At 36.8% G+C, this 288358-nt stretch overlaps 1 protein-coding gene and 1 long non-coding RNA gene across 14 annotated transcripts; both read right to left on the bottom strand.

Annotated features, from left to right (window-relative positions):
- Positions 1-52410: 52410 nt before the first annotated feature.
- Positions 52411-201433, bottom strand: Lpar1 (lysophosphatidic acid receptor 1). Of its 13 annotated transcripts, XM_021261137.2 has the most exons (5): positions 199710-199996; positions 198261-198471; positions 127911-128075; positions 111970-112717; positions 52411-54859 (listed from the first exon to the last, which is right to left on the bottom strand). In XM_021261137.2, the coding sequence occupies exons 3-5, from the start codon at positions 127953-127955 to the stop codon at positions 54558-54560; spliced, it is 1095 nt and encodes a 364-aa protein (XP_021116796.1). In that variant the 5' UTR covers positions 127956-128075; positions 198261-198471; positions 199710-199996; the 3' UTR covers positions 52411-54557. The 13 variants fall into 13 exon arrangements, with proteins under 13 accessions (XP_021116796.1, XP_004848180.1, XP_004848185.1 ...); XM_004848123.3 differs by lacking the exons at positions 198261-198471; positions 199710-199996 and adding an exon at positions 200724-201425; XM_004848128.4 differs by lacking the exons at positions 198261-198471; positions 199710-199996 and adding an exon at positions 200501-200671.
- Positions 93605-111963, bottom strand: LOC110350004 (uncharacterized). Its single transcript, XR_002396244.2, has 2 exons — positions 105101-111963; positions 93605-104859 (listed from the first exon to the last, which is right to left on the bottom strand). It is a non-coding gene; the product is annotated as an uncharacterized LOC110350004 (long non-coding RNA).
- Positions 201434-288358: the final 86925 nt, after the last annotated feature.

The raw sequence follows: 288358 nt of genomic DNA, 5'->3' as shown, positions 1-288358 counted from the left end.
GCAGTATGAAAAACTTTAAATTTTTTATATGCTTAAGACAACTTTAGAAGAAAGGAGGCATCAGCTCAAACAATTTTTGCCACATTTGGAAAAAATCCAGTGTTTCTTATCAAAGAGCTCCTTTCTTATTGAAATAAGTGTGAATTTATCTAGCACACGTCTACTTAACATTAATAGGTAATTCATTATATTTACAGCATTACTAACAAGATGAAGCCAAAAAAACATAACCCTAAGGAGAAAACCATTGATCCTTGACATAAATCTTTTACACTGAGATTCTACACTTGCAAAATCTACACTTAGATCTTTTTCCGCAAGATTCCCTTGTATTATTGACTAACCTTTCCATTAACAATAAATACATTTGGAACTTTAAAAAATATTTTGAATATAAATGCAATATTATTTTAATGATTATATAATGAATCATTATCTAGAGGTCACATGAAATGTTATCCAGACAGGCAACAGATAGAATGGCAAAATGCATAGTCTTACAAACTTAAACAAATCCTACCCAATTGACTTTCTTCTCTATGCCTCAGTTTTTCTCATTGGTGGAATGAGATTAACAACATCTACTTCATAGGTTGTTGGATTAAATGATTTAATATGTCTAACATGTTTAGGAAACTACTCGATACACAGTAGGTATTAGAAGAGTTTTGCTAATTATTATTGTGTCTAATTTTTTGCTATTATATCATATGCTGCTGTACAACATACTATAGCTAAATTATTACCATTTCTTCTCACTATTTGCTAAGGGTACCTACCACAGTAGAACTGAAATTGCTGGGTCAGATTCAATAAACATTTTTAGAAATTTTAACATTTGCACTACAAAATTACATCCCATACATGTTGCAACAATTTTCATGTAGAAGCACTCACTTCTCATACTCTGGCTAACTTAGAATATCATCAAATTTAACATTTGCCCAGATTGATAAGGAAAAAACTTTACTGCTTTGCATTAATTTCCAATCCCTGGAAATACTGAGCATTTTCCAAATATTTTTCTCACCTTTTTTTAATTCTGTGAATTTTCAAGTGTGTTCTCCTATTGCTTTTCTATTATCTTTTATCTTTTCAAGTCTATTTTTTCCATTTCTAATGAGACTTCATGTTGTAGGTCTGTCCTTTACATTAATAAACTTTACTTTCATTGTATTAATTTTAAATCATTTTCTTTTGAGACAGAATAAATTTCTTAATGTGATATTCTTATTCATTGTGTATCTAAAGGATTCAAACTGCTTTATACTGTTTTCATTTTATTATTCTAATTTTATTTACTTTTTATAGGTAATATATTTAATTGGATCAACATTCAAAGGTTAAAAAAAATCTATTCAGCAGACCTTTCTTTTGAGGAAATGGAGTAAATGTGTTTTCCTTCTTCCTCTCCCTGATTACATCAAAAGCCCTGAACATCAGGTATGAAACAAATACAAGAAGGCTATGAAAGGTGAGGAGAAGGCTGCAGATCATATGAAAAAAAGACAAACCCAAGGAATGACTGGCTGGTGAGTTCTCTAGGTTTTCTTTTTACCTTGACTACATCAGAGTTGCAAATGAAGAAGTCGGCAGCACAGAAAGGCCAATAGGCACATACCCAAAATAGCCCCAATGAAACTCTGCTATCTTTAGCATGGAAAGGGAAGTCTAGCAAGACAGAAAACTTTTAGACAAAAATCGCTGTCTTCTAGCCAAATACTATATAAAAAATGCTTCATCTCTACCCACACCAGTAAAGCCCCAATAGGAATCATGAACTTCTCCCCACTAGGGTATAATGAGGGGTTCAAACTTTCCACAGATGTCAAAAAGCCCCCTTCAGGATATGGGATTTCCATCCACCTCCTGGGCTCTAAATTTGTGGATAAGAAATACGTAAGGCAATTTTTATTATAACCAGGGGAAGTTTAAAGGAATGTAAAAGGAAGTAATTTCTACATTTATCTGGACTGGTGAAAAGTCTACACTAATAGATTGTGATAGTACGTACATATGTGTACAGCCACCACTAACAAAGCTCTACAAAGAGATACACCTAAAAACACTAAATAAATCAAAATGGAATTCTAAAAATCTCCAAGTAACCTACAAGGAGATAGGACAAAGAAAAAAAGAGAAAAAAAACACAGAACAAACAGAAAGCAACAAATAAAACAGCAGATTTAAGCCCTAGCACGGTAACAGTTACATTAAGTATAATTATTGCAGGATTTTACAGTACACGTGGAGGTAGTTTTCCTGGCTTAAAATGGAAAGAGCACAGGTATTGGCCTTGCCACCTGAGTTCTCAGTGCACTAGAGATCTGAATAGGTTTTTGGTAAGATGGGAAATAGGGAGTCCTGCTGATGAACAGCAGAGGACGGGAAACAAAAGTGCTAACACTAGATGTGGAAAACATTCTTTCTGGCCAAATTCTTTGAGGCTAAACAGAGATTGCATATTTCCTTAGATCTACTAACTCAACTCTTCTCACCTGACAAGAGGGTTCTCCAGGTGTTTAGATGGTGATCTTTCTGTTGTCAGTGTCTGTGCTTTATCAGTAAATACTTGGACTATTACTCCCAAGAACCAATACTCTTTTCAGTGGCTCCTTCCTTGAAACTATCCATTGACATGCTACTTGCACATCCCCTGGGACTGGAAGGAGGAGACGGCATGAAGTGACACGAAAACCCGCTGCTCCTACAAAGAAATAAGAAAGAAATAGCTAAATTTATTTAAATCCACAACTTGATAGCACAGTATCATTACCTGTTACAACAGTTTCTGGCTGCTGCTTTAAAAGACCTTTTAAAAAACTATTTCCTAGCAGAAAGATAGGCTAAAGACTAAAAATAAGTAATGAAATACTAGAACTCAATCGAACTCTTGAACAAATGAACTTAACAGATGTTTACAGAGTCTTCCACCCCACAAAATCAGAATACACATTCTTCTCAGCTGCACATGGGTCATTCTCCAAAATAGACCACATACTCACACATAGAACAGGTTTAAGTAAGTGCAAAGGAATTGAAGTTATCCCCTCTATATTATCAGACCATAGTGAGATGAAATTGGAGATCCATAGGAAAAGAAACTCAAAAAATTTCATAAACACGTGGAAATTGAACAACACACTTCTGAATAACCAATGGGTCACAGAGGAAATTAAAGAAGAAATCAGACAGTTCCTTCAATTAAATGACACTGACAGTACAACATATCAGAATCTATGGGACACAATGAAAGCAGTTTTACGAGGGAAATTCATAGCAGTGAATACACATATTAGGAAAACAGAATGAGCCCACTTAAACAACCTGATGCTGAACCTCAAGCTTCTAGAAAAAGAAGAGCAGAACAACCCCAAAGCTCATACAAGGGAGGAAATTATAAAGATCAGAGGAGAAATCAATGCAATGGAGACTAAGAGAACGATACAAAAAATCAATGAAGCCAAGAGTTGGTTCTTTGAAAGAATCAACAAAATTGGCAAACCTTTAGCCAACCTTATCAGAAAAAGGAAAGAAAAGGGCCAAATCCATGCAATTAGGAATGAAAAGGGTAAAATGACAACAAACCCAGCAGAAATCCAGAGGATCATCAATAACTATTTTGAGAATGTATACGCCAATAAGATGGACAACACAGAAGAAATGGACAGATTCCTAGATACATATGAATTACCAAAGTTGAACAAAGAAGACCTAAAAATTCTGACCAACCCAATATCAACCAATGAAATTGAAAATGTAATTAAAAACTTATCACCTAAGAAAAGCCTGGGCCCTGATGGCTTCACTGCTGAATTCTACAAGACATTTAGAGAGGAACTACTGCCACTACTGTTTAAACTCTTCAATGAAATTGAAAGGGAAGCAATACTCCCAAATTCATTCCTGGAAGCAAGCATCACCTTGATCCCCAAAGCAGAGAAAGACCCAACCGAAAAAGAGAACTATAGGCCAATCTAACTAATGAACATAGATGCAAAAATCCTTAATAAGATAATGGCAAACAGAATGCAGAAGATCATTAAGAAGATCATACACCCTGATCAAGTGGGATTCATCCCAGGGATGCAGGGATGCTTCAACATATGAAAATCAATCAATGTAATACACTATATCAATAGCGCCAAGGACAAAAACCAGATGATTATCTCCATAGACGCAGAAAATGCATTTGACAAAATCCAACATGCATTTAGGATAAAAACCCTACAAAAAATTGGAATAAATGGTCTCTACCTCAAACTGATAGAAGCCATTTATGAAAAATCAACAGCCAATATCATACTAACTGGTCAAAAACTAAATCCTTCACACTAAAATCAGGAAAAAGACAAGGACGTCCACTATCACCACTCTTGTTCAATATAGTTCTGGAAACATTAGCCATGGCAATTAGACAAGAGAAAGAAATAAAAAGAATAAAGATAGGAAATGAAGAAGTCAAATTGTCATTATTTGCAGATGACATGATACTCTATATAGAAGACCCCAAGAACTCCACCAAAAGTCTTCTAGACTTAATAACCAAATTCAGTCAAGTAGCTGGTTACAAGGTCAACACACAAAAATCAATAGCTTTCCTCTACACCAATGACAGACTCACTGAGAGAGAAATAGGGCAAATAATTCCTTTCACAATAGCATCCAAAAAACTGAACTACCTAGGAATCATCCTAACGAAAGAAATCAAAGACCTCTTCTCTGAAAACTATGGCACTCTGAAAAGAGAGATTGAAGATGATATCAGAAAATGGACAGACATCCCCTGCTCCTGGGTAGGAAGGATTAATATAGTGAAAATGGCCATACTTCCAAAACTGCTATAAAGATTTAATGCAATTGCAATTGAGATCCCAGCAGCATACTTCACAGACCTCGAGAAAACAATCCAAAAATTCATTTGGAGCAAGAAGAGACCCAGAATAGCAAAAGCAATTCTAGGTAACAGAGACATGGCAGGGGCTATCACAATCCCCAACCTGCAACTCTACTACAAAGTTACTGTGATAAAAATAGCATGGTACTGGCAAAGAAACAGACCTGAGGACAAGTGGAGCAGATTAGAAGATGCAGCAACAACACCAGACACACTCAGCCATCTCATCTTCAATAAAGGAGCCAAACACCCTCACTGGAGGAAAGATATTCTCTTTAATAAATGGTGCTGGAAAAATTGGGCTTCAACTTGCCAAAGATTAAAACTAGACCTATATCTCTCACCATGCACTAAACTAAAATAAAAATGGATTAAAGATCTAAATATTAAAATAGAAACTCTGAACCAGTTGGAACAGAGGTTAGGTAGAACCCTTGAAGACATCAGTGTAGGAAAAGATTTTATGAACAAAACCTCAGTTCCCCGTGAACTAGCACAAACAATCAACAAATGGGATCTCTTCTTATTAAAAGGCTTCTGCACAGCAAGAGAAACCACCAGCAGTGTGAAGAGACAACCCACAATGTGGGAACAAATCTTCACCTGCTCTTCCTCAGACAAAGGTCTACTATCCCGAATCTATAAAGAGCTTAAAAAGATCAGACCTCCCAAATTTAAAGACCCAATCCAAAAATGGGCATCTGAAATGAACAGATATTTCTCAGACAAAGAAGTAGAAATAGCAAATAAATACATGAAAAAATGTTCAACATCATGGGTCATTCGAGAGATGCAAATGAAAACAATGCTGAGATTCCACTTCACTCCAGAAAGAATGGCTGCTATCATGAAATCAACCAATAACAAATGCTGGTGGGGCTGCAGGGAAAGAGGAACCCTGCTCCACTGCTGGTGGGAATGTAGACTGGTGCAAGCACTGTGGAAATCAGTATGGAGATACCTCAAAGAACTAGGACTGGAAGTTCCATTTGACCCTGCTATTCCACTGCTGGGGATCTTCCCCAAAGAATTGAAAGAATCATACCACCATGTTCATAGCAGCGCAGTTTGTAATAGCTGAAACTTGGAAACAGCCCAAATGCCCATCAACTGGAGACTGGGTCAAGAAAATGTGGGTCTTTAATAAAATGGAGTACTACTCAGCCATAAAAGATGAGAAATTAGAGACATTTATAGCTATGTGGATGCACATTGAGGTGATACTCTGAAGTGAAATAAATAGGACACACATGAATAAATTCTGAATAGTTTCTCTGGTGTGAGAAACTGAAAGTGTAAATAAGGACTAAATGTATAATAGGTCATGTGAAATAGGAAGAAAAGGGGCAAAGGGGAAGGAAGTGGGAGGGCTAGGGGAAAGGATAGAAGGGAATGAGATTAATATGAGAAAATGGAAAAATAGGAACAAAATCTTTGTCAATAGGGAGGAATGGAGGGGTTGAAGGGAGGGCTGGGCAAGGGTGAAAAATAAGAACCAAGAGAGACTATGTAAAGGTGCAAATTTCCAATGATGAATGTCATTATATTGTATACCTAAAATGTACCAATGTTTAGAATGAATAATCGATAATGTAAAATAGGAATAAAAGGTCCAAAGGGGTAGGGGTAGTGGGAGGGGCAGGGGAAAGGAAAGAAGGGAAAGGAAAAATGATGAGAAATGGAAAAAATGGAAATAAAGTCTTTGTAAATAGGGAAGGGTGGAGGGCGTGAAGGGAGGGCTAGGAATGGGGGAAAAATAAGAACCAAGATGCATTATGTAAAGGTACAGCTCCCAATGAGAAATGTAATTGTGTTGTATACCTACAATGTACCAATAAAAGAATTTAGTAAAAAAAGACTAGGCTAAAGATACTAGAGTGAAGGAACAGGTTTGTAGTGCATGGTAACTAGGATTCTCCGAGTCTTTACTTTCATGCGCGCGAGGCTCTAGAGCTGCCTGAGCGCGCAGGGAAGTCTCTGGTCAGCGTCTCCACGTAACACGGTGCCAGACGCATCTTCGGCCATGTGTCCTGTGTGCGCACGCTTATTTTGTAGGCCGGAAGGACCGCTGGTGTCTGAATGATTGCTGCGTAGAAGTCAGATGACCAAATTTTGCCTAAGAAAAAGAGAAGGGAAGAACATATATGGTATTAACTGAGCTAACTTTGTCCCGAGCAGTCTGATACCGGTTTATATGCATCCTCGGTGACAGGGAATTTAAGTTTGCAACCCATAATTTCTCCTACCCAATACAATACAATAGCTACGGGGGCCGGGGAAGGATGTACTCAGCACACAAAAGGTCCCAGGTTTTGTCCCCAGTACCAAAAAAATAAAACAAATGAAGATATTCTACCTGTTGGCAGCATAAACCTGACAAGCAGGAGCAGCTTTGCACCCTTTCGAGGTTCTCGCGAGTTCCCCAGGTCAGACGCCTCCAAGAGCACCCTCACCCGCTTCCCCAGGGGCAGGGTTTCTGCCATCTGAGACGACCCTGCCCTGTCCCCCTCCCCTCCGGGGGTTACCCCTCTTTGGCTCTGGTCCTTAGGGTCCCTCCGTGTTGCCTCTCATTTCAGAAACAGCTGAACCCCGGCTTGCCCGTGGTGTCCCCAGCGGGCAAGACCTAGCCCGGCATCCCCTCGACTGTCCGCGGGGTCCCCTTCGGCACTTAGCGGGGTCAGACCTCTCCACCCCTCCTCACAAGGACGAGCAGGTGTGACCAGGGACACCGTGGTTGGGGCTCTCGCTGAGGATGAAAGCAGGAAGCAGTAGAACATAAAGGTGTTGAAATTAGTTCATAAAGTATGCTCTGAATTTACAAAAAACATTCATTATATTGAATGCAAACGTGTGTTCAAAAGAAGTATTGATTTGACCTTATTGTAGCTCTTGCACGTCTGCCCCTTTCACTGTGCCAGAAAATTATACTGAAGTTGGTTTTCTCAGGTGACAGATGTTGCCACTAAAGATTTTCCAGAGCCAATTGATGGCAGTGAGGATCATACAAGAAAATGTGTCAGAAAATTCGATCTGGATTTGCCATTTCTGAAATCAGCTAACATAGAAGCTTCAGTAATATGTTTTGAAGTTGATTTTTGCCTCAGAACCATCACATAATAAGTTCTACCCACGTCAGGCAAAAAAAATAAATTAAAATAAAATAAATGCTACATAGGCACTGTCATAGATTCTGGTGAAACATTAATGAAAAGGCACACAAGTACTCTTATTTGATAGAGTTTTTGTTCTAGTGAAGAACAAACAACATGAAAACAAAAACATAAACAAGATCATGTCAAATAGCAATGAGTACTACAGAGTCAGAGACATCACACAAATTAATGCATGTTTTTCTATTTGCTCACCACAAATAGAGTTATTTGTAGTCACATGGCTACAACCTGTGAAGGGCTGTTAATATTCCATCTACCTCAATTGATGAAGTCTTTGTTGTAATCAGTGAGTGATCTAACTATAGAATCCCATCCTTAGACTATGTTCCCTCAGACCACTCCTGGTGCACTTTTTTAGGCCTGGTTCCCTAGAAGCAGTGATGAATTGAGGATTCCTGTCCAAGGCAAGTGATTGATTGAGAAAGTGCTCTCAGGGAAAATACAGCTTGGTGAAGGTGTATCTTCAAGTGAAGAGTGGCCTCACCTTGATCTTCCAGGGAGATCTAGGGGTACAAACTCCTCCACAGAATTTGCCCTGCTCAAAGACAAAGGAGACTGAACTGTTATACTTCGGCTTTGGTCAGCACTTGGTGAGAGCTATCCTGGAGTAGGAGGTAGGTGGTGGAGTCAGGTCACATCTCAGGCATCTCCACATGAGGTAACTCCTGTCATTCAAGAGCAATGCTCTAGAGAAGGATGTTGGAGTACTGGTAGCCAAACCTTGTAGCACTTGAGGGATGGGCTTTGAGAACTGGGAAAGAGGTGTTGGGCAGAGCAGCAAAGTATCTGTACTACTATTGCTTTCATCTGTGGCATTTTGGCTTAAAGAATTACAGAGAATTCTGCCATATGAAAATCTTTTCCATATGCTTTCTAGACTGTCTTCCTTCATGGGTTATCCATCCAGATTCACCTACCTCTATTTTGCCAAAAAATCCTCCATATTGCTGAACTATTTCCTTTCCTACTTTCCATTGCTGACCCAATATTTCCTCTTACTGGCTGTTTAGACTGATCTTATTAGAATTTGGAGCAGGGGAAGGAATTAAAGGGTTAAGTATGCTGAAATCACCATACTGAATTCACAGTTTGGAATTTCTTGATTTCTACCTCTTTGATTTAGAAAAATTCCCTACTGTCTTTCTCATTTTGATAGATGGAATCATCTTGTTAAAGAATAGTGAGGGACACTTCAGCCTTGTCCCTTCAAGACTTCCCTTAACACTGCTAGTAGATGCTGCATAAATTGTGGTAACAAAATTGATTCTTTGTAGTTGTCCCAGAATCCTGGATTTCCTCTCTTGTTAACATAGCAACTAACTTCAGAGAAGGAACAAATTTTGCAAATTTGGACTGCAAAAAGGATGAGATAGAATCTTCCTATTCTGCTTTTTCCTTATTCAACAATAACAATATACATTTAGTCCATTAAGTCTTTGCTACCAGAAATCTACTACTAATATGTAAATTTCCTGTAGGCTTTTGAAGTCCCCAGGGTGTCACAAAAGCTCAGAACAAACAAGGAAAGGAGAAGATGGAGGAGGAGCAGCAGGAAGAAGAGGAGGTAAAGAAGAAAAGGAGATAGAGTACTTGCAATTTATAATACATCCTTCATTTCACTGTGAGTTCTCAGCATTTAAGAAGAAATTGAGGTTTTTCTATTATTCTGATGAAGAACATTTCTGGAGGCCTAGGCCTCTGTGTGCTGGAAATGGGAAAGAAGACATGTTCCAGTTAGTTTGGTAAAAACTCTTCCTGTTGTCACAATTTCACATCTTTGTTCACACTTGGGTAGGTTCTCGAAGCAGATCTGACAATATTTCACAAATGCCACAAAAGGATTTGCTCAGCAAGGAAAATTCCAAGCTTGGCATTAAACAATGTAATCTATCTACTGGCACCAATGAGTCTCATTTGGTAGAAAGAATCCACAGCCGAGACCAGTTCCACTCTTAGCCTGAACAAGGATGGGCTAACCTGGGACACTGGGATTAAGAGGGCTTGTCTAAGGCTCTTCTCCAGCTAATACCTTCCTTGTGGGGTGAGAAGTCCAAGGGGCTAAGAGGACACACCTACCTAGAACCTGTAGCCCTCCTTTTAACCCATGTTGCAAATGTCAGAAACCCCAGAATTTCAGCTTTGGCAAAGACCCTTTCCTGAGTCCCTCCATCCCAAAGCAGACCATGCCTCTGGTGTGGACAGCTCAGCTGGGTGTTGCTCAAAGGACAGCTGTTAGGAAAATGACTACAAATGTGTGTGCAAGTCCCTTCATGTGTTGGCCAAATCCAGGGTGAGAAAAGACATGAGAGGAGATACTGTCCAGAACCCAGCTCTTCCCATGTCACCATTTTCCATCAGAGAATTTTAAAGAGTTCTCATAATAATATTATGTGGCACACTATATGTGACACTTACATTCCACAAAACTTTGTAGGATATATGTTTACACAGACTTTCACCTGCACCAGATCACACAGTAAGCGGTACATCCAAGACCTGATCCCATATGATTTGGTTCCAAAATCTGGACACCTAAACATTTCATCATTACAATACAATTTTGCATCCCTCTGAATTTCTACCTTGGATGAATTTCACATGCATTAGAATCTCCTGTGGAATTTTTTTAAATTAGGATTTATTGTAGAAGAAAACTTGCTTAATTATAATGGGGTAGATGAGGAGCTACAAAGCACTTTGCTGCAAGAGCACATAGCAAAGGAAACAACCCAGGGCATGAAGTCAGGGAGAGCTTCCTGAGGAAAAAAAAATCCCTGAAATAGTCTTAAAGGAAAGGTTCAAAATAGGGAAGCAAAGGAGATGACACAGGTAGTCTTTTTCAGTCTCCTAAAGGAAAATATGAATCATTGGGAATAGGCTCTTTTACACATGAATGTCTCATTGCAAAATACTCTCAAGACAGGAGGGGAAGGTAAAGAGTTTAGAGTGCAGGGTTTATTGTGTATTTTAAGTTCATGGCATTTATCCCTAAAACCTCCTCTGATGATTTATCCAGAGGCAATGAGAAATTTATATCACTCCTCAGAAATTTTAGACTTTTTGAGGATTCAGAGATAGAACTGTAGAAATTTAGTAATGAATGACCTTACTTTATATGCAAGAAAAGTAATTCTCAAGAATGACAAAATCAGTGGTTGGCAAAATCATGATCTTTTGACTCAAGAGATTAATAGTTTTTAGGGGCCCTTTAATTTCCATCCAGGGGATAATGTAAAGGCTCTGAGGTCTTACACAGCGCACAATTTTTAGAATGGATTTTCTAGGTTTTGATTTACACTGGCTATCACTGAGATGCCCATTCTTCAAGTTTATGGAGTCACTTGAGTTTTAGACCTTGGCCATTTCTGTGTCACACTTGAGGGTTCTTATCCTCAGAGTCACCCTAGGAACTCTGATGCCTACAGCCCAGTTTCCTTCGGTTATGGGAACATTCTCCCTAGGACCCTTCACCTCAACAGGGCACAAAGAGGAACCCAGAGACTTCTATCCCACTCTCACCTTGAGGAATCTTTTCCATTTTCTGCTGCTTTTGGACCCCACAGTCCCAAAAGGTGCTGTTTTTCTTTTTCTACCCTCCTTTCTGAACATTTAACATAATCTCTGCAGTTTTTTTAGGTTTCCCTAAGTGCTTGTGGTATAACAACTCGGGTTTCAGACCCTACCACTACTTCCAGGGCAAAGAAAACAAAAGCTTAAACTTGGGAACAAATTCCAGTGGGGAAAGCATCTAAAATATCTCTAAGTTTTCCAGCAGCAAAAGGAAACCTAACATAATATCTCAACAAAGGATCATGTAGGACATTTGGATTGTGACACATTTTGCATCATTTTAAGTCATATGATAAAAAACTCTTGAAATAGTATCTGTGTTTTGGGGATGAAATTCAAAGAGCAGAAATAGGATATATCATTTGAGGGGCCCTTCTTAGTTAAGCAAATGTAGGATGAGGTCTTTAATTTATACTTGAATAACAAAAGAGAACCTTTATGTCACTTGCTGAAGTCAAAGATTCCCTATAAATACTTTGATATACCCTAAAAACAGGGGAGGTAATTTTCAGGAAGGCAGTGGTCTCCTGAAGGAAATTCAGCTGCTTCTGCCTGAGATTCAAAGTTAGGAGAACTTGTTGGAATCGATTCTGATGGTCTAGCAAAGTTTTTCTAGCAAAAAAGAATAGCCCCCCACTCTCCCCACAACTACTCTCAAAAGAAAAAAGGCAAGTTTGGGATGGTTATGGAGCTCAGTATGCCACCCTGAGGAAGGCTGGCTCTGTCACAGCATGCGGCCGAAGCAGGAAGCACCTCCCAACCAGTGACTCATGAGAAGGTTGCCATTCCAAAGCCTTGTCAAGCACAGCCATGGGTTTGGACCTGCAAAGATGGGACTTCAACAGTGGACAAGCGACCCTTGGGCTGTCCACAGCAGATCACCACAGCAACACTGCTGACAGTTGTAGCAGCTGAGCTGATGGAGTGATTCCTCCTCCCAGTTTTCTGACTCTTCTGGACTGCTGAAGCAGAGCTTGTCCTTTTTAGCTGGGTCCTTGGACAATTGGGAAAAGAACTCAAGAGAAAAAATGTGTGGGAGTTTGGATTAGTAATTGGAAAAATGAGAAATGTGAACCTATTTGTTTCCCAAGTTGGAGAAATTGGTCACTAAGTACATAGACTATCAGGGTAACAGATTTATTTCACAACTAGAGAAAACACAGTAAATGCAGCTTCTTTATTGCTTCTTACTGCTTCTTCCTTGCTTTTTGTGGTGTAGAAAGGAAACCTACCTACTTCTGTAAACTTGGTTTAGTAACATTATTTAAATAATCCCCTTAGGAACTCAGTCACCTTATATGAAATTCAGTGGCTATCAGATGCTCAATGGATTGATCCATCCTCTGCCCTTCATATGAGATCTGGCCCAGCAGTGAAGGGGTCACCTGATCTGGTGGGAGCAGAGAAAAGGTATTCAGGATTACATGCAGTGCCCTGCATCCTTGTCCCCACAGCAGAAAGTTTGTCTTTGTGTTTCTTGGATTGTGACCATTGAGGTATAATGAGTGGTCACGTAAGATTGTGCACAACCAGAGACCATGGTCCAAGCCATTTGGCTCCATCCCAAACTCTCTACATCCTACCCATCATTGACAAAACAGTTAAAATAATTGAAATGAAATAAAATAGTTGAGTTGGAAATAGCACAAATACTGAGAGACAGAGTACAAGAATGTCCACTGCAGTATTACAATTACAATGTGTATATAAAGGCCTAATGGATTTAATATGCATTATTTTCTTCTTCCAGTAGATTCTGGTTAATTGAACTTAGCAGATTCCAAAAAACCCAGGATATTTCTGTTTATGTTCTAGGGGTTATAATTATGTACTTTTCATGACTCAATGGTCTAATGAAATTCCAGTCAGAAACATGCTTTCTGGTGTTTTGAACAAAAAGAGAATGAAATGATGAATGTGTTGAGAGCCATTTACAATGACATTGTGTACATAGTGTCAAAAATTGCTTTTCATTTCTCCAAGCCAGGGAAGAGGGAGAAGCCGCCCACCCAAACTTCAAGACAAAGGGATGAAAGAATTGCTTACCCTCCCTAAAGCTTAAACTCAAAAGTGGGGGTAACTAGAGCTTTGTGTTGTTGGATAATCCTTGGCTAGGGACCAGAATTGGAAGATGGGAAGTTTGCCTGAAGCAGTTGTGAGCCTGGAATCTCTTGGACAGAATCTTTGGCTTGAGAACAGTTTATCTCCAGGAAATTTCTTTGCTGGGAGCAGGTGGAAGGGGATAGGGTGAGGACATCAGGGTCTATTTTACTTGAGTTTTTTTTAAGTATACAGGTATACAGATTCCAAAAGAACCCTCGTTCATATTTACATACCACAGAGAAGATACAGAAATTCTAAAACCTTTAAGGACAGTTTTAAGGGGAAAAGGGTCAACTTGAAGTTTGATTAAACCTATAATTGTTATAGGTAATTTGCTTCTAATTGTTAGCACTATAAGACAACTCATAGTAGACTCTTATAGTTGTGTAGTTTTTGAAAGGAAACCTTTAACATTAATATTCTTTGTTTGAAAAGTGGATAATGGGATGCTAAAAGTGATACGAAATAGTATTAAGTATAGATTGATTTACTTGTATTCCTTAGCTTTAGAGTTTTGTGTTTGGTGGTCTCAATTTAGGGGAGGGGTTTATTGTGGGGCTTTAAATTGTAGATGAATTCCCAGTTCAAGAGGGAAGAGGAAACATATGTGTTTGTCTCATTACCTAAGGGCTCTGTTGACCACATATTTGAAACATCTTTGAAAGATGGAAAGCAGATGGGATCTTCTGACAGATACCACCAGTACAGGAAATTAGAAAAGGATGCAGCAAAGGTGGAAGCCAATCTTCTGGGCTAAAACCTGAGGAACTCCTTCTAGGCAGAGGCAACTGCCAGTGGAACAGCTATTCCTCTCCGTCCTTTACTCTGTTCCTAGATCCTAAGTGGTTCAGCATTTAACCCCACACACACACACAGAGATGCTATTTTATAAAATATCAAATGATTTATCTAGAGGGATCAGGGTTGCCATGATGGATACTAGTACCTCAGAGTAAAACTAGCCTCAGTTTGGTTTTCAACTACTTGCTCATCAGGTTTGCTGTCCAAATTAAAGTCTGCCAATGAAATCAAGGCTGAAATAAGCTCTCACATTCAAGGAAAGTCCATTGGAGGAAAGACTCAAAGAAAAAGCTCACACTTGCATCTTATGTTGAGCAACCTAGACCTTCACAAAAGGAACAGAGATTGAAACATCAAAATGTGCAAATTACAAAAAAGGTAGGGGTCCTACTGCTCAAAGAAAAAGCAATTTCCATAGGTCTAAGGAGACCCACAAATTCTAAGATACTTCATCCAAAAGTGCAAGAACAGGCTACCATAGAAAAGCAAGAAAAAATGATGTTTTAAAATTCTAAATATTTTAGCTAAAAGTAAAAAATCAATTGAAGAATACATGATTAATTGATTGCATTAATGATCTCATTTGTTTACCCCTCATTATATCTAAGCCCTTCTCTATTTAATTTCATGGCACCTTCCCTCTTTACTTCTAGGTTGATCCATATCACTTCCTTCAGCCAATGATACTTGCAAATGTGTCCTTCATGTATTGTTCTATCATTGGACAAATTCCTTGAAACATACAACTTAAAGGAAGAAGTTTTTTTATGGCTCATGGTTTCAGATGGTTCAGTTCATGGTTAGTTGGCTCCAAGGCATAAACATGGCAGAAGGGCATGGTAGAGACAAATTGCTTACCTATGGCAGCCTAGAAGCAGAGAGAAAGGGGAAAAGCCCGAGAGGAGACATACCCTTCAAAGACATGCCTCCAGTGACCTACTTCTCCTGGGCTTTATATCTTAATAGCCCATTAAGCTAATGGTTTCATCAATGGATTTGTCCATTGATGAAGTTAGCACTCTTATGATTCAGTCACTTCTTTAGGCCCCACCTTTGAACACTGCTGAATTGGGCATTAAGCCCTCAATACATGAATCACTGGGGGACACTTCACATTTAAACCGTAACACTTCACTTTTATCTCTGTCTGTGCCATAGAAGTCCCTGAGCCAAGGTTCTGGATGTAGGTGAAAGATGCATGGGGTTGAGCTCAAGGGGGCACACTATCAAGCCCAACAGATATTAGAATAGCCTTCCAAGTCTTGGCTAAATGATCCTTCCCTAGGAGGCCTTCTTGACCCCTCTACCTAATGAAGCCCTTCTTGGTAGTGATCTCATTAGCCTTATACTGCATTCATAGCATTCATAATTACTGAAATTATCTTGTTAACATTGTTGTGTTCATGTTTATTACTTGTTCTCTCTACTAGAATGAAATGGACATTGTCTCTCTTATTCACTAGTGTTTCTTTAGCACCAACAACAGTGCCTTGCATTTAGCAGGTAATCAGTAAGAATTTGTTAAATAAATGAATTAAAAGTGAACGAATGAGTTGGTGGAAGGAATAACTGTAAAGATGATTAGAGGTAGGAATGATGGTCAAAATATTTAATAAATGATAATGGCTTAGGCACTGATAGAGTAGTAATTTTATCATCCATAGGCGGCCTGAAGCCCTCCACCCCTTGCCATATAACTCTTCAATCAATCCAAGGAAGACTCCAAGGATACGTGAAGTATTTCAACATGTTAACAAATTGTTTGGCCCCCAGTGCATGCCATTTGAAGACTACTCTGGTGGATAGGACAGTCATATGATGTGTAATAGTAAGAGAGTCCCATAACCTGGACAAATAGATCAAATGACTCATTTTTTATTGCTGCCTAGCATCATCTTAATGCTTCCAAATCATGCATTGCTATTGTTGGCTCTCTTACATTTATATGCAAAGCTCTGAAAAAAGAGGACTCATCAGCTTGAATATCAAGCTTTCAGACATCCTTCTTTACTCTGTGGAACTGAAGTCATTTAAGGAAAGGAATGAGATCACTTGCACTGCTTAAAGACTGAGGTGCGCTCTGAGCTTCCCTCTTCTCCCTCCCACATCACATTTCTCTGAAATCAGTGAGGCACTACTTCTGCTTGGCAACAGAAAAGCTGCCCTCTACTATTTCTCAATGTCCTCCTTCTTTGCCAAGATAATCTTTCCCAGACAGGGACATTCAGGAGAAATAGAACTTTCCAGAAATGGGGAGGGGAGATGTGAAATCACACAGAAAAGGCCCTGGCAACATTTAGTCAAATGATTCAACATTTGGAAAGGAACCAGCAGCTGACACACATAGGAGAAGATTAGGAGTGTGGGTGTACTGAATAGTTCACCAAAACAAAACAAAAATTAAAAATTCAGGGGAACAATGCTAGTTGAAAGGACAAAACAATTAATTTTCTATACAAAATATTTGGTAACCACAATAGGCGAGTTCATTAATAAGTAACCAAAACTATAAAACTCACTTGCTTGGTTGAGAGAAGGGAGAAATCTTGTTAATCAGAGCCATGTAATGATATGACATTACAAGAATAAATAGGTTAGACATTAATTAAAGAGGTTTACCATTTTTAGAAAGCCAGCAGCATTGTCCCAGAAAGGCTAGAAGTGCACAGTTCTTCACTCTACCTTCTGATGCCAAGAGGATGTTTAATATTAGTAAACAGAACGTGACCACAGATAAAAGGCTTTCTGATTAATGAGGGCATGTCTTTCAGGAAACATCTGACTTACAAGACACACTTTACCCTGCTTAAAGCCAGAGAAGTTTCTAAACTCTCTCCCACCACAGCTTCAGTAATTGTTTAGATGGTGTTTCTTTCCAGAGCCATCAATAGTACAGAACAAAAAAACTCCAGCTTCCCTACATTTCAGATACCAAAATAATAATAATAATAATAATAATAATAATAATAATAATAACAATAACCCCACAAAAACCAGAAAAAATAATTTTTAAAGTTGATGAAATTGTATTGGCATACCAAACAAGTATCTTAAAGACCCAACTTGATCTGTTACAAACCAGGAAATTCTGTAGAATTATTTTGTTATGTCAAAAATTTTCAAGTAATTACCAATATTCCATAAAACATATTCTTTTTCAGGAATGACCAGCCTAGTTGTGATCACTCCAGCTTCAAGATCAATAATCTAGAAATAACAAGAAGTAACTAATACTAAAGCTACACCATAGAAATCCGTATAGAAAGGCAGGGGTGAGAAGGAGGCTGCGAAGACTAAGCTTACTAAATGTAAGTGCTATTCTTTATTCCTTAGTTTGGTTGACTCACTGTATTATAAAATCCCAAGCTGAGTCATTTCAGTTATAAGCCAAGAGAGCTGAAATGAGAGACTCAGCTTGTTTGTGTCCTTACATTCTAGGGCAGGGACAGGCAGTCTCAAATGTGAATGAGCACAACTTAGTTCTCCTTTAAGTAGAACCCACACTAAAACCCCTAAACCAGTACAAAAATCTCCATTTGTATACTTTCCCTAAATACAGAAGGTATCAGTAATTTATGTTGAGAATCAATAAATAATAGGAAAAAAAGGTTTTAAAAGTCACATTTCTATATGGAAGTAGTGGTTTTAGACATTTTTTAAGTGATATAAAGCCAGATACAGCTTATTGCTAAGCCAGTAGGGATAAGGCCTAAAACCAAGTTCAGATAGCTGGATGAAAATAGACAAAATGGCAAAGTGTAAATGTTGAGCAAAAGCTGAAGAAATGCTTAAGCCAAGAATTTAAGGCTTAGAGTCCCAAGTGGTCATATAAGAAGCCTAAACACCAAGATCAGTGAGGGACATATGAGCTCAAGGACATAGACTTCGTAGGAGTATTTGCAAAGTATTTGAAGCCACACATTGTACTTCAGAAAGCTAACTCCATGGCAAGAATAAACAGTAGTAGACAAGTACCGATAAGCAAAGCAGATGCACGGAAGGGAGAGACACGAACTCAAAAGCTGGCTTTGTGACACTGACAGACTGGGTAGTGAGCCAGATAGCAGCTGGAACTGGAATACTGGTAGCTGTGCTGTGGGAAGAAGTTCTGCAAAAAGGCTCAGGTGTAGATTTCCTGAGTTTAGGGTCCTCAAATTTTCCTGAAATAAGCACATTCTTTCCCCCTTGCAAATTGCCCCTCCTATCTAGTCTTAAACCTTCTCATTCACATAGCTACACCTAAGAGCACAAACGCCTTGTTGACATATGATGACCCATATGTGGTTATCCCAGTTAGGCCTCATTTACATGTATCTGCATTACAGTTTTGATCCCCCTCATAGGTTTTGGCTGCTGTGCTGGTTCCCACCAAGACCATATAAATTTAAAAACTCCTCTTCCAAATGTGAGGGTGGAGACTAATAGTTAATTGGAAGAAACTGCATCAGTCACAGATCTTTGACCCCTCCTTAAATTCAAAGACCACAAAAACCAAAAAATACTCTAGTCCTTGGGGCAGCTGCTTCCTCTAAGATCTGCCCAGTTTGACATCTCCCAAGTATACTCTCCTCTTTAATAAATCCACCTCTATCATTACTCAATAAAGTGCTTGCTAAAACTTTTACTTTCTGACTCTGAGTTCTGTCTGTGGACTTTCCTTCAAATCTTCTTGGAGAGGATCCAAGAGCTGAGCCCACCACACAGCACACTGCATCACGCAGCCTAGGCTTATCCCAAAATTCTGGTAACAACACTTCTCATGTCCTGGTACTAATACTGTTTTATGACCCAACTGCCACACTGCCCTTGGATTGCCTATGATACATCAGTATTCTTACATTAACTTCATGATCCCTATAAGTTAACTTAAGTTCCTTCCTGTTTCTTGGGGCCAAAGAATTTTCATTAACATAGCATATGTGCATTATAAAGATCTTGAAACATATTGCCAAGTTCTTCCCCAGAAAGTTCATGGTATCATTTATCCAACAATAGGTGTCTGTTTCTCTCCACTCTTTCTAACTCTGGATATTTCCATTCTCTCAAATTTTTACAAGTTCCCTGTTACAATGGTTAGTGTGCTCAGAAATAGCTTTTGAATACTATGGCTTTTCTGAACACTATGCTTCAGAAATACAGAAAGACTGGATAGCAGGAAGACATCTTGACTCAGAGAACAGGGACTCCTATTGATATAAGCTTGAGTTATCTTCCATTGGGAAAATGATGAGATCATTTATAGCTAAATATGGAATAATAACATCATGCTAAGCAAGGAAATCTTTGAATGAATGGATGGATGGAAGGGGGTGGTGAGTACATGCTTCACAGGTCAGAGAGGAAGGGAACACAGTGGATACCTTGGGCATCTCAAAGAAACTGTCCAACCCATAAAGATTTCCTCTTCTCATGATTCCATTGTTGTCCAAAACTGATCTCCCAAAGGGATACCCAAACAACCACACTATAATAAAACTTTACACAATAAGGTAAGGTATAACTATTATAAATAAGGAAATTATTATTTTACAGATAAAACTATTCTGAAGTCTATAAGCAACTAAAAGATATGAAACTTATGAAAGCATCTAGAGTGACTACATAATTAAAAATACACATATACAAATCAATATATTCTAGATAATACTAGTTAAAACCACATACTACAGATTATATCACTCTCAAAATCACAAGTAATTATAAAATATCTAGGAACTGGCATAATGACTACAGAAATAAAAACCCTAAATTCTATTTATGAAAATAAAGACTGATTAAATAGAGATGTTTGAAGATGGGACTTCTAATGGTATAAGATGCAAGTTATCTCCTGAATTCACTTAAAACTCAATGACAATTTATTTAGAAGTTGACAAAAGGGTTCATCTGGAAATGAAGTCCATGAAGTCCATAAAATGTTTAATTGATATGTTGGATAAAAGCACACTTATATAAACATATATTAAAAATTATCATAAAGCTATAGTAATCAAATAAGTATTATATTGCCAGTAAAATAAATAGGAAAAATGAATCAAAGAAGTACTCAGATATTTATAAATATTTGGTGTATGAAAAAAGTTATGTTTCAAATCAGTGGGAAGAGGATAGATTAGTGAATTATATATTTGGGGAAAATAAAGTTGACACCGTTTTGTACCCATCATATTCAATTACAAGAACCCAGTATTTTTCTTCCAGTGAGGTGTTTGGCTCCTTTGTCAAAGATGAGATAGCTTAGAATGTCTGGAGCTGTTTCTGCATCTTCTATTCTATTCCATTGATCCTCAGATCTAATCCTTTGCAAGTACCATGCTATTTTTATCACAGTGGCTTTGTAGTATAGTTTCAAGTTGGGGCTTGTGAAACCCCCTCCCTTGGCTTTGTTGCCTAGAATTGCTTTTGCTATTCTGGATCTCTTCTGGTTCCAAATGAATTTTTGGAATGTTTTCTCTAGTTCTGTGAAATATGCTGTTGGGATTTCAATCAGGAATGCATTAAATCCATATAGCAGTTTTCTAAGTATGACCATTTTCACTATATTGGTTCTTCCTACCCAGAAACAAGGGATCTCTTTCCATTTTCTAATATCCTCTTTGATCTCTGTTTTCAGAGTGCTGTAGTTTTCAAAGCAGATAATGTAAAATAGGAAGAAAAGTTCCAAAAGGGAAGGGGAACTAGGGAGGGGGTTGGGTGAAAGGAAAGAAGGGAAGGAAAAAATATGAGAAGAGAAGGAAAAAAGGAAACAAAGTTTTTGTAAATAGGAAGGGGTGGAAGGGAAAAAGGGGGAATGGGGAAAAAAACAAGAACTTAGATATATCATGTACAGGTACAAATTCCCAATGATGAATGTGATCATAATGTATATACTAAAATGTACCAATAAATTTAATGGAATTTTAAAAAAAAGAACCAGTGTCATCATTGGTTAGTTTAAGCAGAAAAGAATTTATTACATGGTCCTAAAGGGCTTACGGAATCATTAAGAAGACCCAGAGAGGGGAAAACCAAAAGGCTATAGTATGTCGGGGGATGACTTCCAAAGCACTACGGCAGGTCTGGACTTGGAGAATTGATTCCAAATTGCTAAGTTTTTGCTATATAGTTGCCAGTTCTAAAACCATGTTACCTTTGCTAGTTTCTGCATCAGTGAAATGGATAGCACTTTATTATCTCTTCACAACATTCTTGCTAAGTCAAGACCCATGCAAGTAGACTCAGTCAACAAAACCTAAATCACATGAGAAACACTGATTGCACAAATGTGTCAGAAGTGTAGGTTTTAATTTTCCAGTCTGTGAAGTGCAAGGAATGGCATGTGAAGGAAATGGATGAACAGAGTAATTCACACAAACACAAATGACCCTCAGATAATTTACATATAAAGTTCTCAATGGTAAATTAGAGCAAAGTATAGATATATTTATGTATTTAAACTAGTTGTTAATATTTTAAGTGTTAATATGCCATATATATATATATCTACATAGTATATAATAAGATAATATACTACAGGATGGAAACATCCTAAAATTATTAGGATGAATGGTTTAATTTAATATCATTATATCATATGGCCTGTCAAGTACCTATTAAAAAGATTAAAGGGTAAAAAGAGACATTAGAGGGCATTTAATGGTATGAAAATATGTTCACAATGGACCATTGAATTTTAAAATTTTTAAATGTGAAGAGTATAACTACATTTTAAAATTATTCCTGTAGACTGTGTTATATGTAATATATTAATGTATATATTAAATATAAAGTACATATATAATTTCTAATACATAACAGGACAAATACATACACATATTTTTGTGACAAGGAAGAGAATAAGAGGTAGAAGGTAAAAGACCAAAATAGTTACAATAACTATCTCAGAACAATGGAGTTGTGGGTTCATTTTATTTCTACATTTTAAAGCATATACATGCATACATACATATATACATATTATATATATATAATGCAGAGTAGCTCCTCTGTTAAAAGAGGATGTTGTTTTTAAAAAGAACAAAAGGGCAATGAAATAATCTAATGTAGAAGAATTTTTTTAAAATCCTAGATAAATATTAGCTAACATAATTTTAAGAAAATTTAACAACTACTGGAAACTTTTTTTTTTTTGGTACCAGGGATCGAACTCGGGTCCTTGCGTTTGCACAGCAGGCAGCAAAACCACTGAGCTAAATCCCTGGCCCTGGAAACTTTTGTAAGACACATCATTCTCAGGGTTTTAAATGTATTAACATATCTATTCTCTATAATGATTCAAGAAGTAAATACTGCTATTATTTTCATTTTATACTGAGGGAACAAAGACATATAAAAGATTAGGTAAGGTTCCTTACAACACACAACTGGTAGATGTGAAGAGCACAATATTCAAGCTCTCCATCTGAACACTAAGTAGTGTTATTGATATAAATGTTAGCTAACATATTATTGGGTGGCAACATATTATACAATTCTGCCATTCATTTAAATTGTACAATTCAGTGATTTCAACTGAACATTTTTATAACCCTAAGAGAAATCCCATCCTCCTTTGCTGTCACATCCTCCTATCGCACCAGACATCATATCGACACTTTTCTAGAATAATCTACCATATCCTTGCACCAGCCTTATATGACAATAGCTAATATGCCTACTATGCAGAAGAGCAAACTAAGGTAGTGAGAGGTCAGGAAGTTTATACACATAGTAAGTAGTAGAACTGAGGCTGAAATTTAAGCAGAACATACTCTAACTGCTCTGCCATGCAAATGCCATGTTGTATAACAAAAATAAACATTCATGAACAGGCAGAAATTATCCTAGAAATATAAAAGTTCAATTTATATAAACCTCATAATATCAATCATCAATAATTTTAACTTTACAGATCATATGGCAGAAATCATTTGATCATATTCAGTATTTATTTCTAGGAGAAAAAAGGTGGATTTTTAAAATGCCTATTAAAAAACAAAAATCATTATAGTTACAAAAACCTCTTAGTAAACAAGAACAGAAGGATCTTATTTTTCTTTCTCAAATAGCTGTAACACATAATATCGATGGAAGGAAGACATGCAGAAGTACTAAAGAGGAAGACGTATCTGTCATTATTGTCTTACCCCAAAATAAGACGTATCTCTTGACATTATCTTAAATTAAAGTTAATGTCATTATCATCATCATTATTAACTAAACTTAAGCTGTGAGTAACAGTAATTCAGCAAAAAATGAAGTTTCTCTTGAAAAAGAAAATACAAGATAACGATATAATATATAATGGACATATATAATAGATTATATAAATAGAAAAATCAGCTTAAAATCATTTTCTGTAATGCAAAATTTCAGTAGTCCAAGAAACTGAAAGGCTTTTTTATAAACAAGGAGATAGATGTGTGTGGGGGTTAGAGCTCAAATCTATCTTTCAGGCTAAATACTATCCATAAACGGGAAATCATTAAGACCTGCTTCACCTCCCAAAAATGCATACCAGTTAAAATTCTTTACATTCTTTTCCTTGTGGATTTTGCCTGGAAAAATGTTTGAAACCACAGTGTTGGGCCAATGGTTTATTTTTGTGTGTCAGTATTTTAACTGGAAGGAAAAGGAGAGGAATTTTCATGGGTCTTTAGGTTGTGGCGATTTGACATTTTATTATTTACAAGATTTATCACCCACATGGAAAAAGGATTTTTTTTTTTTTTTTTTTTTTTTTTGCAAAATAAGAGTGGAAAAGCCATGAGCTAATATTATATATTTCCCTTTTCTCCTGACCTACTAATCAAAATATCCAGTTCTGGGGAGTAAAAACAAAGGACTCTAGAGTCGTTTGAAGTCTGTGTGGCTTCAAGAAAATTACAGAGTGACACTGTCACAGAGCCTCTTGCAGACTGCTGGAGTCACCCATGCTGAAGGAAATCCTCAGCTTTGCCTATCCAAGAGTCCAAATACATTTATTCATCTAGGGGCTATCAGTATATCCAAAAGCTTTGATTTAACAAATTTACAAATAATTTTTTATGAAACACCTATTTTTGCTTTTTTATTCTCCTGCCTTGCACAAAGGATGTAGCTAGGATGTCAGCATATTAATTTATCTTCAGAGAGAGGTCAGCATCCTGGGTGTACCAGAAAAAAACTGACTTAGAGTCAGAAGCCCTGGTTTGAATTGCAAATTAGCTGTGTAAACATTATACATGACCTTGACTGAGATACATAGCCCATTACTCCACTTAAAGTAGCTTCATCAATGTTGTTAGTAACCTACTGATTATTAAGACCAATAACCTCTTTTATTAAAATCTCACTTACCTGATCTATGGCTTTGGGCTCTGTTAATCACCAGTTTTCCTTGGGCTTTCATGATGTCATCTTTCTGGTTTTCTCCCTACCTGTCAGCTGATTCTTGTTTTTATGCTTTAACTCGCAGTCTGCATCTATGATCTGTCCTCAGAACTCATATGTCTGGGTTTAAATTACTTTCCATGAGTAACCTCATCCAAAGCCACAGATTCAAGCCCCAGACCTAGAGCTACAGAATGACCATCTAGCCCTGAACAGACCATGGAGGCCTAAACTCAACAGTCTTTAAGCTAAACCAAAATCTGCCTCCACAACTCCCCACATGGCCCTAATAACAATTAGCTCTTTAGGTGAAGTTGATGCTACTAGACTGTGGATGGGACTTTGAGCAGCCAGTTGAAAAGTAAGGATTCTTTTTTTTAACTCCAGTAACTAGATCATCAAATCTTGTGGATGCTATCCTGTTTCCATCCTTTTGGTTCTCATCATCCCCATCTCCACCACCCTATCTGGAGACAACCCTAATTCAAGACTGTTTAATGTCTCCTTCAATAAATAGCCTCTCTACTTTCTCTGCAGATTTCCCTGACACCTTTCTTGACCACATTTACTTACATACTCTTTCCAAAATGACCTTTTATCAAAGGCAAATCTGAGACCTTTAAATGGTTTTTCTACGTCTCAAGTTATTAAAGTTCCTTTGTACACAAGGCCCTTTATGATCTGGCTTCATGGTACTTCTGCTCTCCCTTCTCCAATTCCCTTCCTGTATCCTTTGCACCTCAAATATTACTTCTATTTTCCCAAACACATCATGCTAATGTACGTATCTTTGCTTTCCTACTTTCTGTTCTTTCGGTTTGAATACCAACCATTCTGTGCTCCAATGCTTATTCTTTCTCATGCTCCTGGAATTAGTTTGTTTGTCCCTTTCACTAGAAGTCAGTTAGTGTGAAGAAGTGTGACAGATTACATTAGTGCCCTTAACTGTTCACCACTTTCTTCCATTTATATTTTTGCCATAGCCTAATCATGATCAAAGTGTGCTTCTCCACACCTTAAGTTTGAAGTTGGCCTTGAGCCCAGCTTTGGCCAATAGAAAAGAAACAGACATGATTAAGTCTCAGTTCCAAACCCCTTTAAACAAACTTCTAACAGTACAATGAGAAGAACAACACAGCCTATCCTAGGAGCCTAGGAGCCTATCCTAGAAGGAGAAAGAAAAGCATACCTGGAACAGAACTTCTCCAGTGAGCTAAACTAATTGAGTATAGCTGTGATTAGCAGACCTTCACATGACTCACAGACACATCAGGTAAAGACTTATCTCATTTCATTGTTACATGAAAGAGAGAGTCTGTGATTGTTTGTTATTTGGTATATTGCAGCAATAAGTTAACAAATATATCCATATCTGAGATAGTTTATTTGTTCATTCAATGTCCTCCCAAGGCACAATTGCATGCTTCTGCCCAGATATTCTCCAAGACAAAGCAGAAAGCAAAATTGGCACCTTGACCTTCTGCCATTACTATTTAGCACATCAAGAACTTCACAGAGGACTGAACATAGCATTCCAATAAAGTCTTTTTAAAAGAACCGAAACCACTCTGCTGACATTATTCATGCCAAATAAATGGAGCTTTGAGCCCTTTTCTTTAAGTTGTTAATTCTCTAGCCAAAACAATTTTGTCCTAAACTTTTAAATACTAAGGCATACACATCCATTATTTACAGATTTGAAAACCATGGGAAGAAAGATCTGATTTTCTGTCATGAATAAACTAACTTCAAGCTTGGTTATTCAGGGAGCCCAGATCTCTTAAAATCTGGAGTGCCTGAAAAACTTTACATGTAAAAAGACTTCTATTTTTTCAGTGTTTTTGGCTGAGGTTTATTTCTCCAATGAGCTAATGTTTTGAAATTAGGCTCCATCAAGGAAGAGCTTAGTATTCCAGAAACTTATGTCTTGCAAAGGTGAGGACACATCAGGGGTTTTTCAGCCGGAGATGATATCTAGAAGGCACTGTCCTGTGGAGATGCTAAATTTAAAATAATGGCTCACAGTTCAAACTCAGTGTGTCAAATCCAGAAGAATAGGCTGTCAGAGAATCTCAGTATGAGTCCAGGGAAAGGCACTTTGGGTACCCAATTCTCACACTCATGTAAAGGTATTGCTACCACTGTTGAGAGAACCATATAACCTCAAGTATAAGTCAGAGTCAGCAATCCCAGCATGGACTACCTCTCTGGCACTGTATCAGTGCAGATATCTCCAACATTGCTTGTGCTGTAAAGCAGAGTGTAGGGTGGATTGGGGTTGGTGAGGAAAGCTAGCAGAGATCTTTCTCTGCCAAAATTGATTTCTTTCAGGAAAATCACAAATATGCATGATGTTATGTAATAAACACAATCCATATGCTAATAGAAATAAAAATCTAGGATTAGAAATACTCTGTTTGTGGAAGGCTCTGTTTGTAATAGCAAAGAAATTAGTATGAGATTCCCAAAGGAATAACCAAGTGGCAGAGATGCTATTTAGAAAAGATTCTGCTTGGGGCCTAATGAAATCGGATATAAGAAATTTACAAAACAATAGGTCAGAAACATGCCTCTTGCTCTGCAGAGGTGCTAGCACTATTGAAGTGAACATTGGCAAGAGAATATCATCAGGGACTGAAAAAGAAGAGTTTGGACATGGGCTAATTTGATAAAATGGAGAATCAAGGATCAAGTCTTGCCTACCATAGAAGCAGGGAGGTCAGAGTCAGATGTTCAAGTGCCCACACATGGAGCACCATTTCAGAAAAGAGCCAGAATTCTGCAGCATCAATAGGAATATGGAAGCCGTAACTGTGTAAAAAGCCTCTCCTGGAGTCATTAGAAGGGCAGATAGGAGTCAGAACTTAGCTTCCTTGTCGAAGCCCACTGGTACTTTGCTTTCAGGGGTTTGATCTTCACATACTATCTCAGGATTAAGTTCTTAATTTCATTCAGACAGGAAATCTTGTGCCCAGAAAACATTTAGTGTTGACCTCTTTTCCTCCTTAAGTTTATTTTTTTCCCTAATAAAAAGACTCAGAGTCTTCAGAGTAGACCAATTGCTGTCTATGAAATGACAATGGATGAATTTTACTCAGCTGCTTCTGAGCCTCCAACTTTCACTTCCTAGACCCTTGCAGGATCACCCTTTCAGTGTAAATGGGAAGATAGATCATGGAGCTCCCAACAATATTATAAATTAGCCAATGACATTATAATATTATAAATTAGCCAATCATTTTCTCTGTTGGCCCAAAGCAATGAAATGTTTCTTCTTTAAACAGAAAAAAAGTCAGTCATTAAAAGACTGAGTCCATGATAATTCCAACTGGGAGGTCTCACCGATACATAAATCACATTTCTGGGCTATGTACCTGACTTTCCTTATACATTTCTGTGTATAATCACACCTCTCTATCCTCTTTAGGTTGTGTATACTGTTGTACATCAAGCTTTTTGAAGCAATTGGCTAGTACCAAGAAATTCCAAAGCCTGTTATGCTGCAACCCCATGGGAGTCACGTAGTCCTTTTGTGGGTGTTGAGGGTGATAACCTAACTCCCCTTGAAACCTTGAACTAATCAGAGCAGTTCAAACTCTGAATTCCTCTCACAGTGGCTCACTGAAAACCTTTCATGGATGAATTTTTTGTGGCCCAAAAGGAAAATATTTCAAGACTATACAAGAATTCCAAGAATGTCAAACTACTATATCATAATTACCAAATTTAAGATATGATAAAGGCAGTAAGCAACAGAAGAGATATTTCCTTATCCTGAACTCAAATTAAAAATGAACTATACATAAAATGTAAGCATATTCACTTAAAGTTTCCTTGGGCATGATTTTCACTATTTTTTTCCAAGTTTAATTGAATATGGTTTTCAAAAATAGTGGGCAACACATGGAAAACTGACATGTATAATAGAAATAAGAGAGTCCAATGACGGCAAATTGTGACACATGTAATTGCTTGTCTGGAGCTATCTGTGAAAGAAAAGCAAAAATACAAAGATAATGTGAGGATAACACTATTTATGAAGAATTTGGGCTGAGAACTTCCCAATGAATTAAATGAGAGTTTTGGAGAAATCACTTCAAGAAAGAGTCAGAATTTCACACTCACTTTAGGAAGAAATGAACCCCTGTTTCTCAAGGAGTAGCAGTGAAGTTGAGTGGTGCCTGGAATTCAGACCTTCAATACCCAAGATGTTGGCCAAGACAAGAGGACTTCAGCAACAAGAGGTTCTTTAGACAACCTAAGAAACAGAAAGTGAGGAGAAGATAGAAGTAGCAGGCTGAAACAAGACACACATGTGTATATACTGAATAGTTTCTCTAGTGTGAGAAACTGAAAGTGTAAATAAGGACTAAAAGGTGTAATAGATAATATGAAATAGGAAGAAAAGAGGCAAAGGGGGAAGTGGGAGAAGTAGGGGAAAGAAAAGAAGGGAATGGAATTAATATGAGAAAATTAAAAAATGGAAACAAAGTCTTTGTAAATAGGGAGGGATCGAGGGGTTGAAGGGAGGGCAAGGGAAGTGGAGAAAAATAAGAACCAAGTGAGTATGTAAAGGTGCATATCTCCAATGATGAATGTCATTATATTGTACATCTTAAAAGTACCAATAAAAGGATATACAAAAAAAATAAAATAATAAACAGAATCAAAGACAGAAAAAAAAAGAGGTAGCAGGGTGAGCGCTGAGGAGGAGTTTTCCAGGCCGACATACCACTGCTCCCAGCACAGAGGAGGTGAGCCAAGTGGTCACCAGCAGCAACCTCCCCCCACCTTTCAAAAGAGAAGACAAGTAAACAAGCCTCAAAAACAGACTTCCAGATCACCTACAGCAACACCAAAGGGAAAGAAATGAGGTGGAACACTCTGATACTCAACCACCTGGACTCCTTGAACTGGTAACAAAAGAGGATCTGGAAAAAATGAAGTCAGAAATAATTTCTCAGATAAGAGCAGAGATTGGGCCCATAGTGCAAGACATGATTAATAAATCCAGAGAGGAACTGAGGAACATGATGGAATCCAAACATAGAAAACAAAGGCAATGCATAAAACAAATGCAAACAGATTTCCAGGAGATTAAAAACTCCATTGAAAGTCTACAAAGCAGAAAGAGCCAATATGAGGACAGAATTTCAGATATAGAAGACAAGATTGCAATTAGTGACCAGGAAAAGAAAAATTGCTTTAAAATTGTAAGGGAACACAAGAAATCAATCCAACAGCTGCTAGAGGATGCAAAGAAGAATAACATAAGACTGATTGGAGTCAATGAAGAAAGAGGAGAGAGTGCAGATGGCATAAAAAAACTGTTCACAGAAGTAATGGCAGAAAACTTCCCAAGGAGGGGAAAAGAACTTGACATACAGATAAGTGAGGCATGTAGGACTCCAACTAGCCTTGAGAAAAAACAATCTACAATAAAGAAGATGTGGGTTTTTTTATAAAATGGAGTACTACTCAGGCATATAGAATGAGAAACTAGAGACATTTATAGTTAAAGGGATGCATATTGAGGCCATACTCTTAAGTGAAATAAATAGGACACACATGTGTAAATACCAAATAGTTTCTCTAGTGTGAGAAACTGAAAGTGTAAATAAATATTAAAATGATTAAAATGAATAATTGATAATTTGAAATAGGAAGAAAAGGTCCAAAGGGGTAGGGGAAGTGGGAGGGGAAGGGGAAAGGAAAGAAGGGAAAGGAAAAATTATGAGAAAAGAAAAAAATGGAAACAAAGTCTATGTAAATAGGAAAGGGTAGAGTGGGTGGAGGGTGTACAGGTAATGGGGAAAAAATAAGAACCAAGATACATCATATACAGGTACAAGCACCCAAAGATAAATGTAAACATATCGTATACCTAAAATGTACAAATAAAAGAATAGAGGCAAAAAAAAAATTTACACATAGGCATATAATTAAGATTTCAGAAACTCAACAGAAGAACAAAGTTCTACAAGTATTTAGAGAAAAGAAACGAATCACATACAAAGGAAATCCCATCAAAATCGTAGCAGACTTCTCAATACAAACCCTCAAGCCAAGAAGAGCTTGGAGTGATGTATTTCAAGCCCTAAAGGAAAATACCCTCCAACCCAGTTTGATGTACCCTGCAAAACTATCTTTCAAAATTGATGGGGGAAAAAGATACTTTCATGACAAAGAGCACCTTAGGAGCTTCATGAATACCAACCAGCACTACAAAAAATTTTAGACAATATCCTAGGAAAAGACAATGAGGATCACAACCCCAAAAGCCCAGCAAAATGAATCCATTGGGTATGACAAGAAATTAAACTCAAAGGGGGAGAATCCAACAAAAAGAAAAAGATGACAATGATAAGTCAATAGCTATCAGTTGTAACTATCAATGTTAATGGTCTCAACTCACCACTCAAAAGAAATAGACTGGCAGAATGGGTCAAGAAGCAAAATCCGACAATATGCTGCATACAAGAAACACACTTAATTCAAAGAGAAACTCATAGACTGAAAGTTAAAGGGTGGAAAACAATACTCCATGTGACAGGAACCTGAAAAAACGCAGGAGTAGCTATCCTCTTTGCAGATCAAGTGAATTTCAAACCAACACTGAGAGACAAAGAGAGACAAAGAAGGATCTACATCCTTGTAAAGGGAACAATCCAACAGGAAGAGATGACAATCATAAATATCTATGCACCAAACACTAGTGCTCCCAACTATATAAAACAAATACTAATGGACATGAAAAATTATACAAGCACTAATACAATAGTAGTGGGGGACTTCAGTACCCCACTGTCAAAAACAGATAGATCAACTACACAAAAAACAAGCAACGAAATACTAGAAATCAATCAAACTCTTGAACAAATGAACTTAAAAGATGTTTACAGTGTTCCACCCCATAAAATCAGAATACACAATCTTTTCAGCTGCACATGGATTGTTCTCCAAAATAGACCACATACTTGCTCATAGAATGTGTTTAAGTGAAGTTATCCCCTGTATATTAGACCATAGTGCAATGAAATTGGAGATCAATAGCAAAAGAAACAGCAAAAATTTCATAAATGCATGGAAATTGAACAACACACTTCTGAATAACCAATGGGTCACAGAGGAAATTAAAGAAGAAATCAGACAGTTCCTTCAATTAAATGGCAATGACAATACAATATGTTGGAATCTATGGGACACAATGAAAGCAATCTTATGAGGGAAATTCATAGCAGTGAATACTCATATTAGGAAAACAGAGCAAGCCCAATTAAACAACCTGATACTGAACCTCAAGCTTCTAGAAAAAGAAGAGCAGGACAAACCCAAAGCACATTCAAGGGAGGAAATTACAAAGATCAGAGCAGAAATCAATGCAATGGAGACTAAGAGAATGATACAAAAAAATCAATGAAACCAAGAGTTGGTTCTTTGAAAGAATAAACAAAATTGACAAACTCTTAGCCAACCTTATCAGAAAAAGGAAATAAAAGGCCCAATTCCATGCAATTAGGAATGAAAAGGATGAAATTACAATGGAGGCAGCAGAAATCCAGAGGATCATCAATACCTACTCCAAGAACCTATACACCAATAAGATGGAAAATACAGAAGAAATGGCCAGATTCCTAGATATGTATGAATTACCCAAGTTGAACGAAGAAGACCTAAAATTTCTAAACAACCCAATATCAATCAATGAAATTGAAAACATAATAAAAAACTGACCAACTAAGAAAAGCCTGGGTCCTGCTGGCTTCACTGCTGAATTCTACAAGACATTTAGAGAGGAACTATTGCCACTACTGTTTAAACTCTTCAATGAAATTGAAAGGGAAGCAATACTCCCAAATTCATTCCTGGAAGCAAGCATCACCTTCATCCCCAAAGCAGAGAAAGACCCAACTGAAAAAGAGAACTGGAGACCAATCCCTCTAATTAACATAGATGCAAAAATCCTTAATAAGATACTGGCAAACAGAATGCAGAAGATCATCAAGAAGACCATACAACCTGATCAAGGGGGATTCATCCCAGGGATGCAGGGATGGTTCAACATATGCAAATCAATCAATGTAATACACTATATCAATAGAGCCAAGGACAAAAACCGTGTGATTATCTCCATAGACACATAAAAAGCATTTGACAAAATCCAACATGCATTTATGATAAAAACCCTACAAAAAAATCAGAATAGACAGTCTGTACCTCAATCTGATAAAAGCCATCTATGAAAAACCAACAGCCAATATCATACTAAATGGTCAAAAACTGAAATCCTTCACACTAAAATCAGGAACAAGACAAGGATGTCCACTATCACCACTCTTGTTCAATATAGTTTTGGAAACATTAGCCACGGCAATTAGACAAGAGAAAGAAATAAAACTAATAAAGATAGGAAATGAAGAAGTCAAATTGTCATTATTTGTAGATGATACTCTATATGGAAGACCCCAAGTACTCCACCAAAAGTCTGGTCAACACACAAAAATCAATAGCTTTTCTGTACTCAAACAACAGGCTCACTGAGAGAGAAATAGGGCAAATAATTCCTTTCACAATAACATCCAAAAAACTGAAATACCTAGGAATCAACCTAACGAAAGAAATCAAAGGCCTCTTCTCTGAAAACTATGGCACTCTGAAAAAAGAGATTGAAGATGATATCAGAAAATGGAAAGACATCCCCCGCTCCTAGGTAGGAAGGATCAACATAGTGAAAATGGCCATACTTCCAAAACTGCTATATAGATTCAATACACTCCCAATTGAAATCCCAGCAGCACACTTCAAAGACCTTGAGAAACAATCCAAAATTCATTTGGAACAAGAAGAGACCCAGAATAGCAAAAGCAATTTTAGGTAACAGAGACATGTTTGGGGGTATCACAACCCCCAACTTGAAACTATACTACAAAGCTACTGTGATGAAAACAGCATGATACTGGCAAAGAAACAGACCCAAGGACCAGTGGAACAGATTAGAAGATGTAGAAACAACTCCAGACACACTCAGCCACCTCATCTTTCACAAAGGATCCCCTCACTGGAGGAAAGATAGTTGCTTTAATAAATGGTGCTGAAAAAATTGGGTTTCAACTTGCCAAAGATTAAAACTAGACCTGTATCTCTCACCGTGCACTAAACTAAGATCGAAATGGATTAAAGATCTAAATATTAAAATAGAAATGCTAAACTGGCTGGAACAGAGGTTAGGTAGAACTCTTGAAGACATTGGTGTAGGAAAAGATTTTATGAACAAAACCCCAGTTGCGCTTTCACAAGTACAACCAACAAGTGGGATCTCTTCTTATTAAAAAGCTTCTGCACAGCAAGAGAAACCACCAGCAGAGTGAAGAGACAACCCACAATGTGGGAAAAAATTTTCACCTGCTGTTCCTCAGACAAAGGTCTACTATCTAGAATCTACAAAGAACTTTAAAAAAAATCAGACCTCCCAAATTTAAAGACCCAATCCAAAAGTGGGTATGTGAAATGAACAGATATTTTTCAAGGAAGTAGAAATGGCAAATAAACATATGAAAAAAATGTTCAACATCACTGGTCATTCAAGAGATGCAAATGAAAACAATGCTGAGATTCCTCCTCACCTCAGGAGGAATGGATGCTATCATGAAATCAACCAACAACAAATGCTGGTGGTGCTGTGGGGAAAGAGGAACACTGCTCCACTGCTGGTAGGACTGTAGACTGGTGCAACCACTATAGAAATCCATATGGAGATAACTCAAAGAACTAGGGGTGGAAATCCCATTTGACCCAGCTATTCCCCTGCTGGGTACCTTCCCCAAATAATTAAAAGAATCATACCACAGTGATATATGTGCATCCATGTTCATAGCAGCACAGTTTGTTATAGCTAAAACTTGGAAGCAGCCCAAATGTTCATCAATTGAAGACTGGATAAAGAAAATTGTGGGTTTTTTAATAAAATGGGGTACTGCTCAGCCATAAAAATGAGAAATTAGAGACATTATAGCTAAACGGATGCACATTGAGGTGATCCTCTTAAGTGAAATAAATAGAACACACATGTGTAAATACCGAATAGTTTCTCTAGCATGAGAAACTGAAAGTGTAAATAAGGACTAAAAGGTATAATAGATAATGTGAAATAGGAAGAAAAGGGGCAAAGGGGAAGGGGAAATGGGAGAGGTACGAGAAAGCAAAGAAGAGAATGGAATCAATATGAGAAAATAGAAAAATGGAAACAAAGTCTTTGTAAATAGGGAGGGATGGAGATGTTGAAGGGGGGGCAGAGGAACGGGGAAAAAATAAGAACCAAGAGAGATTATGTAGAGGTGCAAATTTCCAGTCATGAATGTCATTATATTGTATACCTAAAATGTACCAATAAAATTAATTTTAAAAAGAAAAAAAATGGAAGTGGCTGGCTCAGTGCATGTTAGGGGTACTGAAGAGAAGTGCTGCATTCAAAGTCCCCAGAGAATTTCCAAATAATTCATAAAGAAAAGCAGCAACTGGGAGATTGACATGCAGAAAGATCTGCTCCCAGACCATGACAACAAAACCCACATAAGCCATTACTGTTTCCTTTAATATCTCTTCCTTTTCCACCATACCCCAATTTTACTACAAAACTTCTCAAATTTTTTCTTTAGTCACTGTTTTCCCTTTTCACTCACTACAGACCACCTATGAGTCAGTAGCTGGTCAGATTGTGCCAAACTGAGGACATTAAATAGAGTGACACATGTAACTTCTGAAAGGGCTCAGGTCAATTCCAGAACACATCAAGCTTACTTGTTATTGATTTTTTAAAATTCATTAAAAGCACCTTGCAATAGACAGGATCACTTGCTTCTTATCAAAGCCCCTGCCCCCACCCCAAGAAAGGGTGAATAGCGAAAATAGACCAAAACAAAATACTTTAAAAAATTAGTATGAGCATTTTTAGTGCAATTTAATAGGGTATTCAGGATTCATGAAGATAACATAGGTTGCTATGGAGAAGCAAAAATTATTTATAAAATTAAAAAAATAAATATTAGAAGCCTGAAATAACAGAATGAATACTTAGCTGCTGAAAAGAAAATTAGAATTCCATCCCAGGAATTCATTTTATGAATCCCTTCCCTTCCCTTCCTTTCCTTTCCCTTCCCTTCTCTTCACTGTTCTGGATCAAATGTACACACTGGATGTGAAACAGGAAGCAAATAAATTCATGGTCCTATGGAAGTTCCAACCTAGTGAGAATTATTAAAAAATTTAGAGCAAAAGAAACATTGATTTGACTCATAAGAGCAACAGTAATATGAACAATAGAAGAAGGGATCTAGTATATATAAAATTAAGTCTTACAAAAGGAGACTAGAGAACATATGCAAGAAATAATAGAAGACCATTTCTCAGAGGTGATTGAAGTTTATATCAAAAGGGTCGCTAAGTCCTCAGCAGAAATGGTAAAGAAACATCCAGTTGTATTAATATCAAATTTTAAAACCTCTTAAAAACATTACTACAGATAGCAAGGACTGCTATATATTGATATAAAATTCAACCCACTAAAAAGGTAATTTTAAATATAAATGTGTAATAAAATAGCTTCAAAATATACAATACAAAATTCAAAGGACTCTCCTGCCCAGGAAAAATGATAATATTCGTTCTCTTCAAGCATACAACAGGCATTTAGAAGACAGATACAAAGATAGAGACTCTTACTTCTGAATTCCAAAATAAAGATGCAACCTTATATTATGATGATCTACCAAATTGAAATCCTCTAACACTCTTAAAACACTTATACTACAAACAGTTGAGCAATGTTTTAAATATTCTTAAGAAAAATATTATTACCCTAGAAATATAAACTCAGCCAAAAAAATGTTCATGAAGAGGAAAGATGTTTTCACACACACAAATTGTCACAAAGTATGCATGCTTTCTGCAGCGGGGTAGAGGTGGGGGCTTATTTATGAAAGCCAAAGTAGAAAAGAAACAGCCTAACGAGCTAAAGAAAGTGGAAGATGTGAAATTTTAGAACCTAGCAAGCAACATAACCAGGACGTAGAGTTACCTCACTACTCACTGGCAGATGTTAGAAAAGATCCTTCAAAGATAAACTAGATTTAAGAAACAAGGATGTGAATATATGAAGAATGTTGGAGAAAAGAGTAGGAAGGAAATAAATCTGTGGCAAATTTCTTAACTTGTAAAAGGGAAAAACAAATGTGTTCTTATGATTGACAGAGGAGATAATGTTTTTTAAAATATATTTTTAAATGCTCAACTTCAAAGCAATTAGAAAAATAATTTCAAGATGGCAAATTAGAACAAAAATAAAGATGTACAAAAGCATAAGGAGAAATAGAGAATCAATTAACCCTTCATGGAATGAAGAGTCAAGTAACAACAAGATTTTTGCTATTTATGACATATGAGCCTAAAACAAAATAACTTAGTGCTAGAAAATGAAGAAGAGAATAGCAGCATTGCAAATACTAATATTTAGAGAACTCTGAATTCAAATAAACAATGATTCTATTAAATAAGACCGATGTTTAACAATACAGAAAATCATTTATAATATATAAGAAAAATAATTAGTATGTTAAAAATGAATAGCTTCCAAATTAACAAAAAGACATTCATAAAAATATACAAATTCTATGTAAAGAAAAATAGATACATTTATGAAAATATCCTCAACTTCACCAATAAGTAAAACATAAAAATTAGAAGTGTAAAATAAATGCATGCCAATTTAGCTAAAATCCAAGAACTGTTCATATCTACTACTGATGAAGATGTGGGAAAATAGGCTCTCTAATAACTGGAAATCTTCAAGAATATCCAAAAGTAGTCACAAAATTGAATGCACATAATTATATTACCAGTTTTATCTCTAGAAATTTATCTTAGAGAAGTAATTACATAACATCATAAAGATATAAGGTTCTGCCCAGCACCCGGAAGGAAGCTCTCCCACCACCATCCCAGGCTCCTAGGGCAGAGAAGCTGAGCCACGTGGGTGCCAGAAGCACCACCCCCCCACCGTGGAAATGAGAAGACACATAAACAAGCCTCAAAAACAGACTTCCGGATCACCTACAGCAACCTCAAAGGGAAATGAGATGGAACAATCTGATCCTCAACAACCTGGACTCCCTGAACTGGCAACAAAGGAGGATCTGGGAAAAATGAAATCAGAAATAATTACTCAAATAACAGCAAAGATTGTGCTCATGGTGCAAGACATGATTAATAAATCTAGAGAGGGCACAGATAAAAAAATAGAGGATCTGAGGAACATGATGGAATCCCAACATAGGAAACAAGTGGAATCCATAAAACAGATACAAACAGATTTCCAAGAGATTAAAAACTCCATCGAAAGTCTGCTCAGCAGAATGAATCAATGTGAGGATAGAATTTCAGATATAGAAGATAAGATTGCAATTAGTGACCAGGAAAAGAAAAATTGCTTTAAAATTGTAAGGGAACACAAGGAATCAATCCAGCAGCTGCTAGAGGATGCAAAGAAGAATAACATAAGACTGATTGGAGTCAATGAAGAAACAGGAGAGAGTGCAGATGACATAAAAATCTGTTCACAGAAGTGATGGCAGAAAACTTCCCAAGGAGGGGAAAAGAACTTGACATACAGATAAGTGAGGCATATAGGACTCCAGCTAGCCTTGATCAAAAAAAATCTACACATAGGCATATAATAGTTAGGATTCCAGAAATCCAACAGAAGAACAAAATTCTACAACCAGTGAGAGAAAAGAAACAAATCACATACAAAGGAAAGCCCATCAGAATCACAGTAGACTTCTCAATGCAAACCCTCAAGGCAAGAAGAGCTTGGAGTGATGTATTTCAAGCCTTAAAGGAAAACAGCCTCCGACCCAGATTGGTGTACCCTGCAAAACCATCTTTCAAAATTGATGGAGAAATAAGATACTTTGATGATAAAGAGCACCTCAGGAACTTCATGAATATCAAAGGGGCACTCCAAAATCTTTTAGACAATACCCTAGGAAAAGACAATGAGGATCACAACCCAGAAGAATGAATCCATTGGGTGTGACAAATTAAATGCAAAGGGGGAGAATCCAACAAAAAGAAAAGGTTATGACAAGGCTTTTAAAACTTTTAACTTCATCTCCCTAATGAGTGCATAATTCAATCTCGTTATTGTACTGATTAGTATTTTTCTGATTCTAGAGTTGCACACCTTTCCTTGTGCTATACTGGCTATTTATCATCTTCTTATGTCTACTTTTTAACTGGGTTGTCTATTAATGAGCTGTAAGAGTTCTTCATATATTCTGGTCATAGGTTATATGCATTGTAAATATGGTCTGTTTAAGGACTACTTTTCATTTTAATGATGTCATTTAAAGTTCTAACTTTTGATGGAATCTCATTTATCAATTTTTTTCTTTTATACATCATGTTTTTTGTATCCTAGGTAGTTCTTACCTACCCTAAATACATAAACATTTTCCCTTATAATTTCTTCTTAAAGTTTTGTAGTTTTAGGCTTTCATATTTAGGTTCATAGATCCCTTCAAACTATTTTCATGTATGGAAATAAAGGGTTGAGGTTCATTTTTTATATACGGATACCAGGTGTTCTAGTGTTGTTTGCTGAAAACACTATCTCTTCCTCGGCTCTTGAATTGAGTTTATATTCTATAAAATGCTAATGTTAAATAATCTTTTAAAACTCAGTGGACCATCTATGTGTGGTTCTATTTCTAGATTCTCTGTTTTACTCAAATGATCTAAATCTCTTTCCTTACAACAACACTGCCTTGATTACTGTAGCTTTAGAAGAAGTCTTAAAATTAGGTACTAAAGGTCTTCCAACACTGTTTTTTGTTTGTCTGTTTGTTTGTTTTTTGTTTTTTGTTTTTGTTTTTTAACTTTTCTAGGTCCTTTGTACTCCTACATAACTTTTAAATTTCAATATCCAATTCTTCATCTATAGCAAGTATACACAGACCTGAATTTTTATATATACCTTGTGTTTTCTAATCCTGCTATATTCAAATACAAGTTCTAGGGGCTCCTAGAGATTTCTTAGTATTTTCTCTGTAGATGATCATTTCATCTACATGTAAAGATTTTGCTTCTACCTTGCCAATCCTATCCTAATTGTGTCATTTTATTGCTGTCTATTTTGGTTGGGCCTAGGTTTCAAAGTTTAATTGACAGATGAACAGTAAGCATACCTGCCCTTGTTCCCCATTTTAAGGAGAAAGGATTTTATCTTCTCCATTCATATAAGGCATTCTCACTGAAAGTATGGAGTACATGTCTTTAATCTGTTGAGAAGGTTCTGTTCTACTTCTAGTCTCCTGATAGCTTTTACCATGAACAGCTTTAGAGTTTAGTGCAATACTTTTTCTCCAACTAGTGGCAGGATCATATGGCTTTTTCCTTTCCTCTGTTAAAATGATGACTTTTGGGGGTGGATCTTCTAATGCTGAACCAAACACTGCCATCCCTATAACAAAACCACTTTCTACGTACTGCCAGATCTGGCTTCTAAGTGTTTGTTTTGTTAAACAAATTTCTATCTATGTTCACACATTTTTCTTCCATTATCTTTATCCAGTTTTAGGATTAGCACAATGTTGAGTTCCTAAAATGAAGGGAGAAGTGTTCCTCTTTTTTCTGCTTTAATTGTTTGATATAATTTATCAGTTAAAATGTATATGAGCCTGCTGTTGTCATATATGTAGTTTTTCAAGCTAGGAATATACTTTCTTTAATAGGTGCTATTCAAATTTTATATTTCCTCCAGAGTTAGTTTCATTAATTTGTCTTCCTAGGGGCTTCTTAGAAGTTGTCAAATTTATTTCAAAAAAAGATTTTTGTAATATGCTTTCTGTATCCTTTTAAATTCTGTAAAACCTGTGGTATTGTCTCCTAGATCTTGCTATTGTAATTTTAAAAATGTGTAATTGATATTGTGTAATAGGAAGAAAGGTCTAAAGGAGCAGGGGAAGTGGGAGGGGTAGGGGAAAGGAAAAAAGGGAAAAGAAAAAATATGAGAAAAGGAAATAAATGGAAACAAAGTCTTTGCAAATAGGGAAGGGTAGAGGGGGTGAAGGGAGGGCAGGGGAATGGGGAAAAAAATAAGAACCAAGAGACTCATGTAATGGTACAAGATCCCAATGATGAATGTAACTGTATTTTATACCTAAAATGTACCAATAAAGTTAATGGGAAAAAAAAGATATAAGGTTCTTATCCCAGTATATTTTATAAAAGGGAAAATTATAAAAACTCAAATATCTCTTCAAAAAGTATTAATTAGATTACATGCTCACAATGGACTATCATGCAGCAATTTAAAAATTAGTATACATGAATATGTGTCTTTGTGAAGAGTTGTTCAATATGTTTTTAAAAAAAGCAAAACAGAAACACAGAGAAATACATTACAATGTAATATGTATGCAAAAATCCACTTTTTGCGTGATATGGTTGAAATTTAGTTACATCTTGGAGGCACAAAAACGTAACTATTTTCTTATTACTGAGTTCAGCTTTCTAAAGAAGTCCTACTTCCATTCAGTGTCAGGAAAATAATCAATCTTACTTATGAAGTGTAACTTTAAAAATTATTTTAAAACAGTTTACTGAATCCTACCATAACACTTCTCTAATGGATAAATTAAAGTAATGAACTATTAGGGTACTTCTTAATGATTATTATTTCTCAAAAACTAAAATCTGCTGACTTAATGTTCCCACATAATTCTGTATGGATAAATTAAACCAAATAAAGTTAGACATAAAAAAGAATTACCATCATTTGCAGACCATATGATTATCAATCTGAAAAACATGTCCATAATGAACATTTGCTATTATGACTGCCCAGTATCCTTTCTTCTTCTTGCAATTATCCCAATTATCATTTAAATAATTGTCTTTTCCTCTGGATACAGACTGATCCACATCTACCTTGCCCTTCCCTGCCCTTCTCTAGCCCAGGAATCAGGATGTGATCCAAGATAAGTCTTAAGGAAATCTTAATCTTGAGCAGAACATCAAAGAGACCAAAAATTGTTATAATCTATTCATTTCAGCCCAAAACAGATCTTTTTTGCTAGCAAAGAATTCTCGTAAGTCCTTCTTCCCAGCTCAGTTTCTGTTAACTTCCAAGACTAATTTTTTATTGTTCTAATTTTATAAATTCTAAATTTCCTTTTAATTTCAGTAAGATTTAACTGTGAAACAACAAAACAATGATTCCCCAAGATTTAGATTTTTGTTCAAGGAAATAAGAATGTTTACTATGATGGCCAATTTCAAATAAATATACAAAATTAATCTTTCTATATAGCAACAATAATCAGTTAAATTATAGAATAGGCAATATATTCCATACAAATTGTTTATCAGAACATAAAATACATAAATATAATTACTTACAAAATGGTTAGGAACAACAAAAAAAATTAAAATGTAACTAAAAGACCTAAAAGTTCTGAATGCAGGGAGAAATATACCAAATATTTGGATGTCGATCCTTTTCAAGTTATTTCACTATAAATTCCAACAATAACTCTTTCTATACTTATCAATGGTAACATTTTTCTAGGTTTATTCCTGGTCCTCACCCTCTAGCTTCTCATTCTGCATTCTTTTCCTCAGAAATCTCAAACGTGCTCATGGTTCCAGAGCCATCTGTATCCTGGTGAATTTAAAGTTCTTATCTCTGACACTTTCCCTCTGAGCAAGCTTCCTACAGAAGCTTTCTTTTTGGACATTCCTGAAACAGCTACTACTTACATCTATAGATGAACTTATATTCTCTCTGTCCTCACCTCAAATCTGCTCCTTTTCTAAAATTTCCCATCCTTAGTAAATGGCACACATGCAGGCCAGAGGCAAAAGAATTTTCCTTATCATTTTATTTTACCCTATAACCTACATTCTGTCAATCACTAAATTTTGGTTGGTTTTACCTCTTAATATATCTAAAACTGAGAAAGCAATAATACATAATAAGAGAAGCCCTTGCTTTTGCCCCCTCCATGTTTTTGCCATAAGACGTTTTGTCTCAGAAATGTAACCATTTTTGCTCTATGATGTTCCTGCTCAATGTAGCAAAATATTCTGTAACTGTACCTGCTCAATGTATCAAAAATGTTTGTTCTGTTGACTCTCCCCCAGAGGTTCTCTCTTCTAGATATTCTCCACCCTAAAAGGTTCCTCTCAACTTCCTCTCCCCAACTGAACATAAACTGACTCCTACTGTAACATGGTGCTCAGAATTTGGAGTGGGCCAGATCCTCTGAGGCAGCCAGCTAACACAGGTTTTTCTCCATCTCTTCAAGTAACTTTCTGAGTCTTCAAATTGTTGTAGCTGTAGCACTTGAGCTGTGATACTTGGCTGTAACACAGAGCTGTAGCACTTGGCTGTGACACAGAGCTGTAGCACATGGCCATAACACTGAGCTGTTCCACCTTGCCACAACAAAACATGCCCACTTCTTTCTCCTCATTTCTATCCCAGTCTTGAAAAAACTTGAGTATCTCATTCCTTAGAAGAAAGAAAAAAATTCCTTAGCAGGAATTACAGGGTTTGACTTGATGCAGTTCCCGACAATTATTCCAACTCTAGCCCCTGTTTTTCATGCTCCATCTATATAATCTTTCAGGTCCTTAAGTGTATGTTTTTAAAATTTCACACATGACATGTTATCAGTGTGCCCATATCCTCTCTCCTTTTGTTCACCTAGAAAACTTCTGGCCAGTCTTTAGCTGGAAACTCTGAAGTTACTTTCTCAGGAAGCCTTGTTTACAACCTGTTATAGTTTAGATCTGGAATGTGCCCTCAAAGCTTCATGTGCTCAGAACTGGGGCTTTTGGAGGGTGATTGGATCATGGGGTACTGTGCTCATCAATTGACTGATTCGCCCATGAGGTAAGAAGTAAATGTGCTATTAGGAGGTGGAGTGTGGTGGGAAAGGCAGGACACTGAGAACAGACCTCAGTGGGTACATCTCCCTCCCTGTTCTTCTCTTCTCTCTCTGCTTCCTGGCTGCCATGATGTGAGCAGGTTTTCTCTGCTCAGGCCCTTCCATCATGTGGTTTCTGGATTTGAGCCAGCTATGGACTGAAACTTCTAAAACTGTGAGCCAAAATAAATATCTCCTCCTTTAAGGTATAGGAGTCAGGCAGGGTATCAATGATGAAGAAAGTGACTGAGACACAACTTAACCTCATTCTCAGAAAACATTTCCTCAATTGTCATAATTATTCTTCCAATGGATGTCCCTCTTTCCAGGGTAGGTGCCATATCTTTACCATTTTTTCTCAAGTTTGTGGAATATATTTAACACAGCATATGTTTTATAAATGTGTCAATAGTCACAAAAATGTTTACAGATTTAGAAAATGGAGGTAAAATATTATCTTATTTTTGAAATGTAAAATATATGTGGAGATATATAATCTGATGTCATGAATGTATACACTGAAATAGACTCAGCTGTGATAACAAAAACTTGAAAAACACATTAGGGATTTTGCTTTTCTTATATCATAAGGAACCTTAATGTAGGCAGTGCACACGTTAAGACAGAAGGATGGGGAGAGGGCAGAAGGGAGGAAAGGGAAAAGGAAAAGAACGAGGGAGGAAAGGAGCTTCCTCTGTGGCTAGGGAGACCTCCTGCCACTTGAAGTACCCCCAGGTCCTTCCTCTTTTCTCTACTTTATCCTTTCTCAAAGATTTGGGCCAAGACCTATGAACTGCTTATATTATACAATGAATAATACTTAAGAGAGAATCTTCTCAGGAATGATGCAAGAAAATAATTGCTCAACAAAAGGCTGATGGACAGCACATATCAAAACAATGTTGCCATGAAGTAAAGGAATATTATCCCATGCATTTCTCCATGGATGCAAAAAATGGATGATACACATATCTTTTATGAAAAGCAAATTGGCAGTGCACAGGAAAGAGAAGGAAGAAAAAAATTAAAACACAACAGAAATGAATATTATGCAGAAAACAGAATAAAGGAGAACAGATACATAAGAAAACAAAGCAGCAACAGGGAGGACACACAGATACACACACACTCACTTTATATTTTGAGGCAAGTTTTAGGTTCACAACAGAATTGAGGAAAAAGTACAGCATTCCCATATACCCTCCTCTCTCTTCGCTAAATACTGAAGCTATCAAAATCTCAACCTGAGTAGAAGATTTGTTACAAACGATGAACCAACATTGACACATCATTATCACACCAAGTCCATAGTTATGTTAAGATTCACTCTTGGTGTCATACATCCCATGGGTTTGGACAAACATATCCAAATGTATATCCATCATTATACACTTATACAGAATAGCTTTATTCCCCTAAAAGTCCTCTGTGTTCAGTTCATTCATCTTTCCTTTCTCCCATCCCTGGTTAATCACTGATCTATTTGTTGTCTCCATAGCTTTGTCTTTCCCAGAATATCGTATGGTTGGGATCATACAATATGCAGCCTTTTCAGTTTGGCTTCTTTCACTTAGAGGTATGCCTTTGGGGTTTCTCCATGTCTTTTCATAGATTTAACAGCTCATTTATTTTGAGTGCTGAATAATATTCCAAGGTCCAAGTGTAACACAGTTTATTTATACATTAACATATGAAGAACATGTTAGTTGCTTCCAAATGTTGGCAACTATGAATAAAACCTCTACAAACATTTCAGCTTTTTATGTGGTCAGATATTTTCAACTCATTCAGGTAAATGCCAAGGATTATGATTGTTTGAACATGTGGTGAGAGGACCTGACAAACTGTCTTCCAAAGTGCATCCCCATCAGTCATAAATGAGAGTTCCTGGTGCTCCATTTACTCACCACCATTTGGTGGTATCGGATTTTTTCTTTATTTTTGCTATTCTTGATTAGTTGCAATTAATTATCATGACTTATTAGTTCCAGCAGAGTTTTTTTTTTGTCAGTTCCTTCAGATTTTCTACATAGACAATCATGCCATCTATGAATACAGCTTTTTTCCTTTTCAAACTGTATACATTTTATATCCTTTTCTTGTCATAGTTTACTAAGACTTACAGGAGTATGTTGAAAGAGAATGATGACAGAAATGTCCTTGCCTTGTGTCTGATCTTAGTGGGAAATCTAGCTTCTCACCATTAAGTATGGTGTTAGATATAAGGTCTCTAGCTGCTCGTTATCAACCTCAGAAAGTTCCTCTATTCCTACTTTGATTAGAGTTGTCATGAATGAGTATTGAATGTTGTCAACTTTTTTCTCTGTTGATACAGTCAGGTGATCTTCCTTCCACTGTTGATGTGCTAGATTAATTGATTTTCAAAAGTTAAATCAGACTTGCATACCTGGCTTAAAATCTACTTGATCATAGGACATAACTCTTTTTATACATTGTTGAGAGGACTCAGATTACTAAAAGTCATACCTTGGTACTTGACTGCGTTGAAACTTGGCACATTTTGACACAAAAATTGTGTCCTGGTACTTGTCAGCATTTGGTACTCACACACAAAATTGAACTTCAGTGTTGCTTTGCTACCCTTTCCAGCCAAAACAATTTGTTTGGTATTTGTCATCTTTGGTACTCATTGCACCTCCTGGCACCAATTAATGATGAGTACAGAGGCACCAATATGTTTTGTGGAAGATTTTTGCATAAATACTCATGAGAGATACTGTAGTGGGTTTTTGTTTTGTTTTATTTTGGGGTGTGTGTGTGTGTGTGTTTGTGTAGTGTATTTGGCATTGGTATAGGCAAGTAATGCTGGTTTCACAGAATGAGCCGAAAGATATTCTCTTGGTTTCTATATTTTAGAAGATATGATAGTGAATTGCCTTTAAATGCTTGGTTGAATTCATCAATGAACTCATAGAGCCTGGTGCTGTTTTGGAAGATTATTAATGATTGATTGAATGTCTTTGATAGACACAAGACTACTCAGATTGTCTTTTTGTGTGTGTGTGAGTTTTGGCAGATTGAGTCTTTCAGGAAATTGGTCCAATTAATCTAGGTTCTCAAATTTGTGGAAAAAGTGTTGTTCACACTATTTCTTTATTACCAGTTTAATATCCATGGAGTCTGTAGTGATGCCTTTTTGTTTTCTAGTAATATGTATCCTCTTTTCTTAGTTGACCAGAGGATTATCAATATTATTGATCTTTCCCCAAAACAAGCTTTTGAGTTCACTGACTTTTCTCTATTGATTTCCTATTTTTGATGTCATTGATTTCTGCTCTAATTTTCATTATATTTTTTTCTTCTTACTTTGGATTTAATGCCAGTTTGTTTTTAATTTACTAAAGGGGCAGTTTGTATTATTGATCTTAGATCTTTTCTATTATATTACTTCACTCTTTTATATTTTCTTCTAAGTCTTGCTTTCATTGCACATTCCACAAAATTTAATAAGTTATATTTTCATTTTAGTTCAAATTTTAAATTTCTCAAGATTTAATTTCTGATTCATGTGTTATTTTAACATACGAGTGTTAAACAACACAAGTGTGTTGTATATCCTACATATCTTTTAGAATGTTCCAGCCAAACTCTTTTAATTAAAGAAACATAAAAGAATGAAACATAAAAGCATTCAATATAAAGATGTGAATTAAAAGATATTCTCATACACTGTGGAACTACAAATGGATATAGTAATTTTGTTGTATATCTAAGTATTCTCTGCCCAAATTGAAAATTTAAACATATATTTCCTATGATCCAGAAAAGAAACAAAATTAGAAGAAACCCTATTGATCATCAAAACTGAATACTATTTACTAAGCAGAATAAGCTAAGTTCAAAAGCTTGACCAGAATCATATATCCATGTGATTCAGGCTAAAGCTGGGGGGCTTTGTGGGAACAGTTTCTATTCTAATATAAAGCCTTCATAGACTACCTTTCAGAGGTAGCTTCTCTCCCTGCCTTCCCTCATCCCTTTCATTTTCCATTAATTTCTGTCATGGTATTATTTCCTTCATAACTCTTAATATAATTTGTAATTTTATTTTAAACTTTTTTCTCCCTCACACCTACAAAATTCTAGGCCCCATTAAAGACCTTGCTTATCATATAGCAATATCATAAGGACCTGATATATAGAAGGCTCTCAAACAATTTATCAATAAGTTAAAGAATGAGTGATATTAATAAATATTATACCTTTTATGATCTTATAATGCTCAACCAAGAACCATTTAGTAAGTGGCACCATATTTCTAAGTTTGAATGTAGTCATTTGGATCATAAAATGAAAGTAGAAAATACAAAATTTTCTTTTTGCCCAAATAAATTATTTGTCTTGGCCTAAAGACATTCCTCCAGTAACATTACCACCACACATGGCAGTTCATGCGTATGTTCTTGACATCATGTTCTATTTTTTATTGTATTAAGCTTTTTAAGGATTAAAAATATATAATATATTGTACTGCTCCTCGAGAAATTTATAATCTGTTTGGGAAACCAAGATAGATAAATGCATGTAAGGAATCATGGATTGAAATATAATGAATATGTAATTAACTATTGAATAATGCTATAAACAACAAATTATTAGACCCTAAATTTTACCTCTATGATTCAATTTCCTCAAATGTAACCGCTGAAAGAAAAAATTCCAAATAAATGAATGTTTTCATTTGGTATTAATATGGTATTAATAATCTTCCCAAAGCATACTAAAATAAGCCAGGCCACTCAGAAAAGACAAACTGATATTTTTAAAACATATTATTCAAAGGACTTGATTTTGGATTCATTATTCTTACTTAACTTTTGCTGTAAATTCTTAAACATGGAGGAAACTCTATCAGGCTTGTCAAATTAAAGAGTATTTCTTGGCCAAAAATGCCGTTGCTGTGACTCACACACTTTATTCTTTGGCTAGGCCAGTATTAAGCATTATTCAGCACTGTGTTATGAAAGGTGGAGAACACAAAAATTCTTTTCCTGAAAGATGCAAATTAAGAGATAAGATGCAAACAAATTGGAATGTCAAACAAAACAAAATGAGTTCTGGTTTTCCTGTTGTCAGTGCAAAGATGTTGAGTACCAAAATACAAAACAAAATGTAAGAATTGCTTTGTGCATTTGGGCGAGGGGGGGGGTACTGGGGATCGAACTCAGGTCCTTGCACTTGCGCAGCAGGCGGTGAAACCACTGGGCTAAATCCCCAGCCCTGTGCATGTTTGTTTTTATTATGTAATATGTGCAACAGATATGTATGGTCTAACTTTCATCCCACAAGGGAGACTTCTGCTTTCTACTTTACTCATTTCTGTATTCTTAAAATATTTATATCTAGCCCTGGACTACATGTAATCTATTATAGTGTCTATATATATGCTCTTTCTATCTATATACATAAAGACTCCCTATGTGTACTAACCTCTTGGGAAGTATCAGCCCAACATGCTGAAGTCATTGTTATAGAGAAGTACTATGAGTTTCTGTATTAGAAAAAATTGTTAAAATGTAATTGAAGAAATGAAGAACACACTAGTGGATGCTATGGTCTAGATATGAGATAAGTGTAGCTATAAAATACAGCAGGAGGAATCTTTGTGGTGATGGAATTGTTCTGTGCCTTAGTCACACCAAAGTCAATATTATGGTTGTAATGTCACACTACATCTTTGAAAGACATTCCCATTTGGGGAAACTAGGTAAAGGGTACAAGAGATCTCCCCATATTATTTTTTAAAATCACATGTGAATCTACAATTATCTTAAAAGAAAAAAATTTGAGAAGGCATAGTAACATTATAACTAATTGAATGTAATAGGACGCTATTAAGTCTATACTAGTATAAATAAATGAATAAATGGGAAAAGACAAAGCTTTTGCTTGCAGAAGAATGCTTTCTTTGGGAGCAAAAATGAATTAGAAATTGATCATTTGATTAATCAGGATGATTAATGTGTTCAATAAGTATCAGTGGATGTTAAAACTAGACATTAAATGTGATGAAAACCAAGATATTTATGTAATTCTTACCTCTCTATAAAATGCTTATTACGTATTTTTAAAATGAATTTTCTTCACAGTGGAGAAACTTGGCAGACATTGCCTTAGTCACATAACCAAAATTAACATCACCAGTAATTCAACAAATCCCCATGTACTGCTTGAGAGGATGCAGTGAGAACTACAGCTGCACTTCCATCTTCTTCTGTCAAAGGTACGAATCTAACAAGGAATAAATGACAGAAATACCTAAACTGAGGGACATCCCCAAAATGACCTGTGATCTTTGAGTGAAAAGGCCATAAAAGTCAAGAAAAGACTGACAGACTATTCAAGATGAAAGAAAACAACCAAATATAACCATGATTCTGGAACAGATCCTTTTGCTTTAAAGGATAATACTGGACAAATCGGTGAAATTTGCATGGGATCTTTGAATTAAATGTAGGTTCTGTTTCCGTGTTAATTTCCTGATTTTGATGGATGTATTGAAATGGACACATGGACAAAAATGTGTGTAGACATTAAAGTAAAATACTTAGGAGTGTTGGGGCATCATATTGACAATTAATATATTGTTCAGGAATTCTGAAGCCTTTTGGAATTTCATGGCTGTATGTTCTGTAAAACTGTAAAGCTTTTCCATAAGTGTGAGACTGTTTCAAAATAAAAATTATCTTTAGTATAAAAACTCAAGAGAGGACTGCCTTTGCAGGCTAGAGCTGGATTAAGAGATCATGTACCAAATTTGTCCTTCATCTTCCAATGAGTATTCATATCCAAATGAGGACAGCATGATTGAAAACGGGATGGTCTAAATCAAGGTTTTTCTATAAAGGGCCAGATAGTAAATAGCTTAGATTAGGAGTCATACAGTCTCTGCTACAATTCAACTCTGACATTATGGTATATATGTAATCAGAAAGAAAGTATAAACTAATGTATGGCTATGTATAAAAAAACTTTATTTATGGACACTGAAATTTAAATTTCATATAATTTTCATGTATCTCCAATACTTCCCTGTTTCAAAAAAATGTATCATAAATTACATAAAAATATGGGTGGATTTTTCAGGGGCAGTGGCACACACCTGTAATCTCAGGACTCAGGGGCTGAAGTGGGAGGATCAAGTTAGAGCCCAGACTAGGCAATTTAGCAATTTAGCAAAACTTTGTCTCAAAAAATAAAAGGGGCTTGGAATGTAGTTCAGTCCAAAGGCCCTGGGTTCAATCCCCAATATCCCCCCTACACCCCACAGGTGGATTTGACCAAGGGGCCTTAGTCTGCATATTCTTGTTTTATAATTTCAAAAGATTACATATCTCACCTTTAAACAGGTTATTAGTAAATAATCTGTAAGTTTGAACCTTATAACTTTCAGGGAAGAATTAGAGGATTTGCTATGCAGACTACACAAGATACGGGTGAATGCTAGAATGTGAATAGACTCGGCTTAGGTAGAGTCAGGACATGTCCTGGTTCCCTGTTATGAATATTTCTTCTGTCAGATGGTCTCTAAAGCCAATCCCAGTCACAAACCACCCCATCTTAACACATTAAAAACATTTAATTCTGATGAGTGTTTGGGATCAAGTGAAGCTCACTTGGCTATTTTTCTTAACTTGGTGGAGTAAAGGTACAGAATTAATGTTTCTACCATTTTTATGTAAGTGCAAATTCCAGAGTTAAGGAGAGGGGCTAGAAACAATATCACACATTTAAAATATTTCAGAGGTTGAGAGACTATGAGAGGGGAGATGAACAGTGGAATCTAAAGCTATAGTTAATTGGAAAAGAAAAAGGGAAGACGGATAGGAATCATTAGCTGAATGAGTTAGGTTAGGTCCTGAGCCTAGAAGCCTAGAAAATCATGGTTTTACTAATAAAAGGTGTGTCGGGCGGGGGGGGGGGGGCATGAGAAGCAGCTAACTTCTAAATATGCGTTAAAAGAAGTTTGATTTTTAACAGTGTTTTATCTATCTAGATTTAAATATTCAGAACTCTCTTTCAAATACTCACTGGGGCACTTACTTGAATATAAACATTTTGTTTCTTTCCAACAACTTAGCAATACCCTGAAAAGATTATAATGGGCACATCACTAGAAGAGATGTATCACTTTTATCATTAGTTATTAAATCTATGAGAAGAGGGACCATTGGGACTTTTTAAACACCTAGGATTTATAAACATATAGTGGTTGTCAAAGTTTCTACAAAATCAGTTTTTCCTAAACTCCCAGATGAACTGTTGTCCTGTTGAGGTAAAAGACTGTCCTAACACATTGTCTTTCCATTCATTACACATAATCCACCATCTCTTAGGCATTGGAAAGATTGGAAAAAAGGATTGCTGGCTGGGGAGCAGGTGGTTGCTTTGCCTCAGAGTTCAGCAGCCCTTGTAGCAGGGAAATAAAGGAGGTCATAGAGGAAGACAGCATCCAGTGCCAGCCACAGGACTCTTGAACAAGAGAAACAGCACTGACCAGAACCACACATTACCAACACTGATTGAGAATTATTTATTAAGGTCCAATTAGTTAGCTTTTAATTTCCAATAGTTCACATCTCCTCTATAAAAATAGGCACATCAATAAAAGTCCACCATCTTTTCTTTAGCATCCAGTATAAAATGTTCTGCATTTTGTATAAAGTGTGTGCAAATGCCTTTCTACTAACTGATTCCCTACATTCTTTTCATCATGGCCCTTTTACAAGTCTACCCTCTCTTCCAACACTAACCACAAACTGGCTTTCTCCTTCCTAGACAGTCATTGTTCCTCAAGTCTTCTTTCTCTTAGACATTCTCCTGACCTCCCCAAACCTACTTCAAGACTCTGTTACTTCTTCATTGCATGTTCCAAGAAACTGATTCAATCACTATTTTCTTGGACAATGTATTGAGCACTTTTCACCTAATATGGCAGGAATCCATGAGGGGTAATTCCTAAAGAACAAACTTCAGCCAGTCACATACTGACACTTTGCTACAGAAAGGCTCCAAGCCATTTAATACATCAATCCTTATTCACTTGACATGTTTGATTTCTTTGCATTTCCTTCAAAAATTTCTTCTACATTACAGCTGTGGCTACCTAGAGCTGGATAACCTAAAAAAAAATTGGAATTGCTAGATATATTAGGGTGTCTTACTTATTATGACAATTGACTGTTTCTAATTCATTTTATTATATTAAAAAGTCACTCTCAACTAAAGTAACCATTGCATTTCTTTTGTACAAAGGTAATTTAACTGCCTTTCCTTACAAGTGCCACTTACACAGTGCAATAGCAGGAAATCTTTTCATAAAAGGTAAAAGACTAAGAAGACATTTCACATTTAAAAAAAAATCCTTCATGGGAATAGGTTCCTAAGTAAATAATCAATTATGTGGACAAAGTTTTATGTACACAAAATTTCTGAAATATTGAAAATTAGAAATAACCTAAATAATCAGTGATATGGGAATGGTTAAATGAACTGAGTTGCATCTGTTAAATGGAATATTATATAGCCACTAAAATTATCATTTTGTAAAAAATTTAATGCCATAGAAAAATCTGGCAATTATGAAATGAAAAAAAAACTAGCTATAAAACTGTTTACAGTTTAATCCCAATTATGTAAAAACATATATAATATACATACAGTTATACATGCGGGGAGCTGTTAAAGATGGTTACTTCTAGGTTGTGATATTATTGGCAATCATTTTTTCTTGTTTACACATTTCTGTTATTTTCAAGTTTTCTACAGTAAGTATGTATTATTTTATAACTTGGAAAAACACAGGCTATTAAAAACTTCCTCTGATGTACTGGCAATATTAATGTACTCAGGTATTTTAAATGTGCAGGAAAAGTATTACTGTGCTTCATTTTCTATGACTTTTTAGGGTACATATTCTTTTGGCAATAAACTTACAGTTTTTGTTTTATACTTGTTACAACACTTTAATAAAAATGTAATATTGTGAGTACAGCATTGTTTCTTTCAGAGCCTAAATAGATACTGGTTTTGACAACTAGTTTCTTCTATTTTCTAGAAGGTGTAAAATTAGTATCTTTTTATCTTCGTAAGTGAAGCATACCACATACATATATTGCCTGCATGCTTTCTAAAAAAATAATTCTAATTTACAGTTTTCTTACATAAGGAAAAAATTGAAATTATGGTAGTTTAAGTCTATAGCCTTATCCATCACAACATACTGGTAGGCATAAACATGTTTATTAAATGAAATGTATCCTTCAGAAATAAAAGGGAAGCCTGTACGTAAATGAAGTTGTGGACTCAATTAGTCAGACTTTATTCTGACTTGCACCAAACCACACAAAATTTTTTAAAGTCTAGTTAGTGTAGTTTAAATAGACACTCCAGAGTCTATTCCTGAATTCCATCATAAGAACTCCACTTTCTATTTTCAAAAGGAATGGGGATCAGGATGAGGGTTGTCACATAAGCTAATTTTTCTATATATCAAGTCTCACGGGGTCTAGGAACAAATACTGCCATTGGTTAGTGTTTAAGTACACAAGTGTCTTTCTTTCCTCTCTTGCTCCCCACCTTGCCCTAGAAACTGGGTGGGGAGCGGCTGTTCATCGCTCTATAGAAGACAGCTGGCTTCTCATCTTAGTTTCCTTTCTAAACCACAGAGTGGTCATTGCTGTGAACTCCAGCCAAGATGGTGTGGTTGAGGGAGGAAGCCGAGCGGTCAGAGCCTTCCGTGGGGCCGTTGGTGTTCTCGCTGCGCTGGCAGCACAGGATCTGCCTGAAGGTGGCGCTCATCTCCTTGTCTCGGTAGGAGTAGATGATGGGGTTCATGGCAGAATTGAACTCCGCAAGGAGGAGGAAAAATTTCTCATAGGCCAGAACGTCACACTGTGGGCAACACACGTCCAGCAGCAACAAGACCAATCCTGGGGTCCAACAGATGATAAAGGCACCTGAAAGGACAGGGGGAGAAATCAGGAGGAATAAAAAAAGAGAATGAAAAACATAGGTATGAAACGTGCAACCATAAAGCGATTTCAGATCAGTCCAAAAACACTCATATTGGAAGCTACCAGTCATCATTGCAAATAAAATATGAAATACTCAGAAAAAAATTTAATGACAATAACATTTCATTAATTTGGATCCTACTAATGTTGACTATGAGTCAATGATTATGATTACTTTGAGCAAAACACAGAGTTTGATACCCAACTGAGACATGAAAAACTGCATTCAGGATACACGCTGCCTGTCATAAGGACATGATTTTTAAGAGCAAAGGGTTGTTTTCAGTCAAAAGATAAGACCAAAGATAAATGTCCTTTAATGTCTAGTTAAGGCACAGTTTCTGGTTCTAGTTTTCCTGGGCTCAAGTCCTTGCTTCGCTGTTTAATGAAATAGATAAACATAGGCAAATTTCTTTTTTACCTATTTTCTCATCTGAAAAGTAGAGATGATTATATCTACTTTATGAGGTTCGTTACAAATATTAAATACTAAGAAAATGATAAATCAGTGTATATTAATGATGACCATAATATTATTATTACCTACCTGCTCAGTAGCAGGTAATAGCTTGTTCTGAAATAGCAGTTTATGACAATAAGATATGTCTTATTTTTATTCAATAATCACTTACACAGTGCTTTACAAATAACACAATCTACACAATAGCCATATGATATATAAACTAATACCCCCATTGTACAGATGAAAACACCTTAAATACTCAGCTCATGAGAAAGTTTAAATACTTAGCTCACTGCCACAGCACTGGGAAATGACAGGAGACAAATTCTAGGTTTTGTTCTTGGAGACCGGCTCCACAGTCCATGTCCAAGGAAACACTGCATTATACTTCTACTTCTCAAAGCTAATAAAATCAAACACTTTAGACCAAATTTATGCTTCAGATATCTTACTAATTTAGATCAGATTGTCCTACTTCTTCCCTTATTACAAATTGTTAAAAGTTTACTACAATTGCAAGAGAAATGGAGATACAGATTATATTCTAAATCTATTTTATTTAGTCTCATCATTTGGATGTGAGGGAAAGTGGAAGCTGTGAAATGGCATTAAAGCTTATTTTCTGGGGATCCTCAACTGAAAGAACATGAGCCAACAAGGCTGGGGATGGACACCACCATGATCCATTAGAGCTTACTGAGTGGGTCCCATGTAACAATCAGGCTAACAATGAGCAGGGGAGAATGAGGGTGACTGATACTTGGGCTGGAGTCCTAGGTCTGAACCAGCCTCAAGGAATGGGTTTCTCAAAAGGTAAACACACAAGATTTTGTCTTCGAACAGCCCAGTTTTGATTGTGAGCTTTCTTTTTTGAAACTTTTCAGCAGGGAAACGAAAATAAAGTGAAGAGAAAAGTATCCCCAGAAAGCTCTTCGTTCCACAACACAAATGCGTATTGGTCTCACACAGCTATTCGCTTTGAAGATTGTCCAAGGTGCTCTGTTTTCTCATAAATGCAATACCTTAGATTTTCCTTCGAGAGAAAAAATAATATTCCAAATATCAGGAGATAATAGCCAAGGAGCTATCTCAACTTCAATAAAAATGTTAATAAAGCATTCATTCCAGGTCCTTGAATTTCCTTTATTTAAAATCACTCAGAAAGCTAAACATAAAGGAAAATCAAAGGAATGCCTCTTGGGTTTCAGCAATAATGCATTATTCATTGAGAAGCCAGGAAGGGAATTATTCTCAGGGTGGAAAATGCTTGGATGGAAAATACATAGTCCCATTATTCATTTACTTGGAAACTAAAAACACACACAAACCCCTTATGAATAAAAAAGCATTCTTTCATGTTTCCTTTCTCCTTTCTGTTATCAAGGCAGTAATTCAGCTCAAACTTAGAGCTTGATTAGACACCAGCAACACATAGATATAGTTTAACTAAAATGATCTTTTTTTGCCTCCCAGGCACCAGAAGGAAACACTCCTTATTATGACATACTTGGTCAATCTGTTTGACTTGTTCAAAAGTGAGAAAATTCAAATAGTCATTTATTGCTTATAATTTTTTCCAATGTTAAAGTTCAAAAAGAAGAAGATCTTTCCAAAAAGAGCCATAGTCTTAGAAATTAGCTTATGGACCTTACTTTTATACCCCAAAACTTACAAGGAGCCCTGTTACACTGGACACAGGAAGGGGGTAACACCACAGCCCATTAGGAGCTAATTCACGTGGACACTTCACTGAGGAACCCAGAGTCTTCTCCTTCACTGAAAGGAATTGTTTGTAGTAGCACGATTAGGCCCAACCACACTGTGTTTTTATCTTTAAGACTCAGTCAAATAATTTCAGTGACTCACAGTACAGACCTCAGAAATCAACATGTAAAACCAATTGCACAGAACTGTCACCGCTTCTTTCTTCCCTTCCTTTCCACATGGGTGTCAAGGACCAAAAGATGAGAATGAACTGCAGATGCGGAGTAAGAGGCCTGGAAAATTCCAAAGTAGTTAGATTCCTAAACCATAGTGAATGAATATTCTGAAACCAAGTTCTCTTGAAATAAGAATTTCTCTGAGTTTCTAAAAACAAAAATAAATCACAATCCCTTTAATAAGAAATAGCCAACCATAATTCAATTGCGTTGTAGGACTTGATGTGTGTATCATGGATGTTTCCAATATGTGGGCTGTAGAGGGTCAAGTGTACACCTATAAGACATGTTAATAAGAAACAAAAGCACAAAAGCCCTCTACCTCAGTGTCTATAAAGTGAAGAACTAACATCTCCCTGCCTGCCTCACAGAGCATGGTGCGGATCGAATTGAGATACAACTTGTAAAAGCCCTCTTTAAACTGCATCTCTACCTGACCACCATAAAAGGCATAGACCCAAGCAGAACATGAAAGCAAGAATTGAACCAAAAAGACCAGGCATTTTGAAAAGCTCTGGGACTACACCGTTGTGGTTATAAGAATCTTAGGACTTGCAATGGGATGTGAAGAGGAAAATAACAAGGTATAGAGAAAGGGAACACATGGAAGCACAGGAGCCCACCTCATTTGCAAGGTTCTCAAGGTTCAGTTCAACTCCTACCAACATGAGGACTAAAATAACATGGTACTCAGTAGAGACAGTGTTGTTGGTAGTTCATTTCCAGCACATTTTTAATAAAGCAATCCCTACAGATCAAGGAACAAAACCAATGAATGATACGGAACAGTATGAAGTAAGAGGAAATACATAGTTATGATTATTCATTGCAAAGTCATAAGCAGATGGGGCAGAAGATAAGATATCCAAGGTCACAAAGGCTTTGTATAACAGGCTAACACTTGAAATATTTTCCAGTCTGGCATTTGTTCTCACCCCTATCCTTGCAGAGTTTCTAAGAAATAATGACTTTCTTGCCCCTGGTCAGAATTTCATTTAAAATATAACATTAGTGACAGAGTGGAAGTGATCATGACAAGGAAAAATATCAGATATTTTCAAATTCCAGAAGAGAAATATCGAGAGCCTACTTCAGGCATCAGTTTGGGGAAAGAGATATAGGAGGACTGGAAAGGTATTTAGGAGGCAGACCCCATTTGATGGTGAGAAAGATGAATCTAACTTCCAGATATTCAATTTGGAGGAAGAAAGGATGGTGGTACCTTTTTCTGAGGGAGGAAATAAAGGGGACAGTGTTGATTGCTGTTTTGTGAGAAGAAGTGAAGAGTGTTGCATGTATGTTTGGTCTGGGCGGTCCACAAGACATCAGATGGAGATGCCTTAAAGGTACCATGATGGCCAGGGATTTAGCTCAGTGGTGCCGATGCCTGCCTTGCAAGCACAAGGTCCTGAGTTTGATCCCTGGTACAAAAAAAAAAGTACCATGATAGGCTCATGGTAGTCTGAGTCTTGGGAAACTTGTCTCTCATTGTGCAGAACATTCTGCTTGATTTGCCAATGTTACAAGGAACATGGGGAGGAGGATATACAAAACATGTTGGCAGGTTGCTTTTCCTTGAACAAGCTTCATTCCTTTCATATACATCTGTCAAAGCAATCTGGGAGGGCCCGATCCCCACAAAAATGGAGGGAGAGGTGCTGGAATGTAGATGCAAAAGGCAGGGACAAGAGTCTGTTTAGAACAACAGGTCACAGCTGCAGACCCAGATCCTGTTACCACACCTTCCCTCAAATCTACACAACCCATCAGCTGAGTAATGCTTACCATCTGGTCTTACAATTTGTCTTTTTTTTTTCTACAATGACTTTTTCCTAAATAGTTGAACTTTACTTCTTTGCTTACATATAGAATACAAAAGCTAAAGTTTAAGAAGAAAATAAAGCCCTGCCAGAGAAGATCTCTAGGGACAGAGCCCAAGATTTTTGATGGGAAAAAAAACAGAAAGCACTTCCAGTCTGGCTGGCAAAATTGTGCTTTTACAAAAAATTCAAACATTCCATGGATCCAAAACATGTCAAGGTAAATCAATTCTACACCAGCACTGTGCCCAAATTAACCTCTCTTTGGCTTCGCTCTTTCTGTTTCTTAAACAAAAGTTATATTTATCTCAGAAGTCGGTGGTGGAGCTCAAGTGAGAAACTAAGTATTTCAATACAGAAGCTGCTTTTTCTAATGCCACTAAATGGTGTATTTTCTCAGGGAAGTATCCCTGAGTCCAGTCAAATTTTAGCTCATCTCTGTAGTTTTATTGTGCTCTGCTATAAAGGTGCATGGTTAGCTAGGAAATCTTGTGTTCCATATCTTAAGCAAAGCTCTTTTAGGTAATAGGCCACAAAATACAAAGCTTATTTCTCGGTCTAACAACTATGGTGTCATCATAATGAGATTATATGTGATAATTTTTTTCTAAAAGCTTTTTCTAAAAGAGTTTTCTAAGGAAAAAAATAAGAACCAAGAGAGTATGTAAAGGTGCATATATCCAATGATGAATGTCATTATATTGTACACCTAAAATGTAACAATAAAAAACATACAAAAAAAAGATAATCAGATTATAGTCAGACAACCTAAGTTTGAACAGCTTTTTGTGTTCTCTTGAATTTCTAATTGCTTTTTGGTGTTACCCCCCCAACACACACACACACACACACACACACACACACACTAAAGGAACACATGGTTTATTTCAGTATATTCCAACAGAAGTATGTCACAGATGTAATTCTAAGCTTTAATTATAAAATTGCTCTGTAAAGACATTTCATGAAACCCTCTGATTTACTATCCCAATCAAATTAATTAATTTCTAGGGCTGTGGCACAGTTTCTTTGGGGATTGCTTCTCTGAATATCTAGGTGGTATAATGTGTGCTGCAACGTTTATCTTCCTCTTTGTCTGGAAGATTTTTTTTCCTCCTCTCCACTTCTACTCATTTTCTACAGTATATCCATGAGAAGTTTTTCTAGAAAATTTGCATAAGGTCAAGATCCTTTTCTCTCAGAATACTGTCTTATAGTAACTAGGAACGTAGAGGACTTGTCTATGGTCTAATGTTATAGGATTTCCATTCCATTAATGTAAGAGTCCTGCATTATATGGTCCATCCTACTTCCCAACCTTCATTTTATACCAACATCCTTCCTTCTGGATAGAGTAGCATTCCTATTCCTTTCAGTCTGTCACAAATTCCAAACATAAATCTTTGTATATGTTTTCTCTCTTCCTGTATGTTATTGCCCCTTCCTCAAATTAATTCCTATTCTCTCTTTACTTAACACTACTCCTGGGATGCCTTCTTTGATTACAAAATCCCTACTTACATGCTGTCATATAAAAGCTAACCTTCCATAGTAGAAGTTAACATAGCTATAATTTGCTTTTATTTATAGTTCTATTATTATTATTTTTCTCTTATTCAAACTATTTTTGCTCCTCAATGTGTCTATACTAACAAAATTTTGGAACTATTTTAAGTTTTATATAAACATTTGTTAAATGAATTTTTAAAACTAAGTGAAAGAATATACACCTGACTAGCTAACTATTTAGGTCATTAATCAAATTTTTTCTCATCCACTACTACCTGACACTGTCATAAATTTTTTCTTTAACTTTGGGAGATCACCAGCTTGCCAGTGTATATCTATTTTGATGTGTTCTCATTGTTCATAATTCTTGCTTAGTCCTCAATGTGCAATTTTATTTAAAGTCTGCATTGTTCTTTAGATTAAGGAAATATCCTTTTATTTCTCTGAGTACTTTGGTTTCCATTCTTTTTGTTCATTTCCTCTGGGACTTATTTTGTAATGGCTATTGGACTTTAGAATCTATATTTGAAATCTGATTACTTCTTAAAGTCTTAAATTTTTCTTCCATATTTTCAACTCTTGCTTTTTATTTGGTATCCTGTGAGGTATATTGGACTTACTTTCCAGATCAAATGTTTGGTCTTTAGCGATTTGGTCTTTGATCTAATTTGTTATTAGAGAGTGCTTTATGGATGAAGGAAAGCAGGCAATCAGATGTTTTATTATTAATTATTATTATCATCAGGAACTTTCTTACTTTCTGAATGATGTCTTTATATAGTAATGCACCTTAATTTAGTCAAAATACTATTTTTTAAAATCTGTGAAGCCACCAGTTAACAACTTTTTTGAAGCTATTTGTTGTTTCCTATGCTGCTGGTTTCCATGTACAATGTTGCTCTACTTCATGTGCACTGGAGGGCACCATGCTTCAGAGAATGTCTCACATTTTACAGGAAACTTTCCTGAATGGTGAACCCTCTTTACTTGGAAATACAGCGTAATAGATTCCCACCAAGCTAGGTTTTTCCTATACCTAAAACTTCCAGTGATGCCATCTAATGAGTAGGCAAAATGGACTATCACATGGGCAGAAGCGTTTTCCTCTTATCCACGTATACAGAAATGAGTCATAGTAATGCTCTAGTAATATAGAAATAGCATGACCATCTAATTAGTTTCAGTATGTACCAAGTCATAGGTCCTTTCAAGCACACACATGACACTTCCAATGGTAGCAGTGGTAGTAGATCCTCTCAGGAACAGAATATGACCCCTGACATCTCTAGAAGCATACAAAACAGGAAATATTTTAATTCACTTTCAAGAAAGCCAATACATGCAGCAATCTAAACCATGTTAAGATGGGTCACTGGCTCTCTTCTTCCTTGTAAATGTCCTTCTGATTACTACTGACCTCTGTCTTGGGACAAAGTAGTTGAGGGTAAGATTGACTCACTATTACTAAGCATTATCACCCAACAATAACTAAAAGCAATGCTACTCCAAGCCCTGCCAAAGGATTTTCTTGTACGCCCTTATATTTTTAAATGGCAGATATATTTTAAATTTGTAAATACACATATAGAATATGTAAGCATAAATACACATTTAAACTTACATATATAACATATATAAATGTACATATGACATGCATGCATATGTGCATTCAGAAAACTCCCTTCATTTAACATCTTAAAAAAGATGATTCATTTTCTTTTACATGCAGCAGACTAAGCCTTAAATAAAAAAATTGGTATATGTATCTTCACATTGAAAATAATTAACTATTCTCAAAATAATTCAGTCTGTTGTGATCCTTAAACCTAGTGATAGATTACAATTTTTTGAAAAGCAAATTAACTGCTCCCCTATTTTCAAAATAATAAATCATACATCTCATAGAAAATCTATGTTGTCAACTTCAAGCTGATGCCATCTAACTTAGAAAGTGATACTAAACTCATTGCATGACTGTGGCCGAGCTGTTACCAAGGTGATTTGAATAATATTTATCCTTTTAAAAGGATAAATGAAATCCCTACCCTCTTGAATCTTTCCTTAGCAAAAGTTCAACATTAACAGGAAGTTTATAATTGGTTTTGCAACATATTTAATTTTTCAGCTATGAATTGATTCCTCCAAAATGATACAAGTCTAAACAAGAACTGAAATCTGGTTGAAAATGCTTGTGGAATTCAGCAAATGACAAAATCCTGTAGATTTTGTTTTGCAGTTTATGAATTACTGACATAGATTGAGAAGAAATGCATTACTCAGTAGAGAAACTTCAAGGATAGACAAAGACGAAATTTTATTTACAATTCATTTTCTTACCATCAAAATGGGAAGAAATTCAAAACTTAATCCAAAAGCAAATTCAGAAAATTTTGTGAAATAGCTTGATAATTTCACAACCTAAACATACCACACACACCTTATACCATCATATATGTGATATATATAGACTATAAATATACACATGTATTAATTCTAAAAGAAAAAGAAATGAAGAACAGCAGAAAGCGTAAATGTCATTATTCTTTTTGAATAATGTCTGTTTACTACTGTTGCCAAATGTCCTGGATTGATCTTCACAAAGCACAGATTCCTGGCAGAGCAGAAGTGAAGCACAGACTGTTCTGCTATAATATGATAGCTATGTGCCTCAGATATTTCCCATTATCAAAACTCTTCATGAAACACTTTCTTAAAGCCAAATCTTTAAAAGAAAGTTTATAAAAACAATTACTTAATGAGAAGTGGGGGTTTATGCACAATCATAAACGTTTTTTCAACACAATTTTCAGTGACTTCAACTGCAAATGTAGAGTAAAAAACTGGCATGTCAAAACTGACGAAACTGTCTGAATATCATAAAACAAAGTCTAATTCATAAATCTTAAGCAAAAGTCAATCTGTTCTAAACCCAGCAAAATAAATTCTATAATATCACCTTGAGAATTTGTTGTAAAGATATATCCACACATAACACAATCATGCAAGTGCATGGAATTGTTTGCAGTATGGTTTATTTTAAAAGTTGGAGTAACCACAGAGAAATAAACTTACATTGCATCCATAAAGTAGAAACAAATTCAAAATTTCTAAAAGTTATTAAGATAGTCTATCTTTACTGATACCAAATGATCTCCAAGATAAATTATTAGGTAAAAAGAACAAGATAAGAAATATGTATAATTATGCTGCCAATGGGCCTTGACAATAAGTACAACAAAAAAGTGGGCATACATATGCCCTATAATAACCCCCAACTGAGGCTAACAGTCAATTCATTTTAGAAAAGTTTAGAACAATAAATCATAAAATGATACATTAAGCATGCTATTTGACTTAAAAAACAAATTTGTATTCATTTGCCAGTCCTTTGGCAGAGAGTCAAGGCTTTTCATGTGAAAAGGGGTCTCTTGACTGAAGTTCTGTGTCATCTTCCAAGCAAAAGTCACACCAATTAAGCATCACATACTACTTCCAATTTGGCTCCTTCAAAATGGAATCAGCACTTGAAATTCTTGCAAAGCAATTTGAGTGCCAAAGCCTTGCAGATTTTTTATGGTTTCTCCAAACTTTAAAAGCTGTTTTTTCCAGCTATTTTAAAGCAATAGTTTTTCAACTTTCCCTCATTGAATATTAAAGAAGAATTCACCTAATTTTCCCAAAAATGAGGTTTTTTGCACTCATTTTTACTAGGTTTTATAATATTTAGCTAGCTATATAATTATGATAGCTTGATATAGACAGTTTTAGGAGCAAAAGCAATTTGTTTTTAATAACCAGCAGGAGCTGAATTTTTGGCCTTAAAATTATACCGTACTAAACTTTAATTTTTAAAAAAATTATCCAACTATATGTGCATCTGCTATATGTCAGGTGCTGTTCTTGGCACTAGAAATACAGTAGTGAATGAAAGAGAAAAATATTTCTTCCTCATTGAGCTTAGGTTGTGTGAGGGAAGAGAAAAAACCAACTAAAAAATAAAGTGCAAAAGTGCAATGCTTTTTTAGAGGGGTATATTATTTGGAGACTATGAGAAAGCAAGTTTAGACACAAGAAGAGCTCACACAATAATCCACACTAAAGGTGGTGGCGGCTTTGAACATGGCAAGGTGGTGATTACAGATGAATTTTGACCATAAAATGATTTATTGACAAGAAGGTCACACTGGTGACAGCTCAGGGGAGTTATGAGAACAGAAGCCCCACTGGAGCAGGTTCAAGAGAAAACAGAAAAGAATTTGGATGCTGGAAGTAGAGACAACTCCTTGAAGCAGTTCTACTGTGAAGGGAAAAAGAGAAAAGTGGCTGTGGTCATGATTTTTATGTTTTACAAAGCTATGGTTAAAACCTCAAATTGATGGAAAGAAAGTCAAAAATAGGTTTATGTTCAGTGTGTAAATGCAAATACACACATGTCCCCTCACTCCCATACATCCTCATACATGTAGAGCATATCTTTTGGAACGCTACATCTGAAACTGGTTTTTACCATGCCTGAAGACTGAAGCAAAAATGAAAATATATTTCTCACCATTAGACTTTTTGTTTATCATAAATTGTTATTTTGAGTTAAATTGTAAAACTGCAAAATAGTTCAGAACTTCCAGCATTAAATTTAACAGGACATCAACAGAGCTGCTAAAAATTCAAAACATATTTAGGTTGTTTGCTGCACAAATAGCATATTTTGGCTAAGAAACAATCAATAGTAGTTCTAGTAATATAAATTATATTCCCTAATCAAGTGATTGGATTTTTGCAAATCAAATTATATAAACTCAGTCAACAGAAGGAATGTAACAGTCTACAAATTACTTAAATAGCCCCATAACACTATCATAGTTTTGCTTGTGAAGCAGGAAACAGTTTAAAAATAAATAAAAATGAGAAATAAATGAAACATGCATTTAATGCAAGAATTTGGTGGTGATGGGGGTTTCCCAAGAGAAAGAAATTAGAATATGCTACTAAAATAGAAAACAAAAAATAAAAAACTTGATCAAGACAATAAATATGGCATTTGAAAAGATAGACAAATTTCTTATAATTATGACTAAGGAAACAAAGGTAGAAGTTAGAAAGAAGAAATAACAATAAATGATGAAGGAACTCACAAATTGATGGAAGTTGTATAAAATTATTTGCCAATATATTGGAAAATATGGCTAAAATTGATGGTTTTATAAGACACAGAAACTATTAAAATTGATAAAATAGTTTGAACATCTGAATATATCCACAAAAGAGTGTAATTTTAATAGAGTCTCTTAACCTCTTCAAAAGCCACAAAATTCAAATGGATTTATGGATTAAATTTAATAAATTTTTTTGTATAGAATTTACTCTGTTCCCAAGCATTAGATTTTTTAAAAAAGTGTTCAATTTATTTTAAAAGCCTAAAATAAACAGTGCAAACTGGACAAAACAATATCTTCCTCTACAAAATTATAGATTAATTTTTCTCAATGTGAGCAGGACTGGCTTTAGGGATGGAAAATCTCTATGACATGTGGTTGTTCCATGAATTATGGAGCACTTAGCACCCTGCCATTACCCCACTAGAAGCCAGCAGACACCCACTCCTAACTCTTCCCCTGCCAGTCTTGCTTGTGGCCAGCAAAAATAAACACTCAGATTCCCAAATGTCCCTCAAAGGCTCTAAGGGAGAAGCCCTCAGTTCTTGGGAACTACTGCAAAGAATAGGCAATCTCATGAAAAGGAATCTATCTGCATATCTATCTGAATCCAACAGTATACTAACTATGCTATGATATAAACAAAAATGGCTTAACATTAGGAAATCTATTCATTCAATTCATTATATCATTAAGTTAAAGGAAAAAAATTATTAACACCCCCAAATCATCTGGTAAAATTCAAAACTCACTCACTAAAAAGGAAAATAAAACACTACTAGCACATCAAAACTTGTTAAAAAGACAAATTTAATAATCTAGGAATATGGGAAAATTATAGAATATTTATAAGAAACTATGAAAGATCTAGTTAACTAGAAGTATTTCTTTAGCAGCAGGAATAAGAAAGGGGGGTCAGCTTTTACTGATGTATTCTAGTCATTGAAGTAAAGCAAAAGATAGAGGTAAAAATATTGAAAAAAGAGTAAGTTATTTTTAGATTTCTCACTTGTTAATAGAAAAGCTAAATACTAATAACTACCACAGAACAATTATTGAGAAAAATTTTAATTCAGTAAAATAGACATATATAAATTAAGCTGCAAAGTAAATAAATTGAGATTCCATTTACAAGATGATCATAACACAGCAAAAGTATATTATCCTTTCATAAAGAAAATTACATAATTTTTTCATGAATAACCAAAATAAAAAGAGCTATGTAGCATATTCTTGAATGGGAAGACTCAATAATTTTAAAGTAAAAATTACTTCAAAATGTATTTGTGAAAAAGATGTGTTATGTACATGTACCAACTCCCCATAAAGAATATAAACATTATGTACTACAAATGGATACTAATAAAAAAGTAAATTTGTGTATTAAATGCATAGGTCGAGGTACAAGTTAATGAAACACTTTAATGAAAGAGAAATGTCTATTAAAGGTTGACATCAAACCAGTTTTAAATTATTTTGGTATTAACAAAAGTAGAGATTTGTTCGAAACAATGGAGCATAAAAATGGACCACTGCATGTAACAGAATCTAACATATACACAGTATTTTTAAAGAAGACAAAAGAGGAAATGCTCAATTAATACTCTTAGAGTAATTACTGTTTGATAGAGACAAATCAAAGTTAGATTCCCCTTATAAATCAATATAATAGTAAAGTGAACAATCTGAAAAAATAAAGGATTTGAACAAATACTTCTCAAAAGAAAATACATGACTAGCTCTTTAAGGTCATGAAAGAATACTCAAATTCATTAGTTACCAGGAAAAGGCAAATGAAAAGCATAATAAGATATTGTTACATGCCCAGTAAGATGGCTAAGATTAAAGAAGGACTGTAGAAAGCATGGCTGAGGTATACTGGAATTGGCACTTTCATCCCTATTGGTGGAAATATAACATACTAAGAGTGTTCTGGCAAATACTTTGGCAGTTAAACATTCTTACACTAGGCATTTCAGCCATTCCATTCCTAAATATCTGTCCAATAGAAAGAAAGCCTATTTAAAAATAGATGAAACAGAAGTCCTCTTCACATAATTATAATTTTTCCTCAATGGGGGCAGGATTGGCTTTAGGTATAGAAAAATTCTTTGTTCCATGAATGTTCATGTACATGTACAGTTCACACAAAACTATGTACCTGAATGCTCACAGTAGTTTAATTAACACACCAAAAGCCCATCAGCAGATGAAACATGAATATATAGTAATATTTTTACAAGATGGAATACTACTCAGCAATAAAAAACCAAACTATTGATATATGTAACAATATGGTTGATCTTGGAATAATTATGGTGAATGAAAAATGCTATAGTATAAACAGGCCCATTTATATAAGATTTTAGAAAATGCAAATAAATCTAAAGTGACAGAAGACAGACCACTGGTTGCCTGGGGCAGGAGTGAAAGGAGGAATTAATCACAAACAAGCACTAGAAAAAATTTCAGGTGATGGAAACTTTAGTTACCTTGGTTAAGGCAATGATTTCACAGATACATATATCTATATCTATATATGTTAAAATTGTATATTAGAAATATATGCAGTGTTTATATGTCAATTATAATTCAATAAAGTGAGGAGAAGGAGAGAGAGAGATTGAGAAAGAAACTGACCAAGACCAGAACGGGCAGAATCAAACACCTCTAGTTTCCTCTTCTCCTGGCTTTCTGGTAGAAAGTAGCTCAGAACCACTCAGTAAGGGGTTAGTAGTGCACTGTTCCCCCCATGGAGAAGCCGCTGTGGTCCAGCATTCTCGAAGACTGTTGACGCAGGGATGAGAGGTTAACAAGCTCTTCTGGACTCAGAACTAAAACTAATCAGTATTAAATATGCTTTTCTAATTTTAGCAAAGATAGCTAGCAGATTGGAGAAGATTTTAAATGCTCTTAATAATGACACAGTGTGTAATAAATGGGCACATTTATATACTGTTGATAGAAGTGTCATTTGAAATCTTTTGAGAGGGCAAATTGGCAATGTATCTAAGTTTAAAATGTTCTCTGTAATCTAATGGTTCAGTTAGAAATATCTGAGGAAGCATCAAAAAAATGAATATGGATCATTCGATAAATATTGGTAGAAAATTATAAATAATCTGTTCATTGATAGTATAAATAAGCAGTCACAGCAACCACCACACAAATTTACTTTACTGTATCTGCCTACATGGGAAGACATACATACTACACTAATAAATTAATTAATTAATAAAGTTACACTATGCACAATATCCCATTGATTATAAAATTGCTCTAGGTACTTACATGCATATGCACTCTATGTGGATTACCAAAAAAGCAATCTAGAATGATACATAGAAAATTACGAACAGTAGTGACCTTAAGGGGGCAAGGACAGTGCAGTGTACTTTAAATTTTAATGTAACCATTTTTGTAATTTTTTTTGGCAAGGAACATGTTTCCTTTTTATAATTAAGGAAATGGATGACAATATTCAGGCATTATTCACATGGGCACTCAAGAGCCTAGTTAGTGGGGAGGAAGACTGATCAAGGTTCCTTGGAAATAAAATTTCTTTTACTCTCCCAAGCTAGGTAATTTGGAGGGCTTTAAAAGTATGTATTCATATTTTATAGGAGAAAAGAACCTGACCTGAGGTCAAATGCCATTACTTTCCCTTATTAGCTCTGTGACAATGGATGTTACTCTCTTTTGAAGACACACATTTTCTTTGTCAAATGGCCATGACCTACTTTCAGCACTATTGTGAGGACTAATAAGACACTGTAGGTGAAATATAAAGTATGGGGCCATCTAATAGAATCCCTTCATTGTGTTTTCTCATTCAGGGAATACCCAAAGAATAAAGCTACAAGAAATAGATATTTGGGGTGAATTCTTATTGGCTCTCTCAAGCTAGAGACAGGTAACAGGGGAATTACACTCCCTACTCTATTATCCTTGTCACAGAGTAACCACAAGGGTGTCCACAGTTATCAAAATAAATTCTGAAGTAATCCACCAGCATTCCTCCATGAGTTATCAGACTTCAGGGTCAGTCACCTCTCTGCTTAAAGTTGAAAATAAAATGAGTATTTTCTTCTTATTTCTTAACTTTAGACTATCACATTCAAAAAAGAACATAAGGTAAGGGTCAAGTTAATAAGCTGATAAAGAGGTCCTTGATCTTACTTTACTTCAGGCAGAGGAGAACAATTTCTGAAGAGTAAAAATTAATCTTGATTGGCTTGAGATGGCCCTAGGGGCTTAGAAAAGCACACTTCTGGATGTGTCTGGTTGGGTCATGGTGCCATGACTCTGGTGACTATGTCTGGTTCCTGGCCCTTTCCTCCAGGGTGCTCTTCGCCTGTGCTTTCCTTCCTGACCACCACAAAGTAAGCAACTTTGCTCCACCATGATGTTTCTGCCTTGGAGTCAGCCAACCATGGACTGCAAGCTCTGCAACCATGAGCCAAAATAAACTTCTCTTCCCTTAAATTGGGGCTATCAAGTATTTCATCCCAGCAATGGGAAAGTGAACAATACATGCTACTTCAGCCTGCTAAGCTATGCTAGTATTCTGGGAAAGGATGAAATCCTTCAGGCACTGGAAAGCCTGGGAGGACAGACGAGCTATAGTAGACACTCCATTCTGAGCATGCTCAAAGCTGCACAGCAGGAGCAGCTGCCCACAACCCAGGCAGAACAAGTGAAATTTGGGGCAGCTTGTTGTAAGCTACCTTCTCTGGGGCAGAGGCCAGATCAGCCCGAATAAGATCCACCCGTTATTTTTAATTACAGGGCCTGACCCAGTTGATAAGTTTGAGAACAAAGAAGGCGTGGAGGCAATTTCTTCAGAGGATGGGCACAAACTATTTTTCACAGACTAAATCTTGGGAGATCGTGGAGGGATGTACACAACATAAGCACTGAGAAGAGCATGTTCAGAGTTGATACGCTCCAGCTACCTCTGTTAAGACTGGATCTCAACCTCCAGAAACAGGTGGGCTGCTGGAAAAGGGTTAGCAGTGAGAGAATTTCACTGCCAAAGAGAAAATAATAAAGAGAATTTCACTGCCAAAAAAAATAATCATAGTTTTCCCAAGAAATAGAGTAGCAAAGACACAAAACCAAGTCCTACTTCAATTTCCTTGTGGAAAATGAGGATAGAAACTTTGGTCATCCTAGGACATTTTCTGGCTTCTTCTGCTATACTGACCCACCCATTCTGTACCATTTCTTAACCAAAAATCATAATCAGATAAGGCATATAGAGAGAAAACTCATTATTAGGGGAGATATAAACTGGGTCAATTCTTGGTCTTAGTGAAGGTGATTTCCTTCAGTTACCCTTTGTTCCAAGCTGTTAGTAAAGCATCTGCTTCAAGTTAAGACTGGAGGGAGAAACAGAAATTTCTAGATTTATTCCAGGCATATGATGCTAATAAAAAGCTTCAAGTCTAACTTTTACTTAGTCACTCGTCCAGTAAAGATGTAAACGCTGCTGATATTTTCTAGGGCCCTCATTATTTTTCACACACACCACGGATAATTTCTTTCTAATCAAACTTCATTATTCCAATACTTGCTATTTCCTCAAGTCTTTTGTGGCCTTCTGATTTTTAACTATGTAAAGTTTTGAGGTACAATTATATCCCAACTGTATTTTTATATCTTTTATAATGCCTAGTCCAATGTATCAGGTATAATCACACTTTGAACATTTAAAAAAGCATCTCAGAATGTGAAATTTAATTTCTTAGTCTGATTATCAATTACAATTTATTTTGCATTTAAATGTCTGGGTTGTTTATGTAAATTCTCCACTGTGTTTCATGGTACAATACAGAAAGTAACCATACTTAAATAGGCAAAAAAAACAAAGCAAAAAAATCAACATGAACAGTGACATTGCTACATTGAAGACTTCTGAGGTATAATACTGCCTGAGCATTTAACTAACACATAGTACTTTAAAGCATGGCCTAAAATTGGAGGGAAGAGAGTCCAGTGATTTGTATTTGAATAAATTCTGGATCTCTGACAGCTGAGTATAACAGGGAATCTGAATTTTAAAATTTATTTAATTTTTAAAATTTTAAATTTAAGTAGCCATATGTGTCTAAGAGCCACTTTAGTGGACAGTGCTGTTCTCGACTACACAGATAGTTCAGAGCAAATTGTGTGGTTGGCCTTAATTTCCTGCATGCTTGAGAACAAAAATCATGCTTATTTGGGGGTTGCTCAGCCTTGGTACTACAGACATTTTTGGGCTGGATAATTCTTTCTTGTGAGAGTCTATCTTTCCACTGTAAGATGTTTTAGCAGAACCCCTAGCCTTTGCCTGCTAGATGTGAACACTACAACCCTTGTGAAAATCCCAGATATCTCCAGACAAATGTCCTTCTGGGGGCAAAATCTCTCCTTTAGATAATGCTTTTACAGGGAAACTTAAATGAAGTGAACAGCAACATCCTTAAAATAACATGGATATCTGTATCTGTTTTCTAATAACATAGTATAAACATATTTGTTTATTGTCTTATAGTTGTAAAAGTCAGAAGTGTGACATGGGCCTCACAGTGCTGACAGGGCTGAGTTTCTCTCCAGAAGCTCTGGGGGCAAAATCAATCTCCTTGACTTCCCAGCTTCCACAGCCGCCACACTCTGGGGTTTGTGGACCCTTCCTCTATCTCCAAAGCCAATAATCCAGCATAATTTCTCCATCTTGAGGTTCTTAACTTAGTCACATTTGCAAAGTCCCTTTGCCATGGAAGGTGATACATTCACAGGTACAAGGGGTAAGGCTGTGGATATCTTTGGCGAGCCATTCTTCACACCCATAAAATTAAAATAAAAACTGGATGCACTAAATAATTTCACACTTAAAATAATTTAAGATTTTCCCCCTCAAATTCCGAATCTTTTTTATTTTACTCTGTGTTGCAAGTACTGTCTTACCAGAAAGTATTTTATAGCATTTCCAGTCATACATAAATTCAGCTGAGAGAAGAATCAAGTTCTTCTATTTTGAAATGTTACAGTTCTCAAGCATTATCCATGCTTCCCCCACCCTGCTGAGATCACTAGTATAAAATTAAATTTTAATACTTAACAAATGAGAAAATTCATTTGTGAATCTTTGGATGCTTCTTAGAATTGCACTTGTACATTATATAATTCTATTTTCTACTCTTTAATATTTCCTTTAACTTTTTTGATATTTCCCTTGAAAGTGAAGTTTGAATGTATCTGGTTATCTGAACTTTCATCTAAAACCTTCATCTGCTACTTTCCTGAATTTTTCAGATTTCTGCTCAGATGTGTTCAGGGCTAGGACTTCTTAAATTATAGAACACTTAGTAACAAGTTAATTGAATCTAATTATAGTTTGAAAACTTTTAAACAAATTCTTTCTCCAATCTATTCCTAGAAACTGCTTTTGGAGTAAAAAGCCTGTATCTGCTTGATGGTTTCTGAGAGAGATGGGGCATAATGAATAAATAAAGCCAGATGATGCTTACACTTTGGATTTCTTTCCTTTTTTGAATCTGATATATAACATTTAACTAACAGTCCTTAAAACCCCATTTTCCCAGGCTTGGGAAGTTGAGTTTGGTGAGGCTAACAAGAGGTGATCTGGAGAAAAGTGTAGGAGAAGCAGTGGCCCAGGGACCAAGGATGTGCTGACTCACTTTCCCACAGCAACAGGAGTGGCAAACCAAAACTGAGGCTTTCATTTAACTCTTGTTCTGCAGTTGAAAGACGTGAGGACTTCAACTCAATGAAGCCCATGATGGCAGCAGAATTGAGAGTGGAAAGAAGGAGAAGAAGGGAGAGAAGGTGGATTATATTTCAGATTTGTTTACAATAAACTATGAGAGATAGAAACATAAAGACAGTGAGTACTTCCTGGTGAAATAAAGACACTAACCAAACGCATTTTTTTTTTTTATCTTATGGGTAGTTCGAAGGGTTCCCATCTCCTAAAAATAGTTCCTGAATAAGAGTTGCAGTCTAGACAATATAGTATAAAATACTTTCTCTCTGATCTTCCCAGTTAAGTACAAACCCTGGAAAAAACACAAAGGGCAAACAAACATAACTCTTAGATGTAGAAAAAGGAAGATGAACTGGTAGGGACCCAGGACTAAAGAAGTATCACAGTGACAGGTCTCATAACCCCAGAGGCCACGGAAGACTACCCAATCCCACTGTTTCCATATTCCTAACCAAACAACAGCAGGCAGCACAAGTGAGCTCATTTCCTGGCCCCAGCATCAAACATGAGGCCCCAATACCACCAGGATAGTCAGCAGTGCTAGCAAGGGGGATAGATCATGAGGCCTGTTTTTAATGAGTGGTCAGTGGCCACAGAAACCACTGTTTCCTACTCAGTGCGCTTAAGATCTTCCCCTGTGATGAAGGACATCATCAGTGGTGATCCTGTCCCCCAAAGTGTTCCACCTGAGAAGTATTATCCTTGAGGGTAGACCAAGTCAACTAATACTTACCTCCAGGAAATCTGTTTGTCCTCCCCTATCAAACCAGAGTCATCAGGCATCAGGAGACCCTAACCAGGGAAATCCTCACCTGGCAACCCCTAACCCACAGATAGCATCAGCAGGAATCAATAGCAGACCCCACAGCCCTAAAAAAACTAAGTAGACCAAAATAACACAACATAGTCTCTGAAAATGTAATTGTTTCCAGAAGCAGAGTCAACAAAATTAGGTAAGGACCTTCCTAGTACTAAACCTAGAAGGAATGGCTGTCTGCTAAAAGAAAAGATTTAAATGGGACTCTGAATCTCTTAATATGAAAGCCAAATGTCCAGAGTACAATGAAAAATCACCTAAAACCCAGAAAAATCACAACTTGATTGAGAATGTCAACCGATTGACACTAACCCTGAGGTAAATGAGAATGGAATTATTGACAAGATTTTAAAGCAGCCCTCATAAAAATACTTCAACAATTACAAATTCTTTAGAAACAAAAAATAGAAAACTCAGCAAAGATTAGAATTAACAAAAAAAGAACCAAGTGGAAATTATAAGACTGAAAAGTAAAGTAACAAAAATAAACTTAGTGAGTTTAATAGTAAAGTGACAATGACAGAGAAAATCAGTGAACTTGAAACAGGTCAACTGTTGTTCTGCAGTTTAAAGATGTGAGGACTTATAGAATTACAGAATTATTCAATCTAAGCAACAAAGAGAAAATGGGCTAAAAACAAAAGAAAAAACAGAGCCTTATGGACTTGTGACCCAGGCACAAAATAGGCAACATTCATATCATCAGAATCCCAGTAGGTTTGAAAAGCTATTAGAACAAATGATGACTTAAGCATTGAGAGAAATGACACGTTACAAATAAGAGACCACTAACTTGTAGAAAAGCACATTTTTCATCTGAAATCATGGCAGTCAGAGGAAATGACACATTTTGCAAGAGCTGAAAATAAAGACCTATCATCTTCAAATTCTATATCCAGCAAAACTAATCTCCAGGAATGAAGAGAAAATAAAACATTCTCAGATGAAGCAAAACTAAAAGAATTTGTTGATAGTAGACCAACATTCAAAGAATAGCTTAAAAAATTTTAAATAGAAAAGAAAGGATAGAAGAAGGAATCTTGGAGCATTAGAAAAGAGGGAAGCCCAACAAAAGGAGCAGAAATGTGACCAGACATAACAAACGATCCCCGTTATGAGTTTTTTGTTTTGTTTTTTGTTTTCTTTTTGAGGCAAGGTCTCACTATGTAGTTCAGGTTGGCCTTGAATTCACTGTGTAGCCCAGGCTGGTCTCAAACTCATGGTGATCCTCTTGCCTCAGCCTCCTGAGTACTGGGATTACATGCATGTGCCACCACACTCAGTCCCTCATAAGTTTTATAAGACACATTAGATGATTAAAACAAACATCAGGATACCATCTGATACTCAAGAAAATAATATTTAAAAGTTGGAAAGCCAAAGGAACTTAAATGAAACTAGAACTTCCATACTTCAAGGTGATACATGTTAGTATCTATAGACTGTGATAAGTCACACATATATACTGTAATAAGGGAGCAACCAAAAAGAAAACTATACAAAGAGAAACATTTAAAGTCAGTATAAATAAATCAAAGCATGATACTAAAAGCCCTTAATATCCATTTGGGATTATCCATGCTTAAATTTAAATAAAAGCATAAAGTTTTCAGGGAAAAGTCTGGCCTGGGAACTTCCCCACTCTAACAATGAATATAGGTCATCAGAATTTTCTAGGCTTCAACTTCCACATCTTTGAAGTGCAGATGTATGAAAAGTAGGTCTGTGTTAACTCCAGTGGTGATGAACCACTGTGCCAGAGTGGGCTGTTAATATCACTGAAAACTCTAGAGGGTTTGCCATCACTGACCTAGATCCTTTCCAATAATTCTATAAATTATTATGGATCTCCAATCTTACCACCCATCCTGCGTTATTTCCTGTGATTCAGATGTCTCTAAAAGCAAGCTGATAACTATTTTTAAAAGTCTATGATCCAAAGAAGATATTGTATGACACCTCTCATGCAAAGTAGAGAGAAATAAGACATTTCAAACATAACATAAACCCCTTGGAGCATAGGCCATTTCCACTGAGAGAAATCACTCATTTCTTTTCCATCACTGGTAAGGCCTGAAAGTAAGCAAGGTGGAGTCAACTACTTATTGCTGTGCACTTAGCATTGCCTTTGCTCAATCTGCACCAAATCTTTGGAACTAGAGGAACTATATGAAAACAGGCTGGTGCCAATTACGGTACACCAACTCAACAAGCCTTCACTTTTTCCTCGGCTCACTATCCTATCCTATCCCATGTCTATATAAATAAGCCAAAGATAATTCACATTTGAGAAGTACTAGGTCATTTATGGATGGTTTTGTACATTAGAAAAGTAAATGCATTTAAAATAAAAATATGCCTTTACTATATTTTCTAAATATATACGAACACCTTAATTTTACTATAATGGTAAAAAGCCTTCCATTTGGCAATCCATAAATGTAAGAATTTAAAAGACTTTATACATTTCCTTCAATCTCTACATCCTATGGCAAGAAAGAATTATTTTACCTAGACAGATGCAGACAGAGTCACTCAGAAATACAATCCTACACAGTGGCCAAGAGTTTTGGCTTTGATATTAGATGCACCTTGGCCACAGGCTCCAGTTCATGTAGCATTTGCTGGCTAAGTGTCTTGGCTCAACACCCTGGGCCTCAGTTTCCTCATTTGTAGAAAATATTTAGCAATGCCTGCTATATATGATTGCTATAAGACACAAATGTGTATACAAAGTACTTAGCAAATAATGAACATTCTACAGGAGCTGTTCTAATTCAAGGACATGGATTGTTAGAAACTCTGTTTTCAGAGTTAGCAATAGTTTTAGACAAGAAGTGAGATACCTAAAAAAAAGTCAAATTAGTGAGGATTGTGGGACAAATAAAAGCCATCAAGTTCTATAGACAAGACAGATGTGATCTCTAGAGCCAAAAGTCTCCTGTACTAGTGTTTGGGGATCTAGAATCACTGGTACTCTAGGATTAACCAATGCTGACCTATAATCAACCTTCTACAGTAGTAGAGCGTTAAGTAGTCCCCCCTGGGTGTGATATGTTCCATGAAACAAAGTAAGATATTATATCCCATCATTGTGACATGATGATTTTCTTCTAAAAGTTACTTCAAGCCATGTGTTCTTTTCACTAGAAGAAAACTTCTAAATGAAGACATGTAATAGAATAATAAAGACTACTCTCCATAATTTCAGCCTATGCTATAGAAATGCATGTTTATCTGTTCTTTTTTAACTTCAACCCAACATATGTCAAAATAGTTGCCTCAAAAATTATCTAATAAAAGTACACATTCCAATCATTTTGTGGTAGAATTTTTTCACATTTAAATATTTTTCTTGGGCTTGACTTTTACAGTCAGCAAAATAAAGTGCTTTGTAGCAACAACACTATTAAGTGTTGATAACCAGCTATCAAAGTACTTTAAGAACTGCCAGTTCTCTTCCAGGCCTCTGCTAGAACAAATTGTTTAAGTTAAAATGCTTTTATATATAAAGTATATAGATATATTCAGCAAATATAACAATAAGTAGTATATCATATGAAATATATACTTTTACATAAGATCAAAATTTCTATAGTGATATTTTAATGGCCACTTTAAGGATAAAAGACATTTCTAAAAATTATAAAGCAATCCTACATTGATGGAAAATAGACTCAGATATTTAAATTTTGTAACTTAAAAATTTAGAATTAAGAGTAAAGTAATCTCTATGAATGTTTACATACTTTCTAGTGGTGAGATATAGGTCATCCACCTGGGAGCAGGTAGCTCAGTGGTAGAACACTTGCATCAACTCTTTGAGCCCCTAGCTTCGATCCCCTATACCAAAAAAGAAAAAAGGAAAAAAGAAAGATTGCAGTGTAGGTGTTTCTTCACAAAAGTTAAAATAGATTTGGAAATATTAACAATTCTATTGATCATTTCACTTTAATAAAGAGGAAGAAAGGATAATACCATATCTGAAAAGAGACTAAATCTTACTTAAGAATTTGATCAAAGTGAAGCCACAAACATAAAATGTTCCTGGTAACATATTAGCCTATGAATAATATCCTAGAACCATCAAGGAAAGACTAGAGACAAACCAGGACTAATAGAGATGTATGCAGAACACTCCTGAGTGATTCCATGGAGATGTGTCATGACTGAGCCACTGATGGCCCTAACCCCCTGAGCACTGTAACAAGGTAAGAGGGAAAGTTCCTGCTTTTCAAAGGAAAATCACAGCTTTTAAATACTTAACAACAGAAAGTGGAAAGAAAAATACAACTTCTTCCCAAACACACCCTATTTTTGACCACCCAGATGGCCAGGTCTCCTTACTGTGACCTCCATCACAAAGGTGATTAGAACTTCATTCCACAGAGCCTTGGACTTGGGAACTTGAACTTTGCCAAGAATATCCATTCCTCAAAGCCAATTCCAACTTCTTTACAAATGCAAACATCTGATCCCTGACCCAGACATAGGACATACAACTTTGAAAAACTCTTGTCTTTTATTGATAGTTTTTTTTAAGGGGATTTATTAGGGGACAAGTATCTTTTTACTGATTGAGAAAAGGAAAATTTAAAGAGGCTTCTCCTTTCCAATGAAACCCATCTTTAGACATTTGTCATTTAGAGAGCATTGAAATTTTATTAATGGAGGTAGTGTTTGCATATTCAGGCTTTCAACCACTATAGAAGCTAGCATAGTCTAAATTTGAACCAGCTATTACAATTTGGTTGTAAGGCTCTTACTGAAGACAATATCTCAGTATCACAGTTTTTTCTTTACTCCAACTATATGCAGAGAGAAGAGCTAGAGATTCCACTGTAAATGTCACCAGGACACTGTGTCCTTCCTTTTCACCCTCCAGATAAGAAGGGCCTCTTTCAGTTGACAAGATGCTAATCTTGTCTCCCTAGGGATTGTCCCAATGAGGGAAAGAGCTGACCTCAGATGGATGGAGCAACTGGTCGGTCAACCAGAGAAGGTCAGATATCTGCCTTGGGAGCTTCTGATGCAGGAATGAGGCAAGGAGACTAGCAGGCATTGAGTAAGGATTTCATGGCAGACATTTATCATTTATTCTTTGGCACAGCATTTCAAGTAGGATCATCTGCGCTATTTCCCAGATGAGGAAACTAAAACTGAAATCAAATGATTCATCAAGCTACTGTTCAAAATGAAGTCTGTGTTCAAATCTAGATTTTTCATTATATTCTCTGACTTAGAAATTCATCTGGCATATAATAGGAATTATCTACATATCCATCTCTCTAGGGATCATTCTATCCATCCAGTCAGCCAGCCAGCCATGAATGACAGTCACTAGCATCTGTTGTGGTATGGGAATCAGCTGAAGTACCAGGACGAGATACGGTAGGAGGAAGACTGAAGAGTCAGATTAATTGTCAATGACTATGTAGTCATCAGGCAGACCAGGAAGTTAGTATCAAGAAAAATAGTTAACAATTAATCAGACCCACTGAAATAGAACAACAATTTACCTTGTTTTAAAACAATGTTAGGGTCCCCCTTGCCAAGAAGAGGGGCAAAGGCATGTATAGAATAATCAATAAAGTATCTTCAGTTATATTTACTCTATTAGTGTAGTAAATTTCATACCCCAAGGCAGAGACCTGAGATGATAATGAGACATGTATTGCATGAAAAGGCTGATGAGAAAGCACATGAACACGACTGGAACTCCACCTCTACATTCTACGATAGTGACAGATCTTGTTCCTGAACACTTGACAAACACCATAAAGCTTTTGCTCCTCTTTCCCTTATCTGCACAGCCTTAGAATTTTCTCTCCCTGATACACTGTTTCTCTTGTACTCAAGCATAAGAATAAACACCCTTGTTCCCAAGGACACTGTAGTGTGCCTCTAACCTTCTGATAGGGCTCCTAAGAACCCACATATCCGCTTATGTATGTATCTGTGTTTATGTAGCTAAAGTGTTGAACTCTTGTGACTACAAAGGTGTTTTTCTACCAGACAATGTCTCATGGAAAATATAGACTTTTACAGCAGCTGGTAGATTTAAGTACAGGTTTCCAAAGGTAGTATTTACTACTTTTATGTTGCCCCTAGATCAAAAGATTTCATTTGTAGAAGAAATGAAAATAAACAGCAATGTGCCATGAAAAACACACATATTTTGTTCTAAAAATCTCCAAGTCAAACTTCTACAAAAATATTGATGAAAGGTATTAGCTATATGTTATGCTCTATTTCAATAAGTATATCAATTTTAAGCTTTACATATTAGAAAACTATGTAGTAATCAGTATAGATCAGCAGATGAGCCCATTTTGGCTGGACCAAAGCACAGTGGAATTATGGGAACTAGGTCTGAAGGACAGGTTACAGTATGATTTTGAAAGGATGAGAATGTTAGGATAGGATATTTCTGTTTTTCTTCTCAGGCAGTGGAGATCCACTTGTGTTACTGATTAGGAAGATCAAAGCAATGTGGGCTATAGAAGGATGAAATGCTGACAGTGGAGAAAATAGCTAAGAAGTTTGGGTATCTGCTATATTCCTCCACGGGAAGGCTGACAGTTAACTAGACATGTCCAACCTTGCGAAGTATCACCCTTTGCATTTGGCAGAGATGCGGAACAAAAAGAAGTTCCCCACTAAGGTCTGTGCACACCCTACTGAGGTCCTGAGTCACGCCGAAAATGCCTAATCACCCCGCTGCAGACAGGCAGCCACCTGATTCTACACTACAAAGACGCAGAGGACACCAGACCACCAGACCAAGGTACTGAGTCCCACTGTTCCCGGCCCAGAGGTAGGAGCTTCTGAGCTGTCTTCCCACTGCTCCTGGTCCAGAGGAAGGGGCTTCCTGGTCACCATCCCTCCCACTGCTCGAAGCCCAGTGGAAAGGGCTTTTGGGCCACCTTCTGTCCCGCTGCTCCTGGCCCAGAGGAAGGGGCTTCCGGGCCACCATCCCTCCCACTGCTCCTGGCCCAGAGGGAGGGGCTTTTGAGAAACCATCCCACTGCTCCTGGTCCAGAGGAAGGGGTTTCCCGGCCACCATCCCTCCAGCTGCTCCCAGCCCCTGTCCCACCTCATCCAGCTCAGAGAAGGTAATCCGTGCAGGCGCTAACAGACCCCTGCCCCAGTCAAAATGAGAAAACACATAAATAAGTCTCAAAACTAGACTTCCAGATCACCCACAGCAACCCCAAAGGGAAATGAGATGGAACACTCTGATACTCAACCACCTAGACCCACTGAACTGGCAACAAAAGGGGATCTGGAAAAAATGAAATCAGGAATAATTTCTCAGATAACAGGAGAAATTATGCCCCTAGTGCAAGATATGATTAATAAATCTAGAGAGGAGCTGAGGAACATGATAGAATCCCAACATAAGAAACAAATGGAATCCATAAAACAGATGCAAATAGATTTCCAGGACATGAAAAACTCCATTGAAAGTCTACACAGCAGAATGAGCCAATGTGAGGACAGAATTTCAGATATTGAAGATAAGATTGCAATTAGTGACCAGGAAAATAAAAATTGCTTCAAAATTATAAGGGAACATGAGAAATCAATCCAGCAGCTGCTAGATGATGCAAAGAAGAATAACATAACACTGATTGGGCTCAGTACAGAAACAGGAGAGAGTGCAGATGACATAAAAAATCTCTTCACAAAAATAATGGCAGAAAGCTTCCCAAGCAGGAGAAAAGAGCTTGACATACAGATAAGTGAGGCATATAGGACTCCAAATAGCCTGGATCAAAAAAAATCTACACATAGGCATATAATTGTTAAGATTCCAGAAACACAACAGAAGAACAAAGTTCTCCAAGCAGTCAGAGAAAAGAAACAAATCACATACAAAGGAAAGCCCATCAGAATCACAGCAGACTTCTCAACACAAACCATTAAGGCAAGAAGAGCTTGGAGTGACATATTCCAAGCCCTAAAAGAAAGCAGCCTGCATCCCAGATTGATGTACCCTGCAAAACTATCTTTCAAAATGGATGGAGAAATAAGATACTTTCATGACAAAGAGCACCTTAGGAACTTCGTGAATACCAAACCAGCACTCCAAAGAATTTTACACAATATCCTAGGAATAGACATTGAGGATCACAACCCCAGGAAGCAAAGCAGAATGAACCCATCTGGCATGACAAGAAATTAAATGTAAAGGGGGAGAACTCAACAAAAAGAAAAAGTCATGGCAATGACAAGTCAATACGTTTCAGTTATAACCATCAATGTTCATGGTCTCAATTCACCAATCAAAAGAAACAGTCTGGCAGAATGGGTCAAGAAGCAAAATCCAACAATATGCTGCATACAAGAAACACACTTCATTCAAAAGGAAACTAATAGACTGAAAGTTAAAGGGTGGAAAGCAATACTCCATGAAACAGGAACCCAAAAAAAAGCAGAAGTAGCTATGCTCTTGGCAGATCAAGTAGATTTCAAACCAACACTAATTAAGAGAGATGAAGAAGGACACTACATCCTTGTAAAGGGAAGAATCCAAGAGGAAGAGATGACAATCATAAATATCTATGCACCAAACACTAGTGCACCCAACTATATAAAACAAATACTAACGGACATGAAAAGTCATATATGCACTAATACAATTGTAATGGGGGACCTCAACACCCCACTGTCACAAATAGATAGATCAACTAGGCAAAAAATAAGTAATGAAATACTAGAACTCAATCGAACTCTTGAACAAATGAACTTAACAGATGTTTACAGAGTCTTCCACCCCACAAAATCAGAATACACATTCTTCTCAGCTGCACATGGGTCATTCTCCAAAATAGACCACATACTCACACATAGAACATGTTTAAGTAAGTGCAAAGGAATTGAAGTTATCCCCTCTATATTATCAGAACATAGTGCGATGAAATTGGAGATCCATAGCAAAAGAAACCCAAAAAATTTTATAAACACATGGAAATTGAACAACACACTTCTGAATAACCAATGGGTCACAGAGGAAATTAAAGAAGAAATCAGACAGTTCCTTCAATTAAGTGAAAATGACAATACAACATATCAGAATCTATGGGACACAATGAAAGCAGTCTTATCAGGGAAATTCATAGCAGTGAATACGCATATTAGGAAAACAGAATGAGCCCAATTAAACAACCTGATGCTGAACCTCAAGCTCCTAGAAAAAGAAGAGCAGGACAACCCCAAAGCTCATACAAGGGAGGAAATTATAAAGATCAGAGGAGAAATCAATGCAATGGAGACTAAGAGAACGATACAAAAAATCAATGAAGCCAAGAGTTGGTTCTTTGAAAGAATCAACAAAATTGACAAACCTTTAGCCAACCGTGTCAGAAAAAGGAAAGAAAAGGCCCAAATCCATGCAATTAGAAATGAAAAGGGTGAAATGACAACAGACCCAGCAGAAATCCAGAGGATCATCAATACCTACTTCCGGAACCTATACGCCAATAAGATGGACAACACAGAAGAAATGGACAAATTCCTAGATACATATGAATTACCAAAGTTGAATGAAGAAGACCTAAAAATTCTGAACAACCCAATAACAACCAATGAAATCGAAAATGTAATTAAAAACTTATCAACTAAGAAAAGCCTGGGCCCTGATGGCTTCACTGCTGAATTCTACAAGACATTTAGAGAGGAACTATTGCCACTACTATTTAAACTCTTCAATGAAATTGAAAGGGAAGCAATACTCCCAAATTCATTCCTGGAAGCAAGCATCACCTTCATCCCCAAAGCAGAGAAAGACCCAACTGAAAAAGAGAACTATAGGCCAATCTCACTAATGAACATAGATGCAAAAATCCTTAATAAGATACTGGCAAACAGAATGCAGAAGATCATCAAGAACATCATACACCCTGATCAAGTGGGATTCATCCCAGGGATGCAGGGATGCTTCAATATATGAAAATCAATCAATGTAATACACTATATCAATAGAGCCAAGGACAAAAACCAGATGATTATCTCCATAGACGCAGAAAAGGCATTTGACAAAATCCAACATGCATTTATGATAAAAACCCTATAAAAAATTGGAATAGATGGTCTCTACCTCAAACTGATAGAAGCCATCTATGAAAAACCAACAGCCAATATCATACTAAATGGTCAAAACCTGAAATCCTTCACACTAAAATCAGGAACAAGACAAGGATGTCCACTATCACCACTCTTGAAACATTAGCCACGGCAATTAGACAAGAGAAAGAAATAATAGGTAATGAAGAAGTCAAATTGTCATTATTTGCAGATGACATGATACTCTATATAGAAGACCCCAAGAACTCCACCGAAGTCTTCTAAACTTAATAACCAAATTCAGTCAAGTAGCTGGTTACAAGGTCAACACACAAAAATCAATAGCTTTCCTCTACACCAATGACAGACTCACTGAGAGAGAAATAGGGCAAATAATTCCTTTCACAATGGCATCCAAAAAACTGAAATACCTAGGAATCATCCTAACAAAAGAAATCAAAGACCTCTTCTCTGAAAACTATGGCACTCTGAAAAGAGAGATTGAAGATGATTTCAGAAAATGGACAGACATCCCCTGCTCCTGGGTAGGAAGGATTAATATAGTGAAAATGGCCATACTTCCAAAGCTGCTATATAGATTTAATGCAATTCCAATTGAGATCCCAGCAGCATGCTTCATAGACCTCGAGAAAACAATCCAAAAATTCATTTGGAGCAAGAAGAGACCCAGAATAGCAAAAGCAATTCTAGGTAACAGAGACATGGCAGGGGCTATCACAACCCCCAACCTGCAACTCTACTACAAAGCTACTATGATAAAAACAGCATGGTACTGGCAAAGAAACAGACTTGAGGACCAGTGGAACAGATTAGAAGATGCAGAAACAACATCAGACACACTCAGCCATCTCATGTTTGACAAAGGAGCCAAACACCCTCACTGGAGGAAAGATAGCCTCTTTAATAAATGGTGCTGGAAAAACTGGGTTTCAACTTGCCAAAGATTAAAACTAGACCTATATGTCTCACCATACACTCAACTAAAATTGAAATGGATTAAAGATCTAAATATTAAAATAGAAACTCTGAACCAGTTGGAACAGAGGTTAGGTAGAACCCTTGAAGACATCGGTGTGGGAAAAGATTTTATGAACAAAACCTCAGTTGCCTGTGAACTAGCACAAACAATCAACAAATGGGATCTCTTCTTATTAAAAGGCTTCTGCACAGCAAGAGAAACCACCAGCAGTGTGAAGAGACAACCCACAATGTGGGAACAAATCTTCACCTGCTCTTCCTCAGCCAAGAGTCTACTATCTCAAATCTATAAAGAACTTAAAAAGATCAGACCTCCCAAATTTAAAGGCCCAATCCAAAAATGGGCATCTGAAATGAACAGACATTTCTCACACAAAGAAGTAGAAATAGCAAATAAATACATGAAAAAATGTTCAACATCATTGGTCATTCGAGAGATGCAAATGAAAACAATGCTGAGATTCCACTTCACTCCAGAAAGAATGGCTGCTATCATGAAATCCACCAATAATAAATGCTGGCGGGGCTGTGGGGAAAGAGGAACCCTGCTCCACTGCTGGTGGGAGTGGAGACTGGTGCAAGCTCTGTGGAAATCAGTATGGAGATACCTCAAAGAACTAGGACTGGAAGTCCCATTTGACCCTGCTATTCCACTGCTGGGGATCTTCCCCAAAGAATTAAAAGAATCATGCCACAGTGATATATGTGCACCCATGTTCATAGCAGCGCAGTTTGTAATAGCTAAAACTTGGAAACAGCCCAAATGCCCATCAACTGGAGACTGGATCAAGAAAATGTGGGTTTTTAATAAAATGGAGTACTACTCAGCCATAAAAGATGAGAAATTAGAGACATTTATAGCTATGTGGATGCACATTGAGGTGATACTCTGAAGTGAAATAAATAGGATACACATGAATAAATTCTGAATAGTTTCTCTGGTGTGAGAAACTGAAAGTGTAAATAAGGACTAAATGTATAATAGGTAATGTGAAATAGGAAGAAAAGGGGTAAAGGGGAAGGAAGTGGGAGGGCTAGGGGAAAGGATAGAAGGGAATGAGATTAATATGAGAAAATGGAAAAATAGGAACAAAATCTTTGTCAATAGGGAGGAATGGAGGGATTGAAGGGAGGGCTGGGCAAGGGTGAAAAATAAGAACCAAGAGAGACTATGTAAAGGTGCAAATTTCCAATGATGAATGTCATTATATTGTATACCTAAAATGTACCAATGTTTAGAATGAATAATTGATAATGTAAAATAGGAATAAAAGGTCCAAAGGGGTAGGAGTAGTGGGAGGGGCAGGGGGAAGGAAAGAAGGGAAAGGAAAAAATGATGAGAAATGAAAAAATGGAAATAAAGTCTTTGTAAATAGGGAAGGGTGGAGGGCGTGAAGGGAGGGCTAGGAATGGGGAAAAAATAAGAACCAAGATGCATTATATAAAGGTACAATTCCCAATGAGAAATGTAATTGTGTTGTATACCTACAATGTACCAATAAAAGAATTTAATACAAAAAAAAAAAAAAAGAAGTTCCCCACTGCTTCTTTTCCTTTTGTTTCTCCACAGAAAGGATGCCAGCTTCTCAAAAAGCACCTTTTCCCAGGAGAAAGCAAATCCCACCCAGGAACTGCACATCCCCAGCCCTTACCTAATTATAATCATATTCCTTAGTGCCTTCTGATGTGGCTGTCTTCCTAACTTTTCGACTGGATTACCACTGTGTACACAAACGTCTTTAATAATTGTGCTCTACAAATTCCAAGATCAATCCTGCTTATGAGCATAATTCACTGCTTTGGTCTTCCTCTGATTGGCAGTCATCAAGAGAAGCATTATGCTGACACTTACATGGAAGATATCTAACAAAGATTTACAGAGAAGACTTTTATATCTCTTTTTACTTCCTTTCTTCATTAAAGACTCCGGGAGGAAAAGCGTGTCTTATTTTACTTGCTGAGATTGTACTTCTGGGTTTCACTTCTTTAAAATGAATGTATTAACTCTCAGGCTAATCCCATCCTTGAGAATAGAATTTAACCTTACCACCTAGTTTGCAGAACTTAAGGGAAACAAGGTCTCACAAGTTGAAAACAAAAAATCAGAACACAGAGATCAGAAGGGCAGTAAGGGCAGCTTTGTACAAGCTACACTGACTTACAATAGAGAAGCCATCCAGTTAAAATGTGGCTATTGTTCCAAGGAGCCTTTAAATTTTCTGTGTAATTACACTCTTAACCTATATGTGCAATTTTATAGTTTTGTTTTACCTGTTTCATTTTAAAAACATTAGTATTTATTGTTACTTTGTGATATGAGCATAATACGTCCAGACTGTGGAACATTTGAAAAACAGAATATACCACAAAAATTATCTATAGTTCCATCTTTAGAATACAATCTGTATCCTGCACATATGTATACATGTGTATTTTCACATATATATATATACAAGCACACACATCTTTGCACACATTCTTCTTCAATTTCTAGAAGTAAAAACATAAAAATTTATACACCACTTAGAGTCTTTAGATGCATATTTAAGCTTATTTTTTCATATTTATTATCATCAATAACAGAACAATAATAACTTCTTTAAGAAAAAAGAAATTGAACAAGTTTTCCTTCTTTCACTTTCCCTCCTTATTTCTAAGTATCTGTCAATATAATAATTTAACAAATTATCAAATTATCAACTTTATTATCATAATAACAACATGAAAGCAAAATCAAGCACAAGTTAGCATAGGGAAAAAAAAAACCTTCTGGGCAAACGTTAGATTTTAAATTTAAAGGAAAAAGGACACCTTGCTGAGTACATTGTTTATAGCATTATTTTACATATTAATTTATGTGTGAGCTTATGCATGCATAATAACCATCTACTGGGGCTTTGTCACATGCCTTGCACTGTGCTCTAATCATGGAATATACTTTTCATATAGTCTTTCTTTTTTTATCATATAGTCTTTGCAAGAATCTTATGAGATAGGTACTCCTTCTGCCTCTACTTTACAAATGAGGAAAGCAAGGTCACCTTTGTATTCTTATTTCAATGTTTCTGTATAACACTGACATACAATGTAATTTCCAGTTATAACCAGGAATAACTTAGTCACTGGGAGCCACGAAGCCTGGATCTCCCAGTCCCTGCTTTACAGGTCATCCATTATTTTTATGCTGTAATCCTCGGATGGGCCCTGGGTTCTCCCTCTCTTTCTCTCTCAGAACAGACTCTTTAATGAGGCAGATGTCCTTTTAAGTTCTGCAAGTCTCCTACAGTGAATGTTAATTGCTCACTTTCTCCAAGAAGGCTCCACTGACTTCCAACATTTTATATTTAACTGGAAGTAATTTTTAAAAAGTACCCAGATGTTATCAATAAAAATAATCTGGGGGAGAACTTTGAAGAAATAATTATAATATAATACACATGGCAAACTATAGAAGTCCTTTCAAATAACTAAAATGAAGATTTTTTTTTAAAGGCTATTGGTGGAATTGTGGAAGAACAACTACTGCTGGCTATGCTCATTTTTAATACTATAACATTATAGTTGAAAAATAAAACAACTTTTTGGAGTGAGTTTTTTTTTGTTTGTTTGTTTTTTAATGAGTACCAGGAATTGAACCCAGGACCTTTTCATTAAACTATATCCCCAGCCCTCCTTATTTATTTAGTTAGTTATTTAGTTATTTATTTTTGAGGCAGGTTCTTGCTAAGTTTTCCAGGCTAGGTTCAAACTTGCAGTCCTTCTGCTCAGCCTCCCAGAGTGCTAGGACCATAGGCTGTACCACCGTGCCCAGCTTACAACATAATGTGAGGATAAGGAATGGAAAACAAAACTTTAAATTTTTCGGAGGCAGGGCAACAAGTTTTAAAATTGAAACCCTATGCTAAATTCGGTTCTGATTGAACTATCCAATATACCCTATTAGACAGTCAAGGGATTACACTGTATCTTTTAAACACCCCAGAAATTCCTGTACTGAAATTCACTGTGATCACCCGCTACAGTCTTCGCTGAAGAATGAAAAATGACTATGGAACATGGTACTTTTGTGCTTCATAAAGAAAACTGAATTGCTCAGTATATCACACCATGGTGATGACTCCATCAGAGCTGGACATCCACAGGAGAAATATCTTTTCGGGTTCAGTATTTAAAAGGGCTTATTTTTCCTGATGATGGCCACCAAATCATGAATTTAATTATGTTTATAATTACATTAACTGGTAGAAATTATATCTTTACCTGATTCCATGTTACTTTCTTTGATTTATTTTTCTCTTTTCCTCCTTTTTCTTGCTTATTGGTAATTCAACTTTCTACTCTGAATTGTAGGCATCTTTTTAAGCTGTTTTAAATCCTTGTGTTGTACAAGGTGAAATATAACTAAGCACAGCATATACTCTGCACATGTATCTAAGACTACACAATACTGCTATTTGTACATAAAAATCATCCTAAATGAATGGAACTAGCATGTCTCCTACAGATTAAAAAGAATTCATTTCTATTTTAACAGTGTGAACCAGTCTAAGATCTGTCACTCCCAGGTCATTCTGCAAATACCCAGATTACAACACACCCCCAACGGAGCTGGTGGCTTATCTGCAGGGTCACAATTACATCACGATTATGTGTTTGCCTGCCACTGTGCTTAGGAAGTAAGTGGTCATAGGTGCATAAACCTTCTAGCCACCCTTAAGGTGAGCAGACAAAGGGAACTCTCAGCTTAGAGATGTGACATTTCACAAACACAGAAGGAAGTGCAAGAATGAATGAAGAGACAGGAAAATCAGGACTACTAATGTCTCAGTAGTCAAAAAAGAGAATAATTCAAGGAAAAGGCATTAAATGATACATTCTTTGAGTAAAACACATTTCTGGTGGAAGTTTTTTTTTTTTTTATAAAGCATAGATTTAGATAGATTCTATCCTTTAGTCTTCAACCTAATAATATTCTTTTTTAAACTAGCACTTTTTAAAAAACAAAGGATAGAGATCAGAAACAGCAGAGACATACACATTCTCTTTACTGTTGAAGCAGCAAGCTGCCACAAATTTGACAACCACAGGAAGTAAATTCAGCTAACAACCTAGGGGAAATTAGAAGCAGAGCCTTCCCTGGTCAGGCCTCTAGATGAGATGCAGCCCCGTTGATACGATGATTTTGGCCTGGGAGACCATGCGCAAAGAACCCAGAAAAGGGACTTCTTAACTTCTAACTTGTAAAACTGTGAGATATTAAGTAAACGTTTTTAAAATCATTAAGTTTAGGGCAATTTGGCATGCAGCATATGAAACGAGTATAATATATAAAGAGGAAAGGGGCCAATATGCCTAAGAAATACCTTATAATATTAACTATGCAAAAAAAAATTAATGGGAATTTCAGGCTTCTTCCTTAACTGCCTACATCATACTTAGCCACATGAGATAGCCCATATATTTAAACTAAAGTGGTCGCCACCATATCCAGAATGCTTCACTGGAGAACCACCACAGTGCTTACTTGCACAAAGAAACCTACCCTTAACAAACCAGGTTTGTAACCTGGCCAGCAGTGACTGCCACAGTTTCTTAGTCGACCATCATCAGAGAGTTAAGCAACATCTGCAGTTTGTTACAGTGACTCAATGCTACAACATCCTAAGGTCCCTGTTTCAGTAACTCACTATTGGCTTCACCCCAAGCTACATGGCTGTTGGTTCCCCATTCACCTGCTACTTGGGTATGAAAATTACCAAGCAAGAAGAGAACCAGAAAACTTTCTGCAGACCTGAAAGAAAGCATTGCTTCATGTGCATTTTAATGTGGAGATAAAAACACAGACTACAGCCAGGCTATTTAGCGGAGACTTCATTTCATAATAGCATGTTCTCTGTGCTCTGTACAAAATTATACCCTGATGATGTATTTCCATGCCACTGCGCCCAGAAAGTGGTTAGGCAGCAATAGTGCTAGCATGGGTGAAAGGGTTAGGCATGTGAACATTTGGAAAGCTGGAGAGCAGGGGGAAGGAAAAGTTTGTCCTTTTTTCCAGAATCATTTTTCTATTCACTGGAAATAAAACTTACAAATTTTTCATATTGTATTTTTTATTATAAATACAACATTTATAAATATTTATGGTAATTTTTTGATCAAGGCCAAAAAGCATTTTTTAAAATTATTTTTAAAATTATTTCTAACAACAAAGCATAGGCATTTTTTTCAAATGCTGTGACTCATATACACTAGTTAAAACTACCATAACATTTAAAGGTATTAGACACAGCAGAAATAGCAAATTTTAATTGTATAGAAAAACCAGAGAGAATAACAAACTTCTTTTCCTTTTCCACCTGTTCTTTCTTCCTTTCTCTTCAATTTTTAACTCTTAAAATATTAAAGGCTGCAATGCAGCAAGTAAGGAACACCAATATTGAATACCTTCAGCAATTCACATAGTTTCTCTGAGCCTCAGTTTTATCATTTCTAAAGTGGACAAAATAATATTTGTACTATCATAGTTACAATTTCTTTAAAAATCATAACATTGTATATGTCCTATGGGGATATACCACGCAATTAAATTTTTTTAAACTAATGGTTTGTTGCTTTATTCCTAACAAAAATTACTTACTTAAAATTTCAAAGTTACTGTCAGAATAACAGGAACAGCTAACATTTGCTATGCACATGTCAGATATGGTGCTGAGGGACCACTATTTTCTCACTTGATTCTCACTTGAAATAACACATTTTAGATAAGTAAGTATAAGTGGTAAACCTGGGATGCAAAAATCAACCAGTCTAATCCAGAGCCCACAATCAACCACTGAACTGTTTCAAGCGCATTTGCTGTTCATTATATTGTGACGAACAGGAGTGACGAGATGTGATGTGGGCACACAGGCGGTCACTGTTGCTACAAAGCAGGGTCCCTGTGGCATTAGAAGGCCTGGTGTGGAGGACACGCCACCCACACCACACAGAAACCACCATGGAGACACACCTAATGCTGAGCCACGGAGACAGCCTACAGTGGAAAAGTTCATAACTCTCTGGCTTTATGAACTGAAGACCTGTAGGATTTAGAGCACATGGACTGACCTACAGCCAGCTACCAAACTACATCAGCACCTATGGGAAGCAGTCTAGACCTTTATAGGTCTGCAAAGCTCCAGAAGCAGCTACAGAGACTTCTCCTGCCAGAGGGTGACTAAGCACAGAATGGCCCTGGGGCAAAGCAGAAGGAAACCAGACAGCTGGAACCACCCAGGAACAAATAAAAACAGGAACCAGCACACAAAAGGAGATAACTAGCCAAAAGATAACAAAAATAAAGTAGAGCCAAAACCCAGAAATAGAGTAGGGTCTGTTTCCCAAAGACATCTAGGGGTACCAGAGTGAATTTAGAAGAACACTACCAGATATTTTAAATCTGAGGAAAATGGCGACACCTAACATCTGTCAGATACCACCTGAACCTCTAGCTTAAGGTAGTCCACAGTTTCAACATTAGATGGCATTACATTCTCTTCAATGGTGCCTTTACAATATTATATTAGCACTGATAAAAATGGAGAATTGTATCAAACTCAGTATGGGGTAGGAAATGAGAATAGTGCCCTACCTGAGTCCAACTTTTGAGCAGATGTGCATTGCCAAAGCACACATACGCCTTAGGAATTGCTCTGAATGGGACAAAAATGATATTCTTTCTTTTAATGTATATGGTTTTATTTCATTTTACAAAATGGCAATTAATTTGTGAGGACCTTTTGTTATAATTATTAAATTGATTACTAAATTGATGTAACTACATAATAAATGAAACTAGAAGATAGTTCTTCTAGACGAGAAGCACTGTGAAAGAATTACTGAGACAGTGAGAATGCTCAACTGAGATTGGATAAGCACATTAAATGGGAATTAGAATTGTCTAGGGAAGACAGAAAAGTAGAGTACCTTAGAAGTGAGTTGCATTTCTGCTTTCAGCATTTCTCAGGATCTGGTATGGCCACACTATCCAATCCAAGGAAGACCTGTCCCATTGAGTCCCAGAAGCAAGACTGGTCCCCACTCCTTGGGGCTGCTCCTTCTCACAATATAATGAAGAGTTATCACAATGAGGATTAAGTCAGAGACCTTAGGTTTTAGCTTAGCAGTATGATCATCTGATGAAAGTTATATACTATGCATTTTCACAATTCTGCCTACCTACCAAGTACTTATATGCTTGGCTGTGTGTGTGTGTGTGTGTGTGTGTGTGTGTGTGTGCGTGGTGGTGGTGGTGGTGGTGGTATTAGAGATGGAATGCCAGCCTTTTCACTGAGCTATGTCCCCAGCCCTTTTTAAATTTTTTATTTTGAGATAGAGTCTTGCTAAATCACTAAATTGCCCAGGCTGGGCTGGAAATTTTGATCCTCCTGCCTTAGCCTCCCAGAATGCTGGGGTTATAGGCATGCTCCACCATGCCTGGCTAAACTGGCATCTTTTATAACAACCTTTCTTAACCTCTTAAGGTTTTACTGTTCCTCTCTACTACTCATTTTACAGACAAGGAAACTGAAGCTTGGAACAATTGTATATGCTACCCAAATTGACTCTGCTGGTATGTAGTAGCAGCACCAGGATTAGAATCCAGGAAGTAAGACTGTCAACTACCACACTGCTCAGCTGTTAGGCCTTCAGGTTTTAAAGAAGTAAATATAGACCCTTACATGAACCAAAGTACTTCAAAGTAGTATACATATTTAAATGTGGCCAAATGGATTTCTATTTTTATTTATACTTGGTTTCTAAATCCTAAAGAGTAACCAGCCCTTTTCTCAGATTGGGTAATGTTTGTTCTCATGGATAAAATAATGTAAATGATAAAAGAGAGCACTACTAAGAAAAAAAAGCCATCTGATATTGGCATGAATGTGACAAAATACTTTCATTCCCTATTCTTAAGAGTATAAATCAGCACAAGCTTGCAGAGGACATTAACCAATAAGTAATCAAAATTCATTAAAGAGCAGTGAGGAGAATAAAAATTCATATTAGATATTTATCACAATGGTATTTATACTAGCAAAAAGAGAAAAAACAAATACCTAGTGATACTGTTTTATCATATGGATGTAGTAGACTGTACAAAAATCACATTTTCAAAGATTACTTAATGGGCTAATAAAATGGTCAAAATACTTTTTTAAAAAATCATACTATATAAAATTGTATGTAACTGAAATGTTTGCCCAAACAGTAATGCATGTGAAGTTTTTTTTTGATGGAGAAATATGATGATAATAGAATAATGAACAATATTAAATTGTATAGTGTATAATGCCAGCTACTATCCAAAATGTGATTGATATCTTTGAGTGTAGCAATTGGGAGTGGTTTTGCTTTTATTCTTGCATCCCAAATTTTATGTATGTCCTATTTTTGTCATCAGATAGAAATGTTATTAAAAATACAAAATGAAACAAGGAAAAATTGTATGTATTGTATGATCTCAATGGTAATATTAATTAGCACAAAGAACTAGAAAGAAACTGCACATTTATTTTAATATTTGATTTATCTATGAAAGGTCAAATTGTAAATAATTTTAAATTTCCTTAATTTTACTTTCTCCCATCAATATGCATTCCTTTAATAATTGAGAAAATAATAAGTATTATTTAAAAGGATTCAGTAAAGGGGTAAATGAAATCTCATAGAATACACTTTTCTCCAAACATCACCTGTATTTTAACACCTAAGTCATGAAACTCATTTATAGAAAACTTTCCTAATTTCTCACTGTAACAATATTCCATCTCCTCTAGATTCTCATACATTTTATCTGTACTTGTTTAATGTCACTTTTGTCATCTCTTGGCTTTCAAATAATTGTTTATCTACATGTGGCATGTCATCTTTCCTACCAGACCACAGGCTTTAGGATTTAGGACTCCAGGGCCATTTATTTCATAATTATATCTGCCACAGACTTACTCTTATTCTCCCTCAGAGTTTATTCATACTTTTAAATGAGGAGGCATTTTACATTTCACTATTTATTTTTCTCTCCACACAATAGGCAACATCACCTGAACGGAACTGCTTTATACACATGGGACCAAAGGATCAGAGCCTGTTCTAGTTAGGTGGCACCCCAGAACATAGCTCTTTCTTATATTGTTTGTATGCATATGCTTATATACATTAATATGGCCCATCAATGTAAAGATACTATTTTTACATATCATAAATATATTTTATATATACATATGTAATTATACATACATATATAATAATCCATCTATCTGAAGATAGCCTCTGGTGGATAAGATTGTTCCTTGCATCCAATAAAAGTGCATAAATGCTGAAAAGATACTTATCATTGCTACTATACAGACAATTGAAGCCTGGCTTTGGAAGAGGGTGTGAATACCATAGCCCTGATAGTTTCATCCTAGCTTCAAATTGCTAGGATTCTCTATTTATTGCTTGAATGAATGATTCTTTAATGAACTGATGGATGAATGAACAGATTAACAGGCTGAATTCCCATACAGATCGAATCTTTGGTTCATAGAGAGTGGGAAAATGTCATTCATCATTAGATATGCCTATAAAAGAAGCTAGATGGTTCCAAGAAATGACCATCCTGAGAAAACACTTCCAACCAAGTGCAGCAGGTAGTATTTTGTGAGGTAGAGGGAAGTCACGAGATAGTCACATTTATATCAACATATTTCAGGAAGTTTGCTAAGCACTTGAATATTTCTGGCTAAATTTTGACAACCTTCCCATTTGAGGGAAAGTGCTCTCCTCAGTTACAGATGAGGAATAGAAACTCAGAAAGATGAAATATACTGCCTAACCTCACACAGCTATTATGTCAGCACAATTAAGATTTTTAACACAAGTACATGTGAGTCCAAATCCCAAACTCTTAGATCATGCTGTTCTGACTCAGAAAGAAAATGAAAGAGAGAAAGCAATTCCTTATATAGTCTGAATGACTGATGTATCAATTTTCTACAAAGGGCTCCATGTAGATGGATGCAATAGTTGCCAAGTTAATGCAAAAATAAACATATTCTTCTATCTCTCTTCTTGGGAATATAGTGTTTCTCTTAGAATTACATGCCCTCATAAAATGTTCTTAAAAATTCCATAAGTCCTGAAGGTATTTTTATATATGTACATCAGTTGTACTTTCAGTCATTATGTTATATGTGATAAATTTTCCTAAAGTGATACAACTAATGAGGACATTTCAAATATTTTGGGAAAAATCTACTTAGTGTGGAAATACTAATTTTGATTGATAGCAAGCTTTTCAAAAGCCAAGAGTTTTGTCTTAGTTGTTTTAGATTTTCTTGCTGCTTGCATTTTTTTCCCTTTCTCTTTTCATCTTCTTCTGCAAAGCAGGTATGCAAAGACCTATGCATGGGGCAACTCACAAGTATTCACACACTCCTTAAATAGTACAAAATGTGTGTCATTTTCAGTAGAAAAAAATGGAAAATAAAGTTTAAAATTGAGCAAAGACAAGAGAGAGAAAAATGGACCAGTGGTAAATGGCAGCAATTAAGCCTCTCCAAGATTTGGAATTCAGACACTGGAAATAACATGGGGAAGAAAAATAAAAGAGAGAGAGAGAGAGAGAGAGAGAGAGAGAGAGAGAGAGAGAGGCAAATCCCCAGGAGTCAGGAAAGAACTCAGAGGAAAATTAAAAGCTATTGAGAGTTGAAGAAATGGACCACAACAGACAGGAGGGAATGAAACAATCTGGAATTTCTTCCTGGCTCCAGGCTCACAGCTCACAGGGAAAGAAGCCTGACTCAGCAGAAGCAAGGTGAGCTCTGGAGGGTGGGGGTGGAGGGGGTGGAGAGGGCTCCAGATAGAGAGGGCAGCAGTGGACTGGGCCAACAGTTGTGATCTGCAAGGACATCATGGGGTTTTGTTCTGAAGGGAGTCCTTCCAAATAGCAGGCAGCAGCCAGAGAGGGATCGCAGTCAGGTGCCCACCATATTGCCAGAGGGTACAACATTGGTTGCCATTCTGGGAAATGGTTGAATGTTTGAATCTGGGACTCAGAATAGCTATGTGATGACTTCACTTTAGGTTTTCCAGAGTTACATTCCCACAGTGACTAGGTGAGAGACAGCCACTGACGGGGGTAGGCTTAAAAGAGACTTCCTGAGGGGTTTGAGCTCAGGTGGATAAGGACACATGCTCTGCCACCCTTACCCATGGAAAAGAAATCTGCAATTAGAGTATAAACAGTAAGACAACACAGGTATTGACATTAAACAAGTATGTACTAAATCTGACAACTATATCTTTACTAATGTAAAAAAATTCAACAGTAATTATACAGAGTTAACTATCTAAAGACTAATAAAGCTTAAAGGCTATATTATTGCCAATATCAGGCAATTAAACTGAAAAAGTAATAAAACCCCACAATTTAAGAAAAGCTTGGTTTCAATGGATTCACTGCCAAATTGTACAAGAACTTTGGAGAAGATCTAACATCAATCTGTCTCAAACTCTTTAATGAAATCAAAAGGGAAGGAGTACTTCCAAAGTCATTCCTGGAAGCTAGCATTACCCTGATTCCAAAACCAAAAAAGGACCCAACCAAAAAAGAACTACACGTCAAGCTCTTTAATGAACACAGATGCAAAATTCCTTAATAAGATACTGGCAAACAGGAAGCAGAAAATCACCAAAAAGATCATATATTATGACCAAGTAGGATTCATTCTGGGTATGCAAGGATGGTTCAACATATGCAAATCAGTAAGTGTAATATACCACATAAACAGAAGCAAGGACAAAAATTCCATGATAATCTCAATACATGTAGAAAAAGTCTTTGACAAAATCCAACATCTATTCATGATTTAAAAAAAAAAAAAAAAAAAACCTGAAGAAAGTAGGTATGGAAGGACCTTATCTCAATCTGATAAAAGTCATCCATGATAGACCAATGATTAACATCATATTAAATGGGGAGAAGCTGAAAGATTTCCCTCTAAAATCAGAAACAAAAGAACAATGTCCACTATCACTACTCTTGTTCAATATACAGTAATACCTCAGTTCTACAAATGCTATTGTTTGAGAACTATTTGGATCATGAACAGAAGCATTTTGTGAACTCTGCATGAGGTGATGAACACAAATGTGGGCATCTTCCCCAGAACTGTAAAACATGGGTACCTCAGTTCATAAACTTAATTTGTTTTACAATTCTGGGGAAGATGGCCACACTTGTGTTCATGTGGGAAAAATGACTATGGTTGAGTTAGTCACCCAAGGGGAAGTTCATAAATGGAAGCAAAATTTTGCCAAACGCTTCTGTTCACAAACTGAAACATTCATGATCTGAAGTATTACTGTAGTTCTTGAAGCATTAGACAGAGCAATCAAGAAAGGAAGGAAATAAAAGGGATATGTATAAGAAAGGAAAAGTTTAATTATCATAATTTGAAGGCGACATGATCCTCTACATAGAAGACCCAAAAAATTGCTCCAAAGGACTCCTACAATTAATAACCAAATTCAGTAGCATAGCATGTTACAAAGTCAACACACAAAAATCAATAGTATTCCTGTACCCCAATAATATACTCATCAGAAAGAAATTAAGGAAATAATACCTTTCATAATAGCACCAAGAAAAATTAAATATTTAGAAATTAATCTAACCAAGGAAGTGAATGATCTCTACAGTGAAAACTACAGTACTCTGAAAAAGGAGATCAAAGAGAACATCAGAAAATGGAAAGATATCTTCTGTTCCTGGATAGGCAAAAGCAATATAGTGAAAACAGCCATACTTCCAAAGCTGTTATACAGAATTAATGCAATCCCAATCAAAATACCAATAGCATACTTCACAGAACTAGAGGAAACAACCCTAAAATTCATATGGAACCAGAAGAGACCTAAAATAGCGAAAGCAATTCTGAGCAAGAAGGGCAAGGCAGGGAGCATTACTTCAAATACCTGATTTGAAGTTATACTACAAAGCTACCATGATAAAACCAGCATGGTATTGGCAAAAACAAAACAAAACAAAACAAAACAAAAAAAACAACTCAGACCCAAGGATCAGTGGAACAGAACAGAAGATGCAGAAACAACTCCAATCACACTCAGCCACTTTATCTTTGATGGGGCCAAACACCTTCACTGGAAGAAATACAGCCTCTTTAATAAATGGTGCTGGGGAAACTGACTATCCACATGTAGAAAATTAAACCTAGACCCATATCTCTATGTACTATACTAAGTCAAAAATGCATCAAAGATCTATTAAAACAGAAACACTTAGTCTGCTGGAAGACAAAACAAGTAAAACTCTTTAAGATGTAGGCATAGGCAAGGACTTTCTGAAAAGAACACCAATTACATAAGAAATAATACCAAGTATCAACAAATGAGATCATATCAAATTAAAAAGCTTCTGTACAGCAAAGGATACAATCAACAGAGTGAAGGAACAAACTACAGAATGGGAAAATTTTTTGTCAGATACTCCTCTGCCAATTGATTAACATCTAGAAAATATAAAGAACTTGAAAAAATTAGACCCTGTCAAAATAAAAGACCCAATCAAAAAATAGGAACTGAGTGAACAGACATTTCTCAGAAGAAGTACTAATGGCCTATAAATACGTGAAAAATGTTCAATATTGCTGGCCAATCAAGAAATCCAAATTAAAGCAACACTGAGATTCCATCTCACTTCAGAAAGAATGGCTATAAGGAAAAAAGAACCCTTCTTCATTGTTGGTGGGGGTGTAAACTAGTACAGTCACTAATGGAAATCAGTATGGAGAATCCTCAAAACCTAAAACTAAAAAGTCCATTTGACCCAACTATTCTCCTTCTAGGTATCTTTCCAAAAGAGTTAAAAACATCATATTACAGTGATACGTGCACACCCATGCATACCCATGTTTATAGCATCACAATTCACAATAGCTAAATCTTTAAGATGCCTAATTGCCCATAACCAGGTGAATGGAGAAAGAATATGTGGTACTTACAATAGAGTACTGCCCTGCCATAAAGAAAGATAAATTTGAGTCCTTTTTTAGGAAAATAAATGCACCTTAACATTAAATAAAATGAATCAGATACACAAGCTTAAATAGCACATGGTTTCTCTTCTGTGAGAACCCAAAATATAAATAAAGAGCAAAATAAAAGACAATAGGAAATAGCAAGATAGATCTTTAGCATATAGGAAGGGAACCTAGGGACAGAGGGAGGGGGATGGGAGGGGAGGGAAATGGAATAAAAAAAGAAAAGGAATTGTGATGTGCTGTGTAAATGTACCACATCCCTACAAGGAACATGATCACTATGTATACAAACACGTATGGAGAAAAAAAAAATAGGAAAGGTGTCCAAGAGATGGAGGGAGGGGGAGGGAGGTGAGAGCACAAAAATAAAAATTAAGGTATGTTGTATATATGCATCAACTACCAACAATGAGTATAATCAATATATACTTCAAACATGTTCCAATAAAGAATAAATAAAATAAAATAAAACTGTGCAAGGACAAGCTGAATGTCAGGTAATTTAAATCAAAGCCAGAGAATCACAGTAATGTCATGCTGCAGTGCCTAAGGTATTAATGCTAGATGCCAACACAAAGATTCTGCAACAGCAGATCTGGGCTGAGGCCCAACACTCAGCTTTGTTTAACAAGTAGGCCAGAATATTCAGATGCAGGTGGTCCTTGGACCACACTTGAAGACACAATGACGTAGTGCAGGCCTTAATGGCACAGATAAAGAAATGGTCATAAAGGTTAAGTGGACTGCCAGAAGTCACACCAACCAGGAACAAATCTGGAGTTTCGAACACAGGCAATGCACATGACATCACATTTCTCACTTAACATTCCAAACAATTTTTTAGTTTGTTTTTCATTTAGGTCATTGCTCTATATAAGCTGCAGCTGTAAAAGCATTCATAGCTTACATTTCTGCAGCACTTCCTATAAAAAGGACTTTCACATTCACATATGATCTTTATAAAAGTATTTTCTATATTTGGCAGATGAGGGGACAGAAATTCAGACAGATTAAGATTTTTGCTCAAGTTTATATCCCATTTGGGACAAATTCGGAGTCCTGATAAAATGTTGACCATCATCATGTTTTAGAAACTCTGAAAACTAAAAAATACTATATTGTCCCAGGAAAAGTTAAAACTATTAGAAGAAATTTAAAACACAATTGAAAGCAACCAAGCTACAAGCAAAAAAGATTTATTATATACTAAATCATAAAAGAAAAATAAAATATTTTTTATAAAGTTTAGCTACAGAATAAGGCCAAGGAAATGGATATGTAAGATGAAAAACAAATGGGGTTTCTGGTTTAGTTGTCACAATCTGTGGTTAAAAATCCTGATCAAATATCAAGTCTTCTGCACATAATTTCTACAGAATGATTTAACATTTATGAAAACTTTAGTTAGATTAAATGAGAAAAATGTAGCAAACTAAAGATATTTTAATTGTGCTATACATTAAACTGTTGAAAAGATTAGGGTAGATAAATATACATTTCAACAAATATGCCTTCTTTACAAAGATCAATGTTACTCTAATCCTAATTCAAATATCCTATTTATAAACATAGTACAAAAATGTCCTCAGTCTAATCAAAATATCCCATAATCTCAATAAGCTACATAGCAACAAAGCGACACACATTATTACTAAAGTTATAAATCAATAATTACTAAGGGATAACATACAATGTAAATACAATAGAAATAAATCATTTGTTGTGTAATATACTATATACTACTCAATATATGCAAGTGGAAATGTATTTTCTGTTCCTATTTCTAATTTTAACATTTTTTTAAGTTTATGAATGCTTCAGTGTCAGACTTCTTGCTTTAGAAGAAGTAGAACTAATTCAGATTGAAGGAAAATATTAGAAAATTCCATTCTAAAGTTATATAAATCTTATTTTGCTATATGAATGTATTACTATACATTCATACAGTTAATCTGACTAATCAAACTTGGTTTCTATATCATTTTCCTCCCTCTAAGTAAATTATTCTCATATCAAGTTGGAAATACTTTAAAATACATCTTAGAAAGTATTTTTGATTAAAACATCTTCACTTCTCCCCCAAACCATGAGAATTTGCCAAATTAAATAAACCTATTACTCTAATCTCTACAACTTTTGTTTATTGGACCATTTGATCATTACACTCACACATGCAGACGTGTGTGTGCACATGCACACAAGCACTCTTTTTAAAGGATGTCTAAATACAGCTCCTTTTGTTTTGTTCAGAAACTCACTGATTGCAACTCCTCAGTTTATAGCATGGCTTTCTCTTTGGACCTGGGCCAGTATACAAAAAGCAGTGTTGTGCACCTCAGGCTCAACAAGGTTAGCAAAGCAAATCCTCCCTTTAGCATAAAATAGTGAATCACTTGCTGGCTACAAAAAAGTCTATGGACTTTTCACTTCAACAGTCTCTTCTGCAGGTCCTTTAAGGGTAGGCTCCTACACAGCCATCTTCCCTGTCCCAAGAGAAAGGAAAATAACTCCAGTGAATGAATTCACGCCTGCCACATAAAGAGAAGCTTTCTGAAGTGCAGAAATGCCCATTTAGAATGAACTCATGGAAAACCCTACTTAAAATGCAGTGTTCTTTGTGTCAATAAAAGTCTACTTGGGCAGGATAAATAGGTGAAGCCATGAATTTCCAGTCTCTCAATGCCAGATTAAATCCCACTTCTTCAAAAAGACCCTGTTATTGCTATGTCACCCTATTAGAACTTCATATTTGCTTTGGATCATTACAAGAAGTCCTCTATTGGTAGAGGAGACCTGCCTGGGTTTAAGTAAAGCCGTGACCACATTCAGTCTAGACACTATCATCTTCACTAAAATACACGAATGAAAAGTAGCTTCTCAGAGGCAGAAGGCTGTAGTTTAGACCTCAAAGGAGGAAAAAAATATCAAAAGTACAAATACACACACAAAAATCTTTGGCTTACATGGAAAAAAAATTCATTAAAATGCCTTTTTAAAAGAACAGGACAAGGTATATGTGAAAGAAAAAAATAATTCAATGTTGACCTATAGGTATACAACATTACCTGTTCATAGGCAAGCATCATTTCTGGGAAACAAATATAAGATTCTACAAATTGGATATAATGCTTTCTTTATCTCCAAATAACTCAAAGATAAATCAGAAATAGTAAATAAGTGAAATCCCTGCATACTTATATCTTCAGGATAATATGAAAGCTTACACAATAAAGAATAAAATCTATATTATATAGAGTTGATTGTCATCTAAAAGGCTTTATTCCCCAGACAATGGTGTGTGTGTGTGTGTGTGTGTGTGTGTGTGTGTGCACGCACACACACTTTAGGGTTGCCAGATAAAATACAGGACGTCCAGTTAAATTTAATGTTAATCCATTATCTTTCAATTCAAAAAATGAATGTATTATACTAGTACAAAATATAGGCAAAATTATAAGCAAATTATTATATGATAATTATGAAAAATTCTCTCCAACTCCCAAGAATTTACACGAGATTCACATGCCTAATAAAGGTCAGTGTCATATACAAGTAACATAATTGCAATTTAAATAAAGTGATCAAAAATTTCATTCAATCACTATATAAAAAATAACAGAATAATTCCTCTGCCTGGGTTCACTTGGCAAACCCCCACATATTGTGTAAGATGTAATTCCAATCCCATTTTCATCTTTAAGTCTTTTCCAGATATTGCTCAATCACAATATATCATTCCCATAGTGCCTGGCATATTTTATTATGTTATGTTTATTTACTATATTATTTTGTTTTTATTTAAATTATCTGTCCTCATCTACTAAAATGAGACCTCCTTAAGAACAGGGTCTATATTTCATTATTGTTGTTTTTTTTAAATCTCTGTCCCTTAAAGGAGATCCTCAAAGATATTTAATACATATTTGTTGACAAAATAAACTATTATTAACAAACTCTCACTGGAACTTAGCTTTAAAAATGTCCATGACAGGAAGGATGTGGAACTGCTTTATTATAACCACTTATGACAAGTATCTCTTGAATGGAACTTTTATATCACATTGAATTTCAGGTTACATAGGTATGTTTCTATTATAATTAACCTGTAAAATTGCCAATCCAGAAAAAATGATGTATTTCATTTGGCCATTCAGCAATTATCTAGAGTTCCGTATGCATTGGAACCTGTTCTGGTTGCTGAGAAAATAAGATGTACCATGATGAAATGTCCATAGGAATTCTCCAAAAAGAGTCATGTAGTGGCGGTAGACATTTAGAAAGAGTTAAATGTGTTTCTTCTTAGGTGCATGATGATGAAACCTAGAATAAAGGGTTCATAGATGGTTACACTGAAGTTGAGACCAGCTTGAGAACAGCAACAAGGTCTCACAATCCCACCCACCTGCCGTTTTCCAAATATTCCAGAGAAAGAGGAAGGGAATATAAAAATGAGCAAGATGCAATATGTATATGTACCATTTTCCCACATGAATGTATTATGTATCACAAACATATACTAATGGGAAAAAGGGGAAAAATAAAAAGCTTTTAAAAATTGTACCTTTAAAAAAGCAAAGGTCATTCAGAATCAAATTTACATCACACTGTTGGAGCTGGCTGCTCAAACACTGTGGTACTTCTATGCTTCACAGAATGAAGGCCCACCATTTTGTAAATAGTGAGTTTGGTGTGTCACTAGGTGCAAATGTGTATCTGAAAAAGACAAAGAAGGATGTTCATGTGGAAAGAACCCAACAGTAATGATAACACTTATTTGCATTTAGTGGGAGTTCTCTGTAAGTCAGACACTGAACTCTGTATCTTACATAAGTCAGTTCATCTAATGGTCATAACTACTTGATGAAAAATGTCCTACTGTCTTCATTTTCTTAATTCTAAAACTGAAGCTCTGAGAAGCTAAGCCGATTTTTTTTCAGGATTATAGAGCTAGAAAGAGAGGGGCTAACATTCAAACTGGCCTATTTTATTCTAAATTTGAGCTCTTGACAGCTAGGCAACAGTGATTCTTAGTCATCATAACAATTAAGGCACTTTTGCATCATTTATTCGCTTTAATGACAAGGACAAATAACTCTGCAACATTAGAGCCTCGGTTAGACAAGTCTGAATCACTCTCAGCAGATCTAAAATAAGAAAGAGCTTCATGTTCTGGCTTCTCTGTCCATACCTCAAAAGGAAATCTGTTAAGTTGGTGTGGTTTTGGGGGGTTTTGTTCTTGTTTAAAAGTTTCTTCTGAGTAAAAATATTTGAATAGAGATGGGCAACAAAAGGGTATAAAGAGCTGGCGCCTGAAAGCTGTTTTCTCTCTTGACCTGCGCCCAGGGTTTGGGGTCTGGGCAGCACTGTGGAACAGCTGTAGGGTGTCTCTCCTGGCACCGCCCACAGCACCAAACAATCAAGGCTCTTATGAAGGTTCACTCAGGTTCTTCCTCAAAGCGTCCTTCACAGGGATGCCATTGGGACCTGAGCAGAGGTGGGGTAGATTTAATTTCTTTTCAGAGCAACAGGATGTGTAGTTTGCTCACCTGTGGCCAGGGAATAAGGGACTCTATGTCCACTCCCTTCCCCTAGCAACAAGACCAACTGGGATGCCTACCCTTCCTGCCACACAGCTCTCCACAGAAAAGTAACACCCCAAGGTTCACTTCTTTGAGATAATCCTTCATAAATGCACTCCTTCAATGGGAAATAGTGTAACTAAAAGTGAATTAGAGAAGGTGACGCACACCATTTATACAGAGAGGAATCATTGTCTTTTGGTTTTGTTCCAGTTTTGTTTCTAAATTTTCCACAAGAAAACCCTACATGGTGATCCACAATTGTTATTGTCCTTAGAATTTTATTTATAGGATAATAAAAAGAATCCTAAATAATCTTAGAAATCAAATTGGCCAACTTCATACTACAGATGAAGGCACAGAAAAATAAATGCACAGAGAAAGTAATTTGTCCAGAATCACCCAGATAATGCCAGAATGAAACCAGTTACTCTCAGAGGTGAGAAAACACACACACACACACACACACACACTATAAAGCACAAACTTAATTTTTAAAAAGCTGAATAAAAGCAATAATACATGCTGCTATTAAAAAGGTGATATGTTACATATGTGTAAAAACTACATAATACACAAGCAACTCAGTCTCAGATATATTTGTTGAAGCTTCATTACAGAAATAACCAGTTGTTTATAATGAGGCCAAATTCAAGGCCATGTTTTGGGAGCCAGTTACCTTTATAGCCACAATGTTTACACCTAATCTTGGCTGGCCACATAAAGACATGTTGATCTTCACAAGAAAGAAAATGAGGGCAAGTGTGGATGGCACTGAGTAAGGCATGGGTGGAACAAAAACAGCACCTCAATGGAAGGCAGGAGGCCTGGATCTTGGTTTGGGTCATGAGCTAACTCAGACCTCAATTTTTCAGTTAACTGGGGAGCTTCAGTTTCTTCATTTCTAAGATGAAGGACCTGGATAAAGTGATTTCGAAGGATCCTTTGGCATTCTGAAATTCTTAATCTGGATAAACACTTGCCTTTTAAAAACTGTTCATTACCATTTTCACAGAATGGAAGAAGCCCAGTGTTGAGCTCTGAATTTAAAAAGCCAAAAGAGAACCTAAAAGGAACATACATAAATTACCTATCAACAGGAAGCAGAAACAAGAAGCAGGAAGACTGCTCAGAACAGTCTTGGGTTTATGGCTATTGTGTTAGAACCCCAAGCAATGAATGTTTGTTTCATTGTTGAAAGTGTCTCAGTTTGTGTGATTAATTGTATGATTCTCATATCTACAAAGAATTGGTGTTCATTTATCTTGGGGATCTCTTTAGATCCTGTCACTATAGGCTGAAACTCATACTCCTTAGTATGCTTGGAAAACTCTGACACTCCAGTCAAAATTCCATCCAGCAGACCTATGATGTGCAAATCATACCTAACTACTTTCAGTTTCTCAAAGGTAATAACTATTGTTCATTCTATCACCTACCGTCTCCTTCACCCCATTCTACAGCATGACAAACTCCTCCATTTTCATCAAGAAAAGGAAACCATTCCTTCCTTCCCTTCCACTCAAGGTCACACCTCTACTAGCATAGGGACCCCACTGCTTTGCAGCACACACTTTCTTGACCTCCTCTACTACACCATAAGCTCTGTAAAGAATTTTCCTTATCTTTTCATCTTTCAGCACACAATTGGCACTCAACAACACATTTGATGAACCAAACTGAAAAGAGAAATACAAGAAGCTCAATGTCCTGTGGTGGAAGGGAATCCAAAACATTCCTAGAGTTGAATTCCAGGTCTGCTACTTACAAAAAGAATGATTTTTGACAAGTGACTTACACTATCCTAACCTGGAAGCTACATACATAAAATGGGGGCGGGGAGGGATGCAGCTTTCTCTGGTGCTAGGTACAAACAACACTCAAAAAGTAATGCCTACTGTTGACTTGGCCACAGACTACATAGGTAATAAGGCTAATTTAGCTTCAGCAGTGATCATTTCCAGCCTATATAGATCAAACTAGAAAAACAGTGTTTCCTTCTTTTTCCCCCCCAAAGAGAAAAGCCCTACCTGGATTTAATTCACTTTATGTCCCTCCAGTACTCAGATGCAAAAACCTCCATACTTTTATCATGATTTTCTCTTCCCAAATTCTGGTTTATTTCTTCTCAAATTATCCCCAACAAGTATCACCACAAGGAATAGTGGTAGAAAGGAAAGGACTTACAACTAAAGACAGCCTGTGGTCAAATAAGGAAGAACATCTTGACTGCCACAGATTTAACCATGGAACAGGCTCCAAAGGAATTCTTGGTAAAATGTGAAGTAGGGAGAAGTCAAGATTGGGGAGAGGTTACATGACTGCTGAGACAAGGAATGAGTTAACCACACCTTGGACATGCAGCTACTGGTTCCCCAGCACCACACAATGGAAAAGGACAGAGGAAATGAGAGTCTTGAGTAGCATCAGAAACAAAGAAAGGAATGTTCCCTTAAAGCTTTCTTTGCCTACAGACACAAAGCACACACAGGGCTGGGCACCATCAATGGGTACTAATAGGATTACAATGCTGCTACATAATAGCACACTGCTGTTCAAACTTTACTACAAAATACTATGTGTACTGGTAGTTGTTTTTATTATAAAGAAGCAGTACACAGGGAACGGGGAAAAAATAAGAACCAAGATACATCATGTACAGGTACAAGCACCCAATGACAAATGTAAGCGTATTGTATACCTAAATGTACGAATAAAAGAATTTAAGAATTAAAAAAAAAAAAGAAGCAGTACAGCGTGGAGGTAAAAAACACATGGGTTCTAGAACCCAAGTGCCAGAGTTTGAATCCTATCTCCTATACCTACTAGCTCTGTGACCTTGGATAAGTTACCTAATCTCTTTGTACCTCAGTTTTAACCCCCTAGAAAATAAGGACAAGAAATCTATAACAATACCTATTGAGAGCTGTTATTCACAAATACTAATTTCTAAGATAGACTTTTGCTGGGCACATGAGTAATGGTGCATAAATGTTTGACAAAAGTAATTAAAATCCCATACTCACTCAAAAGCAGCATAACTACATATTGGTATCATAAATCTCAAAGAGACTTTTATTTTTAACTTGACTCCTAGGAATTCAATTGATTGCCAACCAAACCTTCTCTTGATCATGAATACTGAAAGGTTCAAAGACCAGAGGTTATTCTGACATAGTTAAAATGAAATTGAAGAATTCCACACAGTTAATCAGCCCCAGAACCAATGAAGCTAAAACAGACTTATTACTGACAACTTATATTAGCCAGGCATTTTCTAAGATATATATTTTGACTAGAAGGCAGAGAATATAACAGAAGTGTAGCTAGATATGGCTCCCATACAACTGAATAAACAGCCATTTACCATAGTGAATTCACTGTGGTTTTCTCTGGTCTTCAGTTTTGAAGGCTCTGAAACTTGGTTTTGTTCATTCAGCAATTCAACAATTACTTATTGAACACCACCTTTGCGCTAGATAACTGTGACAGATAGTGGGGGAAAAAGAAACCACACAGCATTACAATCCCAGCCTACCCTCCAGGACCTGACAATCTGCCAGAGAAGATAACATATTAGATATTAAAAACAATGTGCACAAATCAAAGTAAAAAAAGTAACAGACTATCTGTACACAAATTTACAATGAGATGAGATGCAGGTAGATCAGAACTCTTGTTTCTTCACAGGGATAGTCAGAATTCAAGGAGAAGAGTACATTTTTTAAAATAACATTAGCATCACCTTGATAAACACTGTTTAGGACTGTAGATTTTCTATTCTAAGCTTTCCTACTCCCTCCAATATCCCACCTATCCTCCCATTCTTGATCCTTTTCTCAAAAAGGCTATGGTCCATTTGTTTAGTCTCTGATTCCTATATTACAATCACTTTCCCACTTTGTCTCATCAAATTTCTTTACCTATCATCATGATTGGAGTTTCTCATATTCTAAAACTTCTTCCATTTTCCAGCTATAGAAATAATGTTATCAATTTCAGAAGTTAACAACATTCAGTCTTCATGGATTCTGCTCTCTTAAATGTCAGAAGGCATATTCAAGTTTGGAGTTTGTGCAATTTAGGAGTTAGGGAAGAGGCATTTAGGGCAGATGTGCACTGGAACTGTAGCCTTCTAAACCCTTAAAATAATTATCTCAACCTACAAAAAAAAAAGCCTCAAAAAGACACAAAAGCTAATTTCATATGAATCATTAAGCATATTGCACAACAGGATATGCTAGATATTATATAAAGGTCAAAATTAAACCATGAACTTGCTAGGCTCATAGTCCAAATTCAGCAGTCATGTGCTGTTGGTAGTTCTATATAAGCAGCATATGATAGGAAAAGTATATGCTTATGAGAAATATCAGACAACATTTAGACCACCAGCAAATAAACAATTGAGTCAGTATAGAAATAAAATATCTCATGCTATTTAATTTTATACAAAAACAGTGGCTGCGGAAAACTAAGATGTCTTTCACCCGTATCATGGAAAATTTGTCCTTGCAGCACCAGGATACTCAAAGTCTTGTTGATAGTTAAACACATAGGGAAACTATTCTTATACTTCCACTAAGCTTCCTTGGAGGCAATAAGGCAATCTGTCATCTGACGTGATGGGATCCCTAAAGGAGATATTACTTAAGTGTTCCAGATAGATAGGGATCCCATTGTGCCAGCAATTCCAAGGACTACTTCTCATTCTTACAGGTCTACAGGCAGGTCACAGTCAATATAGCTAGAGATGATCTCCATAATAAATTCACCCAAACCAAAACAGAATGGCATCAATGCTCCAACCAGAATGCTGATTTATTTAATGAGGATCAGAGCTCTGTTTCCTTTCAGTGACTAGAATGAGTGAAATTCCCAGCGTTTCAGAGCAGTCACATAATCCCAGGCTACATTACTTCAGTACTGCTTTACATAGAGCAAAGAAAATTACAGGAACTTTCCATTGAATTTCTATAGGAAAAGATGAAATAGCAAAAGTTTTGTTTGTTTTGTTTATATGTTTTATGGTGCTGGATCAACCCTGGGGCCTCACACAAGCTAAGGAGGTACATTAAGCTACATCCCCAACCCTTAAAAGTTGTTTTAAAAGACTACTTTGTTAAAAAAAAAATCATCAAACACTAATCTAAAATAACAAAAAATGACAGATGGTCAATACACAAATTTACAATAAGAAGAGGTTTGGATAGACCAGAACTCCTCTTTCTGTAATATCATCCCATCACTACTACATAACCATAGGAACTAACACATTTTCATGAAGATTACTATCACAATATATTATTGTTTCCAATCTCTGTTTAGTAAATCTATACAAAACCTTGTTAAACTTGGCTATAATGTAATAACAATTACAGAATCAGAAGGATAACTTACTTAGAAATAGACTAATAAAAATAACTGTAAATGAAAGCATATTCATATTATAAAAAGTACCTTCTATCTGAAAATCTGGACTATACAGGCCACAGGCAAAAGTTACACTACTTAGCCTCTAAGAAAACCTTTCAAAAGCTAAATGAAATTGATCAACTGGTGATTCTGGTCCGTATTTTCTATACCAGATAGGCAAACTATTCAATGACATGTTCATATCATCATTGTATTATAGAACTGAGACTAATATTTTGCTGATTCTGCAATTGTAGGAAGACTGGAAAGCTTTGTCATAGACATTTAATATAAAGGTGCTTCATTCCCTCATAATTCCTGCATACACACCTGGAAAATATACATATTCATACTGTTACTCACTACATAGACTAATGTAGTTCACATTAAGACATTAGGAATCCATACAATAAGTTATAGACAAAACAGAACTTACCAAGCACAATGACCACAGTCTTCAGAAGACTCATCATGGTATCCCGATTCCGCCGGGGTCCAGAACTATGCCGAGACATTCTCATAGTCCTCTGGCGAACATAGCCAAATATGTGAGCATAAAGAACCACCATTACCACAAAGGTCACCAAGTTGAAAATGGCCCAGAAGACTAAGTAAGAGTCACTGTAGAGGGGTGCCATATTGGAACAATTCTCAATATCGCAGATACAATTCCAGCCCACACTGGGTATAGCACCCATGACAATGGCCATCGTCCAGATGACCACAATGACCACCACTACTCGCCGGTTGCTCATCCGTGTATGGAGCTGCATGCGGAAAACTGTAATATGCCTCTCAATTGCAATAGCCAGTAAGTTGGCCACAGATGCTGTCAGGCTGGTGTCAATGAGGCCCTGACGAAGGAGCCATGTGCTAACAGTCAGTCTCCGAGTATTGGGTCCTGTGTTGAACATTAGGTAGAAGTAAGCCAACCCAGCAAAGAAGTCTGCAGCAGCCAGGTTAGCCATTAAGTAATAAATAGGAAAATGGAAGCGGCGGTTGACGTAGATAGCCACCATGACCAAAAGGTTGGCCAACATGATGAAGATGCAGACAGTGATTCCAAGTCCCATCACCAACTTGCTGACTGTGTTCCATTCTGTGGCAAGATACTTTCCACTTCGGTTATAAAAGAAGGCAATGGACTCATTGTAGAAGCACTGTGGTTCATTCATGGCTGTGAACTAAAAAAGAAAGAAAGTGATAAAAAATAGAAAAAAACTCACAAATTTAAAGATGTACAGATAACGACAAGACTTCTCTGGTACAGGCAGCCAAAGAAACAAAAGTAAAAATCTGATCCTGCAAAACATTCTGTGATTATACTGAAACCCTAAGGCTTTTCACAGTCCTCAAGATTAAAGACAGTTGGAGTTAAATAAATGACAAGGTCTCTGGTTGGTGGTTGCATGTCATTGAAGTCTACTAGAAAAGCCACATGGCAAGAAATCTGGCTTAAAATAAATGAGACAGACAAAATTTTGGACAACATTGCAATTGGACTATTTATCATAGTGAAATCTACTTTGACCTGTTATTTGGGGAATTTCTAAGCACAGGTGGTTTATAGATAGGGTATCATTGCTCTATTATTCTGCATTTCTAGTCTCACATAGTATGCTCCATCAGTGACAGACATTTTGTGATGCAGGATCCCACAAGGACCATCAGTCTCAGCATTTCAGAGAGGTCATTATCCATCAAAGGTTCTTTGGCCAAAGCCACCATCTGATGCTCAACATTCCTGTGGTCAGCAAAGCCTACCCCCACAGCTCCTCAGCCCCAGAATAGCATTCATCAACACTCAAGGAGATTCTTTTCTTTTGGGAGAACCTAATGTAGCCTCCAAACAGCAGTTGATACTTGACACTGCTCTACAAGAAGTGAAATATATTTAGGTTATATGAAGTATGTTTTTCAAATTTGAAGTGAAAATGCTTTACAATGTGTTTGCTTATTTTTGAACATCAATGATTAGAATATTTTTGCTTGTTATTTATACTCACTTGAAGCCAAAAGGGATGGAGGCAGTTTAAAATAGAAAAATATAATCAATAAGACTACTAAAACAAAATTAAAATGGGAACAGTAGCACACACCTATAATCCCAGATCCAAGCACTTAGGGAGGCTGAAGCAGCAGGATCTCAAAAATGAGTCCCACCAGAGCAACTCAGTGAGACCTGTCTAAAAATAAAAGGATGGTAGGGGGTGGGAGCTGAGGATGTAGCTCAATGGTAGAACACTCCTGGGTTTGATACCAAGTACTGAAAAAAGCAGCAAAGTTAGAAAACAAAAAACAACAGAAAGAAAGCAAGAATATTACATACCACATAGAACAAATCACTCTTCCTGAAGCCTTAAGTTTGAGACTTCTAGAGTTACAACATATTTTTTCAATATTTCACATTCTACCTTTCTTTAAATCATGGTTTCTAATAAGTTACTCGGCAAATCTGACAGTTTTTAACCACTATTTGTGATCATAGAGTCTACTGAATATCCATGATTTGCACATAAATGTTTGCCAATCACTAACAATCTCAAAAACAGTGTAAAATGCTAATTACTTATTGTTTTATTTTTCTGTTTATTAAAAAGATTGTCCTCCAGGGGAAGAGTAAAGATCTTGTTAAATACCCCTGGGTATCTCACATACCTTTCACAGTGCTTCACACATTAGAAATCAGAGAACTTGGCTTGCAAAGTTCCAGTCCACCTTGAGTCTTGCCATTACTCTGAGTAATTTATCTAATTATCTTCCCTTTTATTTTCTTGACCTCGTCTCTAATGACTTTCCATTCCATTACAACCCAGGTGCCCACACCCACAGGCCCACCCTGGAATTTATAAGCACCCAGAACTGTCTCCCTTTGGAAATACTTGAAGCATTCTAGTTACTTATTATAATTTCCCATTCTTCAATTTTTCTCATTTGATTCCCAGTACTTTGAGGATATCTATATCCTGGACTCTTCAAGCTTTTCCCAGTCAAATACCCTTCCCATCTTCCTCTTTCCCCTTTTCCAGCTTAGATTCTATAATAATTCATTTTAATCTCTTTATTACTTACACACTCTCTTCTTGAAGATATTAGGGTCAAATGTTCTTTAGAATTCAGAATTTTTTCTGGCTTTAATAATAGTTATAGAGTGGGTACTCCATATATAACATCTCCAGCAGACTAAGAGGCAGCACTCCGTAATCATACACATTCATTTGTGAGGCAAAACATGTAAGTAAATAAATATATATACATATATATATCTATCCAATTTGATAAGGGAAAGCTATCAGTTCATCAATTCATTCAGAGTTTTAGCACCAACTGAATTAGGATTAACCTTCAGAGTTGTTTAAATTTTGGAGCTTTTAAATAAAGGAACAGAGGGCTTATCTTTTCATTTCTTTGCCCCACTGTACTACCAAAGCAATGGTCTTGGTTGAATCCAATTTGTTGCTAATTCCACACATACTAAGGGTTTCTAGAAAGTTTAGATAAAATTCACATATCTGAAGATTGGTTCCATTATAAATTCATGATGTCTCTCCTCAAGTGGAACTTTGATGCCAATTTGCTTTTCTCCCTAATGATTAGTCTATATTCTGCACAATGATTATTTTTAACTTAACTACCATTTTCCACCTTTTAGGCCCCTCTTTCCATCAGCAGCTATCAAACAGAGGAGAACAGAAATCATCAGATTGGAATTCCCTCTTTTTTCTCCCACTGGAAAGAAAAGTTATGGGCCCAATATTCCCTTTCTCTTCTTTGATTGCTTTTTTTTTTTTAATTAATTGGTACATTTTAGGTATACAATATGATGACATTCATCATTGGGAGTTTGTGCCTTTATATGCTATATCTTGGTTCTTATTTTTTCCCCATTCATCTTCAACACCTCCACCCCTCCCTATTTACAAAGATTTTGTTTCCGTTTTTTCCTTTTCTCATATTTATTCCTTTCCCTTCTTTCTTTTCCCTCCCCCTCCCCCTTCCCCTTCCCCTTTGGACTGAAAAGGTGTGCTCTCTGCCACCCAACTAGTTTGAATTCTTCCCTTCCTACAATTTCAAGAACCTTTTTCTATGATTTGCTTCCTTTCTCTTCCATCTTCAGTTTCCTCCCTTTTTTCATCCTTCTCTTTTCCTTTCCTTTCTCTCCCCACCTTTTGCCCTCTCCCTCCAATGCCACACTTCCTCATCAATATTAAAGATTAAGTCTCTGCCATCTTTAAAAAGAGGGGAAAGTTCCTCAATAGTCTCATATTATCCTTCTGGCCTGTCAGCTTTGATTCTTTTCCTCCTTCATAACCAAATCTGTTGTAATGTCTTTCTCCCTCTAATGTCTCATAGTATTGCTTCTACTCCCACCAATCTATCGAATTCACTTCTAGTCAACTTCTTGAGGTTTGTTATGATTTGTATCTAGATGTCCCCCAAATCCTTATAAGCTCATAGGTGGGGCTTTTCAGAGCTGGCTGGATTTAGGATCTGTGATACTGGGATGAAGGGTGTGTGGTACTAAATTGGTGTACTGATTGGAATTAGCATAGTTCCATGTGGGGATAATGGAAGCCCCGCCCTGGGTGTGGGTGTCACCAATCAATAGATTTATAGCTTGGATGGAATATAAAGAGAGAGAGGGAAGGCAAGCTGTTTCTGCTGCTTGCTGCTTTTGCTGCCTTCTGCTTGCCGTGCCATAAACTATTTCTCTTCTGTAATGACCTAATGCTATGCCACCCTGCCTTGGATCCAGCTGATTCTAGACTGAAAACTTTAGAATCTGTGAGCCAAAATTAGCCTTTCTTCCTTAACTTGTGGGTATCAGGTATTTTGTCTCACCAAAAAGAAAAGTATCTAAGATAAGATCTATGTAACTCTCCAAAGTCACTGGCATCTTTGAGTGGCCATTCTAACAAACTTTCAATTATCTCCTTTCCTTCCCCAAAGCATCAGACACACAATGGAAAGGATCATCTGGGAAAATTCTCTTCTCTTGGCTTTCATGTCATCCCAGTCTCTTGGATTTTAACTATTCTCTCTGGCTGGTTTGTCTTGGCCATTTTTTAGAGTTCCTCTTCCTCTGCCCAGTAAGAATGTGTTCTGCATTATTTATCCTCTCATTTATTCAATAAACTTCCACAGTTATCTAATTTATCCCCAAGATTTCAATTACTGTACATAACCCAAATATTCCCAGTTCTACATATTTAATCATAATTCCTTCCTGAGCCCCATGTAAATGTTGAATTGTCTACTAATAACTTTATTGACTATCTCATCACTACTTTAGTTGCAATATTGAAAAACCAAACTCAAACTCATAATCTTTTCCATGATCCCCAATGTGCTCCTCCTATATCCTCTTTCCAAGAGAGTAGAAAACTGCCATTGGCTTGAGTGCTAAACATGAGACTTCTTCCTTTTCAGTCATCCTCATATTTATATCCATAACCAAACCTTAGAAATTCTATTTTCTAAATATCTAACTGACCTATCTACCTTATTCCATCCTCATAAACATTGCTATTACTGCCACACTGGCTTCCTAAGTGTTTTTTCTACTCAGCTCTAATCTCTTCTCTAGTGATATTTCTAAAAGAGAAAGTTAAGCAATCTATTCTCCTACCAAAAACACTTCAGTGGTTTACAAATGTGCTAAGCTCTTCAACTATCTTATCAGGACTTCCCTGCCTCAACTCAAGCTATTGATGACTTCAAACTCTCTGCTTAAACTCTGCTTTAATATGCTGTGCTCTCTCATCTCCAGTTCTCAGCATCAATGACAACAGTGGTTTCCTACATCAGAATCACCTAGGGGGTTTATAAAACACAGATTGCTGGTCACATCCCAAGAATTTCTGATACAGTAGATCTGAGGTGGGGCTCCAGATAATGCCAATCCAGTTACTGGTTCAAGGACCACAGTTTGAATGCTTCAATCATTCCCCAATTTCTCAGCGCAATGTTGTTCCTTCTAGCCATTCCCCTCAAACACTCTTATGTCTGAGCAAAGTGTTTCCTACCAGATCTATACAGCTCCCCTGCAATGACATATAATACACTGTATAATGTTTGCTTGATTATCTATTCATTCCTCTCAGCTGGGCTAAAAAATGACCAAGGTGAAAATTTTAGCTTTTTTATTCATTGTTGTATAGTAGCAACTGTCAGGTGGATTCAATGGTAAATAAATGTTGGTTGCATTAATAAATTAATTCCAAAAATGTTTACAATTTAAAAGTTTCTCTTTTTCAAATGATATACAGAAATTATAAATATAAATACAAAACTGCTCTTTCCATTAGCCTGTGTTGCCATTTGTTTTCTCTGGGCAAAGAATTTTTAAAATAAAGTACGAAGCATACATTTCATAATATTCCAATTTCAAAACACCAATTAATAAAATCAAACAGGGATATGTGCAACTTCTTATAATTTTCTAAATAGATAAAAGTTGTGGTTTTCCTATTTGTTTAAACTTATATGACTAAGGATGGCAAAATAAAGAAGTTAAACTTATCTTCTTTAATCTCCAATATGCTAAGATAAATAAAGCTGAGTTTTTCTCTAATGGAATCCCAAGTGTTCAGTTGACAGTGGCATATAACTCAGTTTTATTCCATTCCTTCTTTCTCAGAAATTGAGTGGTGCTACAATAAAAACTATATTATTTTTAATGATAAAACATGAACTTTTTGAAATTGAGTTTGACCATCTGAGAAATTAGGAAAACAGACTAAATTGTATATAAGCTCTACTTCAGATTTAAAATCCCTGACAAAGAATTCTGGGTAAGAACTCTGCATTTCATACCAACTAAATATTAAAAGAGTAGAAAATGTACCAGGAGTTAAAAGCAGTAAGGGCACAATGTACCTGAGAAAAGGAGGAGTTTCAGCTAGATTTAGTAATATACAACAGAATCAAAAGAAGAAATAAGTCTCTCAAATTATCTGCAAAAAAGGAGCAGGTCTGGAGAGTAAGGAGCAGAGACCCTGGGAAAAACTCCTGTAGCATGAAGAGGAGCACAGTAAAGGACTTCGCTGCTTCTTCAGGACCCAATGTACTTAGGAAACTCACATTAAGTTCTTGGAGAATGATTCAACTTCGATTGACTATCTAGTAAGACAGCCATGGCTATAATGATATAGCAAACAGAAAAAATCTAACATAATGGGGAAAAATGCAATCTCAAAGGAGATGTCCACCCTGAAAATAAAAAACACCTCTGGATGAAGTAGATTTATTGGGGGGAAAAAGGAAGAGATTAAATTATAGGAATTTATAATTTGTCTTCTCAAAGTGCTTTATTAGGGTACTAGTGTTGAAAATAGAACAATATGAAGACAAAAATTAAATACTATATGGATTTCATAGTTTCTTATTGCTACTGTAACAGTAACTAGGTAATGCTAACAGTAACTTAGATATATAGAAGTCCTAAATGGGTCTCCCTAGGATAAAATCAAGGTGCTGGCAAGGACGTATTCCTCTGCAGAGGTTTTAGGAAAGAACCCATTTTTCCTTTCTTTTCCAATGTCTACTGGTTGCCCACTTTCCTTGGCTCATGATTCCTCCCACCTTCAAAAGCCAGTGATAGCCAGCCATGTCTCTCACACTTGGCTCTTTGCTTCTCTCTTTTGCACTTAAGGACACTTGTAATTACATTAAACCCACCTAGAGTGTTCTAGGATAATCTCCCTATCTCAAAATCCTTAACAAAATCACATCTGAAAAGTCCCTTTTGCTATGTAAGGCAGCATACTCAGAGGTTCTGAGGATAAAGCAGTGGATATCTCTGGATGCCACTATTGTACCTACCAGAAGAAACTGAATAACAATTCCTGAAAACAGCAACACAGTCAACAAAATAAAGTATAAACATTCCAGAAAAAGGAAATGGCAAATAGAAAGCTTAAGAAATTCACCCGGGACTCAGAGAGCCTGAGAAGAAAAGGAAAGGAAAAGAGGAACACACAGGAAAAGTCCTAGTTACATTATGAATCCAAGGAAGCTGAAGAAATGCTATTCTAAACAAAGAAAAGGTATTGCTTAAAGAGAAAGACCTCAGGTTAAACATATAAATTAAAGCTTACATAAATTACAAAAATAATATAAAATGTAGTCATAGCTTGATGAGATTTTAGAATCTCAAGGGTAAAGAAAAATTTTAGTACACAGAGAAAAAATGAAAATGCACCAAATATCTAAAACAGACAGCACAGGATATGCCAAGATTCAGGTGTAGACAGAATTCCTAAGGACAGGGCTCAAGCAATCAGAATCTCTAATATAGAGCGAAAATGCCTGAGATTCATAAATTCCACAGCCAGCTATACTGATGTTCTCACACAGGACAATAAAGAACAGTGTCAGACATGTGTAATACAAAAAGTACATTATCTACATTTCTAAACTAAATAAGTACTTGTAAAAGTAAGTTCTGAGAAAAAAGGGGAAAAAACAAAAGCATGCACACACACACACACATACAAATCTACTAGCAGTACTCTTTAAAACTCACAAGACACATTGCTTTCAGGTGGTTACAAAACTTAAAGCAGGGAAATTGCAAACTCAAGCCCAGCCTAAGAAATTTAGGAAGAACGTGTCTCAAACTACAAAAACAAGCTGGAGATGTAGCTCATTGTAAAGATCCTGAGTTCAATCCTTATTACTACCAAAAAAAAAAAAAAATCCCAGAGGGGTTGAATCTTCATAACTAAACACTATTTATAAAATAAGTTAACCCAGGGCTGGGGATTTAGCTCAGTGGTTCCGCCGCCTGCCTTGCAAGCACAAGGTCCAGAGTTTGATCCCCGGTACCCAAAATAAATAAATAAATAAATAAATAAGTTAACCCATCTGTCCATGTTTCATTTCAATTTTTTTTTTAATACCAGAGATTGAACTGAGAACCTCGCGTTTGCCAGGCAGCCACTAACTATGCCACTGAGCTAAATCCCTGGCCTTCCATTTCAATTTTAAAAGATAGGATTATATGCTTTTTCTTTTCATTTTCACTACCTTCTATTCCCTTCCCTTATTGTATCTTTTCATTACAAAATTGCTTATCCCTGGGGACCAGGGATTTAGCTCAGTGGTTCCGCTACCTGCCTCACAAGCGCAAAGTCTGGAGTTCGATCCCCGGTACCCCCCCCACAAAAAAATTGCTTATCCCTGTATGCTATGCTATTTTTCTGTGAATAGGTTAGAGAAAACAATAAAATACACAATTTAAAAGCAGCACTTAATATTTTAAATATCAAGGGCAAGTTTTAATAATTTTAAGAAACAATTCAAGTAAAAAAATGTATCTTCCTAATGGATCATTCAAAAGAGTAAAATATCATGGTGTGACTGATGACTGTAATCTTCATGTCTCATGATATTCCCTATCATTTGCCACCTTGTTTCTTCTGCCTTTTCTTTCTCCACTGCTACACAGTTGAATTTGTGCAGATTCAATGATGCCCTACTGCTCCATCAAACTCTTGAAAGAGACAGTGGGCTGAGGCACAGTTGAATCTCTCCATCTGGGCATCTCATAGAAGCAAGATCTATTCCAAGTCATCTCTGTACAGTCCAGCATGTCCATCAGAGGTAAACCCTAATCCATGACCTGTGCCATTAGACCATGAGGCTGGAATATTCCCTGAATTCTCCCCTTCATTGTTTTTGTCAGGTCCCTTTGCAACCTGATCAACCACAGCTCTGTAATGCTAACTAGAGTTCTAGAATATACAAAGCCCTGAGACTTGGGGACACATCTGAATCTAGATGAAGAGTTCTCCCTTCCAGCTGTGAACTAAGACTCTAACAGCTCTCTGTAATGCCTGGTCTAGGTTTATTTAAGTGCAAATGTTTTGAAATCAGCTGCTGGACATTCTAACTCTGAAAGTAGTCAGCCACTTCCACGCCCTCTTCTTTCTCCTACAGGATTCAATCTTTTGCTACTAAAGGTTGTCTGAATCTTTGAAAGTTATTTTATTGCCAAACTTGAACTTTAGAATCTAATCTGCTCCAGAGCCCTCGCTAATGCTAAAGAGCAGGTAGCAACACACTTTTCACTTCTCCACCAACCTGAGCCCACAGAGTGAAATGGGAGAAGTTTAATTTAAGGGCAGTGCTTAAGTGATGCTATGTACTTACCAAATGCAGTATCATTACACAGCAAATGCAGACTGATTTTTTTTTAAATGACAGTCTTATTACAGCAAGGTACAGATCTCAAAAGATAGGTATCCCCTGGACTCTATGATTAGAATAAAAACATTGGGTCATTATCCTACCTTGACATTTACTCATGGAAAATGTGCAACAAATACTCAAAGAAAAGCAGTTAGGGAATTTAGGACTGTCAAAAGGAGAGCAGACAAAATATGTCTGGAAGGGCAGTAAGAAAGAGAAAGCCACAAACCTTTGGAGGATAAAGGAATAGCTCCATTAATCATTAAAAACTAACCAATTAGGGCTAGGATTTAGCTGAGTGGTTCCACTGCCTGCTTTGCAAGTGCAAGGTCCTGAGTTTGATCCCTGGTACCAAAATAAATAAAAATAAACAAACAAAAAATCCTAACCAATTAAAAGGACGCATTAGAAAAATAAACATGAAAGGTGTCATTTGTGGTTTATCTTTGTGCATCAGTACAATTTTATCATATGAAAAGAAAATTCAAAATGTGCTCTCAGATTCCAAAATAAGATATCCTCTCAAACCTTATCTGTTTATAAACACAAAATGGAGCATAAATGAATTTAAATGACAACACAAGAACAAATTTAATTTCTAATAGAAACATGGTTCAAGATGGAGTAAGTCAGAAATCTCAATGTTTATCTGCACATGCATTTATTCCTGGCAATACACTGCAGCTCTCCCTAGAGTGTTTATCCAAGTTGGCTTTCCTTTGATGGACCTTCTGGCATAACACATATGCACATAATATATACATCCATATGTAGAAGTAGCCCATTTTCTCCCCATGAAGAACCCCTAGAATCATCACGTGGAAAACAGAAAGCATTAACATATGTCCAGTATCTATTAAAGGATTTATCATACACAAAATCTTTGATAGATATTTTGCCATTTAAATTTGTCACCTTTTATTAGAATGCTGGAGGATAATTAGAGGAGCAAACTGTTAAGAGATTGAAAATCTACCCAAATTCACTCTTTTAATGAAAATTCCCAGTAATTACTTGGAAGGATCAAAATATCTTTGTGTCCTTGGCTTAAAAGCAAAATAGTCACTTAGTACATGAGAGGCAGAATGAAATCATTCTAAAATGCTAATGGAAATGATGTCTTCCTTATTGGAATCACAAGTATGGGAGCTAAACACTTCAGAAGCTCTCAAATAACCTCTATTACCAGTTTGAAAGAAGCCAACATATACATTCAGGTATTAAACTATTGAACCTTCCGTTAAAAATAAAAATTTTAATTCCAAGTCCGATCCACAGTAATTTTATCAACCAGAATAAAGGGAATGCTTAACAGAATTCTAAAAGCAGAAAGAGGCTACTGAGAGTGACGAGTTTTTTGTTTCGACCCTCTCCCCACCTCCTCAATGTCCATAGGACACAAACATATTAACTTCACCTAATGATGAACAGGCTCCTGTCTGCAAATACAACCTTGTAGCTTCCTCTGGAGAAGGAAGCTCTTTATCAGTGTCTGGACTAGCAGGAGCATAAATCAACTACACACAGAGAGACATCCTGCAGCTGCTAGTCCAGTTTTGCCTCGGAATTCACCCAGCTTTGTAAGGACTAGATGCATTCTCAGCATGAGCAAACAAAAATCTGTCTCATAGTTCAGGCGGCAGTAAAACAGAGAATGCAAATTTGGCCCACTTCAAAGCACAAGGCATATCTTTCACTGACTAAATAGCAATCCCAGCAGGAGTGACAATGAAAGCTTTCTTCTCTAACAATCACAGGTTATTTGTTCATATTAATTAGTTTATACCTAGTATTAGGCAGCCTAACTAGAAAATACTCTTTGTTACCAAATGAATAGAGAAACAAACAAAACCAAAGGCTTTTTTAAAATTGTTGTTTCTCCTGTGGAAAATGATTTTTCAGGCCTTGCACATTTTCAAGTAGTTTATCTTTACAAAGGTCCCTGAATTCAGTTCAAGAGAATGCAAATCAAGTCCAGGCACTCAATAATACCAGGCTAAAATGATTGAGTGAACAGTTCATTGCCAAAGGAGATGCTACATTTAAATACTTTTAACCTTCTCTGAACTTGGAGAAAAGTGCTAATAAGAGAAAAGAGACTTGGCAACAAGGCCAAGCCAGTCTTGAAGTAAAATTTGACTGTACAAATTACATGAGAAGAGTTAACATATAATTAGCAGACACATCATCAACCAGAAGATCCTGAAACCAAATGATGCAATGGTCTTTGTTATGATGTATACTAGATGTCCCCCCAAAGCCTCATGCACTCATAGTCATGGATTTGGGGAAGTGACTGGGTCATGGGCGTGTGATACTTATCACTGGATTAGCCCACACTGATGAGTTTATAGCTGGATGTGATGTTGGGAGGTGAAGCCCGGTAGGAAGAGGTGGGCCACTGAGGGTGTGGCCTGGAGGTTATATATTCCCCGCCCCCCCTCCCCAATCCCTCTCTGCTTCCAGTCTGCCATGTCATGAGCTGTTTCTCCTGTGCCATGCCCTTCTGCCATGCTGCCTGCATTAGAACCAGCCAACTATGGACTCTAAAAACTGTGAGCCAAAATAACCCTCTCCTCCTTTGACTTGTGGCTGTCCGGTATGGTGTCTCAGCGATGACAAAGTAACTAAGACAGTCTTTATCTTTCCTGAAGAGTAGGCTACCTCCCCTTATGACTTAATATCCCAGCTTATACCTGACTTCTTCCAAAAGGGCTTATTTCTCCAATTACTAGAGGTTACCCCTACTCCCAACATATGGTGAGAATGAGACTCAACCACCCAGTCCATATGTTAATAAAGGATTCAACAGAATCCTTTAAAGCCTGGTATCTATTAAAGGGTTGATACTAAACAAAGCACTTGCACCCAGAGCTACAACTCCAAAACCTAGAAAACCACTAAACTGCACAGGCATTTTTAAGATATACATGAAATTCCTTAAGATGGCTTACGAGGCCTTGTAAAACCTTGCAAAACTTCATAACCTAGCTCCTCTATGCTGATACTTAGCATTTGCATTTCTGTAGTACAAATATTCCACCATGATTGATCTCAAGCTACCAGCATGAAGTCAACTACACACAAAATGCTTGAAAATTTAATAATCCGCCTTTATGAACTGCTGAAGGTGCCTCTAAGGACACGGCTCTTTACAACCACATGTCCCACTATACTGTAACCATCCTGAACTAAATTCTAATTGCTATGCTCTTTTCCATGGGACATTAGAACCTCACACATGCCCTTTCTTCTCCCTTGCCAAAAAAGCTCTACTCTTTCATTAGCCACTAGTCTGGTGGTCTTCCTTCAAAAAAGCTTCCCCGATCCTCCCAGTCTTTTTGGGGGATTCTAATTTACTCCTAGAACAGTTATACTTCCTGTGTCATAGTTTTGTGATAAAGCACTATAATTTTTCGTGTCCTTATCTGTATATCTTCCATTACATTTCTAAACTCAGGGGGGACAAAAGCCTTCCTTATCTTATTTATCATAACACTTCCTGATATAAATGGGCAATATATGCAGACATTATTCTAAGTTTTGCACATATTTTCTCATGTCATCTTTAAAACAACCTATGAGGGCTGGAGATTTAGCTCAGTGGTACCATGCCTGACTCGAAAGCGCAAGGTCCTGAGTTCGATCCCCCCAGTACCCACCCCCCAAAAAAGATGGGATTAAAACCACCTATGAGACTGGCTTCATTACTGCCTTGCTCATGTCTCAGGTGATGGAATTAAGGCACTGAGAGCATGATCACTTTTCTCTCAGGCTCAGCCAGTAAATGCTGGAGCCAGGATTTCACTCTAGCAGTGTGACGAGTGGGCCATGTGCATGCTTCAAGAAACAACTGTTTGTTGACCTTTTTTTTCCAATAGTGTCCCTCAAGGAGAAAATTTTAATTAAATTAAAATTCTCTGTAAAGGAGAAATTAAATACTAAGGAATAGCATTTTGTTCGGTAAGCCTAAGCTTTAGCAGGGGGGCCATTCCCCAAGATCCAGTTCTGGCCCTCTTGGGGGCAATGTCATTCTACTGAAAATGTATGTGCTGAACCTTCCACTATTCATTTCCATTTGTTTATCCCTAAAGACACACAGTCATGGTTTATAGTTTTAATGATATCTTCCTATAAGAATTATTCTGCATCTTACTTTTCTTTCCTCCACAAGGTATCTTAACATAATATAGCTGTGTTGATATCTTCATTTTTAGCTGTTATATGATATTACAATATCATATAAATTCACATGCCTGAATTTATTACTATGACCTTGCACTATTAGATATTCAGCAAGGTTTGTTCTTCTTGGTTTTTAAGCAATGCTTTAGTGAATATTTTTACATGCTCTTCCTTGGCCTCATGTGGGTGCTTTTCTAATATAGATACCAAGATTGGAACAGACTATGTGCTAAGGTATATAGTTTTAATATATACTGTGAAATTATCACCTTACCCCCAAGTGGCTGTACCACAGAAAATGTATAAGACTACACATTTCCCCAAGTATTTACATTAAACACGACTTGGATGGTATTTTAACTAAATGAGTCATTTGAAAGTGTTATATTACTCACCAGTTTATTGTAGTTTATATAAGGGGGAAAGTGCACAAAACTTGATGCTTCTGGAAATGCTGACAAAAGACAGTGTCACTGGATACTGAAATTCCTTGTCCAGAAAACCTATACTGGGATCTAACTCACTTCACACAAGCCTAAGAAGTACCTGGGAACAGTTGCACTGGACTTTCAAATGGTGACCTCAAGTAACAGGCACTGAGTCTCTTTACCTGTTCCCCAAGTCTTTTAGGACCCCCCCCCCAAAAAAAAAACAACCTAGGGGCCGGGGATTTAGCTCAGTGGTTTCGCCGCCTGCTGTGCAAGCACAAGGACCCCAGTTAGATGCCCGGCACCAAAAAAAAAAAAAAAAAAAAAAAAACCTGTTGAAGGTAAAGGAAACCAAACACCCAAAGTAAATGAAAGGCAATGATCCTTTTACCAGAAAGAGAAATACACATGATAGGGTGATGGGGATAACACTGAGAAATAATACTGAAAATAACACTGGAAAATAATACTAAAAACATGAAAGCATTGCAAGGACTTTACACAAAGGATAAAATACGCAGGTCTTTTGGGGGGGAGATTTATAGTAAGTGAAGTATAAATGCCCCTTTATCCTTCCTCCCTCTCTTTTTTCACTCTTTCATTAAAAAGACACTTTTGATTGAAATATATAAAAAATGTAATAGCCTAAAGAAATGATATAGGAAAAAAAAACACTGAACAACATTCTACATCATCAAAATTTGAATTTCAATCAGTGCGCCTTTCTCTTTTCCTTAACTTTAGCTTAAAAAGATTGCCACAAATGAGATGCCATGCTGTAAAAAGAAAAGGAAAGGTAAAGGACGAGCGCATGGGAAACTATACTTTCTGAATCATTTAATCCATACAACCGTCATGTGAAGCACAATTACACGAAAAGAAATTGAACCTGAGACCAGCTAGCATGAGAAAGACTTTTTATTAAGCATTCCAAGGTGCAGGGCGAATGATTCCAAAGCCTGTTTCCCCCATTGCATCACATTGCCTGCTGAGCCTGAAAGAGAGCCTGAATACCCAGCAGGATGTACAATAATCTGAACAAATGCAATGTGCCTGCAGTATTACTGTTCTTAAGTGGAGAGAAAACATTCTTTGTAGGAATTCAGAAGTTTCTAGAATGGCATTTTGTTTTCTAAGTTGTTAGAAAAGATCAAGGCAAAATAATTATAAGAGGAGGACAACGTGGCAGGATTGGAAACCTTGTTATAAGATTAGATCCTTTCTGAGACATTTAATTAAACATCCTCATCCCCAAAAAATATCTAAGCAAGGGAAAGCAGCAGAATTTGCTACTGAAGTGTCTTGATTTGGAGTTTGCTGTATCCTAAGTGCTCAAACTGAGGTCCCTGGGGAACAGAGGCCAGTTCACTAAAATCACTTGTTCATTTTTCCAGCTGCTTCCTAAACTAAATGGTATCTCGCTCAGAAAAGCACCATTATCTCTATACACACCAAATGCTAATCTGAGAGATGTACATGATCCCTAGAGTAAAACATACTTTCTACAATTCAGTTTAAATAGTTGACAAAACTATGATTCCCCCAAACCTGCACTAGTTGAATCATTTACCTGGGGCTGGGAAATGGCGGGGATTGCAGTAGAGGCAGCAGCCATAACAGCTCTATAATGATGAGCAGTGATCAGGCCCCAGCACCAAAGTGCCAGACACAGTCACAGGAGCCAGTTCTCACAACCACTGATCAGATTACAGTCATTCTAGAAGAAGCTGTGTACCTGGAAAAAGAAAGGAATACCCATAGTTAGTACAAGAGGACCAGCATATAAGAATGAAGGACCATCAGCCAGAAGAAGCAAAAATCTCTTATACCAACTGCAAAATATTAGCTTATTAAAAATAGGAATTCATAGGGAAGATCTTATATCTAAAAGTTATGACTTCTGTATCATTTGCCCAAAGGATGGTAAGTAAGTATATTTTCATAAGTTTAAATTCTACTCTGGGTGCCAGCTAAATATTCTGGATAGGCAGTTTCAAGTGGGGTAAAAAGGGAAGGTGAACAGGAGGAGAAGCCATCTTGTCATTAAATAATAAGAAAAGAAAAGAAAATGAATGATCTGTATTTGACAAAGTTTGAGGCAGATTTTGTTAACTCATTTCATGAGACACCTGAGAGTTTGAAAGATTAGACAACATCTCCACAGCCAGGAAGAGAGAGAACTGAGACCTGAACCAGGACTGATTCCAAGGGTCTGTCTCCTTCTCTCCAAGAGAAGAGACATAAAAAGAGCATGAGATGTTTTTAAGCAAAAATTTCAGGTAGTCCTAATGACAGCAAGATGCAAGTCAGATGGCCTGCAGTGATCTTGTGACAGAGAAGCCTGAGCTGCCCTCATCAGTATAAAGCTTTAATAATGTGCTTCTTGCTTTGATACATGTTTCATATCCTTGAGATGCCTAATAAAGACAGATTTTCGATTTCATATTTTTGGGAAGAAAGATGAGACAGAAAACTGCTTTACCCTAAAGCATTTGAGATGTATTTAGTTTTGAGGCTTTTGTTGAACGTCTTTATATATTGCAAGAATCCCTCTTGCCCATCAACTGGAGACTGGATAAAGAAAATGTGGGGTTTTTTTATAAAATGGAGAACCACTCAGCCATAAAAAATGAGAAATTAGAGACATTTTTAGCTAAGTGGATGCACATGGAGGTGATACTCTGAAGTGAAATAAATAGGACACACATGTGTAAATACCGAATAATTTCTCTGGTATGAGAAACTGAAAGTGTAAATAAGGACTAAAATGTATAATAGGTAATGTGAAATAGGAAGAAAAGGGGCAAAGGGGAAGGAAGTGGGAGGGCTGGGGAAAGGATAGAAGGGAATGGGATTAATATGAGAAAATGGAAAAATAGGAACAAAATCTTTGTCAATAGGGAGGAATGGAGGGGTTGAAGGGAGGGCTGGGCAAGGGTGAAAAATAAGAACCAAGAGAGACTATGTAAAGGTGCAAATTTCCAATGATGAATGTCATTATATTGTATACCTAAAATGTACCAATGATTAGAATGAATAATCCATAATGTAAAATAGGAAGAAAAGGTCCAAAGGGGTAGGGATAGTGGGAGGCACAGGGGAAAGGAAAGAAGGGAAAGGAAAAAATGCTGAGAAATGGAAAAAATGGAAATAAAGTCTTTGTAAATAGGGAAGAGTGGAGGGTGTGAAGGGAGGGCTAGGAATGGGGAAAAAATAAAAACCAAGATGCATTATATAAAGGTACAATTCCCAATGAGAAATGTAATTGTGTTGTATACCTACAATGTACCAATAAAAGAATTTAATACAAAAAGAAAGAAAGAAAGAAAGAAAGAAAGAAAGAAAGAAAGAAAGAAAGAAAGAAAGAAAGAATCCCTCTTAAAGTGTATGGTTATTTCACTTTGCCAAAAACAAGGAGCAAACCACATTATTTTAAAGTCATAAATCAGCATTCTTGGGAGTGCTGTCTCAAAATTACATCTATGAAACCCATTTACTTTCCAACTTATTTACAAAACTTCATAAATCATGGGCTAACTAGACAAGATGACAAAAAGACAATATCCTAAGTAACAATGCCCGTTCACTGTCTAGTAGACTGAGCTGGTTCACTTTGGCATGCTAGCCCTCTGCTTTACCAGAGCCCTAGATGGTCAACTACAGTGTTGCTCAAGAACTTTGAAGAAAAGACACACTTCTTTGAACTCTTCCAAGTACCTGAGATCTTTCCTGCAATTCTGCCAAATTGCCATCAACCTAAAACTACATTTCCTTTTCCTGAACTCCAAAACTTTTCCAGCCACAGAAAACCAAAGCAATGCGGGTTTACCTCATTAGCATCAGCTTCTCCAGCTGCCTTTGGGTCATGATTATTGTCCCTTCTTTTCTTCCTTTTCATTTTCTTCAGCATCTCTTGTTATCTATACCATCTTGCCAAACCATCAAACTACTTCTAGTGCTTGTCATACACATGAGTTTTTCATCTATTTATTCACTGAACTATTCATGCATTCTCTGAACCATAGGCTAAGTTATCTCATTATTTTCCCCCCTATAGTTCAAATCACATATACAAAATACAGACATAAAAATTCATAAAGCTAGAAAGTACAAAACAGCTTACCACAGGCTGGGAGGAGAAAATAACGGGGTGTTAGTATTTCAGAATGGTAGAAGTTCAGCTTGGTCTGATGAAAAAGTTCTGGAGATGGATACTGGTGATGGTGGCACAACACTGTGAGTGTAGTTAGTATTGCTGAACTGTATACTTAAAAATGGCAAAAACAGCACCTCTCATGTTATCACATTTTACCACAAAAATGTTATAAGAAAAAGTCATGAAAATAAGGAATGATATGAAAACTAATATAAAAGTCTAGTGTGAAATTATATCTAGACTATCATTAAAATAACAAAAAATGTGTACAAGTAAAAATGGATGAGCAAGGATGATGGACATTTAAAAGTACATTTTTAGAAGGGTTGAAGATGTAGTTCAGGGGTAGAGCATTTGCCCCACTTGTGGAGGCCCCTGGGTTCAAATCTCAGCACCACAGAGGGAAAAAAGTAAAATTTTAGAAAAAAATACAATTCCCAAAAAAGAAAGCTATATAGTTTCATTCCTCTGTCTCAGATTACTGGAGAAATGACCAATTGGGTTTAAAAATAGGAAATATCCTGAATCGGCACTAGAAACTACAGATAGATCCTACTATTGCTAGAACCTCCAGAAGTATGAACTGGAAAAAAATCGGCATGGGTGGTTAAAAAAGGGACTAAAGCACAATGCTCTCTTCATGAGACACTGCAACTACATATACAGAAAATAAACAAATGAGAATACCCTGGAGTGATATCCTCATTTCAAAGAGATTAAGGCTAGAGGGAACTAAGCCAGGGGAGAGATGGGTACCTTCAAAATAGGATAACTCTTTTAAGGGTCTTCTGGATTCAGAAGCAAACCAAGTAAGTCATCTCTGGCTGCATTTACTACTGATTTACATACGGCATGAAGAAGGCTTCAGCAAACATAAAAGAAAAGAATGCTACTAGCTGGCTTCTGAGGAGGGCAGCCATGCGAAGAAGTGATAATGACTTTGCTAATTACTGAGAGCCACACCAAATACTTAAAAGAAAGTCTAGTTTGAGGCAAACTTTCATTTGATTACTTCTGAAGTAGACGCTGACTCCCTCTGCAGCCCTCAAAGAAAGATGAATTTTTAATTAGTAAATGAATCTACTACAAACTTAAGCCTTTTTCCTTTTTCTTTCTTCTGAACTTCAGTCAAACAATGACTCATATTTGTTTCCAAAAAAAAACCACAGGGTAATACCTGACACTGAATAGGCAAAAGATTCCATCGTGAAATAAGCAAGAAAGAAAAATGCAAATCTAACAGCCCAATAAAATGTATTATTATAGTTCAAAATAGGAGAAGACTTGAGAATCAGAGCAAATAAGTACATGACTTATTAGAGAAAACTTCAGAAAATTTCTAGTTCATGTTCTTAAAATTGCTTGAGCACACAGCAGCATCGTTAAATGCAGGGTGGGCAGGCATGAAAAGAATTATGTGAGATCAGAAAAGAGCTTCCTTTAACCAGAGAAAGAGAAGAAAATCTGCAGTTCAAAATTGAATGAAGGCAGACTTCACCCAGGAGAGAGTGACTGGCTGGGAGCCATCTTGAAGAGAAGCCAACTGAGCTTGGAATTCAGAACAGTTGCGGGCAGACTCCATCTAGTGGCTTCTGGTGCCTCAGTGTGGGTTCTGAGTTCAAGTCAGTAGGAGGTCAGGGAGCAGAGTTCAAGCCAGCAGGAGACACATAGACTGTTGTAGGCTCAAAAAATCTGGTTCCAGCCTCATAACCAGAAACTGGCCTGAATTTCAGAGGAACTAAAGGGGCAGGCTGTCTGAGATTATCCACTATCCCACCATGAAGCTGCAGCTAGCTTACTAGGATTAATCAATTTGGCTCTGGCTTCTGTTTGCCCACATTGGCTAACAGTGACAGCAGAGACACACCTTGAATTGGATGTTTTGGGATTTTTTTTTTCTTTTTTCTTTCTGTTTTTCCTCCTTTCTAGTTCTTGTTTTGTTTAGTTTTTTCTTGATTGTTTGAACACAGTTTCTGTTTTTTTGTTGTTCTTCTGTTCTGTCCTTGTTTTTATTTTTTCTTTTCTCTTTCCCACCTGTCTTCTTCACCAGTTTCCTAAAGTTTGTCCTCCAGCCTTGCTTCTGACCTCTTTCTCTTCTTCTATTTCTGTTTTTTTTTTACCCCCTAATCCCTTTTAAATCTTCTCCCCTAAGGGTGAAAAAGCCATACTAAGGGCCACAATTTGTCATTTTCTAGGCTCTATTTGATGCTATTGTTATTGCTCCTTATACTACTTTAGCCAAGATGACATAATTGTGCTAATCAGTTGTTCCTCCTGTTATACCAAGACTGAGATTACCTAAGGGTCTTAAAAAACAAAAAAAAACCCTATAGACCAGTGCCAAAGAACTTGTAGCTGGACCAAGTAGGTAGAAACTTCTCATCCCCAATATACTGAAGAGGTAGGATCCTGCAACAAACTCAAAACCCAAAAGCTAGCTACTCCTGGAAGATGCTTCTGAGAAGTAGTTATTTCTTAAGGGTTATGAATACTGGCAATAAAGCTACTCGCCATAAGCAACATACAAGCATCAGCTCAGGATTCAAATTTAGAAAAAAAAAAAGAAATAAAATGAGAAGTCACTTAAAGAAGATTCAACCACAGACTTTCAGCTCACCAAAGGCAAACCCCAGGGGCAATGAACTGGAACAATCCAAAAGCCACCCACCTGGACTCTCTGAAGTGGTAACAGCAGAAGTAACAAAGCAAATAAATGAGGCTCTAGAAAACATAAAAGCAGAAATAATTTCCCAGATAACTACAGAGATGGTGACCAGAATGAAAGACACAGATAAAAAAAAAAAATAGAGGAGCTCAGGAACGTGATGGAAGCCATCAATGTCCAGCATAGGAAAGAAATGGAATCCATGAAACAGATTCAAACAGATATCCAGGAGATTAAAACTCCATTGAAAGTATACAAAGCAAAATGAGCCAATGCAAGGACAAAAATATCAGATATAGAAGACAGGATTGTTTAGCAATCAGGAAAAGATAGAGTTCTTAAAAATAGCAAGGGGACATGAGAAATCAATCCAGCAGCTGCTACATGACACAAAAGAAGAATAACATAAGATTGATTGCAGTCAATGAAAAAGCAGGAGATGGCACAAATGACATTAAAAAAACCTGTTCTCAGAAGTAATGGCAGAAAACTTCCCAAACAGGGAAAAAGAATTTGACATACAGATAAGTAAGGCATATAGGACTCCAATTAGTCATGATCAAAAAAAGTCTTACCCAAGGGATATAATAGTCAAGATTCCATAAATTCAACATAAGGACAGAATACTTAAAGCTGTTAGAGAAAAGAAACAAATCACCTATGAAAGAAAGCCCATCAGAATCACAGCAGACTTCTCATTACAATCTCTCAAGTTAAGGAGAGCTTGGAGTGAAGTACTTCGAGCCCTAAAGTAAAACAACATCCAATCCAGACTGATGTACCCTGCAAAACTATCCTTCAAAATTGATGGAGAAATAAGATATTTCCATGATGAAGAAAACCTGAAAAAATTCATGGTCACCAAAGCAGCACTTAAAAGAGTTCTGAAGGATATTCTAGAAAGAGACAAGATTGCAACTAAATGAACCCCAACAGAATGAATCCACCAGGCAAGGCAAGAGATTAAACAGAAAAGGAAAGAAGGAAGGCAACAGTAGGAAAATAACATGACAGAGATAAGACAATATATATCATTTATAACCATCAATGTTAATGGTCTCAATTCACCAATAAAAAGAAACAGACTGACAGAATGGATCAAGAAGCAAGATCCAACAATATGCTGCATACAAGAAACACATTTAATTGAAAAACAAATTTAGCAGACTGAAAGTCAAAGGATGAAAAAACAATATTCCATGCAAGAAAAAAGCAAGGGTAGCTATTCTCTTTGCAGACAAAGTGGATTTCAAGCCAAGACTGATTAAAAGAGACAAAGAAGGTTGCTACATTCTGGTAAAGGGAACAATCCAAAAGGAAGAGATAACAATCCTAAATATATATGCACCAAATAGCAGCACACCCAATGGTACAAAACAAATATTAACAAACATGAAAAATCATGTATGCACTATTACAGTTGTAATGGGGGACCTCAATACCCCACTGCCACATACAGACAGATCAACTAGATGAAAACTCAACAATGAAATATTAGAATTGAACCAAACTTTTGAATACATGGACTTAGTACATGTTTTCAAAGTGTTCCACCCTACAACATCAGCATACACATTCTTCTCAGCTGCATATGGGACTTTCTCCAAAATAGACCACATATTAGCTGATAGAACATGCTTGAGTAAATGTAAAGGAACTGAAATTATCCCATGCATATCATCAGACTATATTGCAATTAAATTGGAAATCAGTGGCAAAAGAAACCACAAGAACTTCATAAACACATGGAAATTATATAACACCCTCCTGAACAACCAAGGGGTCGCAGATGAAATTAAAGAAGAAATCAGACAATTTCTATAATTAAATGATAACAACAATACAACATACCAGAACTTATGGGACACAATGAAAGCAGTCCTACAAGGGACATTTATAGCATTGAATTCCCATATCAGGATAACAGAGCAGGCTCAAATAAACAACCTAATGTTGAACCTCAAGCTTCCAGAGAAAGAAGAGCAAGGAAGCATAAAGCTCATATGAGGGAGGAAATTATAAAAATCAGAGCAGAAATTAATGCAATGGAGACTATGAAAACAATACAAAGAACCAATGAATCGAAGAGTTGGTTCTTTGAAAGATTAAATAATTTGACAAACCCTTATCCAACCCTATATATAAAAAAAGACTCAAATCCATCCAATTAGGAATGAAAAGGGTGAAATCACAACAGATCCTATAGAGATCTAGAAGTTCATCAATACGTACTTCAAGAACCTGTATTCTAATAAGACGGATAATACAGAAGAAATGGACAGATTCCTAGATACATATGAATTACCAAAACTGAATCAAGAAGATATAGAAATTCTGAATAAACCAATATCAGCTAATGAAATTGAATATGTAATTAAAACCCTACCAACAAAGAAAAGTCCTGGCCCTGTTTGATTCACTGCTGAATTTGTAAGAAATTTAGAGAAGACCTAAAGCTGGTACTCCTCAAACTCTTTAATGAAATTGAAAGGGAAGCATTACTCCAAAATTCATTCCTGGAAGCAAGCATTACCCTGATTCCAGAGCCAGAGAAGAATCCAACCAAAATGAAGAATTATAGGCCAATCTCCCTAATGAACATAGATGCAAAAATCCTTAATAAGATATTGGAACACAAAATGCAGCAAATTATCAAGAAGGTTATACACCATGACCAAGTTAGATTCATCCCGGGGATGCAGGGATGGTTCAACATATGCAAATCAATAAATGTAATACACTACATTAACAGAGCCAAGAACAAAAACTACATGATCCTTTCAATAGATGCAGAAAGTGTTTGACAAGGTCCAACATTCATTCATGATAAAAACCCCACAAAAAATGGTATAGATGATCTTTATCTCAATCTGATAAAAGCCATCTATGACAATCCAATAGCCAACATCATATTAAATGGATGAAACCTGAAAGCTTTCACTCTCAAATTGGGAACAAGAAAAGGATGCCCACTGTCACCACTCTTGTTCAATATAGTTCTGGAAACATTACCCAGAGTAATTAGACAAGAAAAAGAAATAAAATGAGTAAGGAGAGTAAAGGAAGAAATTAAATTATCATTATTTGTGAATGATCTGATACTCTACATAGAAGACCCCAAAAACTCCACCAAAAGACTTTTAGATTTGATAACCAAATTCAGTGGTGTAGCTGGATACAAAGTCAACACTCAGAAGTCTTCCTGTACACAAATAACAGACTCATGGAGAGAGAAACTAAAGAAACGATCCCTTTCACAATAGCATCCAAAAAAATTAAATACCTAGGAATCAATCTAACGAAAGAAGTAAAAGACCTCTACATTGAAAACTACAGTACTTTGAAAAAGGAGATTGAAGAGGATATCAGAAAATGGAATGATATCCCTTGTGGTTGGATAGGAAGACAATATAATGAAAGTGGCCATACTTCCAGAATTGTTATACAGATTCAATGCAATCCCAATCAAAATTCCAACAGGATGTCTCACAGAATTAGAAAAAACAATCCTCAAATTCATTTGGAACCAGAAGAGACCTAGAAAAGTAAAGGCAGTTCTGGGCAACAAAGGCAAATCAGGGAGTATCACAATCCTGGACTTTAAATTATACCACAAAGCTATGGTGATAAAAACAGCATGGTACTGGCAAAAAAAAAAAAAAGAGACCTGGGGATCAATGGAACAGACTAGAGGATGCAGAAACAACTCCAGACATACTCAACCACCTTATCTTTGACAAAAGAGCCAAATACTTTCATTGGAAGAAAGATAGCCTCTTTAATCAAAGTTGCTGGAAAAATTAGCTTTCCATATGCCACATGCCAAATATTGATACTAGACCCATATCTTTTACCATGCACTAACCTAAAATCAAAATGGATGAAAGATCTAAATATTAAAACAGAAACACTAAATCTACTGGAAGAGAGAATAGGTAGAACACTTGAGGACACAGGAGTAGGCAAAGACTTCATGAACAAAACCCAGACCACATGAGAAATACTACAAAGAATCAACAACTGGGACCTCATCCTATTAAAACTTTTACACAGCAAGAGAAACCACCAACAAAGTGAACAGACATTCCACAGAGTGGGAAAGTTTTTTTTACCAGCTATTCAGGTAAAGGACTGTTATCTAGAATATATAAAGAACTCAAAAACTCAGACTCCTCAAATTTAAAGACCCAAAGCAAAAATGGCCATTTGAAATGAAAAGACACTTCTCAAATAAAAAATTAGAAATGGCAAATAAATATATGAAAGAAGATTCAACATCACTGGTCATTTGAGAAATTTAAATTAAAAAAACAGTGAGATTCCATCTCATTCCAGAAAGAATGGCTATTATGAAGAAATCAACCAATAACAAATGCTGGAGAGGCTGTGGGGAAAAAGGAACCCTTTCCACTGTTGGTAGGAGTGTAGACTAGTGCAACCACTATGGAAATCAATACAGAGATACCTCAAAAAATCAAAACTAGAGGTTCCATTTGACCCAGCTATTCCTCTTCTTGATATCTTCCCAAAAGAACCAAAGCATCATACCACAGTGATATATGCATACACATGTTTATAGCAGCACAGTTTGTAATAGCTAAATCTTGGAAAGAGCCCATATGCCCATCAACTGATGTGTAGATAAGGAACATGCAGGTTTTTTTATATAATGGAGTACTCTGACTAAAGTGAGCTTCAGGCATTTATAGCTAAGTGGATGGACCTTGAGACCATACTTTTAAGTGAAATAAATTGGACACACATGTTTAAATGCCACATTGTTTCTCTGATGTGAGAAACAAAGTGGAAATAAGGACTGAGATGTATAATGGATGTTGGGAAAGAGGAAGAACGTGTTCAAATGGGAAGGGGAACAAGGGAGGAGGGAGGGAGAAAGGAAGGAAAGGGCAAGAAAAAAGTGAAAATAGAAGGAATAAATAGAAACAAAGCTTTTGTGCATAGGCAGGGGAGGAGGCTTGAGGGGGGAATGGGATAAAATAAAATTTTTTAATAAAAAGACTGAATGAAAGCAGTCAATAAAACAGAAAATAAAATTAACGAAGCAAAAGACAAAGCAAGAGCTTCTAAATGGGAAAAAGTTACATGGGCATAGATTTTAAAGCCTCCGACCCCCAAACAGAATTGATGAACCAAAAGTATTAAAGAAGGACAGAAAACACCATCATCACAGATGCCAGGAAAGATTAAATTATACTTTAAATTTTTAGAAAACTACTCTACAGATTCACAACATAGATCCAATAGGGATTTTTTCTAACTTAAAATTTGTCTCATCCTCCAGAGATCTAGATAGTATGGCAGAAATCAAGTATAACTAACCCTGGAACCCAAACCTGGAGGATTAAGAAGATGAGATACAGGCAAGCCAAAACCATAGTTTATTTTTCTTGGTACCTGTCACCCTATCAAAACAAAATAACATCTAACAAAATTCGTATACCATCTAAGGTGGGTAAGAAGATTTTCTCTTTGGAATCTAAACAAATGAAGTCTTAACAGTAGGAACATCAAGAAAAAGATACTGTGTTCACTAAAAGAAAACCAGAATTCTTAAAAACCAGCAAAATTTAGAAGTATTGGAATATAATTTAAGAAAACTGTCCAAAATGTAAAGCAAAAATAAAGTGAAGGGAATAGAACTGGTCTGAAAGGTCTAAGAGATAAATAAGAATTCCAGAAGGAAGGAATAAAGAAAACAAAGGGAAGAAAAGCACCAAATACCTCAAAACATTTCCTAAAATAGAAATGTTTGTAGAGTATAAGGGTCTCCTGAGTACCTGCCAGCCCATCTCAATGGATATTAATATGACAACCACATCTTCCATCCCTGTGAGTTTTTGTTTTTAACTCAGGGGATTTAAAAAAATCTGTAAGATATCAAAAATGAGATGGAGGGGATCATGAACAAAGGATTGGGAGTCAAAGTCTTTGGACTTATCCAAGCAACTCTAAAAGCTAGAAGGCAATGGAGCAACAATGAAGAAAATAATTTATAACCAAGAATCCCAATGGAAGATGTTCTGCAAAAACACAGGGAGGAAGATAAGAAACAGGAAGGCGTGTGATACAGGAAACAGGTTTCCAACACTGAAGAAAAATAGGGAATTCCTGGCATAATTGCAAATGAAGAGCTCTGTGTAATAGGCAAGGAGACCCCAAAGGTTGTCCTGACAGAATAACTGTCCATCTGGATGTACTGAGATAAGATTTCTGTATTGAGTTTGGGACTGAATAAGTAACAAGAACATAGAAAACTGAACAAATATCAAAGGAATGGTTAACTTAATGAAAACAGAACATTTTCAAAAGAGGAAAAGGATCCATAGAACTCTTCATAGCTCAGGTATAAATGATATTAACAAGCTCATCATCAGAGTAACCATGAGTACTGGGTGAATTACAGTCATTATCTAACTCTGTTAGGACAGTAAGGAGTAGATATTATGTCATATTCTTCCATGTAGGAGATATATAGTTATTTACAACCTATAAATAAAAAATTGAAGTAAAAGTCTTAGAATTTCACAATTTTGCATATTTCAAAATAACATGTTGTGTATGGCTTTTTAATTAAAATAAAAATCTTAGAGACTTAATGTAAACATAGAATGGGCCAGATAAAACAACTGAAAATGGTAAGCCTGGCGAAGGTAAAATGGTAAGAAAGGAATAAGGACTCTTTTTTTCTTAGCAAGCCTTACAGAGCTACTTGACATGTTAAATTATAAACATTTATAACTTTGAATTAAAAAATTACAAAGAATATAACTGCTAAAACTAAAATTTAAAAACTACAAAAGGCAGACATAGTACTGCAAAAGTCTAAGATGATGCCATGGAAGGCTGAATTGGGTAAAAGCATCTGTATTTATAATAATGAAATATATCACATTGAATAGAAATTAGAGGTGTACGAAATAAAGGCTCAACATAATACTTAACATACTTGAGAAGAACAAATAGAACCAAAATTATTTAGCAATAAAAATTAACTTTTTCTAACTCCTACCTTAGAAATAAATAAACAAAAAATCTGACTTAAAAACAAGCAAAAGATCTGAGTGGACATTTCTTCAAATAAGATATATAACTGACTAGTAAAACTATGAAATAACATTCCACATCACTGATCATCAGGGAAATGCAAAATAAAATTGCAATGAGATAGCTCACATTGAGTAGGATGGCCATTATAAAAAATAAACTAACAAACAGAAAATTAAGTTACTCAAACTTTATGGAGAAAAAAATTAGATAGGGAAAATCATCAAATCAAAACTGGGAAAAAAAATTGAGCTGGATATAACCATCATCCTGGCCACAACAGACAATAAAACAAAGGAACAATTTTCAAGATTTTGTCAGAAATATGGAAATGACTCAAAAGCTTTACATTCAGCCAAGCTGTCACTTATTTGCAATTAGCAAGAATAAGGCACTTTTAAATATAAACAACTCACTCTGAAAAATCCAATCATTGTCACAGTACAACTACTTATGTGATAAATCTTAGTAATGGGCTCAGGAGAGCTTTGGCAGGAGTAGCCTATCAATCCATATAAACACAGAATACCAGCAATAGGAATGGTGACCAAAATACAGTTATAATTATTTTAAAAAGCTATATAATTAAAATAGATATAACTAATAAGCTAAGGTGAAAACCAGAAAATCACAAGAAAAAGGAGAAAAAAATTCACCCGTTGAGAAAAGAGCCAATCAGCAGTGTTTTATTTCTAAAGTTGATAAAAATTACACTATGGTTAAAGACCAAAAAGGAAAGGGAACAGAAACAGGGTGACAAAGGAACAGCTATGCTAACCCATCCCCATCACTGTCTCCCAGAAGGAACAATGGTGAAGCTAATGGCCCAGCTCCATGGAAGAAGGAAGCAGGGTCCATTTGCTTCACTTGCAGTGTTAAAACAACAACAAAAAAATCAGAAAACCAGTTAAGAAACCAAATGTTTCTCATGCTTTGTTTTAAAATTCCATCTCTACCTGCAACTAAAGAAATTGTCCTTTTCCTCAGAATATCAAGCCTAAGGTTCTGCTTCAATATACTCACAGGAGACAATATATTTCATGTTCCTAACTTTTTCCTTTCCCACTTATAGGATCAGCTTTTCCATGTGCCTCTCCAACTTTTCTATCCAACCCTTTATTCTACATTTGGCCTAAGAGTTTCTTATTCTTTTTCGAAATGGCACAAAGCTGATGCATTCAAAGGAAGGAACACAGCCGGCCCATCCTGCTGATTCTAACTGCAGAAAGAGAAATAAAACTTCCATATTTGCACTCCTTCACTTATATTTTTATCAGTTCATATTCCAATATTCTACAAATGAAAAATGGGCCAAAAATCACATAAACTCATTGTCTTGACTTGGAGACTAGAAGGACAAGCATACAATTTCTATATTAGAAGTTCCTAATGGAAAGAAATGCTGTCCTAAAACTCAACATAACTAGGAATTATAAAACATGATTTATGGAATAATCCCAGAACTGTAGTTATTATGATGTCAAAGGATGTTTTAGCTAAACCTACTTAACGTCAAGATCAAGCCAGTTTGTTTGTGTCATTATGCTTAGACAATGGGGGGAATCTCTATTTTAGGAATACTGTATCAAACACGGTCTGAACAGAAACTAGTGTGTTAAATACTGCATGGATGGCAGACAAACTTAAAAATAAAAGAAGGGTCTAGAATACAGATTTCTGAGTTAATGAAATTTAAGTGAGGGTAACTAGTCATGAAGGGAGAGAGTGACAAGAGAAGGGATGAGATCTACATTTTAAAGGAGAATGAAGAAAAAGAAGTCAATAAAAAGGACTAAAAAAAACTATTCTTGAAAACTAATAAAGAACAGTTCCTTCTGGGGTAAGAGACAGACACTGCCCTTTTCTTTACATAGCCCAAGACCACAAAGTCTAAGCCCTTGACCTTATTATCTACATGCCATGACTCCTACCCATTTGCACAGGGACCCTGAAGAATACAAACCGGATGGGAATTAGGATTTCCGACCAGCAGGAGAGAGTACCATACTAAAGGATATAGTAGATACACTTCTTTTTTTTTTTTTTCCGGTACCTAGGATTGAACTCCAGTCCTTGCACTTGCGCAGCAGGTGGAGAAACCACTGAGCTAAATCCCTGACCCCAGTAGATACACTTCTACTGTGGAATGTTCCAGGAGGGAGACATTAAACCAAGCTGGAGTGATTTCAGTCCATTGTTTCCAGGACAAGAATTACAACCTCAATAACCAAGGCTCAGATAAGCTTGACTCTTCTAACCAGAGCAGATGCAGGAGTCTTAGATGTCTCCCTCTAAGAGTATTGCATGCGTCTAACATCAGATGTAGTTCCTGAATGGTTCAAAATAGAAGGAATGTGAATGTTTATATTGGTGGAGGTGAGGGGAAGAGAAAGAGGGAAGAAGAGAGACTGAATGAGGTAGGGACAAAGCGTCAACATAGCTGGTCAGAATATAGAAGTCTGCAGCTGTGGCAAGAACAGCGATTCAGCCTAGAATAAGAATTTTCAACAGCAGACAGTTCTGTTGACAGGCACCTTCCATTATTTATAATTTCAAGTGGCTTCACATTCAAGAGCTTTGGGGAAAAAAACCCTCAAAATCAATTTGGTGTGCATGAATCAAAAAAGTAGAGTTTTTAAAAGTGTACCTCAGCATTGCAAAGTTATATTTGAAAGAATTTTCTGATGGGTTAGTTTGTATACAAGGTAACAAAATAAGCATTCAAAAATATTTCTTATGTAAATGCAATTGTAACAATACTTCTGGAATGTATTCTGGATATATATTTGTTTGCATGATGTGCCTCAAGATCCTAAAATGTAGCCAGATGATGGCACACATCTGTAATCACAGCATTCTGAGAGGCTGGCCAGGAGGATTGTAACTCTGAGCCCAGGTTGGGCAACTTAGCAAGACTCTGTCTCTAAATAAACAAATAAATAGGGGTTGGGGATGTATATGTGATAAGAGATGTATTCAAAATATATAAAGAACTCTTTAAAACCCAATAATAAAAGATAAGTGAATAATAAAATATCTGAATAGACATTTTTCTAAGAACATTTACAAGAGACCAATAAGTATATGAGAAGACACTCAATAAAATTAGTCATTAGGGAAACTCAAATCCACAATAAGATACCACTTTATAATCACTAGGGCAGTTATAAATAAAAAGACAGGTAATATCAAGTGTTGGTGAGTATGTAGAGAAATTGAAACCCTTAGAAATTGCTGGTGGGAAATGTAAAATGGTACAGCTACTGTGAAAAATAATCTGAGATTTCCTCAAAATACTAAACATAGAATTTCCATATGACCCAGTAATTCATTCATGTAACCAAGGGAACTGAAAATATATTTCCACATAAAAACTTTTCCAAGAATGTTCATAAAAGAATTTTTCAAAATCACCAAAACAGAGAAACAATCCAATTATCTATCAATGGCTGAGTGAATAAAAATTAAATATGATATTTCTACAACAGAATATTATTGAGCAATAAGGAGAAATGCTGCAATGATAAATGCTACAGCATGTCTGAACCTTGAAAATATTAATGTCAAGTGAAAGAAGCTAGTTGCAAAAGGCCACATATTATATGAGCCATTTACATAAAATGTTCAGGATATATAAAATTTCCTATAAAACAGAATATAGATTCACGTTTTCCAGGAGTTTGGAAAAGAAGAACTAGAGAGTAACTGATAATATAGGATTTCCTTTTGAACGATAAAAATTTTCTACACCTGTTTATGGCAATAGTTGTTAACTGAATCTATGAAAACTTACTCAATTTTAAACTTTAAATGATTGAATTGTATGATATGTGAATTATATCTCAAAGCTGTTGAGAAACAATCAACAAAAAGAACAATAATAAGGCATACTACAAAAGTAACTTTTTTTAAAGTTAAGAAAGAAAAATGTACTATACTGTTTTGAGGTTCTTATGCTAAAAGTTGCCTAGAATGAATTAAAGCCTAGTATAAATACTGAATCAACCACTAAAAACAAAACAATTAATATGCCAAGATAAAATGAAATCATAAAGTATACCAAATTCCAAAGAAGAAAAATGAAACAGATGGAACAGCAAAATGACAGACTTAAACATAACCATATCAAAACACATTAAATGAAAGTGGTGTAAGCAACCTGATTAAAAGGTAGAGACTTTCAGACTGATAAAACAGTAAGACCCAACTATAGGCTCACTACAAGAACCATACTTTAAATATTAAGACACAAATAGCTTAAAAATAAAAGAGTGGTAAAATATATGTCACACTCAAACTAAACAAAATAAAGTCTAAGTGCCTATATTATAATATCTGACAGGGTAGACTTTAGAGCAAACCATAGTGCCAAGGACAATGAAAGTCATTTCATAATGACAAAGGATCTATTCATCAAGATGATGTAACCATCCTAAAAGCTTCTGCATCTAATAACAGACTTTCAAAAATATAGAAAGTAAAAACTAATGACAGGAAAAATGAACACCTCCACAATTACAGCTAGAGTTCAGTACCCCTTTCATTAGTTGACAGAACAGAAAATCAGCAAGGATATGAACAACTTGTACAACACAACCAACTTGATCTAAACAACATATGGAGAACATTCAATCCAACACCAGCAAAACACACATTCTCAAGCATAAAAGAAACTTGTACCAAAATAATTCATAGTCTGGGGCATAAAACATATCTCAATAAATTTTAAAGGATTTGTGTCATTCAGAGTAGATTCCCTGACCACATTTGAATTAAATTAGAAGTCAGTATCAGAAAGATTTCTGCAAGATTACCAAATGCTGTAAAACTAAATAACATATCTCTAAATATCTTACAAATCAATGAAGAAATTAAAAAGTATTTTGAGTTGAATGATGATGAAAACAAAACATATTAAAATTTGTGGTCAAGCAGTACTTAAGAGGAAAATTATGGCATTAAATATCAATAACAAGAAAAAAGAAAAGTCTCAAATAAATTACTTCATCTTTTACTGCCAGAAACTAGAAAAAGATAATCCTTTCTCGCCATACTGGTCAGGAATAAGAGAGAAAAAGCACAAATTAATATCAGGAATGAAAGACAGGCCATCACTGCTGATTCTACAGACATAAAACTTAGGCTAATAAATGATAAAGACAGTGTAGTATGGAAATAAACATAAGATAATTCAGCCATAAACCTACACTTATATGACAACAAATTTTTGACACAGGTAAAATAGGCTATTCAGTGGAGAAAGGACATTCTTTTTTCCTCTACTTTTAAATATGAAGGTACAATTTAAGAATTGTGCTAAAATTATTGGATAGCCACATTCCAAAAAAATACTTTTATTCATATCTCATAGTATATACAAAAATTCACTGAATAGATCATAGATGAAAATATTAAACTGAAAGCTATGAAACTTCAAGAAGAAAACATAAAAGGAGCTCTGTACTGTGAGGCAGACAGCTTTGTTTTGTCCTGTGCCCCTGCCATAAGGTCTAAAAACAACAGAGCTTACCAACCATGGGCTAAACCCTCCAAAACTGTGAGCCAAAGTGAAGCTTTTCCTTTTCATAAATTAAGAAAATCAGAGAAAATTTTTGTTCTTAAGGTAGGCACAGTTTCTTAGATAAGATACCAAAAGTAAGATGTTTGAAGCACAAATTAAAAAACTGGGCTTCATAAAAATTAAAAACGTATGCTCTTCAGACACTTGTAAGTAAAAGAAAAGGCAAGCCATAAACTGGGAGAAAATACTTTCAAAGCATGTATCTGTTAAAAAACTCATATCGAAAAGTATGGAAAAAATTTCAAAAGTCTGCAAAAAACAGATCCGTTCTTAAGAGGGGGAAAATGATTTCCACACTTCAAAGATAGTATGCAGATGGTAGATAAGCTCAGAAGAGCAAATAGGAAAATGTTAGTTAAAACCACAATAAAATACCAATACATATCTATTAAAATGATAAAATTAAAAAGAGTAGCCATACAGAATATTGGTAAGGATATAAAGATTCTGCAACTGTCACAGATTGATGTGGGAATGTAAGATAGGATTTGTTTGGAATAAAGTTCTTTACATGTTAAACATATTTAACATCCATTCAGCTATTTCACTCCTACGTATCTACCAAAGAGAAAAGAGAAGTATATTTCTATACAAAGACTTGAGCACGAATATTTATAGTAGCTTCATCTATAACAGCCCCAAACTGGAAGCAGCTAAAATGTCAACTTATAAATGAACAGATACAAAATTATTGTGCTGGGCCAGGGATTTAGCTCAATGGTGCTGCCTCCCACCTCACAAGTGCAAAGTCCTGAGTTCAATCCCCGGTACAAAAAAAAAAATTATTGTATAATCATACAATAAAACTACAATACTCAGCGCTAGAAATAACTGAACTATTAATATGCACAATAGCATATATCAATCTCAAAGCAATTAAGCCAAGTGAAAAGAAGCTAGATAAAACTCAGGACTTTCTACATATGAGTCCATTAAGACTATAATCCATCCGAACAAATTTCTAGTGACCAAAAAATAGATCAGTGATTCCCTGGAAATACAAAGGAAGGGCTGATACAAGGAAAGGATTTCAAATGGACAGGAGAAAATTTAGAAGGTGATAGATATGTTCACTGTCTTGATTGTGATGATATCACAGGTATAGCCATATGTCAAAACATATTAAACTATACAATTAAATATGATTTTATATATCCTTAATAAAATTTTACTAAAAGAAAACATGTCTTATGATTTTAAAATGTTATTTTATAGATTGTTCAAGACAGATTTTGTATAACATCCTCCTTAAATGGAAAATCTGGCTTGCAAGAATATCTGACCACTAATAATGAAGAAATAATTTGTTTAAAAGCATATGTTTGTAACAAAGCAAGGGAAGCCCAAGGCAGGGTGTCTGAAACTGAGATAAGGAGAATGTCCCTGTGAGAGGGAGCACATGTCAGCTAGGAGGAATCTAGGCACAAAGGATAAACAGGTGTAGTCTCATGTATTCCAGTAGCAATAGCAATAATGACAGTTGTAAATGTGTTGCACCATGAGAAGCCTATGAGTAGCAATATCTCAAAAACAATGAGCACACTTAGCACTTAGATCTTGGTCTCTAAATACCATTCTGCACTGAAAAGAACTAGGCTCTCTGAAGAAATATTAAGTGCTCAGGTCAAGTGTTTTAGTTACTTTTTGTCACTGAGACACAATATTGGACACCCACAAATTTAAGAACAAAAGGTTTCTTTTGGCTCAGTTTGTAGAGGTTTTATTCCATAGTCAGTTGGCTCCAAGGCAGGGCAGCATGGCAGAGGGGCATGACAGAGGAGAAACAGCCTCATGGTATAGCACTGGGAAGCAGAGAAGATCAAAGGAAAGAGTGGGTAAGAGATAGATCCTTCCAGGTCCCACATCTACTCCAACCAGGCTTCACCTCCCAACACTACAATTAGCTATAAACTCATCAGTGCAAGAATCCACTGATGAGTATCAGGCCCCATGACCCAATCACCTCCAAAAGCCCCATCTATGAGCACATGAGACTTCGGTGGGATATCTAAATATAAATCATAACATCCCACCTATGGTCCCCAAAAGATGCATCCACATCCCTTTATGCAAAATGCATTTTTTAATCCATCTCTAAAAGTTGCCAAAGTCCCAAAGTCATAACCATTTATCATTGTTGAAAAGTTCAAGTTCCAAGTCTCCTCTGAGATTTAAGGCAAGTTCCTTTCTGTGAGCCCCCACAGACGTCAAAAAGAAAGTTAACCACTGCCAACATACAAAGGCAGAGGGTAAAAATTTCCAATATAAAAGGGAGAAATGGGTGGGAGAAAAAGGAATGGGAGTACAGCAAGATTGAATGAAATCCAGCAGGGCAAACATTAAGTTCTGTAGTTTCATGTCCAGCACCTGGGGCAATATATGGCAAGATATGAGCTCCAAAGGGCTTTGGCACCCCTACCCCCATGACACTGACAGCAGCTGTAACCCTCATGGCGTCTCTCTTGGGCCAGCTTTGCTGCCTCCCTGCAGCTTTCATCAGACATTCCATGATCCTGGACTTTCTAACACCCTGACCTCTCTACTGCACTTTCATCTTCTCTCTCACAGCTTCACACACTGCCCTTTCAGAGGCCACCTGGCCTCACTTCTTCTGAAATATGAGTGGAAGCCTTCCTGACCCCACAACTCTTGTATTCTGCATGCATGTTAAACCAATACCACATGGATTATGCCAAGGTCTGCCACCAGGTAGAGCAGTAGCCAGGCTTCCTTCTCTCTTGGCTGCAGCAGTCTGAGTACCTGGATGGCTAGGCACTATGAACTGAAATCTGAGGAACAAATTCCCTAGGCAGCCACTATTTTGGAATATGGTACTCTGGGGCTCTCTTCCTAAAGCAAATTCTTCCACCTTTGTGATTTTGAGCCTGCAAAGGGTGATACCTTGCTGCCTTTTCACATTCTCTCAGGCATTTTTCCTATTATCCTGTTCCAAGTACTTGGCTTGTTTTTAATGCTGATCTTTTTAGCAACCAACCTCTCCTGTGCTCCATCTTTGCAGGCCCTAACTTTACCTGAGCTTCCTTTCTGGCCAAACTCAAAATTTTTAAATCATTCTGCTGAGCAGTTTGCTCTTGACTGAAAATGTAGAGTTGGCTAAAAGCCCCCAACAGTAGTCACTATTCAGCCAGAACATTTGGCTGCCTTAGAATTCCCTCAGCCAGATTAATTAGTCCACCACCCTTAATCTCAGTCACCAGCAAAGTCTCTGGACATCAGCAAAATGCCAAAAAATTTTCTGCCAGAGCATAACACATGTGGCCTGAGTCCAACTACTAACTTTTTCCCCAACTGAAACCTCTTGAGCCTAGTCTTTTCCACCTGCATTACTGTCAACATTCTGGTCCTCTGAACTCTGACCAGTATCTCCCATCTAGCTCGACTCTTATTTTTAGAACTGCATCTCAAAGATGTCACAGGCTGGGTCTCAGAGTCCTACAGCCTGAAATAAAGAACTTAGCCCACCCCTTTAACATAAGTATACAGGTTCTCTGACTTCCATCATGGAAAAAGAATTTTCAGGATGTGTCAGTATAAGAGCCATTAGAGGGATTTATTAGAGGTAGATATAGGATGCACTCAAGAGTGGAATGCTAAAAAAAAAAAAAAAAGAGTGGAATGCAAGACCTTAAAGAAATGAAGCACAATACAGTTGGGAACTGGGGATCTTTTATGTGTATTGGGAGGTGAAAATCTGTGGAGTTCAATAATCTATAGCCTTAGTCTTAGTCTGAGTCTTATAGTCTTAGTTTTAGTGGGTGGGAGAGGATAGCTCACCCCTTGTGAGACAATGGTTTATTCCTACGGGAAATGCCAAAGGGATGGTCCCTTCATGGGGGAAAGAGGGCCATTTGCAAGAAAGTGTGAATAGCTTCCTACTTGCTGCTGAAAGGGAGTTCCCCAAGCTTGCTATTTTGGGAGAAGGAAAAAAGGTAAATAAACCAGGCTTGTGTTCTGAAGCTACAGTTTTTCTTTAAAGTACAGTTTTTTAAATATCGATTTCCTTGCCTCCTTTCTACTTGGCTTTATTTTTTCGGTCCTACCTCAAACCAGTATCTCCAAACCTTTCCAAACTCTTCTTATAAACCAGTTCCAAAGGCTTCTGAACTACATGGTCAGGTAGCATCACAGCAATAACCACACTTCTGGTACCAAAATTTGTTTCAGTTACTTTTTCATTGCTGAGACACTATCACCACAAATCTGAGGAAGAAAGGTTTATTTTGGCTCACAGTTTGTAGAGTTTTCAATCCATAGTCAGCTGGCTCCAAGGCAGGGTGGTATGGTAGAAGAGCAAAAGCTCAAGGTGTGGCAGCCAGAAGCAGAAAGTTCAAGGGGAGGAACAGAGAATAGAGAGACCCTTCCAGGCCATGCTCCCAGTGACTCATCTCCCCTAACCAGGCTTCACCTCCCAACACCACATTTAGCTATAAACTCATCAGTGGGAAAATCCACTGATGAGTATCACACCCCCATCATCCAATCACTTCCCAAAAATCCCACCTGTGAGCACATGGGACTTTAGGGGTACATTAGATACAAACCATAACACCAGGCAAGCATGCGACGCCTTGGAAAATCATGTGCAGAATGTAGAGAGTTTAGGCAGCACACAAACAATTATAGAAAGATGTTAAAATAACAGGAAAACTCATTCAAAAGTTACTCACTAGATGAACTATTTAATTCTTTCAAAGACATAGGAATTCATGAGTTCATTTTAGTAAAAGTTGAAAGTTTGATTTTTAACAATGGATGGACTCAAACACTTCTCCACAAAATGTCTATTAATTACACAGGGTAAAACAGTAACTTTTTAGTAGTGAAGTCTAGAAGACATCACCTTAATCAAATAATCAAAATAAACTTCCCCAGTAACAGAATAAATAAACTGTGATCATGTGTCATAGGATGCAATGAGACAATCACTTCTGTGATACTCCTGCCAAAGGTTCAAAATCTAAATGTAATTCAGAGAAAACATATGACAAACCCAAACTGAAAAATACTCTATAAAATAACTCGTCCATAATTTTGAAAAGACGAAAGTTATAAGAGCAAAAACAACAACAAAAACCTGAGAAACTATTCCATATTAAAGGAGACTGAGAAGAAACAGAACAACTGCACATAATGCAGTATTCTGAATTGAAATTTTTGCTATCAAGGATACTATGACAACCTGAGAAAACTTGAGTAAGATGACAGTAAGATAATGTTCATTTACTGATATTGCTAGCTGGTTTGTGACTATGTAGATGAGCATTCTTGTTTGTAAGAAATGTAAAATACGCGAGGATGGATGTAGGGCATAAATGTGGATAACTCACTCTAAATTGACTTGGTGAAATAAAAGGTCCTTCACACTTTTGTACTGTCCTTGCAACTTTTCTGTAAATTTGTAACATGGAAGAGAAAAGAAGCAGGAAGGGGAGGAAAAACACCTAAAATAAATTTTTTTTAAATGGAAGAAAGTGTCCATATGTCATTACTAACTACAAGAATAAACATGCCCAAGAATATATTTAATTTAATTTTTTAAAAATCTGAGCCTAAGTTATTGTTACAAATCACACTACTATCCCAGACACACAATGTACCTTGCCTTAGAGAAGACAGGAAAACTTGTCTCAGATAAATCACAAAGTTTGAGAGGCAAGTTGCCAAAAGTCAAATAGGTCTTTTGAAAAGAAGTCTGGACCACAGTAAAAAGTGCAGGCAGCAACATACCACAAGTTTTGTTGTATTTTCAAAAGCCACAGAAATACTATAGCATTAGATACATTTACATTCAATGTAAAACAAACGGCAGATGCTCCAGCTACATCACCCTAAGTACTATTTTTTTTTGTTTGTGTTTTTATGTACCCGGGATTGAATTCAGGACCTTGTGCTTGTGAGACAGGTGGCAGCACCACTGAGCTAAATCCCCAGCCCCCTCAGTACTATTTTTGTTTCCAGAAGATAGGAGAAATGTGACAAGGTGTTATGTTCTTTGAAGATGGTAGATTATGAATTTTCTTCTGCCTACCAGTGACAATAATCTCTTCCAGATGTTGTTTGGCCCACAATGTGCTATTCAAAGATATGAACTTTCTGTTTATTTTCACAGTTCAGGAGCCAAATAAGAAACTGAATTTCCTTCACTAACCTCTAATTAATCTAGAGATAAAAGCTTTAATAAATCAGTATGCAACCTTAAGTCTAGACTTATAAATCTGACCCAAAGTGTTAAGGGGAAAAAAAATGCCTGCTGAATACAATGCTAGTATCTACTTCAACATGGGAAAAATAATGAGATACTTAATTTCATTTCCTTTTCCTCCTCCCACTATGCACCATTCTTCTTCAGTAAAATCCCTCTTGGCAGTACTTACTGTGACACAGTAAGTATAGAAGGGAATTTAAAGAAAACTGGTATTGTGCTAGAGGATGAATTATTCCCAGCTGGGCTATGTAGTTTTCTGAGAATTCACATACATAAGTCTATCAATTTGAAGAGTCAATAAGGCTGGCCTTACACTTTAACATAACAATTCTATGGGCTACACTTCAAACATGACCACTCTGTTGAAGAAATTGGAAAATGAAGCAAAGAAAATTAAATGACTCTTTTCACAATGATTTAACAACTATGAAAACATGGGGAGGGGATTCTCTAACTTATATGAATGGTATTTTCCTATTATAAAAAGGTTCTCAATGTAATAGCGGGCACCTTTTAAAATAATTGTTGAGGCTATTTATCAAGAAAGCAGCAGAAAATAGAAAGGAAAGGGAGCCCTTTGTGATAAACTGATAGTAAAACCACAAAGTAGCCACAAATCCCCTATGCCTGACACACGACCTAAAACCCAACTGGAGACCTAAAAACAGCTGTGAGGCCTCATTTTAAAGACTTCTAAACATCAGCCTGAAAGATGCCATTCTACATGTCCAGAAAAACACAAGGGAATATGCCAAACATGCAGAGAATGGAGACCGTCATACAGAAAATTTCTAACTAGTCTATAAAGGGAGTTGTTGACTACCCCAAAGAGATGAAGCATTACAAAGTTAGAAATAGAATTCTGGTAAAAAGGTATCTTCTAAGAAAAAAATTTTTTTACTAAACTGATATTATCTTGAAAAATCAGGAGAAGAAACAACCAAACAGGCTCAGTAGTTAAAGAGTTTCTATCTAACCAAACATTTCCCCAAGGCTTTGAAAGGGAGGCAGTGTGCTTGCTGTAGGGCCAGGGTTAATATGATTGCTCTTTTAAGTCAAGTCATAGAGATAAAATAAACAGGTGGTAAATCTATAAACCCTTTATATTACCAGATTTCCCCATTTTACAGTATCTTAGTTTGGGGCTTTGGCTGAAAGAAACAAAATGTGTGTGATCAATCCATTGCAGAAAAGTGGTTGCAGGGGAGTGGGGGATTTAAAAAAGGCTACCTCTTCAAAGAACTACTCCAGTTTCTCTGGGTGGTGGCTGTGGAAGTGACCAGGGTGACATGTAAAGACTTTTCCTGCTGGGGTCTGAAGGTTTTGGGATGGAGCCTGCTCTCAGATTCATGTTACATGAACTCCTCTCGGCAGGAGTTCATAGCATCACACTGATTTCTTTTGGCCCCAAGCCCACACTGCAGCTGTTTGTACTTATTTGAAGTATGGAGTATTTTGAAACAAAATGAACCAGATTTCCCCTACTGCCTATGTCAATGCCTGGTTTTGGAAACATTAACTCTTTCATAGTTAGGCTAAGAAGACAAACAGGGACACTGGCAGAGAGTTGGGATAAGATAGTCCATCATTTACTTAGTTTGGAGACCTCACCTATTTCAAAACAAATTTCACCCATATTACATGAAGATAGAAAAAAAAAAAAAAGGAAGAAAAAAGCATCATGAACTAAAGTGGGCAACAGAAATAGGTATATCAAAGTTGAATGCAAAACTTTACTGAGTTCTCTGGCATCTAAAGCGAAAGAGTTGCACATTGATGAGAGAGAGAGAGAGAGAGAGAGAGTTTTCTTCTAATAAATCCTGGTAAGAGTTATCATGTACTACAAAATATACAAAGTTATTACTGTGATCATTCTATCAACACTCAGTGAAAGTTGAAGACAAAGGGACAGTATTCTTGGATGATATATCATCCATGAACCCTGAACACAAAACAGAACCAGATTTATCCATAACTTAACCAGAGGTTTTGATTTAGTAAACTCTGGACACCTGTATTTTTAGTCTCCTTAAGTAAGTCTGAGGCAAACCTTTGATTATATGCCATTATCTTAATTCAGAACTTTTTAAAGATACCTGTATGGGAACAAATGATTATTATATTCTACATTTATACCTACTGAGTAATTAAATAGGATATAAGGTGAGAGTAGACTAAGCTTTACCAGAAAATATAAAAGCACTGATTCCTTGGCTATACCCAAGCCTGAATGAATCAGCCAATGAAAACCAAGAATCTGTATTTTACAGTGGGTCTAGGTTGGAAGTCAGGTGTACTAACTGCTGTCTTAGACTAGTGATACTCAAATGCCAAAATTCGCTGGAGGGTTCTCAAAAACAGGTATCTAGGCACCATCCCATGAGTTTCTGACCAAGTAGGTCTTGGCGGGGGGGGGTGCACCCAGGAATCTGCATTTACTAACAAGTTCTCAGTGATGCTGGCCTTGGGGCCAAAATTTGTGAACAACTACTGATATATGAGTGGCCTCAAATAGCCTTTGATAGACTAAGAAAGCAGGTAATTCAAGACTGAAGTCTTTGGTAAGTGTCTGAAGTATTCAGTGTTATCAACTTAAAACAGTTTCATGTGCTTTTGATACCCAGCATAAAAGGCAAGGATGACATTTTCTTTAAAAACCCAAAATAAATTATACTTTATTCCAAATTGAGAGCCATTTCACCTGTTCAATTAGGACTGCCAGCAATCTTCTTAGGCGAGAACTTTTTAATTATTCAACAAAGACTAACTAAAACTCTACAAACAAGTGAAGAACAGACCTGAGAGCATTGTTACCACTATAAATCTTGCACATTGAAAAATCACATATACATACTTAATGAGGAACCTAAGAACATGTTATTTTTGAATAGCATTTCATCATTATGTGTTCCAGCAAGAATAGGACAGCTGCAAAATGTACCTACCACATTATTATATGAACTGATCTGTAGAATGAAACTATTCAATGCTGTCCATCTGAATGATAGAGGGTACTGCCAAAAGCAACAGCTTTAGTTTGAACAAAGTCAAGAGCAAGTTCTCCTTTAAGAAAAGAACTGGCCAACAAATCTGAGGCTCCCTAAATTCATTTCCTGTTCATGAGCATAAGATCATATCATAGCTCAACTAGAAAGGCACTACCTAATTTATACAGAGTTTTTTTTTTTTTTGGTACCGGGGATCAAACTCTGGTCCTTGCACTTGTGAGGCAGGCAGCGGAACCACTGAGCTAAATCCCTGGCCCTATAAAGAGATTTTTAAAGTTATTGAAATATAATTTTAACAGAAGGCAGAGAGATGTGGACACAAATGGGTTTTACATCATTTGCAAAGGGAATTTGATCTGTCAAAAGATAATTTTTGTGTACCACAGTATTTTCTGGATAGCTGTATCAAACCTCTTAAGAAACATTAAAGTCTAAAACCTTTGAGATCAATCCCACTCAGAGATATTTCATTAGGATTAAAAGCTATGGTTAAAATAACAAATCCTACAAATGGACATAAACTGACTTATAAATAAAAATGACATCACCCCAAATTCTCCATATGTCCCCTTGCAATTTCCAGTTAAAATACAGGTAAAGGCAAGCAAAAAGACAAAAATTCAAAGTAGCTTTGAAACCAAAAATAATACCCAGCCATTTATAAGAACTTTGGAATAATACAGGGCACATGAATCTGAATTAAAAGCAATCAGTGTTCACTGAGTGTTTTGCTTACTGAAAAAGAACCACTAGAAGTTAGGAGAGTCAAATCTGGCCCACTCTATCTCAGTTAATAGAATACAGGCCCAAAGAGCGCAACCAAGAGGGCCACCCTGGGAAGCTCTGCTTTTTCAAAGACCCTAATGGCTAGCTACTTGTTTCAATCACTTTGAGCTGCTATGACAAATTACCATCAATTATGTGGCCTAAATATTTATTTCTCACAGTTCTGAAGAATGGAAGCCTAAAATCAGGATACCGTCAAAGCTGGGTTCTACTGAGGGCCCTTTTTCACGCAGCACTGCCACCTTCTTGGTGTATCCTCACAAGAAGAAGAGAGTGGAGAGCTCTTGGACTCCCTTTTACAAGGGCACTGACCCCTATCATGAGCTCTCATGACCTACTCAGCTCCACAAATCCCTGTCTCCTAACACCTTTATGTTGGGGATTAGGATTTCAACATATGAATGGGAGAGCCCACAAACGTTAATCCATAATACCACCATTCCCCCTTTCTCCTGTCACTTTCAGAAGTTCTACAGAACAAAGTTTTCTCAGAAATCTAAACGCACAATAAATAGCCCATTGGTTGGTTCATGGCCCCTTGAATACAATACGGTAGAACAGAAGTATAGCTGCAGAAGATCTGGGTACAAGAAGAATTCTAACATGAACAATTTCCTTGTCACTAGCCTCTTCTCAGAGTACTGGCTTGTAATTCAGTAAACAATGGGCCCCACTTTAGTTGGGAACCTTATTCAGGGAACAGGGCCAGGTTTCCTCCTGTTTCAGCAGTCAGGATCCAGGGCCTCCTGAGGAGGCCATGGGCATTATCTTTGTTAATGGTGCTGGTTGCTCACTACACAAGGGCACCAGGCTAAGTGGGAGAGCCAGGGCTGCCACCCCTGATGGGTGCTGCATCACCTCTCCATTGTGTACCAGGATGTGGAGCAGTGCTTGCCCAAAAGAAGAAGGCTTCAGCCGGGCATGACAATACATGCCTGTAACCCCAGCACTCAGGAAGCTGAGGTAGGAGGATCGCCATGAGTTCGAGGCCAGCCTGGGCTACATAGTGAGTTCAAGACCAACCTGAACTACATAGTGATACCCTGCAAAAAAAAAAAAAAAAAAAGGAGGAAGACGAATAAGACTTCTGAAAGCATGCAGGATCTCAATAGCTAGAAAATGCTACACAGTTTAAACTCCAAAGTCCAGGCCTCCACTGTCTGATAAGATAGTAACTCTCCTAAGTGGACAGTACAAAAATAGGGCATTCCCTTGGGCTAGGGATTTAGCTTCCCTCACAAGTGCAAGGTCCTGAGTTCAATCCCCAGCACCCAAAAAGAAAAATAGGACATTCCCACCATCACAAAAATTTCTATTAAACAGCACTAGAATACTGTCTACAAAAAAATGTGAAGTGGAAGAAGGCTTTTCTACTTTGTATTTCAATTAAAATGGAGGTACTACATCCTACAAAATGTAGTCTCCAGAGTTGTGTCATTTTGGAGTCAGAATTAAATCTAAAAAAATGCATCTAAAACAATGTAAACATTAAGGCAATTACTCCATGATTAACTCTATTTGTTGTGTGTTTTCTATTTTTTAACATGTTAAAACCATTCGTTGCATGAAGCTGGTACATGTACATAACATATTTGATTCCTTTTTTTTCTCCCTTCCCTCCTTTCCCCTTCCATCTCATGATCCCCTTGCCCTTTGAGAAAGATCAATCTCCCTACTTTCTATGACCTACCTTTTATTTATACTTTGGGTTTCGGATATAAGAGAAACCATGTGATATTTAAACTTCTGTGTCTGATTTATTTCAGTTAACATTATGGTCTCAAGGTGTATCTATTTTCCTACAAATGACTCAAGTTTATCTTTTTTAATGGCAGAGTAATACTTTATTGTGTGCAAAGAACATATTTTATTTACCCATTCATTTGGCTATGGACATATAGGCTACTTACAGGATTTAATTATTATGAACATGGGTATCTATGTGCCCTATAATATGATGTCTTTAACTCTTTCAGGAAGGTACCTAGAAGGAGAATAGCTGGTCAAAAGGAATTTCTAGTTTCAGTTTTGTGAGGACTCCATACTAATTTTCAAAGTGGTTGTACTAGTTTACATTCCCTCTAACAGTGTAGAAGGCGTCCTTTTTCCCCACAGCCTTGACACCATCTGTTACTATTTGATTTCTTTATAAATGCAAAAGGGGGAAGGGGAAAAAGATGGGTAGAAGGAGAAGATGAGAAGGAAAAGGGGATGAAATAAAGGAATTAAAATGCATTATGTGCATGTGCCAACTCCTGACAAGGAATGTTATCATTATATACTACAAACATGTACTAATAAAAAATGTGAAAAATTAAAATTAAAAAATTCTTTAAAATATATTAAAACCAAACACATGGAAATTGAGTTGTTTTAAATAGTACTCCTTAAAGAAGAATAGGTTTCTTATAGAAGTATTTTTTATTCATGTCAAAAATAACAAGAATCCCACTATTAGCCCTGCTATTCAACACAGTTCTGGACAGACCAGTTCATTCACTCATTAAGATACAATAACAACAAGTAACATGAAAGGAATGGAAAGGAAGTCAAACCTATCCTTTTTGTGATCAAAATAATTATGTGTATTCAAAATCTGAAAAAGTCTACAGACAAAACTTATCCTAAATTTCAAAATGGAAATTCTAAGGACCAAAATAACCAAGACAAATGAAAAGAACAGAAGGGGAGGACATGACCTGTCAGAGAACAAGGTTTGTATAAAAAGCCTTGTAATGAAGGTGATGTGGTATTTGTTTATGACTAGATATACAGAGGTGCACAGAGTCTCAACAAAAAACCTTACAGATGTGACAGACATGACATTATATTGGAGACATGAAGTATACTAAAATTATTCTCATGCAAAAAAAAAAATGCATATAATCTGACCCCAACATGACATCATACACAGAAACAACATCCAAGTGGTTTGTAAATCGAAATGTGATTGGCTCGCCTAGGAAAACACCAAGGTCACACCTGTCTCTTCCTTCCTTTTCAGATTCATTTTTGACCCCTTCCACTGTCATTCTGTGTTAAAAATCCCATGTGGCAAAACCTGTATATTATTTCCTGAAATGATACAGAAACAAGAAGTAAAAAGTTGATCATACTCGAAGATTTCTTTGACAACCTAAAACTAACCACTGACTTCCTTCCACTCCAAAGGATTCCTGATTTAGCAGACATTAAAAACCCTATTCAGAATTCTGCTTTAAAAATAAGATATACAATTATTCAAAGAATATATGAACAAATGACTAAAACATTTGGGATAGAAACATAAAAACTCTCATGAATATAGCCATCAACTTTCTTTTTTTAAAATTTTATTTTATTGGTACATTTTAGATATACAATATAATGACATTCATCATTAGAAATATGCACCTTTACATAATCTCTCTTGGTTCTTATTTTTTCCCCTTCCCCTGCCCTCCCTTCAACCCCTCCATCCCTCCCTATTTACAAAGACTGTTTCCATTTTTTCCTTTTCTCATATTAATTTCATTCCCTTCTTTCCTTTTCCCTACCCCCTACCACTTCCCCTTCCCCTTTGCCCCTTTTCTTCCTATTTCACATTCTCTATTATACCTTTTAGTCTTTATTTACACTTTTAGTTTCTCACACTAGAGAAACTATTTGGTATTTACACATGGGAGTCCTATTTATTTCACTTAACAGTATCGCCTCAATATGCATCCATTTAGCTATAAATGTCTCTAATTTTTCATTTTTTACAGCCATCAACTTTCAGTATGTGCTAAGCTTATTTGGAAATTACATACTTTAAATGGGACTAATAGTGTTTTTTAAAATTCTGTCTTAACTTTCTTCTAGGTTTGTAGCTCACTTTATAATAACACTGATATTTCAGCTGATTAACAACAATAAAAACAACTATGGCAGGAGGATTCAATTCCAGAGGCAATTTAAATATGGCCATTGTGGCTGCTATCATGAAATCAACCAATAACAAATGCTGGCGGGGCTGTGGGGAAAGAGGAACCCTGCTCCACTGCTGGTGGGAGTGTAGACTGGTGCAAGCGCTGTGGAAATCAGTATGGAGATACCTCAAAGAACTAGGACTGGAAGTCCCATTTGACCCTGCTATTCCACTGCTGGGGATCTTCCCCAAAGAATTAATAGAATCATACAACAGTGATATATGTGCACCCATGTTCATAGCAGCGCAGTTTGTAATAGCTAAAACTTGGAAACAGCCCAAATGCCCATCAACTGGAGACTGGATAAAGAAAATGTGGGGTTTTTTATAAAATGGAATACTACTCAGCCATAAAAAATGAGAAATTAGAGACATTTTTAGCTAAGTGGATGCACATTGAGGTGATACTCTTAAGTGAAATAAATAGGACACACGTGTAAATACCAAATAGTTTCTCTGGTGTGAGAAACTGAAAGTGTAAATAAGGACTAAAATGTATAATAGGTAATGTGAAATAGGAAGAAAAGGGGTAAAGGGGAAGGAAGTGGGAGGGCTAGGGGAAAGAATAGAAGGGAATGGGATTAATATGAGAAAATGGAAAAATAGGAACAAAATCTTTGTCAATAGGGAAGACTGGAGGGGTTGAAGGGAGGGCTGGGCAAGGGTGAAAAATAAGAACCAAGAGAGACTATGTAAAGGTGCAAATTTCCAATGATGAATGTCATTATATTGTATACCTAAAATGTACCAATGATTAGAATGAATAATTGATAATGTATAATAGGAAGAAAAGGTCCAAAGGGGTAAGGGTAGTGGGAGAAGCAGGGGAAAGGAAAGAAGGGAAAGGAAAAATGCTGAGAAATGGAAAAAATGGAAATAAAGTCTTTGTAAATAGGGAAGGGTGGAGGGCGTGAAGGGAGGGCTATGAATGGGGAAAAAATAAGAACCAAGATGCATTATATACAGGTACAATTCCCAATGAGAAATGTAATTGTGTTGTATACCTACAATGTACCAATAAAATAATTTAATACAAAAAAAATGGCCATTGATAAAATACAAACTATCACAATAAAAGTTTAATTTTTTATTTAAAAATTCTTATAATTATCTACCATACTTCCTTTATGAAATCAACTCCCTTGAGAAAATAATTTTTAAACTCACTTCTAAACCCACAATCTGCACACTAAATAATACATCACAGTAACATATAAATGCATTTCAGCAACCTTAGGGTAAAATAATCATTTAATTTTATCAGACAATATTCATGGAGTGTCAAAGTTCCTAAAAAATAAAAAGAAATATGACCCAAAATGAGAACAAATTGCTGAAAAAAACTTCTCTTTAAAAATGGGAAAATAGTGCACTTTCCTGTTAAGTGCAAGGTCCTGAGGTAGATCCCCAGTCCCAAAACAAACAAACAAAAAACTGACTGGGAAAATTGTCACACAATGTAAACTAATAATGGGGATGAACATGCTGCAAGGTCCATCACTTTTTGAGAGCTTGGTAGGTGGGTATTACCTTAATCCTAATGACAGGATAAAGTCAGGGACTTAAAACCATAAATAATGCTGAGATTTTTCCTGGGTAGGCTAATAGAATAAAGCAGTTAAAACTGGCAATAAATGCAAGTCAGGCTCCAAAAAAATGAGTCCACCCAAAGTCTGAAGCACTATGGATGCGTGACTTCTTTCTAAAATAAAGAAGTTGAGGGCCGGGGATTTAGCTCAGTGGTTTCGCCGCCTGCTGCGCAAGCGCAAGGACCCGTGTTCGATCCCCGGTACCAAAATAAAATAAAGAGTTGCTTCCAGGAAGCCTAATTTGCATACCTGGATGAGGAACTCTGGGAATTCAGGCAGGCCTTCAGGAGTCCACTTAGAATAGGAATCCCGGCTGGGGATTTAGCTCAGTGGTTTCTCTGCCTGCTGTGCAAGTGCAAGGACCCCAGTTCAGTCCCCGGTACCAAAAAAAAAAAAAAAAAAAAAAAGAATAGGAATCCCTTGGTCCTGAGGAGTCAGTAGCAAAGTATTTGTAGCAAAGTATTTAAACCACAGAGATTCGGTTTCAAGCAGAGAAGGAAGGATAGTACTGCTGTCTCAATCCTTGGAACCTAGTGGGCAAGCCAGAACGTTCTAAGATAAGACAGAATCTGTAGATCCACATTCACATCATAAGTAAAGGATGGCAGGAGCAAAACCATCAGAGTAGCACTGAATCATCCTGGAACCCATCCTTTGGGTATTCTTCAGGTAATTCCGTTAATAGAAGAAACCACAGCCAAAAGAGAAGACCATCATTGGTGATAAAAGAGTTTTCCTACTTGGCAGGAAAGTCTCCTTTTCTTTGGAGGAAGGAGGATGGGTAAGGTAAAGTACTATTTGGGATTCAGAGACTAAACATGGTGGCAGCAATCACAGAATAAGCACATTCATCTAAGTGACCATACAGTGTAGTGGAGTTAGAAGACTCCTCTTTCTCAGGAACACCATGCCACAGAGCTGGACTATGAAATCCAAACTAGTCCTTGTGGAAGTGAAGGTGAGATTCTGGATCCCATACCTTAGGAATTCTCTCCCAAAACTTTTGACTATATCTCATGTTTACATGGTTCACACAGACAACAATGTAATGGAAAGAAGAATTAGGTTAAACAGTAATAACTCAAAGTAACTTTATTTATATCACCTTTGACCACTGTTTCAACAGACATGTAATTTTCACATACTGTTAGTAGTATCAGGAGTACATTTACTGTTTTAGTTACGTTTATCCCAATAATTCAGAATAAGGGAAATCATCCGACTAATTGTTCTTTGAGAGCATAATCACCACTACCACACCATAGGCAGCTGTCATAATTCTTTGTGGCCATAAACGTCTATAAAATGCTTGTCTCAAAAAATGGGATCTTCCCATACTAGTCATAGTCACCAACTGGCCAGCACTGATTTGGCAAGACATTTCTCCTGTCCATCCTAGTCCTCAACTGACCACTGTCTAGTTTTGAACTACAGTTTACTTCATTTAATTATTCTCTCTTCCATGACTTCAACTTTATTTCCCCCTCATTCTCATCCTTCAGAACCTAAACATGCTGAAATTCCTGTTAGAGAAAGCAAACTACTCCACTGACTCCAATTTCTTTTTCTTCCTCCCCTCCCTACCCACTCCCCCATCCTCTGTCTAAAACTTAAGAAAACTGAAGAAATTGTGCTTATTGTGTTTGCATCCTTACAAAATATACTGACTCCTCAAAGCTTTGAGAAAAAGATCACTTTCCTTTATCACAAGGACATTTCTCTGTCCTTATTTTATTCTGTCCTTATTTATACTTGCCGTACTCATGACACCGTATGCTCTTAATTTTTACCCAACTTTCTGATAGCCTCTTTGCAGGACCCTCTTTCCCACTGATGGGGGAAGGTTGGTCCACCCCTGAGTTCTTTGCTTCATCTTTTTCATTCTACTTCTGATCAATGTCACTAGGCCAGTCAACCTCATCACTGAATTCCACAGACACAGGTTGATGATTCTTTAGTATGCATTTCCACTTCAAAACATATTCCAACTGACCGGTACAGCATTTAAGGACTTCAAATTTTAAAATATCTCAAATCCAACTTGTTACTTTTCTACACAGAATATATCATTAAATCCTGCTGATTGCCCTTTTCAATAGATTCCAATCTATTATCTCTCCTCCAACCCCTATTGTCACTAACTTAGATCAGGTCACCTCCCTTGAACAATTGCAATGGTCCCTATCTAATCTTATTTCACTTTTCTGTCCCCCTCCAGCTTAACCTCTCATGACCATCTAACAAAACAGTGGAAATCCTTTCCATTGTTAAAAATTAGGAGGGAGGAGGCAAACTTCTGATTCCTTTGCATAATCTTTTAGACCTCCTCTGATCTGCCCTTTGCCTCAACCACTAGCAAATTCTCTCATTATTTACCAACAAAACTACTTGGAGTTCCTAGAAAACATTATGCCCTTTCATGTCTAATATTCTATTTTCACAGATTGAAATGCAATCTTAAAATGAATCTCTTCCAAGACACAAAATGAACTCTTCCAAGACACAGCTGAAGTCTTAGAAATCTCCTTCTTCATGAATGCCACACTCATGATTAGCAAGCGTTAGTTGTGTACTCATACATGCCATCACCTCTGCACTTTGTACACAAGTGATAACATTCATCACACTAAACTCTATTTGTGAAGCAGCTACTGGACTTTGAGCTTCTTGAGGATAAATTCAGCACCATAATTACTTTTTTTATCTTACTGCTCAGTGAACCTGGCATATTGATAGTGCTCAATCAAGGTTTGTTGAATAACAAAAGTAGGAATGAAGACACAGGACTCATGAGAATGAGAATTAAACTAAACAACTGGCTTACCCCAAAGCATGAGTACTTGAACACAACTTAACTATCTCTTGACCAGTGAATGTCCATTCATTCATGCATACAAAAGGCCACACCACACAAGACACAAAGTGCTGATGACAGAGTCCCTTGCTTTCTCAAATTACAGCAAATGACAGTGCAAGAGCCTTCCTAATGAATACCATACATTTCTTTCCCAAAGACCATCAAAAGAAAAAGAAACACATAATTGGTGGGAAGACAACTCCAAAAAGGATCAAGCTGTGATAGGTATATATACCAATTCCCCATGATAAATGTATTTATTATGTATCACAAATATATAATAATAATAATAATAATAATAATAATAAAAGGTTAACCATTATAGTTAACCTACTCCCTTAGCACATCCTTTAATTTATTTCTTCTTCCCTGACACACTCACCTGCATTTTCACCGTAGAGTTCACGGTTGTCAGTATAAACATCTACATTACCCATTCCATGTTACAGCAATTCTATTTTCAAAAGCTGACAAACTCAACACACACACACAAATCCCCAAATAATCTGACTTTATTCAAATCACCCCTCCAAATAGGTACACAGGCAATACAGTGAGATAAAATCCTTATATCACATAAACAAACTTTTTATGCATCATTATTAGACATGAAAAAAACTCTAAAGACATTGGAAATAAAATATTAAGGAATATTTATATAAGCTTTGAATGAAAGGGGGTTCATTTAGCATAAGGTTAAAACAAAAATTATAAAATACTGATAAAGGTAAACTACCTAAACATTTAACACTTCACATTTCAAGAAAAAAATGCACAAATGAAAAAATGATTTATATCACATGATAAACTGTTCATATCTTAAGTTTTAAAAACAATAACTATATTATTTAATAGCTTAAACAAAAGGAAACCTAAAAATAAGCCTCCTCTAGAAAAATAATAAACATGAACAGAAAATTTATAACAGAAATAAAAATGGTCAATGAGCATGAGAAAAATTTTTACTTAACTCTTTGATCAGAGAAACACAACTTTTAACAATAAAATGTCATTTCTCTCAATATGTTCTTTTTTTTTTCTTAATGTATAATACCTGTTACAGAAATTGTTCTACTTTTGAGTACTGTGATTGGGGCCACAATCATCCTATTTCTTCAGGATGACTATGATAATATCTGTCAAAAAACCAGTTAAGAGTCAGGTGTGATAGTGCACACCTATAATCCCTGCAGTCTGGGAGGAAGAGGCAAAAGGATCACAATGTTATATAGCCTAGCCTGGGCAACTCACCAATTTACAAGACCCTATCTCAAAATAAAATATTTGAAAAGGGCTGGTTTGATTTAATGTTGATTATTGTGAATGCCCTGGTTCAATCCCAAACATCATTAAAAGAACAAACAACAACAACAAAAAGAAAATCAGAGACGCACACCCTTTGACCTAGCAACTCTGCTTGCAGATATTTACTGTAGGGAGATAAACAGCAAATTATGAGCACATATCTGTACAAGGGATCCACTGGAAATCTGTTTATAATAGTGAAATTGAAAGAAACTTTTAAGTTCCAAAGAAGGGCATCACTTGAGTAAGCAATATATTCAAAAGATGAAACATGTCCCGCTATTTAAAAAGTTACACTGCAGACTTCTTTTCCAGGAATACTAAGGACAAAACACCCTGAAAAACATTCCAGCACAAAAGTATCTAAAACTTCCAGGTGCATGTATGCATACAAACACACATGCACACTTCCTACCTTTGCAAATGTTCGACCAAGTTGGCAAAAGTAATGAATCTCCCAAAAAGCAAAATATGTTAAGAAATCAGTGTCAGAAGGAGTCCTGAATCAGCCAGTAGTAATATCCCAAAACCAGGAAACTGAGTTTTGGCATTTACAGGCAGAAATCAGAAGGAAAGTGGAAGTCAGGGGCAACCCATTTTCTGGTCCCCCTTCTGTGTCTCTTAGACAGAAGCTTTCTTTCTCTCAATAAATTTTTCCTACTCTTAACCTCCGTTGTTCCTAGAATTCATTCTTTGATTTCAGAGAACTTGAACTCGTATTTTGGTTATCTAATAGGTTTGGGAATTACATCTCTTCCCCCTATATCATTTTGGATGTTCCACCGAGATTACTGGTCAGAGTTAAGAGTTTGCTTCTGTTCCACAGGTTCTAACTTTGGTCTTTTTGCTTCATAGATTGTTACTTTTCATTTCATAGGCTCTTGATATTTGTTTCATAGATTTTGGTTTATGTTTCATAAATTCTGGCCTTTGTTTTGGCTTTCGTTTCAAAAGCATCTTAATTTTAAGTTGTGTGTTTTAAATGTTTTCAAATTTCTTGTTTTTTTAATGCATTGTCTTTTGTTAAAATTACATTTTATTCTTGTTTTTTATGTGTTGCATTTGGACTTAGTGGCTTAAAATTGGTCTCTTATGAAATCGTCTCAGACAAAGACAGTTCAGGCTTTTCTCTATCCCTTATAGAATGCCAAACTGTGGTTACTCTGCCAGCTAGTAATTGCTTTTAGAGCAGCTGCCACTCTCAAAGGAGTGGACAAGTTTCTCCAGTTGCCCTCTGGTGAATCCCCACTTCCACTGACACCAATGGTGGATGGAACATTAACCAGATAGGTAATTGGGTTCCTTTCAGAAACAGATCTCTGATTGCATGGAACTAGCAGAAACTGAGGTGACAACTGAGGGGTCAAGACCAGGGCTACTCTCTGGCAGATACTCCAAGGTCCGTCAGAAGAAACTAGCTCCCAACAGCCCATCTGGGTAATCAGCAGAAAGTCTCCACATCTTGTCCCTATCTGGACTCCTCAGTGAGGTGAAAGGGCAACTCTATGAGTGATTATCAGATATCCCCTGTCTCAGAGTGATCTGAGCCAATGCCATCAGAGCCCTTTCTTAAACCTCCATCACGAGTTGAGCTACAGGTTTGGACTGCTTTCTCTATTACTAGTAAGACCTCTAGACAAATGTACAAAACAAATCTTTGATAGAGTAAAAATACCTGAACCTTTTCTCCCACCTAGGCTTGCTCTTCATCATTTATGTGTGTAGGGGAGAAAAATGCCTTTTCTGATAGGTTATGGACTTTGGAACATTGACTGCGGACTTATAAAAATGCTGTATGGTAATTTGGGGGGATGTTTAACCAGTTTGAGCTTTATTTGGGCTTTTTCTCTCTGCTAGTGAGTTAAAAACTCCACTTAAACTTTTCTCCAACTTGTTGGCAGTTCATTTGAAAAATCCCTTGTTAGTTAGACCACTTCCAGAAAGTCAGACTAAGGCAACTTGCAACAACTGTTTTGTCTTACACTTGGGAAAACAGCAATTGGTAACTTGCATTTGTGTTTTTATTCATTAACTAGAATATGGGACCATCTTAGCCAGCCTTTCTCTTCATTCAGACATGCATAGAAAGTCCATAAGAGTGCTTTTACTATGTAGATTGTGGCTGCTAGGAGGGCCAATGAGTCAATGCTTAGTGAATTTAAAATGAACCTTAAAGGAGTACCCTTGTCTTGCTAATAAAAGTTGCCTAAATGACTGGATAGAAAAACAGAAATTTCTCAGAGCTTTCTCTGCCTAGGGCCCAGGGCAGAATCTCTGAACAATCTCTGGAGGTGATCTCTTTTGCAGGAAAAGTGCCCTAATTTGACTGTTGACCTATTTTCTTCTCTCTCTTTTAAGGAACTAGAAAGCAGTGGTTTAAACTTCTTGGATTGCTAACAATACTTCCTTCTCTAAACATTATTGTTATAGCTAAAGTCAATTGTAACTTGTGCTTTGAGAATACCTACTGGAGTAAGGATATAAGTTACCAGAGGAAGATAAGATTGTGTACTGGTAATGGATAGATAGTCCAGTCGACTTTTTTTTGTTTTTTTTTGAATTGTTTGATGATGTTTTCTCAGATGTTTAATTTCTTTTTTTTATTTATTAAATTCTTTTATTGATACATTTTAGGTACACAACACAATTACATTTCTCATTGGGAATTGTACCTTTACATAATGCATCTTGGTTCTTATTTTTTCCCCATTCCTAGCTCTCCCTTCACCCCCTCCACCCTTCCCTATTTATAAAGACTTTATTTCCATTTTTTCCATTTCCCAGCATTTTTCCTTTCCCTTCTTTCCTTTCCCCTGCCCCTCCCACTACCCCTACCCCTTTGGACCTTTTCTTCCTATTTTACATTATCGATTATTCATTCTAATCATTGGTACATTTTAGGTATACAATATAATGACATTCATCATTGGAAATTTGCACCTTTACATAGTCTCTCTTGGTTCTTATTTTTCACCCTTGCCCAGCCCTCCCTTCAACTCCTCCAGTCCTTCCTATTGACAAAGATTTTGTTCCTATTTTTCCATTTTCTCATATTAATCCCATTCCCTTCTATCCTTTCCCTTAGCCCTCCCACTTCCTTCCCCTTTACCCCTTTTCTTCCTATTTCACATTACCTATTATACATTTTAGTCCTTATTTACACTTTCAGTTTCTCACACCAGAGAAACTATTTGGTATTTATACATGTGTGTCCTATTTATTTCACTTAAGAGTATCACCTCAATGTGCATCCACTTAGCTAAAAATGTCTCTAATTTCTCATTTTTTATGGCTGAGTAGTACTCCATTTTATAAAAAAAAGCACATTTTCTTTATCCAGTCTCCAGTTGATGGGCATTTGGGCTGTTTCCAAGTTTTAGCTATCACAAACTGTGCTGCTATGAACATGGGTTTGGGTCTCTCTCCAGATGGCAGCTACCTACCCTGGAGTGCCATAAACCTTGGGGGATCCCCTGGGGATGCCTTACAAGCAGAGACTTATGGAATGCCATATGTATTTCTCTTGTTTCAGTTTAGGAGCTCCATATCTGAACCTCTTATGCCTTTTAAATTGTGTGTTTTAAATGTTTGCAAATTTCTTGTTTTTCTTCTGCATTGTCTTTTTTTTAAAATCACATTTTATTCTTGTTTTGTATGTGTTGCTTTTGGACTTAGTTGCTTTAAAAGGTTGTAAAATTACAACTCCTTTGGAATGTATTAAGGAACAATTTAGTATTTCTCTACACACACGCATAGTGTGCCTATCTCCTAAAGCCAAGTACACAGAGGAAAGCACTATGATGCTATCTCAGAATCAGAATTATACTGTAAGAGAGAAGAAATGGTCAAATCATCTTGTGTTGAGATTTTCTTTATATTAAGAATTCTTGCTTGTGTTCAAATATAAATGTGGCACATAGAAAAATGAGCGACACCTCACCCTTCAGACATTCAGTACCTCTAAGCCTGAGGCTACTCCTTGTCCTAACCACCATTTACTGAGGGTGGAGTTTCTAGGCCAGCCATAATTAATCTCTCTCTGAGGCTATATCCATCCTTAGCTAAGTTGTTCTGGTTCCTCAAAGACCAACATCCCTTGAAGGAAGTAAATAGAAAATATGGGACTACCTCTGTTCATGTGTCTTTTTTCTCTCAGTAATCTAAGACAGATTAAATGAGACATTGGAAAGTTTTCGGATGATCCTGATATGTACATTGAGGTCTTTAGAAGACTTACTCAGACCTATGGACTAGATTAGAAACATGTAATGTTGCTCTTAAATCAAATATTGATTTTTAATGAGTGACAAGTAGTATTACAAGCTGCTACTACATATAGAGACAACTATTATCTTAATTTTGGAAGCTCAAAAGACAGACAACCAGGGGAACAACTGGTTCCTGCTGGAACACAAGCAGTTCCTATACAAGGCCCTCACTGGCCTGCCAATCAGATAGGAGATTAAATAGAAGACATTTTCAGGCCTGTATTCTTGAAGGTCTAAGGAACAGGAGAACTAAGCCCTTCAGTTAATTTAAACTGTCAACTATTCATCAGGAAAAAAGATGAGGACATCCCTAGATCCTGATTTGATAAAAGAAAATACTATAGTTTTTCCAAGTCAGTCTTGCAATATGTAGATGGTATGCTGTTATGTGCCCCCTCAGAAGAGCTTTCTAGCAAAGACATCTGCTCTGCTGAATTTTCTAACAGACAGGGGTTATAATATTTCTAGATCTAAGGCACAACTTTGCAGCCTTGAGGTAAAATATTTAGGCCTTTATTATATCTAAGGGAACCCAGAGACTGAGGGAAGAAAGAATTAAACCAATTCTTTCCTTTCCACAGCCCAAGACTCTAAAACAGCTAAGGAGATTCCTGGAAATTACAGGCTTTTGTGGCCTTCAGCAGGACATAGGGAGATTGCGTGACCCCTCTATTAGCTCATAGAAAATACCCAAGTGACAGACACCTGGGGACCTCATTCCCAGACCACACTCTAGAAATTCAAATGAGCACTTCTGAGTGCCTAACTATAGGACACCATTTCAGTTTGTATGTTAATAGGTGAGACATGGCTTTGGGAGTGTTTCTGCAACATCAGAGAGCTGCTCAACAGCCTGCAGGGTATTTCAATCATAAATTACATATTATAGATTCAGAGTAATTCATCAAAAGGGTAAGCCCTAAACAATATAGTTAGAACACTTTCATTCTCTTTCAAGAGGCAAAAAGCAGCCATTTGAGTTCTTTGCTTATTGGTTTGATTTTTCTGCTTTGCAATGCAGTGAGAGTCAATCATAGCTTTTGTCTCTGGAGACAAGTTTTGCTAAGGATTGCAGGTCCACTCTGGAAAAGCTCCTGATCTTAATTGTCCTTTTACATCTGAGATGGTTGAGATTTAGTTCTAGTGCCATACTTATAGGCACTCTTCTGTCCCTTCTCCACTGCCCTGCCCCTGAGAAATAACACAGTTTGATTCAACGTACTTCCCTCTTCTGTGGCTGCTGGATTTCAAGACAAAGCTTCCAGAATGTTGAGTTTTCCCTCCCTGGAGTCCTTCCAGAGTAAAGATGACCTTCATTTATCACTGGGCCATATAGAAAACTGGTCTAGGTTTAATCCTGAAACTCTCAAAAGATAAATGTAAAAGTTTTAGTTCAGATTTATCTGTCTTTCAGCCCTCAGGCAAAATTAGAGAATGGTAAGAACAGCCAACCTGTTTCTGGCCACTTCCTTGCACCTCTAGTCAGCCGCCACGGGCACTGGATGAGATAAAGTCTAAGGGACACCTTAGATTGGGCACAGAACAAGAGAGACAGACAGGGATACCTTCTTTCCCTTTGTTTCTTTTTAAAATGGGAAAAACTGTCACAGGTAGACATCTGCAGCACAGCAGGTTGGAGCCTTGGCAGGCCTTCTTCCCTCACTGTTTGAAATTCATACTTAGCTCCAAAGGGTGTCACCTAGTCTCTTCTACATGCAAACCTGGCCTGAGCAGACCCCCATTGGAGATAGTTAAAATTACCTTTAATAGTCTGTCCCTTTAGAGGGAACAATTACATGTGGCTATCAAACAACTATGGTTATCAAAGCAACAATGAGAAACCTACATAGCTAGGTATTCCAGTCAGATAAACTATCAGCTTAGGGCTCATCTTAAAATGGTCTTTGCTTTCACAGGTGTAGAAGATATTTATTCCTTTTGATTCTTATTACAAGAGATCTCTGTTAATTGATCTACAAAGTTCTGACTAGTCTTATTTATAGTTATAAACCTAAAAATTATGTTATTATAATTCAACTTGGCCAAATACATCTGAGTGCACTCTGGTTTACAAACAAGTTGTCTTATGTGTGTGTGTCTGTCTGTTCAATTTGTTACAACAGGCACAGCTGTTATGTTTGAGCCTTTTTCTTTTGGCATTTTGGATTTTTTTAAGATGTTTGCCTGTAACTCAAGTTGGCTTACAGATAAATGTAATTAAAGACATGGCTCCCCCAGGTTGCCAGATGATCCAAATAATGTCAACTGGTTTTACAAATACAGTACATATTGTTGTCTATGTAAAACTTGGGAATCTTTCATTGGTCAAAATAATGTGTTAATTGTTATGATCTGGCTTTCACAGGTTATCTAAAAATTTGTTAAGATAATTAAAGACTCTTGGGTTTAGGAAAACTACAGGACAGGACTCCCCTTGGAGCAGCTGCCTGGAAAAAATTTATTCCAGCCTTTGTTCACAAAGGGGACCTCAATAATTTCCATAGCCTTGTGGGAAAAACATCCTTAAACATATCATTGTGATAGGTATATATTGGTCATGGGCTAAGTTTTCTGTGAAAAAACAATAAGGTTTTATTTAAAATGTTCTTGGTACAAAACAAAACTAAATGACGAGGGGTTTCATGTAACTGACATTCATTGCTATTTCGTGGTGTACTAAATATCATTCGTGCCTTCTGGGTGTACAGGTCTTTTAAGATATTGTTTATGGTAATGATCTTTTTGACTCAGGTATCTGCCTTTCTCTTACACTCCAGCTACTTGTGATATGAGGTACATGTCAAGCCAGCATGAGAAAACCAGTCAAATAATAGTTATCTTAAAAACTTATATGATGTATGTTATATGTGTCATCACACTCAGGGATGCATAGTCACCAAACAGTTGAAACAATGTCACACTAAAATTAGAGGCTAGACATTATGAACTCCTAAGGTACATATATAGGCCAATATGTATATTCTCTCTAGATGGCATCCTACTAAAGGATAACAAATAAGAGTTTTCTTTATGTTATTTAATGTCTTGTGATCAGATGAAGGTGTTTGACTGAAAGACTATTCCATACTAAGACATGTAAGTGTTACAAACACAATGTCATCATGATTGTCATGCTAGAATACTATGTGTGGCTCTTGATCTTACATTTCTCTATAATATATAACTGTTGTCTGTTAACATTCTACAGGGATTCAACTACTAAAACAACCATGGTTGGTAAAAAAAATAACAGCCCTCTAACTGTGCTTTATACTTCAAAAGTGCTTGATGTCTTAACTATTAAAATAGTTAAGCTCACTGCTCCTACTAAAATACTTATGTCACTGATCTTCTATTCTGAGTGTTCAACAACTAAAGTTTAGAGACCAAAACTAGAAAGGTAACTGGGCTAAGAGGACAGCCAATATTTTGGCCCTGGCCCCTCAAGGTCAACAAAGATCCAGAACACAATGGAACCTTTCCTACAGGACCCTACATCTTTGGTAAGTCACTCAACCTCCTGAGCAGGGAGATTGCTGGGCACCAGAGGACAAATGTACCATATGCCAAAGGAGGGTCACCAAGAGGGAAAAATCTCCCATGTTTTCACTGAAAATAACATGGTCAAGCAAGGCCATGACCCATCCTGATGGCTGACACTGACAGAGGAGCTGAAAGGCTCTATGCATGGTTCCAAAGTAATGCCTGAGGAGACTTAACTGACCTTGATAGATAGCAAGAGGTTTATACTGATTGACAGGTCTCACTTTAACTTGGTTTTTTTTTTTTTTTTTTGGTACTGGGGATCGAACTCGGGACCTTGCACTTGCACAGCAGGTGCCAGAACCACTGAGCTAAATCCCCAGCCCTATTTTAATTTGGTTTTAAACACCCAGCAGAAAAGACTAACCAAAAGAGGTATAAAATAATGCCACAGTAATAAAGCTTGATCTAAAAAGGGGCTCCAGTCACTGACCCTTCTATCAGTTTCCAGCTCTACCAGTAGCTGACCATGATTATGGATCATTAGGGAAAAAAAACTATGGTAAAATCTATAAGAGCTCAGCTAGAGTTTTATATTTCTTAGTGAAATTTGTTCTTCAAATTGTCTCTTATCTTCTTACAGCTAAAACTAGAGAGACTTATGACAAAGTATCAGACTTATAGATAACCCCTTATCAATAAAAGAATCTAAGAGTTAGCAAGTTACAATCACTATTTCAATTTCTAAGTGTGACTTTCGCCCCAACCTGCCCTTTCATTCTAGTGTGCTCATGCTTGGATTATGCTCTAATTTCTTAAAAGTTTTGTTTATTCTCACCTAGAGGCTGCCAAACTCCAAGCAGTCATACAAATGGAACCAATAGCAAATGTACTAGACTTCTTTCACCAGGACTCACCAGATCAACCTTATAAACAGCTCATAACTGCTAAACTATACAATATGACTTCTATGTTGGATTTTGAAGTCCCCTGGACCTTCTCCCTATCCTCTTTGTGGGAAGCTATTACTAGTTCCTCCCGGTGGAGACCCTTATTGGCTATATTCATAGCAATCCTGCTGACCTTATAATTTGGCCCATGTATTAACTGTTTCTTTGGCTTTGTCTCCTCCAGACTCAAAGCTATACAGCTACCAAGATGACAATGCCTGGCACCTATCGAGGGCCTTTAGAGAGACTCTGTGGAGTAACTCTAACTGCTGATCACAACTACGACCCTCTTCAGCTGGAAGTAGCCAGAACTATCTTCGCCCTTTGCCCCCTCACAGCAGTTAGGGGTGCTTCTTCAGAGGGGGGAATATTATAGATAGGTAAGTTAATTAGATATCTTGTAGGCAGGTACACAGGGTCTCCCTTAAGGCACCAGCCCTCCAGGAGCCAACACAGCAAGGAAGCAACATGGAGAACAATTGAGGCACATTCACTGGTTAGCATTATAAGAAGGAAAATAAGTACTACTTCCCCTAGAGATAGATAGCAGTGATTGATATTCTAAATGGGAAATTCCTTGCATCTGACTTGTCTTCCCATTTGATCCCTATTTAATCAATATTACCTGGGTGACTGTAGTTGTAATCTTATTGGTTGGTCATGGTTTTGTCGCACATCATGCCCACCTTGTAAATTTCCATTTGGTCTTATAGTTTTGTCCCACTTTGTACCCACCTCACCACATGGCTTTGCTGTATAAAACATCTTTGAAAAGTGGAGTGAGCACACAACCCACTTTCTGGTCCCCTTTCTGTGTCTCTTAGACAGAAGCTTTCTTTTCTTCTCTCAATAAATTTTTCCTACTCAAAAAAAAAAAAAAGTGGAAGTCAGATCAAAGATCCCTGCCACAAAATGGGATGCCAACAGGTAAACTAGGGGGGAAATACTGATCCATCTCACATAAGGAGATGTAAGGAAAGTGGTAAGAAGAAGTTTCCCCCGAGAATTTATATCTAGATTTCATCAATAAATCAAGGTCTTGAATTCATACTATTTATATATGGACACCCAAAAATCTCAAACTGAGTATTTAGACTGATATGGATGTGGGTTGAAGACATTATAAACAAGGTAATATATTTTAAAATATCAAACAACATTTTAAAAATTCAAAAGTTTCTAGAAATGAAAAACACAGTATTTCAAATTAGAAACTCACTGGGTAAATACTACATCAGATGAAGTGAAACTACAGAGACAATTAGTAAGCCAGACCACTGATACAAGAAATTACACTGGGCATAGTATAGTGCACACCTGCAATCCGAGCACTCGGGAGGCTGAGGTAGGAGGATCACTGTGAGTTTGAAGACAGCCTGGTCTACACAGTGAGACTCCATCTCAAAAAATCAAAAAAGAAATCACATAAGATAGAGAACAAGGATACAAAGAAGAAATTCAAAAGTGAGGTTCAGAGTCAGGAAGAATAGTGGGCAAGTCTTGTAAACATCTTAATGAAGAGCTAGAACCAGAAAACCAAGAGGAGTAAATAAACAATACATGAATCCTCAGCTTCCAAAAACAGAAAGATCAAATGTTTTTAAAACTCCACACCTAATTTTATACCACTTTTATTGACACAAAATGTTTGATTATTCCTAAGTATAAACAGACGTATATACACAGAGCAATATATACTCGTGTCATTTTTTTCCACTTTTAAAAAGTATGGGTTTATAGACATAATACATTGTATAGAATTGACAAAAATGTTTTGTGTATGAGTGGAAATATTTTAGTCCTTTTTTATTTATGCTTTTTATATTTTACAATAGTTCTGCATTGTATATAAATTACTTTTTTTGCAGTTATGGGGATAAAACTCAGGGTCTCACATATGTCAGGCAAGAAATATACCTGACATATTTGAAAACAAATGTGCAGTGTGTCTACAGATTTATATGCAATGCATTCAAAGACTTACAAAGTCATGGGAAAGCAATGCCTTTAAACGACAGAATTTTAAAACGCAGAATAAAAATAAAAAATTTTATAGGAGGATAATAGGCAAAAATTATAGAAGAACATTAACAGTGGCCTGATGTCCCAGTTTCCTTCTTGCATTAATATCTGGGGAAGGAAAGAATAAGAGAGCCAGTCAGGGTTTCTGGATGTTGATGCACATCTGGCCTCAATTTCAATTCTTGGGAACCTGAGCAGTTAAAGCAAGAGGACCAAAAACAAATAAGGGAGGAACCAAAATCACCCATCTTCAAGCAGATTAAAATTTACAATCATTGACAATCACAGGGAAAAAGTTAAAATTTACTATTTCTTTTGTGATAATAGAAAAGAACCAAGAGATCAAGAATAAGGGGGCAAAGCTGATAATGTTCAGCTTCTACCACTTCTCTTCTTAATGACATCAAAACCCACATCAGATATATGTTTTTTGGTTTGGGGGGATTTTGGTACAATATCCTTGAACACATATTTAAATCTTTAACTTATTTAGGAATAAAAATTCAGATCATAAGCAACACACTTTCATGTGACTTTAAATACATATTTTTGATTAATGACAGGAAAACCTCACATTGCCTAGTTTAATTTTCACAAAACGTCTGACGTTCCCTCTCCTTCCAGAAACAGACCTCGGAAGGCAGACCCTAGACAAAGAACAAGAAAACAAATATCAGGAGAAAACTTAATTTACTGCATCTAGTATTCCTCTCATCTTTAAAGGAGTGATTTTGTAGTGCTTTCCAAATTCACAGAAGACACAATGTAAAAACATTGGATCATCAAAGCCAGTTCAAGAGAGACCTTCACTTCTAGGAACATTACAAGCCAGAACTTAAGAGCTTCTACACCTGCAAATAATAAACTTCAAAGGCAATCCAAAGCTATCCTGGCATTTATCATTTGCGTGTATATGTGTGTTGGTGTGTGTGTGTGTATGTGTGTGTGTGTGTGTGTGTGTGTGTTTGGTTTTAATAATTAATCAACCAAATATAGTTAACTCTTATTTCAGCCTTGGATATTTGGAGAGTATCCTAGAACTAGTTTACACGTGACATTCATAAAGTTTATAGCAGCTCATGATTGGAAGGAAACTTCCCAGGTTATCTAGTTCCACTTCTTATCCAATCCTTTAATCCCTGCAGAATCTCTGTTCTGCAATATCTGGTGGAATAACTTCAATAACAGAAAGTGCATTGGCTTCCAAGGGCAGCCAGGAAGTCCTTGGCAAGTCACGTGCTACAAATTCTCTTTTCAATGTAGTTTCAATCATCCTGACTAAAAATCCCGTCAAGGGGACTCAGCTGCTCTCCCATAAACAGACTGAATCCATCAAACACAATGAGATTTATCAGGCCAATGAAGACAGAGATGTGATCGACTGTTTCTTTCCTTCTTCCTTCTCATAATTCTTATTTCAAAGATCCTTTACAACTCCTTTCCACTAGTCATAGAGAACTACAGCTTAGTCATTCTATCACCAAAAGATAGCATCTAAAATACAGAACACAGTGAAGCCAACATCTTGCTTGCTCATATTTGAAGTGTTTAGAGAACACATTATAATGAAATAAAGTCTACAGTTTGATGTAATGACCCTTTCAAATAGATCCAACTTCGAAAGTGCTGTTACAATGAGATGGAAAAATTATAAAAAGTGAAGTCCTCAGATCCACTGTTTGTTGAAGAAAATGTGATCCGCCAGTAGTTTTTTTTAAATGTGGTGTCCAGAAGCCTTCCCAGACTGCACCAGATCCATATGAGCAGACCTGGCACAGAATGTTTAAATATGCGCCTCTCAGGTGATTCCAAGGTACAGTAAATAGTGGGAATTGATGCCCTGCCCAATGTCTGCTAAACTGCTACTGCCTTACTCACAAATCACATACCCCCACGTGCATGAACACACACTCCATCTTCTGTCTGTCCACAAAGGCAGAAGCAAAGTGGCAAGAGCAATCCAATGTTTATGATAGATGACACAGCTGAGATTAGAACAGGGCACTGGTAATCACATCTTTTCATTCCAGTCCAAACTTGTCCTTTGAAAAAAAGGATGCTATCTTGATTGTGGTAGGATGAGAAGAGAGACAGTATATTAGGGATGAATTTGGGGAAATTAATAACCTAAAGTCATTATTCACTCACGCTTGATCATTTGAGGTGGGTGGTAAGAAAAATGGAGAAATGATTTAATCTGGAGGAGATTGCCAAGAGAGAAGAGAGGAAAGAGAAAGGAAGGTAGAAGGAAACCTCAAGCAATAGGAAGAGGAATTCCTGGGACTATACAAGGCAGACCAGTGGATTCAGCCAGTAGCTTTAGGAAAGTTCTAACAAGTCACTCTTACAAGTTCAATTTTCACATTTTCTTGTATCAGTACTGTTTTACATGATTTCAAAAATATTCTTCGCAAATAACCAAATTTAAAACCAGGGTAGCTGATATCTGTCTTTGCTGCATCAAGAACACCAAAAAAATTAAGAATGAAGAGTCATTTTTTATATTCCAGGTGAGGATTGAATTTATTTCCTCATATAATAAGAAAACATTCAAATATGAATGCAAAATATGCTCCTACAATCTTTTCTGGGGTTTTGGGGGGAGTGATCCTAGTATTAAAAGTTGTACTTCATTCCAACTCCAAATACAGATACAACCTGCAGACAAAACATCCTACCACAAAACTAAATCTGAAAATGCCCAGGACCAACTAATCCACAATAAAGAAGTTAAATGCCAAACCCCATATGGCAAATATAATAACCATGACCCTTACTATGTGGTAAAAGATGAGTCCAATTATTGGTACCTTAAAAAGAACTCCAGCCGATTCTTCTCCTTCCTGTCCTAATTGCTGATTATGGGCCTCAGAAGCCATCTGTGTGGTGGGGCCAGCAGTAGACAGAAAAGCATTTTCTGACCAAGGTACTCACTTCTTGACCCCGTGTGAGCTCTATGAAGTGTGCATTAATGGATTCCCGAAGCATTTAAAGAGGCCATAATCTGTCAAACATTTACAATTACAAGAGGATCAATAAAAATGGGATTGCTCCGTGGTTATTTTCCAGATTGCTGTATTCTTCTAATTAAAAGCAAGTTTATTAGTGGGGAGGAAAGAGCACTGACCCAAAAAATGACATTGTTTTAAATCATGATCCGGAAGGGACGTTCAAAGTTGTTCAGTAAATCCTCTCCTACCCTCCATCTCTCTTCACCTAACAACTCAGTCATCAAACAAGTCGCTATCAAGGGCAATATCAACATAACTAACAGTCCAACCTCTTAGTTATTTCCTCAGCTGACTACTCCACGTAGCCCCTCATCACCCAGAATTGCCCTGTAACACTTCAAACCCCCCGCCACACACACATACACACACATACACACACACACACACCGCCCCTTTGCTAACTGGGAATGTACATCCGTACAGCTGTTTGCACTCACACACACTAAATCACACTAAATTTGCCCTTGGACATCAAATGATCTGGCTTCCTGCCCCTCCCCACACCTCCCATTTCCTCAGCTGTATCCTACCTCAGTGCTCCAAGTGTCCAGCCTAAGCACCAGTCAGCCCGGAGCTCCCTTCACACCCGCCAGCTGCCTCCCACACTCCTTTCTGCCAATCTGCCCATTGACTCCTCCATCCTCACTGACCTCCAAACTGACTGCTCTGTCCTATTTACAGAGAAAATTTAAAAACAAGGTAAAACTGTTGCTATTAATCAGTGCATTCTACATTGAGGCTATACTCTTGAGTGAAATAAATAGTACACACATGTGTAAATACCGAATAGTTTTTCTGGTGTGAGAAACGGAAAGTGTAAATGAGGACCAAAATGTATAGTAGATAATGTGAAATAAGAAGAAAAGGTCCAAAGGGGAAAGGGAAGGGGGGGGCAGTAGGGGAAAAGAAAGAAGAGAAAGAAAAAATGATGAGAAAAAATGGAAACAAAGTCAATTGCAAATAAGGAGGGGTGGGTGGGGTGGAAGGGAGGGCAGGGGAAGGGGGACAAAAGAAGACCTAAGATACATCATGTACAGGCACAAATTCCCAATGATGAATGTGTTCATAATGTATACCTAAAATGTACCAATAGGGCCGGGGATTTAGCTAAGTGGCACCGCACCTGCCTTGCAAGTGCAAGGTCCTGAGTTCAATCCCCAGCACCAAATAAATAAATAAATAAAATGTACCAATAAATTTAATTTTAAAAAATCAGTGCATTCTAATCTCCCCTGAACCCACAATAGCAGGCATTGATGCTGTCATTTGTCTCTGCCCTCCTCCATTCCTCATGTCACTTCTTCCCTCAAAGAAACCCCACTTTGCAAGTCCATCACGGAGAAGTCAGTTTGTATCAGGCAAGAAGCTCCTCAGAGCTCCACTCTCCCTCCTGTTCTTTTTTGGCAGTACTGGAGACTGAACCCAGGGCCTTTGTGTTGAGATGCATTCCCAGCCCTTTTTCATTTTTTATTTTGAGACAGGGTCTCACTAAGTTGCCCAAGGTGGGCTCAAACTTGTGATCCTCCTGCCTTGGTCTCCCAGAGTGCTGGGACTTCAGGCGTGTGCCACAAAGCCCAGCTCCCCCCTACTCTATTTTACCTCCCACCACTTCAGTGATCTGGGCCATTCTTCTAGAGGTCTCCTGTCGCTTGCATACCACACTCACTCTAAACTCACTCTCAAACCTGCACATACACTGGACTCACCAGATGGCTGTGCTGGTCTCTCTCAAACACTGAGTCAAACTGTCTAAAGTGAGGCCCTTGCACATGTTATGTTTCAAAAGCTTCCAATGCCAGGTGATTCATAAAATAAGCTAAGGTTAGCTATTACTGGCCAAGACAACCCTTCCACTCCTATGACTTTAAATACCAAATCTGAAACTCTTTTCTCTGCTTTGTTCTCATTTATCTGCATTTTAGAAACACATCTGTGTGGTATCCCTTAGGCACTTAAAACTCAACATGCAACAAACTCCTCATCCTGCTTGTTATGGGCTGAACTGTATTCCCCAGAAATTCATATGTTGAAGTTCTAACTCCTAGTCTTTCAGAATATGGTCATCTTTGGACATCACTGTATCGATTCTTCCTCCTAAAGATCTTTTATATCTGTCTTATTCCATCCAAATCTGTTGTTGTCTATTGTAGTCAGGGTTTGCAACAGAAATAGATTTAATATAGGACACATAATTTATAGGATTATTTTATAATATTCACCCAAAAAGTCAAATGCAGAGGAGTGCAAGAGATCTAACCACACACTAGAGACCCAAAGAATCCAGCTGAGAGCCTGGATCCCATAGCAATGTCCCACACAAGTCCAGCTGAAGGCCTAGAGTCTGAGGCAATGTTCTCTACAAGTCCAGCCAGTGGCCTAGAGCCCACGGCAATAACTCATGCTTGTCTGTATCAAGGATCTGCACCTGGAAGGCCCAAAGGCCAGTGGTAGAAGCCAGAAAACCTACACCAGTGGAGTGAAGGATTTGCACCGCCAGCCTGAGAGATCTACACAGGAGCCAGGAAGTGATGCTCACAGTGAAGATCAGAGCTCCCCTGACAAGAACAGTGGCCATTCCTAGTGACAATGGAGAGGGAGTTGTTGATTGAAACACACAAAGTATCACATAGACAGGAGGAAAAGATGTTAAGAGCCATAGCACAGCAGGGTGACTACAGTGACTACAGTAATAATGTAATATATATTTCAAACTATGACAGTAAATTTCAAATATCTCAGCATAAAAAAAAAGTTAAGGGAAGTGATGGGTTTGTTAACTTCCTTGATTAAATCATTTTGCACTGTATACATATATCAATATGTATACATACATACACATACATATACACATATGTCATCATACTGTACCCCACATTTGTGTATAATTATAATTTGTCAATCAAAAATTTAAAAAGAAAAAAAAATTAATAAATGCAGAAAAAGACTGTAAAAAAAATCAGCCTCCCCTCCCATTTCCCTCACTGAGTCAGGTAATCAGAGACCACATGGTAATCCACACGGTAACCAGGGACCCTAAAGGATATCAGTAGAGCCCTTCCTTAATTTCTAACCCACAGTACAATGAAAGATGATAATAAACTGCTGTTTTAAGTTATCTGACTTTGAATTTTAAAACAGCAATAGTTAACTGGAATCATATGCTATGGATATCTCTCAGTAACATAATTATGGATAATTTTTTTAATTGGCTGAATTTTTCTATGATTCTGATCATAAGCATGTATCATATTTACAAACAAAATAATTTCACAGAACTGATATTTTACCTTTCTCTTCATTTCTGTATGTTCTTTTTAACCTCATAAATATATTTATTTTTGAAAATAAAATTTTTTTTTGGTACTGGGGATCGAACTCGGGACCTTGCACTTGTGAGGCAGGCAGCGGCACCACTGAGCTAAATCCCCAGCCCTAAAATTAATTCTTATTCTTAGAAACCACCTGTTTAAAAGAAAACATTTTATAAACAACTTTTAAAAAAGATATTCCAGACCCTTCCACTTGCAACCTTTTTTCTTGGCTGTATGCAGAACAATCTTCCCAAAGTGCAAATTTGGTGTGGCAATGATCTGGTTTGAACTCTTCCATACCAGTAGTTCCCTGTTGCCTCAATTCCAGTCTTCTCCAGCAGAGCAGACTGAGTCCTCCCGCTTCTTCCTGCTTCAGCTATAACCCACTGGTCTGCTTGTTCAGCTGCAGCACTTTAAATCTGTTCAGACCTCCCTAACATTTAATGCTGATCCAACAATTATCTTTGCACATGTACTTCTGGACATCCTCCCTTGTCCAAGTTCTATAGCTGGCAAGACCTACCATCCTGCCAGTGCCAGCCTCAGCATCACCTCCCAGGGAAATCTTTTACAAGGCAGATTAATCACTGCCTTTTTGGTATCGCCTCTGAAACTTCTACATTGCATTTTGTGGCCATACACTGACAGGTGTCACAAACATTAAATACCAACAAGAACCAGCAAGTTATCATAAATGCACAAAGTGCCTAGTGAAAACAAATTTGAAATGCATGTTTTAAGTTTAAACTATCCTTGTACTAAGACCAATGATACTGCCTGCCTTCCTGTCACCTTTTAAAACTTTGACCTGAATAAAATGCATGTAAAGCCAAATCCACTTAGTACTAGACTATACATTTTTCAAACGCTGGCTGAAGCCATAAAATGTCAGGGCCTTCATTTCTCTTCTGTTCTCCAAAGTGAAAAGACTCCCAAACATATGCAGATCCTTGTTCATGCAACACTCAGTAGAGCTGACACCTAAAGCACATAGATTCACACTTAACTACAAATTTTATAGCCTTGAACTTCCTCCTATTTAGTAATTATCAAAAATATTCTTTTGCATGAGGTAGTATTTCTAGGTAATATCCTCAAAGATATCTAGTCTGCCATTCTACATGGAATATGGAATGTCTATCCTTGGACAGAGCAAATAGAAAGCTACTTCTCTGAACTGTCTTGCTTTGGCTCTCACAGAACTGCTTTTTCTGAGAAAAGTTTTGATATAATGCCATGAAATTACATTAAACAACATTATTCAGTTGAGCATGGTGGTATATGCCTATAATCCCAGCACCTGGGAGGCTGAGGCACGAGGATCACCATGAGTTTGAGGCCAGCCTTGACTACATAGTGAGTTCAAGACCAGCTTGAACTATCGAGGGACACCTGTCTCAAAAAAACAAAATAAAATAAGATAATTTTTTAAATAACATTATTTTTAAAACCCCACTGTTACATTCATTGTAATGATTGTGTTTGGAGCCACTACTCATCACTTTAAAATACATAATCATTATGTACTATAAACATGCACAAATAAATTTTTTAATTTTTAAAATAAACATTTAAAAAAATATTTACAATTCTTAAAAACTTGAAGAACCATAGATAAAACCCTCTCTCCTCCCAGCACTGTGAAAAGTCATGTCCTCCTCCCCCTTCTCCATTAGTCCTTATCCTCGTAGGCTGTCTGGGTCACACAGCTGATTGTGTCCCTCAATCATGTCCACCACATGAAAGAACAGTAAAGTGTGTGGCCCTTCACTAATACATAGCCAAGACCTTGAGATGGACCCCCAGTTGCTGCTTAAACATATTCTCAGTTCCTCTTTCTACATTTCCTTCCTGTGCTTATTAAATTTCATCATATTCTCAAGAAAAACATACATGCAACAAACTTCTAACCCTGCATGCATTACACAATACTTTCATTCATTTCTCCTCTTGACTGTTGCTGAGTTTTCTGAAGATAGGCCTCCATCTTACTCATCTTGTATCTCCAAGGTCTGAAAAGCAATCATTAGTAGGATGTCAAATTTAATTCCATTTCATGTGACTACTTCTAGTAATGGGTGAAGTGATAAATTACCTCTGAAGGAAGCTTATTTTATTTCCCCCTAAACATTAAAGTGGCCCCTGGCTAAAATACAATGGCATCTGAAGAAAATAGTTTTTTCCCTTTTTTCGGGGGGGGGGGGGTACCGGGAATCAAACTCGGGACCTTGAGCTTGCAAGGCGGGAGGCAGAACCACTGAGCTAAATCCCCGGCCCTGATGAAAATAAAGTTTATGTAGACCAATCTGAAGAATATACACTGAACAAGTGGAAACTGTCAATAGGAGTGTTTTTAAAAATTTAAACACTATCATGACATGGCCTCAAAATAATTTATAAAATATTTTTAAGAATACATTAAGCCTTATTTCACATAAAAAATAGTTTAAAATGAGTTAATTGGTTTTATATGTTTTAAGTGCGTTTACTGAAAACACTTAAAATGCGTATGTGTGCGCGCACATGTGTGTACATGTATGTGTTTACCGACTGAGCTGTTCTGCCATTAAAATGGACTGAAGAATGGAAAAGGAAGAGATAGTTAAGTAAATGATCCTGTATATTTTCCATGTAACAGAATGATCCTAAGTAGGTCTCAAGCCTCTGCCATTGATGGCTACTGGCCTGAGTTAATACTTAGCTTCCTAACCAAAATTAATGAAATATTATATAAGTCAGCTTAGACTACCATAATAAACTACCATAGACTGTGTAGTTTAAACAGCAGAAATTTATTTTTTCACAACTCTAGTGGCTAGAAGTCTGCGAACAGGTTGCCAGTGGGGTTGGTTTCCAGCAAGGGCTCTTCCTGGATTGCACACAGGAAGACCTCACTGTGAACTCACATGGCCTTTTCTCAGAGCATGGATGTGGGGAAAGCTCCCTCTTCTTCTTCCAAAACTATCAACCCTATTGGACTAGGGCCCCACTCTTACAACTTCACTTAATATGAATTACCTCCTAAAGCCCTGTCTCCAACATAGACATATTGTGTCTGGGGCATCAATATAGGAATACCAGGAAGGGGTGACACAGTTCAATCCACAGCAAAGGTTGAATATGTTTCACGATAAATTTCTTGCAGGAATAACATATTTAAACCTGGACTGATTTCTGCTTCTAGGGAAATGGCATTCATTAGGATTCCTAATGCTAATCAGATGAGGACTTGTGTTTCTCCACTCTGAGATGGCCAAATGCTTGAGGAGGAGCCAGGACAGTCTCCCAAGTTCACAATGACAAAACACCACTTCAGGGTTGAGATTCCCTTGAACAAGCAGAGAAGAAACTGATGCTTTGAGCTCTGAAAACAAAATTTCTCCATGTAGCTTTAGACTTTTGTCTAGCTCATTTTTCTCTTAACCCTAAACAGAATGCTTTCCTCAAAGTCAGAGTACTCTGTGTTTCTTTCTGGCTCCATCAGCCTTAAACCTAATCCAACCCCATGACTCCACCCCCTTCTAACCAAACCAGTTTCTAGTACTATCCTCAAGCAATACTCTTGCCTATTACCCACCTGGACCTAGACCTTGTATGATCTCAAACACTTCCTGTGCCTGTGTGACCTGGCCCTGCCTTGTTCCAGATCAGGAGCCTGGAGTTCTGGCCAGTTTCCACACAGAAATCAGATATTCAATAGCAAGTAAAGAAATACAAGCTGATGAATCAGCACTAAGACATTCCAAGTAAAATTCCACAGTCACCTGGACTTCCTGAGTAAATATTTATTATGAATGAGGAATTAGGTAGAACTCAAACTGAAAAGGCATCCATCTTATTTTCCCCTTCAATTTCTAAACAAAAAAATAAGTATAATAAACTATTCATATTGTAATAAGTAAAACCGAAAGACTACATATTTCAAATGACAAAAATAAGGTTTAAATGTATTTGAGTCAACTAATTTAACACAATGATGAGGAAAGCCAATTTGGTGGGGGAAATAGGATTATTTTTGTTAAAGGGTACAAACTTTCAATTATAAAATAAATAAGTTCTACAAATGTAACATACAGCATAGTGACTATTATAGTTATATTGTACTGTATATAAGTCTTCTCACTGTCAAAAAAAGGCAATCATGTAGAATGACAGATGTGTTGACTAGCTTGTTGGTTGTGGTAATCATTCCATAATACATATGTGTATCAAATTATCATGTTGTAAAATTTTTTAAACTACAATTATACTTCAACATAATTGTCAATTATAACTCAATAAAGCTGGTTAAAAAAAATGAAAAGTTGATTTATTCCCTTCTACATAAAGCCTATTGCTTACAAAACATTAAACTTGGAGTAGCCTTTAAAATTGAATTTGTTCTCTGAATGATCCCTTAGCTCTTTAAATCTCTTTGAAGTTATATCACCCACTGTTCAGTGAGTTTTTATAAATGTGGATTATACATAACTTAGATACCTCACATTTTTTCAAAGCAAGCATCCAGCAGATAAATCTAATATAATGATTTTTTTCCATCTTCACTGAACCTGAGATATTTTTTAAAAATTTAAAGTCAAATGTAGTCAAACTACAAACTGCAATTTAAAGTCTTAAAGATTGGCTCAAGAAATTCTAATCTTCATCCATTCTTCCATGCTTTGAGCACAGTCCAAAGAAAGGTGTTAATGCTACCTGATCCTTACCTTACAAAAACATAGAAGGATGCAAACACTTAGAGTTCTCCCAGCATTAGTTTGAGCTTCTTGGATGAGATTAGCTAAATGGCATGGAGTCAAGTTGTTAAGATTAAATAGCCAGAACAAAATTTAAAATCAAAATATACAGCCACTGAACAATAAAACTGGGGAATGATATGGGCAAACTAATTACACATCCTCTATTTTTAAGACAAGAATCCCAAGATCTAGAAAAGTTTAGTATTCTCAGAGCCTCCATGGACAGAAGTAGGAAAAATGGCATTCAATCATGATTTCCTGTCTCATTTTGTCTCAAACTTACTTTACATATTTCCAATTTTTAAAAAATTTTAGAACTCTTTACACAGCTTTTTAAAATTGGGGAAAATGAACCCTAAAGCTATATTGCAGTAAAAATGTAAATTAAAAATGAAAATATTAGCAGAGCCATAACTCCTACCATTATTAAAAATGACCACCAAACTATGAAATAACAATTTGACCCTCACTTATCAAAAGCCTCACTTCAGTGTTCTAATTTCTTCATCTATCTCTCCCCCAAATCCTTTCTATTTCTGTTTGACTTTTCCCAAGTGAGGGGGAATAATGCCACAAACAGGAAGCTCTCCAAGTATAGCCAAAAAATGCCAACTCATCAAACAAGAAAGATGACCTTCCACTGGTCATTCATTTCTAGTACTGTTTTCTTTCCCTTACTCACTTCTTCCATGACTGTACAATCCCATACATGTACCCCTACTTAGCTCTTCACAACATCAACCCATCTCTGCAGGCCTAATCAAATGTCACTTACCCAAGGAAAACTTGAATCACTCAAAGTCAGATGAGGCACCTCATTATGTTTTTCCCCCTTATAGCATTGAAGATAATCAAAGCAAGAACCCCAAAAGGCCCCAAGTGCCAATGAGAATCAAAACTAATTAAATTATAGTGACATACAAAGCACTACTACAGATTTGATTAGAGAATACAATACAAAAGTCTACACTTAAAAGTTAGTAAGTAAAATAAATAAATAATTATATCCATAATGGAAACTGAGAAGGAACAAGAAAACCAAAGGTATACTCAATTCTTGAATGTGCACAGGAATAGGATTAAAGTTATGATTTAATCTTACCTTTGGGAATCAGAGAAATATAGCTTTATGAATGTATTTGGAAAATGTAGGCAATCACTAATAAAACTAAAAACTGAATTGGGCCATTTTATAATACTACAAATATATGGAACAAAAAATATACAAATAAATAAGAAAAAGGCTAAAAAGTATACTAGATGGAACCATATGAAATTGCCATTTTTATAAGAGAACAGCAGTCAGACACCAGGAATTTTATATGACTCAGCCTATCAATAATGATAATATTAATGGCAGGTAATACATTCATTGTACCAGGCACTTGCAAAGAATTAATTGAAAATTTGTCTGTGTGTGTGTGTGTGTGCGTGTGTGTGTGTGTTGCTTCTGCACAAATAAAGAACTATAGGCCTAGAAACACGTACTTTACAGCCATGGAGCTATGTATCAGTGGAAGAGGCCTTAAAATACGGTAATGCCTCAAAGCCAGTGTTCTTTACAGAAGCTGTAATACCTTTCACATCAAAAAGAAAATTTAAGAGTAAGAATTAATATCATATGGATCATTCATAACAATAAATGTAAAAGTAATGTTTCCCTATTACAAGGCATTTCAAAACAAAATCTAATTAAATGTTGCTTACCAGCAGACATATGAAATAAAATGATGCCAAAGTCTAACATAAGAAGCACCAATGAAATCATTTCAGACAAATATAAAAAAGAAGAAACAAAAGAGAATTGGCAACATTGATATCAGCCAAAAACAATGTAGTTACAAATGCACAGAGTTATTTTATATTAATGAAAAATAACAAAGGCCAAATTGGAACCTTTATGTATTTCATACTATGTTATTTAACACATAGAAACTGTTACAAACCTCTTGACAGAAGCCCATTTGTAGAGACATACTAAAAGACTATCATTGGTCTATAACAGCTCAAGTAGAAAACAGGGCAAAGAGTATGTGAATAATAATATTGTAGTGGTTGAGTTAATAAACATACATTATACTTTTAACCTATAGAAAACCATGCCCCTTTTAAGCGTACAGGAAACAGAAACCCTTAATCCACAAGAAGTAGGTTTCTGTTTTCTTAATGCTTGGAAAAAGCATGGTTTTCTACAGGTGACAAGTACAATAATCCATGTTCACTTACCAGAATAAACAAAACCAGTAATTAATGCAAAGTTCACATGTATAAAGCACCTACAATAAAGCAGTCTTCAGCCAACACATACTGAACCACTAGCAGCATTCCCAATGCAGTCAGGTATTCAGAGCTTTCACTTTCCCTGCACTCTTTTAAAATTTACAGTGCTTAGTATTAGGATAAAACATAATTAAAACTAGTCCCATTTTTAATAAGTGCCACTTTCAGATGGCACTTCCTCCTCATTGACTCAAAATTTAAAATAAAAATTGATTATTTCAAAATGTACTGAAAATGAAACACTGACCATCAAAAGTGCCAACAAAGTTAATAAATTTCTATCCTTACATAATTTCATTTAAACAAATAACCTAAGTTCAACCCAGAAATGAGAATCAAAGTTGTGTCTATTTTCTTGATTTTCTTTTTGTCATAAACCAGTCTCCCTCCTCTTCCATCCTCACTTCCCAGTTTTGTTTAGCTAACTTGACTCACCCTTCCGGTGCCAGAGATACTTTCCTCACCCTTCTAGGCAAGGTCAACCCCTGACCTTGGACTCTTTTAGGCCACCCTGCTCTTCTACCTAATGTGAGTCACATGGGGGCAGGTACCCAATGAGTGTCTTCTTCACTGGATCACAAATCTCATGAAGTCAAGACTTTATCTTATTTATTATACTACACTTAGTAGATTCATTCATTTCATTTATTCAAATATTTATCAAGAATAAGTTCATTCAGGTTTTTTACTTAAAACTTTGAGTTTTTACCATGGACAAGTTGTTGTACTAAGCGATGGGAAAACAGCAGAAAATAAAACAGAAATTTAAAAAGAAATCCTTTCCCTCATCTAAGAAGTGGGAAAATAAGTACAATGACAAAGAAAGTATGTATTAGGCAAGCTAGATAAACAGGAAAGATCATGCAATTTTAAATGTAGGAGTTAGAAGGTGTGATTGTTGATTGGTTGTGTCAACTTGAGAAGTTTAGTTAAGAGAAGCATAACTAAATCCTCTCAGCAATTCCACACCCTAGGGTGGCTCATCCTTTGAATGGTATAAAGGGGGAATGAGGAAGGACGGATTACTTCTGTCTCTTCAGAGGAGCTCCAATTGCCTTCACCTTGGACATCATCTCCTGGCTTCTACTGAAGACCCATTGGCCTTTTTTTTTGTTGGTACCAGGGATCGAACTCAGGACCTTGTGCTTGCTTGCAAGGCAAGCACAGCACCACTGAGCTAAATCCCCGGCCCTCGGCCTTCTGATATAGATTCGCATGGGACACTGCAGTGAGGTCCAGACCTTCGACTAGGTCCTTTGGTCTCCAGTGTTCAGACAGAGCCTCTGCACTCTTCCTCATCCAACTCTGTGGGTGGCCACTGTAAGCCAATCTTGTAAACTCATATATATTTGTATTTCCTGTGTTATATCTGTTTCTCTAGTAAATGCTGACTGATACAGAAGGCTTCACCAAGAAGGTGGGAACCTTTAAGATATAAAAATGAGCATGAATGCCTAGGAAAACAGCATTCCAGGCAGAGCAGAAAGTTGATGGCAAAGATCTAGAGACCACAGTCCCTGAGTAGATAAGCTCCTCCGTAAAGACTGTAAGACTAGAACTCTGAGAATGTCAGCATCTAAAGATGGGCAGAAAAGCAAAGCCATCAAAAGAGAGTGACAAAGGGCTAGAGATTTAGCTCAGTGGCCCAGCCACCTGCCTCAAAAGCACAAGGTCCTGAGTTCAAACCCCAGTCCCCGCCAAAAAAAGAGAGAGAGAGAGACTGAAAGAAGCAAGGAGAGATAAGGATGAGTAATTGCATATGATACATGTTACATATTGTGAAAATTATGCCATTATTAGAAGTTCACAATGAAAAATTTTAACAGCGTGTGCACAAAGCAAAATGCTATTAAATTTCCAGAAAAATAAACCTTTTTAAATTGCAAGAAATTATGCCAAAATGGAATACAGAAGTTATTATTGAACTACAGATGGTCTCCGATACATTCTAAATGTTCCAAAATGAGCATATATTTACAGTCTTTACTACTAAATGGAAATTAGCATAATCTTGAAGAATTATAAAAGTTTAAAGAGAAGAATAAATTTACTGTGTTCTATCTTATTTGCAAGAAAGCATGCCTACTTTGTTATCTAAAATGGAAATTAATTCTTAATTAGAAGCAGGTCAGTAACCAAGTTGTACTGTATCCTACTTTTTATCTTCATTAGGCAATGAAATCTTAAAATGACTTACCAGATTTTTAAAACCTCCATTCTGATGGAATTTCACAAAATGTGGTCTGTAGGCTATTATAATTTCCAAAGTTTTCCTTAAAAGTCTATCTGTTTTATAGTAAAGACAGCAATATGACACTCACTGCTCTTAGTCCTACCATAAGTTAAAACTATATCTGCAATTCTCTTTAGCCCCCAGTCACCACCAACCTCCCAATAATTATACGGATATTATTCAGATAAGAGCAGCTGCAGTGGATTGTCTCAGGGATTTTTGTTCACCCCAAAGGACCATTACACTGAAATCCACACCATTTGCTTTATATCATCCCAGAACCAGCTCAGGAAGAGAAGCCACAATAGATGCTCAGTGAATTTAATCATCAGCTAAAGAAATATAACCTAAAGAATTGAACCACGTCATATCCTTGTTAAAATATTGAATATGTCACTCTTCTCACTCTAAGATTTCTCTCCAGCTAATCACATACATTTCACTGGCATTTACATGTGACAACTGTTCATTGTACAACTATTAATGAATACCACAAACTGTGACTTCTAAGCTAAACTTCAACCTCAAATTTCTAGATACCAGCTGAACATCCCTTCCTGTGGGCTTTTATTTATTTTTTCCCTGTGGGCTTTTAGACATGTCTAAAACTAACTTCACTGCAACAATCTTCATACTCTCATGTCTGTCGATGGCATCAACATACCCCCTTTTTTTGTACCCAGCACCCTCCATGACCTTGAAGACTATCTCCATGTGCACTACAACTCTCTGGCAGAAAACATAAACTCCAGGCACCCTTCCCCAAGCCTGTCATTCCTATGTCCACCCTGGGCCTTCCTTATTACTCCTCTAAATGGAATGGGCTTCTGCGCAAATCTGAAGCCAGCATCCTACTGCCATGCACCTCACACTCTCTACTCAGAGGCTGACTTACCCTCTCCATCCAGCCTCATCTACATGCAGACAGCTTTGTCTAAAGTTTGGTTTACAATATTTATCACTGTCTGCCTCATCTTAGTCATTTGTATCCATATCTTCTCTTCATGTTTATAAGTTACTCAAGAGCAGAGACCATGTTTCTTTGGTTGCTGGCTTCTTGATTTTTTTTTTTTTCTCTGACTTGTTAGTGTTCTCAGCCAACCATGAGGACACAGAAGTATGCCAAGATATTAGTTGCATGAAACTGAATTGATAGGGTCTCATAAGTGACCAAAGAACAGATCACACTGAATTTGGAAAAATCAGTCATCATGTCCTAGTCTTTAAATCGTTCCATCTCTGTGTCTTCTCAGAAAGTAATCCAGGCAGTTCTCTGTGGGACTACAATAAATATGGGGATACAATGAATGCCTCATTTTCTTGACATGAAAATAATCCTTCTCCCAACCAATCACAGTCCAAGAAGGCAGAGCAGCCCCTTAACAAAAGGCAATTCTGTTTCAGCTGTGTTACTCCCTTAGTAAGAATTAGTCATCCTTATCATCTTCTGATTACAGGCCTCTTGGGGAGAGGGGACCTTTGCGTAATGCTCCCACAATGAAACCTGCCTATAATGTACCAACTTCACCTATCTGCTGTACAAGTGGTTGATAGGCCTTCCACTCATGCTTTGATTTCTACCTAACAAAAGGCTCACAGATGCTGAACTTGTGTTCCAAAACTCCCATCCTCCCCTTGACTGAGACATACATGCAGCAGTCCCTGTAGAAATAACAGTCTCTGCAAAGATATTTGTCGTGTTGATTATCATGCAGCTGGAAATAGTTTTCTTATTTCCCATTCATAACAACTAGGCATTCATATCACTCTGACAAGATGTCTTAATTGAGCAATATCATGCTGTACCAATTTAAGAAGAACCCATGCCAGCCTTTCTGGGTTCAAACTTCCTACCCTCGATGGCAGCCTCAGGTACAGCCTCACTATAACAAGAAAGAATAGAGGCAAGTGCAGATACACATGCTCGAACGTGTGCATGAGTATGTGAAAACATAAACACATACAGTTTTCTAGGCTTGCATAAGCAAAAGATAAGAATGGAAGGCTGCATAACAAACTGATGACAAAAAGGTCACATTAGATGGGTAAGGAGATTATTTTATGTATTTCAGACATACCTGTATCTACAGTGCTTGAATCATTACAGAAACCCCATACTTTTACAAAAGACTGCAGCTACCTTCTTTTGGCTGGAATGCTTCCTGCTATGTCCGTATTCTTCAGTGACAAGAACATAAGTGAAATGCATGAACAAAAAGCACAGCATAGCCATAGCATGACCTCAAAATAAATCCCACAAACACCAGATTAGGATTTTTTTCTAGGAAGGAGGCCATAAACTGAAGATAGACACGGAAACACGGAAACACGAGTTGGGACAAAAGTGGGAAGAGCCAGAGTGAGGTGGAAGCCTGCCAAGGTTACAGATAAAATACAGCTGGGTTGGTCTCTGGAGTCTTACAGCTAACAGGTAAATCTTGGCAAAACAGTACAAGTTTGCAAAATAAAGGTGAGAATGCCAGGTTCTGTCCCCTAAAGAAGAAAAGTTGTCTGACCTGAAAGCACTGAGACTGGTTTAAGGAAAACTTTCCTCAAGTTGAAGACTAACCCAACAGGCATGCCCCCATATTGGAAAACATTTCAAAAGAACTTCAGTGATTAATGGACTATGATAAAACACAAGCTCCATGACAGAAGAGGCCTTATGTGTCTCCTTTTCTCTCCTCTCCCAGTATATGGTGGATGCCCAACAAATACTTATCAAATATGGATTGAATAAATGAATGAATAATATAAATTCAAGAACATGTAAATGAAAACTAGTACTGGCAAACAGATCCTATCAGTTCTCATTCCTATTTTAGAGATGCAGAAAGAAAGGTCCTTTGATCTATTCAGCCATAAAAAAATTGGAAACAGGAAACTCCTAGCCACCTCTATCTTCCTTTTTCCTGTTCAAGACTGCATTTATCTCCTAGGGTCCTCCCAGATCCTAATCTACTAGTTCCCTCCCTGACCTTCAGGATCAGGTGTTCTGCCTACCCCACCCCGTTCTCACCTAGTGCCAGGAATTTACCTCTCTCATAATCTTGTTCCACTGAATTGTGATTACCTTTTAATAAATCTGTGGGCCCCTCCTAGAGGGTAAAATTCCTGCCTGTACCTAGTACAATGCCTGTAGGCAGTAGGCAGTTAATTTAAGTACCCCCAGGGTTGAACAGAGCATGTCTCCTCTGCCCCTGATTCAGTTCTCCTACCAAAGAGCCTGGAACATCCTTCTATGAGGGAAGAATTTCAGAATGCATGTGGTTAGGGATTGGTCTAGGAGAACCACCTGGACATAGGGAAAGAAAACTGAGTATAGTAGATTCTTACAATGCCTAGCCTAGTTCATTGTTTCAACATTTAAGATAATGAATAAAGGGAAATGTGCTAAAGAAGAATGGTTCACAGTAGCAGTCACTGTATAGTGTATCATAAACCTTTGGAAATGCAGACACATATAATGGCCATAATGGACAAAATTTTCTTTAACTAAAAGTTGCAAGCTTGGACATGTAGCCTAAATAAGGACCCACAGTCAAGTATTATTAGTCCAAATTTCAGATTTTCATTTATAGAAAGAGGTTGGTTTTGAAATCATTTTCCTTTACTTCCATAACACAACAAGCACAGCCTGATCTACCTCATTCAGACTTATACATGTTTATTTTAGCACTGGACTAAAAAGTCTGCCCTGTCATTATATTACTTTTTAAAAACAATACCACAAAAAGAAAAAAATAATCTTAAATCCATACATGTAATAAAATAGTCCCCTTTCGTTTCTGGGGGAAAAAACTGAATTTTATGTGAACTTTAGGGTTAAAGTTTCTTTAGCACTGATCAGATAACTGAGGCTAACAGCCAAGTATTACTACAATTTCCTTGGGCCTCTCCCAAAAAGTCAATAATACATGAAATCATACTAATTTACTAAGGAATTTAAACACAATTCCCATCCACAACTCCCCACTCCCCACACACATACACCCATTGGTAAACTGTATCTCCTAAGAAATAAAGTATACAGTACTAACATTGGGGTCCTTCATCTTAACTAATTTAATTTATTAAACATGCCATCCTGAGTTCCTTTCCAGAAGGTATAAAAAAAACCTGCTGGGGAATCATTCATTCAAATTATATCCATAAGAAAGTAAAAAGAAGCTTACCTAATCTTTTTTAATTATCTGACTCCTTAATAGCTTAGCATCTTCAGATTCACAGCCTTCACCTAAATCAGCTCCACTTTTGGCATGGAGCTGAAAACCTATTCATTGCCATCTCCAACAATGAGTCTTTGGGGTTAGAGAGGGAACCTAAAGACCTTTCCAAGTGATGGAGAACCTTTTAGACACAAGTGCCCAAACTGTAACCCAAAGCTCACTTATTTATCACAAATGGCCAACACTGCAATTAAACCTGAATACTGAGGTTTTAGCTTAGAAAAAACAACTTACACATTAACATCTTTTGTCTTAAAAGAAAAACAAATAACATGCATGTAATAGGTTCTGGCCACTACTGCCATGGAGATTCTTCTTGAACCTAATGAGCTAAATACTTGAGACCCAGGGATTTAAAAAAAAAAAAAGGAGACATTCTTAAAGAAATATTATTCTACAGGACTGAGCAAGCTACTTCTATTGGAGATTAAACTTCATAAAAGATTCTCAGGATTCGATCCACCACTCATCCTTTACAGGGTCATTGACTCTATTTCCAAACTAATAGTACTGTAATTCTTCCTCTTCTCTGCGGCAAATATTCAACCACTGTGGTTAAATACTATGTACAACATAAACAGGGTCAAGACTGCCAGTTGCCAGAAGAGTCATGTTTAAATTAGCATTAACCAGTAAGCCCTTCCCTAAACAAAAAAGAAAGAAAGAAAGAAAAAAATGTATGGTCAGCTCTGCGGCCGCAGAATGAGTTCAACACATGCGCTCAAAAGCCTCCAGAAGGCCCAGATATATCACAGCATAGACAATTTTTTACTAAATTGAATTTCTCAAAAGTACAAAGAAATTACAAATTTGGAAGGAGTAAGAGGGGAAAGAATCACATACTAGTTTATTCTAAAATGTTCATATAAGAAAGCTGAATAAATTGGCTACCAAGTCCAAAGCCCTTTCCTCCCTCAGTCATTCTATCCCTCACTCTGACCCAAAATGTGTTACTCAGTTTCTTCTTGCATCTTGGGGTCAAATAGTACTTCCCCATCCCCATGTAGCACAACTCCTTAAAATAGCATCCAAATTTCCCTATAATCAACGGCCTTACAACTTCCAGCTTTCATCACTGAGGCTTCTGACTATATCCACCTTGGGAGAGAAAGAAGAGAAGAAATGAGGGAGGAAGGGAGGAAAAGAGGGAAAAGAAAGAAAAGGGAAGGGGAAGGGAGGGGGGAGGAGGGGAGGGAAAAATGAAAGAACAGTAAGATCACACATCAAGCAGACACATTAAAAATGAACTCAAATTACATTTTAAAAGTGTTGTGATTTGTTGAATACTTAAAGCTTCCCAGAGAAAGTGATATAGTGTATTCTGCCCAGATTGCAACTTTGCTTACTAAGCATTTGAAATGATCCTGCCCCCTAAAAAATCACTAACTTCAGACAGAATGTCACTGTATCAAAAAGACTTAGCGACTGAGATTACTTTTTAATGTTCCCGGAGGTGGAGTAGAACAGGTTTAATAAAAGCTTTAAAAGAAATCTATGGTATAATTTGGGGAAAAATCAAGTTATATTTTGGAAAATATTAGCTTTGAATGAAAACAAGTTTCAAAGGGGCTGCCACTTACATTCCCACCTCTGTTGTTTTTTCCCACTTCTCAAGGGGATACTGAGAGTGCAGGGGGTGCCCACAGCTCTGGCCAGCAGCTGTTCCTTGGAGAAGATGGAAATCGCCACCTAGTCCGGGCATTCCCAGCAGAGCTCAGACTACAAAGATCACCTCCATCTCATGTCAATTTTAACGCTAAGCAGGCGCAAGCTTTAATAAGGGTAACAAGAGATTGATCAGAAGAAAGGGGAGTATTATTGATTCCTTTGTGCAGGAGGAAAAGCAAAAGGAAAGGAAAAGGAGGAGGAGAAGGAGGAGGAGAAGGAGAAGGAGGAGGAGAAGGAGAAGGAGAAGGAGAAGGAGAAGAAGGAGAAGAAGGAGAAGAAGGAGGAGGAGGAGGAGAAGAAGAAGAAGAACAACAACAACAACAACAAGGGGAGGAGGAGGAGGAAGAAGAGGAGGAAGAAGAAGAGGAAGAAGAAGAAATCAACTCCCTCCCAGCTCCTTCTTTCTGCTGCAGACATTCCCTACTGTTGGAATTTTTCCACCTTTTTGGCTCTGCTGTCCTCCTATTTCCCTCTCCCACGAACCCTTTCATACTCCCCTTTCGTCCTTTCTACTGTTCTATCACAGCACAACCACTCACCAGTTTCCAGTCTGGGGAAGCTGGTAGGAAGGATCAGCAAAAATGAACAAACTTCTCCATTTTCCAGATGAGGACACCCACCAGCAGCTGACCAGAGGGCTCAGTTTGCGCCGCTAGGGGACGCCATGCGCAAGCGGGCCAGATCGTGACAGTCCACTCTGCCAGTCCAGCTCCTGGACCTGTGCGTTCTGGTCTCACCCTACTGCTTTCTCTAGGTAGCCTCAAAGAACAGGGAAAGAAAGGGGGGGGGGGGAGAGGGAGAAAGGGAGAGAGGGAGAGAGGGAGAGAGGGAGAGAGGGAGAGAGGGAGAGAGGGAGAGAGGGAGAGAGGGGGAGAGGGGGAGAGAGGAAGAGAGGGAGAGAGAGGGAGAGAGATTATTTACAATGTTGTTGCCTCGCAAGGGAAAGGTCCTGAGTTCGATTCCTGGTCACCCACCCACCCCCCACCCCCCAAAAAAGCCACTATTTACAATTTTGCATTTGGAAAATTAAGGGCAGAAGCAAGTAGGTGAATGTGTGTGTGTGTGTGTGTGTGTGTGTGTGTGTGTGTTTGAACTCAGTTGAGTTTGGTTCACACAACTACAAGTCTAATACATACACTTTTTCCTTGGCATTCATCTTATCTGACAAGGGAATAATTTCCTACAAGAATTTAGCCGTTTTCCAAGGGCAGAGTCTCCCTTCAACCGGAATTGCAAACTTTGAATCACAGACTCTAGCTTCACAGTTAGGTTGGCTGAGCAAACGACACTCATGCAGATGGGTGGAAAACAGATTGTTTGAGCCAGAAGGAATAGAGGACTTGGCCTTAATAACTAGTTACGTTTTCAATATTTATGTTTACCAGTGGGTATCTATTCCAATGGGAAACAAGACATTCATAGTGAAACTTTCACAAGTGAGCACGCACTGGTAACCCACATTCATGAAAGGAAAAAAAAAAACAAAACAAAAAAACATAGATTTCACCAAAAAGGAAAAGAAAGAGAAGCAGTAGCAAAGAGCAACCACCTCAGGCCCCAGATTGTAGGCAGCAACAAGTCCTGAGTGCCACCACTCTTAAACATCAAAGGCAAAATGGCAGAGAAGGAAAAAACGAGAATAAACTTTAAATCATTCGCAACAAACTAGGTAGCCCCGCACAAGCCAAAGGAGCCCATCGATTTCAAAGCCATCAACGCAAAGCCAGGTCCCTCCCTTGACTTGCACTCCTCCTAGTTACTTGCTAAGCACGTTCGGCAGCCGAACAGAAACTTAAAAGCCCTCAGCCCTTGGACCACAGAGTCGCCAGCCAGAAGCCAGCGGTGCAGGAGCTCCGCGCTGCCCAGAAGCCCCGGCCGTTCAAGTCCCCCAGAGACGCGGCGCTGGGGGACCCCGAGCGCCCTCCGCCAGCCTCCCGCCCTCCGCCAGCCTCCCGCTCCCCCCGCCGACCGAGATGCTCAGAAGCTACCTGTGTGTCACCGGGCGGCCCCCGACACACTGACCTGTCCAGGGGACAGCAGGGCCGGTGGCCCCGGCGGCTGCGACAACTTCCCTAGCAGGGCTCCGTCAACCGGTTGGTGAGGAAGAAGAGGAGAGCCTCGCCTCCTGCAGGCCGCCTCGCACGCGCGCACACCCACTCACCCGGGCCGGGCCGGGCGAGCGCGCGCACTCACACTCACTCTCTCCCTCGCACCCGCGCGCGCACACGGCCACAAAGCCGTCTGCGGCGGGACAACGGAGCCAGCGCGCCGCTGGGCTGCGGGGCTGTCCCGCGGCCGGCCACTGGCTGCGCTCCCAGGGGCGCCTCCCGGTGCTGCGCCCGCCCCTTTACCTGCGCTCCCAGCAGCCGCCGAGCGTCCCGCTCCACCGCCCCCGCCCCGGGGCCTGCAGAACGCGGCCCTCCGTCCGCCCCTTAGCGGTCGCCCAGAGCCGGGCCGCCCCCTGGGCCCACCCCGCCAGGTCCTGTGCTCAGCGGGGAAGCCGGGGAGGGCTCCGCGGGGCCAGGCACCCCAGATCCGGGCAGCGATCGCCAAGGCGGCCGAGGAGCCGCAACTCGGTGAGCGCCGACGCTTGGCCCCTTCTGCCCCGGCTTCTGCGAGTTGGCAGGGGCAGCCAGGGAGGGGACGCAGAGGGAGGGCCTAGGAGGCAGAGCAGACGCCGACCTCCGTTCTTCCCCCGCCTTTCCTTTCTGCTTGCTCCACACCGCACAAGTCAGCCAATCCGGCACCCCCGGACGCCCTCCCCACCTCGACCCCTTACCTGTGCGGCGTCCCCGCGCCCCGGCCTGTGCGCTCCCCTCCCCCATTCATTGGCTGAAGTTCCCGCCGCGGCCGCAGGTCGCCAGGCTGGGGGCGGGTGGGGGGAGCTCCCATTCATTATTTTACCGACTCCTTCTTCCCCCACACCCCGCCCCAGATCAGACAAGCCACCGCGGGGACCGAGGCCACCTCCTCGCCACTGCCACCCGTCCTCCTGCGCTCACCCCTGGGCGCGACAGCTTTGCGGGAGTCCAGTGCGTTTTCATTTTGTCCTGTTTCTCTGCCCCACTTGAAAAGCTCTAGGAAAAGTCGCGGGGCCTGCAAATCCCTCGGAGCGTGGCCTCTTTGGAGTAGTTCAGTTTCTAAACTTTCCAGAAGTTGCAGTTTCTCCCAGCGCAGCCCTAGATAGAAAGCTGCACAGAACGAAGGGTAGACTGTTGCTGCAAAGGTGTGTGTTCTGCTTCTGGATTTTCTGACTGACGAGCGGCAGACCAAAGCAAGTGTGCCTCTCTGCTCCCCTAGTCCTCCAGATCCATGGTTATAAATTTCTCTTCCGCTTTCCCAGTGTTATTTTGCAAGTGCAAACTATCAATTTTAGTAAGAGTAATTAAGGGCGGGGAAAGCACACCTGGAGGCGTGGGCGGGAGCGGAGCTGGACGAAGGCCCAGGGATCGTTCTCTGGAGAGTGGCAGCCATACGGATTTGCTCAGGTCCTGCAGCAACTCTCAGTGGATGGGGAGTGGGCGCCTGCAGGCGACACCTCACCCACCCACCTCCCACTCCTGCTCCCCGCGGTTTCCCGGTGATCAGAATTCTCTGCCTCTCATTCCAACAAGGCCAGCACGCACAGCTGCTTGGGAGTAAAAGCTTAATCCGCTATGGCCTGCTGTGGTACCTAGGACTAGGGCGGCCCCGCAGCACTGATCCGAATAAGCCTGAGAGGGAGTGAGAGGCAAGGAGGCAGGGCGTTGCCGGTGAGATTTCTTGCAGAGAATACAACCTTTTCGAGCCTCCAGTAAATTACACACTGAGGAGACCATGACCATTTCCTGTCAGTGACTGCTGAGAACCTTGACCAAGCCCAAGTGGTTTTCCCAGGATGCTGAAGGCTGCTGGTCATTTACTAGCCAAAACCGTTTCCTTTTTTAAAAAGTCCTTCAAATACCTTTATAAAATAAACATTAAACGACTCTGCTTTCTCTCTTTTCCTACTAATTTATTATTTATTTTACAATAATTACTGAAAATGTGAAAAAATAAACTTTTAATATATGCACAGTGCTAAAACACTCGTGCACAGGACAACTATGTTTGCGTAGTTATGTAGACGTGTGTAAACACTAACGCATTTTATTTGAGATAAGTTGGAAAATGTTCAATGTAAAATCTATCAATAAAGTATGAGGTGTGATCAAAATACACAGTGAATATTTAAATTTTCAAAGATTACAGTAGAAGATACATACTTTAACCCCCTCAAAATCTACCCCTTTGCTTCAAACACACTTATGCCATCGTTCTTGCTGTATTCTAAAGCAATTATGGAAGTCCTCTTTCATGTCTTTATGAGATATGATAAAAAAAATGTTACTGCTGAGTACCATCCAATGGAAAAACAACCCTTGAAAACATTAGGGTGTGTTCTCACCTACCTTGTCCAGCAGATTTGGCACAATGCAATTGCTGCCTCTTCCCCAAAGTCAAAATTATCATGAAAAGTTTTGAATCAATTTTGGACATCAACACGGTCAGGATAAATAGTACAACTAAAGACACTCATGAAAGAGAACTGCTAGAACTGCTTCAACTGTATTTTGAGGGGAATTAATATCAATGTATCTTTTACTATAAAAATTTTTAATTTAAATATTCATGGTATTTTTATAATACCTTATATTTATAAGAAAAGAATATAATAAAAGAAGCTATTGTTTTTAACTATCACCCTATTCAGTTAAGAAAAATCACCTAACACCTAATTTTCCTTTCTACACTCCACCTTTTGGATTTCTCAAAGCCAATACTTCCATATCTAATGAAAAGAATATTTTAAATAAATTATTCTCATGATTAATCTTTCCCCATAAATCAAAGGTATAGTACCAATGAGTTTCTAACATAGCATTTAGCACTCAGCTTGAATATTTTTAATATATTGATTTTTATCTCTTGGCTTCTTGAGGAATGCAGTTTCTTCTGCTTTAACTACGTATTAACTACCTTAATGACTCTGTGATCCTGCTAACATCCAATGTGAAGTCTGTCATTATAAGACAGGAATATTGAATGGTAAATTAGGGGATGGAGGGTACTCACTGCAAGGCCCTGGTTCATTTGCCACCATTGCAAAAACAAAAAAGTTCTCATTAAATAAAACTTTAGAATAAGTTATTTGCTGTAAAACACTTTACTTCCTCTTTATTTGGACTACTGAAGAACAAAATAAAACTTCTACTTGTGGAGAACAAAATAAAAGGTCTACCTGGACAGACCTGTCTTCCTAACAAGCATGGGCCTGTATGAATAAGGCTGCTTCTGCAGCCAGCTTTAGGTCAGTAACTTGAAAATCAAAAGTAGATTGTATGTCCAGTATAAAAGAGAGAAAAGGAGATGTAAGACAGCATATAGATTAGCCCATCAAAAATAGTATGAGGTTTCAAATGAACTGGTTTTTTCATCTTTAAAATAGGATAATAATACTAGCACAGTCTATTTCATAGGGTTCCAAGTTGTCTTTAAAAAGTAAGATATTATATTTAAATGGGCTTCTTAAAATACTAACATTGACGATATTGTTTCTATGAAAATGAAGGAGTACACCTTGATAGCCTTTCCTTAAGGCTTTCACCTGTCTGAAGCCCTCTTGTTATTCAAACTTATTTCCTTTCTTGAGCAGTCATGTCTCCAGTCCTTTGCCAGACAACATTTCTTAGGTTTTCTTCTCCAAATGTCTCCAATAAAGCCAAAAACAGCTGGTGCTGTCAGGCATGAGAAAAGATATTCTCAGGAAAATGAAATTTTTGATGAAGGATCCTCAGGTGAAGCTTTTGCATTCATACCCTAAAGGGCATTGTAGACTTTATCAGATTATTGATGTTGTCTAGGGATCCAAAGACTCTGATTTGAGAAGTCTTTAGTTGGGATTGGAAAATTGGCTGTCATTTCCTTTGGAACTATTACTTGTTCAAAATTGTTTGCTAGTCTTACAAGTTCTTTCTTCCTCCCTATGTTTCATTCTTTCTGGCCAAAAGCCTTTGAGATTTTCTAGCAGAGAGCAATCAAAACTATCAGCACAAAGATCTGTTGGAAACTTTCCCTCTGGTCTATTAATGTAGACACTGTTTCAAAGAGTATATTTTGGAAAAACAATACCTTGAGAGAATTCAACCTGCTTGAGAAAAGGTTTCAGATGCCCTGGGGGCATAGGTTTCCTCCTGAAAATGGGGTATCTGTGCTGCTCAGGGGTTTTTCTCCTGAGCTAACACTATTCTCCTTTCTATTTTAAAGGGCCCTCAAATTCAGTAAAAAATATCTCTCTTCAGAGTAGAAATGGCACAAGATGATTTCAGGAATGGGGAATGGAAGTTGGCTCTGTGCCCAGTATAAGCACAACATTGCAATGAAACCAAAGTCTGAAACAGTCACTGGGTGCTTACCTTTAACTTATCACACATATCTGCAATGTTGGAAGTGGACCAAAGGCTATGGAATCCTTGCTCTGCAGAGTCCTTTATGCAAGTCAAAGGGCTCAGCTCTAAACATGGGGAGAAAAAGAAATTGGAAAAAAAATATACTTGTAATTAGAGCTAAAAATAGACCTACATACAAAGAAATAGTGAAAAAGGCCAAGAAAACAATATGCTAATTCTACAAAACAATAGAAAAGTACATAAATTTCTGGTAAAACTGACAATGAAAAAAAGCAAAGAAAGAAATAAGACTATGAATATGGAAATTCTAATTACAGTTTTAGTAGAATTTTTTTACTGTGAACATTTAAAATGTTGATACTTTTAATAAGAAATAAATTGGGGGCCAGGGATTTAGCTCAGTAGTTCCCCCGCCTGCCTCACAAGCACAAGGTCCTGATTTCGATCTCCAGTACCAAAAAAATTTAAAAATAAATTATAAAATATACTGATTCATAAATAAAGAGCATGTATACATTTAAAACTATTAAATAATTTTAACTGTTTTTTTCTTTTGTTTTGGGTTTTTTTGCAGTATTTCACTCTACTACTGAACAATTATATCCTGAGCCTTTTTCAAAATTTTATTTTGAAGTTGCCCAGGCTAGCTTTGAAATAGCAATCCTCCTTCCTCAGCCTTCCAAGTAGCTAGTGTTTTCCACCATACTCAGCCATCTGAATTCTTATTTCTAAATTCACCCACAAAAAAGATCAAATTTTTGATAAGCATGATTCACCAAGTCATAGTAGACAGAAACCTCTATTCAAAGTTTCAAAGAACATAAAAAGAAGAAAAGTACTCCAATAATTTTCAGCTAATAAAATCCAGATACCAAAATCAAAAAAGGCACAAAAAAGAAAATAATAGATCAGTCTCATAAAGAATAAGATTGTAATTCTACATAAAATATTATCAAACACTTTTTTCAAAGCGTTTTAACAAAATATATCATAAGTACTTTGTTGTACACAATTAATATAAGGAGAGTTTAATATTAGAAAATACAAAGTAATTCACCACTCTTTTTTTTATCCTAGCAAAAAGGAATAGGAAAGTTTCCTGAACATAATAAAGAGTTTGTTGCTACCAACAAACTAATTCTAAAAGCATTCTTCTTCATGTCAATTCATTAAATATTTTCTTCTTAAAGAAAGCAAAAATGCAAAGTTTTTTTCATATATACTCAACACTGTATTGAAGCTCCTTGCTAACATAATAAGACAAGAAAAAATTAGATGGATTTAGGGTTAGAAAACAAGAAAAATATGATTTATGGATGATATAGTTACTTACTTGAGAAATTCAAAGCAAGTTGAATTAGTATATCTAATAGAATTTAGCAACATTGTAAGTACAAGATTAATATGTGAAAAAGACACACTATTAAAGATAATTTAAAAGGTCTTACTTGTAATAATAACACATCTACTTTAAACATGGACCAAAGTTAATTAAAAGATATAGTTGTCTATATGAAGATTTTTAGTATTATTAAAATACATTTTTAAAACCTAGATATACTGTTTTGTGGGTGAAAAAAACTCCATTTACAAAATGCAATCTATTCAGAATTTCAGTTAGATTCTTCACAGACTCTAACAAGATGGTTCTAAGTCCATATAAATAATGAAATCTGTTCAAAATTGCAGTAAGTTCCTTCATAGATATTGATAAGGTGGTTTTAAAATTTATGTGGGAATGTAAAAGGTCAAGAACACCAACAGCATCCTTGACACATGAAATTAGTACAGTAACTGATAAATAATGTGACAAAAGAGAATAGAAAGTTTAGAAATAGAACTGCATATAAATGATCAATAAGTCCATGCAAACTAATTCATAAAGGATATTCTGTTTAATAAATAATGCTGAGAAAATAGGCACTTCATATAGAGGGGAAATATCAGATCCCTACCTCATACCATCTTTTAAAATGTTAAAGAATTAAATTAAACTTACAAAGTGAAACTTCCATATATTTAGAATATCTTTATCACTTTAGGGCCAAGAATAATTTTGTACATGAGATACAAAAAGTACAAATGACATAAAATTATCTCTTCTGTTCAAATAAAATACGAATATTCTAACATGTTGTATTTTTGTGAGATCTAGTAGCTAAATCTCACAAATCACACAGTGCCTCCAACCATACAGTGATTATTCCAAGAACTATGAAGAGTATTTTGTGCCACTCTGTGCAACAGTGGGGAAGAAGGTTTTCCTACATCATGGGTATTTTGTGTCATTCCTGTTGTTTTTGCCTTGATGGTCCTTTATTTTTTCTAAAGCAAGCTGGAAGCAGTAGTATAAATGTTTCCCTCAATGAGAGCCTCTGAAGCATTCCGAGTATGGACTCTCCCTTCTACGAACCTAACTGAAGTTATAAAACTGCTCTACAGATAAATGTAAAGTATTCATATTGTGTGAGAGGTTTCTGGGCCTCTGGGCTTCTGGTGCTTTCTTGGGCACCAATAAGATTAGATTTCCCAGACCTCCCTCACAGTTAGTTGAGGCCTTGTAACTTGAATTCTCTCCGGTAGAATGTAAACATGAGTGAGTTCTGCTAATTCTAAAACTGTCTATAAAGTCATTCTGTGTGTGCTCCTTCACATTCTTTATTCCTTCTGACTGACTGGGATGGGGTTGTCCATGCCATCGTTGGATGCCACAGGTTAAAGATGATAGGTGGCTGTAGTCATGACACCTAAGCATTCATGTGAGGGACAAGCACACCTCTTTACTGACATGAAGATCCACTCTGGACTTTCATGAATAAAAAGAAATCTTGTTTTTATGCCAGTAAATTTTGGGAATCTGTTGCCTTTGCATAACGAATGCATACAGTCACAGACATTTTGAATGTAACCTCAAGGTTCAGTGACACCCTTTAGTCTATATTGTGGAAGGATCAGAGACAAAGAAAGAGTCACATTACTGCCCTCCAGAGATGTGACATCTTTCCACAAACTCTGCCTGAGTGTGCAATGATTATATCTAACTAATGGCTCTGCCAAACCCCCGTGTTTCTCAAAGGCTAATACATATTCTGCCAGAAGCAGAAGCAGAGTAAATTCCAAAGGTAAATACACACACCCACACACACAAATGGAAAACTGGTTCTCAATATCATGAAAAAACTACTTATCTACCCAACATGAATGAATCTCAAAAACATGCTGAATACAAGAAGACATACACAATACTGCATGCTACCTGATTTGTTTTTATGAAGTTCTAGAGCAGGGAAAAGTAAACTATGATGATAGACACAGAACAATAGTTGTCAAGGGTTGTGAGAATTGGCTGAAAGGCATACAGGAGAACTTTCTGCAGTTAGGGAAATGTCTCATATCTTGCTTTGTGAGGTGGTTACATGGGTGTATATAATTGTCCAAACTCATTGTGCTCCTGTGTAAAACCAAACCACCCCGCAAACATGTTAAGACAAATTAGCTTTAAAAGAAATACACCAATAGTTTATTTCTAGGCATGAAGCTGATGATTTCCCATGGTTAGCATCCTATTCTACATAACCATAAAATATACTTCTATAAGCAGTAGTGTATAGTTTCTTCTATCTTTTGTGGGATATAACAATAATAAAACAGAACTCAAATTTGAGAGATTTATTGGATGTTTTCTTATTCCTGTATTTGCACTTTTCCCTCTCTCATTGTTGAATAGTAATGTGCTCTGTGCTTGTTCCTCAGGAAGGTATGTGACAAGACAAAAAACAGAAGAGCCAAACATATTTACAAAAAGATTTAGAGAGTTGGACAAATAGACCTGAAGGAGAAACAATCCCCTCAGATTGGAAACACATAGTGCCGGTGTAGGAGTACAGTGAGTGGGCTGTGTATTCTGAAAGAAGAGGTCACCTCTGTCCTGCTTCCTGGGAGTGGTGTTGGGGACAGAGCCAGATTCCAGAAAAGAAAGGACTACAGGGATGGTTTAGATAGATGAGACCCAGAATAGCTTCACAACAGATTCTCATCCCATGGGCATCATAGCAGCAATGGATTTGGATAAAGAAAGTCTCAAAGGTAATCCCTGAGGAACAAAACTAGATGGGTCCTCTCTAATACATTGTCTTATAAAAAACTAAAATAGTGATTAAGCTACATGGATGTGTATAATTCATTCACTAGGAATGGAAGAAAACTCCAAAAGAACTGAGCTTCTGTTTTCCTACCAACTCTGAACATAAGGACACAGAATAAGAACCTAATCTGAAATATAGAAAAATACTGCTTAGATTTCCAACCTTATTGTATGAGACTCACACTCACTGTATTCACTTGCTCTGGCTGCCATAACAAAGTAGCACAGTCTAGGTTAAATAGTTTTAAACAATGGAAATTGATTTCTCATAGTTCTGGAGGCTGGAAGTCTGAAACCAACGTTATAGCAGGGTTAGTTTTTCTGAGGCCTCCCCTCTTGGCTTATAGATGGCTGTCTTCTCCCTGTGTCTTCACATGGGCCAAGTGAAGTCTCTATGTTGTCTGTATCCTAATCTTTTCTTATTAGGACATGAGTCACATTGAATCAGGGTCCACCCATTTACCTTCATTTATCTTGATTGCCTCTTTTTTCCTTGCTCTATGGAGGACTGAATCAAACTGAGCCACATCCCTAGCCTATTTTATTTTATTTTATTTTATTTTATTTTATTTTTGAGACAGGATCTCGCTAAGTTTCCAGACTGTGCTTGAACTTGTGACCCTCCTGCCTCAGCCTCCCAGAGAGGTGGGGTTCTAAGCATGTGCCACCAGAACCTATCTCCAAATACAATCACATTCTGAGATACTGGAGTTTCGGGCTTCAACATATGAAATTGTGGATGGGGCGCAGTACACAACTCAGCCCACAATACGCACCAAGTCTTCTCGCCCATGATTGCTAAGAGCCTCCACAAACTTTGTGTCTGTGTCATGGAAAGATACAAATCCTAGAATAGGAAATAATTTCATAATACATAGTCACTACCTCAGGAAGATTACTATGCAGACAAGAGATAAGCTTGTCTAATTGGCAGAGAACAAATGGATTGTGATGAGTTTAAAACAAGAACGCAAGTCATTAAAGAAACCTCTAGGAGATGTAGTGTGATCAGAAGAAAGGAAGTAATAGAAACTGAGCCTTGACAGAACTGGCTGATAAAGTTAATTTATCTCCAATTTCCAAGAAAATATCTAGAAAAGGAGTATGAAAAGTTATCTTTATTACCCTTTCTGAGACTTTTAGTTTCTGAAAGATTAACAACAATAAAAATAGCTGGACTTCTTCCCAGAGAACAATCTGCACTGACTTTAGAAATGTAGGCTCAGGGAGTATGGATCTGACCCATTAGGGATAGGTTTTGGTGAGTGTAAACTAAATTGAGTAACATAGTCAATTCCAGGATGAACTTGAGTGAACATAAGCCCCCTACCATAGTTCCCACAACCCTAAAAGAGAAGGAAGAGGTAGAATGACTGCTCATTTCCACAAGCAGGAATGTGGAGCCAGTCTTTGTCAGCAGTGACATCATTGGGCAAATCAATGAAGTGACACGAACTACTCTTACTAATGCTACTTCTGAATGCCCGAACTGCCAGCAATAGGGACCTACTGTGTGTCCTAGTACAAACTATCCACCAACTGGCAACTTGTTGACAAGTTGACTAGGATGGGCCTCTTCCATCTTGGAAGGATCAGTGGTTCATATTCTAGATATATCATTGCCTTTCCTGCCTCAGGCTTCAGCCTGTATCACTGTCCAGGGCTTATGGAATGCCTCACTCACAGGTCATAAAATCCCAAGAAATACTTAATGAGAGTTTTTGTTTACCATGAATAAAGTAGATGTGATTTTATCAGATACTGCACCATCCAGAAGCTTTCCGCTGAGGGGTGGGATGTCCTATGAAGACACAGCTGAAGCACCAATTTGGAGGTAGTACTACCATGCAAGGATGGGGAACCATTTTCAGGATGTAATATTTGTACTGGACCAGAGACTTTTGTGTAGTGATTTATCACCAATTAGAAAAGGAAAAAAAAATACATAGGCTCATGAACCAAGGAGATGGATACAGAAGTGGCCTTCATTTCCACCATTGTCAGTGACTTACTGTGAGACTGTGCTTCTCCCCATACAACACTGAGTTCTTTGTGGTTAAAAGTTCTGCAGTCTTACCAAGAGACAAAGCTAAAGTCCCAGTGCCATAAGCCATGATTGCTGCCTGGGAAAATCAGAATCTTTGTGTCTAGAGATCAAAGTATATCCTTTCAGGGATAATTGATTCTGACAATTAACAGAAGGAGATGGAGCTGAAAGTGTGGAACTTTTGTAGGCAACTTAGGTGCCTCTTGAAACTTCTTTGTCCAACTGTGACTATGAACAGACAACTATAACTAAAGGAAGAGAATTGTTACCAAGGACACAGATTTCTTTGGAACTCTTGGGTCACACCGTAAGTTATGGAGACTGGCAAAGGTTTTAGATGAGGGTTTGGGGAATCTACCATGTGTAATGGGGAAAGAAGAGCATCTGTACCAGTCACATCCCTGAGACTAATTGCAGCAAAGAAGGCTACATCCCACTAACTTTTTTCTTTTAAATCTTCCCCCAGAAAGAGATAAGATACCTATCAGAGGTGCTCCACAGATCCATATGGAGCATGGAGTGAGCCATGGCAGACATGGAGATGTGTCGTACTGATCACTTCAAGAAAGAGCTCACTGACCAGCCACCAAGGATGTGGTTAAATGACAACTTGTAGTGTTTAACACCTTCATACTCTTCTGTAGCTTTTGAGATGGGGCGGAACTCTTCCTGGGACATCCCTTCAGTCTACTGAGAAAAGTGGTGATAACCGAGATTATTCTTTCTCATAGACCATGGCCAATGACTAAGTAAGAATCTAGCCATTTCTGTCTAATGAGGGGCACCTCTAGTGGACCATCTTTGCTCCCAAGATTCATATTGAGCTAGCAAAGAATTTGTGGGGCCTGCATCAAAATCTGATGGCATCCTTTGCTCTGTTTCTTCACTACCTTTTTCCTATCATAGATGTTGCTTCCCAGTAAAACTTGTGCATTCATAACTCAGCCTTTCTACCCACTGTCCAGAAAACCCAACCTTCACAGTTATCTTCCAGAGTTACTGTCCTATTTATACTATTGATCTTTAAATAATTTTCCTGTGATAATTTTTTGTTGATATTTTCAAATTGCCCAACCTGGAATTGATATGATATTTTCTTACTGTATTTTATACCTTTGCTTACACTAGTACTGTAGATTAATGTATCTTTTAATAATTTGCTTTGCTAAGGGTCATCTTTTTATTCTTTACAAAAAATAGATGTAGAACGTATTCATCAGTCTTATTTATGTACTGCTGTGAATATCATTAGTTGTTTTATTTTTAGTCAAATCCCTCCTTCTGACTTTCTTAGGTTTATATTGTTATTCTCTTTAGCTTCTGCTACTGAATGCCTAATTTAGTCTTTCTTTTTAATTATAATTTTTAAGTGCTCTCGACTTGGTGAACTACACAGGCACTTGGCCTAATCTTTACATTTTTCAACATGGCTTCCTGAGTGGTTGCTATGGTCGAATGTCTGCATTCCTCCCCAAGTCCTTATAATGAATCCTAATCAACAGAGTGATGGTATAGAAGTTGAAGACTTTGGAAAGTGATTAGACCATGAGATCTGTACTCTCATGAATGAATGTACCCTTATATAAGAGGCCTCAGAGAGGTACCTTGCCCGTTCTGCCATGTGGGGACACCATAAGAGGATGTCAGTTTTGAACCAGAAAACAGACCCTCATCAGACCCAAAATCTGCCAGTCCCTTGATCTTGGACTTCCCAGCCTCCAGAACTGCCTCTAGTCATCAATTTCTGTTCTTTAAAAGCTACTCATATCCAATAATTTTATATAATTTTTATCAATTTTTAAAAAGTTAAACTATCCAGTTTAATGTATTTCATTATAGTAACCTTAACGATCCAAGATAGTGGTATGCAAGTGAATCTGCATGTATTAGAACACTCCTGTTCTCTTTGAAACAAAAAAGGAAACAGAGAGAAAGGGGAAAGAGGGAAGGAGGAAGAAGGAAAGAAGAAGGGAAGGAAGGAGGGAAGGAAGGAGGGGGAGGGAAAGAAGGAGGGAGGGAAGAAAGAGAGAGAGAGAAAGGAAGAAAGAGAGAGAAAGAAAGAAAGAGAGAAAGAAGTAAAAGATGGAAGTAAGGAATAAGGGAAGAAGAGAAGGAGGGAGAAAGAGAGAGAGGGAGGGAGGAAGGGAGGGAGGGAGGGAGGGAGAAAACTGTCTTGAAACCTAGAAACCCATTTACATTTGAAGAAAAACAGATATAGTAGGTTCATAAGTACATTTATAAACCTTTATACAATAGGTTCAAGAATATTTTCTTCTTCTATACATCTAATTGTCACCGTGGCTTCATGAGTCCTGTCCCTCAGGAACAGTCTTCTCTATATATTGGCTCTGTGTTTCCTGCTGTCCAGTCAGCTACTCCTGTCATTTTTACCTCTTGTTGACCTTTCTGTATCCTAGGAGAGCTTATAAACTATGAAATCCATTACTAATTCTGTTATCCATAAGTTTTTTCCTCTTTAATTGTTGTGATGTAGATTTTATTTACATAGCATTTAAATTGTCTTGTATATGTCTTCTGTCTTCCATCTTCCTTTTCCTGATTTTTTTTTAAAAAGTTCTTATACTGCTGATATTTTATATCAACCTACCTTTTTTATAACACGTTTGTTCCAATTTCTTAAAAAACATTCTTTTTACATTCCATTAATTGGGTAACCCTAAGTCAGTATCTGGCTCTTAGTACAGACTCAGTAAATACTTGTTGGATTCATTCTAAATAAAAAAATGAACTATAAGTCAAGTTCTATCATAAAGGAAGAAAATATGCTAACAAAATATGTGGTTCATTCAAAGAAATATGAAGTGTTATGACTTTCTGTATTCCAAATTTTATTCAAAGTTAGTTTTTAAAGTGAAATAAGAGAATTATCCAATATTTAATTGAGATCCATTTGGAAGAGATGGTTGATTATCATTAAAACTGTCTCCAACCTGTGTAAGAGTCTTTAAAAAGCAAAAATTGCCTTAAAGAAAAAATTCCTCCCTTAAGATACTGAAATCTCCTTCCCATTCCTTTGTACTCTACAAATGTACTTGAAGTTCCTTCTTTTGGTGTTTTTTAAGATCTGAATTTGAAACATTAACAAAGGGCGGGGGGAAACAACCTCTTCGGGTAATACTAACCAACCAGCCACAAGTGACCAGAGTAAACTTCGTTCATGAAAACCTCTTGCCTAGAGGTGGGATTGGGTCATTGTGTCTGTACAATAAGCTTTCCTACAAACAACACATGAATACCAGATGGTTGGAACTGTTCCATTACAAAACTGATGTTTTCATTGTTTGGAACTTGATTTTGTAGCTTTCTCTATATAGTGATTTGATTGCAGCATTTACAAACTTTGAGAGCTTCTCCATAAATTATTCCACCCCTTAAATGTGGAACTCAGGTAGGCTTATTAGGCTGTTTTTCCATTAGTATATTATTCCCACTTTCTTACTCAGAAAAAGAAAATTTGGGTTTTGTGCTTCAGTTGTTTCTTAAGGAACTTGCCACTAAATAATATATCTCTCACTTTGTTCATTGAATATTTATGTACGATTTTTCATGAAAAATAAAATGATAAACAATAACAAAGTCATTACTTATATGTATATGGCTCTTAAATTACTTTCATGATTCTTAAACTATTCTAAACATTTTATACCTATTAACATCTAAATATCACATCAAGTATGTGAGGTTAATACTATTATTATTTTCATTTTGTAAATGAAGGAACTAAGGAATAGTGAAGTCAAGTTACTTATCAAATAGTTGAGTGGTAGAACTAGAATTTTAATTTTAATTTATGAACAGAGGTTCATAACCACTTCAACACCTACTGAATTGTTTAAGTCCCAACTAATCTAGCTTGCTCCAAAAGGACTATGGTAAAATTAGATTCTCTGCTCCATACATCATCATCATTAATGTGAACAGAATCTTGCTATTATTGTAGAAAATATCTTGTCTATTTCAAGCCTTAGAGACTATCACAGGGAGTGTAACCATCTATAAATAGGACTAATCTTTACTGAACCTTGGAGGAATCCATTAGTCTAAGAAATAAAGGATTTCTCCCTTAAAATACACTCTAAAATACAAACCACTCTTATTATGGCTATTATAATCTTGGTATTCCCCATTTTCTTAAAGTACATCATGAAATTTTTAAAGTAACTATTCACATTAGAAATGAACAGTAGCATACAGTTACTGAAAATGAAAGTGGGATATAAAAGCAAAGCTACAAAGAGTTACAATTGCAGCATGGTAAATACTGTGATGGAACTCATGATGGGAAGGTCCTAGTGGGAAGACATATGGCTGCCCTCAAGTAAAAAAAACATAGGATAAGGATAACCACAAATATTTGGAGTAAAACACTGCAGGAGGAAGACTTGGGAAAATCAGTAGTTTAAAGGGCTTTAGAAAATTTCATTACTCAAAGGCAAGTACAATTAGTTCAGATGTGTCACCTTTATAGGCAAAAGGACAAGTAGTAGATATTTGTTACTTGCCATCTGCTATCTGTGTTCTCTTCTGCTAAGAGCACCCTGATTTTCTCTTCCACTGTTTTGTGCAGTATTAACTTTTGCTTCAGATGTTGCCCTGGACATTCAGAACCTTCAATTCCATAGTCACAGTGATAAACGCTGAGATGAGTCAGGGATCCAATAAGAGGCAATGATCTATAACAATGATCTTCAGTACTTTTGCTTAGACTGATGAGAAAGGGGGTATATATACTCTATTCCTGCTAGAACTGGAACTGTGAATCTGAAAGCTTACAATGTTAGAGACTACCATGCATAAGAACTTGACAAAGGAGAAAGCCACTTCTTAGAAAAGTAGTACAGTACTGAGAGACATGTCCTGATGATATATTTTGACCCCCTGGATCAAGAAGTATCTACAGACTGTCCCCTGTTCTTTATATTACATATGCCAATAAATTTCAATGTTTAAGCTATTTAAATTTTCCTTCACTATGCAAGGAGTTCTGACAGAAGGGAAAATTCAAAGTTCCTGGCCCATGTGGGGAGAGTTTGTCTTGTGTTCCTTTGTGAGAGGAAACAATGGAGCAGTTGAAGAAGGTTCTGGGGAGAACAAAAAGAGATACAATGTGGGGATTTCCCTAGCTGACATTTCAGAGCATGAAACTAGAGGGCCTACATGGCCCCTTTTAGGAAGGCAAAGAAAATACTCTGCACTTTCACAAGAAATCCTTGGGGATGACTAGAAAATTATTTCAACAATTAAAAACAATGAAATTCATGGTAGCAACTAAGTGGTTTCATTTGTGCTATTGTGACAGGCTTCAAAATTTTAACTTTTGGTGTATGAGCCACAGATGGCTTTGATCTCTTAGGAAGATGTTAGTGACCTGGATTTCCATACTTCTCAGTATATAATCTTTCTAGGTAGAGATCATCTTGGGTCACCAGAAATCCTTTTTTCTTTTCCCTGATAGTGGAATTTTAGTTGGGCATTTTAGTTCTGAGCCTCCATTTTTGGCCTGCTTTGTAGCCAATTATAGTCATATGACGAGTTCTTGCCAAAAGAAATGGAGGAGATGTGTGGAACAAAATAAGTGAACAGCTTCTATATCATTCACTTAAAACTGCTTGCCCTTTATCTCTGTTTTCTCCTAGCTTGGTCTAATTTCAAGCAATTAGAGAAACACCCAAGGAAATGAACAAGCAACAAGATGGAACCAACAGTGTCCTTGAGCGTCTAATTAAACATAGGAGAGCTGCCCACCAACCTGGACCATTCCCCACTGGACTATTAGTTGACACAGAAATAGCTATATTGTTTAAGTTCCTGTATATTGGGCCTCTTTTTTAATAGCAGCTAAACACCTACTCCAGTGCCCTCATCTTCTGAATCTTTTACTGCAGCCTTCTCCATATTTTCATAGCACAGCATATCTATTCCATAATGTCCTTTTAGTCATACTCCATCTCACAAGGGTCTTCTAGTCATTCTTCAAACTCTATAAAATATTGCTGCTGTCACCTTGTTTTCTCCAAAGACAGCCAAACTTTTGTCAAAAAATACTGCTGAGAAAACTCAGTGAATTTTCCACATTAAGAAAGAAGCCCCTCAACTGTTAGAATTTCATTTTGATCCACTCCTAAAAGCCATGCTGATTTGGGTATCATGAAAGATATGTCTGTGCCCTTCCAAATCATTATGGAGTTGTACCTGCTCTTAGTTATACTCAGTGAGTATCTCAAAACAAATATGATATTTCTCACTGGTGCATCAAATAGGAGGTGCATCAAATAGGAGGATGAATGAAAGTTGAGATTTTTCTCCCTAAAATATCAGACACCTCTCTTTTTCTCACCTTCAGAAATGTGCCTGGTTTAATGATAAGGAACCCGGATATCTTCCCTCCAAGGTGAAAGGGTATAATTGTCATTGGTACCTCAGACCAGGTGTACTCAGTTCTCTGAGTGATCACACAGAGACTGGAGCTGGATCTGTGAAAGCAGGTGGTTGGCAGACACTTTCAGGCACACCTGAAATGTGACTCACTCACTATCTGAATCTCTGTTCTCTCGGGGTTTTCTTGCTTCTGCTATTGACTGAATTAGTCCGTCTTGACTGTAAGTCTTTTATTTAAATGCTATATTTTCTTTTCTTTATTTCTTTTTTTAGACAAGGTATCTTGCTATATAATCCATATATATTTATATACATAAAGAACAAAAGTAAAGACAATGCTAAGGTATCACCCTGAGTAACAGAAAGAAAGGAACTATCGTTTACTAAGGTACGGAGTACTGCAGTAGTCATGTGGAAAGTAAATTCTCATGTTCATACTAAATGTATTAGAAAAATACATTATTGATTAAAAAAATAATCTTTAGTGGTAATAGTTTTATATGACACTAATGGAAGAAGGCATAAAGAAAAAGATTGATACATTTAATTATATAAAGCAGTTGAAATCTCTATAAATAAAAACAAGAAAAATATTTTAAAATGTTTGGGAAAACATTTCTTTAATATGAATAGTTAATTGAAATATTTTGATAGTTTTCCTTTTCTGAGCACCCATCTAATTTGGGTGGTAGAGGGGATTAGAACTGTTAATAGTAGGAATGCAAAGGAAAGCAAGCAAGAAATGCTCACCTTTTGACTATCAAATGCCTTTGTCCAGAAAGCAATGGATTTTGCTACATTCTTTGAGCTCTGACTTGCATATCTGTCATCTTAATTATAAAGTTTCACTCCAAGTATAAAGTAGACAGAGCTCAATAAACAAAGCCCTGCCACACCTGGAGGAGTGAAAGTGTGTGCATTCTTTTCTAGAGGAGATTGAAGGGGAAAGATAGGAGGGAGTCGGTGTTCTTATTCCTCAGCTTATGATAGAGGGCAGTAAAAACTTCTAGAACAAGTGTCAGGGAAACGTGGACCTTGAAGCCCCTGAACTGCTCTCCTGGGTCTAGGGGAAGTCCTATGTATGCTTGTTCACAGTGATGTCTGGCACAGTAAAAGATCCAAAACATATTACTGGCAGAGGGAAGTGGCTGGCTGGACGGTTTCCCACCCTTGTGTGTTCCATGAAGGGAAACCAGACCTTCCCATGTGCTTTCATGCCAGTGATGTGATGGCACTGAATAGTGCAGGGACTGCCTGCCACTGAAGAACAGATGCTGCAGTGGTAGGGCTTTCTCACGGTGCTTCATTTCAGCTGGTAAGATGTGTATAAGTTAGTTCACAGTCTTTGTAGTTAGCAGAGTCCTCTCCAGAATGTGAACACTCATTTAGCACTGACTTTTAACATTCATGTTTTATTTTGCTGTGGTTCTGTAGATATTTTAGTGAGGCATTATGTAAGTCTGCCTCAAAAACAGTAGTTATTGGCATATTGAACAGAAGATGGTAGGGTTCAGCATCCCCACCTCACCTAAGATATAATTAAAGTAGCCAAATCTTGTACTTTAATTTTTTGATCCCTTGTTCAGTCCCATATTCCAACATTTCTCTTAAATCACAATCAGTTGTCTCCAATATCCCTTCTTGAGATGAATGGCTGCCTTTTAAAATTGTATATAAAATGCTATGTAAACCCAAATTTAGGCTTCCTTTCAACCCTATTTCTGCCTCCAGGTCCTTCATACATAGAAATTTCGTGATCAGACAGTGGCTAACTAGATACCATTTTGAATTCTAAACTCCAAAAACAGACACTTGAACTTGGAAGTTGTCTGAGGCAGAGTCACAGACTTCCATTTTTCCACTAATGATTTCTGATTCTGTTTTGTTTTTTTTTTTCTGGGGAAGATTTCCTTCAACTATCTTAAAATTCTACTTTTCTTTGTAACAAAGGGTAGGCACCTCAGTAGAAATAAGGTAGTGGAAATAAGTTCTGTAGAAATGATTTACTTTCTGAGAATAAGGACATCTGATTGTAATTGTCAAAGGTCATTTAGTTTCCATAATACTTTCTTGTGATTTCTCTATTATTGTGTAAAAAGTATCTTTAAGAGGAATGTTGGAATACGGGACTGAACAAGGGATCAAAGAATTTAAGTACAAGATTTGGCTACTTTAATTAACATCTTAGTGGCAATTTGGTTGTCTTCTATTTCTTTTCTTATTTTATTTTTCTTTTTACTGTCTATTTCATCTCATCAGGCAAATCTGCATGTTATAAACTAAAACGGATCTCTGTAGCTACTCATTTCCTCTTTTAACCCCACTTCTCCATATGTCATTAGTGTTTTTGTTTGCTCATTAGGCAACTCCTCTTTCCATGCCCCCAGTTCCCTCTGAAATGTACATTCTTGTTTCTGCTTATATGATTTAATGCTGTGCATATAGCCCATCTTTAGACAACTTCTGCAATACTTGCCTTGATACCTGAGACAAGATTGCTTTTCAACACTAGTATTACTATTAAGTTCTTTCTTGTCAAAATACAGTTTCCTGGGTCTCAGACCAGCCCCAACAAATCAGCAACTGTGGGCAGATCCTGGGATTCCACATTTTACAAGCTTTCCAGATGTTTATGATGCACATTAACACTTAAGAACCACTGACCTAGAAAAGAAGTTAAAAAAATGTAGATAAGACCGTCAGTTCCCTCAATTCTTAGTTCTCTGACTGCTCCTTACCTTTCCCTTGTTCCTTCCTTAGTACTTAATGGAACATACTGGGCTCACAAGTAGGTTTCTAGCCCTAACTGTCTCTCCTTCTCTCTCCCTGCCTTGGCCTGGTGTTCAAGAGCATCATAGCAGTATCCTGAGCTTTGCAAGTATTTGATATTCTTCATTTAAAAATAAGAAAGGGAAAGGAGACTAATTTGGGCAAGAGCTGCTGGATCAAACTCTCCCTTGAGCTTTGCACATGTAGACTACAGAATATAGACTGGTAAAGAGCCAGGAAACCCAAAAGTAAGCACAGCTGGGATCAATAAAGTCCCCTCCCCTCTTTCAGGGAGAAACATTAAAACAGCTAACCTATTGCTCTAGCGTTTCTTTTCCATTATCTGGAATGTGTGATAGATATATTTTTTAAAGCTGACATTGTCCTGCTTGCTTTCTCCTTCACCATAATTTTACTAACTCGTTACCTTTCAAGAAAGCTTCCATCCTATAGACATTATGGAAAAAGCCTTAATTATTCCGTATGATAGCATAGTTCTATGAGCAGAATATAAAGAAATGTCTTCAAAACTTGTTGGCTACACAAGTGAATAGGACAAGAAGAGACCATGTTTCATTAAAAAAAACTATAAAGAAAATTGTATAGAAGTTCACTGCTTTTTATTGCAAGTTGTGTTACGGAAAGTTGAATATTAACTAAAACTATGTTAAATAAAAGTTTATTTAAGCTGCATTCCCAGACTTTATAAATTAAATAAACTTTAGTATTTTGGCCAAGTAATGGACTCAATTTGATGTACAATTTGATGTTCAATTTGATGTACATCCTACTGTGTCTTGTTGCCAACTGAGGTTGATCAAAAATCCATTTTCCTTAGAGATGTTTCTCTTACTGAATGTTTTGCTGTTAAGTTTGGGAGAAACACAAATGCTATAAGCATATTTACTTCATGTAAGAAAAAAATGAATGACATAAGCTAACAGATGAGTATCATAGCTTATACAAATATCACATGGAAAGTAGACTGAAAACTGTTAGTTTGTTCTAGAATTATCTCAGATCACTTGGCTTTGTAACCCAGGAACTGGATACTTCTTCCACTTGAAAAGAGATCTATTTTATTATCATCAGTTGGTTTTTTGAAATAACAAATTCCATTTTTATTTTCAAATGTTCACAAAGGCCTATTTGACTTGCTGAATTTAAATAATTTATAGACAGATAGTTTTCTAAAGATAGGGAGAGGAAAATGTAACAGAGGCACCCACTGAGAATTATCTTCCTAATACCACCTCTAAGTCTGAACTTCTCATCAAGGTCTGGCACATATACAGTGCTGAAATTGTCGGCTCTCTGAAATAATCACAGCCTCCTGTCAGTCAAAGGTTTTGCAGTAGAATTAATGCAAATTTCTCTCTTTTTTTATATGAGAATTCTTTACTGAACTATTAAACTATTAAAAACACCACTCTTTAAAGAGGCCACAAAAATTATAGCATTTAGAAATTTTAGATATAACTCTTAAAAGGTAAGATATTGTAATTTTTCAGTCATCTTGTATGAAGTTTAGCATCAAGAAGATAACTTCTATAGAAACTAGAGGTTGATTCAGACTCCATTCCTGCTAGTATTACGTAGAGTATCCACGATGGTTCTATTGTATTCCGAAATCTGCTTGGTCACATTTTTAATGATTTGCTGGTAATTACTTTCCTGACTCTTGGTTGCTATGAATTCTTTCATCACAAAATTATTTTGCTCATGGTGTTGCCACTTTCTCTCCAAATTTGTAAGCTGAGAATGTGTCTCATTTTCTTGTAATTGTGTTTTCAGTGTCTCATATTCTCTGGTTAGCTTCTCTGTTATTTTCTTAAAGGCATTTTTATGGGTTGATAATACTGTTCTCTCCTGATGCAATTTCTTTCTCTTTTCTTCACCTAATAATTTTAAAGCTGGCAAATCATTATATGTCTCCAGATCCACTGTCATTTGCTTAATTTTGCTTTTCGAGAATGTTGTTCCTCTATCAACTTACTTTCCAGGAGCTCCATTTTCTGTAGATCTAACTGTAGACATTAACTGTCTGAAGTCCAATTCCTAGCTGTATTTTGTGATTTCTACATTTCAGTAGATTTAAAATTGAGGTCATCCTGCATCATCTTTAGTTCCTGGTTGGTGATAGAAGATATCTGTTTCATACGATTTATATTCCTACTACAATACTCCAAAAGTGCAACAATGCTGGCTTCTAACTGTGCCTTCCATTCCAGTTCCTGATTCTTAGTTTCCTCAAAAGTGTCTATGAAAGTGTCCATATTTTCTTCCCTTTTTTTTAATTCTCTGTATTTCTGATTCATTTCACAGTTAGTTCATAGAGGTTACAGTCCATAATCAGCTGGCTCTGAGACTGGGGTGGCAAACAAGCATGGAAGAGAAAAACATGGCTCATACAAGGCAGCCACAAATTTCTCTCTTACACAGCAGTTCCCTTTTATTCTTACTCCTCTCACTTACTTTTATGACTTTATTAATTTCCACCTTTACCTCCCTCTGCTATGGAAAACCACAACAGGAACTATAGACAAGGGCCTGAGAGAGATAGGGTAAGAAAAAATCATACGCATAACAAAAAAGGAGAGACAGAGAAAGAAAGTACCAACTCCTGAATAGCTTTAATATGTCTGTCCCAAGTCTGATAAACATCTCTTTCATATTAAATATTGGCTGGAAGTACTTTTACATGGAAGAAAAAGAAGGTCTTTTCATGGTTTTGAAAGGTGAGCACAAGATCAAAGCAGCCAGGATGGAAGTTCCTTGACTGGAATTCTACCAACCCAGATGGAAAACTCATTTTAAAAAGTCAAATATATTCACAAATAAAAATAAGTCACTAGATTTTAAGAGTTCTGGCCTGTGTTATGTGGAACATCAGGAGCCAATTAAATTGCTCTCCCCTTCTTGTTTATCCTAAATAATAAGGTATTTTCCCTCGTCTGATTATACCAGCTTTATGTCCCTGTGGCAAGAGTCTGTTCCTTCATTCTCTGCTAAAACCCTTTCTCCATAGCACAAAAGAGTTGAGAAAAGATTGAAATCCTTCATTGTATCATGCTTAGAAAAAATAGCTATGTATCCATTTTATATCTTGTAATATTTTCTTTTGCCCCCAAAAGATGGTTGGCAGTTGCTTAATGGCTGGGTGCATTCATATGTGAACCATGATATCAAAACCATTGACAATGATTCTGTTTTTCATTTCCTTAAACTTTTCACCTCCCTCCTGAGTTATACTGGAATATATTCTTCATCCTCTGCTTTAAGTTTTCTTTAGGCTTGTGCCCATGGTGCAGTTCTGGGAGGATAAAGAGCCAGGGTTAGTGCCTTATTGTGAAATATGGACTATAAAATGACATCAGTCCTTCCAGTTACTGTCTGAGAACGCACCACTCAGTGGGTCTGTTTCCTGTCTGACCCCTGGGACCACAGCCCCAGTAAAGGGTACCATATTTCATGTCTGTGCATCAACAAATCTACCTATCTGCCCCTGGGATATATTCCTAGGAGCAGGGTGGAGGATATTACACATTGGAAAGAGCAACCAGTGAAGTTCATAAAACCACAAGTCACATGGCTTTTGACTTGTTCAATACACACAGTGATCCTGGTACATGTGTCATAGAAAAAAAAATTTAAAAGGAAAAAGAGAAGGAGTTTGAGCCAGCATCTTTTCACATGTGTCCAGAGTGACTAAGACAACAGGCGCCTCGGAGGACCAATGTAAGAACATAGAGGAACCTCTTACAACAGACTTTTTGAATTTTCTGTTTCCCAGGAATCCCAAAAAGCAAGCTCAAAGTTCAATCATTTTCTTGTGAATGTCCTGATAATTATGCCAGGAAGTAACAAATGAAATATCTTCTCAACGTTTAAAAACAGCTTTCATCTTATTTCCACAATAACCCAAACACTTAGCTACCCCATCCCGGTGGCTCACAAAGATTCTCCTTAATCAGTGCTTTCACATTCCACTCAGACCTGCTGAGTGCCTTTACTTACTACTGTGCAGTGTTTCAGAGTTCTTTTTTTTTTTAATTCAACTGTTGGATTAATGTATGTGTTTTCAAAGATAGCTGGTTGTTTATCTCCCTTGCTGCCTTCATAATCAGGCTACTTTTATGCATTTCTAGGAAACAAAAGCAACACTTGCCTTCTTAGAAACAGCATAGTCACCTGGAATTACTGGATATGTCCAGGTTGCCTAGCAGGGGTCATTTAAATTTGAGTAGTGACAACATGTAATAGAAGGGAGCAAGTAAATCAGATGAAGAAAAGGCAATCTGAATTTAACCAGACCTCATCCAAGAGAATTCTTAACCTGTAAGTCACAGTGTTCCATACTGCTAATGGGACAACAGAAAATTAACATATAGAGTCACTACAATGTTTCATGCCCTACAGAGAATAGTTTCACTTTTATTTACCAAAACACCTGCAAAAGAAGACCTTCTCTCAAGTTATAAGTGAGGAAACTGGAGCTCAAAAGGCTAATTAATGTGCCCAGTGTCACAAAACAAAAAAGTGACAGAGCTAAGATTCGATTATGCATTAACTGGCTTCAGAGCTATTGCCTCTTGTGTGAAAGCATCATGTTTTACACATAGTGATAAATGTTCTTTTTTCTTCCAGAATTCCTTCTAATTTTGAAATGCAGCTTGTATTGTAAATTCCAAGCTTCTTACCTATATATTTACATAAATTACATACCCCAGTCTGTACAGTCTGGCATTATGTGCTGAATTTCATACTTTTAATTCTCACTATGCTCTTCTTATATCTTCATCTCTCTCAGGCTAAATTTCTTGCTACTTCCTCATTCCATTGTTTTCCCAGTCCCATCTTGTACTTTGATGATGTTATGTTGTACTCTTTAATATCATTGGCCAAATTTTAGCCTGTTTTTTGTATGCTAAGAGCTCTTCAAATTTCAACTTAGAGGTCTTTTCAGAAAAAGTTGAAATAAGGATAGTAATTCCCTGGCCCCTTACCACCTAGTTAAAAATTGGGTTTCATTAAACAAATTATATTAAAATAAAAACATATAATATGGTATATATACTAGAATATACAACATACATGGTATACTGTATACATACTATATATATCATGTAATATATAACATACATAACAGTATATTAAAATATATGTATTATAGCAGTGTAGTATATTCTACATAGAATGTTATTCTACATAGAATATTAGTATTTTGTAGAATTTTCTTATTTTATATAGGTTAGAAAAGTTCCGTATATAATGCAATGTGTTATTCTATATAAAATAATAGTATAATGTACATTTTCATTTGCACATAACTTATGAAAAAAACATATACATATACTATATAACTTGCATAAGATATATATGTACCTTATAAGCCACATTTTATCTGTGCTCCTGGGTTTGTGTGAGTGGTGCTCTTCTCTAAAGCTTGCATATCTAAATGGTTATTATTAAAACTGAAATAACGCATGCCCTACCAAGGTCCCCAGTCATGCAGAACACGCCGAATCAGCCTGCTGCAGGCAGGCAGGTCTGTGCATGCCCTACCAAGGACCTGAGTCGCACGGAAGACACCAAATCACCCCGTTGCAGACAGGCAGCCACCTGGTTCCACACTACAAAGACACAGAAGACACCAGACCACCAGACCAAGGTACTGAGTCCCGCCACTCCTGGCCCAGAGGTAGAGGCTTCTGAGCTGCCTTCCCACTGCTCCTGGTCCAGAGGAAAGGGCTTCTGGGTCACCATCCCTCCCGCTGCTCCCAGCCCAGAGGAAAGGGTTTTTGGGCCACCTTCTGTGCCGCTGCTCCTGGCCCAGAGGAAGGGACTTCCAGGCCACCATCCTTCCCACCACTCCTGGCCCAGAGGTAGGGGCGTCTGAGCTGTCATCCCACTGCTCCTGGTCCAGAGGAAGGGGCTTCCCAGCCACCATCCCTCCCGCTGCTCCCAGCCCACAGGAAAGGGCTCTTGGGTCACCATCCATACCGCTGCTCCCAGCCCCTGTCCCACCTCATCCAGCTCAGAGCAGGTAAGCCGTGCAGGCACTAACAGACCCCTGCCCCAGTCAAAATGAGAAAACACATAAATAAGTCTCAAAACCAGACTTCCAGATCACCCACAGCAACCCCAAAGGGAAATGAGATGGAACACTCTGATATTCAACCACCTGGACCCACTGAACTGGCAACAAAAGGGGATCTGGAAAAAATGAAATCAGAAATAATTTCTCAGATAACAGGAGAAATTGTGCCCCTAGTGCAAGACATGATTAATAAATCTAGAGAGGAGCTGAGGAACATGATGGAATCCCAACATAAGAAACAAATGGAATCCATAAAACAGATGCAAATAGATTTCCAGGACATGAAAAACTCCAATGAAAGTCTATACAGCAGAATGAGCCAATGTGAGGATAGAATATCAGATATAGAAGATGAGATTGCAATTAGTGACCAGGAAAAGAAAAATTGATTCAAAATTATAAGGGAACATGAGAAATCCAGCAGTTGCTAGATGATGCAAAGAAGAATAACATAACACTGATTGGGCTCAGTACAGAAACAGGAGAGAGTGCAGATGACATAAAAAAAATTTCTTCACAGAAATAATGGCAGAAAACTTCCAAAGGAGGGGAAAAGAGCTTGACATACAGATAAGTGAGGCATATAGGACTCCAAATAGCCTGGATCAAAAAAAATCTACACATAGGCATATAATTGTTAAGATTCCAGAAACACAACAGAAGAACAAAGTTCTCCAAGCAGTCAGAGAAAAGAAACAAATCACATACAAAGGAAAGCCCATCACAATCACAGCAGACTTCTCAACACAAACCATCAAGGCAAGAAGAGCTTGGAGTGACATATTCCAAGCCCTAAAAGAAAACAGCCTCCAACCCAGGTTGATGAGCCCTGAAAAACTATCTTTCAAAATGGATGGAGAAATAAGATACTTTCATGACAAAGAGCACCTTAGGAACTTCGTGAATACCAAACCAGCACTCCAAAAAATTTTACACAATATCCTAGAAACAGACATTGAGGATCACAACCCCAGGAAGCAAAGCAGAATGAACCCATCTGGCATGGCAAGAAATTAAATGTAAAGGGGGAGAACTCAACAACAAAAAAAAGTCATGGCAATGACAAGTCAATATGTTTCAGTTATAACCATCAATGTTAATGGTCTCAATTCACCAATCAAAAGAAATAGACTGGCAGAATGGGTCAAGAAGCAAAATCCAACAATATGCTGCATACAAGAAACACACTTCATTCAAAAGGAAACTCATAGACTGAAAGTTAAAGGGTGGAAAACAATATTCCATGCAACAGGAACCCAAAAAAAAGCAGGAGTAGCTATCCTCTTGGCAGATCAAGTAGATTTCAAACCAACACTGATTGAGAGAGACAAAGAAGGACACTACATCCTTGTAAAGGGAAGAATCCAAGAGGAAGAGATGACAATCATAAATATCTATGCACCAAACACTAGTGCACCCAACTATATAAAACAAATACTAATAGACATGAAAAGTCATATATGCACTAATACAATTGTAGTGGGGGACCTCAACACCCCACTGTCACAAATAGATAGATCAACTAGACAAAAAATAAGTAATGAAATACTAGAACTCAATCGAACTCTTGAACAAATGAACTTAACAGATGTTTACAGAGTCTTCCACCCCACAAAATCAGAATACACATTCTTCTCAGCTGCACATGGGTCATTCTCCAAAATAGACCACATACTCACACATAGAACAGGTTTAAGTAAGTGCAAAGGAATTGAAGTTATCCCCTCTATATTATCAGACCATAGTGCGATGAAATTGGAGATCCATAGCAAAAGAAACTCAAAAAATTTTATAAACACATGGAAATTGAACAACACACTTCTGAATAACCAATGGGTCACAGAGGAAATTAAAGAAGAAATCAGACAGTTCCTTCAATGATATGACAATGACAGTACAACATGTCGGAATCTATGGGACACAATGAAAGCAGTCTTATCAGGGAAATTCATAGCAGTGAATATGCATATTAGGAAAACAGAATGAGCCCAATTAAACAACCTGATGCTGAACCTCAAGCTTCTAGAAAAAGAAGACCAGGACAACCCCAGAGCTCATACAAGGGAGGAAATTATAAAGATCAGAGGAGAAATCAATGCAATGGAGACTAAGAGAACGATACAAAAAATCAATGAAGCCAAGAGTTGGTTCTTTGAAAGAATCAACAAAATTGACAAACCTTTAGCCAACCTTGTCAGAAAAAGGAAAGAAAAGGCCCAAATCCATGCAATTAGGAATGAAAGCAGTGAAATGACAACAGACCCAGCAGAAATCCAGAGGATCATCAATACCTACTTCCACAACCTATACACCGTTAAGGTGGACAACACAGAAGAAATGAACAGATTCCTAGATACATATGAATACAAAAGTTGAACGAAGAATACCTAAAAATTCTGAACAACACAATATCAACCAATGAAATTGAAAATATAATTAAAAACTTATCACCTAAGAAAAGCCCGGGCCCTGATGGCTTCACTGCTGAATTCTACAAGACCTTTAGAGAGGAACTGCTGCCACTACTGTTTCAACTCTTCAAAGAAATTGAAAGGGAAGCAATACTCCCAAATTCATTCCTGGAAGCAAGCATCACCTTGATCCCCAAACCAGAGAAAGACTCAACTGAAAAGGAGAACTATTACAGGCCAATCTCACTAATGAACATAGATGCAAAAATCCTTAATAAGATAATGGCAAACAGAATGCAGAAGATCATCAAGAAGATCATACACTCTGATCAAGTGGGATTCATCCCAGGGATGCAGGGATGGTTCAACATATGCAAATCAATCAATGTAATACACTATATCAATAGAGCCAAGGACAAAAACCATATGATTATCTCCATAGATGCAGAAAAAGCATTTGACAAAATCCAACATGCATTTATGATAAAAACCCTATAAAAAATTGGAATAGATGGTCTCTACCTCAAACTGATAGAAGCCATCTATGAAAAACCAACAGCCAATGTCATACTAAATGGTCAAAAACTGAAATCCTTCACACTAAAATCAGGAACAAGACAAGGATGTCCACTATCACCACTCTTGTTCAATATAGTTCTGGAAACATTAGCCACGGCAATTAGACAAGAGAAAGAAATAAAAGGAATAAAGATAGGAAATGAAGAAGTCAAATTGTCATTATTTGCAGATGACATGATACTCTATATAGAAGACCCCAAGAACTCCACCAAAAGTCTTCTAGACTTAATAACCAAATTCAGTCAAGTAGCTGGTTACAAGGTCAACACACAAAAATCAATAGCTTTCCTCTACACCAATGACAGACTCACTGAGAGAGAAATAGGGCAAATAATTCCTTTCACAATAGCATCCAAAAAACTGAAAACTGATTTCATTAGGAATCAACCTATCGAAAGAAATCAAAGACCTCTTCTCTGAAAACTATGGCACTCTGAAAAGAGAGATTGAAGATGATATCAGAAAATGGACAGACATCCCCTGCTCCTGGGTAGAAAGGATTAATATAGTGAAAATGGCCATAATTCCAAAACTGCTATATAGATTTAATGCAATTCTAATTGAGATCCCAGCAGCATACTTCATAGACCTTGAGAAAACAATCCAAAAATTCATTTGGAACAAGAAGAGACCCAGAATAACAAAAGCAATTCTAGGTAATAGAGACATGGCAGGGGGTATCACAATCCCCAACCTGCAACTCTACTACAAAGCTACTGTGATAAAAACAGCATGGTACTGGTAAAAAAACAGACTTGAGGACCAGTGGAACAGATTAGAAAATGTAGAAACAACTCCAGACCACTGAGCCATCTCATCTTTGACAAAGGAGCCAAACACCCTCACTGGAGGAAAGATAGCCTCTTTAATAAATGGTGCTGGAAAAATTGGGCTTCAATTTGCCAACTCACCATGCACTAAACTAAAATCAAAATGGATTAAAGATCTAAATATTAAAATAGAAACTCTGAACCAGTTGGAACAGAGGTTAGGTAGAACCCTTGAAGACATCGGTGTAGGAAAAGATTTTATGAACAAAACCTCAGTTTCCCGTGAACTAGCACAATCAACAAATAGGATCTCTTCTTATTAAAAGGCTGCTGCACAGCAAGAGAAACCACCAGCAGTGTGAAGAGACAACCCACAATGTGGGAAAAAATCTTCACCTGCTCTTCCTCAGACAAAGGTCTACTATCCCGAATCTATAAAGAACTTAAAAAGATCAGACCTCCCAAATTTAAAGACCCAATCCAAAAATGGGCATCTGAAATGAACAGATATTTCTCACACAAAGAAGTAGAAATAGCAAATAAATACATGAAAAAATGTTCAATATCACTGGTCATTCAAGAGATGCAAATGAAAACAATGCTGAGATTCCACTTCACTCCAGAAAGAATGGCTGCCATCATGAAATCGACCAATAACAAATGCTGGTGGGGCTGTGGGGTAAGAGGAACCCTGCTCCACTGCTGGTGAGAGTGTAGACTGGTGCAAGAACTGTGGAAATCAGTATGGAGATACCTCAAAGAACTAGAACTGAAAGTCCCATTTGACCACACTATTCCACTGCTGGGGATCTTCCCCAAAGAATTAAAAGAATCATACCACAGTGATAAATGTGCACCTATGTTCATAGCAGCACAGTTTGTGATAGCTAAAACTTGGAAACAGCCCAAATGCCCATCAACTGGAGACTGGATAAAGAAAATGTGTTTTTTTATAAAATGGAGTACTACTCAGCCATAAAAAATGAGAAATTAGAGACATTTATAGCTAAGTGGATGCACATTGAGGCAATACTCTTAAGTGAAATAAATAGGACACACATGAATAAATACCAAATAGTTTCTCTGGTGTGAGAAACTGAAAGTGTAAATAAGGACTAAATGTATAATAGGTAATGTGAAATAGGAAGAAAAGGGGCAAAGGGGAAGGAAGTGGGAGGGCTAGGGGAAAGGATAGAAGGGAATGGGATTAATATGAGAAAATGGAAAAATAGGAACAAAGTCTTTGTAAATAGGGAGGACTGGAGGGGTTGAAGGGAGGGCTGGGCAAGGGTGAAAAATAAGAACCAAGAGAGACTATGTAAAGGTGCAAATTTCCAATGATGAATGTCATTATATTGTATACCTAAAATGTACCATTGATTAGAATGAATAATCGATAATGTAAAATAGGAAGAAAGGGTCCAAAGGGGTAGGGGTAGTGGGAGGCACAGGGGAAAGGAAAGAAGGGAAAGGAAAAATGCTGAGAAATGGAAAAAATGGAAATAAAGTCTTTGTAAATAGGGAAGGGTGGAGGGCGTGAAGGGAGGGCTAGGAATGGGGAAAAAATAAGAACCAAGATTCATTATGTAAAGGTACAATTCCCAATGAGAAATGTAATTGTGTTGTATACCTACAATGTACCAATAAAAGAGTTTAATTTAAAAAAAACCTGAAATAACATTCTAATTCAGACATCTTTCAGCATATCACACTATAGTGTTCTACAGTCAATAGTATGAAAATTATCATTTTAATGTGTGTTTGATTACAATAATTTGGTGTTAAACAATATTTTGGGAAACTCCTTAGGTGATAGACTAAGGTTGGAAGAAGAAAATAAAACAAAAAGATGGTTAAACCTTTTTGAATAGAAAATAATCAGAAATGCTGATGAAAGAGGGAAGCAGAGGCATAAGAAAAAGAGAAGGGAGTCAGAAAGCTCATTAGGAGGCTGGTAGTAGTGTGCCCAGTAGACATTTTTCAATGAGTGGTTTTAATAATCCAATTTAAGTTGCTTTTATTTCTATAAAATAAATTTCCTTTCCCCCATGACTACAGGAAAGTCTTCTATGCATGAATTAAGGATACAAAGCAAGGTTGCCATGAAATAAATATCAGCTATAGTAAGGTGATAAAACCAAATTTGGAACAAGAGGTACCTTGAGAATGTGTGTGAAACCATAGGATAAAAACTAGATTTCCAAGGCCCTTGATATATGAGTCATGAGATAAAATTTCTAGATTTTTTTAATCTTCAAAGACAGGTTGATTTCTTCTGTTATTTAAGTTATGTTTATTGCAAAGCATTCTTGATATAAACAATAATATCATCAGGGTTGTACTTACAACTACAACATTGTTGAAATCCTCCTCTTTCTTCAAAGATCCTCTCATCTTTCTTCCTAGACCTCAAAATCAGGGGTTGGTAAATCATGACCTGTAGGCCAATTCTGCCCTGCTGCTTGTTTTTATAAACAAAGTTTTATTGGAACGCTACTGTGCTCACATGTCTAAATGCTGTTTATGGCTGTTTTTGTCAATTATAGCAGAGTTGATAGATGTTATGGAGATCATATGGCCTACAAAGCCTGAAATACTTACCAGATGGCCCTTTACCAAAAAAAAAAAATGTTGGCAGCCCTTGCTCTAAATCAATGATTCATAAACTTGCTTGTACATTGAAATCACTTGAGAAGATTTAAAATAATACCAGCTCATTGATATTAACCACAGAGGCATTGATTAAATTTGTTCGAGGGTGGGACATGGACATCATTTTGAAAATACCAGTATTTTTTAAAACTCCAAGTGACTACAATGTGTCATTATGAAAAATCATTTTTGACCTCACAAGTAAAGGCAAATGGAAAAATCATATTTCAATTGCATAGATTTTGTATTTTTAGCTAACCAAGAAGATACATTTTAGTGCCAATGATTAGAATGAATAATCGATAATGCAAAATAGGAAGAAAAGGTCCAAAGGGGTAGGGGTAGTGGGAGGGGCAGGGGAAAGGAAAGAAGGGAAAGGAAAAATGATGAGAAATGGAAAAAATGGAAAAAAAGTCTTTGTAAATAGTGAAGGGTGGAGGGGGTGAAGGGAGAGCTAGGAATGGGGAAGAAATAAGAACCAAGATGCATTATGTAAAGGTACAATTGCCAATGAGAAACGTAATTGTGTTGTATACCTACAATGTACCAATAAAAGAATTTAATAAAAAAAAAAAAGAAGATACATTTTAGTGACTGTATTTGGGCAACATAAAAATTCATGAGGACTTTTTGACAAATAATCATTTTCTCAGTGGTCACAAAATAATAGAATGTTTGTTCTCATTTGAGATGCACATGTACAGTAAGTATATGCAGCAAGAATTCTCTCTTCTGGCTAGGAAGCATTCTCAAAAGAAAGGTAATATATATCCATTATTTGTTTATAATAATGGAATGTTAAATAACTCTAGACTCAAAATGTAGGCAATTTATTTATTGTCAAACTTCAATAATTTGTATATTACTTAAACTTTGCTGGTACCTAACTCTTTAAATGTATTTTTGAAAAGAGGCATTATAAGACAATATTTCTAGAGAGAACCTTCTCTAGTCCTTCATGGCCAAGGATTGGATTCTATTGCATACCAGCCATCTTGGTTGTTCAAATACTGTTCATTTACTAGTAAGTCAGGAGGTATAGATCTATTGTAAGCAGTTTAGTACCTTCCAGGAATTTAGGCATGAACACAGTCTTAAAAGAATAAAATAAAAGACTTTTATAAAACTCTATATCAGCCATGGTTCTTAGTTGTAATAACTAAGAAATGGAAACTGACTCTGGCTGAGTTATGCAGCAAAAGAATTTCTTAAAAGGGTATTGGTCAACCTACTGAGCTGCCAGGAGGACTGGAGAATCAGTTCATATGCACAAGTACAAAGAGAAGCCAAATAGAACACAACCATAAATATATATGTGTATATATATATATATATATATATATTCCACATATATTCCTCAAGGATACTGTTACTGCTGCCACTAACACACAAAGCTGCAGCTGACACTATTAACACCAATTCCAAGACATTTTGTGCCACTGATGTCCAAAGAGACTAGGCATTTCTGCTTTTGTCACTGTCACCTGTCACAGTGGATTCTCTTCTGTTCCTAATTCTTTGAGTTATTAAGTCAAAATTCAAACATGGGAGAGTTGCTTCTCCTGGCTTGGACCTAAGTCCCCAGTCTATTCTCTAGCTGCAGAGGGATCTGGGACAGAAAGGACCTAGCAGTTTCAGCTTCTGTAGCAGGCTTAGTTCTCTACCAAGAAATAAATATGAAACCATTTCCAAGCTAGAGGTTGAAGGTATATATCAGATAAACAAAAAATTATAAACATTTGCTACAAAATCACTTAAAATCATTTTAAAGTGAAGAGAAAAAATAAGAGAGAGAAAAACTAAGAGTTTACTGCCCTATTTAATAAAATATAGGCATTTCTAGAACTCAGAAAAACTAAGAGAGTTTACTACTCTATTTAACAAAATATAGGCATTTCTAGAACTCAGATTTATTTTGAGGCAAGATCAAAAGTTTATAACATCACACCAGTAATGTGAATTAGTTTAGCATCTTTCAAATTCAGTACTGTGTCAAACAACTAGTTCTTTCTTCATGTAACCTAACATAACCTACATTTTCTAGATTTCATTAACATGTAAAAAACCACATTTCCTAATATGCTTACTCAATGGCAGAAAGTTTCTTCATACAAACTTCTCCCCCACACCAAAGGCAACAGAATAAAATATCCTAACATAGGAATATTCTCAAAATCTAGGTTATTCTGGAAGGAATAACACCGTGAGTTTTTAAGTATAGTCTTTTTTAGATTTTGATATTTCCAATGTTTTTGGTATTTTTGATCCTATGCCCCACACACAGCGTTCTGTGGCTAACTGTGAAAATAAACACACACGCATTTGGTAAACACACATGTTTGGTAAAAATAATAGATAATTTTCAGTAAGAGTTCCATCTAAATTCCAAAATTTAGAAGGCAACATCTCCTAAAGGACACAAAATCTGCAAAAACCCAACTCTAGCACAACTGAGTCAACCTTTTATAGAAATAATAGAGGTCTTTAGTTCCTCAAAACTGCATCATTTCCCTCTTGTCCAATCCAGAATTGTGCATTTGTGGAGGTCTTCCTCAAACATAAGAGTGCCTGCATCCACAGCTACTACTGCAGCCACGTATCGACATGCGCCCACGCACACACACACACACACACATAAAACAACAACAACAACAACACAACAACAAAGAACTGCAAAAAGCTTTAACAGGATAATAATTTAGTCAGGAATCAAGCTCCGTTGCTATGGGATTCTCCTTCCCTCCACAGCCTTCATTCAGCAAGACAGAACTTTTAGGCAAGTACAGGGCTTTGTCTGGGACAGGGAACCAAACCCTCAAATAAGGCTGAAGATGACTTCTCTCCCCTTAGACAGTACATCTTAGAGGTTCTGGCCTTTTTCTCCTGTTAAATTTAGTTTTATAGCCAGGGATTTAGCTCAGCAGTGCTGCGCATCTCTTGCAAGCACAAGGTCCTGAGTTCAATCCCCAGTACTGGGGAAAAAAATAATAAATAAATAAATAAAGTCTTATATGGAGGTGTTATTTCTCTACAGGAATATATATATATATATATATATATATATATATATATATATATATAAAATCCTTTCTCCCAAACCCAGACAATGCACAATAAGGTAACTTTCTCAAATTTGACTTTAGTTCTATTGCTATGCTATTTTAATTTTGTACTTGTACTAGTTTACCAATTACTAGAACTTGGCTTAAGAGAATCATCAAACGCTGGAAAAAGCAAAAGCAGTGATACATACCTCTGGTAGGATACAAAGGAATCTTATGACTGTCTCTGGACTACTCATGAACTGAATTTCCCCAAATGAATTTTACTAATTTTTAAGTTTTCCATCTTTGTTTCTCTAAGATAATAATACTTACAGGCTTTTTAAAAAATAGTATTATTTTCTGCTACCCTTTGCTGAAGAAAGAAAAGGAAAGAAAACTGGAACCTGTCTCTATTTCTCTCATCTGTTTTTTCTCTTATTCACTTCCTTCCTCCTCTTGATCACTAATGGATCACAGCCCAAGCCCTGCCCACCGTAACTGGTTATTAAATAAAAGAAACCAGCTCAGCACTATGCACACTCATAATTTCAATACTAGAGCCTCTCTAAAATTTTTTATTTCTTTTAAAAATGTTATTATTATCATTTGATGCTAGGGATTGAACCAAAAAACCATAAGCCTGCTAAGTATGTACCACTGAGCTACACCCCTCAGTCCTAATTAGATTTTTTAGACTGAATTACTCTTCCTAATATAAGAGAATTTATCTATTTCCTGAAAATAAAAAAACTAACTCACATAAGTCCTACCTGTAGTAGTCTCGTGGGGCAGCTGATTCTGTGGATATTTTCCAGCTTTAGATGAGTTAGGTATTGGGGGGGGGGAGTTATTTAAAACTGTAACCAGTAACAGCCTCCTTCCACTCTAGCACTCTGGCAGAGGATGGGATATTGTCATAATTAATATCCCTGTCCAACTATGAAAGAAGTTGAAAGAACTGCAAGAAAGGCCCAAAGCTACCAATAAATTGGAAAACCTTACTTTGGGATGGCTGGTGGAAAAAGATAACTGAGCAAAATGTTGTCCATCCTGGGATAAATGGTGTAGCTGTGGAAATGGAAACCCATCTCAAAGGGAAATCTTTAAAAGAGCAGTCAGCTGCCTGTTGGTTGGAGCGTTTATGGAAAGACATGGAAAAGCTGAAGAAATATCTAATTTAATTAGAGTATGTTTTGGGAAACTGACCCAGGACAAAGGAAAATACTAAGAAACAATACTATAAACTTAAGGGATTAAGGGAGGGGCAGCTTTCAAAAGGGCTGGAAGTATGCTGCTTGTATCTTCTAGGAAAGAAACAAAATTGATCTCATTAATAACTACTTTGTGAGCTCATATGACAGTGCCTGTCCCAAGGGTCCCTCAATACCCCCCAGAAGGTTCCGTGTGACCTCTTTTGAGAGGTTGATGACAGAGGGTGACGACTTTGTGGGCTGAATTCTGCTCCTGGGAGGATGTTCTGCTGGCCTTGAGCCAAGTCTGAAGTCACTTTGCCATACCAGCAGTCATTTACAGAAGGAATCAGTTGAAAGGCAAGCCCTAGGGTGGAGGAATTCCTTCTACTCCAACTTTCTAGAGCATATGAAGCCATTGAACCTGGTTGCCGTGGCAAATATTGCACAGGGCTGGCGTTGTTGAGGCAAAAGCTGGTTCCAAAACAAGCTAAGTATCTGTGCTGTGTTTTAAATTAGTAAGCATCCCATAGTTTACTCTTGGTTAAAAGGGAGGCAAGAGACTGAGCTCATAGCAGCCACCACATGCGATCAGCAGGAGTTCCTTGAGGTTTGCGGAAAGAATTCTGGCAAGTACACTTTGAACCATATGGTTTCTTGAAAAGTTCTAGGGAAAACTTCTTAGGCCTGAATTCCCAAGAATCCAGGTACTGTAGCGAGTACTCTTGTGCTGGGGCAGGGGAGGGACTTTGTTATAGTTTATATCTAGAGGTCCCAAAAGAGTCTCATGGTGGGTATTTTGGAAGGTGATTGGATTATGGGGGCTTACAGCTGACTTGCTTTTAGGAGGTGCGGTCTGGTGGGAAGAGAGGAGTCATGGGGATGGGGGACTGGAAGGGTTTATCTCTCCCTCTCCAGCTCCTCCCTTGAACTCTCTCTTCCTCCCTCTCACCATGCTCTGAGCAGCTCTCCTCACCCATATCCCTCTGTCATGCTGTCCTGCCTTGGAGCCAGCTGACTAGGGACTGAAACTTCTATAAACTGTGAGCAAAAATAAACCTTTCCCCTCAACTTGTGGGTGTTGGGTACTGTATCTCAGTGTGTAGGAAAATGGCTCAGACAAACTTTATAGTCAAAATTCATTTAATGCACATTGTCTTCACTTGAACAATCAAATAAGTTTGTTTCAAAGTTGGCATTTACAATGCATGGGATTCAAGTTTACCAATAATTGTTCTCATTATAACAAATTCATTTTCCATTTCTCTTTGTCAACTTGATTTACTCTCCTGCTCAACTATCATCTTGCAATAACACATCCACTTAATATTTCTCAAATAAATTTATTGTTCTCTCCAGTAGATTTAACATGTCTTTCAGAAAGCAAGACAGCTATGTTAAAGTGAATGAAGTAAGATGACTAGTTCTAATGTTGACTAGTTACACAACCTAGGAAAAGCCACTACTCAAAATGTATTTTTTACTCATTCAAAATGTACTTCATACCAGAACCTACCCAAAAGTGTTGCTGCAAGCATCTAGCAAGGTGACACCAACTGGCATATAAGAGCTGCTCAACAAATATAGTTTCTTGGGCTGGGGATTTAGCTCAGTGGTTCCAGTGACTGCCTCGAAAGCACAAGGTCCTGAGTTCAATCCCAGTACCAAAAATAAAAAATAAATAAGTAAATATAGTTTCTTCCTGGATTCTTTGTGGGCTGAAAAATTTTGTGACTTTTCTGTTTCCCATTTGGCATCCTGCTGGGCTGTCACTTGCTGAACTTATTATTTGACCTTCTGAAGACTTTTACCTACTTCTCTTCTCAAACATAGAAATATGCTGATGTTCCTTCCCTGAAACCTAGAGTTACCCTCATAGTTACTTCAAAACATTTGCTTCCACCACTGAACATTTCCTCAAGCTCTATGCCTTGAGGCTTCTACGCCATGCCTTTTAGTTTGCTCTGCTAAAAGGATTTTCTAATTTAGTTACCTTCCACATCTTTTTATTTTTGTGGGGGGGTGCTCCTGGCTTCTGTCTAGAGTCAGTCTTCGCTGTATAATATTTCCCGTTGGAGTTACCTCTAACAACTTCAGTGGCTTCTCTGTAGTTCAATTTCTAGAGAAAGATAGTCCATCTCTTGAGAGGCTAAAAAAAAAAATACAAAGAGGTATTAAAAAAATAAAGAAAAAAGATGGTGGAAAAGCTAATAAGTAGCTCAGTATTGTTGGGAAACCTTACATATTGAGAGTTCAATGTAGAGTTTATGGAAAACTGAGAAATTATCTTCATTCTCCACTCCAGGCTCTTCTCCAATTTGAGTGATATAAAGCAAGCACTTTTTAATCTCTTTCTATGTGTTGGTCACTGAGAATTTTACATAGATCATCTCATTTTATTTATAATCAGCTCTGTACATAGATGCAATCATCAGCATTTTATATAGATTGAAAATGAAACTTAAAAAGATGTTCAAGGTCACACAGCCAGGGAGTGACTCAGATGACCTGGCTCTGGCACCTGTCCCCTTAACTACTGATGTCACTCAGGATCAAGGCTATTGCCAGTCTAAGAGAAGACAAACATCTCATCTAACTAACCTCTCCAAGACTGTTGGAGCCTATCTTTTTTTTTATGCATTTTAAAGATCCTGGGTAAAAGACCTATGACTAATATAAAAATGTCAGTGCCTTGCTCACAGAGCACCAGAATTCTCCACAATATTATGACAATAGGAATAATTGTTGCAATTAAGCATCAACTATATGATGGGGTACACTAGGAATTTTCCTTGTATTATTTAATTCTTAAAATAACCCTAGTAAGACCTTATTATTGTCTTCACTTTATAACATAGAAAACTGAGATGTGAAATAGTTAAATAGCTTGGATGGGATTTAATTCAGAAATCTCAGATTCCAAAACCCTTGTTTTTTCAAGATAACTGCCTTCTACTGGGGAGGGGGGCTTTTAGAAAACAGCGTGTATTGCAACTCTTCTTGCCTGTGGTCCATGACTTATGACCATCTTTAATTCTGCATGAAAAGATTAAAATGATAAAGAGATTAAAATTATTCAAGTAATCAATTTCTGATTATCTCAAATTGCCAAGTAAAGCTAACTTATCCTATGAGCCAAGACCGTTCACCAAGAAAAGGAATAAAACAAACACATTATTTTATCTTTTGCTATGTGGTTTGCAACTCCCAGAGAAACAAACTCAGCTGTAAAATTAGGAAACAAAAACCAAATGGTTCACAAAGAAGTTCTAGAATCTATTCTTTTTAGCAGGTAACAGAAAGGCAAAAGACCAAAAACTGTGTTACATAAAGGAATATCAGAATGATCATATTCCATGGAAAATATACTAGGGTTTGAGTTCTATTTCCAGTTCTGCACAAGCCATGTTTTCTTGAATCAGACACTTTACTTTTCTAAAATAGTTTGCTTCAAGGAAAAAAAATCTGAAAAATGGAGCCTTACTTAACCTATTAGATTCTTAAAAGAATTAAAATGAAAAAAGTACATTAAATTTTTTATAATTTATAGTCTTGAAAAATAGTCTAGAAAAATATTGTTTCACCTTATCATTGGCTTTGATGTCAAGTCAAAGAATTAGGACTTAAACTGTCCTAATTCAGTCTTTAAGTCCTAATTTCTGTGTAAGTCCTAATTCAGTTTAAGTCCTAATTCAATTTGAGTCCTAATTCAGTCATTAGCCACAGAGGGATGCTGTTCAGCTACCCTAACTTCTCTATTTTTCTGTTTCTTTATAAAATGAGTGTCATGAATATTTGTTACCTATTCCAAAACCCAACCTTTCCTTCTACCATCCTAACATTGTCCATAATAGTAGTCCAGGTGTCCACTTTTTCCCCCAGGGAGTTAAAATACTTTAGGTCACTTGATACCTTATGGAGTTTGAAGAGTGAGGCTTGATAGGGCTGAGCAAATAAGGGAATATGATCCACCTTATCACAGTAATTGACTTGAAATTAGCATAATCTGAAAACTAAAGAGATTGATTCAGATATGAGCACATTTATTATCCCACATAGATGAACAAAAAAATTAACAGAGATGAGCACTTGCTGATGAACTAAAGTTTTGGGAAAGGAGCTTTCTAGCTCTAATGAGATAGTAACCAAATAAAAACTTTATATTTCCACTCTTGGCCATGCTGGAATGACTGGTCCCAGACTATCTTTCCCACTATGAACAACCAGAGAACTGGAAATAGATAGAACTATTTCTAGTATCATGCAATAACCACAACACAAAAGACATGTCACAGTTAAACTGCTAAAGGCAAAGACAAAGACCAACATTACAATAAACAAGAGAAAAATGATATATTACATACAAAAGAAAGAATCCAAATATTAACTGACTTGTCATCAGAAATGGCGGAGGCCAGAGAGAATGGAATGATATAATTAGAGTACTATAGGCTGAGGCGGGGGGACTGCCAATCCAGAATTCTATATCTACAAAAGGTAGCTTTAGAGAAGCTAAAGTGAACTAAAGATATTCTCAGATATAGGGGTAACTGAGAGACTTCCATTGCAGATATATACTACAAGAAATGCTGAGGGCTGGGGATTTAGCTCAGTGGTGCTGCTGCCTGCCTTGCAAATGCAAGGTCCTGAGTTCAGCCCCCAGTACCAAAAAAAAAAGAAAGAAAGAAAGGAAGAAAGAAAGAAAGAAAGAAAGAAAGAAAGAAAGAAATGCTGAACTGATTCTTCAGGCTGAAATACCCATCAACTGGTAATTGGATAAATAAGATGTGGATTTGGTTTTTTTAAAAAAATAAAATGGAGTACTACTCACCCACGAAGAAAGATAAACTAGAGACATTTATAGCTAAATGGATGCACCTTGAGGCCATACTCTTAAGTGAAATAAATAGGACACACATGTGTAAATACTGAATTGTTTCTCTGGTATGAGAAATTGAGAGTGTAAATGAGGACCAAAATGTATAATAGATACTGTGAAATAGGAAGAAAATATTCAGAGGGGAAGGGGAACTAGGGAGGGGAGGCAGAGGAAAGGAGAGAAGGGAAAGAAACAAATGAGAATAGAAGGAAAAAACAGAAACAAAGCTTTTGTAAATAGGAAGGGGTGCAGAGGTTGAAGGGAAGGAAGGGCAATGGGAAAAATAAGGATCGTGATATATCATTTACAGGTACAAATTCACAATGATGAATGTGATCATAATGTATACCTAAAATGTACCAATAAACTTAATGAATAAATAAAAATCTTCTGCACAGCAAAGAAAACAATGGACAGAATGAAGAGACAGACCACAGAACAGGACAAAATCTTTCCCAGCTACTTTTTGACAAAGGATTAATGTCAAATACATAAAGAACTCAAAAAGTTTAAAACCAAAAAAACATAGCTCAAAGAATAAATGAGCAAATGAATTAAATAAACACTGCTCAGCAAAAGTAAAAATGGCCAACAAGCCTATGGAAAAAAATTGTTCAACATCTTTAGCCATTAGAGAAATGCAAATCAAAAGTATATTTAGAATCTACCTCATTCCAGTCTGAAGGACTATCACCAAGAATACAAAAAGCAATTTAATACATAGGGTTACCTTCATACCCATGTTTATTGCAGCATGCCCATCAATGGACAAATGGATGAAAAGTGCAGTATATATACACACTGGAGTGTCATTCAGCCATAAAGAAGAAGAAACTCATCATTTTCAGGAAAATTGGTGATAGAGGAGATCACTGTGTTAAATGAAATAAACCAGACTATGACAGAAAAGTATCATGTATTTCCTAATGTGTAGAATCAAAAAAATAAGGTAAAATAAAAGATACATGAAAGTACAAGTGAGACCATTATTACACCAAAGGAATAGAATAAGAAGGAAGATGGAGTGGGGTGTAAGGGTCGATAATAGAGGGACAGATGTGATCAAAATAGGTTATATGCATGTATTAAAGTGTATCATTAAAACCCAATATTTTGCAAAATTAATATGCACAAATAAAATACATTTATAAATTATAAAAAGCAAAATGAAACTTATAGTAAGTAGAAGGAAAAAGATGAACTGATGTAAAAATCAATGAAAAAGAAAAAGATGAAATCAGAGTTTGTCCTTTGGAAAATTCAGTAAAGAAAACTTGCTAGGCTGATATTATGGTTTATAGCTAGATGTCCCCCAAGAGCCTCATGCACTCATAAGTGGCACTGCAGGACAGTGATTAGATTACGGGGTATTATAGTTTACTTGCTATTAGGAGGTGGGGTTCCATCGGGAGAGGCGGGTCACTGTGGGTGTAACCTGGAAGGAACTACCTCCCTTCCTGGGTCCTCCCTTGACTCTCTCTGCTTCCCACCACCATGCCCTGAGAAGCTCTCACATATCCCACTGCCATGCTGTCCTCCCTTGAAGCCAGCAAGTATGGACTGAAACATGTGTCTCAGGAACAAGCAAATGACCAAGAAAGCTGACCAAGAATTAAAGAAAATACAAATTACCAATATCAGGAGAGCTGAAAAAGGGAAATCATTATACATCTTAACATGTTAAAAATTAAAGGAAATATTAAAAACCACTTTGTGTCAATAGCTTTGAAAACTTAGGTGAAATAAACAAGTCCCTGAAAGATATAAATTCCTAAAATTAACACAAGAAAAATTGAAAAGCCACATAGCTTCTTAGCTATTAAAGAAATTAAATTCCTAATTAAAAACCTAGTGTCAGCCGTTGTTTAGCTCATACAGACCCAAGATCTATTAGACACATACATACATGCATGCAGATGTTTGTACATACATACACACATACATACACCTCTGTGAGGATTCCCTGACCACAGTGCCCTCAGGAGATCCTTTAATGTCCCTCTCTGAAGCCGTCCTTGATCACTCTGGCCCACAGGAGTGGGTCCCTCCACTCATACATGTTACACTCACTAGCCTCCTTACAACTTTGTCTCTTCTCTTTTAAAAAGGATTATCTGTTCTAACGGGCAGGGACTTCTCTTTACTTGGATCTTCCCCTGAGCCTGTGAGGAGGCTTTTTAAAAATACTTAGACGCTGCATAGAAAAACACAGAATTTTCCCTTATTAATCAGCTAGATAGCTACAGAGTACATTATTCTACACTCAGTGAATATTCTACACTCAGTGGTTCTGATAGATAAAAAGGAGTAATTGTCATTTTAATGCTTGGTTGAAGAGTTCATGTATTGGAGACCTTCTATTTCAGCAACAAGGCTAAGTGGGAGAGCTTCATCTCTCAAAATTAAAGCCCCTTTTCATGGCCTGTGATAATGGAAAGAACAGGAACATTGTTACCTTTTTGTGGGACTCTGAATTGCTGCCATCATATCTGTGACAGAGAACCTCAGTAGGGGTAATGCTGGGTCAAGGTTGAGGTTGAGTTTAGACGGAAATGTGTCCCTGCCTTTGATTCCATTCCACTCTAATGGCAATTAAATTTCAGCATAAGTTTTGGATGTCACCTTCAAAACTCATGCTAAAAATTTCATTGCCATTCTAATAGTATTAAGAGATTGGGACTTTAAGAACTAATTAAGCCATAAGGACTCAATCCCAACCCTCATGAATAGATTAATATTGTTACTGAAATAGTTGATTAATCATTGCGGTCATGACTTTTGTTATAAAAGCAAGCTCCCTGTTCTTGGCTTTTTTTATCTCTCTCCTTTTCTCACCACATGATGTCTTCCACTATGTTACAGGCTCTCACCACATGCTGGTGGCATATTCTTGGACTTCAGAGCCTCCAGAACTGTAAGAAGTAAAATTCTTTCCTTTATAAATTACCCAATCTATGGTATTTTGTTACAACAGCAGAAAATGGATTAAGACATTTCCAATCATCTCCTCTATCTCCAGGATTATTCCTTTTGTTCATCCTTGATGATCCATGTTATAGTTTGGATCAGGTTTGGTTCCATCCTGTGGTGCTATGGGGGTGGTGGAAGGGAGTTAGGTCACAGAGGATGCATCTTTGAAAGGGATATTGGGAACTTGGCCCCTTCCTGTCTCTTTGTTTCTTTGCCACCATGAGATGAACATCCTCCTCCACCATGTACTCACTATGATGTACGTGCTGCCACAGGCCCAAAACAGCAGGGCTAACTACATGTGATCATGGACTGAAACCTCTAAAACCATGAGCCAAAATAAACCTTTCCTCTTTTTAAGGTTAATAGCTGAGGTATTTTGTTATAATGGTAGAAAGCTAACTAAAACAGTCAGGGTATGAAATATCTTCAGAGTTAACTTCTCTAAAAGGAGGGAGGATTTTTGGTTCTAGGAAATAAACCAAGGAGCATAGTCTGCAGAGAACTAGAACTAGAAAAAGGGAAAAAGATGATGAAATCTGGAGAAGCCTGAAGAGGGTACAGAGACAGGCTTCTCAGTATGAATGACCAGAAACCTCATCAGTGGCTCACAGTGAACAGAGGGGTTGGACAATTAGAACTAGAGTAGGACACCTTGTTGCTAAGAATTCTGGTGAAACCTTCTCTCAGGAAAATAAGGTCAGGTTCTTGAATTTGTAAGTGCTTTCTTTCTCATTTCTCAGCATGAAGAAAGTTGCTTATAGATTTCAAAACTACTACTGTTATCACCTCAGCATTTATATGCACTGTCCCATGTCCATCTTCTCTCAAGGGAACGGTCTGGAAGCATGTTGCCTTCATCAGCTTGCTTCTATGGGAATGAGAACACAAAATGTGGGGACTCTGGAGTTGAGACCTTTATCCCAAGACAACATGGAAGGCTCAGACAGTCAAGAAAGTGAGGAAGTTTGTGTATCACATCTTATAGAAGATACAAAAATCACTAGGTAAGATTTGTTTGGATATGTCATAAACTGGAACAACCTTAGAAAAAAAGCAATAAGATTCACTGAAACTCTTCTTAACACACACTGGGAAAAAAATGAGGATCAGATGAAGTAATGCTGGTATGAATTTATTTTTAAGACTTTTCATTTGAACAACAAAATTGTTAGATCACAAAAAAAGAAAAGTAAAATATCTGTCCCTACAGAGTTAAACATGGAGATCCAAAAATCTTTCTGTCCTACAGCCCCTAAGTGTCATCAAATTGATGTGGTCCAGCCAGTTGGACTGCTCCCAGCGACTCATAACCAAGAGCCTTTTAAGAGCAGTGAGAAGTCCTTCCAGACAGCTTGCTTAGATGATATCATTGAGCTTCTTTCCACGAGCACCCAATTGTTTGTTGTAAACAGATTTCACATGTTCTTAACTTTTCTGGGCTTCGTTTCTTAGTTAGAAAGTCAGCATAGCCCATTTCTGAACAAAGTAATGTGATACAACAGGACAACCAGGCATGAAGTTCATTCCAGTCATGCTTAGAACCAGGAAACTGCAGAAATACATGAGTACTCATCATGAGTATGTAACAAGGGTGGGGTGTGTGTGTGTGTGTGTAGACAGGTATGCAAATCTTAAGGGAGAACTCAGTAATTTTCCCATAAACCATGTTAAACAAATAAAAATTTTTTAAAATTCACTGATACAGGGCCAGGGATTTAGCTCAGTGGTTCAGCTGCCTGCCTCACAAGTACAAGGTCCTGAGTTTGATCCCCAGTAAAAAAAAAAAAAAAAAATTCACTGACACAGATTCTGTCATCATCAGTTAAGGGATCAACCTTTTCTGCTTTTTTGGGTTTCACTGTGATTAAAACTTCTTCTTTGAAATTTAATATGAATTTATTGCCCCTCTTCTGCACTAGTTCCCAGCCCTTGCTATACATTGGAATCATCTGGGAATTTTAGAGATTATTAATGCCTAATCCTGTCAGGATTATTGGTTAATTAATTATTGGTCAGCATTCCTGTTGCTGGGACACAATACCCAACACCCACAATTTAGAGGAGGAGAAGTTTCATTTAACTCGTGGTTTCAGGGAATTCAGTCCATGGTTGGCTGGCTCCAAGGAAGAAACATCATGGCAGAAGCAGGTGGTGGATCAAAGCCGCTTAGTTCATGGCAAGGGGAGGTAGATGAGGGGAACAGTGCCAGAGAGGAATGGGCCAGACCCCAAGGCCACCCCTCCATGACCTACCCAGACATACCCAGAAATATGCTCTACTAATCCTTGGCAGATCCCAAGGCCAGTCAGGTTGTTACTCCATCCTAACTGCCACATCCTACTTCCAAAAATCCTGATTTCATTGGTCTTAGAATGCAACCTAGTCTCAAGTTACTGTAAAGTTCCTCTACTGATTCTCATATGCAACAAAGTTTGAAAACAAGGGCTCTTGTGCGCTGTTACTCAAAGTGTGGTCTAAGAACCTGGAAATTTGTTCAGAAATACAAATTCCTAAGCAACACCCAGACCCACAGATTCATAATCTCCAACTTAATAAAATTCCCAGATGATTCATATATACATTAAATTTAAGAAGGGTTGCTCTACTTTTCTGTACCTTCCTTCCATTCTTCAGAACAGTAATTCTTAAATGTGGCTATGCATTAGAATCAATTGGAGAGAGCCTTTCAAACATATTGATGCCTGGGTCCTCTCACCAGAGATGGTGATTTAATTGGTCTTCGGTGTAACATTTTTTTCTAAAGCTTTGCAGGGGAGTTTAATATAAACTTGGAACTGAGAGCCACTGCTATAGAAAGATTTTGTTGTTGTTGTTGTTGTAATTTAATAGCCTAACAGTGGTGGCAAATCTACAGCACATGTGTTACTGTGTTTTTTCTTTTAAGACAAAAGACTTTAATATTTGAGTTGTTGCAGTTTGGCACTTGGTCTCTAAAAGGTTTGCCATCACTGGTATGATATAATTGATCATTTTCATGAAATATTTAGGTTCTTTGGGAGAGATAACAATCTAATCAATTTTTCTATATTTCTTATCAAACTTGAATGTGCAAAAGTGAGACTTGAGTAGCTTATTTAAAAAGTAGATTCCTAGTGTCTGATCTTTAGAGCGTTTCCTTTGACAAGTGCAAAAAGAAGCCCTAAGTCCCATTTGGAGATTTGATGTGTATGGTCTTTGCATCACATTTAAAAAAAAAACAAACACCTTATTATGACAAAAGGAGAGTAGACTTTGATGACCATAGGGAGAAAAAGAGCACATAAAGTCCCAGAGGGCAGAGCTGAGGGAGCAGAAAGAAGTGACATACAGACCAAGCAAGACAGGTCTCCAAAGGTTGCTGACAGACAGAAAGATGAAACTGTATGGTGGGTGGTACAGTTCTTAGGAAAAAGCAGTAAAGATCAAGTTCTAACTATACCAGACTATCTCCTGTCTGATCAGCTCCAAATTGCCCAACCAATAGCAACATGAGGCACCCCCAGAAGAGAGGGAGGGAGGAAAGGAGGGAGGGACAGGGGGAGAGAGAGAGAGAGGTGTCTTTTTAGGCTTTGAATTGTTGCTTCTGACATCCCCCGTCCCTTGGCCTGTTTTATTAAGAATGAGAAGAAACAGAAGAACTTAACTTGAAAGAACACTATCTAAAACACAAAATCTGCAAATGCACTTTGCCTTATGGAAAAGATGTATAGACACCCCCCCCCATCAGACTCCTCAAATTTAAAGACCTAGTCCCAAAATGGGCATCTGAAATAAATAGATACTTCTCAGATGAAGAAGTAGTAACAGCAAATAAATATATGAAAAAAATGTTCAACATCACTGGTCATTTGTGCAATGCAAATTAAAATAACACTGAGATTCCATTTCATTCCAGAAAGAATGTCTTTTGTTAAGAAATCAACCAATGACAAATGCTGGAGAGGCTACAGGGAAAAAAGAACCCGTCTCCACTGTTGGTGGGAGTGTAGACTGGTGCAACCACTGTGGAAAACAGTGTGGAGATTCCTCAAAAAACTAAAACTAAAGGTTTCCATTCAACCTAGATATTCCCCTTTTTGGTATCTTCCTGAAAGAATTAAAAGCATCATATCCCAGTGATAAATGCATACCTATGCTTATAATGGCACAGTTTGTAAGGCTAAATATTGGAAACAACCCAAATGCCCATCAACCAATGAATGGATAAAGAGGATGGTTTTTTTTATACAGTGGAGTACTACTCTACCATAAAGAAGGATAAGCTTCAGACATTTATAGCTAACTGGATGCACCTTGAGACCATACTTTTAAGTGAGGTAAATCAGACACACTTGTTTAAATACTTAGAAACAGAAAGTGTAAATAAGGACTAAAACATATGATAGATATTGAGGAATGGGAAGAAAATGTTCAAATGAGAAGGGGAACACGGAAAGGGAGGGGGAATGAAAGAAGGGACAAGAAAAAAAAGACAGAAGAAAAAATGGAAACAAAGCTTTTGTAAATAAGGGAGGAGAGAAGGGTCGAAGGGAAGGGAGAGGAATGGGAGAAAAAAGAAGAAAATATATCATGTACAGGTAGTAATCCTCTATGATGAATGTTATCATTATATATATCCAAAATGTACCAATAAATGTTTTGCTTCAAAAAAAATATGTATAGAGAAAAATTGTACATAGAATTTTAGCAAGTGAAATGATGTTTTTAATGACAACAGAATGGGAAAGAAGCCTGCAATTTTTAAAAATTCCCCTGTAACTCCTGTGTATCTGACTTTGCTTAACAAAGGACATGGCTGAATTTAATAATCGTTCATAGACTCGTTATTGGATTAAATGCAAAACTACATTTACAACATTAAAACAGCCCCTGGTATGTGAAAAATATTCAGAAAATACTGTATTTCTAACAAAAGAGCAATTGTAGGGTCACAGCAAAATGGAGAGGAAGGAATAGATGTTTTCCACGTGTTCCCTGCCCTGACACATGCAGAATCTTATCAAAATCCCCACCTGAGAGGTAGGTACATTTATTACAAGTAATGACCCTACAATGAACACAATCATCATGCAATGTCCAGCTTTCATTAGGGTTCATTCTTGGTGTTGTGCTTGCTATGGGTTTAGACAAGTATATAATAACTACAAAGTATCCACCTTTGTAGTGGTGTTAAAAGAAAAATTAAAGGAGGCCATTGTGTTGGACTAAGCTCTCACACTTACATCCCAGCAAACTGTGCTAAAAATCAAAATGGAGTTATTCAGGCTAAAAACTACCAGGCTGAAACTAAGCTACTTATCTGACCTTTGATAAATCGGAAATAGAAAGACAATTGCCAAATTTCCCAAATAGGCCCAGTTTCAACTGGCATAATGAAGTTCTCTCTGCCTTAATCTTTATACAACACAAAATAACCTGATGTTAACTGATGTTATTTTTCTATTGTTCTGCCTCCCTATTCTCATCTTATACGGAAATTAATTTTAAAATGACCAATCCACTTTCGTTTTTGGTTTCTGCTTTCTCCAGCCCTTTTCCAACCTCCTAGCCAGGCATGATGGCATATACCTGTAATCTCAGCACTCTGGGAGGCTGAGGTAGGAAGATCGAAAGTTTGAGCCCAGACTGGGCAACTTAGTGACTTAGTGAAAACCTATCTCAAAATCCAAAACTTTATAAAGAGGGCAGGGGGAGGTGACTGGGGATATAGTACAGTGCAAAGGCTCTGGGTTCAATGCCTAGTAACATAAAAAAGTAAAACCAAATAAAATCATTAAATATTATCAGTGGTATAATTCACTGATTAGATCATAACTTGATAGCATATTGAGAGGTGATGGAAACAGGAAGTGTGGCCTAGTAAAAGGAAGTGAATCTTGGCAGCATGATCTTGTGCACTATATCTGGTCCCCAGCCCTATCCTTACTGGTTCTTTGCTCTCTCTCTCCTTCCTGGCTGCCACAAGTTGAATAGATTTCCTCTACCATGCCTTTCCACTGAGATGTTTCTCCTTGACACAAGTCGAAAAGCAAAGGAGTCAGCTGACCATGGACTAAAACCCCTGAAACTGTGAGCCAAAATAAATCTTTCCTCCTTTTAATATACTTTTATCAGTTTTTTGGTTACCATGAGGGAAAACTAACACAATGACTGACCAAATGATAATTTCCTAGAGAACACTGTATTAAGTAAAGCAGTGAGATCCAGACTCTACTCTCTGGCATTTGGAGGAGCACCAGTATTTTTTCCCTAACCAATCCATTCATAAATGATATTATTTTATACAATAAGGGCTTACTATATAAAGATACAGGCTTAAGTCTTATTGAATCCCTAATTGTCCTTACCTTTACTTTATTAATAAGAAGAGGTCTAAGAAGTGGAAAAGCGGGTACTTAAATCTGTCTCTGTATCCAAAGTCCAGAATGCAATCACACGAAACATTTACTTTTCATTAGTAACTATTACCCCTCTTTGCTTATTATCAAAATAAACAAAGACAAGCTTTTTGCAAAGTGACCCTCAGGAATGTTAAAATAAGACTTCAGCTACTTGAATCAATGTTAGATTACAGAATGCAAAGTTCTTTTCCCTAACAGTCAACTTATAAACAAGAAGGTTGAAAGATATTTGGGGTTCATTCAAGAATTCGTGTGACCTCTCAATTCACATGAGCCTGATTTACCTCTTCCCTTATGAAGCAATATTTTTGATGAATCGACGTATCATGCCAAGCTGGATGATAGTAACTTCCCAACTTTTAGAGGCCTCCAAAAAGAGGGCTTGCTGAGCCCCTGTCCATCCCACCTGAACTCAACTGAGCCGTCCTTGCCTTTTTCTCTGTCTTTACACAGTGTTCTTCTCTGCAGACAGAGAATCCATAGATTTTGTTCCACAGTTTCCTCTATGAAGGGGATATGGGAAGATGTGATGTTCCTCATCTTAACTCTGATGCTGACTATACAAATTTCACTCCCATGTCCTGTCCCACTCTTTAGCAATATTTCTTGGTGCTGTATTTTACTGCATGTGCTCTGACATCCTGAAACATCTCCCTGTGTGGTACCCTGTTTTCCTACCTGCTTAGGTTACCTCTGATCTATCTAACAATACCAGGAGAGAACTTCCTCTTTTCTTTCTTAGTCTGGTGTTCTATCTGCATGTTCTGTAGTTTGGGCTTCAGATTAGAGTCCCCATTGCACTTGCTGTTCCCAGCAGGTGTTTTCAAATGCCTGGGGCTGACATTTGGTGAATATTTGCACCCAGAGTAGGACAGCAAGATGACATCAGCAGAGGCTGGTAAATGGCCTATAATTGTCAGGAACACTTAAGGAAATGAAATCCCAGCAGGTTTCTGATTTTCCTCCTTAATTAGCTTCCTTTATTCCCCTGGGCATTTATTCCCTTAGCAGGGTCCTACCCCATAAATTTTCCTTTGTCCTGGCTGGCTCACAGGTGTTAAGTAAATACCAGAGCAATCACCCCCACAGCTTCAGAGAGCTTTGCAGTCCATGCAGGGGCCTTGGCCTGACAGCTTCTGCCAATGCTAAGGGGATGTTTGCATCATACTTTCTGCCTGGGAAACAAGATTTCAGCAGCATAGCTCTGCTTGCTATCAGAGTGCTCTAAGAACTTCTGTAAATGTGCATTTATTTCTATCAAGTCTCTGAGGGTCCACAGTTTTTTATTTTATGCATGTTAAAGGACTTCCTGTCCCAGGATCTCAAGGTGTTCTGTAATGAAGAGGTCACATCAAGTAAACCGTCGGCTACAACATTAATCCCAGATTTAAGACAATTCAGATTCCTGATCAAATGGAGCCAATGTTAATTTTAGAGATAAATGTTATAAATGTCACCATCACATTGAATTTTAAATTCCACATAATAAGAAAAAAACACAGATCTGGTGCTCCATAGGATCTCTTTATTTCCATCCCAACAGACTCTCTCTCCCTTGAACTTTAATGGCTCCATGGCTGTGATCACTACATTAACTATTTCAAAGAAAAAAAATGGGAAAAGTTAAGAGAGAAGAAAACTGAGGAGAAAACAGAAATCTTTTACTTCTGTATTAGGAAACCTGAATCTTTATTTCTATGGCTGAATTATGCTTCTGGGTAAGACACTACAGCCAAATTTCTGTTGGATAGTGTAATGCAGAGTGCTGTTGCTGAGACATTAATTTCTGATTTCCTCATGTTGGATGAGACTAGAAATTCATTATTCAATTATTTGTTCATTTATTCAACATGTGCTGGGGTTAAGATGAATATATACTGTATTATTTAAACAGGGACAACTTAGAGAGTGAAGAGGGTGCTTCATTAATCCCACCAAGACAACAAACTTATACTAGGACTACTGTAAGCAAACCAGGATGTATGATTATCCTAATTGTTGGGCACTTTCTGTATGCCTCAAACTACCCTGTCTGGTGGAAGCAGAAAATGCCTGCAGAAATGGAGAAAAGAGATGTTCTTTAAATTTCAGGTCTAACATCACTCTCAAAATACCAAAGGTTTTGTGAGCTTATTTGTTTTTCAAGTGAAATAAAAATACATGCGTGAGTCATTCAAACAGCGATTTTTCTGGCTTTACAAATGTTCTCTACCTAAACACGATCCAGTTTCTTCTCTGGCTTTGTTTGAGAATAGGTTAAATTTTAAAGAGATAAATATATATTTAGTGGCATTGATACATGATGAGTAGGTCACTGGGACCTAATCTGACACAAAAGTTTTTCTCCTCCAAAATGAGTAAACCATTCACTCACCATCCAAGGGAATGGTACACAAGAGAGTGGAAATCTAATTTAAAATTTCTGTGTGTGTATTTTAATAAAATATAGCAAAAAACTTCCTTCTCACTGTTTTAACTTAGGAAACATGCACATACCTCCAAAGTATTTTCTCTTAATAACAGACTTTGAATCATATACCAAACTGGAGGAAACCTTTCCCCTATGATGTCAAAGCGGTGAATGTGTAGTGACTTTACATAGGAAGAACTGCACCAGGGGAAAAGGAATAGTTCTAGCAGTCCCATGGGACTAATCTCCAAAGTTTCCTTCCAGTTCCAATCCTTCCAATCCAATATACCCTCTGAGATCACTCCACTTCATTCAGCCTGTCCATTTACTTGGGTCTAAACAAATAACAGTTTCAGCTTCCACCCTATTGAATGTCAGATGTTCTCATCCTTGCAAATATCAGATGTAGATGTCCTGCTGTCCAGCAATAAAGCCAAAGAATGACTGAAATCTCTATTTAGCTCTGGGAAACAGGCCACAGAATAAGGGAAAGGGCAGAACTTCCCTAAGTGACCCACAGTGAAATCACTCTTGGCTCTGTTCTGATTATATAAATGGTCTGAGTGGTTGAATTCTGGGTGTAAATATGGTTATGAACTTTGTGACCTTAGGCAATTCTATGGTCTGATTTGTTCCCCCCCCCATTCTCAAAATTTGTATGTTGAAGTCCTAAGCTTCAGGTGATCATATTGAGAGATAAGACCTTTAAGTTGTCAAGTTAATCCACTTATAAGATACTAATTCACGTACAAGAAGAGGAGATCTGGACACACATAAGCACTCCCACAGAAGGAAGGCCACATGAGAACACAGTGAGAATGTGGCCATCTGGGAGCTGAAAAGAAAGACCTCAGGAGGAACCAAACTTTCTGACACCTTGATCTTGGACTTACATCCTCGAGAGCTATGAGAAAAGGGATCTGTTGTTTTAGGTGCCCATACTATAGTACTTTGTTTTGGCAGCCTTGCAAACCAATACGGGCAATTAAATGTGGCATAAACTAGGCACCAATGATACCTCGAGACGAAGTTAAATGAAAAACAAAAATTAGTCTTGTTTTGTAACTAAGCATGCTGATGATACATAATTGTATTGCATAGGATATATTTATGTATTTACCATCCAGGAGAGAAGCTAGTATGCAGTTTCTTGAGTTTTATATCTTTGTTACAGAACTCACTGATAAATAGGATTCCATGGAATCATATCCATTCTGACATTTGGCTCTTTCCTGTTGTACCTTAAGATTTAGTGAACTGTTTAGGTTGGTTGTATTAAGTTGAACCTGCAAAATTTTAATGTTTGAAACACAGAGTTCCAAATATTATATGACACTCCAAAAGCAGAAAGAAAAAAATGTATGTCACATCTCTGTGTTATTTTTAACTCTCCTCCCTCCATTTAATTTGTCACCAAGTCCCATAGAAATAGCCCTTGCATCTTCTTCCCTCATCAGTACTGAATGCCACTGGCTTATAATCAAATCCATGTAACTTCTGGCCCACTCTATTATACACCAATGAGGCCTCCAGAGGGAAAACAGTATCGTGTAATAGTTAAGGGGCACAGTTGATTGTTCCATCACTTACTAATTGTGACCTCGCCCAACCTAAGCCTTCAAATCTTCATGAAAAAATAAGAGGTCAAATTAGTAACTCACAGTGCTGTTGGAGAGCTAAATGAAATAACAAACAGCCTTTGACATAGTTCATGGTAAAATATTTCAAAAATATTGAGTGTGGCATTATAAACCTTATAAAATCTATTATCTTAGTGTTCTATCATGCTTTCTTCTGCATAATTCCACCAGTCACAATTTTCTCATGTTTATTTTCTTATACTTTATATCATAAAGTCACTAGACATGTTGGTTTTAGTTCTTCAAATATCACAGCCTTCCCCTACTCAAGACTGAGGTACTTAATGAGGGGACCGAATACTCTTCTGTTGAAATGCTCTGTGTTAGATACTGGTACCTTTCTGTCACTGTAACAGAATATTTGGCCTAATCAACTTATAAAGAGAACACATTTGTTATGGCTCACAGTTTTGAATGTTCCTGTACGTAACTGGTTGGCCCCATTGCTTTTGACCCTCTGGCAAGGCAGCACATCATAGCAGGAGGGTGTGGTGGAACAAAACCACTCACCTCATGAACCAGGGAAGAAAGACAAAGAAGAAGGGTCCTGGAGCCAACAGTTTCCTTCAGGGGTACACCCTTACTATCTAAGGACCTCCTGCCAGGCCCCAGCTCTCAAACATTCCACCGTTTCCATAATACCAGGGGCCTTGAACATGTGAGCCTTTGGGGGACATTGAACAACTGAACTATAGTACTGTCCTGACATTTCTCCAATTTCTCCATTATTGTCCATTCTCCTTATTACCCCATGTTCTCAAGTTCTTTTTCTAAAGCTCAGAGCTCATCTTTACAATTCTTCTGTGTCCTGTTCTGATTTATGAGATGGATCTTTCATGGTGCCCAACGTGCCCTTGTTGAGCTGATTCTATCTCCACATTCTTCCTCCACCCATAAGGCCAGGACCAGGTCTACCACACAGCAGATGCTCAGAAAATACTGGTTTATGGAAAAGAAACCTTAAAAAATACATGCTGGTTCAAAGGCTTGCTTTTCCTCCACCAGCAAAAGCCTGTTATTCTAGTTCCTAGGGCTGCTGTACCAAATTACCACAGAGTTTGATAGTTTAAACAACAGAAACATATTCTGTCATAGATCTGGAGCCCAAAAATCTGAAATGAAGGGTTAACAGGGTCATTTTCCCTCCAAAACTGCTAGAGGAGAATCTGTCCTTACCTCTCCCAGCTTCTGGTGGCTCTTAGTGTTCCTTGGTTTGTAGCTCTATCCCTCCAATATCCTCCTCTAGCTTTACAAATCCTCTTTCCCTGTCTTTCTTCTGTGTCTGAGACTCAGATTTCTTTCTTTCTTTTTTCTTTTGGTACTGGGGATCTAACTCAGGACCTTGCACTTGCCAGGCAGGCATGGTGCCAGTGAGCTAAATCTCCTCTTTTTTTCTCTTAAACAAGGTCACCAGCCATCAGACTTAGGACTCATCCTATGAACAGAAGGATCACATGTGAAGATCCTTAACTTAGATATATCTGCAAATTCCTTGTTTCTAAATAAAGTTACAGTCACAAGTACCTGGGGCTAAGACTTGGACATATCTTTTTGGAAAATACAGCTCAATCCACTTATCTAACAAGAGTAAGGGAGGCCAAGGGAGCAGAAGAGATTAGAACACAGAGAACTCTGATCATGCTTGGGAAGGAAATGAGTTTTCCATTTGCATCTGACACAGTTCAGAGATCAAGACTGCATGAGTACTGAGCATGCCACCTTGCCACAGTCTTTGAGCCAGCCCAGGGTAGCAAGAAAAGAGCCCAGTGCTCTTGTTCCCAATCCACTTAATACATTTATTGTTTTTGTTTTTCTCTTATGAAAGAATATTTATTACTATGAAGAATTCTGAAAAAAAAATCACATTCATTGTCATTGAGATTCAAAATGTCCCTCAAAGTCTGATTGTGTTGAAGGCTTGGTTGCTCACTAATAGACTTTTGGGAAGTGATTGGATCAAGAGGGCTTAATTTTATTACCCTTGATAAGTTCATTACCTAAATGGACTGTAGGGAGGTGAGGCCTAGTTGGAGAAAGTAGGTCCCTGGGGGTGTGCCTTTGCAGGTCATATCTTGTCCCCAAGCCCTTCCTCATATTCTCTCTCTCCCTCTTCCCCCCTTTTCCTTTTCCCTCCCTTCCCCTCCCTCCCTCTCTCTCTCTCTGTCTCTCTCTCCTCCCTTTTCCTAGCTGCCATGAGGTGAGCAGCTTTGCTCTATCATGCCCTTCTACCGTGGTGTTTCTGCCTCACTTCAGGCCCATAGCAATGGAATCAGCTGACCATGGACTGAAACCTGTGAAACTGTGAGCCAAACAAACCTTTCCTGCTTCAAGTTGACTTTCCCTGTTACTAATGACAGCAACAGAAACTCACCAACACATAATTACTCTCACATCTTTTCCATCCCTTTTAGGCTTTGATTTCTCGTTAGTTTTAGTGGGTGAGGCTTACAATGATTAACAACTTGGATTCTTTTCTTTAAAACATAAAATCTACATTATTTTCATTATATTAATAGTCTCTTTAAATATTTTTCTTAATGTATATTAAATTCAGTCTTTATATTTTTCAAAATTATACCTGTGTGTAATTTAAAAATTTATAAGGTTGTTTCAAAAAAGGAAAATAAATCACAAAAGGATATCAAAACACCAATCCTTTATGCTGTAGCATCTTCCCATTTCTTGCTACCTGATAAAAATTACTTTTGATTTTTTTTCAGCTGATTCTTTACATGTTTATTTCCATGTATCTCAGTAGAATGTTTGTATTCATATTTCCTGATCTGTCAGTTTTAGACATTATTTATTGGTTGGCTGGCTCCTCTGTGTAGATTGATTCTCCACCTCTCCTATGTCCATCATCACTACACAAACACACATATACACATTCACACACATATTCACAACTACCCATTCACTTCACATATGTCCACACATATCTACACATACATTCACTGGACTCACACATATTACATTCATTCACACATACACATATATACACTCATGCACACAAATATACACACACTAAATCCCATCCCCTTATATGCACCAAATGTTTATTTTAATAAATATTAAAATATTAATCTTGTTTAAATCAATAGTATCCACATTCCTAGCTAAGCTAGGAAGTTTACTATAATTTTTTTCATTTTATACAACTTTTGCTTTTCATGGTATTAATAATTGCACTTTATTTGCTTTGTTTTTTATATATTTATTACTAACATATCTTAAGTGTTTCTCCATTTAAATCTTTGACTGTTTTTTCATTCTATCAATTTCTTCTTTTAAAGCCATCTCCTAGAGCTCACCTACCTGTTTTCACTGGTTCAGTTGCTCCCTATACCTAGTAAATAGCTGCTGGCCTGGAATCCCCTTGGTCCTCACGCCAAGGATTCCCTGGGACTCTATCTTACATGGAAATCTCCTGTTTTCCAGGTGGCATGTCTTCCTTTTAATTTGTTTACTCTCTTATTGTGGTGGAGCAACTCTTCCAGTGACTTCCTGAAAAATGAAATTTTAAATTTCTTGACAACCTGAATGTCTGAAAATGTCTTCAGTCTACCTCACACTTAACTCATATGCTAACTGAGAATCGAATTCTAGGCTGATTTATACAAAATTTCTCTGTTGATTTCTAGCTTCTGTTACTGTTGAAAAATCCACAATCATTTTCTGCCAAAGTTTCCCCAAGTCTTCACTTGTACCTCAAAAGGGTTTTCTCTGTCACCAGAGAAATTTGTAATTTTACAAAGACATGAGTATCAGGATCTTCAAAGGGAACCAACCATACTCTCAGATAGGATTCTTGAAGATGTTTTGATGAAGAAACTATTTATATAAACCATGATGGAAGGAACCCAGGGACTCGAGGCACTTAAGTACTAGTAGGTATAGGAAGCAACTGGTCTCCTTTAACTCCAGGGGAAAGAATTACCAGTATCAGATTCTGGTTGTGTGTTTCAGTTGTGGATCAAGGTTGCCCAACAGAACTTGCAGCAAAAGCAATCACAGCAGGACTGTTTGTGACTTTGTCATAGTCTGGATCATCACATTTATGTCCTCACTCACTCACTTACATTGCCTTCCCTAGTGGATACTTGGTGCTTGTTGGCTGTACATTGGTCTCTGGTATATCACATATTCTTTCCTATATTTTCACAGAGCAACCCCCCCCCCTTATTTTCTTGGAAGAGGGTATATATTAGATTTGGATGGGGAAAAGAGATTAATTAATGGAAAAACTTTTCAGTCCACAGCTGGCTGGCTGGCTGCAAGGCAGAAACATCATGGTGAAAGGGCATGGTAGAAGAAAACTGCTCACTTCATGGTGGCCAGGAAGCAAAACACAGGAGAAAAGCTTCAGAGGGAAAGGGGCCAGAGACCAGATACAGTCCCCAAGGTCACATTCCCATGACCAACTTTTTCCAGGTAGGGCCATTCAGCTTTGAACTTGTTGATAAGATTAGTACCCTCATAATCCAAGAGTTTCCTAATCCAGTCAAGTTGACAAGCAAGCTTAACCATCATATTCCAGTTATCTAGGAAGAAGGAATGATAGCTCTTGGCTACTTCTCCAAGGCCCCATGCAGGTACCAGTTTGGCAAAAAGTTAATAGACAAGTGGATTTGTATCTGAAAGGCCTTTAAATTAGTCCTTTTAAGTAGGACAATCCATGCAGGAAATGGACAATTTAAATGGGCAATCCATGCAGGTAAATATTACACATGGTCCCCAAGATGGGACAAAGTAGGTCCAGATGGAACAACTACTAGCTTCCATAGTATCATCTTTGTGTGAGCTAGATACAGTACCTTCCCTGTGGAGGCAAGAAAAAAAAAAAGAAGCTTCATAGATCCAGTGCTGTGGGACTATAGCTGCGTGAGCAGAGAAGGGCTGAGTGCTGACCCCCATTCATTCCCTGAACCAGGCATTTGATCAAATGTACACTTTTTTTTTTATTTATTTTTTTTGGTACCGGGGATCAAACTCGGGTCCTTGGCTTGTGAGGCAGGCAGCAGAAACACTGAGGTAAATCCCCGGGCCAATCAAATGTACACTTTCCAACCACATAAAGCAGCCACAGGTACTCATTTAGAGATTAAATATAATACATTTTTCAGAACCAGAGCATGACTAATGGGTACTGTGACCCTGAGAAAGAGGTAGATCTGTTGTCATCATCCTGGAGCTATATCAGAATAAAATAATAACAGTGACTATTTGGAAGTTAAAAACACAGAAAAATGAGGGCTGGGAGATACAGTTCAGTGATAGAGTGCATGCCTAGCATGCACAAGGCCTTGGATTCAATCTCCAACATTGAAAAAAACATAGAAAAAGTAACAATAATAAACTTAGCAGACCCGAAAAAGGTAAATCCTAAGCAAGCAGCAAGGAAAGCTAAAACAACATCAGAATTATAATCCAAGCCTTCCTCCACTTCAATCAGGCTAAGACACAATCTATTCCATTTCTCTAACATGCCCTTCAGTCTGAAGCAAGTTTCTCTTACAGTCATACCAACACATCTGCTCAGATAATCATAGCAACAAAGTAGATCCAAAAGCTGCATACACCATATGTGTCGATTCTATGCTCTAATCTGGTTAATTACATCCCCACACTCAGCTATGAGAGAGGCTGGAAAACATGGTATCTACTTAACCAGCAGAAGAGATTATAGCTCTCTGACATCCTCAAAACTGGACCCTGGGGGCATTCAAAGATAGCTTCTGAATTGGTTGAAAGGTAATGTGTTACAGTGGCCAGCATTTCCTAGTTGGAGAATTACAGCAGATAATGTTTGGACAATACAGGCACCCATGAATCTTATATAAAATCTATAATGTTTCATATACAAATTGAAATTGTATTGTCTATAATTTGATTCAGTAAGCTAAGCTGAAGCTTTCTTGACAAGAGAAATTTATAATGTGTACAAGAACTTCTGCTCACTCAAATATCCCTTTACATAATAGGCTAAACCTGTGGCTGGACTGGCCTAGCAGTGAGGACAGGTAGATTCAACTGCTGATCCTGCATCATCAAAGTGTTCAGGTCTTCATGAGCCACTAAGGCCAGCTTTGCTTTACTGATAAACACCAAATGAATGCGAGTGGAGAACGGACTCTCAACACAGCTCTCAATGTATCTAGCACCAAAAAGGAGACTAGCTGCTTCAGAGTTATCTGTCCCAATAGAGGAAAGTTGCCATTCCAGAGCAAAAACTTTTCCTCTCATTTGCTCCAAAGTAAGTAGCATGTTTGATCAGCCACCAAAGTCCCAGTGGCAAGCAGGTGCAATGTGATTTCCTCTGAGTGCCAACCGCCACAGCAAGTGGGGCTGGCCATCCTGAGGCTGTGTCCCCAGCCCATGTGATTAACACAAGGAAAACTGACAGCAAACCTTGGCAGCTCAGCTCAGTGGTGCCCAGCACACTTCACACAAACAAAGCACTTTACTTCTTTTTATCTTTGTCTTCTGGTCTTTAAAATGAAGGATAAAAAACACATCCCATTCAAAAGCTTGCTAAGAGAATCAAAGAAGACTTAATGTGCAGCAAGAGAAACCACCAGCAGTGTGAAGAGACAACCCACAATGTGGGAAAAAATCTTCACCTGCTCTTCCTCAGACAAAGGTCTACTATCTCGAATCTATAAAGAACTGAAAAAGATCAGACCTCCCAAACTGAAAGACCCAATCCAAAAATGGGCATCTGAAATGAACAGACATTTCTCACACAAAGAAGTAGAAATAGCAAATAAATACATGAAAAAATGTTCAACGTCACTGGTCATTTGACAGATGCAAATGAAAACAACACTGAGATTCCACTTCACTCCAGAAAGAATGGCTGCTATCATGAAATCAACCAATAACAAATGCTGGCAGGGCTGTGGGGAAAGAGGAACCCTGCTCCATTGCTGGTGGGAGTGTAGACTGGTGCAAGCACTGTGGAAATCAGTATGGAGATACCTCAAAGAACTAGGACTGGAAATCCCATTTGACCCCGCTATTCCACTGCTAGGGATCTTCCCCAAAGAATTAAAAGAATCATACCACAGTGATATATGTGCACACATGTTCATAGCAACGCAGTTTGTAATAGCTAAAACTTGGAAACAGCCCAAATGCCCATCAACTGGAGACTGGATAAAGAAAATGTGGTTTTTTTATAAATGGAGTACTACTCAGCCATAAAAAATGAGAAATTAGAGACATTTATAGCTAAGTGGATGCACATTGAGGCAATACTCTTAAGTAAAATAAATAGGACACTCATGTGTAAATACCGAATAGTTTCTCTGGTGTGAGAAACTGAAAGTGTAAATAAGGACTAAATGTATAATAGGTCATGTGAAATAGGAAGAAAAGGGGCAAAGGGGAAGGAAGTGGGAGGGCTAAGGGAAAGGATAGAAGGGAATGAGATTAATATGAGAAAATGGAAAAATAGGAACAAAATCTTTGTAAATAGGGAGGGCTGGAGGGGTTGAAGGGAGGGCTGGGCAAGGGTGAAAAATAACCAAGAGAGACTATGTAAAGGTGCAAATTTCCAATGATGAATGTCATTATATTGTATACCTAAAATGTACCAATGATTAGAATGAATAATCGATAATGTAAAATAGGAATAAAAGGTCCAAAGGGGTAGGGGTAGTGGGAGGGGCAGGGGAAAGGAAAGAAGGGAAAGGAAAAAATGGAAATAAAGTCTTTGTAAATAGGGAAGGGTGGAGGGCGTGAAGGGAGGGCTAGGAATGGGGAAAAAATAAGAACGAAGATGCATTATATAAAGGTACAATTCCCAATGAGAAATGTAATTGTGTTGTATACCTACAATGTACCAATAAAAGAATTTAATACACACACAAAAAAAGACTTAATGTGCAAAATATTGTACACCAAAAAGGGAAAAGATAAATACGGGCAGCCAGTTGCTAGGCTATTATCTCTGCTTTGAAGAAGTCATCTTTGGACAAGATTATTTCTCATGTTTATTGTCCTCTTCTTTGCCACTCAAATTGCTTTTTAAATTGTTATTTTTTAATTGTGCTAAAATACATAAAATTTGCCGTCAACCATTCTTAAGTGTATGGTGTAGTACTATGAAATATATTCACATTGTTGTGCAAACTCCAGAACTTTTTGTCTTATAAAACTGAAATTCTACCCATTAAATAACTCTCCATTCCTCTCATAATTGGCTCTGAAGTAATCCTTCCTCTCAAGTCTCCAGAGCCAAGATGGGCTAAGTTGATTTGGTACAGGGGCTGATGAGAACCCAGGGCTTTTCTTCATTGTCCTATAATCTGCATGAAGAATGAGTCATGTGGGTCCTTGGCGGCACTTCACCTGCCTGCCAAGTGCAGGTGCTGAGTTCGATCCCCCGTAGCAAAAAAGAGAGAGAGAGAGACACAGACAGAGAGAGAGAGAGAGAGGATGAGTCATGTCGAGCCCACCTTATGATAGGTTCTTTGCAACACTTTAAGGTTGAAAAACATGTCGTTCGTCTCAAGGATCTCATGGTATAAGTTATCAAGTGTGATCCAACATCATAAATGATATAATAAAGGTCTGTGCGAGGTGTAGAGATAGCCAAAGGAAGAAGCCACCAATGTGGCAGGTAGAAGGAATGCAAAGAAAGCAGGCAAGGAACATTGTTATGTAAAGGTTTGTGAAAGAGAAGATCCTCAAGTTAAGATTTTAAGAAAGGGAAAACAAGAATTAGTCATGAGATTACAATGAAAAAATGTTTGAAATATTAATGGGTCAATGGAATATGATCCAATTTGGTCAATTTTGTAATTCACGAAAGAGATTTTAAATACTGATCATTTTAGGCAGGATTTTTTCTCTTTTTTTTGCAGGAATTTTAATAGAGCTGGGGAAGGCAGGTATGGCAATTGTGGACCAATGAACGATGACTTTGGCTGAGACCTTAGAAATCCCATCTGTGTAGAGAGGACACCTATCTTTCCTTAATAATGCAAATATTCCTCAAGGATTAATTAATATTCAGCATAAAAACAAAAACTGTGGGTAAAATTTGAAGTTTTAAAATTGTTGAAATTTTCTTCTTTTTCCGATGTATTTGTCTTTTATGATACAAAGCTTGAAAGTCATGAATTTATATTTTGCTGTATTTTCAGTTTCCATGTTTGATTCCAAAGCCTGGGTTCTGTTTACATTCCTAAAAAGGCTACTGATTGCACAGGCAGAGTATATTAACAGCTAGTCATTTATTACTTAATGTGGTTTCTTTTAACAAATCATCTTAGAAACAATTCCTAAAATCATGTTTTATCAACAATGATTGTTAAACAAATCTTTCCAACATATCCCAATTCAACTGTTGATTAAGAACTTTTTTGTCTAAGTATTCTGAAGTGGTTATAAACTTTCTCTAAGTTATTTCAAACTCATTGAGGTATTTGAAAATCTAAGGTTTGTGTATTAAGTATATAGGGTCAGATAATTCTATTATAAATTCTATGGGTACTTTAAATGAAGAATCAAAACATTAATAGTCCTATAAATTTTAGGATCCCTCATAGCTTGCATTTATAGCTTCCATCTTGCTTCAAAAGAAAGACCCAACAAGCTAAAAAAAAAATTTAAATAAAAAATAAACCACAGTGGAAGTCAAAACTGGGACCTATAGAGGTTTGGGAAGCCCTTCCTCTGCTTCAGAAGGCTAATAGCCTGACGATGTCTCCACTTCTGTCTCAGGACCTACCTGAATTCCCTCCTTATCTTTCCTGATTCCCAGGGGCTATGACTCAAATATACTATTTGAGAATCCTAAACCCCAATGAAGAAAGCTTGAAATGCCACTTACTTAGCCAAGAGTTGAGGTCATGGTGAACATATGGCCCAAGTAAACATAGAGGAATTGTAGGAAAGCTTAAACTGTTTCCTCATCTTAATTTTATCTTGCTACATCTATGACACCATTTTAGCAAGAAATTAAAATTCAGCAAAATGTTGAATAAGTCCAAATATGAATCCTTGGGACAGAAGAGACACTTGCATTTATGTGTATACACACTTACAGGTAAAAGAAAAAGCAAGTTTCCCAGATGTGGGCCAGATGCTTTCAATTGTTTGAGAAGCAAGAGTTTGACAGCAAATCTCCAGGTATAATTTAAATTTCATGATTCAGGAAGCTTAATTAGACAGAGGAGAAATGTCCTGTACTAATTTCTTTCATCAGCAATTTCTCCAATTATTGAGCCTTAAACTAACATGGCAGGAAATCTTATAATGCTCAGGAGGCAAAGTCTATGGGAGCTCCTTGGGTTTCTTTTTATTGCATTTCCTCTTTTAGTATCAATTTTTCCATACTTGATTAATTTTAACCAAAGAAAATATTTTAACACATCTCTTCCCTGAAATATAAAGTAACACAAGTGTTTTTTTAAAGTGACTATTTCTCCTTTTTCATTCTGTGATTTAAATTTTTCTTCTCTTTGAGTCCATTCAGATACTAGAGCATCTGTTTTAAATATACTGCTTTTGGTAGAGTTTTCCTTTCACATTTTTGTTAAGTAATACATCTGCTTTTTGGTTCATCTTGAATTCCAGATGAAATGTGTGATTCTTTAAAATATGAAAATATATATGAGGAATTACTACATTATTTATATTTAGAACGCTGTTTGGTGGTATAAACATTTGTGTGATAAATGATTTAAGATATGTATGACAACTTTAAGATGCTGGCTAGCTCCCCAGAGGGTGAGAAAACCAAAAATGGGCTTCAGTTTTATCAGTAATATTTTATGTCTTAAACAGGAAAAAATAGTTGAAACTACCATGACTTGGTCCTAACATCTATTCAGTCTGGGACAGGGGATGGAGGTCATTTGTAACCACCACAAGAATAGCCATGGAAACCTTAGAAATAACCTGATGCTGTCTATGGCCATACCACCCTGAACGTGGCCAATCTCATCTGATCTTGGAAGCTAAGCAGGGTCAGGCCTGGTTAGTACTTGGATGGGAGAAATAAAGCTGATGCTAAATTTGCATTTAAAAGTATAAAACATGAGAAGAACATATAAGCAGAAGATATCACAGTACATATAAGCAGAAGATATCACAGTACAATAGGAAAAGACCTTTCTTTGAATCCTAGCTATATCACTCTCTAGATACAAGGTAGGACAAGGTACTGAACCTTCTGAGCCTCAATTTCTCCATTTGCTAAAAGAGGAATTCAGTAATTATGGGGAATATTATGTAAGTATAAAGGAGAATATAAAACTATTATCTGAACCTTGTATAATCTATATAGAGTCATAGTTAACCTCTCAGTGGAAGAGTAAACACTTAAAATTCACTCCTAAGTTTATTTCTAGATATACTGAAATCTTTAAAGTTTCAACAAAGATATTCCTAAGTGAAATACTTTAAAAGTAAAGAGTTCTGGGACTATAGCTTGGTGATAGAGGATGAATTTATGTGTGAGGCCCTAGGTTCTAGCCCCAACAACAAAAAATAAATAAATAAATAAAATTAAAATTAAAGTTTATAAAAAGCATTGAGGTATTAGTATGAAAATGAATAATAAGTAATAAGGGATATGAATACAGAGAATAGTTGAAATGGAACATGGAAAAATAAGGTATACATTGAAATAGGGTAGCTGTGGAAAACTTCCCTTTAAAGTTATTAACTTTTGTGGAAAAAGAGTTTAGAAGAACTCAATGGAAAGGAAATCCCATCAGAATCACAGCAGACTTTTCAATACAAACCCTCAAGTCAAGGAGAGCCTGGAGTGAGGTATCTCAAGCCCTAAAAGAAAACAACCTTCAACCTAGACTGATGTATCCTGCAAAACTATCTTTCAAAATTAATGGGGAAATAAGATACTTCCATGGCAAAGAGCACCTGGGAAACTTCATGAATACCAAACCAGCACTCCAAACAATTCTAAAAAAAATCCAAGAAAAAAATAGAAGAACTCAATGGAACTGTTTGACTGCTCAGAAGGGAGAGGAAAAGGAAAATTAATAATTGATTTCACGGATGGTATCTTTTACTAATGCTCAGTTTACCAAGCTAGCATACGGAGAACTAAACTTCAGAAGTTAGGTTTAATTTCAATCTTAAGTACACACTTTTCCATTATTCTTCAAAAGTATCCTTCTGTGGACATAATTCTGATCTATTCCCCTTCAAAGTCACCCACCAACATAAGTTATAGGTATAGGTCTTTCTTCTTTAGATTGACAAAAATTAATTGTTAAATCAGAACAGCCATATTAATTTCCATAAAGCAAACAAGTATCAAAGTCTAATCCACAGGACTCCGATCATCTACCTTGAGATTAAACCAAAGAGGGAGGCTTAATTACATTTAGTGAATCTTTATTACTGCTAAACATTGTACATTCTTTGTCCATCAATCCTTCTAATAACAAAGCTCAGCTATTGTGTTTTAGAGACAAGAAAATGGAGTTCAAGAAAGGAGAAATGAATTAGTACATGCAGCTATTTGGGGTCAGGATTTAGACCCAGGTGCTGTTAGCTAGCACAGGACACATTCCACAACTTAATGCCTTGAGATAGAATTCCTTTCCTAGGGCAGCATCCCACCAGGGTTTGCAAAGGACTTGTATAACCCCCAGGTTATATCACACTGTTTGAAACTTCAAAGCATTTTCTACTAATAAGCGGCTGTAGAAAGAGATAAAAAATTCTCCACCTACCAGCATTATGTTCCCCATATCCAACAATGATTTGTTATCTAAACCTTTCACAGAGATGAAGCAGCTCAGAGAGTTGAGATGGCTTATTGTTTACCTATTCGTTTTGCTGGACACCATTTTTCTTAGTCTGTTCTTTGTTGTTATAACAGAATACCACAGACTGGGTAATTTATAATGAACAAAAAATTTTATTTAGCTCATGATTAGGGAAGCTAGGAAGTTCATGATCAAGGGACCAGCCTTTCATGAAAACTTTCTTGTCATATTTTATTTTTAAAGCAGAAGAGGAAGAGAGGGTAAGACAGAGAGAGAGCCAAACTCACCTTTTCAAAAGGAACCCATTTCTTCAATGATAATTAACTCAATAATAAACTTGCAATCATGGCATTAGTCCATTCATGAAGGTGGTACCTTGTGATCCAAATGCTCCACCTCCCCACACTGCTGCACAGAGAATCACATTTCCAACAGGTAAACTGTGGAGGACACCTTTAAACCGTAAGAGGGCTTATCTCTTCCAAGTCCCTAATGATGGGTGGCAACTTCTTTAGCTAACTTACTGCAAGTCAGATTCCTCTGGTCAGCAGAGTTCCCATCTGGCTGATAACATTTCAAATCTCAGGAGACATGACTATTTCACCAGAAACTCAGTATCCACACCCTGGGAAGATCAAGATTTTAAGAACATTAACCTGTGCTAAAATCTTTATAGCAACAGTTTGACTGGTTTTACTATCCAATATCATTAGTCTTACTGTGAGCAATCTTTGATTCTGTCTTGCACAGATTTTTTTCTCCTTCATTAGCATTTTTCTTCTGAATTATCCAGGAACACATTCTTTTTGTATTCTATTTTATTGGTGAGATTTTCCAGCCTCAACTCTCCTTTCTCCTGAAATGTAAATTTTGGTACCAGAGATCGAACTCAGGACCTTGCACTTGCAGGGCAGGCAGCGGAACCACTGACCTAGATCCCCAGCCACTGAAATGTAAATTTTAATTACCATGTTTTTAGACTTCTTGCAGCCACTCTTCATCTGATGATTCTGTATATCCTTACCACCCATTAAAATGCCAACAGACAATCAATGATTTTATCCAAATGATCACAGACAAATTGCTTACTAGAGTGAAAGCAAGAATTTCACACTTCCAAAGATACAAAGGATTAGTTTTTGGAAAATAATCAGCTAACATGAGGCAGAATATAAGTAAAATAATGGGAGAGAGTACATACTATTGCATATTCAACTTTCTGATGACCAGAAAAATAGAAGATAAAAGATGTTTTCAAAAGTTTAAAATTCTAAACCATTGCAGAGGCAAATATATATATTTATATATTTATATTTATTATATATTTATATATATTATTTATATATATTATTTTATATATATTATATTTATATATTTATATATATATTCCATAGAACACATATATATATATATTCCATAGAACACAGAAAAAAATAAAAAGAACAATATAGAAAACCCTAGAACTAAGAAAAACTAAATCTATCATAATAATTATAACTTGAGTCACTGTCTCTAGGAAATAAAAACTCTAGTAAGTCAAAAAAATTCCAGCTGTATTCCACTTCTACAAAATAAGTTAAAAGCAAAAAATAATAAGCTGGGTAAAATAAAAATATAGTTAAAGAAGTCAAGCTAATATTAGCAAAATTAAAGCAAGCACCACAATATTAATATACTATAAATTTGAATTACAGGCAAAAATATGAATTGAGTCTAGGAAGGTAATTTTATAAATAAAAAGCGTATTTCAAAATGAAATATTACTCATGAGTATCTATATTTATTTTAATGAAACATAAAAACACATAAACAATAGTAGCACAGATTTGATAAATGTTTACATTGTTTTGGTTAAACTACTAAAAACTTTTAACAAGCTATTGCTATTTATTGTGACCAATATACGGTACCTCAGTTATCTTAGATATAAGATATTTGTGTCTACATATATGAGAATTTTTGAAAATGCTCAAATAAGCTGAAAGGGTAGCCTACAAGTCAAGTCTTAAGAGTTCTGAGGGAAAAAGAGATCAGATGTTTTACAACCTTAAAGAATTATGTAATGTAATAAATATTTGTACTGATCTAAAGCATATGCTGCATCCTACAGGGTGATCTCCCAATTGTGCATGATTTTATCTGGTTCCTTTTTAATTGGCTATTCCCTGCTTCCAGGAATGAGGTACATGGTAATCAGTGAATTTTCTGGGTATATACCCTCTAATATACTTCTTTCTCCATTTCTGTATGGAGTGGCTGTGGATAGCACAATTTATGAACTCAGAGAAGAGTCCTGTTAAGATAAAGCAATCTGTGCCAGAAATTTGTGTGCATTTCTTTGAAGATAAATTTCTACATCATAAATTTATGATGATTATGGCAGGTCACCTTGGGGAATATTGCCATACCAGGGCATTCACATTGATATCATTTATCAATGGGGTGAACAATCATCAGCATAACAGACAAATTAGCCTTGGTAGAGAAATCCACACTCTTGAGCCAATATGGTCACTTTATGTGTGCATCCATCAAAGAAACCACTAGAAGGAAAGAGTCTATCTGACATTCAGAGGATGAGTTATCTTGTCAACCTGATGGTGGAGATGCTCCTCTGTAGTAAGCATATATAATGAGACATAAGTATCTTCATTATCTCTGACCATTTTGTGAGGCCTATCAATACATTGGATCTCACCAATCCTGTGCTTTACAAGTGCCAGACTTGCTGGCCAATCAGCTCATTTCCTATCATTTTCACGCATGTAGGGCACTTTTTGTCAAATTAGCATAGCATCCTACTTATAATAAATCAGATGTCTGTGATATACCAAGACATCCAAGTATCTCAAGGCTGTGTGATCATAGAGGAGAATGAGATACAACATAGCTCTGTCAAGACTGTGAAGGTGTACTATTCTCCCTACCAGGGGAATGTAAACTGCTATTAATTGTGATTACTAGTTATGGTTGAACAAAAATAATTTAGTAGGTTGGTGGTTGGTAGTTTTACATTAAAACACAGTAAATGTGTTAATTTGCTCCAAATATCACATTTAGAATAATAATTGAAATCAGAGATGCCACTGGTAATAATTTTAGTCATTGTGATGTAACTGCTTACAGTAGCTTGCCATTTTCTCAGCTGAGAGATTATTTTAATCAAATAAGAAAGCAATCTTGTCCAGGAATACTAATCCTCAGAGTTTGAGACTGGGGCTATTTTTGGTACCAAGTGCCAAAGTCTTGACAAAATTCATCTCAACAGTTCAAATTCAGAATTTTAATAAAACCACTACTTATATGATTGGGATGAATTAATTTTGAGGTACTTAAAGTTAATCATTAACAAAAACTATTAGACTGGAAAGAAATGAGAGGAAATAATGATATTGGTGTGTAGTGAGAAGAGAGTCACCAGCAGGGAGCTGTATTTATGAATTGTTATTGCCCAAGATACTACATTAAAGCAGGAAGAATCTAGGAGTAAACATTCTGATTTCTCTCTTATATCACCTTCTCTTCAACAGATAAACTAAGCTGGCATCGAGGAGGCAAGGGAGCTTCAGTAATACAAAAGGAAGAGGTCAGTTTTCTAGGGTAAATAACAATGCAGAGAATAGTAGATAACCCACACAACAGTAAGGAAGTAAAATAGAATAATCAGCATAGAAATGCATGAAGAATAAAAAGCATGTGTAGCCAAGCTTTCAGATAATGAAGACTAAATTAGATGGCCTACCTAAAATATGTAGCATTTCTTACATAGGTATATTTCTATAAATTAGTTTTATGATGATTTGGAATGGATTACAGTCTGGTCAACTCAACCCAATAGCTTTTTTATTGGGAATTTCGCCCTCTTTCACTGGTCTATCTGTGTGATTTGAAGGGTTGACTAAGTAAGTGAACAGTAAGGTAAAGAACAAAGGCAGATGCAAAATGGAGAGAACATGTACAGCACAGTTCCTTCTTGGTCTCTTCTGAAACACAGCATCATATTGTCCTTCAATTCCATAACATTGCCTAAAATTCTCCATACAAATCTATTTCCCTAAAGTTTAATTAGAGTTAAGTTCTGTTACTTATAATCCTAACTACTAGATCATCATTATGAATGCTAGATTCAACATAATCTTACACATATCATGGCAGTTCAAGCTTATGTCAATATTTCTTTCTCAATTTAAGGTGATTCTTTTTGAAAAATATAAGTTAATGAAAAGCACAAGAAACATATGTGTGTTGACTAAAATGGAGAAGAGCCAAAGCAAAAAGGAGGGCAGCAATGGGGCACAGTTTTATACCACAAAAGAAGAAACGCCCATTAAATCTATATTTTAAATTACAAATGATCATGGCAACATATATGTGGAATTTATGTAGATAGCAGATAAGCTTTGTTTAAATGGTTGAGTGTTTTACTCACGACTAGTCTGACTTCATTTTGTCAACATATTCACATTTTAGAAATTGGCAGCAGCCTTTTACCTTCTCAAAACTCCATGAGGACCAATGGCTTACAAAAGTGTCTATATTCACCATTGGCAGATCAGAAATAAAATGGTTGTGCTAAGGGGAAAAAATAGGGGGGGGTGAGAAAGTAACTTTTCAAAGGAATTTGAATTTATAGGCTTCTTTAGCTATAATTTTAAATCTCAGATTTATACAAGCTTGAAATTCTTATCTGCTGGAATAAACATCTTCAAAACTAACATCGTTCTAATGTTCTTTTTAATTTCTCATATTTTTTAAATTTTTTATTGTTTATAGTGCATAACAATTACATTCCTTGTGGGGAGTTGATACACATACAGAATACATCTTAATTCTTTTTTCCTCCCCTTCTCCTTCCCTCCCTTGCCTCAACTCTTGATCCTCTTCCAATTTGAGAAAGATCTATCTCCCTACTTCCTATTATCTTTTATTTTCCTCTTTATTTATAATGTAGATTTCTCATATAAGAGACATCATGAAATATTTTTTTCAGTTAACATTATGATCTCAAGGTACATCCATTTTCCTAGAAATGTTTCATTTATTCTGCTTTATGGCAGAGTAGTATTACTCCATTGAGTATAAATACCATATTTTCTTTACCCATTCATCTGTAATTAGGATAAAGGATAGGCGACTTCCAAGATTTAGCTATTGTGAATTGTGCTGCTGTAAACATGGGTATGCAGAGCTGGGGATTTAGCTCGGTGGTTTTGCCACCCCCTGTGCAAGTGCAAGGACCTGAGTTCGATCCCCAGTACCAGAAATAGGCTTAAAAACATGGGTATGCATGTATCACTGTAATATGATGTTGTTATGCCTTGTATCTAGGTGTTCCCCTAAAGCCTCATGGAGTCATAAGTGGGGCTTTTCAGAGGTAGTTGGATCTAGAGTATGTGATACTGGGATTAAGTGTGGGATGCTTGGATCAAGGGTGTGTGATAACAAAATGAGTCCACTGATTGTTTGGCATAGTTCTCAGTAGGATAAAGGGTACCCCACCTTGGGTGTGAGTGAAGGGTAGGTAGCAAGGATGGAATGTAAGGGACAGAAAGAGAGTCACTGCTTGTTACTTGTAGCTTGTTGCCTGCTGCCTTCTGCCTGCCATGAACTGTTTCTCCTCTGCAATGTCCCTCTGCCATGTCATCATGCCTTGGAGCCACTGATTATGGACTGAAATCTCTAAAAACTGTTAGCTGAAATAAACCTTTCCTCGTTCAACTTTGGGCCTCAAGTACTTTGTCTCAGCAACAAGAAAAGTTACTAAGACAGATTTCTTTAGCTCTTTTGTGAAGATACCTAGAAGGAAAATATCTGGGTCAAAAGGAATTTCTGGTTTTAGTTTTTTGAAGAAACTCCATGCTGATTTCCATAGTAGTTATAGTAGCTTGCATCCCCACAAATAATGTAGATGATACACACACACACACACACACACACACACACACACATACACACACACAGCCTTAACAACATTTGTTATTATTTGATTTCTTGATGATGGTCATTCTTTCTGGGATAAGAAGGAATCTCAGTGTTGTTTTAATTTGAATTTCTCTAATGCTCTCTTCTGAATTTAAGCTTACTTCAAGAAAGTAAATTTAACTGTAATAATTGGCTATAAAAATACAATTTGGGTATATGCTAAGAAATATTTATTATATTCTTATCCTACACCATGAAAGGTTAAAATGACTTTGTTTGGATGTTTGTGTTTAGTTAGTAAGAGAATGTTTGTTCTCCCTCCTTATTGCTATTATAAAACACATTGATCATTATCTGTAGTCATTTAAATTTACTGTTTATATTCAAGAGATGTTGCAATATTGAGTAAGGAATTCTCTGTCAAAGAGGCAAATTACTTGGACTATGAATGGTTATTTACAAATACAGCTAGCACATTCATCTGTATTATGTTTATGTTGCTAATTATCAGAGCTAAATGTTTTCGTTTAGACATCTCCTGAGTCCCAAATTCCTTTCAGTCAGATTTTAAATACCAGTGAATTTATTTTACACTAACCATCACCAGCAAATATTTACCCTAATTTCCAAACTGTCACATTGTGATTCTGGCTCCCTTATCTTTCCATAGTCTCACAGAATTAACCTTAAAAATAATGACATTAAATTCAATAGAATAAACACTGGATATTTCATGGGCTAGGCCATGTGCTAGCCATTTGGGATGTGAAAATAAATATAGTTCTTGGTATACTTGAAGATGAAAAGAAACCAATTCTCCAAATTTTTCTCTATTCTTCAAAAAGTCAGGATGACTACAAAGAGTAAAAGGCAAAACGGAGGAAAAGTAAATTCAAAGTAGAGGAAGGGTGCAAAGTTTAGATGCCATCAAAGACTATTAACTGAGTACCATGTGACAATGAACAAATGACTTCACATACTTTTTCATCCTTAAAACAATCTTTCAACTGGGCTCAGTGGTATATACCCTAATCTCAGCCACTCAGGAGGCTGAGGCAGGAGGATCCTGAGTTCAAGGCCAGCCTGGGCAAATTAGCAAAACCTAGTTCTCAAAAAGAGAACAAGCAAATGAAAACCAGGAGTTTGACATCAGTACTTTCGTTCTCATCTTACAGAAATTAAACAGCCAAGTTTCAGGAAGTTTTAATTATTTATCCAAATCTATACCCCCTATTAAATTGTAGAATCAGGATACAACACACAACCTATGAAAGGAATTGACCAGAAAGAAATGAAGAGCTGTTATATGCCACTAAGGGCCAGGATCAGTTTAATATCTATGAATTTACAGTGATATAAATTTGCAGAATAATACCATTTCTTCTAGCAAGGATTGCTACTCAAGAAAAATAATATAGAAAGGTAATGGGTGAGTTCATTCATGATAGACTGAGAACTCACCAGTTGTTGTGGCAAATGAATTGAGTGGGCTGATAATCCTGAATATTAGACTAGCAAAAAGAGGTAGTACCACCAGTCGAATTACGATTTATTACAAATATTTGAGTTGGACTAATAACCTATCAAATTCAATAAAGACAAAGGAAAAATTGAATAGAAGTCAAGGAATGAAAAGGATGAAAAAATAGCAAGTGCAATCAGAATTGGATATCTAAATTATATTTTAAATGAGGAGTTATAGCAATAAAGATGATTGATGCCCACAAGTTCCAATCCATCCCACATGACAAAAAAGGGGCAATCACAGTAATCTGAGTCTCAACATCAAGGATTGCTTTAGAAATAGGTCTATAGTTTAGTTTTGGTGTTATGAGGATATGTTAGTCTGTTTTTTGTTGTTGTGACCAAATACCTTGAGAGAAACAACTTAAAAGAGGAAAGATTTGTTTTGGCTCATGTTTTCAGAAGTTTCAGACCATGGTCAGACATGGTAAGACAGAAACATTACAGTGAAAGGACACAGCAAAGAAAGGTATATACCTTGCGGGAACCAGGAGGCAGAGAGAAGAAAGAGCCAGAGAGGAGGGGCTGGGGACAAGATATAGTTCCCAAGGTCACATCCCCATGACCCACTTTCTTCAACTAGCCCTCACCTCCTAAGTTTCCATCACTTTCCAATAGTGCTGTCAAATTATGATCGCGTTGAGGACTAATAACTAATAAAGTTAGTCTTCATGACTCAATCACCTTCTGAAAGTGCCTCCTATGAACATATGAGACTTGGAGGGAGCAATTTAGATCTAAACCCTAACAGAAGAAAAGTCTGCTGCAGAACTTCTGAGAAACATTTTTATGACTAGAAAATGGAGGCTCAGGAAAAAGCCAGCCCCTGTTCTTCTTTTGGATGGTATAGTGACTTGGCATTTTGCATGAAACTCCTGCAGCCATCTTATTCTTCTCTTAGGGATAAATATAAGACATATAATATAAGAAATATAAATGTAATACAGAGAGGAAGACAGAGCTCAAGGGCATCACAGGAAAGCCAAATCAGAGCCCTGATGGATATGACTGAAGCTGCTGTATGTCTGAACTTTTTATTACATCCATTATAAACTTCCTTATCTTTTAAGGAAAATGAATCTAGAGTTTCCTCTCACAGGCAGTCAAAGTTATCCTAAATGATTCAAAGGTAGTTTCAGATGACAACAGAATACTTTTATAATTCTAAGTATGTAAAATAGAGTGAAATCTGAAAATGACAACCAGAAGATGACAACTGCTGATCCAAACAGTGCAAATCTTAGAGGAAGGAAAGTTTTGGATTGATGAGGTAAGAGGTAAGAGAAATGATCTAAAACTAGCAAGGGATTAAAATGCTTAAAGACATTGTTACATGTGTGATAACAAAAAACTAATTTATTCAGAATTGTGCTGGGGGGGGGCACGTGGTGAGCAGAAATAGACATGGTCTCTGCCCTAATAAACCTGGGTTCAATGCAGGCATAAACATTAATTGTATAATCACACAAACGTAAAATTATATCTCCTGCAGCAAAAGTTTTAGATTAAGACGGCAAAATATTCACATTACAAATCATACACCCTCACTTCAGGCCCTCAGGGCTAGGATTTTAGTGTCTTAAAGAAGAAAGCTGTAACTGTAAGACTCAAATGCTGTGCTGATTCAGACTGGGTTCACACTGTAAAACTGATCACTGGGAATATGTTGCTCATGGACAAAGTGGGACTGGAGGAGCTCCACGCATTTACTCAAGTTCATGAACAAAAGCCAGACATTTATCCTCAGGCTTGGGCCAAAAAAAAACCTCTGTCAATATCTCACATAATGTATTGCATTACTCTAGTTGTCCAAAATTTTAAAATGAAAAAAAGGAAAGTAGGTTTGAAATTTCCATTGTGGAATGGGCATTTTACAACTCCTGTGATCTACTGTGTGCAGGTGGATATGGAAGAAACACCAGTGAGTTCATTTAGGATCAGGAATTTGCAGACCAAAGTGATGAACAAAGCAGAAGTGTCAGAGAAGTTCTGACCACAGGAAGGAGTGTTTTTGAAATCCTGAGCCCCAGACTTTAAACTGGAGACAAAGGAAAGGAAGAAAAAAGATGCTCAAAGAGTTATTAAATTACATGTTATAAAGCAGCTGAAAAAAATTCCAATAGGAGTAGTAAACCACTGTTAGGAAAAGAGATTGTGGTCACAGATAACGCTGTATGACTTAGTGATTTTGTTAGTGGATCAATTTAAAGCAGAAACTATTAACATGATAGGACATGGTAGAGGAGAAGAGAGGAAGCACAACTGATGAGAAGATTAAGGACCTCAGAGTTAGTGGAATAGAATGGGCTGGGAATATCATCCTCATTGATAAGTAATGTGGAGAGATGGAAAAAATTGAGGTAGGGATTAGCCAAGTATCGATATTTTCGAAAGAATGGTGGTGAAAATGATTGGAGAAGTTATTATATGATAGCAAGCAATAGAGCAGAAAGTAATAAAGCTTCCTGGAATAAGCCTTTTTGGAGAGACATTTTCAAGATGGTAGAGGGATGGAGTTAGCAATGATGAGCTATAAGAAGAGATCAGCCCTACCCTCAAGTTCTAAGTACATGTGGTTTGTGAAAGCAAACAACCTAGTCACTTATGAAAGATTTGGGTATTATTAAGAAAGAGCAAGATTTCATTTAGGCAAGGAAGTAGGGAATGTACTGGCTGTAGAGATGTAATTCTAAGTAAATAGGCAGTAAGCATGATGAGGGCTTCACTTGTGCTTTAACTGATTAAAAGGAAATGAGAAAGATGGAGGAATTTTGATCTCAGTAGTCTTTTTGAGGAAGGTAGTCATCCATCCCAGTAGCCAGAAGCCCTAACTGAATTGGCTGAGATGATGGTGGATACAGAAACTATAAATGAAAGTGTTATCAGAGATGCTTCTGTTTATTGAATGAATATTATGTGTCAAATATTATATGACAAATATTGCTTGCCTTTATTTCATTTAAGCTTTACAGTAGCTTTATGAGTTAAGAAAGTAAGGCAGCAAAGCCAGGATCTAAAGATAACAAACAAAGGTGTTCACTCGTGGCTCATAGACTATAATGTTTGTGAATGTTTTACTTCAGCCATGTCCTTTCAAAGGAAATACATGTATTTTAGTAGTGAGAGGAGTTACACCAAACTCCCTAACAGTCTTGATGATACTGAATTACTCCTGTGGGCATCTAAATTTACTAGCCTCATTTAAATTAGATATATCTGACTCTATAATAACTATATAAAGTATTTAACAAGAAAAGTCAGGATCCATTTATTGTCTAACAGTGTTATACCTAAACATCTCTGAATCTGGGAAAAATACACAAAACACTTACTTCAGGTGCTGGACCAAAAGCAATGCAGGATTATGACAGCAAGAGAAAGAAAATGCATGAGATTAACATCACATTTCCCTACATTATTGCCTGGTAACAATCTCTAGACAGCTGAGTAGGTATGTGAAACCTAGTCAGAGAACAACAGCTTCACTGACTTAAAGAGATAGGAACCAATTTGGAGCTCATGCAGCAGCTGGAATTTGTGCATCACGGCTTTAAAGAGGTATCCAGAAGTGTTCGTGGGAGCCAGTGGATTGTTGGCTAAAGGCTGAGCTATATATATATATATATATACACACAGAGTGAGATTCCCCACAGCCCAGCAAATAGTAGCTCATGCAGGGCTGAGACCTAACTGGAGATAAGAGAGGTCACACAGGCCTTAGAAGGGAATTTCTAGTCTAGCTAGTATGGATGGGCCTGTTAAGAAACTTGGACACAGACTCCAGAAATGCTATGTCTTAGGAACAGGGACCATAACCTTATGTAAAGAGAACACCTTAATAAAGAGAATGAAAACTTTTATTTAGAGACATGTGGGTGAAAATTTCTATGATTCATGATTAGCAAAAGTCCAGAGACACCTAACCAGCATATACTGAAAAAAAATCATAGACAAACCTAGGTATTTTACTGTCAAACTAATAAAAATAAAATTTTAAAGGAGCTACAGGAAAAGAAGACATTAAGTACAAGAAAACAAGGATGTAAATGATGCTTGCTTTTCCATCATAAACAACAGAGGTTGGAAGGCAAGGGAATATCATCTTTAAAATGCTAAAAGAAAAAAAGTCTACATACATTTCTTTAATCAGTGAGTATATTCTGTAACAATGAAAATGCTATAAAAATTTTTCAGATAAAGAAATGCTAAAAGATTTTTTTATCCAGCAGACCTGCACTTAAAAAAATTGCTAAAGGAAGTTCTCTAGAGTGAAGAAAATAATATGAGAAGTTGTGTTGAGCCAAAAGAATAAATAGCACTAAAAATGGTACATATTTGAGTAAATGTAGAAAATTAGTAATGTTTTATTTCTTAATTTCTATAAAAAGCAACTAACAATTTAAAAATACTAGCCTTGTGTCAGGATTATACCATATGCACGAGTAGAATATGTGACAACAATAACAAAAACATGAGGATAAATGGAATTCTTTTATAAAATACAACTCCATTTATAAAAATAAAATATTTAAGAATAAGATTAACAAACAAAGTTTAAGATTTGACCATTGAAATAAGTAAAAGACCTAAATAAGTGGACAGGTATTCTTTATTCACAGATTGGTAGACAATACTTTTAGAAGACTATAAACTAATCTAAAGGTTAAACGCAATCCTTGTCAAAATCCTAATTGCATTTTCTTCTTTCCTTTCCTCCTTACTTCTTTCCTTCCCTCTTCCCTTTCTTTCCTTCCTTCTTTTTTTTTTGTAAGCGAGGGTACCGGGGATTGAACTCAGGACCTTGCTCTTGCGAGGCAGGCGCCGGAACCACTGGGCTAAATCTCTGGCCCCCTTCCTTCTTTATTTTCTTGTCTTTTTTTTTTTTTGGAAATGACCAAGATAATCCTAAAATTCGTATGGAAATTCAAAGAACCCAGAATACCCTAAAAAAAACCCTCACACTTTCCCATTTTAAATCTGATTACAAAGTTATAGTAATCAAGACTGTATATAGTACTTGAATACAAATAAACTATTGAGATCAATGGAATAAAATGAGCCTAGAAGTACATAAACCCATACATTTATGGTAAACTGACATTTTGGCAAGAGTGCCTACACAATTCAATGTAAAAGAATACACCCTTCAACAAATATTACTGTGACAAGTCGATGTTCACTTTCAAAAGAATTAAACTGGATCCCTAACCCATGCCATATCCAAAATTAACTCAAAATGATAAAAGACCTGATTATAAGGCCCAAAACTATACAGTTTAGGAAAAGTAAAGCATAAATCTCATGACTTGGATTAGGCAATTGTTTCATGAGCTCTAACAACATAAAAAAGATAAATTGGATTTAAGTTAAAAACTTGTATGCATCAAAGAACATATCAATAAAATGAAAAGATGGGCAATGGAATGGGAGGAAATATTGCAAATCACATGTATGATAAGAGATTTGTATCCAGAGTATATGAAGAATTATTACACATCAACAAATAACCCAATGGAAAAAAATGGGCAAATAATTTTAACAGATATTTCTCAAAAAACTCTATAAATATGTCCCAATAAGTACATGAAAATATGCTCAATATTATTATCCATCAGAAAATACAAATGAAATACAATGAGATGCCATTTCACACTAAACAGAATGGTTACAATTTTTTAAAATAGATAATAATGAGTGCTAGAAAGGATATGGAAAAATTAGAACCCTTGTACATTGCTTGTAGAATTGTAAAGTGGTGCAGCTACTTTACAAAACAGTTCCTCCTTCCCTAAGCACAGAGGAACCTTATGATCCAGCAGTTCCATTCCTAGGTATAAACTAAGACCACTGAAAACATATTTTCATACAAAAACTTGTATGCAACATTCATAATAGAATTATTAGTAATGGCTACAAAAGGAAAACTTCCAAAGTCTATCAACCAATGGATGTATAAACAAAATGTGTCATGTCCATACCATGGAGTGTTATCTAGCAATAAAAGAATGAATTACTGATACATGCTTCAGTGTTGATGAACTTTGAAAACATAATGCTTAGTGAAAAGAGCCAGACACAAAAGGCACATTATGTGTCTCTTTTGCTATAAAATGTCCAGAATATGCAAATCCATACAGACAGAAATAGATTAGTGTTTGCTAGGAGCTTAAAGGAGTGGCAATGAGCAATGGCTGCTAAAGGATGGGGAGGTGCACTATAGGGAGATGAAAATATTAAGTAGATAATGTTTGCATAACCTTCTGAACATATTAAAACTCATTCAAGTGTATACTTTAAAAGATAAATTTAATAGTATTTAAATTATATCTCAGTGTTTTAGCTTTTGAAGAATCCTATGAAAGATGTAAAGGCTGTTTTAACTGGGATAGGAAAACTCAATATTGCAAAAGATGTCAATCTTTGAATAGAACCTTTTTTCATTTGACAAAATGATTCTAATTTATTTAGGGAATAAATGTGAAAGAGTCATCAGAAAAAACTCTGAAAAATATTGTAAGATTTGGGATTGGTGAGGTTATAAAATTAATTTTCCTGGATATTATATTATGTGTATATGTTGATACAAAGTTTAAAATAATATACAATGAATAATTTTTGACTTTTAATGTAAGATTATTACTTTTACAATAGCAAAACAATAAATAAAACTAAAAAGCATATTTAAACATAAATATTCTAACCATATTCTGATGTTAGTTTATTCTTTGTGAGGCTGAAAATCCCTCTCCTTTTACTGAACTTTATATAATGATTTCAAGACTCTTTTTCACACTTGTTAATTTTTTTAATTGGCTAATTTATGAATAGCCTTCCTGTAATGTGTTACCTAACCTGAATATATTTGATGTGCACTAATTGATAGAAAATAAAGGTTATTCTTGTTTATTCTAATTACTTCATTTACTTTAATGCATCCCTGAATAATATCAGCCTTTTTGGGCAGTGAATTCACAACACTGACTGATACTGAGTCAGATAATGGAATGAAGCCCTACTAATTTTTCAATTATCAGTGCTGTCAAGTCAAAACTATCTTTATCATCTTACCCCTTGTGCAGTTGATATTTAAAGCACATGACCTCATATTTACTTTCACCAAATTTTATCCTCATCCAGTTGTCCTATTCTATTGCATTTGATGAAATTATCCAAAGTATTCATTAACTTGGCCAGCCCCGCTACTTCTTAAAATTTGTAAAGAACAATCTTTTGATCATCATCCAAGTTACTGGTGAAAATGATTATCAAGGCATCTTGGGGGACACAGACTGCCATTTAATATGAAAATCACCTTATGCCTTAATTAGCTCCCTTTGCGGTTCTGGCATCTAGCGCAGAAGTGCTCAGAGCACAGTGTTTTTACGAGTTTCTTAGGTGGCTCATAAATTCCTTACACTCACCTATGGAGATTCTGACTCAGTAGGTCCACAATGTTGTCCAACAACTGGTAGTTAAAACTAACATCTTCAGACAACACTTTAAGATACACGTAAGACTATGTTTCTCTACTGGTTATAAGCATGTTGGAGAAGTCATGCCATACAGCTTGCAGAAAGCAAGATTATCTACTGAATTTACTTCAACCTGGCTCTCTGTCAGGGCAGACTGGAGTTAATTTGACACAAAACCAAAAGAGCCTTTTTAAAAAATAAACAATAATACCCATGTGCTCACATATCACTTCTGAATAAATAGTTCTAGAAGCTTATTATTATGCATTTTATTTAGTTAACAAATACGGTGTGAGGGAATCTCGTATATGCCAAATATGCTACTCTACATTACCACCAGTGCTAAACGCTTTTCCTTGTGCTCCTTGTGCTCCTATTCACATTGGGTGTTTTAAGTCTTTGTTGATATTTAATTTCATAGGACAGAATAATATATTTGTGATATTTTAATTTGCATTTTATTATCTTTTGCAATGAAGCTAAAGTTTTTCATATTTTTCTTGGCCATTATAAATGTCCTATTGATTCACTTTTTCTATTTATCAATTGCTGCATGCATTTGTTCTAATAAATATAGATGTTATCACTGACAGTGGACCCTTGATTTATGAACTCAATTCATTCTTGCAGACTGGGTGTAACTCAAATTGGTTAATTACCTTCAAAGTCTCTCTCCTGTATGATTTTAGGCCACACTTTCTTCCAGGCAGATCTGTGTCCTTAGAGAGACATTGGCCCGGGATTTCTTAGCTAAACCCACATAGTAAAGAATGTTGTAATGTTCCTTCCAGAGCTCTTAAAGGGTTAAATCTGTATCTGAGATCATCTGGAAGCACAAGCAGCCAGTATTCAGGTTGTAACTCAAGACCTTGTTCATAAATTAAAACTAAAATTCCAGTTGTAACCCAAGTTGTTCGTATGTCAGGCTGGTTGCAACTCAAGGGTCCACTGTATTTTTAGTTATACAAGTTATGAATAGTTTCCTAAATTTGTTTTTTTCTCTACTTTCAGTTTGTTGTTTATCTTTTTTTAAATAAGAGTTTATTGTAAAACTACTCCTAATTTTCAAAGCAACTTGAAGTTTCTTACAAAGAATCATGTATTCCAAAGAAAAGTATAGTGATGTATGAAAAAGACTAAAACAGGAAAGATAAAATTTGAGGCATCTCCCACTCATCCATATCATTAGGCCTGATTTGCTTTTCTTTTTTTTTTCTTCTTTTTTTTTTAACTTTTATTAGTACTTGTTTGTAGTACATAATGATTACACTCACTTTGGAGATTGGTACATATACCTAAAACATTTCAATTCCCTTCTTTTTCTCCTTCCCTCCCCTTCCTTTTATTTTTCCAGCATAGGATTCATTTATTTACCTTATGAAATCTTATAAAGTTAATTATCATATATACAGATTGAAAACCAGACTAATAGATAATAATTATATATTTATAATTATAAATTATAATAAGAGCTAATATAACAAAATGTTACTAAAAGCTGTGATGCTAACAAGGTTATGGATTATTTTTCTCTACTTTTTTGATATAGTGAAGTAACTTTGGTTTACTTTCAGGTTTTTTGGTGGGGAGCATAACCCCAGATTCTAAAGTCAATTAAAATTATGCGGTAGTCAGGAAACGACAGATTCCCAATTTCAGCCTTTCTCTTGGGGACTCTCAAAGGATTCAGAATCCTTAGACCTGGATATCACCTTGATTCATTCACGTTGAAAGATTTTAAGAAATAACCCCCAAAAGAGGATACTCTTATGGAATAGATAAAGCCTCCAGAAGAAAAAGGGGTGGTGCTCTAATACTGAACAACCACATCCATTTTTATTTCCAGGTAAAGATCACCCCACCACCACCACCAAAGGAACTAAGAAGCCTGCCTGTCCCTGTAGAGACAAGATTAAAATGGAAGTATGCTAAGTAGTCAAGTCACCACTCTGTCTATGGCAGAAAATAGTGACCAAGAAGGAGAATGGAGTTTCATCAATTTGTGATAATCAGAGACCCTCATAGAGCTTTCACTGGGAAAAGGGATTCAACAACAGGAGTGGTATTGCCTTCATCAGACTGTGGCCCAACTCCTACAATGTCCAGAGTCTACCATTTTAATGTAAAACCTTACTCTCCCCTCCTCCCAACTTCCAATTTTCTCAGCCAAGCATACACTAGCAAATGGGCAAGAGTTAAAACCTAGTACGTGTCTTCCTTCTAGTAATTAAAGTGGTATAAATAGAACTCCCCTAAGTGTATTCAGTATATGTTTTTATGTCACTTCAGGCCTAAAGACACCTTTATAGACCAATAACATGACAGTACAGGTAGGCCAATCTTTGTGTACCTTCGAACACACATGATTAAGGATGTACATAACCTATGCTTAAAAGACAGCCAGACTGAATTCCACATTAGGAAGACCATGATCACAGTCCTTGGCTTCCTTTGTACTCTCCTGGGACCACAGACCCATCAAGTATGACTGCAGCACGCTTCTTAGAAACCAGCAGCTCCCATCCCACGTCCCTTACTGGGCAAAACATTCTCAGCCACCCACAGGACTCTCCCTGAGAGTAACACTCACATAATTTTGTCCATCCAGTTACGTCACTAATATCTTATCACCCCTATGACTAGGAACCCAGGAAGATGTCTAAATAACTCACTTGTGTTTCTATTCTAGGAAGTAAGCTCCATGGGGAAAAAAATTAGAATGTGGGGAGACTGGAAAACAAGAAAATGAGAGAAGACTATCTAGAAAGAAACACAAAGGAATTTTCTGAGCAAAAGTAATATTTTATATCTCTTTTTATGTTTTTTGGTACAGGAATTGAACCCAGGGCCTCATGCATACTAGATTCTAAGCAAACACTCTAGCACTGAGCTACATTCCAGCCCTGTGTTCTGTACCTCAACAGGGGTTTAGGCTATTCTAATGGATCCATTTGTTAAAGTTTAAGTAATTAACATTCAATATTTGGGCATATCACTGTATGCAAATTCTACATAAAAATTATAAATTAATTCTTAGCTCCTGTTGATGATACAGTACAGTGATATCAGTATATTAAAGTCTTGAATATTCCTTGAATTACAGGACCAAATAAAAGATGGACTAATGAATGGTTAGAGGGATGGATAGCAGATATGTGACAATGCAGGTATATTAAATGTTAATGATAGAATATAGATATTGCCCATAGAATTATTCATTGTGAAAGTCACCCCATTTCACTGTATGTTTGAAAATTTTCCAGAATGAAATGCCAAAGGGAAAAAGCAATCAACTCCCATTGTCCAGCCCAACACTATAAACAAATTATGCAGTAAAAATATTACATCCCTATAGCAGCCTCCACTGACCTCTTTTTAGAATTTTGGAGATAAAGCTTCAGTCTCTCAGAAATAGAGTCATCTACATTGTTTTAGTTTACCGCTAGTTCTGTGAACAAGGTTCCACTTCAATGACTTTGCCTAATCTGGAGTGTGAGAGTATTAGTTAAGGTCCTTTGGTTATATTCACCAGGAGCTGACTTTAATTTCTATAAGTGGGGAATCTATGGGAAGAATACAGGGAAGCTCCCAAAATTGAAGGAAGGCTTGGAAACTAGGTATGCAACGTATATAAACAAGACTGCTCAAAGAGTTTGGCCTCAGGGAACAGAGTATTGCCCCAAGACTGATGCCAAAATGACCTATTATAATAAGCAGTTTTTCATCATTCTGTTCATAATCTAAGTTTCAGGCAGAGAATTCTCAACTGATCTTTTTTTGACTGTATGCAATGGAGAAAGATCATTTCCAAATGGAAATGCAGGTGCTATCACTAAAAGAAACTGGAATGGATGTTGAACAGGTTAAAAACAAAACAAAGACAACAGTATACTTACATTTTTCTGTCACCCTTAAGAAGCCATTAGTTTATTAGTTTCTTGCTAAAGAACACTGTTTTGTACTCCCATCTGTCTCTCCTGCTTTGTCATTCCAGTTCTGTCTTATGAGCATCTTGAACTTTCCACCAAAATATCCTAGGTTGTATCCACTTGCCTTCAAGTCACAGAAGCCAAAATTTCACAAGGAAGCCAAACCTCTAATCTATACTAACTACCATACTGGCTTGGATTTCATACCTCCCTAGTTCACTTTTGGATCCCACGCCAGTAGATCTAAACCTAGATCATTTTGAGTATTGGATCTACTTCCTCATTGGAAAGTTCTTCTTTGATATTGGTGAAAATGGGCAGCAGCCCCAACTGGTTGCCTAACACGTCAGAACCTGAGCAAGTCCAAGGAGTTAACCTCTCCAAGTGCCACTGTCTCTGAAACTGGAGTACTAAACACCTGCCCTAGGATGAGTGCTTCTTGGGAGAGCTGCTTCCTAGATACAGGAAAGTTATGGAAACCTGAAAAGCAGAGTAAGCCAATTTAAACAGCTAATTTGGAAGACCTAACCATTTCAGTGGGAATCTTTGAGTAAGAAATGGAGACTTGGGTTCTGGCGCTGCACATGAGGGCCTTGTTTACATGAGTCAGGAAGGCCTGGCTCTGAGGCTGACACACTAGCACGCTTGTTGCAGTGCCTAAGGTAATTTGGTGCACACCTAGCAAGGACTGGCGCTCTGGCATGGGAGGCCCTAAGCCAGCTGAAATTGTTCTTTCCATGATCACCGCACCTCTGAATTTTCAGGGTGTCCTCACACCACCAGTTCCATTTTGAAAGAGCACACCCATTGGGAGGTAGAGAGACAGGGGGTTTCCATTGCCGCTTGCTTTCCCAAGTTTGACTTTTTTTTCTCCAGATTTTACAGGTTGTAGAGGACTACAGCTACTTTATTTGGCTATATTTGTCCTTGAATATGGAATATTAATTGGGTTAAGAGCCTACAGCTGCCTATTAAAATTTAGAAAAATTTTAGTCTAGTTTTGGCTTCATAAATTATTAATTGCTTGAGTTTGGAAAACCATTCACACGTCTCTAAATTGTAATTTCTTCATCTGTTAAAAAAAGAAAATTTATGTTATGAGGATCAAATATCATAACTATAACTGACTATAAGTATCTAATATGTTCTGAATAAATTCCATATATATTAAATATATTAACCATCTTTTTAAAAATGTAAGACTGGTGTTTACCTTTAATTCTCTTTAGACTGCTTTGAAAATAAAAAAGACTAAATGTAATGATTATAAAAAGAATATATATTATAGTTTTAAATAAAGAGCAACTTTAAAAAGTTAAAAATTACCCATAACATAGTATGAATTTTGGAAAACTTATCTTCTGTGCATATATTTGATTATATTTGTGAAGATATATTTTATAAGAAAATTAAGATCAGTAATACATGTTACTTTATAAACACCATTTTAAATTTCACATACATTGCAAATGTGGGCACAATTTGCAAAATGTGAAATATTTTCAAAATATATCCTACTGCTCTCATTATAATAATTATTTTTACTATCAACCTAGCAAAAAGCAGTAATTTTCCTAGGATAGTGGTTAATTGGAAGATTATGTTTCCTTTCTTAAAAAACAATATTGTAGTTAAAGAAGCCAAAATGTACAGAATGCTGAGAGCTAAGCAAAAAGTGTAAGGCCTCTACAAAGGTCTTGAAGATGTGAATATGTTAGTGTCATGCTCCAGTGAGTGGAGTCTGGGTTTTGGAATTATATAAGTACTGGGATTTAAATTCTAGCTGTCTCTCCAAATCTCATTTTTCCCTGTCTATTAATAAAACAAAATAAAGTTCTTATTTTTTATTTCATAATAAAACACTTATACCTACAGGAAAATAATAAAAAATTATATCATTAAAATATTGCTGCTCAATATTAGATCGTGGATATTTAAATAATACAATATGCCTTCAAAAATCCTGAAGATGCTATGGCTTTCACAACTTAATTCAGGAATATTATTTATCATTCAACTGCCACAAAACTGTCTCCCCTCCTAACTGGACAGAAAATTGAACCATTCAAATCTTTCCTAATACCATTTTACTAGTAGAATAAGATGAAAATAAATGATCAGCGATTTCACAAAAAGAAAAGGCATAACCACTGCTGCTTTGAAAACTGGAATTGCTTAATCTTCATATTAAGAAAATGGTAATAA

This window comes from Heterocephalus glaber, unplaced genomic scaffold (assembly GCF_053883595.1).
Source record: "Heterocephalus glaber isolate CG9 unplaced genomic scaffold, H.glaber_assembly_v1.0 deba00001481, whole genome shotgun sequence".
NCBI classification, from domain to species: Eukaryota; Metazoa; Chordata; class Mammalia; order Rodentia; family Bathyergidae; genus Heterocephalus; species Heterocephalus glaber.
This window is presented reverse-complemented; position numbering and strand designations above follow the sequence as displayed.

What these genes read in the sequence shown, in the direction of transcription:
- Lpar1 (XM_004848123.3), bottom strand. Translation starts at nt 127,955, where the DNA reads ATGGCTGCTGCCTCTACTGCAATCCCCGCCATTTCCCAGCCCCAG. An exon ending in CCGCCATTTCCCAGCCCCAG is followed by an intron (nt 112,718 to 127,910) that starts GTAAATGATTCA and finishes TTTCTTTTTTAG; the next exon opens with TTCACAGCCATGAATGAACC. An exon ending in GACTGTGGTCATTGTGCTTG is followed by an intron (nt 54,860 to 111,969) that starts GTAAGTTCTGTT and finishes CTGTCCTTTCAG; the next exon opens with GTGCCTTTATCATCTGTTGG.